This window comes from Podarcis bocagei (genome assembly GCF_964188305.1).
Source record: "Podarcis bocagei genome assembly, chromosome: 15".
Classification (NCBI taxonomy): Eukaryota; Metazoa; Chordata; class Lepidosauria; order Squamata; family Lacertidae; genus Podarcis; species Podarcis bocagei.
The window spans coordinates 19,960,951-20,249,308 of record NC_138141.1 but is presented as its reverse complement, the minus strand read 5'-3'; the positions used below and the strand labels follow the sequence as shown (position 1 = coordinate 20,249,308).

General features: G+C 43.9%; 1 protein-coding gene and 3 long non-coding RNA genes across 13 annotated transcripts; 1 reads left to right on the top strand and 3 right to left on the bottom strand.

The window, feature by feature from the left end:
- Positions 1–10,065: 10,065 nt before the first annotated feature.
- Positions 10,066–14,654, bottom strand: LOC308574050. The gene is made up of 3 exons (XR_014002319.1): positions 14,169–14,654; positions 11,476–11,605; positions 10,066–10,339 (listed from the first exon to the last, which is right to left on the bottom strand). It is a non-coding gene; the product is annotated as an uncharacterized lncRNA (long non-coding RNA).
- Positions 14,655–66,492: 51,838 nt separating this feature from the next.
- On the top strand, positions 66,493–287,045 carry NCAM1 (neural cell adhesion molecule 1). 10 transcript variants are annotated; one of them, XM_081172476.1, is made up of 22 exons: positions 66,493–66,902; positions 206,555–206,629; positions 207,696–207,908; positions 209,202–209,345; positions 209,785–209,922; positions 211,403–211,520; positions 211,809–211,978; positions 216,358–216,500; positions 224,280–224,309; positions 228,664–228,814; positions 229,607–229,791; positions 230,864–230,960; positions 231,476–231,646; positions 233,439–233,570; positions 235,463–235,477; positions 240,159–240,200; positions 259,032–259,156; positions 261,745–261,925; positions 277,651–277,858; positions 278,115–278,231; positions 279,328–280,098; positions 282,228–287,045. In XM_081172476.1, exons 1-22 carry the CDS (start codon positions 66,815–66,817, stop codon positions 282,349–282,351), a joined length of 3,438 nt encoding a protein of 1,145 aa, XP_081028602.1. In that variant the 5' UTR covers positions 66,493–66,814; the 3' UTR covers positions 282,352–287,045. The 10 variants fall into 10 exon arrangements, with proteins under 10 accessions (XP_081028602.1, XP_081028604.1, XP_081028605.1 ...); XM_081172478.1 differs by lacking the exon at positions 235,463–235,477; XM_081172479.1 differs by lacking the exon at positions 224,280–224,309 and having other exon boundaries at positions 66,494–66,902.
- Positions 140,527–150,141, bottom strand: LOC308574111. Its single transcript, XR_014002349.1, has 3 exons — positions 149,600–150,141; positions 141,626–141,768; positions 140,527–140,856 (listed from the first exon to the last, which is right to left on the bottom strand). It is a non-coding gene; the product is annotated as an uncharacterized lncRNA (long non-coding RNA).
- LOC308574060 lies at positions 168,908–171,462 on the bottom strand. The gene is made up of 2 exons (XR_014002327.1): positions 170,941–171,462; positions 168,908–170,058 (listed from the first exon to the last, which is right to left on the bottom strand). It is a non-coding gene; the product is annotated as an uncharacterized lncRNA (long non-coding RNA).
- Positions 287,046–288,358: the final 1,313 nt, after the last annotated feature.

Genomic DNA, 288,358 nt, shown 5'->3' with positions numbered 1-288,358 from the left:
AGATGCCACATAACTCTTTGTTGTTCCTATTATTTGGCAGCTTCCTAAACAGCAACAAAGCTGTGCAGTGTTGCTTCTGGGACACGTCATTATTATGCCAGCCACATCAGGGACAAATCCAATACATTGCAGCAAGCTGGACAGAGGGGGAGAAAAATCCGTACCTCTCGAACAGGTCTGTTTGGAGTGTTCCTCCTTATGTGTGTCAAGGAGCAAGTTTCCAGAGAGCAAAAGCAAAATCTTGCAGCTTTGTTTTGACGGGTTCGTGTACTCTTGGCAAGAAGTACATATTCTCTGTGCCTAGACTTAATTTTCTTATTCTTTTTTTATTTTAAAAAAACCAAACCAGCCTTGCTTCAGTGAGTAGCAAAAGGGATCCAGAGGAACAGTTCAGGGCTCTGCAATTGTGCATATAATAAAAACCAATCTGAGCTGAGAGTCTCCAGGCCTGTAAAATGAGCCGTTCCAAACCTCTCGCTCGCTGGCACTGGCTCTAGTTGCAAGAGGGGGAGCTCAAACAAACCACCTCTGTGGCCAAGTCCCTTCCCCCAGCATAAATCACAAGGAAGCCTCGCACTGCTGTTCTTGCATAAGGTAAAGGTAAAGGCACCCCTGACCATTAGGTCCAGTTGTGACCGACTCTGGGGTTGTGGCGCTCGTCTCGCTTTATTGGCTGAGGGAAGCCGGCATACAGTTTCTGGGTCATGTGGCCAGCATGACTAAGCCGCTTCTGGCAAACCAGAGCACGGAAACATCGTTTACCTTCCCGCCGGAGCGGTACCTATTTATCTACTTGCACTTTGACGTGCTTTTGAACTGCTAGGTTGGCAGGAGCTGGGACCGGGCAACGGGAGCTCACCCCGTCGCAGGGATTCGAACTGCCGACCTTCTGATTGGCAAGTCCTGGGCTCTGTGGTTTAACCCACAGCGCCACCCGCGTCCTGATGTTCTTGCATACTGATGATTTATTACTACTATCCTTATGAACTGTTTCCAGATACTGAAGGCAATTGCCCTAAGAACATACCATTGGCCCAACAAGTCCAGCAACCTGTTCTCACAGTGGCCAACCAAATGCTTCTTCTGGGAAGCCCACAAACAGGACCTCACTGTAACAGCATTCTTCCCACATGTGATGTTCAGCAACTAGGACACAAAAAGGCATACTACCTCGGGGAGATGGGAAGTAAAAGGGGTGAAAGCCCTTAGGTTTCCTCTGTGCCCCAGGCAATACGGGCCTTTTTCTGATGGCCTCTAGTCTTGTTTTTCCACTAATTACCTGGTATCAAGGATATGCCTCTATTACATGGGTAGGCAAACTAAGGCTCAGGGGCCGGATCTGGCCCAATCGCCTTCTAAATCCGGCCCGCGGACAGTCAGCATGTTTTTACATGAGTAGAATGTGTCCTTTTATTTAAAATGCACCTCTGGGTTATTTGTGGGGCATAGGAATTCGTTCATTATTTTTTCCCAAAATATAGTGCGCCCCCCCCTCCCCAAGGTCTGAGGGACAGTGGACCAGCCGCCTGCTGAAAAAGTTTGCTGACCTCTGCTCTATTGTATCCTCTTGAATGAGCTGCCTGGTCCTAGATAGACTGCTAGAAGGTTTTGGAATTGGGGGTCTTTGCTTCTGCACCAAACTGCTTGAGGCATTTGCCGAAAGTTGGGTCAGGATAGCAGCCTAAGAAGGTTCATTATAATCCTTTCTCGCGAGTCCTCAGATATCTCGCCAAGAGATAAGTGTGTTGCCCCTTCCTGACTGAGCCACTTGCCCACTTTAGGTTGCCCTCGACACTAAGTTTAACGTGGAGTGAACTGAGAAGACAGTCTCAACTTCAGTCTCTCCACCATTTGCCCAGCTGGCTGTTCCTTCTGGACACTCGGGTTAAAGCAGCCTTCACCTACCTGGGGCCTACCAAGGCATTTTGGACTACAACAGCTGGCCAGGGCTGGTGGGATCTGTACTCCAAATCAACTGAAGGGTCCTAGGTTGGCGAAGTCTTCCTTCTGGCAGTTTCCCACTTGAATGAATTCCTCATGTGGATCTCCGCACCTCAGCTCTCTGCCTCTCCTCATTTTACCTTCTGAAATATACTCGGAGTCGAGTGTGGATTTCATGCTCTTTATTCAGCTCATTGTAGTGAGGAATGAAAGTTCCCCCAAAATATCTGCTTTATATACATTATTTACACAATGGGTCGCACGTGATTGGCTAATTCTGGGATTCTCCTGTAGGCCAATCAGGTTGCAGATTCACTTCCACCTGGAGCTGGATTATGTGGCTCCTGCGGACCAATCATACTGCTGCATTGTTCTAGGACCAATCAGACTGCTGCATTCTGGACCCTATTGTTCTAGGACCAATCAGACTGCTGCATTCTGAATCCTATTGTTCTAGGACCAATCAGACTGCTGCTTTTTGGATCCTATTCAGTTCAGTACTCTCCAGGTTTCTCTCCCTCTCCCTCTTCCTCTCTCCTCTCCCTCTCTCTCACTGCTCTTTCTCTCCCACTGTTCCAAGACCCTCCAGCAGAATCTGGCTTTCACCAGACAGGACAAACTAAAGCCACACTTCAGCTGCCAAAAAAACCCAGGTCTGGGGCCCACTCTGTTTTCTGCTTCAGCTTCTGCTGGAATCCTCCTGGTTTCTTTAAGAAGCCTTTTCCCAGCTAATTATGGCAAAAGTAAGTTTGGAAGGACAGAGCAGTACACTCTGAGCTCAAGGGAACGAGGTCGCTCCTCAAAGGCCCAGATCTGACCTACCATGACCCACTGTTCCGAAGTAGCCTTGAAAAGTAGAGGAGCAGCGAGGAGAAAGGCTCATGCCATTTTAAACCATGCCAAAGGGAAACATGGTGTGTAGGGGTGCTTAGAAGCTTATTGGGGGTCCTCAATATACTAGAATTGGTGGTACTATTTGTTCCTCTGTTTCTGTACTACCCCTGCTGTGCGAGGCTGGCCCGGTGGTGACTGGGGACGGAGGCTTCTCGCTCGTGACACCTACGTTGTGCTAGGCACGCCCCAGGATTACCTGCAGCACAGAGGGGTTTTGTGGCTGATGCAGTGGCGGAACTTGGGGTCTCAAATTTCAGCACCCCCCTGACTCCCACCTTCTATTATACATCGCAGTTGTGGCTCCTTCGAGGCTTTGCATCCAGGGTGACCAAACCAGTCACACTGCTCTAAATCCGCCTCTGGCTGATGGTAGCTTAGGTAGGCTGGGTCATTCCAGTACCTGAGAACCCTTTGCTGCCTCAGGTGAGGCTACAACCTGGGCACCTCGACCAGCAACACCTCCTGTGATACCTTTTTCATGCTCCCGACTTTTCCACCTTGGAGGAGACTATTTTAGTACCACTCTCTCAGCCCCTTCTTTCCTCCCTGCTTTTGTTTTATCAACATTTTATGGTGTGTGTGTTTCCCCCCCTTTTTACTGTTTCGATATTGTAAGCTGCCCTTGAAGTATTTTATACAGAAGGGGAGGATATAAATTCATAAAAGAAGCAAGTAAAATAATACTGCCCTGGGTAAATCAGCGCGGGATAAGAGCAGCTCAGAGGCATTCAAAGATAAAGGGTGGCGGGTTATTTGGAGGATTGAGATGAAGGAAGCAGAAGGCGGCAGAGGACTTTCAAAACAAATGCGGTGAAACTATTTGCCTAGGAGAGGCTGAATAGGCCAGAAGGTGCTACCTCGGGTTAAGTACTTAATTTGTTCCGGAGGTCCGTTCTTAACCTGAAACTGTTCTTAACCTGAAGCACTACTTTAGCTAATGGAGCCTCCTGCTGCTGCTGCGCCGCCGGAGCATGAGTTCTGTTCTCATCCTGAAGCAAAGTTCTTAACCTGAAGCACTATTTCTGGGTTAGTGGTGTCTGTAACCTGAAGTGTATGTAACCTGAAGCGTATGTAACTCGAGGTACCACTGTATATAATTCAAGTACAATCGTACCTTGGTTTTCAAACAGCTTAGTTTTCAAACGTTTTGGATCCCGAATGCCGCAACCCCAGAAGTGAGTGTTCCGGTTTGTGAACTATTTTTAAAAGCCGAACATCTGGCGGGGCTTCCGCAGCTTCCGATTGGCTGCAGGAACTTCCTGCAGCCAATCAGAAGCTGTGCTTTGGTTTCTGAACGTTTTGGAAGTCAAGCGGACTTCCAGAACGAATTCTGTTAGACTTCCAAGGTATGACTGTACAATCACAAAATCCATAGTGGCTTTCTTACCAGCCAACAAGGGCCAGAGGGTCTTTTGTTTTGGGCCCTAAATCTTCAGTCTAACAGCAACAACAATCTGGGCAAGCTGCAAAGCATAGTGTTGCTAAGACCATAGCCTCTTGCTATCTTAATTTGCTCAGATTTACAAATTACAAATTAACATTTGCAAATAGCTGCCGTGGGCCTGCATCCGAGGCCATTTAAACATGTAGCAGGGGTCCCGCCAGTGTATCATGAATGCAAAATGTTACATCTTCCTTACTCCTCGGAAGTCTGAAGAAGATGGTTGTGTTGCAGTAACTTGTCTCTGTAGAAAACACTCATAATATTCCAACAAAGAGCTGGGGGAGCTCCAGTTCAACATGCTGCTGCAAGTGGAGTCCCAGTCAAGGAACAGGGCTTCTCCTACCGCATGTTTATATTCTGCAATCTTTTAAAATTTATATATGTTTAGACTGCTTTTCACCAAAAGTACCAAAGCATAAAACTACAGCTTAAAGCCAGATATAATTTAAAATAAAAACTAACTGTATTGTTATAGATTTGGGGTAAACCCTAGAAATTAATAAATGCTAGGGTTTTTGTTTAGTTGTGATATGAAAGGAGAATGCAAGCTGCAAAGGATTTCCTAGGCTGGTTTATGAAAACCAGCCCAGCTGGCTTAGTGAAGAGTGAACCTAATATGAGAAAAGGTGTTGATAGGCCACTGAGGAGAGGAACCCTTTAGTCTGGGGTGCAGAGGTGGACCAAGGTGGGGGCGGCCCATCCTGGGTGCCATTCTAAGGGGGGGTGACATTTGGTGTGCTGCCCGCCCACCCACAAGCGGAGCACGCACCGTTGCCCCCACTCCTGGCTGGAGAAGGCAGGCAGGCAAGCGAGAAGACGGTGCAGCTCCCCCTCTTCCCCCGACGGCTTGGGGTACGTTTGGGAGTCACGGGGGTGTCAGTGTGCCATTGCCACCGCTCCCAGCTGGAGGAGGCAGGCAGGCAGGAGAGAGGATGGGTGTCTTCCCTGAAGGGGGTGACATTCAGTGCGTGCCCCACCCGCAACTCTCAAGCCTACAGCAAGTGGCGGCCCCGGCAGCCCGACGGGGCCGCTGGCTAAATAGCAAAGCTCCCTCCCCCCTTTCCCCACCTTGCTGTAGGTTTGGGAGTTGCCAGGGAGGGGGCCAAAAAAAAATTGCCCCGGGTACCACCTGACCTTGCTACACCACTGCTGGGGGGTGAGATGTTACCAAGATAATGGGGTGTATGTTTGAGAGGACAAGAAAATGGAGTTTTCAAGCAAGGGGTTTCTGGGAGGAAGAAGGAGGAAGAAGAGTAGAGATCCATCTTTGAAAGAAGCAGTCTGAAGGTTGCTTGGCCTGCTGCCTCTGGAAATGTATATGTCATAAAATCTGGACTAGCTCCATGCAGACTGAAGGTGTAAATAGGTGAATAAACCATATTTCTTAAAGCACAACAGCCTCTGATGTGTCTTCTATTTTCCAAAGTGACACAGACCTTGGACCCCAGGGGCTTTTGTCACCACTTGGTAGAGAGAGGGGAAGTAACCCTGCTTTTTTAACAGTATAAACAATACATTATACAGAATAGGGTGGCCTCAAACTCCAGAGAACATACATTAAAAGGGGGGACAGGCCCCAGAATCATCGAGAAAAAGAAATTAGAAGCAAGAGGAAAATTCTCTTCTTGAGAGGGGTTTTGCCAAGACAGGAGGCAGCTGCGTCTTCTTTTTTTAAAGGAGCTCACTTAATTTGCTCCTGATCCTTGCATCCTCAGCCATTTCACTCTTCCTTACATCTCCTTGACAGACAACGGCGGGTCTGTCTGTCTGTCTATCTGTCTGTTTCACTTTAAGCCAGAAATAATTGCTGAGCTTCCGGCTTCCTCCGTATTCCTTTGCACAATCCTTTTCTTCCCCCTTCCATGTAATCATTTTTGCTCATTAGAGAAACTTGGGAGATAAGCAGAGAGAACAATGGAGATGTGCAAGCTCTTTGTTGATGCAGAAGTGGCTAGATTTTCCTGCTTTCTGTCTTCTCCTTCTCCCCACCCCCACCCACTTGACTTTCCCAAGTTTGTCTGGTGTGTCTGGACTCTGGACTAGATTCTAGCCAAGCGATCAGTCACCAGCTTTGAACTCAGTTGGACCTTTAGGCTGTCAGGAAGTAAAAATAATAATAATAAAATGCCCCCCAAGAATGTACCTCAGCTCAAAGAGAGAGAAAGTCAGGAAATACAATAGATCAGCACTCTCCAGTTTTGAGGGAAAGCAGCTTCTGAGGACAGCTGGAAGCTGCAAAAAAGATCATTTCCTTCAGCAAGGAGGAACAACTTCTCTGCCATCAAACTCTCAAGGACTGTGTGATGCTCTGCACATGAACCCAGTGTTTTTAGCTCCATCTTTCAGCAGAGGACCAAAGAGTGGCCCAACTCATCTATAGGGTGGGATTGAAGTCAACCTGCCCCTCTCCACTCCCAGTAACTGTTCACACAATCGTGCTTTTGCAGTTTTTCCAGTTCTTCTCTCTGGTCCGTTCTCCAGTGTCTTTGCCACAACTTTTGCTGTTGCTTATAAAGCAGGAAGAAGCAACCTTTGTTTTCCACCCCTGCACTCCCTCAGAAAACCAGTGCTTGATTCCAAACAGATGGCATGGGAGCAGCCAGGAGAATTGTTGTCTCTCCCATACTTATGTCAGACTCTATGGGCATCCAAGCAGCGGCTCAGTGGCCAGACCAAGGGACGTGACAGAGACAAAGGTCTCACAAAACACAGAGGCAATTTGCAAGGCTGAAAGTCAACGCTACTGAGCCACTCACATTCCTTCAGGGTTCGGGGAAGTAGCTTAGGGCATAGCCAGGTTGAATTGCACATAGTCTGGTCAAAGTAGAGGACAGGTGCTATGGGATTTGGAAGGAGAAGCACTCAATGAAGTAGAGGGTGAGAGTCTCACCTGCCTCTCCAGTGCTTCCCACTCAGAAAGGCCATGGAGGAAGGCGCTTGAGATCCAACCGGGCTCTATTCCCTTTTGACAATGTCATGCTTTTCTGTCTCAGCTGGCCAATCCTGACCAATGTTACTGCTGACCAATCCAGACCAGTGATGCTGTCCCTGGGGTTATGAGAAGTATAGAGGATACCTATAGAGGAAAAGTCACTCCATGGACCTGGAGAACTCCACTACCGATGGTCCCAGACAGGGGCTACCTTGGTTAGCCAGAGCAAGAATGTTATGTCTCCATATGTACTAGAATTGTTTTTAGACGCTTTTGCTGTTTTGTTTCTCGTGCGTTTGTTATCTTGGGCTCCTTTGGTAGGCCAGGAGATAAATTTAATAATACAGCGGTACCTCAGGTTACAGATGCTTCAGGTTACAGACTCTGCTAACCCCGAAATAGTACCTTGGGTTAAGAACTTTGCTTCAGGATGAGAACAGAAATCGTGCAATGGTGGTGCGGCAGCAGCGGGAGGCCCCATTAGCTAAAGTGGTACCTCAGGTTAAGAACAATAACCCGAGGTACCACTGTACTGAAATGTTTAAATCTTTCTTTGACTGTCCTTAAATCTTCCTACCCCACTTGATATCTTCTTTAAGTAAAGGTAAAGGTACCCCTGCCCGTACGGGCCAGTCTTGACAGACTCTAGGGTTGTGCGCTCATCTCACTTAAGAGGGCCAGCGCTGTCCGCAGACACTTCCGGGCCACGTGGCCAGCATGACGAAGCTGCTCTGGCGAACTGGCACCAGAGCAGCACACGGAAACGCCGTTTACCTTCCCGCTATAAAGCGGTACCTATTTATCTACTTGCACTTAAGGGTGCTTTCGAACTGCTAGGTGGGCAGGAGCTGGGACCGAACGACGGGAGCTCACCCCGCCGCGGGGATTCGAACCGCCAGCCATGTGATCGGCAAGTCCTAGGCACTGAGGTTTTACCTACAGCACCACCCGTGTCCCCTGATATCTTCTTTAGTCATCAATAATAATAATAATAATAATAATAATAATAATAATAATAATAAATATTCACAGAGCCACTGTGGGAACCAGGTGCTATGATGGGACTTGGGCCTGATCCAGCAACCAGGCTCTTCCTCTGATGTTCTTATGGCAGCTACATTAGACAGAAGTTTCCAGGGAGGGTGGTAGCCGTCCACCCACATACCTCCGCATATTCCTTAAACCTGCCTGTGCCCCCTAAGCTATCTGCAGCCCTCAGATACTGTGAGAGATGTTGAAGTGAGATTCAACTGCTGCCGGTCCGATCAGATTCTGTATGTGGGATGGGGGGGCACCATCTCGGTCTCCCCCCTTAGGCCCCATAATGTCTTGGGCTGGTCCTGTAAGAGCCCCACCACATCTGACAGGAATTAGCATCTGCCTCAACAGCTGTGTGGCCTTCTTTACGCCTTGTTTTCTGGTAATGAATACTAATGATCCTTCACAGTTTTATTCTAATTGCCTGCCTGTCAGGGTTTGTTACCCTTCCCCATTTTTTTGACTCTCATACCAGACATTCACTCTTGCTCTTGCCGTAGTTGTTCCTGCTGTGTTGACAAGACTTTACACTTGTCAACAATTATTTTTTTTAAACAGAGTTGCGACGGTGATTAAGATTGCAGGGGGAGAGGAGACGAGAGAGAGAGAGAGAGAGAGAGAGAGAGAGAGAGAGAGAGAGAGAGAGAGAGATGCATCTCCACCCGTGAACATAGAATGCTCATTTCTAAGGTTACAAAATAAGAGGCTGTGGTATATAATTAAAACTAATAGGTTAACTGAGGAATATTTAGATCGTAGTCATGCCAAAGCAGCTGCCATCAGTCACTTGGCAGCCAAGCAGTGTTTGGAATCTAAGCAATGCCCACAGCAAAGGCGGTGACAAGACTGACAACCAAACATTGGGGCGTCTTCAGAAACTCCTTCCTTTGCCAAGTGAGGCATTCAGCCCTACTTTCTACTCAACAGGATGCCAAAGACAGTGGCCTCATGAATTGTGCTGATTTGGGAAGTGCTCCTTCCATTGGCTGTTAGACATAATTCAAGGAGCTGGTTTTAATGCCGCCACAGGTTGACACTGGCATGTCATAGGGCTGGGTCTTCATGTTCTGGACATCACACAGCTTAAGAACGGCAAGCACCTCATGATTCACCCTGGCTGTGGCAGTAATCTCTCCATGTGCTAAAAGTTGTTATCTGCCTGACACTTTGGGCAGGGCGGAAGAGAAATATGCTCACATGACTGTATGGGTTTGTGGGAGATTGGATCTTCATTTCCATAAACAGTAAGAAAGCTCACCCAGCCCCATCGCCACTGTTGCCTGCACAGCCAGCCATGTCCCAATTGAGAATATAGGTTGGGGAAAATAGGCAGAGATAGTGCTTCAAACTCAAGAGAGAATAAATGGTCAGACGAGGGGGAAAGAAGTCTGTTATGTAGGAAAGGCCTGCTCTTTTTCATAGAATCATAGAGTTGGAATAGACCACAAGGGCCATCGAGTCCAACCCCCTGCCAGGCAGGAAACACCATCAGAGCACTCCTGACATATGGTTGTCACGCCTCAGCTTAAAGACCTCCAAAGAAGGAGGGAAACTCCACCACACTTTTTTGCAGCGCCAGATTAAACCCTGTGGAGGCTCCTAGGCAGTCAAAATCTCTGGGGGTGGGGGGGTGGAGTAGGGAGGCTCGCAAATCATCTCCTAATACTTTTTTTTTATTTTACCAATCAACAATTTTAATAAACCAATTTTATTACACAAAGCAAACTGTATTTATTTTGATCTGTTATTGCAAGGCCCCTAAAAGGCATGGAGCCCATAGGTAAGCCTATTTGGTAATCCAGATCTGTTTTTTGGGGGGAGGGTGGTATAGTGTTTCTCTAAGCTTGGAGGCAGGTCAATGGAAGCCTTTGCATGTTCAGGTTCAACACCCTGAATGACGAAATCTTTGCTGGGGGGGCACTTGCAGTCTCCCACTTCCATCCTCAGTGAAGTTTTCCCTCAGAGGCCCTTTGCCGGTGAGATGGTTCCCCATGGCTTTGCCACAGATTTAGGGTTGCCGTTTACTGAAGCAAGACAGGTTGTTTTGAGAGTGCTGTCATTTCCCTTTGCCTGGGCATCTTCTGTGCCACCTGCAGATTAAAGATTAACAGAACCAAAGGTTATATGGGGGGGGGGAGGAATAGAGAGGAATGAGCAGCTATCTCTGTGTGTTTCTCTGTGTGTGCAGGAACTGGGGGTGGAGGACAGATTGATGAGCAGGACTGCCTAGTAACATTCACAGAGGAGGGAAGGGGGAAATTCTCTCCAAGGTTTTGTTCTTGAAAATTATTTGGGGGCAGTGCTGTGAGCAAAAGCTCTTCCATTTGCTATAGCTGGGAACCACAGGAAGAGGGCTCTTCTGCTTGGGGGTCCTGCTTGTAGGTTTCACACAAGCATCTGTTTGGCCACTGTTTGTGATAACAGGATGCTGGACTAGATGGGCCATTGGCCTGATCCAGCACACTCTTCTTGTGTTCTTATAAACAAATTGAGAGCTACTGAACACAGGAACATAGGAAGATTCCTTATGCCAAGTCAGAGCATGGGTCCTTGAGCTTAGTATATTCTACACTGACTGCCAGCAGCTTTCTGGGGTTTCAGGCAGGGGGCGTTCCCAGCCCTACCAGAAGATGCTTGGGATTGAACCTGAGACCTTCTGCATGCCAAGCAGAGGCACTACCACTGAGCTACTTCCTTCACCCACTGATGTTTGGTCGGTTCTCGTTTTTTGTGGGTCTCTTTCTGCTCCTGCCAACCTAGCAGTTCGAAAGCACGTCAAAGTGCAAGTAGATAAATAGGTACCGCTCCGGCAGGAAGGTAAACGGTGTTTCCGTGTGCTGCTCTGGTTCGCCAGAAGTGGCTTAGTCATGCTGGCCACATGACCCGGAAGCTGTACGCCGGCTCCCTCAGCCAATAAAGCGAGATGAGCGCCACAACCCCAGAGTCGGCCACGACTGGACCTAATGGTCAGGGGTACCTTTACCTTTTTTTTACTTCATACGTGTATACGATGAAAGAGAAAGAAAGGAAAACTGTAAGACACAACTTTTTAAATTTAAATAGTGTTTTAAGGGGAAAGATTATTTCTCTTTTTATATATTTATACAGTGAGTTGTTTTATACTGGGTATATTTGTATCATTTTGCTGGTATAGTAATTCTTCCTGCCTTTGGGTATAAAATGCAGCTATTAAATGATTATGTTTTAAATTCTTCTGCATACTTACCCACGATCAAGTCACATTGAAATCAGGGGGTCTTTACTTGTCAGTAAACACCCTCAGTAAATGTCCACAGGATCAGACTGTCAATGAGTGAAACGACACACACCTCGACTTTTGGTGTGCTGGAACTGATCTAGAGATTTTACAGGTGAGGAATCTTTTCATGGAACTCTGCAGCTCATATAGTGGTTCAAATACACACAACAGCTGTCTGGGATTCCATTCATTCATGCATTCATTCATAATTTTATTTGTATGCTGCTTTTCCACACACACACACACATGCTCAAAGCAAAAGAAAATGGAACACAAAAACAATGTCATAAGAATGTAACAAAAGAACAACACAATAGCATATATCAGTGTTTCCCAACCTTTTTTGGGCAAAGGCACACTTGTTTCATGAAAAAAATCTCGAGGCACACCACCATGCCAGATGGGGAAAGGTCACTTTTTACTTATGTAAAAAAAAATAAAAAATAGTAACAGCATAGAAGGTAATGGTAGATGACTGTTAGGGTCTCCCCCCAAATGCAGAATTCTATTAATATCTTCCTTAGCGAGCCGCGTTAACCCCTGTAATGCTTTCTATAGAGTAAGCATAGGGGACACTGGGGGATGTGGAACCAAGGGGGTAGTGGGCCAAAAGAGTTCGGGATCTACTGCTTTAAACAGAAATAAGAGCCAGTGGGTTCTTCCTTTTTTAAAGTATCGTTTCAGCGGGGACAGCAGTCCGGATTTCCAAAAAGCGGCGCTTTTTTGCGTCTGAGCAAAGAAGAGAGAGGGGGGAAAAAAGAGAGAGAGATTGATTTGTGGCTGCGCAAAGGGGGGAGGAGCCCAGGAGTAAAAGTAGGAAGGACGAAGGGAGGGGAAAGGAAAGTTAATAGAAGGAAAGGCGGGTGGGAGAGAAAGAGAAAGAAAGAGGGAAGGAAGGGGGGAAGAGAAGTGGAAAGGAGGGAGACCGAGGCGGGGGAGAAGCGTCTGGAGAGTTGCTCCGAAGTTTGGGGGGCCGCGGGGGTGGGCACGCATCCCAGGAGGCGGGGGCCAGCCCGGGCTGGGAGCCGCGCCGTGGCCCGGGGGCGGTAGGCGGACCGCGGCTCCTAGGATGTGGAAAGGGGACGGCGGTGCAGGGGGAGGAGACCCGCACGGCTAGGGCAGCGCGCAGGGGGAGGGGAGCGGGCCGGAGGCGGGCGAGGGGGGCCGCGATCCCGCGCGCCGCGAACATGGCCTCCTTCCCCGCGGGCCCCGCCGAGCCCCCCGGCCGGGGAGGGCGGCGCGCCCCCGCCGCCGGAGGAGAGCAGAGGCAGGAGGAGGAGGACAAAGGCGCTGCCGAGGAGGCGCGCCAACTTCTGCCAACTTCGGCGCCCGCCCCGTCGCCGCAGGCTCCTCCCGGCCGAGAGCCAGAGGACGGCGGCGGAGCAGGAGGAGGAGGATCGGGTTTGCCGACGGCTGCTGCGTCCTCTCCAAGCGCGGGGCTGGCCTCCGCCACGCCCGATCCTCCGCGCTCGCCGCGCTTCTCGGCGGAGCAGGTCTCGTGCGTGTGCGAGGCGCTGCTGCAGGCGGGTGACCCCGGCCGGCTGGGCCGCTTCCTGGGCTCGCTGCCGCCCGACGCCGAGGCGCCGTGCCTGGAGGCGCAGGCGGGCGAGAGCCTGGCCAAGGCGCGCGCACTGCTGGCCTTCCAGCGCGGCGACTTCGCCGAGCTCTACCACCTGGTGCAGAGCCGGCGATGGGATGTGGGAGGGAGCTCGCTCGCCGCCCCGCGTGTGCCTATGTGGGGCACGTTACAGCCCCGTGACGTCAGCGCCACGCAGGCAGCCAGGCAGGCAGACGGCGAGAGCCCCGCGCTGGGCGGCCTCTCCTCGCCGTCGCCGCCCCGCCTCTCGCCGCCCGACTCGCCCGCCTCCCTCCCACGGCACACCAGGCAACGTCTCGCGGCACACTAGTGTGCCGCGGAACACCGGTTGGGAAACACTGGCATATATAACAACATACAAAAAACCCCAAGTTTATAAATACAGTATAACAAAATTACATTAACATTATTACACCAATTATTGGAATAACACTTGTAGTTTAATGTTGAATTTTGGATATAATGGAGATGTAAAAGATTGGGATTATTATAAAAGATGCAGGAGGAAATGGTTAACAAAAGGACCCACAAAGGGGAGGAGGGAAGTACAGGAGATTCTTGGGAATTTTGTTTTTATGTTGGTTGTTGGATAATTGATTGTAAAATTGTAAAATCTGAAAAACTAAATAAATATTATTTAAAAAACAATACTACACCTCTTGGCTGTAGCAAAAATAAACCAGGAACTTAACAGTTTCACTTGGGTTCTAGAAAAAGATCTCCCTTGATGCTGGCTACAGTCCCTCTCCTGCAGCAACTTACAAGAGTTTGGATTTGATATCCCACTTTATCACTACCCTAAGGAGTCTCAAAGTGTCTAACAATCTCCTTTCCCTTCCTTCCCCACAACAAACACTCTGTGAGGTGAGTGAGGCTGAGAGACTTCAGAGAAGTGTGACTGGCCCAAGGTCACCCAGCAGCCGCATGTGGAGGTGCAGGGAATCGAACCCAGTTCACCAGATTATGAGTCCACTGCTCTTAACCACTACACCACGCTGGCTTTCGAAACAGGTGGGGTTTCTGAAAACACCTTTCCCATTAGGTTGCTGCTTCTCTACTTTACCTGGTGATGTCGGGGATCAAACTTGAGACCTTGGGCATGCAAAGCAGACACACTGAGCTCTAGCCTCTTCCCCTGACCCATTACTGTATGGGTGAGATGAAACGTCCATCCACTTCCTTCTCCACCTGCAGCCTTTAATAGGTGCAATGCAGGAAGGTCTTGGGCATTTTCTTCTGCTGGGTGCATGGCTTAGTTCCTAAATCACAAGCTCTGGCCCAGAGAGGTCAAATGCCACAGCTAACCATGTGGCTTCCATCCACTGTCATGTCTGTCTCAGCTTTCAACTCCATGCCTCCCACAGCAAGCAGCCCGTGGAGGCAGATGGCACAAGACTGTCCAGACTTGGCTTCCGTGCTGCTCCCAACACTTCCCGTGTTGCTGGTGTCAACTGCTCCAACAGCCCTTTGCGGCGGATGTATCAGATCGCAGTGGGAACAGAACGTGCCCTGCCTAGCTGAGCTGCCAGTGTCATCTGCTGCTTCAGAATTTGCAATCTGTTCTGGAATTTCTCGGCTCAACAATCAGACTCCAAGATGGCAACATAAGACGGGTCCTGCTGGTTCTGACCAAGACTCCTTCTAGCCCAGCAACTTCTTAAGGGCTGTACTGGGGCAGGGGTGGTGTGGGGATTGGTTTAATTGTTAATTGTTCTTAGCCACTTTCTCTCAGGGGTAGGTATTCTACCAATTTTGACATTTCATTCAGTCCTTGTGTCTTCATCAACCACTCTTTCAATAAAGGAACTGATGGATCCCTCTATGATTAGATAAATAAGCCTGCAATCCTAACCCCACTTACGTGGGAGTAAACTCCACTGAATTCAATAGGACTTACTTCCAAGCAGAAATGGTTAGGATTGCAGTATAAAATCATGCTGGCTATTTGGAAGTTCCAAATTTGTTCTCCCCCCCCCCCTTGACCCACAGTATCCAAATATTTATTTTATTTACAAATTTATTAGAAAACACTCCTGTACAGTGGTACCTCGGGTTACAGATGCTTCAGGTTACAGACACCACTAACCCAGAAATAGTACCTCGGGTTAAGAACTTTGCTTCAGGATGAGAACAGAAATTGTGCAGCAGCGGCCCCATTAGCTAAAGTGGTGCTTCCGGTTAAGAACAGTTTCAGGTTAAGAACGGACCTCCAGAACGAATTCAGTTCTTAACCAGAGGTACCACTGTACTGCTTTTCACATGGCGTCCAATATCATTAGAACAATGTTACAACAAAACAAATCAAAATATACCAGGAAAGAAAGCGACGTAAAATAAGCACAGCATACAGAGAGCAAAAATGAGTCAGTAATCAGCAACCCACAAATGTCTGGGTGAGCAGAAATGTTTCTAATTGCTGGCAGAAATACATCACTGAGGGGGCCTGCTAGATCTCTGAGCGAGACTTTTCCATAATACAAGGTGCCACTGCAAAGAAAACCCTGCAAAGAAAGCACATCAACAATAGACCCGGGGGAACAAAATAATCCCATGGCATCACTAAATGTATGTGCAAGTTTACATCAACCCCCAATAATTTTGTCTCAGCAAATCCACCAGGCATGCAAGAATTCATTGCTGGGCACAATTCCAGCATCTATTGTTTCTATCTGAATATGTCAGACGGTAATGTTTCAGACAACACTGATGATACACTATCTCATAATGGTCCTCCTGTACGTTAACGCAATGGGAATTTGCAGGTGGGTGCAGTTTACCTTGCACAGCCTATAGTAATTGGCATCCTCAACATTTCCCCATCTTTCCTTAAATGAGCTTAGCTTTGTATATTCACGAGACAGCAACAACTGGTAGATTTGAGGCTGTGGACCCTTCTGAGAATCCCTTTCATGAATAATGGATTCAAATGGTGTCGGAGTAGCTGCTGTCGTTCCCTTGTTAAGATTTTGCAAGACAAATCTCCTCCATGGTACCATTTGAAGTGCATTATTATTGAGTTTCCTTGATATCCCTGCTTCGGCTAAGAAGCTTCTGCCTTGCACAACTCTGCTTGAATATTAGATGCAGGCAGAGATGCTTTAGAAAAAAACAAAAAACATGAACAGGCCAAGAGGGAGTTTGGCAGACAAAGTGAAGACAACTTTAAATGCCGTTAAGGGAAGACGGAGGGGAGAGAGATACAGAGTGTGAGAGAGGCAGAGTTATTTCCCTCTTCTATCTCTACTTCATATTAATCCAAGCCTGAGGTCAGGCAAGGTTTCTTGGCTGTCCTCTACTTGACCCCTATATATATATATATATATATATATATATATATATATATGCAGGTTTTGGTGTCTTCGGGTATCTTCCCGTGTAAGAGTTGGGGTGTCTAGGCGAAGACACCAAAACCTGCATTCCTGTACCCGTGAAAATCTACGAAAGCATATATATATATATATATATATAGATAGATAGATAGATAGATAGATAGATAGATATAGATATAGATATGAGACAACATGAACTTATTGCTGGGATTTCTAAATATACTATTAAAAAAAATGTTTTTGAAGACAGATGTGCCTCTATCCTGTTTGTGCGTGTGTGCAGTACATAAGAGAGCTACGTAAGTTCTGGATTCTGCATAGCGAGCACTGTAGTCCATTCACTGGTAACCTGAGCCTCTAGACTGGATTACTACAATTTGCAGACCCTCCAAGTGTCCCTCTATTCCAGGGACAGTCCCGGATTTACAGAAGCTGTCCCGGTTTCTGATTTGATCTCAGAATGTCCCGCTTTTCTTTAGGACGTTCCTATTTTCATCAGATAAATGTTGGAGCGTATGGTAGGATGAAGGGTATGGAGGTATGCGACCCCTGAGCCAAGGAGATAAGTAACTGTACAACCTTTAGAAGACCCGTATAGGGAAGTTTTTAAATGTTTGGCTGGGGCATCTGGCTGGGGCAACCCAGTCAGATGGGTGAGGTATAAAATTAAAGTTGTTGTTGTGGTGGTGGTGGTTGACAGTATGCTTCCAGTTCACCCAGCACTGTCCCCACTATGGGAGGAATTCCAGAAAGCTGTAGCATGGTCTATTTTCAATCTCCTCTTACAAATGTCTCTTGCTACATAAAGATTTGCAGGCTTAACAGGTTGTCCAGAAAGAAAGCTGTGGTGTCCTTGGGTCAAAAGCTATTTTCACGGACAAGAAACACACAGCAATCAAGGAGTACAGGTGCCCGCCATCCTTTCCCCGAGTTCGAATTCCACAGTAGCAAGATTGGCAAAGGTTCCCTCTAGGCATCTCCCTGTTCTCCAGTCAAGACTAACAGAAGTGAAGTCTTGGAGGCCATTAAGTTGCTACCCCAAATGAGCTGTACCAGGCCTGCAATTTAGATTATTACAGATTTCCCAGCTGCCCTTCACTAAGACAGAGAGCAAGAGTTACTCTCAGTTTACTTGAGTCTCCCCTGTTCAGCAAGCAAATGTTATAAGAGTTGTATTCCATTGCAAAGTTGGTGACACGTTGTCCTGTGAATGACATCACCTGATTATTTGCTCAAAATGTTGCTTTAACCTCCCAGTTGTTGTTGTTTAGTTGTTTAGTCATGTCCGACTCTTTGTGACCCCATGGACCAGAGCACGCCAGGCACTCCTGTCTTCCACTGCCTCCCGCAGTTTGGTCAAACTCATGCTGGTAGCTTCGAGAACACTGTCCAACCATCTCGTTCTCTGTCGTCCCCTTCTCCTTGTGCCCTCAATCTTTCCCAACATCAGGGTCTTTTCCAGGGAGTCTTCTCTTCTCATGAGGTGGCCAAAGTATTGTAGCCTCAGCTTCACAATCTGTCCTTCCAGTGAGCACTCAGGGCTGATTTCGTTAAGAATGGATAGGTTTGATCTTCTTGCAGTCCATGGGACTCTCCAGAGTCTCCTCCAGCACCATAATTCAAAAGCATCAATTCTTCGGCGATCAGCCTTCTTTATGGTCCAGCTCTCACTTCCATACATCACTACTGGGAAAACCATAGCTTTAACTATACGGACCTTTGTTGTCAAGGTGATGTCTCTGCTTTTTAAGATGCTGTCTAGGTTTATCATTGCTTTTCTCCCAAGAAGCAGGCGTCTTTTAATTTCGTGGCTGCTGTCACCATCTGCAGTGATCACGAAGCCCAAGAAAGTAAAATCTCTCACTGCCAGTACTAACTTCCCAGTACTAACACGCAAATATTGGCCAGGTCCAGTCTCCAATAGCAATGAAGAGGCAGAAAGTTTCTGGAGCAGACAGGGAGGATCACCTAACCAACTAACGAGTGGGTCATTGAGCACATTCTTTCTAATGATTTAGAAGCCTGGAGAACACTTGTTCTTTGGGCTACAGAAATGTAATTGTCCCCAGTGGACTATTGACAGTTCAATAACTATAGCAATTGGCAGACTGTGGAATGGTAGGCTGTGAACCACTTGGGAAAGAGCCCATAATACAATGGTAGAGCATCTCCTTTGCAAGCAAAAGCTCTCGGGTTCAAGCCCTGACAGCTCCATGTAGGGCTGGTAAAATAACCTCCACCTGAAAGCCTGGAGAGCCACTCTTTCAGTGTAGACCAGTGTAAACTTGTTCACACTTTACATAGTTAAACAGGAGGAAGGGCTGCCCACCAACTTGGAGGAATTTAGAAGAGGGTTGGCCAAATCCATGGAACCACTCACCTGGATAGCTATGTTCTTGCTCCACCGATGGAGGCACTATGCTTCTGAATGCCAGTTGCTGGAAACCACAGGAGCGGAGAGTGTTGTGCTCAGGTTCTGCTTTGGGACTTCCCAGAGGCATCTGATTGGCGGCTGAACTGGTCCAGGAAGCTCTTCTGATGTCCTTATATGAAACCCTAATTGTTTCCAGTACTGCCAAGGCCCTCTCTGGCTCCTAATTGTGCCTTCCAGATGCCAGCAAAGGAGTCGTATCCCATCCTTACTCCACACAGCCATGGAGGAGCCAGCCAAAAGGCAAAGGATACATTTCTTAAGTAGACAACTAACTGGAGTCAAACTGCAGGGGGTGCGGAGGGGAGTTCAGCCTGTGATTTGCCAGAAAAATGTTGAGTTATTAATATAAACAGCCATCTCTGATGAAAGCCCATATGGAATTATTTATACTGTTTCCAATGACGGGCTCTTTCCCTCCACCTTGTAGAACACACACAAAGGCAAACAAACTGATCAGGAGAACACATAACCCAAATGCTCACACGCGCAGATAAAAGAGCCAACACGCCTTATCATCACAGCGCAACTCGGTTTCAGTGAAGTTTCTGGCGAACAAAGCATTTAGAGCTAAGCTTGTAGCTCTTGGTAATTAGCGTCAAGAGTCAACTGGATCGTTCCTTCTTATCTTAATAACCTTAATGGAGCCTTCTGAACAACTCTGCAGGACCCTCCACACATTACCCGCCCCCCTCAAGTGTGGACCAGTGATGTTTTAAGTTTATGCTCAAAAGTGTGAAGTGCAATTATGAAACTTGCCTGCTTTCATATCCATGTATGCTTAGCAGGAGCGTCCGTGATTGGCTGCAGCCGGTTGTAGGGCGTGAGCTCACTGGCCAAACTGGGTTTGCCTGTCTGTAATGTGGGGAATATATTCCCTGGCTGCAAAATGACCCACTCTAGTAAGGTTGCAGAAAGGCATATGACCACCCCAAGCAGCAGCTGAACCACAGGATTGCTGCACAGGTTGGTGCCCTACAATATCAAAGAATGAGAGCTGTCCAGCCATGGGGTAGGGTGGTGATGTCTGAAGATTACTAAAGCTCTGGAGGAAGTCTCTGGGTGCTCCAAAAAGAAAAAGAAAAAACATTTCCCAAAGCAGCAAAAATGGCAGGATTCCACCAAGAATCCACTGCCTCTTCTGCTTTATTGCAGTGCAACTTGTGGGTCCCTCTTCTTGGCCTCTGCTGAAAGGGGCCTCCTTGCTATTTTTCCCTTCTCCTAATTAGCCAAAGGGTTTAATAAGTAACATGAATGGTACATCGAGTCATTTAGCACTTCGCTAGTGATGGATTCCTTTTATAGTCTGCAGAGTGGAAAACCAACCCTCGCTTGAAACAACGAGTCTGCTGTCCCTACCGAAGATAATGGCCTCTTATTTTTGTTGCGTGGGCCACTTGTTAGCCAGTGAGTGGGTTTCTTTTCCGGGTTTGCATTTCACGACAGCCTAGCACTTTGTCTACAGCGTTCCCAGGAAGGAAGCTCTCAAATATCAATTATAAAAGGAGGAGAAAAAATAAAAATGTTGCCACAATTTATACCAGGGAGAGGAAGGGAAACTTGTTTAGTCCAAGGGCAACATCCTGATGCCAGCAGTGGATGGAGCCAGATGCAAAAATGGGTGGAGAAACAGGTGTCACGCATACCTTTATATTGTAGGCTACGTATCATCAGCACCATTATTTTCTATGAACCTCCACCCCAACATACATTTCTCCAGCCAGCCAAGCAAGAGGCACTTTGAGGGCACCTTCTAACCCAGGGTTTCCCAAATGTGGGTATCCAGCTGTTGTTGGACTATAACTCCCATCATCCCTAGCTAGCAGGACCAGTGGTCATGGACAGGGCTGGATTTAGGTTTGATGAGGCCCTAAGCTACTGAAGGTAAAGGGGCCCTTTATATGTCCAGCTGCCTTTGTCAACAACAAATTGTCACTGTTTTTTTGTGTTGAATATATGCTATATGGTAATTTATGGACCTAACAGGTATCTAAAGCCATTTGCCACTGTTGCTGTCTGTAGGTTTTATTTTATTTGTTTTTTATCTTATATTTTGGAAATGTACATCCAGGTGTTTTTTTCTTTAATTTTTTTGGGGGGCCCAAGAGAGTGGGGCCCTAAGCTATAGCATGTTTAGCTTATACGTAAATCCATGACTCATGGATGACGGGAATTGTAGTCCAAAAGCAGTTGGAGACCCAAGTTTGGGAAACCCTGTCCTAACCAAACAATGGCACTTAAAGAGGGCACAGAGTGTAGCCAGTGAAGGATGGTGGCCTGGGGAGAGTCCAAAGGGTGTTCTGCTTCCTCTGTCGGAAGCGCCATGCTCTGGAGCACCACTTGCTAAGCAATGCTCCAGACAGGCCCAGAGGAGGAGCCCACTCCTCTGACTCAGCCTTCGTCTGCTTGGGAGAGGCTAGAGGGGAAGGGCAGGGCCAGTGGTCAGTTTCAGCAGTCCCAAGCTGATTGCATTGCATGCCTCACATTCTTCCTGCCCTGTGGATGACCTGCGTTTTCCTGACAGCTCTTTGACAGTTGGCCACTGTGAGAACAGGATTGTGGGCTCTTTGGCTTGGTTCAGAGGCAATTTAACATCATATTCCAGTTGCTGGGAGGCCTGTTGTCTTCATGCTTTCCTTTTTTATATAAATTAATCATTTTTTCAATACAAACAATAACCACAAAAAAACACATACAAGAAAAACCACAATAACACTAATAACACAAATTAGCAATTCAGATTTGAGTACTGATATACCTATAACTAGGGACGTGGGTGGCGCTGTGGGTTAAACCACAGAGCCTAGGACTTGCCGGTCAGAAGTTCGGCGGTTCGAATCCCCGCGATGGGGTGAGCTCCTGTTGCTCGGTCCCTGCTCCTGCCAACCTAGCAGTTCGAAAGCACCTCAAAGTGCAAGTAGATAAATAGGTACCGCTCTGGCGGGAAGGTAAACGGTGTTTCCGTGTGCTGCTCTGGTTCACCAGAAGCGGCTTAGACATGCTGGCCACATGCCCTGGAAGCTGTACGCCGGCTCCCTCGGCCAATAAAGCAAGATGAGCGCCGCAACCCCAGAGTTGGTCACGACTGGACCTAATGGTCAGGGGTCCCTTTACCTTTATACCTATAACTACACCTTTTTAACAATATTTCCCCACCTCTCCTCCCCCTACTTCCCATCACTGTCCACCTTATTGCTTAAGTATTCCTTCCAGATTTCTTCATATTTATCTATTCTTAATTTGCGTCGACATGCAATTTGTTCGTATGTAGCTAGTCTGTCCATATTGTCAATCCATGTGCTCAATGGAATCTTTTTGCGGCTCTTCCAATTCATCAGAACAAGTTTTTTTGCTTCTAATATGGCACAGTACATCCATTTTTTTCATATTTTTTTTGCTTAACCTTTTCCCAGAAGCACCTGGGTGGCCAGTGCGAGAAAGAGGATGCTGGGCTGGCTAGGTGGACCCACTTTGTCCTAATTGATCAGGGCTCTTCTGATATTCAGTGCTGCCTCTAGGAATGGTGGCTGGACCGGGGCCCCCATCTGCACAATACATTTAAAACACTAACACACCACATTAACAGCCATGGCTTCCCCCCCAAAGACTCCTGGGTAGTTTGTTACAGGTGATAAGAGTTGTTGGGAGACCTTTATTCCCTCCACAGAGCTATAGTTCCCAGGGTGGTTTAACAGGGAATTGTAGCTCTGTGAGGAGAACAGAGATAAACAACTGTGAGCACCCTGAACAAACTTACAGATCGGTCAGGTTGGATTTTTAGTTCAAGGCTCTCCTCTTGATATCGGTCCAAAGAAATAAAGAAAGCTACTTCTCTCACTGGAGAGAGAAATAGAAGCTTTGTGTTGGAGGGGGCTTTTCAAATGGAAAAGTTTAAGTGATATCATTTTAATATATATATATATTTAAAAAATGATTGCTTTTAAGCAAGAAAGGATAAGAGGTTCCAACATGTTATTGGTTCAGAGATAAAAATCAGAACTTCTCATTCATCTGTTACAAGAAGGAGAAAAGAGCTTTTGCAAGTTTCTGCAGCTGCTTTGTGCCTCTGTCTTATGCTGCATTGTGATGTTGAATGTACCTCTCTGAAAAGAACAATCAACGGGGGAAGGCTTAGTGTGCGGCTCATGCTCCTTCCTGCACTGGAATGATGGAGAATGCCCCCTCCCATCAAGAAAAAAGTCCCACTTCTCTCGCCTGTTATGCTAGAGATGTTGTTGGCTGAAACCAGGGTGAGGTGAAGGAGGGACCCCCAACTTAGCAGTACAGCTTATATGCTGTATGTAGAAGGTCCAGGTTGAATCCCCAGGCTCTCCAGTAAAAGGAAGCAGATGATTGTTGTTGTTTAGTCGTTTAGTCGTGTCGGACTCTTCGTGACCCCATGGACCAGAGGACGCCAGGCACTCCTGTCTTCCACTGCCTCCCACAGTTTGGTCAACTTCATGCTGGTAGCTTCGAGAACACTATCCAACCATCTCGTCCTCTGTCGTCCCCTTCTCCTCGTGCCTCAATCTTTCCCAACATCAGGGTCTTTTCCAGGGAGTCTTCTCTTCTCATGAGGTGGCCAAAATATTGGAGCCTCAGCTTCACGATCTGTCCTTCCAGTAAGCACTCAGGGCTGATTTCCTTAAGAATGGATAAGTTTGATCTTCTTGCAGTCCATGGGACTCTCAAGAGTCTCTTCCAGCACCATAATTCACAAGCATCAATTCTTCGGCGATCAGCCTTCTTTATGGTCCAGCTCTCACTTCCATACATCACTGCTGGGAAAACCATAGCTTTGACTATACGGACCTTTGTTGACAAGGTGATGTCTCTATTTTTTTAAGATGCTGTCTAGGTTTGTCATTGCTTTTCTCCCAAGAAGCAGGCGTCTTTAAATTTCGTGGCTGCTGTCACCATCTGCAGTGATCATGGAGCCCAAGAAAGTAAAATCTCTCACTGCCTCCATTTCTTCCCCTTCTATTTGCCAGGAGGTGATGGGACCAGTGGCCATGATCTTCATTTTTTTGATGTTGAGCTTCAGACCATATTTTGCCCTCTCCTCTTTCACCCTCAATAAAAGGTTCTTTAATAGGAAACACCTTTCTCAGCCTGGGAGCCTGGCAAGCTATTGCCAGTCACAGAAGACAATACCAAGCTTGATGGATCTGACTCAGTATAAGGCATACAATGCTTCCGTTCAGCCAGCAGCACACAGCACTTCACATCCCTAGTAAACCAAGGGATGTAATTTGTGCAAGGCTGAGTGTCACAGCCTGAGAGCCAAAACGGCAGAGAGAATTTCTTTCCAATAGGACAACTTGTTTCCCTTGGAGAGAGACAGTTGTTCAATAACCTCCCCCATTCAGCATCTGCTTGTCAGGCCTTGGCCAGTGTCAGCATCCAGGCAGCTGGGATTTGGGACTGTCAATCTAAGAGGGGCTAAAAGAGGTATCTCACCAAAGCTAGGCAGAGGTCAAATCCAGAGCAGCTTAAGCAGAGACTCACAGGAGGCAAGCAGGGAATTGACTGTTCCGTCAATTTCAGTTTCTCATTCTGCCCAAGGTCTCAGGTTCAATCCTCAGCATCTCCAGGTAAGCCTGGGAATGTCCCCTGCCTGGAAACCTGGGAGAGCCACAGCCAATCATTGTAGACCACTATTTCCCAAACTTGGGGCTCCAGCTGTTTATGGACTACAAATCCCATCATCCCTAGCTAGCAAGACCAGTGGTCAGGGGTGATGGGACTTGTAGTCCCCAGTTGGGAAAACACAGGTGTAGACATTACTGAGCTAGATGGACCACTGTGTCTGACTCAAAAAAGCTTCAGTGCCACAGCATCCCTGCTGGATGGGGATGCATCTTCTCCCTTGTGCTGCAAGTCCAGTGAGTATTTTTTCTTACTATTTTTGCAAAAGATGGTGACGGTAACATCCTAGATGTGCATCTGGATAGGTTGCATGCATCATGCTCTCCCTTGCCAGCAGACTAGGCAAAAGGAGGATAAATCTCATCTTTGGAGCTCAGCTGTAAATCAGGGAAGCAGCACAGCCCAAATGCTTCATAGGTTGGTGGTAACCACCACCACCCACACCCACCCACCACACCCCGCTTCGCTCTGCTACCTGCGTTCAAAACACCGCCTGGCTGGTCAAGACAGCCCAGTCTCTGATGGGTGAAGACGATGCAGCCAGAGGTTTGGGCTATCGGGTTGCAAACTAGCAAAAACAGTAAGATAAGATATGCAAAGCAAGAGTTATTGCAAACATACTTTGTTATTATAAGCTTCCCTCCAAAGAAACACACCCAAAGGGCTTCTACCCCTGTGACCAATTTTTTGAAAAATCTTTTCCCTCCCTCTTTCGAAGGACACACATTCATCCACTCACTTTGTGCCACAATACAGGGTTGGGAGAACCTCCCCCCCCCCTGAGGCCCACATTTCCGGGGGGGGGGGGGGATATGTCCATGTCATGTCAATGGTGGGCGTGGCTGGAGATAACAGTGTTCATGACCACCAGTCCTAAAAGTCAGCATGCAGCACTCTTTCTCTTTCAAGTATGCGCACACACACACACACACACACACACACACACACAGCAATCTCTATCCATTTACTTACACCCAGAACACCCCATTCATCCGCCATCCATTAATTCTCTTTCTCACACGCATCACACCACTCAGAAGCCTCACTTTCGATTTTTATTGGGGACAAACCTCCCTTCCCTCCATTCATCCCAATGGGAAATTTCTTCCAAATGCAAATAGGGAACTCACTCACTGGGGGGACTAATCCAGATCAGGACTCTGGAGTAAAAAGTCAGGGTGGCTTGTTTCTTTGTTTGTTTGTTTTTATTTAAAAAAAAAACTTTTAACACTCCCCTCCCCAAACTGTGCCTTCACCTGAACTGGATTGGGGCCTCTGCACCTGAAAATTGCACCGCTGAAAAAGGATCCAATTTTTTTATTGTACATGTCGAAGCCCCAGTCTGGATTGGGACTGCAGTGGGTGGCCATAGTTAAACACCTACCCACACCCATGAAAAGGTTCAGATTTGGACCAGTCCCCCCTGGTCTGAATTTTGCTGGAGGGCTTGTGTGTGTGTGCGCACTAAGGAAACAGATAAGGCAGGAATTGGAAAAGAGATGAGAGAACTGAGGAGGAGAGGCCCCAAAGTCCAGTTGGTGTAGCAGGAACCCCCCCCCCCAATCATTCAGTTTGTACAAACTTCACACACACACACACACACTACATTCTCTACGCTTCTGTTATAAATTCATAGAAAATCAACCATACATCGGATTTGCACTGTTCCACTTTTATTTTACTCCATGAAGGAAGGACTACAAAATGGGGAAGGTTTGATACAGGGCAGCAGGGACGCGGACTTAGAAAAAATATTGGGGGGGCCCGGGAAAGCTCATGAATAATAAATAAGCTCATGAATATGCAAATAAAGTGGCTCCGGCCCTAAATAGGGCAAGCCACGCCCCCAGCCAGCCGATTGGCTGGCTGGGAGGTGTGGCCAGTCGGGATTCCCCTGTTCTCGCGGGATTTCCGGCCGGGGCTCTCCGATTAGGGCGCGCGGCTGGCTGGCTGGCGAAGGAGGAGGCGGGGGACGGCGGCGGCGCTCTGCTGGAAGGGCGCCCGCCTGAGATTATTGAGGGGGCTGAGCCCCCCCAAAAATTTTTTTGAGGGGGCTCGAGCCCCCTCAAGCCCCATGGAGTCGGCGCCTATGCAGGGCAGCCATAATCCTTGAGCATACCAGTACATACACAGGAGCCCTGCCCAGTTGCTATGCCAACCCTGATGGTCTCAGACAGAAGACCATCAACAACACAACGGACTGCATACACGAGTGGATTCAACACAGACTATAACAAAAGAACAGTGATTGGATTCCCCCTCAGGGGGCAGGAAACTGCGACTACCTTTTGTCTTCTGAAAATGACTCATGGGGAGGGGGAGAAGGGAACCAGCCAGGTGACAGGACACTCAGGTTACCACCACAACTCCTCCCTCAACCCCTGCTTTCTGTTATGTATGTATGATGTTTCTGGGGGTGGTCTGGATCTACAGGGTGGGAATTTCAAAAGTTTTTATAAGGCCTTGCACACCATTTTTCTGTGTCTTTCCTCTCTCCTGCAAGTGAGGGGAGCACCCTGTTGCAACAGTTCAATAAAGGCCAAGCCTACAGGCTGCTGTTTTGCTCCAAGTTATCCTGGTTGGTGTCTTTGTTTTTGTCCAAGGGAGCCCTCGGATTTTTCCGTTAACAATGGGAAGACTTGGAGATCTGCATCTAATCCACAGGCCACAGTTTCCCGATCCCTGCCACAGTGCATGTTGTATTTTGAATTTCACCTTAATTTAATGCCACCCTCGGGGGAGGCAGCCATTTGGGAAATCCAAGCCTAAAGCTCCCTCGGGAAGAACACTGAACTAGGAAGGCACAATATCCGTTCCATAGATCTGGCACAAGATTGTAGAACTAAGCTCTGCACAGGGCTGGGGTTTCCTTGGAGCAGAACTCGGGGCTCTCTCTGTGGGGTCAGTTGAGACCTCATTGGACTCACATGACAGCCACTGAGTCTATGAATTGAATCGCCTCCTTCTGGCCACCCACACTACTAGCATCAATGTGCTGTGGACAACAGGTCAGCATCTCCTTCTTCTAAGAAGCTGCTGTTGCAGTGTGAGGAACAAGGCAGTTGATCTACCTGCCAGCATCTCTAGCACATTGTGCTACCTAGTCTTTCAAGGTGGCATGGCCTTTCGGTCACAGCAAGTGAATTGTACAATACGTGTTGCACTCCAAGACCAGTGCCATGCAGGCAACTTTTCCCCAGGACGCAAGGTGAGCTTAGTGTTGATACAGTGCCCACTTTGGGAAACACCAATCTAGTCCAGCCCCCCACAATGTAGGAATGCGCAGCTGTCCTTTATGGGGATTGAACCTGCAGCCTTGGTGATTATAAAATGGGTAGGTGGGAACTGAAAGAAGTTGGAATATAAATGCAATAATAAATAAAAGTGGAACGCCAAGATTCTGTGTGTCCTGAACTCTGCTACTGTCACTGCAGAACTCTGTTGGCTGATGATCAGCTTCTGCCTGTGAAGGGTTAAAAAAATCCTCTGATGGAGAGGACAAAAAAAAAAGCCCCAGGCAGATTAACTAGAGAGAGTAAGCAATAGTCGGAACACAGTTCAAAGTCAGCTGCACCCCGCAAGTGGGGTCTGTGGTGCTGCTCAGCTTGCAGAAATGCTCTTGCAAGGGACCCACTAACAGCAGGCTGCCATGTGTCTTTCTTCAGGCAAACGAGATGTAATCTCCCCCACAATCTCAGAGTGCAAAAAAGGGATTAGCTGTTATAATGCCATGGATGGCGCTGGCCCAAGAGATGATTAGAAACTGAGGGTTAGAGCCAGACGAGGGTTTACTCCTCTTATTACTTCTGTTTAATCTTAGACTTGGTGGTTCTCAGCATTTTGGCTTCCCTCCTGCTGCATGTACTCAAATATTTTGCCTGATTTCAAGCATCTTGTTTTACCGCCCAGCCCAATGATGGCATCTCCTGGCTCCAGGACAGCAACCACCAGTGCGAAACGGTCTCTTGAGTTATGATTAAGGGAAAGGACTGTAATCTCAGAGGGAAAGTCAGCTTTCCTTGCAGCCCCAGGGACAACCCCTGCACTGTAAGACAATACAGCTGGATAGACTGATGAGGTGGCCTCAGGGAAGGGCAGTAGCTTCCACTTTCCATGGCAAAGGTCCCAAGTTCAACCCAGCATCTTCAGGTAGGGCTGAGAAAGACCCCTGTACGACAATCTGGAGAGGCATTGCCAGTCAGTGTAGACCAGTGTTTCCCAAACTTGGGTCTCCAGCTGTTTTGAGACTACAACTCCCTTCATCCTTAGCTAGCAGGACCAGTAGTCAGGGATGGTGAAGAAGAAGAAGAAGAGTTTGGATCTGATATCCCGCTTTATCACTACCCGAAGGAGTCTCAAAGCGGCTAACATTCTCCTTTTCCTTCCTCCCCCACAACAAACACTCTCTGAGGTGAGTGGGGCTGAGAGACTTCAAAGAAGTGTGACTGGCCCAAGGTCACCCAGCAGCTAAACGTGGAGGAGCAGAGACGCGAACCAGGTTCCCCAGATTATGAGTCTACCACTCTTAACCACTACACCACACTGTAGTCCAAGTTGGGAAGCAAGGGTGTAGACAACACTGAGCTGGATGGACCAAGATATAGGGCAGTACCCTATGTTTCCTGAGGCAGCTTCCAATTATTGCTACCCTACTTTCCTACAACTTTAGATTGTGGTTATGAACCCATCACAGGTTGGGTTTAGTGCTGTCAACGGAAAGACCAGCAAAGGGAGGAGTTGATATCTTTCCTGGTGCAGACATGTAATGTTGCAAAAGAGTCACACCTGATGGATTTCTGCTTGTTGTTAAAGACACAGCAGAAAGGTTCACACAGATACTGCAGTCAGGGCCAGGAGAGTGGGGCAGGGGAGCTCCCTTGTCTATGGGCCATATAAGGACTTGAGGGATCAACCTTCCCCCATCCAACCCCAGCCATGATACTCTCTGGGTGACTTTGGGCCACTTACAACCTTTAAGCCAAAACTACTTCACAGGGTTGTAAGAATAAAGTGAGAGAGGGGAAGACTAGGCATGCTGCCTTCAGTTCCTTAAAAAAGAGGCATGATAAACATGTGGGGGTGTGTGTGTGTGTGTGTGTGTGTGTGTGTGTGTGTGTGTAAGTTTATTATTGAGCAGCCTATAAAAAAGCCAAATATATCGTTCTTTAATTGATCTGTCATGAAAAAGAAATAAGAAGCCAGTCCATTAACAAGAGTGGCCGAGGGCGAGTCTTTGATAATAAACAACCCAAATAAAATGTTGTCACTTACCACTGTGGCCTCTCTGTGGCCTCTGGGATGCTTAGCATGCAGTCTATGAAGGATATGGGGAAAGGAAGGGAAGGATCTCTCTAAAGAATCCAACATCATCTGGTGGTCACTAGAATGTTGAACTTCAGCTGGTTTCAAATCCCCACTCAGCCAGCAAGTCCACTGGCTAGAAATAACAAGTCGAAGCTTGTTCTACGGGGGAGAGGAACAATATTTCTGGTTTATTATTTGTTATATTTCAGTTGCGATTGCATGGTTATGTCCTTCAAGCTGCTAAGTTTGCCAAATGCTGTGGTCATTCTGTTGCTTTGGGGCTAAAGCTGTTTGCAAAGAAGTGTCCAGCATATTGGTGGATTAGAAGCACCTTAGGACCAGCTGACTGCAAAGCTCACTGGCAAAAATGGCCTAATCTTCTCTTTGGACTCAGAGGGACGATTTCATTGTTTATGCGTTAAACAAAATTGCCTCTGCGTTTAGGGTCTCTGTGGACAATTACTGTATCGTTTTGTATAATTATGGTTCCTACTAAAGAAAATTATTCGCCTTAAATATTTGCCTTTTAAAAACATTTTCCCACCTAAGCTCTATTGGACCCAGTTAGGAGGAAGTTGTGCATGCAAGCCTAGCTTTGTGGGCTTCAGCAAGCAATTGGCTGACCTCTGTTGGACTAAATGCAACTCTGGCCTCATCCAGCAGGACACTTCTTGCCCTATGTATTATTGGTGAATTGTGAGCTTATTTTCTGCGTGCCAATTCTGATATAGTTAAAACAGCACCATTCACACAAAGGGAGGGAGCAGTAGGTTCAGGCAGACCTCAATGTTTGCAGATGCACCAAAAAAAACCTTTTAGAACAAGACACAAGAAGATGGAACCCACCACACAACAGCTGAATGAGGTGTGAGCATGCTCAGTGAGCATGGAATTCTGACTGACTGCCCTGTGAGAAAACAGAAAATTGAGTGGGTGGGAAGAAGGGGCAGAAGAGTCTATCTATTTCACTTTTTCATTTTCCCAATCTTAAATTCAGTTCTCCACATTTCCACATTATTGGTGGCACCCACACGATGGAACGCCTTCCCATCTGATGTCAAAGAGATGAGTAACTATATAATCTTCAGAAGATGTATGAAGGGATGCCTTTGAATGTGTTAGGTTTTTATATAAGCTGTCCAGAGTGGCTGGGGCAACCCAGTCAGATGGGCGGGGTGCAAATAATAAAATTATTATTACTATAGAATTCCCCCCCCAAAAAAAAAAATCCTCATGAAAATTCATATGCACTTCGGTGCAATTTTTTTCTAATATACAAATGTTTGTGTACAATACTGCCTAAGACACACACTTCTGCAAGAACGTTTTGCCTAATACATGGATAGGCAAACTAAGGCCCAGGGGCCACATCTGGCCCAATCACTTTCTAAATCCGGCCCGTAGACGGTCCGGGAATCAGCGTGTTTTTACATGAATAGAATGTGTCCTTTTATTTAAAATGCATCTCTGGATTATTTGTGGGGCCTGCCTGGTGTTTTTACATGAGTAGAATGTGTGCTTTTATTTAAAATGCATCTCTGGGTTATTTGTGGGGCATAGGAATTCGTTCATTTTTTAAAAAAAATATAGTCTGGCCCCACACAAGGTCTGAGGGACAGTGGACCGGCCCCCGGCTGGAAAGGTTTGCTGACCCCTGATATAATGCATTCATGGTTGTTATTTTCACTTATGTGCAATTTTATGCACACTTTAGCCCAGTATATGTCAGGAAACTGCCATCAGTACTGGAGGGGGAGCGCAAAAGCCAGAGGGATTCCAGAGAGCGTCCAGGGATCGGGAGGAGCAGCCCATCTTCTGGGGAAGAGAATCAGCGTAGCACCAGTGGAGAAGGGGGGCAGGTGGGGGAAGTGGCGAGGCAGTCCCATGACTCCTTGCCTGGGACCAGCAGAGAGAGTAGGGGTCCTCCGTTGCCCACGCCCTCCCTGCGCAGAAGGCTTTCGTGCAGAGAGGGTAGGCGGAGACTAGGCGTCAAAGAGCTTCTTTGCTGGAAGAAGTTTAAGAAACGCACACTCACAGATTCCGCCAGCGACTGAGTCAGTCACGGGTGAGTGGCTGTCCGGACAGAGGAGGTTCACTTTGGCAGCCCAGCCAGGTGTTTGCGCCCAGCCAGGGAGATAGGCACCTGCTTACACACGAGCAACCCCTTAGAACCATTACAGTATATGTAGTTCATGACACCTGGCTGGACAACTGCATTGCTAAAATTTGGAGAAGGGTAACTGTGTTTTGGTTCAAGCATTATTTTGGAAAGGGTGAAGTAAGTCAGTCCACCTTTAAATGCAAACTGAATTGAATTTCTCCCCCTATACCTATTGGGAGAGAGAATAAAAGTGGAGAAACACAGAAGAAGGCATGGCTAGCCGGCTGCCTGGAGCCCTGAACAGAGGCACACTGCAACATTTTGCTGCAGCCCCTACATCTGAGCTTACATTTTCCAAACCTGGCTGAGGAACTACATTCAGAGGCTGCCGAAGTTTTGTCCAGTGGCCTGCATTGCCCCACCCATTATACTTTTCCTCTTACAGACTTGAATATGAACAAATCCTGCAAAAGAACGCGCCTTGAGACATCTGCGGACAAAAGCACCTGAGGTTTCCCTGCCCATCTCTAGCTGAACTAGAAACACGGAACAGGGATGGCATTCTGCCTTCATACATGATGTTGCTTAGCAACACCAGCCCTATGAGCATAAGAGCTGGTACAAAAAAAAAATAAATCAGAATATTTAGCAGAAAAGCCAGAGATATTTCATTTATTGCATTCTGCACATTCGGCTATGTCAAGCGGGGGTGGGGAGAGTCTCATGAAATGAACCTGGCCTTTGGCTCACTTGTGACATCATAGGACGCTGCCCACGGGTGGGGGGAGGGGGAGGAAAAAGAGCATTTGGCATTTTGGGACAAACAAGCCAGCACACCCTGGCAACGGAAAGGGACAGCTGGAAACAAAAGCCAGGATGGAATTGTGCAGACAAACATCACTTTGTGGAGGTGCGTTTGTTCCTTAAATTTAGAAATGCGCCAGCTGGAACAGGATGAGATCAGACGCTAAACCCAAACTCCTTTCCCCCAACATTCACTAGTAGCCAAGTGACAAGGAAGGCACGGAGGCAACTGCCTTCCACGGTTGTTTGTCCATAGCATTTGGCCTTCAGAGAAATGCCGTCTCTGAACATGGAGGCTACATTTCGCCATCATAGTAATTGTTAGTTAGATCCTCAACAAACTTTTTAACATGAGTCATTGCAGTGCCATATAGCTCTGTGGTTGGGGGTGCTTTTCTTGGGGTGTGCACTGTACACCGCAGCCCTGCCTTTGGCCTCCAGTGTGGTGTAGTGGTTAAGAGCGGTAGACTCGTAATCTGGTGAACTGGGTTCGCTTCCCCGCTCCTCCACATGCAGCTGCTGGGTGACTTGGGCCAGTCACACTTCTCTGAAGTCTCTCAGCCCCACTCACCTCACAGAGTGTTTGTTGTGGGGGAGGAAGGGAAAGGAGAATGTTAGCTGCTTTGAGACTCCTTCAGGTAGTGATAAAGCAGGATATCAAATCCAAACTCCTCCTCCTACTACTACTCTTCTTCTTCTTCTTCTTCTTCTTCTTCTTCTTCTTCTTCTTCTTCTTCCATATGTTTTGGGTGACAATGCCCACCATCTCCAGTCGGCCCAATGGGAGTTGGTTCCTCAGATTAGCAGATGCTGCCAAAGTCCGTTTCATACATTTCACGGCATCCGTTCCAAATGTTTGCCCTCTGCAAGAAGCCATATCCAATTGCAGCTCTCTGAAGAGTTGTATCTATTGTGTGATCCACACGTTTAATTAAATTTACAATTTGAGGTATATATGCATAAAAAAGAAATGGATTGGCAGGTATGTTGTAGGTCAAATGCATGTCTCACTCACAGTCTCCCACAGTTTTTTAAAATAAAAATGATGGCCATATAGGGGAGGCTACAAGTCTCAGCAGACAGCAGACAAACTGAGCTGAATGCACTTCTTAAGCTTTTCCCTTCTGGCCACCTTCTCGCTCATTCAGTGTATAACTTAAGGGTTAATTCCATTCTCAATAGGAATGGAAGGATATGTCAATTTTGATCCTCTCCACTTCTGAGTTCTCCAGTTTGCAGCAATTTGTGGTTGTTATTTTTTAAAAAAAACAACAACACACACCTCATGGAAATCCATCAGCATTTTAGCACAGATGTCCCCTAACAAACAGAATTTTACATGCAGTATTGAATCATGTACACATTTCTGCAAGCAGTTTTGCCTAATATGATGCATTTTTGTACGTTCTCTTCACGAATATCTTCATTTTTACGCTCACTTCCCCCTAATATATGCATTTCTGTCAACATTGCTTGGTTGGATAGCTGCATTGCAAAATGCAGACAAGTGAGAATTTTGAAGGATAGCTGTGTTTCAGTTTCCATACGGATTTGGAACGTGAAAACTTGATAGATTTGGCTTTCAATGCATACTGAATAGAATTTCACCTCCATCCCCAGTTCTCAATGTTAAGCAGCTACCAGGAGGAGAGGGGATGGGAGCTGTTTCTTAGCAACCAGGCAAAGTGGTGTGATCTTTGGTGAGGTATCACTTGGCCTGATTGGCTGTGTTGTTCTGAGGGAGTTTTCCTCTGTACATTTGGTTTAATGCACCCCTGCTATATACCAGGCCTTGACCAAGAGTGAGAAAACCTCTCTGTTCCTTTCTTCGCAAATTATACAATTTTTGTTCATTTTGTTCAGTAAAGTGTTATCAGGACTTTTTTCTCTGGACTCCATCTGCATTAAGTGTCTTGCTAAGACTGGCTACTCAGAATCTACCCCCTGTGTCTGTGTTTCCCACTCACAGAGTAGAAGATGTATGTGTAACCCCTACAGGGTTTTAAAAGTTGAGAATCTATTACAGTGGTACCTCGGGTTAAGAACTTAATTCGTTCCGGAGGTCCACTCTTAACCTGAAACTGTTCTTAACCTGAGGTACCACTTTAGCTAATGGGGCCTCCCGTTGCCCCCGCTTGATTTCTGTTTTCATCCTGAAGCAAAGTTCTTAACCCGAGGAACTATTTCTGGGTTAGCAGAGTCTGTAGCCTGAAGCGTCTGTAACCTAAGGTACCACTGTATCCTTTGCAACTTTAAATTTGCCCCTCACAAACAGCAGATGAAGCTACAAACCTGTGTCCCAACTTTCCCACGTCAAAGGAGGGATAGGATTGCATGTCTTAATGCTCTTCCATATACCTGCACAGAGAAAAGCAGTGCTTTATGGAGTAATGTTATAATTTTGCATTCTCCCTAATAGAATATGAAATTTCTGTCTGCGAGGTATCTGTACAGAGGAACGTTCAGTCGTGTGAGTCTCTCTCCGCCTACCCCATGCAAACTGAAGTGGTGCAGTCAAAACACAGGCTGACTGCCTCCTCTGCTGTTTGTGGGAATGAAGCCTTTGAAAAGATCATGTGTGAAGAAGCCTTAATTCTTGCCGTCAGCTTTGTTGGAAGAAACATTTGCCATCTGTCGGCACGAACCATGCAAAGTATAAGCCGTGGCAATGCCAGTATCGTGACGGATGCAGTCTTATTGCAAGGGTCAGGGTGAGCGTTGCAACATAACACTCCACAGAACAAATAAGTTGCCACAAAATCATGCAATCATCCTTGAAGATGCAACTGAAGAGTCTTGTTTCCAGGTCACAGCTCCTCATTCAAGTAAGCAACACAAAGGATCACTCAGTTTGCTTAGCAACTGAGTTTCTCTGTATGCAAGCCGATCTCTTCCGTCTCCTGCTGCTGCTGCTGCTGCTGCTGCTGCTGCTGCTGCTGCCACCGCCACAGGAATAGTTCCCTTCCCAGGCTTCTTGCAGGACTGACTCTCTTTCCAGATGCCCCTTTGCCCCACTGTATCCACACCACAAAGCAACGTTCAATTGGAGGCTGGAGTAACCCGTCCGGTAAAATGGAAACCGATAGCGTAGAAGTTCTCCCTTGGCTGCCTGAGCTGCAAATCTCTCAAGGATGAGCGCCGAATGATAAGGGGGACTTTTGCTTTGAGATAAGCTCTCTCGCTCTCTCTCTTCCTTGCCACCTGTGAGCAAATCCTTTCACAGTGCACAAGATGAATGTTTATTAAAACCTCAATAAATACTAATTCGTGGAAGATAAGAACTCGCTGCCTTCAGAGTTAATGTGCCCTCTATTTTTTAAAAAGTTATTTTTGGACAATGGATGGATCGCAATCTTTTGTTGTCAATGAAACTGATGGTTGTTAAGAGATGCGGTGGGGGGGGGGTTCTCTCCACTTCCTCTCCCCCTCTTGGCTTCTCTTTTTCTGAGAATATGAAACTCCATTAAGTAACATTAAAGGACTCTCGTGCCTTGACAGATGCACAGGCTCCCAGAGTCGATAGGGCAGCTGTTCCTTTGTCGTTTTCGCCTGTCTTGATGCTTCTTCAAACTGTTTTGCAGATACGTTTTGTAGTGGTTAGCAAGCCACCCTAGTCAAATGTGCTACACATCATTGAAAACAAAATGCAGGGGGGGCAGCAAGATGTACTGGTCTTAGCATTCAGCCAGGGGCTATCTGAAACGAGAGCACTCCACAACCATGGAATCCCTTGACCAAATCACCAAACCTGCCTCAAAGCCCTCCAGTCCATGTGATTAGACCCAACAGTGGTTCTGATTTAGCCCATGCAGATGTTTTCCCCCAAGCCACGCCCAGCCACCCCACTCCTCACCACATGTATGTGATGTCAGGGTTGCAGCATGACCTCATGTGGGGCAGTTAAGGACACAGCCACAAAGGAACAATCACTGGCTCTATGCCCAGTTTCTCCTGTTAACAGATTGAAAGGATCAGAGGTTTGTTTGTCTGGGATCTTGACGTGTGTCAGGCTAGATGGATAACTAGTAGGGTAGTCACTTCAGTCCAGGACCATGTGAACTCTGTGCATAAGAAGAGAGAGAATATGTCGCCAGGGATGAGGAAATGTGGCCCTCTCCTATCAGACCCATCTCCTGGGTCTGGACCATCTCCTATCAGACCCAGCCAGCATGGCCAATGGTCAGACATGATGGGAGCTGGAGTCCAGCAAGAGCCACAGCTTTCTCCATTCCTGTTCAACAAGCCTTCAAAAGATGTCACAAGGCATTCCTTTCCTGGAACAGCTTTTCTGAATTTATTAGAACTGGCGACTGTAGCACTGTACAGCATGTGACTGCTTTTTGACTGTGGTTTTAATTACAGGTTGCTGTTGTTGTGCCTTTTTACTGCAGCATTCGAATGCTATGGGCTGTCTCCATTCTTTGAAGGACTTGTGAGTGGGGGGTGGGAATCGGCATCCAAACACCTTCAAATAGATGATCGCCGTTAAAGCAAACAGAGCAGTATTGACTACTGATGATAGCCTTACAATGCAAGTTGAATCAGAAATGCAGGGCATAGTAGAGGCAGCCTCAGACAATATGCCATGCCTATGTAATGCTACCTTATTTCCAAAATATCAACAGGATACCTTGAAAGATGTCAGCAGAAGAGCATGTCCTACGTTAGTATGTGTTGACCACTCCAGAAAGAAACAGGTGCATTCCAGTAATTCACTTAAGCATCCTTCCTTATTTCCCTGCCTTAAATCGTATCGAATGAATGTCACCTTTAGTTATGCATTCCATGTTTGCCTTAACAACACTTCAATATATATAGTTACAGTTTTCAGTTCTTGCTATAATTAACAGATTATTCACCAATTATTTATTTTCCTGTCTTATCAACATTTCTATTGTAGCCCAACAGAATATTCAAAGGTACTTTTAAACAAATATGTGTGGTCAGTGGGAGGTGGGGATGTGGTAGAAAATAACAGCGCTTACTAGAAATGGGAGAGAAATTAGATTCAGACTGTGTGCACATTGCTGGCTTAAAACGCAGCTACCTGTGCATCATTATTTTTCTCAATTCAGATCAATGCTGGTTTGCAGGGAAATGCCTCAAAACACAGGACAAGAAACAGCAGCGTAGATACAAGGCAAGTATGGGTTGCGGCTAATGGCCCCATGTTCTGTGAACTGTGAACCGCTTCCCAAACCAGCAGTGGGAGCACACTGGGTGCAGATTAAATGTGAGTGTGTACATAGCTTCAGTTCACAGTTAAAGGTGAACCCACCTAATTTGCCCTTTCTGAAACAATATTCACACCAGAACACAGCCATCCTTTAAAGTCTGCCCTTCTTTGAATTTTGCTATGCAGTTCTCCAGTCAAGCAAAGTCTGCACAAACATGCATCTCCTAGTAAAAATACCATGCAAAATGCATTCACTTAGGTGAAACTGCTTTGCAAAAAAAAGTGCATATTAGACAAAATTGCATGCGAGCATGTATATTAGGAGAAATTCATATCGAAATGCTGGTGGATTTCCATGAGAACTTTAAAATATATATATCACAAACTGATGGGGAAACATGGAAAACTGAATTTAAGAGAAACTGAGGAAAAACAAACCCGTCAGATTCACCCATCCCTAGTTGGGAAAACGAAGTTTTTTTATCCAAGGGTAAGTGGTAGAGACAGTAAATAGTAATACTGTGGTACCTTGGGATGCGAACAGGATCCATTCCGGAGCCCTGGTCGCATTCCTGAACGGAACGTAAGACATCTGCGCATGCCGTGTTTTGCCGTTTCCGCGCATGCACGTGATGTCATTTTGAGCATCTGCGCATGCACGAGCAGCGAAACCCGGAAGTAATGCACTCCGTTACTTCCGGGTTGCCGCGGAGCGCAACTCAAACACACTCAACCCAAAGCACATTCAGCTCGAGGTATGACTGTACTCCAAAGAAAAACAAACAAAAATACTCTGAGAGGTAGCATGCTCAGAAGCATAAGTGAAAAGAGCCCTGTTGAACTCAGGTCCCTATGGGGGCATCTGTTCGCCACTGTGAGAACAGGATACTACACTAGATGGGCCTGATTCAACTGCAGGGCTACACTTCTGCTCCTACTGGTAAATACAGGGGAAAGCTTTTGCTGAGTATACATAATACTCTGTGTGTTGCCCTTTTGGAGTGAGCATTAAATGGGAACGTGAGGCTCTTATTTTCTCGACTCCTTCCTTACTCAACTAGGAAGGTCACAGGGTAGCCTTGGGCAAGTATCAATCTCTCTTAATTGAGCGGTGGCCAAGCTTTCTGGCAAACGTACTGTGAGTCAGGTCCAAAGTATGAAAGAGCGTCACTCCTCTTCAGTTTCAATCATTTCTGGGTTTTGTAATTATTAACACTTACAAAGTGCCAGAAAAATTGAGAGCTACAGCTATATTAAAAGATAAGGTGAGCCCTGTATAAATTGCTCACCATTTAATAGGCATTGGCCATGGGATCCTCCTGGGCAGGGGCACCAACTCATGGGGGCCAAGCCCTCCCCCCCTATATTTTTGGGAGGGGGCCTCCCCAATGTCTAAAAAAGTTGGGGCGGAGGAAGCTGAGCGCAGAGCTGAACACTGCATTGCTTGAGTGGCTGCCCCCCCCCCTCTGCAAGGAGGAGAAGGAGCATCAAAGCAGCTCCCCAGAGGTGGTGGTGACAGGAAGAGGAGGAGCTACTAGCCATTGAAGCAGTGCTGCCTCCAGGTTTGTCTCCCCCCACCCCAGTTCCTCCCAATGTCCTGGTATCATGCACGTATGTCAGTGGCTGGGCAGAGGAGGAGGAATGCTGGAGACCATCTCCCCATCCTGACCCTTCCAGGGAGGAGGAAGAGGAAGACAGTATAGATTGACAACAGGGGTTTGCGGAAGGTCACAGCTCAGAGGCAAATGAGGGGGAAAGTGGGGAAATAATGGGAGAGGAGGAGCAGGCGGAGCTGGAACAGCTGCTGGCTGACACATTGTCACTAGAAAGCATTCCAGACCCACCATCTCTCAGAACACGGCGAGCCTTAAAAGTAGGAGAGCAAAAGGCTCAAAGACAGAGGACACATAGCAGCACCCTCAGAGGTGGTAATGATGATGACGAATGAGGACGTGGGAGAGAAGGGGGTGGAGATTCACTCAGGACAATGCCATTATTCAAGAGGCTGGGTTTTATAGCCTCTCTCTGTAAAGTTTGAAATAATAAAGGACTGTAAGAAACTTTTCCTTGTCTTTATACTATCCTTGGCAGCCAGCCAGGAGCCGATGTCAGCATCTTGACAGTGTGTGACGCCATGCGAGATGTCAGTGCCCCCATCACCCTCGCAAGCTGGTACTAGATACCCAGTGGTATCTCCATGGTACAGCTAGACCTCTTTTAAGGGGTTGACCCTAGCTGCAGGAGCACCATTTTGGCTCCACTTCAGGCAGCCAAATGCCCTGGGCCAGCAAACCCTGTGTGTTTGGAGCATAGCTGTCAACGTTTCCCTTTTTTTAAGGGAAATTCCCTTACTCCGAATAGGATTCCTCTCAAGAAAAGGAAAAAGTTGACAGCTATGGTTTGGAGACACCCTCCCAAAGCCATTCCCTGCCTGAAGACAAAGGTCAAGATTCATGACAAGAGCACCCTCTCTGAAATTCTAGCCACCCAGGTAGCCCAACATAGGGAGAGAGGGTGAAGGATGAATGGCAAACCATCTGCAGACCGAAGGCATTACTGAAACAATTAAGAGCATCTTCTCTTGCCTTGTCTTCAGCCTCCATCCTTTTGCCTGCCGCCAGTTCTGTGCCATCCTTATCTCCCTGGAAAATTAAGTGTCTAATCAATACCTTTGGTGTGTTTTTCTTTTTGCAGAATTATGAAGAGTCAGAAATGTCCATGCAATCAGGCCATTAAGTATGGTTATTTGTGCAATAGATTTAATGTCGCTACATGCATCAACTTAACAAAAAGGAGAGTGGGTGGAGGGAAAGGAACTTAACTAGTATTTGTGCATCTTACAAAGTAAGAATTATTCATCAAATGCTATTGCATCCCTTTCCTTCACCAGCAGATTGCTGGAGGTGAAAAGACAGATTGATCCACAATAACAGTTTCACATGTTTGATCACATTATAAATGTTACATATCGGCTTGCGTTGGGGAATTATGTGTGATATTGCCACCCTCTCTGCTGTCTGTGACTGACCTGCTTATGAGTATGAGCTCCATGGCAGTAATGCTGATGGTGAAATCCCACCATTATGTTCTACTTCCACTTTTGGAGGGCCATATGCCTCTGAATGCCACTTGCTGGGGAACACAAGAGAAGAGAGTGCTGTTATGCTCAGTCCAGTTTTCAGACTTCCCAAAGGCAACTGATTTGCTTTTCTTCCATTCAAAAAAGTGAAGTCCCTGCCCATAGTTTGGTGTATGTGTTTGAGGAAAGTGCCTGGGGGTCATTGAAAACCATATTCAAATACAGACATGCCGAAGTGAGGGTCTTCCAACGCTGGACCCACACCCTGGTATTGGTAACCCAGAGATCGAGTTTGCGTTCAAGCCCAATGTAGAATTCCTTGAAGTACAGTGGGCAGGTGCTCCTCTATTCCATTGGGCTGGGAAAATCAGATAACAGGAACTGAAAAAAACTTAAGAAAATGGACTCAACTTGTCCAGTATCCTGTTTTCATAGACGTCAACGGAAACTGGCCAATCCAGAGGGATCATGTCACTTGCCAGTCACAAGGGGTGGTCTTGCACTTCCCTCTTACTTTCTGTTCTGTTGATAGGCATGTAGGAAGCTGCCTTACAAATCAATGGTCCTCCTAGCTTAGTATTGTCTACATTGAACTGCAGTGGCTCTCTGGGGTTTCAAGAGAGGACATTCCCAGCCCTAAACTGGAGATGCCAAGGACTGGACCTGGAACCTTCTGAATGCAGACCAGATGCTCTACCGCTAAGATATGGCCCTTTCCCACATGCCATGGTAGATGATCAGGTTGTGTGCATGCATATGTAAATTGGGGGTGACCAATCCTGGAGCTTCATATTGTCAGTCAATTGCAGGATCTGATATTACACTGCCTTGTTCCCTTCAGGTCCCAAAGAGGGTGCTGAGAGCTTCTCTTACACAAGATCCCTTGTGGTTTATGAGGCTGGATGCCAATGTCAGACACTGCAGTTCCTAGCTATACAGATGATTATGCTATTCGTTATTTTCTACTGCTACATTCTGGGCATAGCATCTGTCTTACATGGTAAATAAATCTCATCTCCCAAGCTGATACAAAAGTCAATTTCTTGCTCACCTCTGCAAAGACGGATCTTTCTTCTTCTTCTTCTTCTTCACACACACACACACACACACACACACACACACACACACAATGAGATACTGCAATGCAAAAGCTTTTCTTCAAAAAACAAGCAAACCACCCACTACCACTCAGGGTGGCAATAACAAATGCTGCTTTATATTTTAACTCTGCAATGAAGCCTTCTATTTAGTAGTTTTTAATAGGGTTTGACCTAGTACTGTCAAAAGGGAAACTACATTTTGTGCTTGTTGCACACTTAAGTCCTTGATTTCTGCAGATAAATAATATGTAATGTAGTTCCTATTACTCACACAGTGTTTCACACATCTGTTTTATGTTTCATTAATGGCTCAGCAAATGAAACTATCAACCATGTTGTCGTGTGTGTGTGTGTGTGTGTGTGTGTGTGTGTGTGTGTGTGTGTTTTCATTCAATGTGAGGAGCAAACGCAGGCCAGCTGAAGGCAGCCTCGCCGATTATGGTCTTGGAGAGGCTTTGCGATGCAGTTCAAGAAGAAGCGCCAAAGTCGCAAATCATGTTCACTGCAAATGGTAATTCAATACACTACTTAAATTAAGAGCAAATAATGCTTTTTAATCTACAGAAGGGTAGTTCAGAACGCATTAAGCTGAAGATGAATCCTCCTTTTTAGAAGTCAAGAGAGGAAGCCAAGAGGAACAGCAAAAATGGGGTGAAGGGTAGATGCCATGCCAGGAAGTCCATCTTCATCCACAGAATCTTCAAATCATAGAATTGTAGAGTTGAACAGGTCATCTAGTCCAACCCCCCATGAGGCATGAATCACAGCTAAAGAATTCCTGACAGAAGGCCAGCTAACCTCTACTTTAAAACCTTCAGCCTACCACCTTCTGAAGTAGTCCATTTCACTGTAGAACAGGTTATACTGTGAGAAAGTTCTTAAAGATTCCTGCATAGGACTAGATGACCCTTGTGGTCCCTTCCAACTCTACAATTCTATGTTTACATGTTTATGTGGAATCTCCTTTCTTGCAATTTCAATCCATTGGTTTGGGTCCTACCATCTGGAGCAGCAGAGAACAAGCTTGCTCCATCTTCCCTGTTGACAGCCCTTCAGATATTTGAAGATGGGTCTCAGCCTTCTCCAGGCTAAACGTACACAACCCCCTTCCTCATAAAGCTTGGTTTCCAGACCAAGAATGTCAGGTCCTAGGAGGCCCCTTAATTATCTCCCACCTGCACAGCCGGCCTCTTAATTACTTTTCAAAGGACCAAGCTGAGGATTCGTTTCATTAATTTTCTCCCTCAAAAACTAACCTTCCCTTAATGTAATTTTATTTGTTTGGGGAGGTCAAGAGTTTGGGGGCGTTGACAGGGGATTATACCCTTGGATGCCATCATAGAAGCAGTGTAGTATCCTTTGTGGATGGGCAAAACATTATTGAGGCTTGTCAGGACCACTGCACCTTTAAGCTTCCTGTTTGTAGGTTCAGTCTATTCTAAGTCTTCCTGCTCAGTGTTGTGGCGGGATTAGTGGTTAACTGCCCATTTATTTATTTATTTCACACATCCTCAGCACACAGTTGCTCACTGAGCAACTCACAAATAAAAGCAAAAGCACTACAATCAAACATAAAAAACATAAAACAGAATAAAACAGTAGCCATGAGCAAAGCCAGATAAAACAATATCCATCTCAATGTATAAAAGCATATTTAGCCAGCTTTTGTTCCCTGCGGAGGTGTGTGTGTGTGTGCATGCATTAAATTATTGGTTTCTTTCAGTTTTCCTCTTTTCTTTCTTTTTTTAAATCAAAACAGAAAAATAGTGAAAAGAAAACAAATCAAAGCATGCATGCACACACACATGTAACAAAAGCTGACTAAATACAGGGCAGTAATCATTAATCCTGCAGCTATGCTGAGCAAGGAACAATAAAATGGACGGAACCAACAAACAGGAAATTAAAATTGGAAAGGGAATTTGCTGAATAGAAGTTGATTGTGAGTAGATGTTGTAGAAGGATCTTGACTATTGAGGCGGCGGAAGGATAATATAGCGCTATATCAGAGGCCTGCTCCGTAGTAAATTAGATCATGGCTTTTAGCATGGCTTCAACAAGTGCCCACTCTCTGCACTTTCCCAAAACAATTAAAGATGTTTCTGTTCTGACAAGCTCTTCCACCTGGACGAATAGGTCACTGGCAAGGGTGTCTAATTTGTATAGGTTTTAAATTTATTGCATGTTGTTTTTTGTATTGTTTAGATGCTTTTACGAACGCGGGTGGCGCTGTGGGTTAAACCACAGAGCCTAGGGCTTGCCGATCAGAAGGTCAGCGGTTCGAATCCCCGCCACGGGGTGAGCTCCCGTTGCTCGGTCCCTGCTCCTGCCAACCTAGCAGTTCGAAAGCACGTCAAAGTGCAAGTAGATAAATAGGTATCGCTCCGGCGGGAAGGTAAACGGCATTTCCATGCGCTGCTCTGGTTCGCCAGAAGCGGTTTAGTCATGCTGGCCACATGATCCGGAAGCTGTACTCTGGCTCCCTCAGCCAGTAAAGTGGTCAGAGTGCCGCAACCCCAGAGTCAATCACGACTGGACCTAATGGTCAGGACTTCCTTTACCTTTACCTAGATGCTTTTACAGTGGTACCTCGGGTTACATACACTTCAGGTTACAGATTCCGCTAACCCATAAATAGTGCCTCGGGTTAAGAACTTTGCTTCAGGATGAGAACAGGATGAGAACAGAAATTGTGCTCCAGTGGTGCGGCAGCAGCAGGAGGCCCCATTAGCTGAAGTGTTCAGGTTGAGAACAGTTTCAGGTTAAGAACGGACCTCCAGAACAAATTAACCTGAGGTACCACTGTATTGAATTTTGTTTGTTGCCTTGAGGTGTGGGTGTGGATGTGTATGTAAGCAATGACCACTCACTTTTGCAACCCTACACAGGCTTCCCAGCCGCCAAGGCTGCAGGTCTCCCACCTGGCCCTGGTTTAAATCAGCCAATCAGTGGTGGCCTGGGGGCGGAGCAAAGGCCAGGTAACGAGGCTCCTGCCTATGCTGGCCATTCAGTTGGCTCAGAGCATCACCCACCCAACCCTCCCTCTAATTGTTAATGTTGTTGCCGGCTTACCATTTCCTTTTATGTTCGTGGGCATTGCTATGGTCGCATGATGGTTGCTGTTTTCCTGAGCCAGGAAGGAATTCCCCTGCTCTGCAGGTTTGTCTTCCCCGTAGCAATTGTCACAACTTTGGGGGGTTTAGGCCTTGGGTGGAATCCTTTAGTCCTTCAACAGAATAGAAGGGGTAGCATGCTAACGCTCCCTTATGTGGTGGTGTTAGCAGGGCCCCGTCAGAGGGGTTTGTGAAGGGAGTCACTGACCTTGAGCACTCGGGGTATGGTCAAATTCCCAGAGCAAGAGGAAGGGGGCCAGCTGCATAACACACATTTTCCAGTGTGCCCCATATTCCTGTATGACCCTGTTTATCCTCAGACCCCAATTGGGGACTGAGAGGGATACAGCCCAATGGCTAAGCCAAGGTTTTCCTACATCTGAAATTAATAAAGTTGTGGCCTATTTATTCCCATACGTATGTTGTGTTGTGTCTTAATTATCTAGGCCTGGCTCCCAGGGAGGAGGGTCTGTGCCTGGGCACGTAATAATAATAGTAACGATAATATTCTTTGTGGAGTGTCTCTGCTATTTAATTTTTAATTTAGTAACAACAACAACAACCAGACTCCTAAACTGCCTAAGATTTTGTAAGCAGTGTACGTTTCTTAAAAGCTACAGCAGTCCCACTCCTCCCACCCCAGGTCCCAATCAACCAAAGATGATATAAAAGGAAAGGGAAAGTGGAAGGGAGATAAAAGCAAGATGTGACCAGGTTGGCCTCCTCCTTCCCATGATAATTTTAATTCCACGTCCGGCTAATTGCAGAACACTAATAACTCAGCAGTGCTAAAAGGCTCTAATGTGGAGGCAATCTATCCTAGGGTAGGGAAAGGCACCTGAGCCACATTCTTGCCTCTGACCTTTGAAACTTTCAAACCCCCAATGAGGCTGTATATGTATTTAAAGTCAATGCTTTCAAAAATTCAGTGGTGGTAAACTAAGATAGACTGTCAGATCTGCATGGAAATGGTTGGCTCATTTTCCTTCTCATTGTCCAGTTCACAAACCCACCTTGGCTTCTGCCGCAGTCTATTCATTATTCTCTTAGCAAGGGGTGAGGGAGAATTTCCATTCACTTCACAATTTAATGCAAAAATGTTTAGTCCCTGAAAGAATATGAGAACTGAAATGCAGCTATTCTTTGACATCCACATGTCTCTGAATTTTGCAGTGAAGCTCTCTGACCAAGTCGTATGTACCAAAATCAGTATTTATATTTGGGGGGAGGGGATATGCATATAAATGTACATATTAATGAAAATAAAATAAAAATGCATCAGGGAATTTTTTGACAAAATATATGACAAAATTGCTTTAAAATTTCCATATTGAAAGAAAAGTGCTGGTGAATTTTCCGGAGGACTTTTTAAAGAAATAGCAAACTAGTTTTAAAATGGGGTAAACTGAACTGAAGACAGGAAAAATGTGAAGCGGAGAAAAAACCAAAATGTACCAATTCTCCCTCCCCAAAGCTCTTTCTTTCTTTCTTTCTTTCTTTCTTTCTTTCTTTCTTTCTTTCTTTCTTTCTTCTTTACAATATACTAACACACAAAGCTACCTTTTCTGGAATTTGTTCACTTAACACAACACAGATGTGTCTATTTATCTTTCCTGCTCTTGACTCTTTGGAGGTTGTGCGTCTCTGAGGGCTCTGGGGGAGTGTGAAATCCATCTTGTGTGTTCCTCCAGTGTCAATAAGAAGTTCCTTGGATTCCCAAGGGTCTCGGGAGGCATCCATGGGGCATTGCAAACAGAAGGGAGGGGAGAATTAGCTGTTGGACGGAGATGGAAGCAGACTCTCACCTTGGCCCACTATCCAGCTCACAGAAGTGAAGCTTCTTAGCCACACTAAGTCTTTGAAGGGAAAATCCCCTCTAAGCAGTGTGTGTGTGTGTTTCAGGTAATACACAAGATGGTTGGGGGAAGGGACTCTTCTAAGTTCAAAACTCTGAGCTAGTCCTATAGCAAGGTAAGAATGACCTTCAGAGCTAACCAATTTGCTGCTATCTACTAGTCCTGAGACTTTTGCTTTCCTTTTTTCTTCCTGTTCTTACATTACAAAGGCAGATTCATCCTCCCCCTCCAGATCTTTATTAGCTAGCTTCTGCTTCCACTCTTGTATTGTCCTCCTTTTTTACTTTGGGGTGTTTTTTCCCCTGCAGAGCATCTGGACAGTTGTGTTTTTTTTTAAATCCAATGTAAATAATATGATGGTTGACCTTTGCCACCTTCAGCAGACAGAAAAGATGCAAGACCCTGTTATCTAGTTGAGGGCTTAGCGGTCTGCATGTGGGAGTCTAATTGGAAGACTCCTGGAATTGGTGATAAGGGTCACCTGCTTTCTTCCACAAGCACTGCAAACTCCTTGGGAGGCCTCAAAGTTTGCTTTAGCCACTGAGCACTTCACAGGCCTCCTCTACTCCTGACTTTGTTTTGCTATTGTTGCAGCTTTTTTTGAATGGCGGCTCAATTGAGCTGAACTGGAGTGATTGTGTAGGGTACCGGTGTTTTTCAGCACTCTGACTTGAGTTGCTTTATGAATCTGGGGTATGTGCTCTGAGGGCCTCTACCATTTTGTGAGGGCTCTATGGCATGCTCTGAGCTCTTGTTCAACAAGCCAGGGCAATAACCCCGGTGACGACACAATCCCAAATCCCTGTTCATCAAAACTGTCCTTTCCGAATTGCTTGCTTGTTTCTGGAAAGGCACTGGGTAGCAGCAGCAGCAGTCCATTGGGTGGGTGACTGGGATCCTGAGGACTGACATGAGGCCTAGTTCTCTCAACCCTCTGGTAAGGTCTCCAGTTGGTGATTGGCAGAAATGCACTGCTCTGTCCCACAGTTTCATGGTGGTGACACTCTGGTCTAGGGGCCCAGGATTCTCTGCCACACACCTCTCACAGGTCCTGCTCTGCTCTCTCCTTCAGTGCTTTTGCCTGGCTGGAATGTGTCCTGAAACTGTGATAATGCCTCTTTCCTTGCCCGGATGGACAGGTGTTTGTTCAGGGATGTAGAAACCTCTGACGTTTGAGTGGCTGGATTGTAATCCACTGCCCAAAGGTAAGAGTGACATTTGTTGCTCCGTCCACTTTTTGCTTTTGATGCCTTGAATCTAGCAATGATCTATACCTGGAGTTGGAGTCTCCAGGGGCACCAGATTGGGAGCTGGGTCACGTTCAGGGCTCAGATTGAACTGCAGAGCATAGGGAGATCATCATTGTGCATGAGGCTGTTGGACAGGAGCTCCCAAAAGAAGCTCCTAGACCACCAGAGCCTATAAGACCTACATAGGTGCCTTCCCCTGAGCCTGAAGAACCAGATACCACACAGTACAGGGAGTCTGGCAGTACAGGGAGCACATCAGGAGAGAGGCTATAAAAGGGAGGAGAAGTGCCCATCTTCAATCCAGAAGATTGGTCCTTCATGGCTCTGAGGTTCCTTCTAATGGGGTGGAGCCTGGAGGAAAGAGTCTGGAGAGAAAGGGTTAAAAGGCCTCAGTCTGCTCCTGACCTTTGTTGGAGCAAGTTGCTCTCTTGGAGCTGTCCGTGGTCTGGCAAGATTCAACCAGCATTGCCTCCTTCTCTGTGGGACTCACCATTCGACCAGAACATTACACCACCCCTCCTGGAAGGTTGCCAACAAAGAAATAGGGCTCTCTGGCTGTTCATCATGCATCTATATATAATCCAGAAAGAAAAGTTTCCTCTGCAGATGACCCTTCCTGTTGCTTGTTTTCTCTTTTGTGTAGCAACTATTTCGAGTCACCACTTTCTACCTACTGCCTTCATACAACACACAGTCAAGAGGCTCTCAGTTGGTTCCCTGTCATGCCGAGAAAATGGAAGTCAAGTGCGTTTAGGGTTGGTTGGGTCCTGAAAACAGTTTTGAGAATCTGGCTGAGTAGCAGAGCAGCTGATGAGAGAGTGGAAACAAGTGACTGTCTCTTGTATCTAGGGCACATTTTTCCATCACAACAAACTTGAGATCTTCCTACTATGGGAGAAATGGCAATGCTTTTTTTACAAAGGGTATTCAGAAGGTATTTTCAAGAGCTCAAGGCTCTGAACTGAAGAATGTAGCACTGGACAAAGAGTTATCTAAGCCAATTTCTCTCCTGCTACATCAGTTGACTTCCATGTCAACTGGCTGCTGAGAAACTCCATTAATTGACCTCATACCAATTTCTGAGTTGGGCCCACCTTGTGGAGAGACTCCTTTTCCCTCATGCCATCTGTCAACTCTGGGAGGCCTGGACTCCAGAGTGGCCAGGTGTCCTGCTTTGCAGAGCACAGTTCTCTGTTTGAAGATGTCTTCTGTTTGAGAGCTGTCCAGTCCAAGTCTGGTTTAAAGATAAGGGACCATGAAAACCAGGAGCTCTGAAGCTGCCCATCAACATTCAGAAGCATCTGGTCAGCAGATTGAGCAGAGACACAAGTCATCTGGTATCTTCCCCACTATGGAGAGATATATTTCCATTTAAATTCTAGTCATTATTTCTAAATTTGCACCTATGCATATAAGTTACCATATGCAAATTTGTGCTCTCTTTTTTGACAATGCATAACTAGTCACCCTTCTGTAATCTCCTCCCACTGAACACTGTTTCAACCTCTGTTGATGTATGCTGTTGGTCAATGTTGATGTGCTCACCTACATTATTGAATGGCCTGTGGAAAACAAACATGTCCAGCACACAGATTTCTCCAGCCCAATGCAAACCATTTTCAGGGATATTTGTGCAAGTGGGTACACAAAGAGCCAGGACTGGATTTTGGGATGGGGCATTCCATTTAGCTGCCTAGGGCTTTGGGTTTGGAGATTGGGTGCCAAGCTTGGTTGTGCCTGACCTGCGACTCAAATGTCTAGGATTATATCCAACTAAGTCATCTTGGAGCAGGCAGATTGAAATTAATGGGTCTAACTTAGAAATGTCCATTCATGTCAATGGGTCAACTCTAAGTTGGACCAACACTGGAGACAACATCCATTCAATGACAGGAGCAAATATTATATATAATTCACCTGCACTTTTAAACCCGGCAATACTGACCTTCATTGCCAGCTTTGCATTAATATTCTCTCTCTCTCTCTCTCTCTCTCTCTCTCTCTCTCTCTCTCTTTCTCTCTCTCTGTTAACAGGGAAATTTGCAACATCCAGTCAACAGAGTACATGTGAGTGATTGTAGCCAGATCCACCCATGCAAATTTATTCTCTTATGTGACAATGACAAATCATTCATACAAATTGTGCACCAAAGTTAGGAAATGGACCATGGGAACTGTTATTTTTAAAGGGGTGTTCAAAAGTTGAAGCTGGTTGAAAAAGGTGGCAACCTTGCCTGTTATTGGCAGGCATTATGAACACTCTGGATGAGCCAATCCAGGCATTGTAAAACAAGGAACCTGACCTTCTTGGTCAGTGTTCGGCTACACTCAAGGCTATAGCTTAAGCTTTTGACTGCACAAACCTTGCATTGCAGCTTCTGGAATGCAGATGTGGTCCCTGCTATGACTGCCTACAGTGCAAGACATCCTTTTGTTGGTCTTAGAACAAAAGTCTCATAAAATACAATGGAGGCGTGCAGATCAAGAAAGATTAAACCAGAAGGTGCCCTCAGTGAGAATAGCAGCAAGCATTGGCATAGACATTCCCCTTTTGACAATCACCACACACACACACACACACATACAGGTTATTCAAGTATTGAGCAGCTGAACATCAAAATGTTCCTTTATCTGACTTAACTTTAAAAGGTTTGATTCTCCTTTCTAGGGCTCATTAGTCATAAAAGAAGCATCTCTCTCAAACTTTAAAGGGGGGTTCTCGCTTGGATCTTGGGGTTGTTAGATCTTTAACATTTGCGGTTTTATTATGTTAGCTCTTTTGCAACCTTTAGCTTTAGTTCAAATATGCAAAGTTATTTTTTTCCCCTGGATAGGTTTGGGAACAGCCGCTTCCAGACAGGCTGCCTATATGAATGTAAAGTGTGCATTCAGTTAGGCACTTGTAAACGATGTGACCAGGGGTTAGTTTTAGTCACAAACTTAGTGCACGGTCCATCAGGAAGTTCTGCTGTGCAAGCCCCCACAGAAGTGATTGGGATGTTTGTGCGTCTCCACGTGCTGCAGCAAAATGGCCCAAATGGACTAGTGCAAAATAATGTCCCAACTGAATGTCACTTTAGCAAGCAGATTATTTTATTTATGAGTTTGTTTGTTTCATTTAAAGCAAGTCAATGCTGCCTTTCATTTAAACAAAAATCCCAGCATGGCTCTCTCTCTCTCTCTCTCTCTCTCTCTATCTATCTATCTATCTATGTAAATATTTATTTATTTAAATATTTATTTATTTATATACTGCTATTTCATAGAAAATATATCAAAGCACTAAAACCATACAATAAAAATATATATAAAAAGATAAAATCAGGCATCAGTTAACTATTTTGGAAATGTGCATTGTCTTCTTAAGTGCCTATGTAGGCCTGGCAGAATAGGTGAGTTTTCAGCAGGTGTTTAAAAGTCGAAACAGAAGGTGCCTGCTAAGTGCTGGGCTGGTGATACTAACGGCTTGGTTTCTTGCTGCAAATGAGCCTTGCTGCTTGAGACAATCTCAGTGAACAAGCTAGGATATAAGGCTTCAAGTGATCTCTAAGGTACTCTGGACCTAAGATGTAGATATTGGGGTGGGGTGGGCGATGATTACTCCATTAGATAACTACAGTTCCCATGATTCTTCGGAGTAAGCTGTGACTGTTTAAATCACAGTCTGCAGTGCCTCCTTGTTTGTGGAATGCTCTCCCCAGGGAGATCTGCCTGGTACCTTCACTGTATACCTTTAGGCGCCAGGCAAAAACATTCCTCTTTAACCAGGCCTTTGGCTGATTCACATCCAATGCCCTGTGTATGCATAACCATTAACCACAATCCATATCCATCCTGTAGTTTCTTGGGAAAAACTGCTGTTTGATGAGTTTTCCATCAAACCATCTCCCTTCCAGTTTGAAAACATAAGCTAAAGAGTTAAGGTGAGGTTTGTGCATTTGAGAAAGATGTTGCACATGCTCAGATGACAGCTTCACAAACAGGAGTCTGGGGGTGGGGGAATTGCAGATGTGGCAAAACCAAACAGGTAATGCACATCGGATGAAGATAACCCTGTCCCCATTCTGGTGCACCACCTGAGAAATTTTGACCAGCTCTGCTTCTTGCATTTCACTGTCGGCTTTTAGAAAATGAAAGGTGGCTTTTATTTAGCTGTGCATCTGAACATTAGATTTGAGCTAGCGTTAAGTCTGCTTCTTCTTCTGCATGCTCTGCTTAATCTACAATGCCATGAAGACTGTGTGAGTAAAGAGCAATTGCTTCTTGCCTTCAAAACATGAAAACAAGGAGGTCATCCATTTAGATTAGCTGGCAAACGAAAGGATGCGCTGCTTCACGTTCCCTGCTCATGTTCCACCATCCAGGTTGTGGGGATGGCAAGTAATAATGTCTTTAAAGGGGGTTTGGGTGATTTATGGTGGATGAACATCTCAGGGAACACTAGCAATCCAGATTCAGAAACAGTACACCAGATACTGGAGGCAAACAACAAAGAATAGCTGTCTTCAACATGCACTGCTTATAAGCATCTTTGGATGATCTGACAGGCCACTAAAGCAGCCAGCATAAAGGTTCTAGACTGATTCAGCAAAGCCAAATCTTACATTCAAACAGTTACTAGATGTTTTCCTTGTATATTTATTATCCATTGGGCAGCACCAACCAATACTACAATGTGTTGAATAGTTATCTAAGTAGAGCAGACCCAAGATTTCAAAATCCAAAGGCAAGCCACTCTATATCTATTTAAAATTGAAAGCAGGCACATTTTTTAGATGTATGGATTTGTGATTTGATCACTGGAAGTCTGGTGATTTCATCTTTACCCCTGTGGTTTATGACCTCATCAGTACACCATTACTACTATTTTTCCCCTTAGCAGATCACAAGTGCCTGTTCCTGATTACTTCTTTTTTAAAAAAGATAGTGGGGGAAGGTTGAAGGTTGGCATCTTAACTTTCTTGCAACATCGTGTTGTATTAAATAAGACTTCCAGGAGACTTAATAGCTGCCTTCTGAGGCACTCTGGCTTGTTCCTTTTAAAGCATGCAGGTTAGATTTACTTTTACTCTGATCTCACAGTACTTCTTATGTACTTACTTGGAAAAGCAAGGTTGCACAACACTGCTGCAGAAAGGATTGCAGTATTTAAAAGAGCACTTTTGATCAACATGACATACCTTTATTTTGGGCCACAATTCTCTGGCACTGTTTAAAACCTTTTGCCACTGACTTTGGTTTTCAACATACCATCAGCAGTCCAAACTCAACTTTCCTCAAAGTAATGGAGAAGAAGAACAGGTGTTATGTCCACTCATTTTGACATACAGTTAAACCTCTTTGGAGGATGGGTAAAGACCAGCAGACTTGCTCATGATTCTGTACCAGCTTTGCAGCTGACTTGATGCCAAAGATGCAATTGTAAATGAATTTTGTTGGCGAGATAATCTGATAAAAGATCATTGGGGGACACACCCAATGGTGCTTATTATACTACATTAATTAGGACGTCCATCAGTTCTTACAAAGAAATTAGATTTGTAAAAGAGCCAATTCTAAGAGAGAAAGCTGAACTAATGATAAATCTGAACACTGTTCTGGGTTTGAATCCTTCCAGAGAAGGGGGTGTCATAGAATAGGCTAGGGTCCTTTGTGGAAGTAGAAATGGAAGGTGTCATCAGCAAGGGAGAATCTTGCTAGGAATGTTAGTTGAATTAAGGCAGTCAGAAAACCAGCCCTGCCTCAGCTCTTAATATAGTCCCTCAAGGTAAGAAGGTAAATAATAATAATAATAATAATAATAATAATAATAATAATAATAATAATAATTTATTATTTATACCCTGCCAATCTGGCTGGGCTTCCCCAGCCACTCTGGGCGGCTTCCAAAAAAAATTAAAATACTGTAATACATCAAACATTAAAAGCTTCCCTAAACAGAGCTGACAAATGGGATATGATTTCTGCTTCTCTTTCGTGCTGATCAGATGTATATCACTCCTGTCAACCACCAAGTCTTATTTCTGTCTTTTTGCATCATGTTTGCTGTGATGGGATCTGTTAGCTTTCATATCAGTTTGATATGAATATGAAGTTCTCTTCCCAACCATGGAGGAAAAAGTTATGCCATCTGTCCTTTTCATCTCTTCCTGGTTTTTGACAACTGATTCCCTTGTGGCCTTTCCTGACTCTCTATTGCCATTGTTAGAAAGAGAAACTGCAGTGTAACTTGCAAGGATTTCCCATTACCGGACAGCCATCCTTAAAACATGTGGTACAAAAATCAAGAGTCTTATTCTCTGTGTCTCCTAGGAACTTATAAAACTGGCTTTCATTGAGTCAAACTCTTGGTCTATCTAGCTCATTATTGTTTGCATTGATTGGTAGCAGTTCTGGGCTCTCTGAGTTTTTCAGACTGGAGTATTTTCCAGTCTTAACTGGAGATTCTAGGAAGTGATCTTAGGGATACCCATCATGTAATGAGCTCTACCACTGAGCAATGGCAAGTCTCCAGACTGCTGAATTGCAAAAGATAATTGTAAACTTAGGTTGTGAGGCTATCTAGTTCAGAAAAAAGCTTTCTCGGATTGTGTTTCGCTTTAAATGTCTTAGACCCAGTGCCTATGAAATGAAAATATTTTGCCTGCTTCTGCTGCTAATTATACCCAAGGAGAGCTGGATTGAGAGACATCTGCAGTCACTGAATTGGGGAAAATTGAGCTGAATCAGGGAGGATTAAGTTGTCTGAAGTCTCCCAACATTCATCCATGCCTGTAGCCAATATGTTTTGGAGAAGTGGTCAAAAACAAACAAAACCTGCTTACTAAGACTGATTGAGAAAGACATCCCACCCCGCAAATACTTACAAAGTGAATACAAGTTGTGGGGATCACATTATGGCACTCGCATGCTGCTTGTGGCCTTCTCACAGGCATCCTGCTGGGAGTAAAGCAACAATCCTTACAGTAAGCTACCTGAACCAGTGAGGGGCAACAAACAGAAAGGGAACCTTCTCTCCAGGTTTAATCAGGATGAGTTAGCATGTGCTAGTGTTAACTCCTTGGCTCCATCTTGACCACATACATATAATGGCTTTGTTTGCCATGAGTAATGAATCTTCAGTTTTCTTTATCCTTTCTGTTGCTGCAAATATACAGTGGTACCTCGGTTTAAGAACAGTCCTGTTTACGAACTATTTGGTATAAAAACGCTGCAAAAATGGAATTAGTGCTCCAGTTAGCGAACTTAACCTTGGTCTATGAACGGAAGTCAAACGGTGGAAGGGCACTGGCGGCGGGAGGCCTCATTAGGGAAAGTGTGCCTCAGTTTAAAAATGGCTTTGGTTTAAGAACAGATTTCCGGAATGGATTAAGTTCATAAACCGAGATACCACTGTATATTTATATAGAAAGGAGAATTCCTGGATGCCAAGATTCAAGTTTGAGGCAAGTACTCTTTGGTGAGAGAACCCCAGGAGGGATTTAAAATGACAAAATATGCAGCAAAGCAAAGCACTGGAATATAGGTTGTAAAACCTAAAGATATGCCCTTGCAAGTGAGTTCCAAACTTTTCCCTCTTCTCTCAGCATAGGAAAAGACCACCCATTTAGAAAGTTTAAAAAATGGTTTACTTACAAACTCTCCAAAGTTCAGATTCATGTGCTTTTCCATGTATCTGTCCAAAAAGTTGCACAGGCAGCAAAACTTAGTTTAGTTACAAAGTGGTTGGTTTAGAAACACAAGACTGGCTGGCAAGAGCCATGTGGTTGAGTTTCTCCTAGCCCTCAAAAAAGCTCAACAACTCCTGGCAATGACAATGGGTAGGTCACAGCCAGTCTTTTTATACTGTGAGTAGATCGCAGTCTCTGGGGAGTTGGACGTGCCTCCTTTATCACATGTGGTTTGTGCTGCAGAAGCTTCCTCACTAAACTGCAGACTGAAAAAGGAAGGTGCAATCTGATGGAACCTACTTGCCCTGCAACCAGACGTGAAAGCAACAAATTCAAGCTCTGGCGGTTGGAGGCTCTGAGTTTTCTTCCCAAGGCAAATGTTCTGAGGGCTGGAGGAGATCAAGGAGAAGCAGATGGCTCGACTCTCCCTTTCCCTTTCTCACTTGTCAGTTGGTGGCTGGAAAGATGCAGGAAAGAAGGTGAAAAGCATCTGGAGATATTCTGTTCCGAGGGATTATGATGGATAGTGAGCTCTTCAGCAAATCCTGCCAGAAAGTCAAAGTGAATCCAAATGGCTCGTGTCTTCATGTCCTAGCTCACTCATTCTGGGCAGATGAGCTTTGAATCAATATTTTTCTTTCCACCTCACCTTTGCAAATGTAAAATGAGATACGTATTGTAGGTGGGAATGAGTGAGAAGACTGAAAGGCTGGTCCTTTACTTTTGTCTGTCTACTCTATAGGAAGAGGAAAGAGGTTTGGGGAAATGGCACCTTGCAAGATGGCAAAGGGCCGGTTCACACAACTATGTGTGAATGATCCATCCTAGGTCTAAACACCACAGACAGAACTTTAATCTTGCCTCATATCTCCTGACGTGCAGTGTCTTTCAGAAAGTCAGTTCACACATTCAACCAAGTGAAGAGGCATGCATGTGTGCGCAGGCGAATTCCATGCAAGGCATTATTAGGAAATGGATTGAAAATGAGTCTCATTATCACAATGTCATTATACAAATACCATGGAGCACCATTACAGTTCTGGCCTTTACACCTCAAAAAGGATACTGTAAGGCTAGAAACAGTGCAGAAAATGACGTCCAAAATAATGATAGGGGTGGAACAGCTCCCTTATGAGGGCTTTTTAGTGTGGATAAAATGCATATTGAGGGAGTGGGGACCTGATAGAGATGTATAAAATTCTTCATGGTGAGGATAAAGTGGACAGAGCAACATTTTTCTCCCTCTCTCATAATACTGGAACCTAATGGGGTCATTCCAATGAATCTGAATGGTGCCAGATTCAGGACAGGCTGGAGAAAGGACATTTCCACACAGCACATAGTTTAAACTGTGGCATTTGCTGGCACAAGATGGAATTATGGTCACCAAAAGGGGATCAGACAAATTTGTGAAGGATATCAATGGATATTAGTCCCTAGGCCAGGACACTATTACAGTGGTACCTTGGGTTACATACGCTTCATCTTAAAGACACTTCAGGTTACAAAAGTCTTTGGGCTTGTCCAAGAGATCAAGGGCAGCTCCAGTGACCCATACAGAAGGTCAACAGTGCCCCCATCCTTTGCCCCTGCCCATTAAATGCCATGCTTAGCCCAGTTCTGCCACTGAGAAGCTTGAGGCGAGAGCAACAGATATTGGGATTGGGTCCTAGTTATACAATAGGACTGATTAGCTGCTCCTGCTACTTAGCTCTGAATCATCTCCTCCTCTTCTGGCTCAGCCACAGGTATAATTATCTCCCTTGCCCCCACCCCACGCCACCCTCCCAACGACACATACTTCATTTTACTGCTGTGGCGACTGAGTAAGCAAGAGTCCTTCAGCCCTTCTCATCCTTTCAATTGAAGGGCAATGTTTGAATGGCAACCTTATTTGCACTTGGATTGCTCTGGGAATGAGCAGAGACCTGGCCAGGAAAGCGAGGGGTGGGCTGTAATATTTGGGAGCCCCCAGCCTGATAAAAAAACCCACTCAAGGAAAGATCATCAACATGGCAACGATCTTTAAAAATAAAGTAAAGATGGAGAACTAAGGCTGCAAACACTCACCTGTCTGCCTTGGAGGTAGACCTCTTGAACTCAATGGGATGTACTTCTGAGTAGATGCGAGCAGGACGGTCTTCAGTGTTGCACATCTGCTCAGGGAGTGGCTCACATCCACCGTTTGCAGTTCTCACCCAGACCCCCTTTTCTGTGGGTTATCAATTCTGTCTCCCTTCATTAGTTTCTTGAAGGGAAGGGATGCAGCTCAGGGCTAACACTCACACTTTCCCCCAAAGGGGGTCCCAGGTCTAATCCCTGGCTGCATTTCCAATTCCAAGAAGATGGCGATGGGAAAGGCTCTCGCACTCTTCTGAGACCCCTGAGAGCTGCTGCCTTCCGGGTTTTTTTTGTTTTTGTTTTTTAAAAACAAAAGAGAGCCAGTATGGTGTAGTGGTTAAGAGCGGTAGTCTCGTAATCTGGGGAACCGGGTTCGCGTCTCCGCTCCTCCACATGCAGCTGCTGGGTGACCTTGGCCTAGTCACACTTCTTTGAAGTCTCTCAGCCCCACTCACCTCACAGAGTGTTTGTTGTGGGGGAGGAAGGGAAAGGAGAATGTTAGCCGCTTTGAGACTCCTTAAAGGGAGTGAAAGGCGGGATATCAAATCCAAAATAAAAAATAAAAAAATAACTTCAGATGTTCTCTCTCAGCAGAATTTAGGCTGTAGACTGCCTAGGCCAGAGGGCTTACACTACAGAGCACTGTGAGACTTATTCTTGGTTATGATTGCAATATTGATACTATGACAAATGAAAAAAAAATATTTGGCTAAGCAAATAAAATTTGCCCTAGGGGAGACAGAAAAGACCTATCACTGCTGTTCTGCGGAATGTTCCCATCAAAAGGCGGAGCCTATGTCATACTAAGCAGAACTCTATTCCCCTGCTGAATTGACCAATCTTCCCTAAGCCAGTTCCTCCAGGGCAGGTGTCGGGAACCTTTGGCTCTTCAGAGACTGCTGAACTACAACGGCCACCAGCCCCAGCAAACATGGCCAATGACCAGGGGTGATGGGAGTTGTAGTGCAGAAACATCTGGAAGGCCAAAGGTTCCTCACACCTGCTCTGAGGAAACTGGCAAATCAGTCCATTTCAGCAAGGCAATACAGTGGTACCTCAGGTTAAGTACTTAATTCGTTCCGGAGGCCCGTTCTTAACCTGAAACTGTTCTTAACCTGGAAGTCCTCCATTTATCATTTATATCTTAAATCTCTGTTAACTCACAAGCGCTACTTAAGCCCTGTTAAAGAGCTCAGTTGTTTACAGTGGTCTTCTAAGTACAGTGGTACCTCGGGTTAAGAACTTAATTTGTTCTGGAGGTCTGTTCTTAACCTGAAACTGTTCTTAACCCAAGGTACCACTTTAACTAATGGGGCTTCCTGCTGCCGCCACGCCGCCGGAGCACTATTTCTGTTCTCATCCTGAAGCAAAGTTCTTAACCTGAGGCAATATTTCTGGGTTAGCGGAGTCTGTAACCTGAAGTGCATGTAACCTAAAGCATATGTAACCCGAGGTACCACTGTATAGAGAAACAGAGTAATTTGCCCAAGTTGGTGGCTAATGCAGAATTTGAACCTGGGGCTTCTGTGTGGACAGCTCATACCCTCAGCCATGCACCCTTAAACGCTCCCCCTCCCCAAGGCGATATTGCTTTGGAATTTGCCTGCACTTCCTGCTTCATGGAGGAAACTGGGATCCAGTTATAGGGAGGAAGAAGAACACATGGTGTAACCTTGTAGGGAAAACTGCTTGCATCATCCTTCCCTCCCATTTCCCTGCTAAAAATCCTCCCTGCCCCATTGTCCAAATGGGGCTTTCCTCCCTCCAGGAATACAAAATAAACAGAACTGGTATCTTTTCCCTCAGCAAGAGAGAAAGCAGCCGATAAGATGGTTTCTAAGGGCTGAACTAGGTGAGATTGATTATTATTATTTTGTTATTTCTTTTAATGCAAGTATGGGAGGGGGCACGAAACAGGATCAAAGCAATGGTTATGGGAGGAGGTGCTTAACCTGTTCCCTACTGGCTGACTTGCTGCTTAGATAAAAATTTGGCAAGCGTATACAGTGGTACCTCGGGTTACATACACCTCAGGTTACATACGCTTCAGGTTACAGACTCCACTAACCCAGAAATAGTACCTTGGGTTAAGAACTTTGCTTCAGGATGAGAACAGAAATTGTGCTGCAGTGGTGTGGTGGCAGTGGGAGGCCCCATTAGCTAAAGTGGTGCTTCAGGTTAAGAACAGTTTCAGGTTAAGAACGGACCTCCGGAATGAATTAAGTACTTAACCCGAGGTACCACTGTACTTCTAGGATCAGAGCAGGATGCCTCTACGTATAAGGTCCTGGGGGGACGTAACAGGGTCATTGTTGTTGTGTTCAAGTCCTGCTTTTGGGTTCCCCAAGGGAGGCATCTGATGGGCTATTGGGTCTGATTCAACTCCTCTCTTCTTATGGTGTGATGTACCTATCAGCTCATGCGTAAGTGGATGGTCCAAAAGGCACAGCCAGAAACCAGTGTTAGGCTCTCCTTTCACATGCAGCAGAAAGGAAAGAGCAGAGAATGTGCACCACTTAAAAAAAGCTTCCTGCAGGGCATCTGCTGTCTGGGTGGCAAGTCTGCCACTGCTAATGTATCTGCATCTTCTATGTTCCAGCCACTAAGCAAGCACCAGGCTTCAGCCCTTGTGGCATGCATGACTAATAGGGAGGGGTATCATGTACAATTCTCCTGTGCCGCTACAGGAATGCACATGTGTCAAAGCATTATAGGCCAATGTAGTAATAACAATTTGTGCTTCCTCCCCCCCCCCAAAAAAAAAAGTTTGCAGGAGAAGCTTGTAATTAGTAGTCCAAATACGGCTCAATCAGAGTGGACTTTTACACTTCACTATAAAACATACTTGTTTGCTTTTTGTTCTCTTGCCTGTGGATCTCACCCCATGATCTTTTCCAAAAGTGTTTTAGAACAGAATGAGCAGAGCAGGATTCTGAAATTCAGAATTCACATCCACACTCTTTAAATCTTTCTGGAGAGGGAAAGAAGATAAGTGTTCATTCAAAATGCAAGAATCTTATGCTGTGCCTAACTATGCAATTCCCTTTCCATTTTTTTTTTAAAAAATAATAAGATGTGTAAATTGGTTTACACTTGTTAGTTCCCTTTCTCACACATGCCATATTGCAGTTCCAGCGATTCCTTTGGCAGTCAGAGAGCAAACAATTACTTGCTTTTTAAGTCTCCTTTTAAACAGAAGGAAGAGTTAATCATCTCAGTCAAATTATGTTGCAAGTTGCAACAAATAGTGTTTTTAATCTGAAGTACTTTCTAGTAATTTAAACAAAATGAGGTTAGAGTGAGGCATTTACCTGTGGAAAACAATTGCTTTTTTTCTTCCAATTAATTCAGCTTCAAATGCCTTTCCTTCCCTTCTTTATATAAAAAAAGTTTCCTATTATGAAGGAGCTTCCACAACAAATCTCACAGATCTTCTCTCTGGGTGGCTCTCCAAATAAGGAAAAGATTTTCAAGACTAGATGAGAAAGACTTTTTAGGACTAGGATTTCTGCAATGGTTCCTGCAGTATTTGTAAGTAAAATATTGTTGCTCTTGCAAATATACAGTATTTACTCGAGTCTAATGCGCCATCAAATCTAATGCACACATCAATTTTCAGAACCTTGAAACCAAAAAAATTATTTGCAGGGAAATGTAAATGTGCCATTGAATCAAATGCGCACCTTAATTTTCACAATGTAATTTGGTCAAAAAAGGTGAGCGTTAGATTTGAATAAATATGGTAGATCATGCAGACTCTCCTTTTGTTGTTACATATTCTCCACCCCAAAGGACACCTTTCCTTGGCCAATAGAATACGCCATCAGAGAGAGCTGCATCATACATTACCAAACACCAGAAATTGCTTCTCTGGGTGCTGCTTCACATAGAAGCTGTAGCATTTTGGAAAAAAAAATTCCGTGTGATTAGTTGAACCATGTGGGAGTTGGGTTTCAAAGGACCGGATTATATGCCACAGGGAGTGAAGTGTAGAAGTGGGAACTAGGGTGTGCTGATTTCCCATTATTCTGTTGTTGGAGGACTGATGTCATCATGGAAATTACTGTCAGCTGCAACCATGTACATGCTTTTGTTTCATGGGTACAGACATGGTTGCGAATAGTCATTTTGCCTACTCATGTGAAAAAGGAAGTAACTTCCAACGGACCCTTTTTTAAAAAAATGAAGGGTGGATTTCCTAGTGTATAACAGCATTGACCACTATTTAAAATATTTCAGTTCCATTTCTGTTTCTGGCATTTTGGAACACAAGCATCTTGCTAGCTCATAATTTCCATGCCCTAGATGGTTCTGTGGTTGGTTCTGTGCTGCCAGGCTAGCCATTGGCTCTCTTCAACAGGAAGTGGCTTCTTCGTCAGGCTGGAACTTTGTCATTGGTAACCTAGAATGGATGCAAAGTGGCAGAGTGGTTTTCCATGCGATGCATAGGTTTTAAGTAGAATGCAGTTCTTGTTGCCTGCGTGTGTGCGCGCGCAGATATTTTATCTTGCTGCTGCTTTTTTACATTGAATTACTTTTTTATTATGACATTTGCATTTTGTTTGTGCTTGTTTTATGATGTTGTATTTTATTTCTATATTGTATTTTATACTGTACGTTGCCTCTAGACTATTTTATAGCTAGGTGCCCCATAAATTGAATGAATGAATAATACACGCAATGACATCCAATGAAGCTGAATTTTGGAAGACATTCAGGAAAGATAAAAGAGAGTACCTCTTCATGCGGTGCATAGTTAGACTATGGAACTCTCTGCCACAGTCTGTCACCAACTTGGATGGCTTTAAAAGGGGATTAGACAAATTAATGGAGAACAAGGGTATCAATGGTTTGTAGCCACAATGGCAGTGAGGTGATCATGGGTGGTCAGAGGAATCTGACCACGGTGGGAAGAGGATGCTGGACTACATAGACCATTGGCCTGATCCAGCAGGCTCGTTTTATGTTCTTACATTCTTACCTTTGCTGATGAATGTGGCTAATCTTTACCTTAAAATTCAGCATTATTGTTGGCCACCACAAACCTCCTGTGACTGTGAGTTCCAAATGTCAATTTGTGCACTGTATATGGCGGGAAACCCCTGTTTTCTAAAGCACCATTACCAAAACAATTATTTTAATGTCATTGTGTCCCCTCTAGTATATGCCAAATGGCAAACAAACACACTTCTATTAATCTCCCAACATACATTATTTCTACTAAATCAGCAAGGCTTAGTTCCTATCACTGAGTCATCTCTCTCTTAACTGGAAGTCTTTTGCTTTTATTCCCCATATTTTGTGTGGGAGACATTGCATCTCGCTTAATTGCTTCCCTCCCGTCATTATGTTTTCCTAAAGACTGGAACAGGGGTTGCACACATTTGTCATATAATAGGAGATAAAGAGCCCCTGTTTATCCATGGGCTATTTCGCTTGCATTTACTTCGTTCCTACCTTGAGGAATATACCTGAACAGATTAATGGGGTTGTGTTTTCTGCCTTACTCAGACTTGGAACTTGGGGTCTCCTTGGAAAAGTAGGAGTTTGCCAGGCTCCAGCATATCCAGCAACCTCAGTATTTTGAGGAATTTTGAGGAAAGTCACAGGGACTCACTTCTTTCTTCCCACGCTTGTAAAGGTAAAGGACCCCTGACAGTTAAGTCCAGTCACAGATGACTCTGAGGTTGCGGTGCTCATCTCACGTTTGTCCACAGTTTTTCCGGGTCATGTGGCCAGCATGACTAAGCTGCTTCTGGCACAACGGAATACCGAAACCAAGCAGTGCACGGAAACGCCGTTTACCTTCCTGACAGAGCGGTATCTATTTATCTACTTGTGCTGATGTGCTTTTGAACTGCTAGGTTGGCAGGAGCTGGGACCGAGTAATGGGAGCTCACCCCGTCGCGGGGATTCGAACCAACAACCTTCTGATCAGCAAACCCAAGAGGCTCAGTGGTTTAGATCACAGCGCCACCTGTGTGTACCTCCTAGCTAGTCTCCCCACTGCCCTCACCACCTTAATAGGTAGCATGGCATTGGTAGCATGCTGTGGAGCAAATCTCAATAGAGTTGGGCCTGCCATCTTCATTTCTAGAGTCTCATATTGATTGATTGATTGATTGATTGATTGATTACAACTTTATCTCACCTTGTCCTCCAAGTAGCTCAAGCTGGCATATCTCCCTTCACAATAACTCTGTGAGGTATGTTAGGTTGAGAGACAGTGACTGGCCCAAAGTCACCCAGTGAGCTTCATGACTGAGTGGGGATTAAAAGCTCCTGTCTTGCAGGTCTCTGTCCCCCACTCCAGCCGTTAACACCATGTTGGTGTAGAGGCACAGCATACTGGGAGGCAAAAGTGGTAGACGCAACTTTTGCCAATGGATGATGTTGTTTGGTGTCTCCTCAGACTGTGGGCTCCCAAAACTGTGCCCTGCCCAGCACCATCAACGCCACTGCTTCCTGACCCAGGGGGAAACAGAGAGGCTCTTGTCTCAGGATGACTGAGGATTTGCACCCAAAATTTGGAGAGCCTCATTTGGGCAGGAGAGTGCCCAAAACACAACACAGCGGCCTTCATTACATTTTGAAGTCATACACATTATCATCTAAAGAGGTGTTCCTCCCCCGAAGAGCATTAAGCCTGGAGTCTAAAATCACCTAGCTGCATCACTGCACACACTCAAACCTGAGTCCGCAGTTTTTTCTCAGACACATGGAGGTGCTTTGAAAAGTGTAGCTAAGGCTTTAGTTAGTCGGGGTATTTCATCTTCTGGGTGTTTAATGAATGCCAGAGATTGTAATAGATCAACAGTAAGTGGTTCCCAGGTCCAAGAATTAGGGGTTCTGCCAGTTCTAGATGGAGTTGCACTCTGTCTGAAAGAAGAGGTTAGGAAGTTCAGGGGTACTCTCAGAACCATCTTTGTTCATGGAGGACCAGGTGGCCTGTGATGAACAGTGCCTATCATCAGCTTCAGATGGTATACCAACTGGATTGCTGGTGCACCTGGGCAGTAATATCGTGGTCCCTGTGGCATTGGTAATCTCAGGTCTGGACTACCGTATGTGGGGATTCCTTTGCAGTTAGTCTGGAAGCTGCATCTAGTGCAGAACACCACAGCTTGGGTGATGAGTGGTGCTCCTCACTGGGCACGTATCATGCCATTGCTGGAGGGGTGGGGTCTGACTGGCCGCCTATTAGCCACTGAGCCACTCTTAAGGTTCCACCCGAAATACCCTGGACCAGGTTGCCTGAAAAACTGTCTTCCCCTCCACTGTCCATTAAGGGCACTAGGGTCAGCTAATGGAACCCAGTTAGTTTTGCAACAGCCTGAAGATGATCAACTTGTGGTAACATGGAGACAGGCTTTTTAAATGGTGGCACTAGTGCTTAGATATGAGAGACCCCATCAATACTGGCATTCCGCCGACTCTTGAAGACACACCTATTTAGGTAAGCCTTCCTCTGAGCAGAATTTTATTGTTTTATTTATGAAAAAGCTCTTGTTATGCTTTTTAATTGCTTTTTATGTTGTATACTTTAATGTTTTAGTTTCCAATGGAATTGTTATTGAATATTTTACTTACGCATTGATTTCATAGTTGTAAACAGCTTAGAAGACATTTTGGCATATAATTGGCTTTTTTATTTCATAACTTTTATATACCACCTGATTGTAAAAAAAAGTAAAAGTAAAAGCAGATCCAGTTTCACTTTCCATGTCATAACCATGTCATATTCAGGATTACATTTCACCACAGAGTTCCTGGGAGACCTCCTGAGCAAGTTTAGTGATCAGATCAAACCTTTCCACTGCTGAGAGCTGAAAGCTGGATTCTGGTACAATTGTCCCTCCCTGTTATTCAAAACATAGTAGCACTTTGAAAAATAAAGAGGACAAACACTTGATTTTCCAGACACAACTGAAGCTGTGCCTTGGTTTAAGTAGGAAAGCTTTTGTTTATTATTGCGTTTATTTATTATGTTAGTGGGCTGATTTATTTGATTTCTGCTTTGGCTTCATGGCTGTAATAAGTTTAAACAAATATAAAGGATCGATTTCATGGCTAGCCTCCAGCAGATATTGGAGACTAATCTGTCAGATCAGAAGAAAAAAGCATCCCGGGTTTTTGCAGGAAGAACTCACTGAAGGACTCCCCCTATTATTTAAAGAAATAATACCAGTGTTCCCCTAAGCACTGTAAAACCACACGTCTGAATTGCCGTCACGTTCTTCTGCAAGTGGCAATTTTAGAGAGAGAAAAGAAGAGGCAAAAATGCCACTAGTCCTTCTTGGAAAGGAATCCTGATCCCCGAAGACCCAGTCCATCTTTTCTAGGCGGTTGCATCTGCTTCTCCTCTCCAGTACTCCTTGATGCTTATTGCACTGTACTATTTCGGTGGCCAGTCTGGGTGGAAGAACACGGTGAGGTGCCACGCCCCTCCTCCCTTCCCAACAATCCCACCAAAGCAAATCCAGGACGGCGCAGGGATCTCTTGTTGTGCCTGTGTGCTGAGGCTGGGACTGTCACTCATTCTCTGATCAGCTCATGAAAGCAGCTAGATAGCAGCTGGACAAAAATAATAGATATATATATATATTAAAATATTACACCGTTCCGGGGGGATTTTTTTCCCACGTCTCCCCCCACCCTTCTTCGCTTTGCACCAGAATCTCTCGTCTTAACCGGCCCAGGTTCCTATTTGAAAGAGGAAAATATATATGCAAGAAAACTTCGTCTCCATTCAGCAGATGACAATGCTTCAAAGCAAGGATCTCATCTGGACTTTGCTATTCATCGGGACTGCAGGTACACCTTTTTGCATTTTTTAAAAAAGCAAACCTTAAAGTGATGATTATTTGCATGTAATTTCCTCTGGATTGGATGCTGGGGTCTTACACTCCCCACCCCGCGTCCCCGGCTTCAGTTTGCAGCAAGGGATGGAATCCGGTTTGTTTGCTCGGATGGCAGACCGGGGGGCTTTGCAATTTGCCTTCGCGGCTGGCTTCTTCCTCCAAATGTTTGTCGCGTGGAATTTGTACGCGTGAGGTTTTTCTTATTTTTTTGTGACCGTTGCTTTTGCTCTCCCCCTTCCCAAATCCTCCATCCTTGTTGCATGCTTACATTTTTTTTTTGAAGGAAACATTTTTTTGGTGACTCTTGATGGTGCTAGGAGACATTTGGTTTATATGGGAGGTGCTGCTCCAACAAACCGGAATACTAAACATGAGCCCCCCCTCCTATTCCCCACCCCAAGATCCAACTCGAGCATCTTCAGAATAAACCAGGCGCGGGGCGGGGGGTGTCCTCTCAATTTTTATTTGTCTTTAAAAAATAGAATAAAATAAAAATGGCAGGGACCACCTTCTGCTTCGGAGGATTGTCAGACTCTGCTATATTCTGTTAACGGTTTGCAAATTTGAGATCTAGAGGGGGGCACGAAGGAAAGAAAATCCGGGAGTGGAATTGGTCCGGGGGTTGCGGCGGGGGGAGAGAGGGAGTTAAGGAACCCTGTGGAGCTGGCTGGGGGGGGGGGACGAGAGAGAGCGTCTCGTTTTTGGAATTGGTTCGGAGTCCTTTCTCGCCCCCCCTCCCCAGGGCTGAGTGCATGGTGTCTTTGCTTCTCGAGCAACATTGTTCTCATTCAAAAGAGCATACAGAATTGAGGGATTGGCTGGAACCGGGGGCGGGCGAGGCGGAGTGTTGGGGGGGGGGGTTGGCAAGAGAAGGGAAGATCCAGGGACCGAGCGGTTTGACAGCAGAAAGTGGAAAGGCAGAATAGAAAGCGGGGGGGGGGGTTGGATGGCGAGGGCGTGAACCAAGGGCATGGGGGGGGAGAGCTCGGGCACGTTTGATGACTCTATTTTTTGGGGGGGGAGATGGGGAGGAGATGGAAATAGTGGCGAGATCAGCCCTCCTGTCTCTCCCCCCCCCCTTGTGTGATCCTCAGGCTTGTGTCTATTGCCAATTGCAGACAATGGAGGGAGGAGAGAAGGGGGGGGTGAGGATGCTGCGTGCGATGTGTTAATGGTGCCGCCGTGTGAGCAGCTGAAGCGCGTGGGGGGGGGGGTAGCGAGGCGGCGATTGGGGCTGTTTATTTCTTCAGCGCACCAGCGAAAGGCTGCTGCAAATTCCCCACAGGCAATTTCTTCTTATTATTATTTGCAGCCGGGAGTGGTGGTGGTGGAGGGAAATCGACGCTTTGCATTTTTGCAAATAAAATCCCTGAGTTGCGGGGGGTGGGGGAAGGGGGAGAAGAGAGAGGGGGGGGAGAACAGGATCGCTCGCTAAATAAATAAATAAATGAATAGATAAACAAACGGATAAGGGAGGCGACGTCGTCGTTGCAAAGGGGCCAGGTGGGGCTGCGTGTGAATTTATGGCGGCGCAAATGGGGAAATTGCTTTTTTAATTTCTTTAAAAATCAAATCAAATCTGGGTACGGGGGGGGGAAGCTCCCCACAGTGCAAACGCGCCCCCCCCATCCCCGCTTTCCATCCCCAGCGGCTTGTGCGCGCCGGGTGTGTGTCTGTGCGCGCGCGCGTATTGCCGCGTGCATTGCAATAGATGGAGAGCGCGCGCGCGCTGCTGCTGCTGCTTCTGCTTGCGATGGAAGCGACGGGCGAGCGCGAGCCACACTGCCCGGGCTGAGGTGTGTGCGCGTGAGGGGGGGTGGTTGTTGATTGAGGCCTCGGCCAATCAGAACCTAGCAGAGGCCGAGCGGGAAATGCCGTTAGGGTCTCTCTTTTTTTTGGATAGCCCAACGTTCGTTGCAACCCCGCCCCTCGGGAGCGCCCCCTCCCCTCCAGTTCCTAACGGGCATCATTACCTCAGAGGGGCAGCCCGCCAATGTCGCCAAATGTCTCTTCTTCTCCTCTCTTCCCCGCAAAAAATAAAATAAAAATCCTCGACGCTTCACAGCTTCCGACAGTTAGGCTTATTATAAAGCAGATTCTTACTCCACCTCCTCACCAATTATTTTATTACACTGAAAACCTCTTCCACACGTACCAAGAATGCCACATTTGTGGGGTTCACACAGTGGTAGTTGTTTCTCAAAGGCTTACTCCTCTCAGTACACACTGCGAAATTGTTTTTTCCCCTCCAAAGACCCCACATGGAGATACAGCCGAAGAGGAGGCAGACTAGAATCCCACAGCCCCACCTGGCACCGCGCTTGCCTGGTGCCAGGCGTCTCTCGCTTGTTGTTGACGGAAATCCCCACAGAACTGCGACAAATGATAAAAATACCTCATCCGTGCCACCCCCGTGAAACGCAGCCTCACCTGAAGAAGCTTCCCACTTTCATGGCTGCTAGGAGCTTGTGTTATTGTCATGGGGCCAGCCAGATCCCTCACAAATGCCATCCTCGCATTCTGGGCTTGATGCTGTGGAACGGGGGTCGTTGGGGAGGAGCTGTTGGAACAGGATATTTTTAACTTATCAGATCCGCTTCTTCCCCAGTAAATATTAAATGGGCGGGAATGCAGGCTGGCATTTTGCTTACAGTGACGTTATTTGGTTGGTGCGGGGGAAAAAACTTGCGTGCGTGAAGAGCACCGATTCCAAATAAGCATCCGATGCCTAGAAGAAGCACCTTCTGTCACTGCTCTCCATCATTACAAAAGCCTCACAAAAGCCCTCGTCCCATCAAGGCAAAGGGCCAGCCTTCCTTATTGAAAATGGAAGTTCCTAAGTCTTTTATCAAGTACTGTAGTACTACAGCCACTGTCACGGTAAGCACCCCTTTTCAGTACCCTTTTTGGGCTTAAGGTTGGAGACTTTGCTTTGATTCCCTCCTCCGTGAATGATGTTCTGTGCTATTGAAACTCTGCACCAGGATAGGGAATGTCAGGGGCCAGATGTTGCCCTCCAGCTTCTCTGTCTGGCCCTTGGGACTTTCCCCAGGCCACACCCTTCACTGGCCTTTATTCACACCTTCCATGAATGCTTTTGCCTGGCTGGAATGTGTCCTTGAACTCTGATAATGCTTATTGCTTGCCTGGGTGGAGGCAATGTATGTATGTGGAAACTTGCTTGCTGTACAAAGGTAAAAAATTGCATTTGTTGCTCCACCCCATTTTGTCTCTAACCCCACCCACCACTGATATATGGCCCTTGGAAGGTTGTCTAGAAGGGAATGTGGCCCTAGGACTGACAAGGTTCCTCACCCCGCTCTGAAAAAGATAGTATTGCCTCACCTGATTTCATTAAGAGGCCTCACAGGTTTGTACCCATTGTTGCGATAGCTCAGCCTGCGTTGTACACCAATCCTATGCCATGTACACCAAATTATATACTCTTTATGCTCTGTGTGAGTAGGTCTGGCATAAGCTACCACCTCTAGTTCTGTATGCATTTAAGTGGGTTAAAAATACCCACTTCACCCATAAGTATGTAGTGAACGTGTGAAGCTCCAGGAAAGGTGAGTCTATAGTTTGTGTGGACAATCTACAATTTATTTATTTATTTATTAAATTAATATACTGCTTGATTGTAAAACAAAAACAAAAACCCAAAACGTTTTACAAAAGGAATACTGTAAACAATAAACACTACTGCTTGCAAGTTGTATCCATTGCTTCTTGTCCAACCTGCAACAGCTCTTTGCTGAGGTTTACTGCTACCTTGCCCAATATTGCTGAGATACCACATCCGGTCAGTGCAAATAACAGTTGCTGTCACATCAGAGGTGGATTTAGGGAAGTGCAACTGGTTCTCCCACATTGGGCACCAAGCCAAGAGAGGGTGCTGCAAAAATGACAGGCAATGGAAGATGGGGGTGGGGTGGGATTTTGGCTTTGCACAATTTTCTTGTGAAAACTCAAAGTCTGCCACTGGTCACATAGTCTGCAAACAAGCACTGTTGGGATTCCATGCATCTTCTCAAGATACTGACATGTCAAAGCCCAGTGATCACTCATACACTTGATATTTCACCATTGCCATAACAAAAATTGCAAACGTAACTCAAACAAATTACCATTACTGTATACATATGCAACTGAAACCTCAACTGGATTACTCCTCCTCCCCTCATCTTTGCTACAACACAACACAACACAACACAACACAACACAACACAACACACCTCATACAGTTCCGTTCCTCACCTCTGTGTAGTGGACTCATGCAGGCAATACCAGGAGCTTTCCATGAAAAATTCCAGACACTGCCACATTCTTAATGCATGCTCAAAACCATTTAATACAGATTATTATCTATTGGCATACTTTAACTAGCATGCATTGCATAGCACCATTGTGGTTGAAAGTGGGACTTTGAACACTTTCATTTATTGTTTAATTAACAAGAAATAATTTAATTTAATTAAATTATTTAATTAACAATAAATGAACTAATTGTGTAAAATTGTACCTCTATATTTTGTATTTGAGTGGAAGAAAGATGTAGAAGTTACAGTCTTTGTTGCAGATCATAGACTCTAGAGAAACCTGTTGTCCTCCAGATGTTCCATTCCCATCAGCCCCAGCCAATATGCCCAATGATCAGGAATGTTGGGAGTTGTAGTCCAGTGCCACAGGTTGCCCCTCCCTGATCTAGTGCAAGAGATTATTTTGAATACATATTCTTCCTACCTATTTAGTTCCATCTTCTCTTCTCACTGTTAACAGTCTATACCACTAATGCTAATAGAATTGATCCAGAATTGGCCTCCACAGTCACTTACGGACCCACTGTTAAGACCGTGTTCATAGAAGACAATCTTACTCGGCTACGAGTGATCACCAATGAAAAGAAAGAAGTCTGTACCACTTCTCTGAGCAGAGTAATAAGGATCAGGTTTGGTTTCCTTTGGAATGAGGCAAATGAAAGCTTATTTGTATTTTGTGTAATATTTGCCTTTATTTACAAACATATGGGTGATGGCACAGGTTAAAGACTCCACAGGACAAAGTCAGCTGCTGTCCTATCAGCTCTCTGGGAAAAGCCCAGCACCCTAAGATACATACAGAGCCAAACCCCAGCTCCCTGTGTCCCTCTCAATTCAAACTGCTGCCTGTTGTTATTTTTGACACACAACCTTGCTTTGCCCCCTCTTCCTGACTAGAGGTGGTGCTGGGGAATTCAGATGAGTCTTGGCAAACTGCACCACTTGGTTTGTTGTTTAGTCGTGTCTGACTCTTCGTTATCCCATGGCTCAGAGCACACCAGGCACGCCTGTCTTCCACCCCCTCCTGCAGCTTGGTCAAACTCATGTTCATAGCTTCGAGAACACTGTTCAACCATCTCGTCTTCTGTCGTCCCCTTCTTGTGCCCTCATTTTTTCCCAACATCAGGGTCTGTTACAGGGAGTCTTCTAATCTCATGAGGTGGCCAAAGTATTGGAGCCTCAGCTTCAGGATCTGAAGCTGTTAAGGTGCTACACTCAATATGGCAGCAAGTTTGGAAAACTCAGCAGTGGCCAGAGGATTGGAGAAGATCAGTCTACATCCCAACCCCAAAGAAGGGCAGTGCCAAAGAATGCTCCAACTACCGCAAACCACTTGGTATTCTCACTTAAATCTGATGGGATACCCACAACACCTCATATAAAATTAGTTCTTCTACATCCATTGTAGCTTCAAAGATATTTCTTTTTTAAAATGTATACAATACACAGCTTTTCACATGTGTTTCAAAATGGCTTACAAAGAAAAAAACAATACAATATAAAAAATTTGAATCTAGATTAAAACATCAGAAAACAAGAGTATTGGAGCGGCATTCATGGTACATTGGCCATTGATCTTGGAGAAACTAATGCATCCAGTAGATTGTCACCTGCCACCATTAGCATAGTTACTGTTTGGTTCTCATCTGTGCTGGACAGAACATTTAAAACTCTGGTGCTAATGTTGTTATGGTTTTTTTCCAAGTCTTCCAAGTAAAATCACATCCCAACCAACTTTATTTCTGTCAGTTGGCACATTCTAAGGGGATGTGTCTTGTCTTAGAACATACATTCCAACCACACAACACCTGTTGTGTAGGAATGATGGATACAACCTCCTTTTAACTGCTCCTTGTTCTTAAGATTTCTCTTAACAAACTGCGATAGGGTGTTGTTGCCTCTTACATAACTGTGGTTAGCAATTGTTTTTATGAAAACCACTAAACTAGCCTTCCATGTCAAATGTGTGGTTTTCACCTATTCTTGCTCTGTCCTTGCCCTTTCTGCTCAACCTTCAGTTTATCAAATTTTTATGCATTTCATCTCATACATTTCCCCAGCTGTCATATACATACTAACATACCATCTACTATTGAAAGTGACTTCATTATCCTACCACAATACACTGCTATCACCAAATACTGGCCTTGTTTTTGGATACATGGTATGAATTGTACTTCAGATGACAAGGAAATAGGGTAGGGTTGGGGAACCATTTTCAGCTTGAGGGCTGCACTCCCTTCTAGACAAGCTTCTGGGGGCAAATTGCTAATGGGCTGGTCCAGAGGCAAAAGTGAACAGAGCAACAAATATGAATTTTACCTTTGTGTGGTAGGCTATATTATTTACCACTCCACCCAGGCAAGCAAGAAGCATTAGCAGAGTTCAAGGACATTTTCTAGATAGGCAAAAAGACTTTAAAATGGCATGAAGAACGGCTACTGAGGGGCATCGCCAGTCTGGAGGGCCACATAGAAACCTGGAGACTGCATTTAGCCCATAGGCTTGAGGCTCTCTATCCCTGAAATGGGGGAGGCAATTTATTTTCCCCAGAAGTGAGCACCCAAATGTTCATTTGTCACTTCTTTGCTTTAAAGGATGTTTTATGCAGTAGCGTTATGTGAGGGTTTGATTAGCTGCTTGTGCGTGAAAACGCGCTCCCTCAGAGTTTGTGCGGCCCCACAAACCTCCGTGTGTGACGGAGCTCCTCAGACATGTCTGCTCTAGTCACTAGTAGAGTCCGACAGTGGCTGCCTGCGGAAGCGTTTCCAGCAAAGAAGTTCCTTAACGGAAACGCGTCTCCTGGACTCACGGCGTGACAGTTTCCTGCGAGGTATGGGTCTCCCTATGGGAGACTCCGATACCTCCCCACTGTTCTCGCTGGAAGCCTCCCTGAGCCCTCCCTCCTGCTCGCATTCCCTCAGAGACCCACTCCTCCCCCTGCTGGTCCCTGCTTCAGCAGTTGAGTCTCTTTCATCCTGCCTGAGTCCCTCCACCACCTGATGCTCTGATGGCAGTTCCCTGACATCCACTTCCCCTCCAGGGCCCCCCTCACCCCCTCCCAATTCCTCCCCCCTGGGAGGTGAAGGGCTAAAACCCCGAAACGAATCTTCCTCATCTTCTGACGTCTCGAACAATTCTCTCCATCGATCGTCGTCCTGGCCAGCTGAATCCTTCTCCTCTTCAGAATCTGGGAACCCCTCCAACTCCTCTTCCTCGTCGGTGGTGGCAAAGTATTCCCTTCGGAACCTCGCTACAGGCTGAGGTTTACGTGGGAACCTCTGATGAAAAGTCTCTATTAAAACCTCGTCATTGACATCCTCTGCCCTAACCCAGGTGTTTTCCGACTCCGGTTCCCCTTCCCACATTACCAAATACTCTACTTGATCTCCCTTCCACCTGGAATCGAGGATCTCCGCTACATGGTAGCTGTGTTCCTTCTCCTCCATTGCTGGTCCCCTAGTGACCCTCCCCTCACTGTCTCCTCTATACGGTGACAGCAACGACCTGTGAAAAACTGGGTGCAGCTTCATGTGGTTCGGTAACCGGAGCCTGAAAGCCACTGGATTGACCTGCTGTATGACTTCAAACGGACCCAGCCTTTTGGGTCTTAATTTCTTACAACCTCCTTTGAATGGCAACCCTTGGGTTGACAGCCACACCTGGTCCCCCACCCTGATGCTTTCACCTTCCCTTCTGTTTTTGTCTGCTTGCCTCTTATATTCCTCCTTAGCCCTGTTTAAGTTGAGTTGGAGCTGGCGATGGATCGCTTCCATTTCTTCCACGAACTGCTCTGCAGCTGGAACGCTCCAGTTCTCCCCCTCCCCCCCTGGGAAGGCTCTGGGATGGCACCCGTGATTAGCCAAAAAGGGGCTCATCCCCGTGGACACGTTCTCTGCATTGTTGTAGGCAAATTCTGCCAACGCCAGCTTCTCCACCCAATCATTCTCTCTGTCATTAACATAACACCTCAAATATTGTTGGAGAACCCCATTTGCTCTTTCCGCCTGCCCGTTGGTTTCAGGATGACGGGCCGTCGAGAAATTAACCTCTACATGCAGTAAGCTCATGAGCTTCCTCCAGAACCTGGAAGTAAATTGTTTCCCTCGGTCTGAAACCACCCTCAAGGGGGCGCCATGCAACCTAAACACATTCTCTACAAACAATTTGGCGGTTTCTTCTGCTGTAACCGCATGTGAGCAGGCTATGAAGTGGGCCATTTTAGTTAACAGGTCTACTACAACCATGATGGCTGTTTTCCCTCTAGACCTTGGCAGATCAGTCATGAAATCTATTGCCACTGCTTCCCACGGTCTCTCAGGTGTGGGCAGTGGTTCTAATAAACCAGCCGGCGCCTGCCTCTCCCCCTTGGCTCTTTGGCATTGTTCACACCCTCTCACATACTCCCGCACATCTTCCCTGACCTTGGGCCACCAAAATTCCCTGGTAACCAGCCACATGGTTTTGTGTTGCCCAAAGTGCCCTGCTGTGGGGCTATCGTGCAGCTGCTTGAGTACTTTCTCCCTCAATTCCCCTTCAGGTATATATAACGCTCCCTTATAATACAATGCCCCATTTCTCTCCTCAAAACCACCGGGTTTGTCTTCCTCCCCTCTGAGATCCCTGAGTTTCCCCTGGGCGTATGCATCCTGCACCGTACCCTCTACCAATTCCCTTTGCCCCACCAAAGTCGCCCCACACACCCAGCGGTCCTCTGGAATGATATGGGTTTCTTCGGGTGCTCCCTCCCCCTCCAAATATTCAGGTTTGCGTGAGAGAGCGTCCGCCCTAACATTCTCTGGGCCTGGCACATAACAAATCTCAAAGTTAAATTTGGAGAACTCTTGGGCCCATCTCAACTGCCTTTGGTTGAGCACTCGCGCCGTTCTCCAGTACTCTAGATTTTTATGGTCCGTGCACACTTGCACTTTATGTTGTGCACCAACTAGCAGATGCCTCCATCTCCGGAACGCCTCATGAATAGCAAGCAGTTCTCGGTCGTACACCGTGTAGTTCCTCTCGGATTTGTTCAGCTTCCGCGAGAAGAAGGCACACGGACGCCACTCCGACTCCTCCTTCCCCGGCTGCAGAAGAAGCACCGCCCCTATGGCTCTGTCAGATGCGTCTGTTTCAACCCTTAGCTTCTTTCGTAAATCCACATGCAGAAGTTGTTCTTCAGAGGCGAAGGCCCTTTTCAGTTCCTCAAACGCTCGCTCCGCCTCCGCCGTCCATACAAACTTCTTCTTACTGCTGAGACAGTCAGTGATGGGCGCCGTCAGATGGGCGAAGTTGCGGATGAACTTACGATAAAAGTTTCCAAACCCTAGGAACCTCTGCACATCCTTCTTGGTTTTGGGTGTTTTCCATTCCAGCACTGCCTGTACCTTGCCGGGATCCATGGCCAATCCCTTGTCTGACAGGCGGTACCCCAGGAATTCCACCTCCTTGGTATGGAACCGACACTTCTCCAGTTTGACCCACAGCCTGTTGGCTTGCAGTCTGCTCAACACTTCTCTGACGTCTCTCACATGTTGCTCCTCATTCTCAGAATACACCAACACATCATCTAGAAAGGCAACGCAATTCTTGTAGAGCAAAGGGCCCAGCACGTGGTTCATAAAAGATTGAAAACACGCGGAGCCTGCTTGTAATCCAAATGGCATAACGAGGTATTCAAACGCCCCCAAAGGGGTAAACATGGTGGTTTTCCATTCATCCCCTTTCCTTATGCGTATCAGGTTGTACGCCCCCCTTAGATCCAGCTTTGTGAAAATCTTTCCCTTCCTCACCATGGTCAAAATATCATCAATTCTGGGCATAGGGAACGCCACCGGTTCAGTCACTGCATTCAGCCGCCTAAAATCACATACAAGTCTCGGCTTGTCCGCATTTTTTTTGTCCACAAAGAACACTGGGCTCCCCCCTGCTGCTTTGGACTCTCTGATGAAGCCTCTCTTCAGGTTCTTGTCAATGAACCCTCGCAACTCCTGCATTTCCCTGTCTGACATGGCATACAACTTGCCCACGGGAAGCTGTGCTCCAGGGAGTAAATTGATCTGACAATCAAAGGGTCTATGAGGTGGTAGTTGGTCAGCTTCCTTCTCACTGAACACGTCGCTGAGATCTGCATACTGTGGTGGTACCTTCACCTTCCCCATTACTTCAGTCCCTGCTAGGGTGGCTTGGGCCCCTACTGAACCCTTCTCCCCTTTGCAGTGTTCTAGGCAATGTGCTGAACCAAAGGACACCACTCTTTGATGCCAGCCAACCAGCGGATCATGTAGAGCTAGCCAGCTCATTCCCAAAATAATGGGAGCGCCCCCCAGGGTGGCCACATTAAACGCTATCAGTTCTGTGTGCCTTGCCACCCTCATTATCATTGGGACAGTCTGCAAGCGGACTCCTCCTCCCAACAACTCCCTGCCATCAATCGTGGTCACCTGCAGGGGGTTGCTTAAAGGGATGGTCTGTATCTGGTGTTCAGCAGCAAACTCCTTGCTCATAAAATTGCAGGAGCTGCCTGAGTCCAATAGCGCCTTTATTTTTAGGGGGTGCCCATTCTGCAGCTCTAGCGACACTTCAATCACTAGAGCAGGTCGAGGAGCTTCTGGCACGGGCACTTTCACTGCTCTTTGGCCTGGCTGCAGTGCCCCAATTGTGGCAACCAGGCGTTGGCTTTTACCTGCTCCGCTCCCCCTTCTTCGCCCCCCTCAACAGCTCCCACCATCCCTTGCCATTCCTTCCTCTGGGGGCAGACTCTGGCAAAGTGGCCTGGCTGTTGGCAGAGATAGCATTTCCGGGGGCCCTTTCCCTCCTTCTTAGCTCCCTCGCTGGTTTTTGAAAATGCGCGCGCGCGCGCTGTTCCGATTTCCATCGGCTCTGCCGGCGGGAAAGCTGGCTCAGGAATGTCTGGAATGCGGAACTCCTTCCAACGTTCCCCTCTCCCTTCCCGCCTCTCCAAGGCTCTTGCCTCCTGCCGCGCTCCTATGGTCAGCGCAGATTTGGTCAGCTGATCCATAGACTCCGCCCTGGGGCTCCGTGCCAGCTCGTCTTTCACCCCCGAAGAAAGACCTTCTTCAAATAGCATTTGAACGGGTGCCGCCGATAAATCCCAACTCAGTCTGTGAATCAGCATGGTAAACTCAGTCCAATATTCACGGACAGATCGACTCCCCTGCTTACAAGCCATTAGCTGTCTGCGCACCACCCCTTCCTCAATATCGCTGGAAAACATGATATCCATTGCACGAAAGAACTTCATTGTGTCCTTTAGTATGTCATTGTGCGTTGCCATTAGGGGTCGAACCCAGTCTCTAGCCCCTTTCTCAAGATGCCCAATTACAAAAGCAACTCGCGATTCCTCATCAGGGAACTCATCGAACTGCACATTAAGGGCATATTGCATCTCTGTCCTAAAAGCATGGTAGTCCTTGGGGTCCCCCCCAAATTTCTGCACCAATCCTGGTACCTTTCTGGGGAATTGAGTGGCTCTCCCCTTCTTGTCTGCATCCTGAGCCCTTCTCTCCTCCAGCCTCGCCGTCTGCAGGGCCAGTTGAACCTCCAACGCTCGGTATCTATCTTCCAAGCTTGGACCAGCTCCAGCCCCTGCTCCTCCGGTTCCGGTTGGTTCGCTCATGATGCCTTCTCTTGCACAGGCAGCGTACAAAGACTGTCGGACTGCTGTGAGGGTTTGATTAGCTGCTTGTGCGTGAAAACGCGCTCCCTCAGAGTTTGTGCGGCCCCACAAACCTCCGTGTGTGACGGAGCTCCTCAGACATGTCTGCTCTAGTCACTAGTAGAGTCCGACAGTGGCTGCCTGCGGAAGCGTTTCCAGCAAAGAAGTTCCTTAACGGAAACGCGTCTCCTGGACTCACGGCGTGACAGTTTCCTGCGAGGTATGGGTCTCCCTATGGGAGACTCCGATACCTCCCCACTGTTCTCGCTGGAAGCCTCCCTGAGCCCTCCTTCCTGCTCGCATTCCCTCAGAGACCCACTCCTCCCCCTGCTGGTCCCTGCTTCAGCAGTTGAGTCTCTTTCATCCTGCCTGAGTCCCTCCACCACCTGATGCTCTGATGGCAGTTCCCTGACACGTTACAAAAGATTACAATAATGGTCCAGGGTTCTTGATGAGCTGCATGAGCTGCATGCAGGAATCGTTTCAACAAACATAAAATGGAGAAGCCAATTACAAATAGAAAAAAGCAAAATCCAAATTTTGGTGTCACGAGCAACATTTTCCTTTAGAACAACGGAACTGTTTTAATGTATTAAGCCTTTCCTCTTGGGGGAAACATGGCTGCAAACAAAAGACAGACAAAATGGTGGCTAGAGGGTTCTATCAACCATATTATACCAATTAAAAACAAAACTGTCTCCTATTTACAGTAGCTTAAATGAAAGCAGAAAAAGGAGATAGCTGCAGGGGTGTAGTGAAGAAGCCTTCAATAAACTCTCAGCTGTGATCACCCGGTGGGGTAGGAATAAAGGCTTATTTTCTGCCCACCCCAACACATCTTTCAAAATCACCTTCCCTTTTGTTTACATTTTCTGTGTCCAGGGATAGCGACACCCTAATTTACTTTTCAGATTAAAACAATATTCCTTTTATAATGCAGGCCTTCATTTATAGATACAGCAGATGGCTCCTCTTCTTGTGTGCTCATGCTGAGTACTATACGATTTCTTAAATAATAGAGAGTTTTCTATATATAATCCTTCCACATATTGACATGCAGACTTGAGGATCTTGGTCTTGACCAGTTGATTTTTTTAAAGGGACAGTTAATTTTAATTTAATGAATTTCAATATTTAAATTCTTTCAAGGATTATGGCTGTGTTCCAGGTTGCAAAGTGCCTTGATGTTTTCCTGGCTGAGCTCCAGATATATATTTTACAGATACTGTATCATGTATTTTGCTATAAGGAGAAAATAAAAATTGGCACTTTACTCTTAAAAGAAGATATAGACTACAATGGGTCGGGTGGCACGAGACCAGAAACAATTGATGTGGGGGAGGAGGAGCAAATGCACCTGCTACCATCAAGTCTGGAGGGAACAACAAACAGCAGCCAAATGAGACAAAAAGCACACTTTCTGTTTCTTGATGTAAAAAGAACACCACCCCTCATTTTATTGATCCCTGAAGGAGTTTGAGGTATATGCAGGTTTCCTGCCCCCTGGTTTTATTAGTGTGTGTGCAGTTTTTGAAGTATTATAACATTTTTATAGGGAGTTCAAATGTGAGCAGCAAATTTCTGGTCTACCTTGTGCTCCTTTGGGGTAGATGTTACAGGATGACTGGGATGTATACATACATGAAGTCAGAGCCCAAGGAACCCCAGGAGTCTGTTCACCTCAACACTTTTTGTTTTTACATTTAAAAAAAATGTTCTTGCCTAAAAATTCATTACTGGCTCCTAAGAATTCAAAATACTTTCCCAATCTTGAACAGCACATTTTTGGGAAAGCAGATTTTGGTATGTATACTACACATACCAGCTATTACCTGGGAGAATTAATGGGGCCGTATAGCTTTGCATGCAATACCAGGAGTTGTCAAAGTTTGCCACAATGAGGGGTCTCTTCTGAGTGCAATGATACTGGCATTTTTTTTTTTTTTTTTTGGCAGCACTTATTGTTTATTGGAGGAGAGAATAAAGTGGGTATCTGGAGTCATTCCTTCCCCTCCAAGGAAAAGTGATCATTGTTGATCAAGAACAATGGAAGCAGCCTCAGATGTGGCTTTGGTAGGCATGAACTGCTAGGGTCAGAAGGATGATCTGTGTACAGAATCTTTTTTACATGTGTGAATCACCCCTGATGGATTATGTTTAAATGAGTAGATTATAGAATTTAGGTTTGGTTCATATTCTATAGTAGATATGGATTTCCTGAGTGGCCTCAGCTAAAATGTATATTCTCTTTCTTGATTTCCAACTGGGAAATCAAGGGTCTGTCAGAATAAATGAGGTAATGAATATAAAGCACTTTTTATATCTATACTTTTCTGTATACATTTATTGTTACAGTATTATCATGACTTGTCTTGGCCTCCTGCAGTTTGATGTTTGCACTTTTACAAAGCAGAGAATAAGACTGGAGCTACCTCCCTCCAAATTGAGATTCATGCCTAGGCATTTGAAATGTATTTTGATCATTGCTTATTAATAAAAATAATATATGAAGACCAGTTTAGTTGAGAGAGGTGCATTTTCACAGTGTATTGATTTGAACATGGTGGACACAAGTGAACACAGATTAGTAATTTTTATTAGGCCACTTGCAAGGTGTTCTTCTGTTAAACATGTCATTTTCTCTTTATTGGTGTCAGGAAAAGATGGAAACTGAGGGAAAAGTAAAATAATTATGCTTTGAAGATTAGTGCTTTGTATGTGTGTGGCGGAAAAGAAGTAACACAAAATATTGAATGTCTTTGGATCATCCTGGATGTGGTTTAGAAAGTAACCACATCTCCCAGGCATCTCTTCAATCTCCCTTGAGACTTTTCAGTGTGGGGAGCAGCATCTTCATTTTTGGGAGTAAGGTTTGTTGTCTAGAAGTTTCCATTGGATCGTGCCTGACATCTTGGAAAGAGAGAAATCCTTGCCCAGATAGGCATGATGGTATAGGTGGGTGGGTGGGGCAAGACTTCCCAAACCCATAGAGTCAGTAAGGGGTTAGAATCTGAGCAAACTAATAAAATCCTGAATTGAGCAAGGGCTGGGAATGTTGGCATCCGTCTGTCTTGAAAAACAATGGAGTACATCTCTAGGACCCCAAAGACCCTGATGCTGGGAAAGATTGAGGGCACAAGGAGAAGGGGATGACAGAGGACGAGATGCTTGGACAGTGTTCTCGAAGCCACAAACATGAGTCTGACCAAACTGCGGGAGGCAGTGGAAGACAGGAATGCCTGGTGTGCTCTGGTCCATGGGGTCACGAAGAATCGGACACGACTAAACGACTAAACAACAACAACAACACATCTCTAGGGGTGAAGTCAAAAGCTGCATTAGCAGCACCGAAGTGACTTCCCTGGGGTGCAAGCCTGGACAGTGTGTATGGAGGTCCTACACTCCGCAGACAAGATTCCTCTCTCAGCCTTGCTGATGTGGCCCAAAGGAAAACCAGGCAATACAGTTAGCATCAGGAGTTACCGGAAGGAGGCATACAAGGAGCCATTCAACCGTCCTAGGAATTCCACTTTGGATTTCTGTAGGGTTTACTTAGCCTTTTCTTCTCCCAAAAAAATCCCGCAAGGCAGTGGAGGTTTAGGATCAGACTTTTCCTTCTCCTAGATAGGCTTTCTTCCCAGGTTGATGAGCCCCTTCTACCCCTCACTTCTGTCTACAGCACATGCAGAAACTGCCTTCTTGACTGTTGGACCTACTGTTAGTTTTGTCCGCTCAATTTGCCAGAGCTCGTCTTTGCATGCAGGACACGTCCCTAACTCACTGAGGATTTGAGACCCATTGGCTACCCTCTCCTGGTTTAGCTAGCCAGTCAAAGCCATTTCCCAGGGTGTGGCTGCTGTCACATGCTGACAGCTTCTAGGAACCACAGGTGAGAGCTGAGTGCAGGGCGGTGACCAAAGTTGGATAAATTACCCCAGAAGAGGCACATGTCCCCTACAAGAGGTACCACCCCTCCCCTAATACCCCTTACACCCAAGTGATGAAAATAACACCAGTTAATTTCCTCATGAGGCCAACCTGGTGATGGCTCATTGTGGGTGGGTTGTTGAAGAAACAATGGTGCTGATGGCCAGTCATTAGCCCCTCAATGGAAACCATCAACCAGGCAGGAGTCTCTGCCAGGCACAGAGGGAGAAGTTGCCAGGGTTATGGTGGGTGTTGATGTAACAGGAAGGGGGAGTTGTGTTTTGTAAGGCTTTGGGGGAAGAAGGGAGGGGCCAGAACTCCATGCGGGGCTGGCTGGGATAGGCTTTACACAAAGATTGGTTTCTGCTCTAGACCCAAGCTTGCTGAAGCTATGATGAGAGCAACAAGAGACAGCCTTGGGGTGTAATGTCCTGCATTCCCTCCATCAACACTCAAGTGTAAATATGTGTAAATAAGCCATATTTCTTAAAGACACTGCTGACTCTGTCATGCCTCATTCCAAAGAAAACAAACCCTGGTGCCAAGACCCCTGGAATCTCTTGCACCACTTGGCAGAGATAGGGGTGGCTGGTAACAATATCTTTTGTTAGGCATTAAATTCATAGCAGTAAATTTTGAAGGTCAGATTTGCACTGTTTGTGGTCCCTTTGTTTGGAAAAGCACAGTGCCAAACCTTAAAGCTATTGCTGATGCAAAGTGATGTAAATGAGTTGGGGTTGGTGGTGCTGCTATTATGCCCTTTCCTGTTTGTAGTGTTGAAACACTGCTTCTCTCTTGCAGCTGCTCATTAGTAGCTTTGCCTTTTGATGTTACCCTGAATGCCAAATGGCAGGTTTTCAAACGCTTTTAATACACTGTATTTATAACTGTCTTACAGAACCACTGCTAAGTGCGGGAATATCTATCTGTTACTGCCTTCCTCAACTTGGTGTATTCCAGGTGTTCTGGACTATAACATCAACTATGTTAGCTGGTAGAAGTTGTAGTTCAAAACATCTGGAGGGCATCCCTTTGGGGAAAGCTGATCTATAAGTATTTGTTTTTCAGTTTACAGTACAGCAACCGAATTGTGCACCCAAATAAAGAATATATAAGAAATCAGAGGATGATATTTCAGACTGAAATAATGCTCTTGGTTTTATGGCTCAGACTGTGAGTGTAGCAATTCAAAGATTAGAAGGGAGAGATTAAGGTTGGGGTCAAAGCTAATGATTCTTGTGTTATGGTTGCAGTCAGACAGCAGTTGTCTCTCCCCCACTCCCCCAAATAATTTAGGAAGTAGTAGAAAATTGAAAAGATAGAGCCAAGAGCCAAGAGTTGGCAGGATCGTACCTGCTTCCCATACACCACATATTTTTGTCAGCATGCTCTGCTGTTCCATGATGTATTTACATGTATTTACATTTTGCAACAGTACTGGAAGAATTATAATGGGTGCACCATGACACAGATTAAGTTGTAGTCTAGCCTTTCCCAACCTGGTTCCCTCTAGAAGTTTTGGATTAGGAATCCCATCAGCCCCAGTTAGCAGGGCCAATGGTTGGAATGATGGAAGTTGTCATCTAAAACATTTGGAGGGTTAGAGAAACCTGCTGTATACTTTCCTACACCCTTAATGTACCCTTAAACCCCTGATTCTACTTGCAGAAGGGAAAGGTCTCCTCAACAAGAGAAACCTCTGCTTTTGGGTTTTTAATTTTAAATGCCACCTGTGCAATGCCTCTGGGCTAGAGTTGATTAAAAGGAAAAAAAAATGCAGATTACTGTACTAAAGGATTAGCTATGAAAGTATTCCCTTTTAACTTACCTACTAGCATTGCAGCTAGCACATGGCTGATAAGCTACTCACATATAAACCTAATTCTCACTCCATGTTGGATTTGTCATACTTTTTATTCCTGAATATATTATAGAGACAGAGAAGGGATCAGGTTTCCCATGAGGAATTTTGGAGATCTACTGCTACATCTATAGATAAATTTAAAAGACTTGTTGATGGTCTTTCTTGCATCTTTCTCCATGGTGCTGGATTTATTCTGTGAAATGGGAGGTGATATCTGTGGAGAGTTATTAAGATAATAGTGGCTTGAGAAGGTTGGACTCACACAGAATACTATTGAGAATGGCACAGCTTTACCTCAGTGGTCTTCAGTGCCATTCCTGTCTGCTGAATTCCATTTCCCCCTCTTAACCAGCAACTGAAAAAACTGCTTGTTTTTCTTGAGTGAGTTTTGCTACTGGTTGTTTGAGTGCTGAGACCAAAAAGGAAAAGGCAGGGATACATCAAGCCAGGCCAGCCCTTGTTGCTAGCCCTTCTCATATTCCCACCCACACGGGCACATGTCAGTGAAATTAATAAGAAGTGAGTGAAAGTGCAGCAAACATGCATTATGAATTTGTGGGGGGGGGGGCAGACTCCCCATAATCTATACATTCAGTGAAGGGTTAGAACAGGGGTCAGCAAACTTACCGCGCCTCGGGCTGGTGTCTCCAGTGCTGATTGCGTGGTGTGCCAGAGGGCGGGGGAGCGCATGCCTACACGTGTTTCTGGTGCACTTCTAGGTTGGAGGAGCACCAGAAATAGCTTGTGCGCATGTGCATGGGGCTCCTCCGACCTGGATGTACAAGGGAAATCATGCTTGCGCATTCGCAAATAACGCTTGTGCATGCACACAAGCTATTTCTGGTGCTCCTCCGACCTGGGAGTGGGCAGTTGCACAGCGCAGTGCCGATAAGAGCGGGCAGCGGGGGTTGTTGCGGGCTGGATAAACGAGTTCCTCGGGCCTTATGCGGCCCGCGGGCCTTAGTTTAGGGACCCCTGGGTTAGAACCAAGGTTTCCAAACTTATTTGGCCTACTTCCCCCTTTTCAGAAAAAACAACAACTCAGTGCCCCCTGGAAATCTACCTTCTTTAAGTGAAGGGATGGAGCTGGCGCAGCCTGCCTGCCCTTGGCGAAATAGGCAGGCAAGCTGTGATCCACTTCCCAAGCTTTGGTGAAGCTGAAAAGGGCTCACCCAAGCCTGGAAAAATCCCTCACCTCCAGCACAACCACCAGATGCAGGAGAGGGGTTGTCACCATCCTGCATCAGTGGCTGACCTGGTGGTAAGCAACATTACACAACAGATGAAACGTGTACGAATGTGTCCCCCCTCCCTAATTTTCTTCTTTATGTTTCCACCCCCCGCTTATTGTTATTCAATGCCCCCAAACTTCACCTGAGGCTACTACTGCCCCCTGGATTGTTCCAGCGCCCCCAGGGGTGTTATTTCAAGAGTTGGAAATACCAGGGAAGATAAAAACTTGGAGAAGGATGGAAATGGTAGGCCCGCTATGGAAAAAGGAGAAAAGCTGGAGTTAGAGGTTCATGTGAGTGTAGGAGGGGAGCACCTGTGGCCTACTGAATCAGTGCCGTAGGAAAAGGCAGCAGTTCCTTGTGTGCCTCCTGAATGTACTGAGCTTTCTGAATTGGTGCCTGCAGAGGTACCAGAAAAATGGGTGGAGTAGAAGGGAAAGCACAAGGCTTGTGTGCCTGTTGAATTTGGTGACGTTAAAATGTCACTGATCTTATTCCTGGGGTGCCAGTTCTTAAGTGGACCCAACAGCCAGGATCACCCAGAGTTCCATAGGTTTGGGGGAACAAAAATCACTGTGGAGGTTGCATGCTTTTGTTTAGCTCCATGAACCACTCCAGAGGTGCTGGGAGGAAGCAAAGAGGATGATTTTTGGCTACCGGTGTGAGGGTGTGGTCCAGGGGATTTTTCAGAAAGTGCCCCAAGATAAAGCCTGGTGGCAAGATTTTGGTTTGGAGTATGGGGTAGTGGATGACACAGATTTGCTGATGGGTAGTACAAGGAAGAGAAGTGGAGGATATTCCCCGTGTGCCAGATAGGAAGCAGCTGGAATCCTGAAATTGTGTCCTGGAATGGCTGCAGAAGCTGATTTGGAGCTGGGGGGTTGGTTTGGAGGTTCACAACCAGAGGGAAGACCAAGATGGAATAGGAGAGCTCCAGAAACACTGAGCCTTTGGTTTTGAGCCACAGAGTGATTATTTGATGTACTGGAAGTGAGAACTGTGCAAAAGTCAAAATCCCAGTAGCTAAACCTCTGAAGTTGCTGCGAACCAGGAATCTTGTGTAGCTACACAACCTTTTAAGTTGCTGCGAACCAGGAATCTTGTGTAAGCTACTGGAACTCTGTGATGACCCCAGGAGTTCTGTGATTACCCCGGTGGACTACTGCAAGGGGTGGAAGTTTTTGCTCTTGGGATTGTGAACTGATTTGGGCTTGAGAAACAGAGGTTGCCAGGGTGACCTGGCTGCAGTGGGGGAAGCTGGAAGCAGAAGTAGAGAAATGGTTTTCAGCAAGTGCTGCTAGGAAGGAGAAGCGGCCATGCTGGCTGGCTGGTGGAGGCTGTTCCAGAGAGACATGGGGATGGTGCTTAGGATGCCTCTGAATCCAATGCTGCGCTGCTGGGAAGGACAAGCCCCCCTTGAGATGCAAAGCTGTGAACTCTCTCTCCATAAAACTCAAGTGTACAGTATGTGTGATTGAACCATGTTTCATAAAGACACTAGTCTCTGCCGTGCCTCATTCCAAAGGAACACAAACCTTGGTTAAGTGCCAAGACTCCTGGAATCTTGCTACTGCTTTCCAGAGATTGGGGTGGCCTGTAACACATGTATGGCCCTTTCATGTGAACCCCAAACAATGAACAACATATTAAAATATATGCAGTAAAAGTTCAACAAATACAATGAAAACAATATAAAATAGCAAGTTCATTAAACAAATTTTATATTAGGAACACCGGTTAACCCTGAAACAAAGAAATAAACCAAAATATAACAAACCATTCTGCAAGTCTTTCACAGTTCCAACCTGAAAGGTGACTGTGCATTTATTGAGTAAATTAAAGAAAGAAAGGGCATGACAACATGGCAGAGTGGATGGGGATTATATCCATGATGACACTATGCCATATTCTGCCTGACTCCCCGCCCCCCCAGTAAAAAAAACAAAAACCCTCTCTCTTCTATTTTAAGTGAGTTAAGCTATTCATGATGGCCTTTTCTAGGGGTTGCTATGCTTGTGTGTTTCTTAAACCTGCCTTAGGGAACTAAAAACTTTACAGGTACAAGTGTATTCTGCTTTCAGATTGCTCATATTAACAGGAAACTGCAAACTAGAAACTATTTAATTCATCAGCTTCCTTCTTTTAGATATTGTGCGAAAGTTTTTTACTTCACTGCTGGTGCAATCTAAGAGATAGCTCATAGAGCTATGTCTACCCTGCAGTTAAATTTGCTAATTAATTACTGCTTCAGCCTTTATCTGTTTACTGTCTTGCATAACAGTGCTAACGATTAGGGCTGTGCATCAGATTTGGCCAATACCCCAGCCAAATTGGGCATATTTGGAGGGCCTCCGGTCTTGGATGACTCAGGTACATATGCAGTCACAGGTCACAGCATGTTAAACTGGATTGGCACAGAGTAGGGCATTAGGCAGGAAGGGTGGGAAAACTGAAAAGGTTGAGACCTACCTGACCGGTGGCTGCATCTACCCAGGAGAAGGTAGGCCCCATGCCACAGTTCTCTTTCCTGCCTGACACTCTACAGGATCAGTACTGTTGAACGGAGGCATCAGTCCTTTGGGATATGGGGAATTGGATCCTCCTACTTAACAGCTGTTAAACGGGAAGATCTGATCCTGCACAGTGCAATCAATGTTCCTTTGAGAATTGCTTGCTTCTCTTGGGTGCAGGGAAACGGCTCACAAAGGAGCAGCAACCAGCATAATGTAGGATCAGATTTTCTAGATCCTGCACTTTGCTGGTGTACCCCTCAAACTTTAAAAACCCTGTTTAAACTGTATGTTAACATGGAGTTTAAAAATCATAGGCCAACCTCCTAATGGTTTGGGGGATAGATCTGGGGCAGTGTGACTGGCTTCCATGGCGGAGCAGGGTAAATCCAGGAGTCAGGGCCCCACGGCAGATCAGGGGTGTGTGTCAGTGCACAGCCCTGCTAACAATAAGAAGAGCCTACTGGACCAGGCAAATGGCCCATCTAGTCCAGCACCCTATTATCACAGTGGCCAACCAGATGCCTGTGGGAAAGCTGCAAGCAGGACCTGAGCACAAGATCACTCTCCCTTTGGTTTCCAGCAACTCCTAATAGATCTTGTGCCAGAAGATAGTGGTAGCTACTCCTCTTCAAAAGGAAACAACATGTCCCACACTTCTTTCCCATGATGCTACGATGATTAAGGTTGGATGAAGCTTTGTATAGTTACTAGTAGGCTTGTGTTCTGTTAGCACCTCAGGCTGTAGTCTTAGAACAGTAATTATTTAAGAAAGAGGTGGATCTTCCTTGGGAGAGTGATGAAGGCACATACTTTCCCTTGGCTCTGCCCAGTTTTTTGTTTTGCTTCAGTGGTAACTTGCTACTCTCCATCCAGTGATTAAAATAATGAGTGCCCCATTGCAATAAATGCGGAGTACGGTATATCATGGAGAGGATTGATCAAATTATTTCTTCACATAGTTAGGCCCAGCTGTGACACTTAACAACTTCTGGTTTAAAATAACCTCTGATCTTGGATTTAGTTTGAAAGAGCAAGAATTCCAGCCTAGCCAGAAGCCTAAAAAGAAAGAAAGAAAGTGCTAGCTTGAAAGAGCAATCCAGCTGGCTTTTACTTTTCAGCCCCAGTCAGAGGTTTAGCTGTTGTGTTTTGCCCATGCTCTGGGCTTTCAGTAACAGAGTATCAAGGATATACAGTGAACTCATTCCAAACTCATGGGAATAAATTCAGAGTTTAAATATTAAAACTTCAGTAGAAGATAGTTCCAGTTTATCCTCTTCCACCACATAAATTGATCCATTAAAAATTGATCCATCCCATTGTTTACACCTGCGGTGGAGATCTGGAGGATGGTGTAATAATCTGATACAAAAAGAGACTTGAAAATATCAGGGGCTGTTTGTAATGGAGCACCTGGCAGAGCTTGGATTTCCTGCTGGTTCCACTCTGGACCTCATGAAGAAATGAAGCAGCTGGAGAAATCTGTAAAAATGTAATGTGAGAAGAAGTGTATGGGGGTGGTGTCCTGGCTCTGTTAGTCACCAACTTGAGCAGTCTGAGCAGCAGTCCATAGCAGTAGCCCCTCCCCAAATTCTGCATGTAGTTATTTTCGTAGATCATTGAATGAACTATGTGAAAGGCCAATTGCTCCTCTGCTACTCATTCCACAGGGCTGTTTGATTTTTAAAGGCCTTTGGGATGAGAGCCAGTTTGCTGACACATGAGCTTTCAAAACACAATTGAAATAAAATCTTTGGAAGACAGAGCAACTGGCAAGCAGTGATTCTCTTATTAAGTAGTGGTTTGAAAATAGATAGTGTCTTCAGTAGTGGTGTTCTATTGAAAAGGATTGGATAAGAATATTTTTACACAGTGCTTAAGAAAAAGAAGAGAAAAGAATTACATCTTGCAGTTGTGGGTTTTAATTCTTCATAAAAGAATGAGCCAAGAAAAGTCTCATTGGGATTTCACTGCTATTAATCTGGGTGAATACAATGTGTTTGTTTTATATTGTTGTGCTAAAATGTGCTGATGTTAAAGGTTTTGTGTATATTTTTGCATTTTTATTTTGCTGGCATGGGGAAAAATGAAAATTGACAGTGCAGCGAGTTTTATTAGCACATGAGCAATTTACATCCCCTTGGATAAGATAAACAGAACAAAAGCATTACATATATGTAGAAAATGGTGCTCTCAAACTGTGGTGAGGGTCCTTAACAGTTGCCAAGAGAGACTGAAGAACATCCATTGATATCTTCCTAGAATGTATCTTCATTGGCCAGGAGGCAGAGAGCCAAATCTTTTAATGTTGATTTTCAGTGCAAGTGATCAGTGGAGTCACCCCCCTCTGTGAAGCCTTTTGATCCGGTACATTAAAGCATTTGAACCTACTTGTATATTCCCTGGGCAGAGAGGTTAGACTGGTGGGCAAGAGGGATAGAGCCAGCCATTTCTGTGGTTGCACCATGGTTGGGTGAATCACTTTACCGATAAATACAATCAACCCCCATCTTGCTGTTATTTAGGTGTGCTCTAAAAATGTTTTTATTCATGATTGCTTTTAGTGAGGGTGTAGAAGAGCTAAAGGGATTTTATTTTTATTGAGATAAGTGGCTGATAGAACTGGAGTAGAAGATGTGAAATGTTCTACTTCTGCTATTATTGCTTGACATTTTATATGGTTTTGAATTGTTTTATATACTGTAAGCAGCCATGGGAAGATAGTCTATTTTGAACAGTGACATACAGTATAAATTCATACATGTGGTATCTATCTATCTATCTATCTATCTATCTATCTGTCTATCTATCTATATCACACACACACACACACACACACACACACCTTCCCACAAAAGGCATGAGAGTCGTAAGCTGAACCTCTTGCGTACTTCTGTCTTGAATTTAAAGAGACGTGAACAATTACCATATTTTTCGCCCTATAGGACGCACTTTTCCCCCTCCAAAAATGAAGGGGAAATGTGTGTGCGTCCTATGGGGCGAATGCAGGCTTTCGCTGAAGCCTGGAGAGCGAGAGGGGTCGGTGCGCACCTAGCCCTCTCGCTCTCCAGGCTTCAGGAAGCTATCTGCAAGCCTTGCGATCCTGGCGGGATCCTGAGCTTCCCCCAACCCCAGCCCCCAGAACAGGCTGCTATCTGCAAGGCTTGAGAGCCCGGCGGGAGTTCCCTCCGGGCTCACAAGGCTTGCAGATAGCAGCCTGTTCTGGGGGCTGGGGTCAGGGGAAGCTCGGGCTTCCCCCGCCCCATGGCTGGGGGGGGAAATAAATTTTTATTTATTTATTCCCCCCCCCCAAAAAAAAACCTAGGTGCGCCCTATGGGCCAGTGCACCCTATAGGGTGAAAAATACAGTACTTCCTCGACCTGGAGAGGCTCTCCATGGCTAGTGGATGTTCATACTTCTTTTTGATATCCCTTTGCTAATTTCACAGACAACAGGTTTCTTTGCAATTTTTTGTGATAATGGTGAGGCTAAAAACCTCTGCTAAAAGATGATCAAACTTTTTCATGGCAAGGGACAGTACAGTGGTACCTTGGTAGCTTGGCTTGGCTCCCGAACAAATCGACTCCCGAATGCTGTAAACCCGGAAGTGAGTGTTCCGGTTTGTGAACATTTTTTGGAAGCCGAATGTCCGACGCGGCTTCCGTGGCTTCTGATTGAGTGGAGGAAGCTCCTGCAGCCAATTGGAAGCCGCACCTTGGTTTTCAAACCGTTTTGGGAGTCAAATGGGCTCCCGGAATGGATTAAGTTTGAGAACCAAGGTACCATTGTAGTGTGAACCAGTGCAACACAGGCCAGTGGGAGATACATGACAAGGTGAATTATCTCCCCTATCCAAATGGACTGGCATAAGGTGATAAAACCCGTGCTTTTTGCAGACCACAAACTCTTGTAAAATTTATCTTCAGGTTCTTAACAGTTTTTCAGGGCTTCATGGTCTTCATGGGGCTTGGGTTGATCTGGGATTATAGTTCTCATATGTTTACTATGCCACTGGAAGACTGTTTGCTTTTTGTAGATGGTGCACAACCAGTTTCATATTTACTGGCTTTTGCTTTTCAGGTAAAGATAAAATTCTGACACATACAGGTATCTGGATTCCCCCCCCCTTTCAGAGTTTGAGCAATTTAAGTAGTTATTATTTACCTGAAATGTAAGTTGCTTCTCAAATTGTCAGGAGTGTTGGATGTTGTATTGTCCATCCTTAAAATGCCACTGAAAATTTCACACGAATCCTTTGACATCTGGGATTAGATGATTGACATACAGCTTTGAGTTCTCACCTCTAAAAGTGGTACATTTTAGAAAATGGGTACAAATTTTCAGAAGGGTTTACAATCGGCATGCAACGAACAGATTCAGACTCCAATATAGGGTTGCCATGAGCAAAGTTTGAGTTCCTGAAATACAAAGTTCATGACATTAAGATGCTGGGCTTGTATGCCAAGATGATACTATCGTGAGAAGGTGACGAGAGAAAAAACCAAGAAGACAGAAATGGAAATTTATTCATGAAATAATAAAAAAGCCCTTGATTCTGAATAGGTTTTCTCATCTTTCACATCTGTTGTTGAAAGCTTACGCTATCATTCTAAACAATCATTTTCTGAAATTCCATCACTTGTGTGGTGTGTGGTATTAAAATCACTCCTATTGTCCTGCTTTTTGCAACCATAAAACACTTTGAGGAAAACATCAGACTTTTTAATGAACAACCCCCATTAACATTTTGTTTTTTAAATGTGTTTTCTTCCACTTCGCAAATATTACGGATTGCATTTGGGTGGATTATTTATGACACCGTTTCTGTTGTAGGATGGAAAAAAAAGACTAAATTTAAACATAATAAGCTAATTTGGATTTGTTTACAAATATTGGCAAATTGTCTCAGATGTTTGGCATTATTGAATGGTCTTCTGCTTGAAAAGAAAGAGTGGGAATAATTGATGAAACCTTTGATTTTTTTAAAAAAAAGAAATGCTTGTTGATGGTTCTTCACATGCTACTAAAAAGCAGTCTGTCTTTGCATATTAATCATCCCTTGAAAGGCTTTTGCATGCATGGAGAAATCCCATGGTGTGCCGAAAGAGGGTGTGGGGAACAGGGAGGGGGGCGGATTGTAATTGTTTTCTGAAAAGGGTTTTTATTTCATTCAAGTGAAAAAAGCTGAAAGCGAGAGAATTACTTCAGTGTTTTGTGGATGGAAGAGCCCTCAATTGGTCACTGTGTTTTTTACGTGGAGCTTGTATGCACCCTGAATGCTGGGGGTGTAGGGTTAAGAGGGGAGTGGCAATGATGTAATGTAGAGCACTAAGGAGACTCTAGCAGGCATGTGGAGGCCTCTACCTTAGCACATCTTCTCTGGCACAGAAATGTTAAAAGTGAAGACCTGCAGCAAGATGTAAATTGAAAGACGTTGACAATACAAATCTTTAGAGATAAAATGGATAATCAGTTTTAATATTTAACCTTTGTATGTTTTAAAGTATGGTTGTGAAATTCTCTTGATCTTATTTTTTATCATTTTGTAAGGCTTCAAAAGTTGTGTTTGTTTTTTTTAACAATCAAGTGGTGTATAAATTTTGTTAAATAAATAAACAATCTGCCTACATTACATGTTAAGCATATGGTGGTGGTTCCCAACACCAGCATTCAGTCACTCTTTTGTTATTTGTAAGATGTGTACCTTGATTTTTTATCAGATGATCCTCAAGTAGCTTATGACACATTAAAATGGGGGAGGGGAACACACAAGACTTTGGCCCTGCATTTGTGGTTGGACTACCATCAGTGTCAACCAGCATGGCCACTGGTCAGTGTTGATGGGTTCTTGTCCAACAACATCTAGAAATCCAAAGGTTCTCAACTCCTCCATTAAGACAACAATAAAACTAACCAGTGTCCTCTTTCTTCTCGTGTCTGCTGTCCCAGGGCCAGTGGAGCATATATATATATTTATATACCATATTTTCCTGTCTATAGGATGGCCCTGTGTATAAGGACCCCCCCCCCCATTTTAGGGGATTCAATTTTAGGAAAATGAGGGGGGTGCCCCAAAGTTGTTGAGCCTTTCCCCCCATGCAGCTGGGGGCAGGAAACACTTCCTAGATTATTTCCTGTGTGCAGCAGCATTGGGGGAGTTTGCGCCCGCCCAGCCATTGCGCTCTGATGCCGCTGTGCGTGGGAAGCAATTCAGGGAGCTCCCGCTGCGCGCAGCGGCATTGGGGGGAAGTTGTGCTCCTGCCAACGAGCTGGCTGGTGGTGCGCCGCTTCTCCCCCCCCCCCCACCATGCCACTATCCGTGTATTGGACGACCCCAGTTTTTTGACGGGATTTTTGAGTCAAAAAACTTCGTCCAATACACGGAAAAATATGACATATATTTTGGTAACGATATATAAGCTTCCTGTAGCTGTTTGGGGCCAGTACTGGTCTGCCCCTTACCATGGTAGTGTGATTGGTAGGGAGAAGTTGCAACCTACTGTCAGTGATCCTTGTTCCAGTGGCCTCACTTGGACTTAGTATTGATTTATATGGTCGCCTGGAGGCTGCTAACATAGATTTTTTGAATGTTCAAAAGGTTGATCAGGTTCAGTAGAATGTTTTCACAGTCCAGCCCCTACCCCATTTTCACTTGCACTGAATGAGTGCACTGCTGCCCTTTGGTGAGTGTGACAGGCTCCAACCTCTCCTTCTCAACCTTAGAGCTGTAGAGAAATAGGAGGGGATCATCATAGCAGTTGCAAAAAAATGGCTCCAAAATGGGAAGAAGGTTAGGTTTTTTTTTTTTTTTAGAGCTGAGATGTTTGCAGCACCTCTGCTCTTCAGGGCCAAATTGGCAAGCTGCTTACTACCCTTTCCTGTTTTGGGGATCTCTGGCAACTGTGTGGTTGAGGTGCCTGGAGTACCTTGGCTGTGCAGTGGCCAAACAAATGATGCCCACACCTCCCTTTTTTGTAGAAAAGGGTAGCAGAGGGTAAGGTTCTTTGGTTGCTTTGCAGCCATGCAACAAGGGGAAGAGATAGGGTTCTGGAGATCAGAATTTTGGCTTGGTTACCAAGGCCACCCCAAATTTATGGCTCACCTTCCCCCCTCCACCGCCCAGCAAACTTATTTCTGAGAGTTCTCTCTGTTTCAAAAGCAGTGCACCATGGATTTCAATGCCCTGTACACATTTTAACATTTTTCCTTTTAGTAAAACTTAATTGGTTTGGCCAAGCTCCAAGTTATTAAACAGCTCTGACTTGTGTGGATTTTGCAAGGTTGCAGATGAAATAATGTAAAGATGTTAGAGTTTTTTAAAAAGTAATTATCTGTTTTTGAATAATTATAGACTGCAGAGAGGAAAAAAGAGAGAGCTTTGATATTCTGATTCTGGGTGAAGCTGCTTGAACTCTTGAAAAATCTTTGCAGAAATTAGTCAAAGGAACTGAACCACTGATGCTTTTGTTGTCTTTGATTATGAGGCTGGTACATTTGGCTTGTTTTTCAGCTGAGCTGTTACTATGAGTGCTGGGGATCTCATTTTAACGTTGCTGTTGGTCTCTAAGAAAAGGAAAGAAAAAAACAACACTTACTTTATTGACTTTCTATTTCTGTGCTTGATACTGTGTAGTGTTACACTATTCTTGTGGCTTCTTGAATGAACTAATGTATCTTCCCAAGGTGGGCTTGTTCTCAATTTGGATTTGTCTGATGAAATATATTTTGAAGTATGCTGCAAGTGAAGTTTAATATACCTTGTATAAAAGCAATTATTATTTTGGGGGCAAAGATTTATAATTCGTTGTGGCATAGCACTGGTGAACTAGGGTTCAGTCATGAATGCGACTGGTCTTGTTTTGAGGCCTCACCTTTTTCAGCAATTTGGGTGAACCTTAAAACAAACTGAGAGTGAGCAAAATGATTGGGGGAAATCTACTACCCCCACCATTATAGTTTTTAAAGCTACTGGCTTTGCAGTGGCTTCAGCAGCCTAGGAATAGCAGTAGAGCTCTGCTGCAAGTTTTCCTTCCCAGGGCACCTCAGGAAGGACACTGTCAGTGGTGGACTTCAGACTTTCAAATTTCAGCGGCACCCTGTTCAACAACAAAATTTGTCACACACATACCTGCCTCTCATCTTCCATTCTAAGTCACTGTTGTGCCACCCCCTGCGGTGCCCTCTTGGCTTGGCACCCAGTATGAGTAAACTGGTCGCACTCCCCTAAATCCACTTCTGAAAGTGTAGTCCTTTCCAGAGGTGGTTTGGAAAGGAAGACAATGTTAATCAGCTGACCTCTGTTGTGCTGCTGAGATTTCTTTGTTGATGATAATAAAAATGGGGTTGGAGAGAAACAATAAACCAACACCATCAAACCCAGAAATAGTTGCCCCCAATTCTGCAAATAGGATGATGAATTAGTGGCTACTGTTTTCAGATCATTGTACAGTGGTACCTCGGGTTAAGTACTTAATTCGTTCCAGAGGTCCGTTCTTAACCTGAAACTGTTCTTAACCTGAAGCACCACTTTAGCTAATGGAACCTCCTCCTGCTGCTGCCGCGCCGCCGGAGCACGATTTCTGTTCTCATCCTGAAGCAAAGTTCTTAACGTGAAGCACTATTTCTGGGTTAGCGGAGTCTGTAACCTGAAGAGTATGTTAACCTGAAGCGTATGTAACCCGAGGTACCACTGTATGTGCAAAGGAAAGGAAAGAGAAAGCCAGTTTGCGAAATTCGGTTGCATTATACAGTGAACCAAAGCAACCCACAAAATAGCTATGCAGAGGAAGGTTGCTATGCAAATAGGAACAATCTTGATTTTCACTGTCTGCTATTTAGTTCAGTGGAAGAAATTCAGCTGATTGCAGTCTGGGACACTGCTGAGAGAGAGCTAAATTTGCCTCTTACCTCAGATCCTGAGGTCATAGTGGTGGATCTTGATGTCCCAAATTTCAGCGGTGCCCTGTGCAATGCCAAAATCCACCCCCATCCCCCTGTTGTCTTCCATTGGATGTCATAGTTGTGGCACCTGCTAGGGTGGCCTAGAAACACTGCGCCTGCGGTGCAATCGAACTGGTCGTGTTCACCTAGATCCACTTTTTATAGAATAATAGAATTGTAGAGTTGGAAGGGACTCCGGGGATTATCTAGTTCAACCTCCTGCAACACAGGAATCTTAGCTAGGTTATACAAGACAGGTGACCATCCATCCTCTACTTAAAAACCTCCAAGGAAGGAGAGTCCACCACCTTATGGGAGACTGTTTCACTGTTGAACAGCTCTTACTGTCAGAGAGTTCTTGCTGATGTTTAGTTGGAATCTCCTTTCCCGAAACTAGAATCTATTGGTTCATGTTCTAACCTCCAAAGCATGAGAAAACAAGCTTGCTCCTTCCTCCATGTGACAGCTCTTTTGATATTTGAAGATGGCTATCACATCCCCTCTTTACCAGGCTATACATACCCAATTCCCTCAACCGTTCCTCATAATCCTTGGTTTCCAGACCTTTTATCATCTTGGTCGCCCTCCTCTGCACACATTCCAGCTTGTCAATATCCTTCTTAAATTGTGGTGCACAGACCTGGACACAATATTCCAAGTGTGGTCTGACCAAGGCAGAATAGAGTGGTACTATTACCTCCTTTAATTGGGAAACTATACTTCTGTTGATGCAGCCTAGAATAGCATTAGCATTTTTTTGCTGCTGCATCACACTGTCGACTCATGTTAAGCTTGTGGCTTCTCCATTTTATATTTGTTGAGATGACTCCTTCATGCAGCTCCTGTAGCTCCTCAAGAACCCTGGACCACCATCATCTTTTATGATTCTGCTGCATAAAACATCATTAAAACAAGGAAGTGACAAATGAACATTTGGTGCTTAATGCAGCCTCCAGGTTATCACCAGGAACTGGTTGCCATTCACTCCTTTGGAAGAAGTTGTTTTATTTATTAAATTTGTATACCGCTCTTCATCCATAGCTAAAGGAAGATATCTAGGAACTAGAAAGGGTTTTAGGCTTAGATGGGAGAGCTATATTGAATATGTTCAAGAAACAATCTTTCCAATCATATGCTGGAGTTGTGTTTAAAAATCTTTTGCTGCATCCTTAAATGTGAATCTGGATCCTAGGAATTTGAAAGAATGGTTTTTATTGTCATTCAATATACTTTTAGGATGTGGGAGTCTGAAATGGGGAAGATACCGTAGGTATATGATAATGATGGTACTTTTAAACTTCTACATAGCTCAAATCTTTTAAGCATGGCAATAGAACACACAATCATTTAGTCCATTTGAGGTCATTCTGTGTTACTTTGCTTTGATTCTTCCGTTAAGGTCCCTGGTATATCTACTTAAGTGAACCCTTCAGTGCTTTGGGGCACCATTCACCCATGTGCTTGAGCCACTGGGATGGAGTTGTGGCAGTGAATAATCAGGGGGGGGGGGTTGGCAGTGTCTAATTGTTTCTGGTGGCATGCCTGTCTTGACTACTATGTTTAATGTTGATAGTGTGTGTATGTGTGTATTCGTGCACACATGTGCAGTTTGTAAGTTAAAGATGGTGGACAGGATGGATATATCAGCAGCCATGGCAAGCTGCAGAAAAAAGAGTGGGTTAAGTGGATGAATTGGAGAGGAGGGGATAAAGCAGAAACTTTATGGAATAGGTATGTCCTGTGGGCATTTAAGGAAATGCTCATACCTTTCTTCGAACCATGGTTCAGCATTCCAAGAATGGGCTGCAGTGAACTTCACCCTCAGAACTCTAGCTCTTCTTTTCCCTATGCACATAGTGGGAGGAGATTAGCAGCTTTCATTGCTACTTAGCAGCTAGCCATCCTCTGCTGTTTCACCTTAAAGCTGGGGACATTGTTTGTTTCATTTGAAAAAAATGGCAAATGATGGTTTGCTACAGATTAGGTCTGAAAATGTTTAATCTCCTCTCCTCACAGAGCGGGAGGAGGGAATGCACGAGTCTGAGACGTACTGCTGTTTATTGTTATAATGACAATCTGTCAGTTCTCCCTTCTACTTCTTTCTTGCACTATGTCTTTCGTCAGTCATTAATGTTGGCTTTTGTAGTGCAGGGAAAGAAACAAAGATCCTGACCCGTTCCTTGTTGTTATTGTGGGATGCTTCCCTTTTTTCATTCTCAGAGTCACACCCACCTGTTCTCCTTGTCAACCAATTTACTATGATATGTGAAGAGTATCTGTAAAGGAGAGCAAAGGGGCACATAAATCTGCACATAGTTCACAGGCTTTGTTGCTCATATGGATAACCATACTTGTGAATTGTAACTAGATCTCACCTCCCAAAGGAAGACTGCAGGAAATAGTGCTATCAATAGGATGGGGGCAAATGGAGGATGGGTGGGAAGCCTGCTTTCTGATAGTTGACAGTGCTTTTTCACTTACTGTTAGCATTCATTAAAATGATTATCATGCCCATTATATTGTTGTTCTTATAATTTGGAATGGAGCTATAACAAGAATTACTTAGAGCTGTCCACATTGCAAAAGGATTTCCGTCATTAACTGCGTTGTACTGAGTAGATGCATCAATTAATTAGCAAATGAAAGAAAACATTCATTTCTCAATGCAGCTGGTACTTTGAAGATATTTAATCCAGATAATAGTTCAGATTACCAAACAAATAAGAAATGTGGTGTTCTATAAAGCTATCTTAAATAGCAGGCTTGAACCATGAGCATGTGACTGGAGAGTGAGTCTCCATCTGGATAGTCTTTATCCTGAGGTGCCCTCATGGTGTAATAGGGGAGCAAGTCTACTTTGAGCAAATGCTTATGTTGGTAGAAAACTGGTCAGTAAAGGACGCTTGCTTTTTAGTTGGACTGTTTGAAGAGGCACATATACCATAGACTGCTCTGTTGCTAAACATAACTCGTTATCAGGCTGGCAGTTAGTTCTCTTTCATGAAGCTTTTGCACATGGCACTGTTGACACGGCATCATGATTCCGGATGGGGGTGGTCATTTTTCACTATCTGGTTGGTCAGATACCATCCAGCAAGGTGCCAGTTTGGCCTTCCCCCTTGCCATTGGATAGGTCTCTCTTTGGGCCTGCTCTCAGGACTTTCCACTCCCTGCTTGCCAGCTCTGACATCTATGTAGATGAGCAGAATCAATCTGTAAGCTGCGCAAGTTCACTGCATCCCTTCATCACTATGGATACGTGTTGTGGTGGTGTTATTGTGGGTGATGCAAAAGAAAAGAATAAGGGAAAATCTGATAAAACCAAGGGGTAGGATTTGCTGAAACAAATTTGGAAATTGGGATGCAGAAAGGGGAGGTATGGGGAAGTCGGTGAAGTAAGGTTTAAGAAAAAAGGATTTGAAATTATACATGTTTGTTTGTGTGTTTGTTTGTATTGTGTAATGTTTGTGTGTATAAAAATTGTGAAAAACTAATAAAAATTTTATTTTAAAAAAAATATTGTGGGTGATGCACCTCTCACAGTAGCAAAGGCTTCAGTGGGTCTGCCAGTGCAGCAGGTGACATTGCAGCCAATGGGCACGGGGCTGCTGGAATTTTTCTAGGTTGGATAGGTCTTTGTAGAGGAGTAAGTGCATTTTGGAAATCCAGCTGAATGCACCTTTCTATGTAAATGTGCATAGAATACTATTCATCAATTTGTCTCTAAGGATGGAAATCTTTGTTTTCTTCCAGAAATGAGTAGCCTGCCATTTTGTCCATTTGTCCATTATCGGACATGGAAGATAAAAGAAAATTGCCTTGCTTTCTGTCTGCTTGTATCCTGCTTTTTGACAGGAGTCTCCAAACTGGCTCATGACATTCATAGAATACAACAGTTCCATTTAAAAATCCTACACTTTAATGCCATGAATACCATGGAAGAAATAGATTCACCAGGAAAGGCATTTTGAAAGTGGGTGGTGGTGGAGGGAAGAGGACATCAGGTTGAAAAAAGTGATTTTTAATACACTGAGGTCAAAAGCAAAACACTGTGCCACAAATTCGCCAAACAATGAGTTCATTTGAACATGGGCAAGGGAAGTAGCAAAAGAAATTACTCTGAATTGATTTGGGAGCAAGTGTAAAGGGTGTCTTCACCTTCTTCTTTTAGTTCTCTCAAAGGGAAGTTGATCTTTAATGGTTGCCTAAGTGTGGTGGGGCAGACCAACTGAACTAGGACAAAGTCCATGATTGTGTCTTTACCTGCCATCATTTTTCTCCTCTATTGGAAATGCTAGATTACTAGTTGGTACAAGCATCTGTCTGGATTAGATAGGTACATATCAGTATAGTTAGAGCCACCCTTGGAAATCATTAATAGTGCTTCTGAGAGGTTTAAACCATCTTCTATACTCTTTTGTCCACAAATGGTATGGTATTTGTTAATTCTACCCGAGCCATGCTGTGACATCACATTACCCCATGTGAGCAGAGCTTGTGGCTGAATTTAGACTGATCAATCGCAGAAATTATCTACACGAAGTTCTTCTTGTGCTTGTTGTGCAGTGATAATGGCCTCAAATGTTGTAGAGAGCAGACTACATGCAGTCTGCTATAGCCTCCCGATCCAGTGTGAGTAGCAAAAGTCATTTTTTGAGTTTGGCAGGAATGCCCTGATTATTGTAGTGTTCTTAACACATTAAAATGATAATGTCAAAGCCTGTCATTTGACCTGCAAGCATTATAAGGTTCCCAGTGGAAGTTACCTTTATATTACTTAGAATTACTTGTGGTTCAAATGAATTATGCATGGTATGAATAAAGTGGATAGAAGTAAGTTTTTCTACCTTTCTCATAAAACTAGAACAGAATGGGGCTATTGAGTCAAGAATCAAGACAGGCAAACAGAAATACTTCTTCGCATAACATGTAGTGACATTGTGGAATTCGCTACAGCAAATAGAGGGAAAACATGGAACAGAAAATAGGAACTTTTATGAAAGGTTGATAGCACTCATTTATGTGCAAAGTACTGTAGGAGTAATGTTAGGAACACAATTGCATGAGTGAAGTTGATCAACTAGACTGAACTGTAAGCCAGTTGGTTGGGAAACTGGTATTATAGGAAAGTTCATTTGTAAGTGCCCATTTCTAAGTGGCCAGTGACAACAACAGCTTCAGAGCCATTACTTGATCAGACACACAGTATGATTAATGTCACCCATAGCAGCCTATGTGGATGCATGATAGTTGCGTCCAGGGGCCATAATCAAATTAGTAAATGGAAACAAGTCTTGAGATTAAAGTGGTATATCTCATCGCAAGCAGACATGTTGTGTGTTTGCATAATGCAGTACTGTATTTGTTTATCTTTGTGATGCCCACACTATGCAAATGTTGTTGTGATTTATTGTGTATATAAGGAGAAACAATTGGGGTGCTGGAATATGGGAAGAGTAAACATACTGGAACAAGAAGGCTTCCTTATATGAAAAAAAAAAGTTTTATCTTATCCTCTGACTGTTCAAGCTTGGAGCTGAGTGCAGGGGCCATACGGATACTGCTGGAGTGATGAGTGAAGTGCCACAGTTGATTCCCTGGGAATTTAGCACTTTAAATGGATTAGGACTAAAAATACCTCTTGCCTGGCATTGCCTGACATTGCTGGTGTTGTTTTGTGTGTGCACATAATAGCAATATATTAACAGTATGATTGAATTTTTTAAAGGTATAAAATAGCATAATAGATTTTTTAAAAAGTATACTTGCTTTTAACTTCTGACTTGTATTGACAAATTTTATTTTTTATTTTATGTAAATTACTTAGAGGTATTTGCAGTTAAGGGGTACACAAATTCTGTGAAATAAAAATAAAATAGAGTTCTTATTTGAGCTTGTCATAGGAATTTATATAATTGAGAATTTTGAAGGGGTTCAAGTGGGGAAGGAGGACTGAACAAAATCTCAGGTGTCTAAAGTTTTGGTGCTTGCTCTAGGAGTTCAAATCTGCTCAAGACAGGAGTTCCATATCTGGTTTTTGGGTGCTATAAATATGCTAGCAGCCATCTAGGACCTAGTTTGCATAGGTATTGACTAAATAAAGGGTACAAACCAGCCATGATTAAGCATTTTTAATTCCTGTTGATTTAAGTATAATAGCTAATACAAGGAGGATAACAGATTATTTTAATACTGCTTTGGCATTTTAAAACTTTAAGTGGAAGTGTCAGAGCCCTGGTGTAAAGCTTGATGGAGTGAAAGGATAGGATTCTATTAATTTCTGTTCTTTTATTGGTTTGGTTATGGTGGATTGTTCTTACATATTGGATTTAAAAACGTTTGTTAAATTTGCAGGCCTGACCTGTTTCCTCCTTTTGGAGTATTGGAATTTGATAAAGATCTGGAGCCCTTTTTTATTACTATGTAGGGGACCCTTAAGGTCACCAAACTGAGGGCTCATTTACACTTCTGCTTTCCCCTGGGAAAACCCACTTCTTATAGCTGAATTGAAACAAGTGTCAATCAGTTTTTCTGTGCATTAACGTTTGTTCTGATTTAGAAGTAAACAGAGGGGTTTCCTGGAGAAAGTGGGAGAAAGCAACCAAAAACGGCTTGGACTTGTGTTTAAAAAGTACATGACAAGTGGCAAACCTCTCAGACTCATCCTTTCTAGGCTTGGGACAAACAGAAGTGTGAACGAGCCCTCAGCTGAAAATTGTAATAGTGTTTAGGCCGTACATTGTGGAAATGTGTGCTTGAAAGATTACTTGGATCTTCTGGCATTTTTAAACATGCAGAGATGTCAGGCTCCCTGTGCAAAACACAACAGAGACCCTTGAAAATAAGGAAGAGATCTTTACTCTCAGGCTTGTAGTGGCACAGGCTCAGCAGCAATCACAATGCCCGGAAGTCCAGATGCCAAGGTACGTGAGCAAGGCAAGAGGTTCATAAATCAGTGGAAGCTGTGAAGATATTCCAACAATTGACACACCTCTCCCACCAAGCTTTAAAAGATGAGGCGGAGTGAGCTTACAAGTCTTTCTCTCCCAATAGTTCTGTGTGTGTACATGCAAGTTCCTTCTGGGCGGGTGCATCTGATCACATCTATGAAGCTGGTACCTGGTTCTCTGTGACAAGACTGTGTACTGCCTCTCTTCTGCCACCTCCTCTTGTTCAACCTATCCATCTGGCTGGTTGAAGTCCTCCCTGAACCAGCTCTGTTCTCTGTAGGAGTGATGGAAGAGAGAACTGGCAGATCTGCTTCCTTCTCTGTGACATCTAGGATCACAAGGGGAGTGTGACTAGTGTGTGGCTTTCTGTTGGCCTCAATCCCAGGGTGCCCTCCTTTAATCCCCATCTCCTCTTCCTCCTCCTTGGTGCTGCCAAGCCATGCCAGATCCTAATGAAGCTCATGCTCCCATGACAAAAGGAGTACGTGACTAGTTAGTTAGTCACTTTTTACCTTTACAACTTGGGTTTGTAACAGGCTTCATCCATTATTTTCAGGTAGCTTCTCTAATGTTTTGCCTTAATCAGAGCTAGATATTAGATTTCAGAAACATCAGACAGTCTTCAAAGCCTTGTTGGAAAGATCCCAGTGATTTTCTCCCCCTTCTGTCCAGTGATTGATATATTGCATTGGAACTCTTTACAGAGACATTTCCTTACATCCAATTACTTTTCTGCCGGCCTCATCATTCTCTTGCATTACCTTTCCTTGTTAAGGATCACTAGTCTTCAGAGACCACAATAGGTCTGTTCAGCTGCCTGTTTCACAAGTTGCAGTTAATACTATGAAGTTTTTTTGCCCTTGTAGTTGAAAAGATCTTGTCTCCTGTTCATTTCTTGTCGGAATTGGCTCACTGCCATTTCAAATGGTGGAATGGAAATAAAATAGGGTCAAAACCCTGACTTTTTTCCAGTGTAACCTGTAGTTATCAAAGTCAAATATTTATTTTTTATTAAAAGAAAAGGTTCTGAATTTCATATATTGATTCTAAGAATGGTGTCCAAACTAAATATATGTATCTATAGAAGGAATTCAGAGTTTACCTTTATATCCTGCTGCACACTGAGATGAACCACAGATTGATATCTAAACTTCCAGTTCCCCAAATACTGGAAGACTCTTGTATTTTTAAAGACCTCCTCTGAATGCAGGAGAATTTGCCCCATGTAGTGATATTTCCTTCTTGAATCTTCAAGCGTAGGATATTAACCAGCACCTCAGGCCCTGTGAAAATATGGTTTGCTTTTATAAGACATGAGAAAAGACCATCTCTTTCTATATCATGTCTTTTATAGTCAGAAACAGATCCAAAACCTCACTTCTTATAAAGAGCAAATATTTAGTTTAGTTCTTATTGCAGTTGAGTCCTTCTTAGCAAATAACTTTGAAGTTCTAAGAGACTATACTTGTAGCCCATTGGATTCTGTAATAAGTGCTACATGTTGACCAATAGGGATTTCTTGGATATGGTTTCTGTGGGGAAATTGTTTGAAAGGATTTTCCTCTGTGTTTCCCTCTCATAACATTTAAGATGCTATATCATAAATATTAATATATACATAAATATTCACGGATTGTTAGGGAGGTGAAAATGCACCTGATAATAACAGCAGTGCAAGAATGTTGCTGTCTTCAAGAACTGGGAGATAGGTCACCAGTCACTGAATCAGAAACTGGAAATCATGAACCGGGGGAGGTAAGTTAAAGCCAGTTTCCCAGCCTGAACAGGAAGCCTTCATAGTTATACCTGGTGCATGGAGTCACTTAGAAACTTATGAGCCCTTAGCTGCCAGAGAATGTTCTTGTGTGTGTGTTTGATGGCAGATTATGGCTATGGGTTCTTAGTTCTAGCCCATCTGATGCTTCCATTAATAAGGTGGGATCATGTTAACCCACTAGGGTAAGAGGCAAAGGCAGTCTTTACTACTTCCTGGATTCTTAAGTGTTTCTCATCAGAGAATAGGTATTGTCTACATTGTGACCCTGAGACACAAACCTTTCATGGAAGTTTTCAGGTACAATCTAGTGAGGGTGTTTTTTGTTTTGCAAGCACATTGAACTAAGCTATGCTGTCATGTCTATTCTGGGTTGTGGATGGTCATATTTGAATCTAGGCTGGGAGGGTATGTTCCTGAACACAGGCTCTGTGAAGTCAGCTGCTGAACCTAGGAGCTAGAAAAGCAAAATAGCTTTAGATTTCCTTGTGCTTTAAAGGAATGTGAAATTTTCTAAATTTTTAGAAGGGGGGTGGATTTTGGAAATGACGCATCTTTTTTGTGACAGTTCTGTTGTTTCTGACACCCACAATTCTGGGGCATTTCCGAAGTCTTCTACAGGAACACTTCCTCTGATTTTGGTTTATTTTTAAACTGAAACTCCCCCGTTGTTATATTTGCTGCTTGCTGTCCTCCACTGTCTTCTCGCCTCCACGGGAAAGATGTCAAGTTTTCCTTTTCTGAACTTCTTGAAAATGGGTTTGAGTCTTATATTTGGGGATGCAGTCTTTTTCTTTCCAGAGCTGGGAGACTGGAAGTACCTTAATCATGGAAATTCCAAACTCATCAACCAAACCCATTCTTAGGCATAGTTGTCACAAGCAGTATCTTATCAACATATCAAAAATTTGATGGTAGCAGGCATTGTGTTTTGTCTGTGGGCATGAGGGCTCCTACTCACATGGAGCTTTCATGCTTGCAACAGCTTATCCTGTATTCTAGATCTGGGGTCCTCAGCATGGTACCCATGAGTACTGCAAAACCCACAGACCTCTTTCTTGGTGCCTGCCAAGGCTGCTCCTAATGCTAGTTAGATGTCAGCATTTTGGAAGGCTTTTTTTGGTAAAGGTTTGCCTGGTTTTGGGGCGGGGGACGGGGTTTGCTTGCTATTTAGTCTGTCTTATTTGTTTTCAGGCATGTTTTGCCGTTGCAGGGGACAACACCAGTTTTTCTTATGTGAAATTGGTATTTTGTAGTGCTCATCACAGTTACTTGGATTTTCAGATGTGCACCCAGGGCTACAACAGTAGAGGGTACCTGTAGGGAGATATTGCATTGGCGAGATTGGTCGCAATTCAGAATTCTCCTGTACTTGCATGTGTGGTCTTCCTTTACCTTTACGAGTCTTGAGTGCCTTGCAGTGAGTAGGGAGAAGCATCTAAGTTGTTGTTTCTGCTTCTTTGAGCACATCTGAGACACTTGTAACTCCAAGGAGTGGTTCCCTGTTTGGAGAAGTCTGGTGGGGTTTGCCTCTAAGGAGCCAGGAGAGGAAAGGGGCATTTCTTGAATTTCTGGATAGGCTGTGCTGGGAACTGTGTCATAGAAGTCACATACATTGCACTAGCATATTCAGTAATGAGATTAACTTGTTACCCAGAATTCCTTTATGAAAAGGGGTATCATCACCCTTCTCATTTCCACACAAATAGTGAACAGTCAATCCGTGTTCTTGAAGCTTTTTGCTTATTTTCATGTCTTTATGCTTTTCAGTTACATCCATTAGGACTAGAAACATGTTTTGATTTATTAAAACCAAGGACTATGGGAATCAGATGGCATAAACAGAATGCTTGAAGACAGGTCCCCAAGCAGTGCCTGGTTACTCTTGGAGCCATGGCTGACAACAAGCATTTGCTTCATTCGTATGGCAGTTCTCCTTTAAGTCTATCAATTGATACTTTTTTGTTGTTTTAGGGGTCTTGAAACAGCACATTTACATCAGGTTCACAATAGTTCCTCTGCCTCTGTGTGCAAATGCAGTTTCTCCTCTAGCTACCTGGAACAACATGAAGTCCCTCCAGGAAGCACAGCCAAGTCTGTTGTCTCTCTTTTGTTTTGATCTTTAATGCTGTTAAATTTTTTTATATAAGTGCTTGAAGAATGTGATTATTTAAAGGACTGACAATTGCCAGTATCACTGCTTTGAATTATCATGGTTGCTAGAAAAAGGCTACAGGAACTGCCTGCAGTGTGCATGTTGTTTTCTTCCTCTTAAAAATAACAATCACAAACCCAATGTTGTTCTACAGCAGTGTAATAAGTGAGAAATAGGAAAGGGTTTGGTGAATAAAAAACTTCTGCGTTAGTGAAGTAATCTGCATCTCCTGAACTTGGCTTAACCGTGTGCTCCCAAGAAACAGATTCTAAGGGATGTGTAAATATTCCAGTATATATCTGGAGAAAGCCTCATATTTCCTAAAGCTTGCATTCCTATTAAGTTTGCACAATCCTTTTTGTTTGGCAGCTCTTTTCCTTGGTGATACACTCTTTAACCAAAAGTCCAGTGCCTCGATACATTTGGGCTAGATGTTTGGCCCATCTTCAATTGCGACTGCGGTTTCAGAATAGCATAATACTCTGGGGATGTTTGGAGACCAAATGACTACTGCTTTAAATTTCTGGGCCTCTCACACACCCAAATGTATATGGGTCTCAAGAGGAAAAATTTAGTGGAGCGTATCTGGGTCTATTTGGTTTGTTGTATTGAGATCATCAATCAGGATTGATGGCTCCAGTAGGCGGAGACATGCTGGGGGCAAATGGATGGCTTGTTTTCTAGAAGGTAGATGGGGGGAGGATGGTGAATGAACCAGATGGAAATCCCTTTCTTCTTGAATACTTTTATCTATAACCTGAACTTTCTTTCTCTCTCCCTCTCCATTCCCCCTCCCTTCCCTGCCCCACATTTCTAATTTAAAAACAAAAAGAATGTTCTGTTTTTAAAACTTGTTTCAAGCCTGACTTTAAAAACATTTTAGTGGCATCTGAAACAGCTGCATGTGCTGAATAGAAGACAAAAACAGAGCGAGAGTACAGAATGCATGGGTTAAAAAAAAAATCCCCATCATTGCCAACTGAAATGAACATTTGAGTTAATGGCGTCTGACTCAGTAGGAACCACCATTAATTGTTTAATGCATGCAGCCATTTACAATAAAGAGAGATTTGTGCACAGCATTCCAACTTGATGTGTTATGTCTTCAGAGGGAGGGGGTTGTTGGGAGTGATTGTTTTTTTTTAAAGAAGTTTAGTTATGAATTAAAAGATTTATATGTGGAGATTTGTATGGTCCTTGTTCTTGTATTTCCCAGGGTGCCATATTCAACTTGACTAAACCATGCTCGGTTGGGGTAATCTCTTGTTTACGTATTCCATTAATGTATTTTATTTATTAAGTACTGCATAATAGACCTTGAGGCTAAATGTCTCTAAGCCCCCCTTCACACCACCTTGGAAGTCTAATGGTGCTTCACAGTGAGTTTTAGAATAATATTTACACACAGTTTACTAAAAGTAACGGAGAGGCTACAGAGAAGTGTGTGAATGATCGATGCTTTGATTTCCTTTATGCTGTGCATATTACAACTGGCCTCCTATTCCTGTTTCAGTTCTTTTAAAGTTGGCACAGGGGCTCCAGTTTTCTAGGAGTGGTTATCCTATTGTGTGGCTCAGGGCTCCATGCTCCCTAAAAATGTGTTCAACCAGCAACTGGAAACTCAAATAAGGACCAGATTCAGAGTTGTTGCTTGCGTTCCATTACAAAGGACTGTTCCTATTTGGGTATTACAAAAATATTTTGTTTAGAGCCCCATCACCAGCTTGTCATTCATTCCTGATTTGTTGAATTGGTCCTTGTCCTCCAGTTGAGGAAGTTGGTGCTACACATTTCCAAGTCTGAAAGATGAGGGTCATAGCTGAATATTTCCAAGGCTTCCCCAATTGAAGCCTTTCCCCAGGAAACTGAGCATGGTGATGAAATGAGAGGCAAGTTACAGGTTTGGAGCTTATCAGCATTTGTTGGATGTTAAGTACATTATATCTATGCTATTTCCTTTAGGCTTCCTACCTTTTGCTGAATTCATGACTAGTAAGGTTCATTCATACTGTTGTTAGCTAAAGTTAGAATTTGATCATTGAGAATTGCTGCACAAACTTTCTGCAGAAGTTCTCATTTAAAAAATTGAGTACATCGATTAGAAAAGGAAGTAGAGCGGGGAACAAGGGATTTGACCAAGGTCAGCCAACAAATCTGTGACAAAGTCAGGCATAATATCCAAATAGTATATACTTTTCTGTCTGTATCCTCCCTTTCACTTCACCAGTGGAGGAAGATCAAAGTGCAGAGATTGTAGTCTTCAATTTTCAGTCCTTTTGGCATTGGTGCTTTTGGTGTTATTCTGATTTGCATGAAAAGTGCAGAATCTACATGTTAACAATGGACTAAAGGGAAATATTCCTGTCCTCTCCTGTTTATAATAAATACCTGCTGTGTGCGCACACACATACATATTGTGTGAGGGAGTTGGCTAAGTATTCTTCATCGTTCTTTATATTACATATTTTTCCTTGTCTGATAGCTATTAATTTTTAATTTCCACCATTATGATTTACTTTTCTCATTTTACTGTGGGATGGAGAAACCACATTCTTCTTCAGCCCCCTTCCCTTTCTCCTGTCTTCCTTTTGTTTTCTTGTTTTTTTTCAACAAAAAATTGAAGAGGAGTAAAGGGGGGGGGTGAAGACCCAACAAGATAATGCAGTTATTTCCAGTTCAAAGCTAAGCAGGTCCTGTATGAGCCTTGTCTAATTCATTATAGATTACTGCTTTAGAATTAGAAAACTGTGTTATAAATCATGATGTCATTTCCAGCTAATCAAATTCAGGCAAAGAGCTTTCAAATTCCCGTGAGAGCTGATCCATCGCAAGCAGCTGTGTCTTCTGCATCCAAGCCTGGAAGGGAGGTGCAGTTAGCCTTGTAACCTGAAGAAAGGTCTCCCTTGCAGCCTGCCTTATTTTTCACAGAAGGGCAACAGAAAAATAAGAGGAACTAATAACAATAATGTTAAAAACCTTGTAACTTGAGAGGAAGCAGAAGGCACAATACCTTGAAGGTATAAATCCCTAAAAAGTGGTTCTCGCTTGTCAGTGATTCACCGCAGGGGGTACCATGTCTCTTGCAGTGGAATATTAACCCCACCAACCCACCCCCAAAAGATAAAGGGAATTAAGGAAAAGAACAAAGTGTTTTCCTCTTAATGAAAGAATGGCCGGTTCAACCTGATAGGAGATGGTGTTTTAAAGGGGGTATTTTGTTATGTGCTAGAACAGGACCCCCCCTCCCAGAAAAAAGGGAAAACGCTAACAATATAATTCAGAATGTACCAGTAGGGTGGTGTAGAATTTGTTGGAGCGCTGAATTACATCTCTGGTGTACAATTAAAGAAAAAGAGGAAACAGAATAGACAATGGGTCTGTTGAGATGGCCAATTGTAAGATGTCCTTTGCAATAAACATGTAGATTATAAAAGCTCTCTCTCTTTCTTTGTAGAGTATTTGTTACCTTGAAAATATGAAAAATATTTTACAAAGTATTCTCTTTCTCTGGACGACAGTTATCTATTTGTTCCTTTTGTACAGCATGCATCCGCTCGTGTATTTCACAAATTGTATGATTAAAAAATAAAATAAGATAAAATGGATGTCTCCAAGGAATTTATTATTTAAATTAAGGTGATGCAATGTAGAGGAAACAAGATGGCAGGTTTAAGCTTGGTGGAGAGAAGATGGCAAACAGCATGAATAATAATGCTGAGCTCTCCCTGTAGAATTAGAGCGTTGCTGGTTGATGTAATAAAAACATTGGGTTGTCTGATTTAAAGTGGCTCTGTATGCCTAATTCCCTGACAAAATGTTGGAATGGCTGACTTGGTTTTCAGCAAGGAACTGAAAGGGTTGGCTTATTGTGTTTCCAAAAGGCAGAAAATAGAAGATAATTTTTTTAACTGGCTACCTTATCTTTTAAAACGGTTTGCATGGACAGTTGTCCTTTTTCTGTGCTGTTTGCATGGCTTATTTTCCTCCCCATCTCTTGCTAATTAAGGGGAGGAGAGACAACGTTATTAAACATCACTGCTATTGTTGCGCTGTTTCCACAGCTGAGTATTGCGACTCCTGCCAGTATAAGCTTGTTTGCTCTCTCTCACTCTTTCTGCCCCCACCCTTACAGCCTGTGTTGCTCTATGCTTCTTTAGCAGAGCAAATTCAGAACAGCGCTATGGCAGATGTTGGTTGTGTTTTCAGAGTGCTGCAGTGGCTAGTGTTGTTTCCAACAGTCAATGACCTGTGCCCGTTGAGCATTCTCTTTCATCATTGAGTTGTCTTGGGATCTCCCCTCCCCCTTTGAGTTTTTTTGGGGGGGCAGGGGGAGGTCCTTAAGGATTTATTGTACATCTGCACACTTCAGGGCTTCCCCAAGTCTTCTGATGCTTTCCTCTCACTTGTGGCCGTTTTGGTGAAATCTACCACCCATCCATGTATCTCATCGGACCACCTCGGACTAGCGTCACTCAGCCTAACCTTCCTCACAGGGTTGTTGTGAGGCTAAAGTGGAGAGGACAGACGTATACACTTTGAGCTCTTGGGTGGTAAAACAATATACAAATACAATTAATTACAAAAAAACAATAACTATTTATTTGCTGCTATAACTGCGCCAGTTATTTTGGATGCTTGGCCCTTTCTAAGATGATTGTCTAAGTGAGTATCAGGAGGATGTGAAGCCGCTTCTAAAATAGAATGTGTGTGAGGACTATTCCAGTCTACGCTTCTTGAAATCTGAGAGAAAAAAAACCTTGTGTACTAGACAGTGTTTTTTCTTGTCAAGGCAGGACAAAATCCCAAGTACTCCCAAGTCCACTCTTCCAAGAATTTCAGTGTGTACTTTTAAAAAGTCTTATTCAGGCAAGGCTCCTAAAAATGTTAACCTGTCACTTCAGTATTTGAAAAATTTTCTGGCTCCATGTAGGAATTTGATACTGCCTCCTGCAAACTCTTTTGTGGAGCTGCTGTTTAAGTAAAATATTTGCAACTTTAGTTCCCCTCCCTGAAGGACATTAAGCAATCTCATGGTCCTGATTTATTGCCTTCCATGGCTCCAAATGCTGAATGGACGTCAGTGACCAAATCACCTCTCTGTCTTTTGGCCTTAGTTTTGTCTTACAAGGCTCAAATTACAGTTCATTTCCTTTGCTCCCTTCTATTTCTTGGCCTTTGACTGCCTCTGACTTTTAGATCCAGGAAACATTAGGGCAGAGGTTTTCAACCTTTTTGAGTCCACGGATCCTTTGACCAACTGCATTCTTTGTATGGCACCCCTGTGGGGATCAGGAGCCCAGTTATGTCACCCCTTTCCAGCAGAGCAGGCAGCCTCTCACCCTTTTTTGAACACCCTTCCTTGTGGAATGTTCCCTCAGCCACCTCTCCTCTCCCCGCTCCTTGGAAGTCCCCTGGGCAGCCGCTGCTGCCGCCCCTGGTCTCTGAGCTGCCCCCACTACCCCAAAGAGAGGTGCTTTCCCACATGGTCCCACAAGCACCTGGGAAGAGGATGCCCCCAGCCTTAGTGGCCCAACTGAAACTGACGAAAGGTGAATGTGAGATCAGCACCTTACCTTGGGAGACAGCAGTGGCAGCAGCTGGCGCTGCCGGGGCAGCATGGCGGAAAGGCCCCCCTTCAGCACCAGGCACTCTGCTCCCAAGCAGGCCTTGCACACAGCAAGCACAAGAAAGGCCAGTGCAACACCATTCCCATGTTTGTCCATTCCCAAGAACAAGTGCTGGTGGTCTGACTGGCTGGGCTCCCTTGCCCACTTGCTTGCTTACTCCAAGGCCGCCTCAGCTCCTGGCAACCAGCACCCCCTGGCCAACTCCAGAGGCACCATTCACCTATAGAGCTTGTAGCTGGGGCTGCTGCTTACAACTAACACCTGTGCAAGCCTTTGGGAGGCAAAGAAGTGAGAGAGCATCAGAGGCGGGAGGGAAGGAAAGAGGAACAGAGGCCGCTGCTGCCTGTGGCAGTAGCCCTGACCATCCTTCAAGGCACCCCAGGGCGACATGTCACCCTGGTTGAAAACCACTGCGTTAGGGCCTATCTTCTCTCATATTAGCCACGCAGCACCCTAAGATCTGGGGAAGAGGCCTTTCTTTGTGTCCCACATATGGAGGCAGCTTGGCTTATGGAAAGGACCTTCTATGTGGCTGTGTCTAAATTGTGCTTGGTCTCTTCCCTTATGGTGTGTTACTGTATGACTTTTGTCTTCAATCCACTGCACGCTTTTTATTTTTATTGTTGGTTACCCTCAGTGATGAATCCGCACCAGAAGGGCACACTATAATTTTTTTAATACTTCTAAAGCTGAGCTGAGTATTCTTACTTGGACTTCTCAGAGAGTTGGGGAGGTGGCTGCAGGGAGAGAAGGGGGAAGGTTCCCCAAAATTGGCTCCCCAGCTTACATTTGTTTGCTGCTGCCACTTGATTTTTTAAAGCCCTGGCGGTGATTGCAACAGTTGGGGTCTCTACAGTGAATTTTCACCATGCTCCCCCTTTCCTAGGATTCCTTAATGTGAGGTAGGAAGCCTCACCTTTTACTCAGATTGACTTCATGAAGATTCAAGTGCCATTGCCACTGGCAGTAAGTTTGCCCCTGCATTCACTTCTTTTTGCAACCTCTTCCCAAATTTGCTGAAATTCTACCCCCAAATATTTGCACTATGATACAGGGGCAGCAAAAATGAAGAAGGTGTTTTGGCTCTGCTTGATGATAATATTCCTCTAAAAGCCTGCTCCATTTCACTAAGTGCCATGAAGCATTTAATAATAATAATAATTTTTTTTTATTTATATCCCGCCCTCCCCAGCTGAAGCTGGGCTCAGGGCGGCTAACAACAATTTACTCCACAATAAGCCTCCTCACAGCTTAAAACAGGGATCAGGAACCTGTGGACCTCCAGATGTTGTTGGACCACAGCTCCCATCATCCCCTGCATGCTGGTTGGAGAATGTGCATGCTGCATGAGAATTAGATTCCAATAACAGCTGGAGGGCAGCAAGTTCCCCATCTATGCCCTGATATGAGCGAAGAAGACCCTGCTGCAGATATCACAGCGTTTAGGAGTCAGGTTGGTCTCTGCAAGAAGCAGAGTATTCTTGAGACCTGTGGATCTCTATCCATGAGCTGTACATTTGGCTGTATTTCTGCTGGGGATCTGTAAGTATCATTTGGTTGCCCATCATCTCTATGTTAGGAATGCTGCTGCTATTTGGTGTGTGTGTGTGTGTGTGTGTGTGTGTGTGTGATTTTTTTTTTTTTTGGTTCTCTGTGGATTTATACTTACCTATTTTTGAAATGTGTTGTTTTATTATCAATCTGATTTTTATTTTAGTACATATCCCTTTTTTGCTGTGGAAAGTGTTATATAAGTTAGTAAATAAACACAATGTCTTTCCTTCAACAACCATCCTTATTTGAGACCTCCCTGACTTTTCTCCACTGGGCTCCTCCCTCCCAATCACCATCCTCTTCATCTCCTTAAGCATGACAGGCACCTGGCCTTTGTTAGTCTCTTGCCTGCAGCCAAGGTTCATTTCTAGGATATTCTAACAGTTCTGTTGTCATTTGTTTATTCAGTTATCTGATGATTAAACAAATAGACTTAATATACAAAGCCCACTGATAGTATATTATTGAATGTTATTCTGTCATTAGTGAGAACTTATTTTTTTTTTTTGTAGGGAAAAAAGATTTATTGTCCTAATTGCAGTTCATTATCTCCATGCTGATGAGGTAAAGATTTAAGATTGTCCCAGGAGATGGTGGCTGATAACAAAAATCACCCGCATGTTATTTTGAAGTCTGTGGCTTCTCTCCTGGGTCTATCCTATTTAATGAACTTACGTAAGCCATACTCTCTCTCTCTCTCTCTCTCTCTCTCTCTCTCTCTCTCTCTCTCTCTCCCCCTCTCTTTCTCTTTCTCCGTTCTATCTATCATCTATCTATCTATCTATCTATCTATCTATCTATCTATCTGTCTATCATCTCTGTATATCTCTGGGTGAACAAACTACTGTTCTTAAAGCAACATAATTGCTGGGTTGTATCATCTTAGAGAAGTTACCCCTTTTTTCATCTTGGAAAAATCTTCATTTTCAGTTTCTTTTGTCCTTTGGCTGTTTTTATTTTTAATGTAGAGAAGGAAGAGTGAAAAATGGGGGAAGGGCACTAGCTAAATTATTCAAATTTTAATGATGCTCGCTTGGGACTGAAGATGAAAGGTACAGTTATGTATGCCCTCAATTTGCTGCCTGAGACCAACTAAGAGACCAGCTTTTGCATCTTGCAGTACATTGAACTTAAAGCTAATGTATAAATAAATAGTGCTGTTGGGAATGAAATTAAATCAAAATGAAGTAGAAAACATATCCCCTCCAGGAGTAAAAAAGCAAATTGAAGTTATTGCTGGTTCTTAATATGTTGAGGGTACATCTTAAATCTCAATAAAATTGTATAGTAGATTGAAGAAGGTGTGTGGATGGGTCATTACAGATAAACCACTGTAGCACATCACCTCATGCACAGTGCATTTCAGTTTGTACCATAAAAGATGGTGCAAGGCATGTGTGCAAGGTGGATCTACATGAGTATGCCAAGTGCTAACTCTGGCCCTGGTTGGGGCTAAGCTATCTGGCAATTTCTGTTCAGTTTTAGTAGTTTTTAATGGCTACTTGCAGTGCTTTATTTTCCTTTTGGGGGGATGCAGTGGTACGCATACCCCTAAACATTTTGTGAATCTAAGTTTGGCCTCATTGAGGGGCAGTGTTTCAATATGAGTAGGAAAATGAGAGTACCCCTAAAATTTTTTTTTAAAGAAAAAAAGCACTGGCTACTTGGCATAATGGGTATGTGCTATCTTCAGATAAAGACACCATGCCTCTCACTACCAGTAAATCTAGACATTTTGTCTCCCACACAGAAAGGATTGCATTGGTGAAACCAGTTTGTGTAACATCTGAGGATAAGTAATATAATACAGTGTACTTGAGCAGATGACAGACAGGATGGCGAGATAAACTTGTCCCTCTGCAGCACATTGAATATTGCTTTTGCATTGGGACTGCAAGCCACTGTACATTTACATATGAATTTATTTTATCCCCTGCCTTTCATGCATTAATTCAAGGTGGTGTCTATTGAGTTCCCAGATGATGTGCCATCCAGGTATTGCTTAAATTCTGTAAAGGTGTTGCATCAGGTGCAGAGATGTGCATCTTTTATCATATCAAGGTGTAACAACTTTCTTGGGGTGGCTACCTTTTAGAATCTTCCCACAGTCTCAGCCACGTTAAGAGCCGCTGGAGGTGCTCCTGGTTTGTATGCGTCTGGAGTGGAATAGCAAGTCACTGGGGAGAGGGAGTTGATTGGTTAGGGCCGGAGCCATTCAGGCGAGAGAGAATAATCTACTGCCATGAGAATTGGCTCATGTTTCATATTGTGCCTTGTGGGAACAAGGGATTTAGTTTTGAGGGCAGAGCTGGAGTCGAAAGGCAGCTCTGCCAGACGGCATCCATGCCTTCATTCGCTTGCTTCTGTGACAAGTAGGCTGGCAGAACTCGGATGCTTGTATATGAAGAGCCGTAAATTCAAGAGCTCTGTAATATCTGAAATGCAGTTCTCCCTCTCTGTCTCTGAAACATGTTCATTCTGTTTCCATGGTTATACTCCTCGCCATCTTGTTTTTGCAAATCTCTTTGAGCTGTAATTTTTGGAATTGCAATACATACATATGAAACACAGAAGCACAGAAATCTTCTCTTTGTGTCTTGGGGCCCTTTCCACTAGACATTCAGTACAAGTTGTATGGTTAAATGTGTGACCTGCAAGGAGCGAGGGGAGGGGGAAGTCTTGCACATAGAGAATGAACATAGATGAAGCTACATTAGAATTTCCATTATGTCTAGTTTTCTATGTAGAGGAAGAAATGATGCCTTCAAGGGTTAGTGGGTGGGTGCTCCCCAATAACATTTCCTATCAATTTTTTGGTTACAGTTTACTTGTATTTAATGTGTGTGGCAAAATCACTGTTTCCATAATAGTCTTTGCCTCCCTTTGCTTCCTCACTCTGTTTTTCTGGAGTCGCTCCTGGCAGGGAGAGGGTTGGGTTTTTTTTGTAGGTAAGAACATTTAAACAAATGATCACACCTGGCCTGAAATGTACCTCCTGGTACAGTCCATGAAGAGTCACACACAGACTGTTTGGACTCCTCGGTCACAATTGGGCCTTGCTTCCCATGTTAAAGCAGTGCCCAACTATTAAACTTCTTTCTTCAGTGTCTGACCCCATTTTCATAATGCGTTTGCATGGGAAGCATTTTTTTGACCAAGCCAATATGACAAGAGCTGATATTTATCATGGGGTGTAAATGAAGACTACATTTGAATTGAAGGTTTTTTTGCATTCATTGGTGACTAGCTTTCCTCTCTCCAGTTTATGCAGGGTTGGGATTCATTATATTGTTCTGCTGTTTTTAAAGTTGCCATAAAAAGCACATCTGCTTTTGTCTATAAAGCTCTCAAAGGTTTCATATCATAGATGATAAACAACTCCAACCACCCGTTGCTTTTAAGGTAAAATATCTCCAAACGATTTTAAAGGCACTTGGAGATTGCACCTGATTTACTACTCAATGGGAAAAAAGGGGGAGGGAAGCTTCTAACACCAATTCCCAAAGTTTCAGTGCTTTTTATTGACTGAGCTGTTGTAAAATGAGATGTATCTTTCTTAAATTATTCTGTCTTAAGATAGTCTACTATGATAGATGTGGTTTCATAGCAAACTGAAAGTTTGATGAACAAATCTGAGTTCTGGTTGCATCGTGAATATATCAGGAAGTTAAACTGAATAGAGAATCCAACCAATTGGTGTTCAACTTTCATTCTGCATCCCGGTAGACTATTCCTGCAAAGCAGAATCCTAATATTCTGTCATTCTGCATAGGACAAACAGGTAGTCTCTTGTGCAAAAGAATAAGTGGACATAAATCTGATGCTGAAAATGGATATATATAGAGAGAGAAAGAGAGAGAGAGAGAGAGAGAGAGAGAGAGAGAGAGAGAGAGAGAAAGAAACATTTCAACCTCACAGGATACTCCGTAGCCGAATGTAAGGTGGCCATCTTCAGATAAAGGAAGTTCAAAGGGAGACTGCAATGTGAAACCGCTGAATGACAATTCATCAAGGGGTTTAATGCTATCACTTACGGATTGAATCCACACAATGAATTTTTATCATGCTATGTGTATTAATTGTCTTACCAGTGTCAGAATGTCTGTGTTATCAGCCCGACTTTTCTGTATTTTCTTTCCTTCTGATCTCACTCTTTACAACGTCCCCCTTCCTCAGTTGTGTGTGTCTCAGGATAACACTTATTGCATCAGATGAAGTGGACTGTTGTCCATGAAAGCCTATGCCACAATAAACATATTAGTCTTTAAGGTGCCATGGGACTCATAGTTTTTGCTACCAGACACTAGCATGGCTACCCCTCCGGAAAAAGAGATAAGAGTTTTTTTAATTCCCAGCTGGATATAAGATTGTCCGTTTGAGTAGAAATCCCACCACAGGTAAATTTCTTAATCTCAGCCCCACTTGCCTGAACGGAGCCCTACATTTGTTCCTAAAACGCATGAGCCAACTCACTTCACATCTCTCTTTTTTGAAGCTATAGCAAAACAAATGTGGCTTGCTTTATAAAATGCCGGTGCAATGTGCTGAGGGATTCAAGGCTGTGCATCCTGCTCCCAGGAACTTGCAGTTCTGGTCTGCTGCCAATCTTTTGGTGATTGTCTTCCCTGGCTGAGAGGATGTCTACCCTACATTGGGGGGCAAAAAGAGCTTAGCTGATGAATTGTGAGCTGTGAAGAAAATAGCATGAGCTAGAAGAATACAGACAAGGGTGAATCCAGGACAGCGTTGTGTTTCTAGGCCTGAAGCTCCTTGCCTTTGGTGTCATTACTCGAAACCTTTCAGAGTACATTTATTCCTCAGAATATTTGTGTGTGTGTGCCTTTCGCTGACACAGTTTTGAAAGACAAGGAAGCATCACTTTGAGCTGAGAGAATATACAGAAATAAATCGTCTTGCTACTACTGGAGCTGTAGCTCACCCTGCAAAAGATAAATTGGGCTTCACTGCCATCCTCATTGGAGAAGAGGGGACGTGACCTAGCTGAGTCTCGGAAGCACACATCTATTATCTTAAGCACTTCATGCACTAACTATCCCTATGTTTGCTAGCTGTATTTGACTGCAATCTGCCACAGAGATGTTGTGTGTTCCCCACAAATGGGGCTGACAGTGATGAAAGGAGGGAAAGAGGACATAGCAGTTGATGGGTCCTTCACCAGCAACAGGGGTACAATGGGTACTCATCATTTTGGAACACTCAGGTGCGATGTGTGGACTAGAATAGTACAGTGGTACCTCAGGTTACATACGCTTCAGGTTACAGACTCCACTAACCCAGAAATAGTACCTCGGGTTAAGAACTTTGCTTCAGGATGAGAACAGAAATCGTGCTCTGGTGGCACAGCGGCAGCAGGAGGCCCCATTATCTAAAGTGGTGCTTCAGGTTAAGAACAGTTTCAAGTTAAGAACGGACCTCCGGAACGAATTAAGTACTTAACCTGAGGTACCACCGTAATAAAAAAAATCAATACCTAGCCTGCCTTTCCACCAATATATTCAAGACAACTCACTACAGAAATTAAAAAGAACAAAATACAAATATATAGCCCATTTCACATCAAGTAGATGTGACCCACTGAGGTGCGAAGCACTTCATTCAGACTAAGTTTAAAGTCTGATTCTGAGGAACACTTGAACCTGGGAATAGTTGTGATTATGCATTCTGTCTCCCTCTGCTCAGGTGCTTTGGTGAAGAAACAGTTCAGTGCAAACTTAAAGCACAGTCTTGTACAGTGGTACCTCGGTTCTCAAACGGAATCTGTTCTGGAAGCCTGTTCAGCTTCTGAAACGTTCGAAAACCAAGGCGTGGCTTCCCATTGGTTGCAGGAGCTTCTTGCACTCAGCAGAAGCCGCGTCGCACATTTGGGTTCCGAAAAACATTTGAAAACGGAAGCATTTACTTCCGGGTTTTCGGCGTTCGAGAACCGAAACGTATGACAACGGAGGCGTTTGGGAACCGAGGTACCACTGTACTTGTTTCCTGAGACTCATTGCAACCCACCAACAGCCATGTGTGATAACTTTCCAAGAGCTTGGGAAACTTCCTGGTTTTGCTCTCTGCCTGCATAGGGAAGAACACAGCACATCAAGCAAATGTGAGGCCACAATTTGTATCCACTGAACTCAGTGGATTGAACATGGATTGGTGATGGTTTCCTTTCAGTGCTGTGTTTAGTTGCACAGTATAATAATTCATCCCTTGCTTGGAATCTAATGGCTAACTGCAGTTACATCTTGTAGTAATACAGTCCATAGCCTTCAGAGTGGAGTGGTTAGAAAACCTTCCCTAAACTGGTGCCTTCCAAATGCCTTTGATTCCCAACTCACACCAGCCCCAGCCACTATGGCCCAATGGGGAGGGATGATGGGAGTTGTAGTTCAAAACAGAAAGGAAAAAGAGAGAGAGAAAATATATGAAGTCTGAGAATCAAAACAAATTCAATGAGACAATAACTAAAACAGCAGCAATATCTCAAATCCAAAATGCACAGCAGGATGATGCTGATAGTATACCATATAAAACCCCATAACAGCATTAGGTTCAGATCCACTCCAAAGGCTTCCATCCAAATGTTCTCTCATTGGTCAAACGTATGGGGTTTCCTGTCCCCCCCCCCATTTCTGGAAGCCTAACTAGAGTTGAAGGAGTCTTTTTGTCTGCTCAAAGGGTCTAGTTGAGTGGTAGACCATCTACTGGTTGTGTTTTGCTAAAGACTTATCAGCTACCCGTGTGTTAGTGGAATGATGCCTGTAACTCCTAAATCAACTGCCACTTCAAAAATGCATCCCTGAGGGATGGAGCCAGAAACATATTTCAGCTTTGCCTGGGCTTCTTCATAGCTAGAAGTCAACCACGTTAAGATAGAACTGTCAGAGGTATGGCTAAGAAGAACTGTGAGGAGGTCCTGAAAAGTTGGTATCTGACGGGGAAAATTTCCTGAGGAAATTGGAAAGAATGTTGATGAAGAGGGTAGTTGAGTTCAGAGCCCACTATTTTTTTGGTCTCAGTTATTCCCTTGAGTTGGCTATCTTAGCCTCCTGATTGATTTAAAAATGTGGTGGGCCGAAGTTGCATCTCTGAAAGAAGCTCCAGTTAATGCTTTTGCACAGATAAAAGCGATTGCCTCTCTATCCCACAAATCTCACCTTCTTCAGATGATAAATTCTTTGTGCCTGTGACCTTAAAAACCAAGAAACCCTCTAAATCGCTAAGTACTTGTCTGAGCCTCAAGTCGTGTGTCTGACCAAGGTTGGGGAGATGAATTATTGTCACCTTTATTCTTTTGCTTTCAGATTACACTTCACCTGCTAGATCATTCAGTGTAAGCAAAAGAACATCCCACAGTCAGTTCTTCAAATTTTTGACAGAAGATGGCAGTTTCTTTTTATACAAACTGGAATTATTGTGGTACAAGCTTAAAACCATCAGTGACATTGGACTCATGTCTACTAGGACTGGGCTGTTGTGTTCTGTAACCAGTTTCCCTGTAAAGCCTGTTTCCTGGTTCTGCACATACTAGACCATTCCTGCTGTTCTTAGACATTCTTGACAAATGAGGGTCTCATCCTTTTCTGAGTCATCTTTGCACCATTTTCAAGTTTTCCTGGTCTTGTCAGCCAAACAGACTGGTCCATGTTGGCAAGACAATGTTTGTAACCTCTGTAATGGTGTAGAAAAACTATAGTTTCTGTCATCTCTAAGGTGAACTGGAATTTGATCAACAGGGTTTGAAAAGCCTTTTGTATGTAGCCAAAAGTTCCATGGAAGCGCTTTGGAAAATGGGTGAGCCACTTTGGACTTAATGGCCAAACCAAAGTACAGCTGTTAAGTTGGAACTTCAGATTCTAGCACACCTCTTCCTCCAATTTCTTATTCCTTCCTTAAATTTCTGGTTTGTAAACTAAGTATACATTGAAAGGCGAATCTACCAAATTTGCACGTTCCCAAATAATATGCAAACTGAAACACAGGCATCTTTCAGAATTTGCGTTCTCCAAATTTTGTAGTGTGGTTTTCCAGCAAAGTAATATGTACAAAAATGTACCGTATTTTTCGCTCTATAACACGCACCTGACCATAACACGCACATCGTTTTTAGAGGAGGAAAACAAGGGAAAAAATATTCTGAATGAAACAGTGGACGTATCATTTTTGTGCTTCATGCTGTGGCCACAGACATGTGATCTGATGGTGAATTTGGGGTGACCCAATGCAAAAATCCTGAGAATCCCTGTGGATCCATGCTTTGTAACCACGTTTTTGCACCATTGCAGCCCCAGGCAACAGTGGGTGCGTGATTTTTTTTGGGGGGGGGGGACAGGCTGTAGCCATGGACATGCTATGTGCTCTGATGGTGAATTTTGGCTGACCCAATGCAAAGATCCTGAGGATCCATGTGGATCCATGCTTTGTAACCACGTTTTTGCACCATTGCAGCCCCAGGCAACAATGGGTGTGTGATTTTGGGGGGGCAGGCTGTAGCCATGGACATGCTGTGTGCTCTGATGGTGAATTTGGGGTGACCCAATGCAAAGATCCTGAGGATCCATGCTTTGTAACCACATTTTAAGTGGGGAGGGAAGGAAAAACACAGAAGGCTAAGAATGCAGGAGAGGGCTATAACGTGAGGAAAGGAAGGCAAAAGTTTCCCCCCATCCACCCACCCAAGCCAGCCAGCGTGCGCTCTCTCTCTCTCTCTCTCCCTCCCACCAGCATGACAGAAGAAAGCATTTTAACTGCATTAAGAACTATTTAGCAGCGAAACCTAAGCTTTGCCATCCCTTAAGAGGTACAGACACTGTAATCTTCCAGATCGCATGAATTTACAGGCAAAACACTGTTTAAGGATTTCATCCTTTTAAATGGAAGAAAGCATATTTGAATGCTGTGTGTCTCCAAAAACAAAAAGCAGGAAGTCAAATCAGAATTTTAAGCCGAACCTGTAATCTCTCTTCCCTTCACAAACATTGTTCCCTCCGGAGCAGGGAGAGGATAGAGCGACGCTCTGCTCTCCTCTCTACTTGCCTGGAGGGGAGGGGCTTTCCCTGCTCTTTGTTTGGACGCTCTGCTCTCCTCTCTACTTGCCTGGAGGGGAGGGGCTTTCCCTGCTCTTTGTTCCGTTTGAGCAAACACAGCAACGAAACAGAGCAGGGTGGGCAGTAAGACCCTGAGGCAGAATGAAGGAAAGCAGCTTCCTGTCTCACGGAGCTCCCTTCTCCCTGAAGCGCGGTTTGATTTTTGCCTCATTTTTCGGCTCCAGGGACACACATTCGCTCCATAACACGCACAGACATTTCCCCTTCCTTTTTAGGAGCAAAAATCTGCGTGTTATAGAGCGAAAAATACGGTATATACGGTACTAGGGTGAAATATGTATAGAAATGCATACACACACACACACACACACACACACACACACACACATTTTTAAAATTAAATCTTTATTATTTTAAAAAATGTACATTTGTACAACATTTATACAACACTGTTTTTGTTTGTAACAAAAAAGAAAATGATGGCAACTGAAGCAAAGATACTTTGTATACCTCACAATACACATAACACTACAATTTATGAAAAAAGAAAAAGAATAAATAAATAAAATAAAATAAAATAAAGAAGAAGAAAAAGTAGTTGAGGTTTTAAAAAAGACTTCCAAACATTCTCATTGTACGTTATCTGTTAAATACACTTTTACCACACAGAAATGCATATATTAGTGAAAAATAGCATAGAAAAATGCAAGAGTTTCTTTAGTCTGCTTGTAATTCTGTTTTCTTAAGAAATTTTTGTATTTACTACTTGGGACAGACTTGGAAACACATCCTGGTTTGGTGTGGCACAAAGCTATTTTCAGTCCTTATTTCCCCAAGCTATTGCAAGATGAACTTGGGTGTTTTGTCGAGCAGGGAACCTTTCTTGCCATCTTCCATTTTTTTACATCCCCCCGCCCCCTGTAACAAGTTTGAATGTTTTATGAAATGGAGAGTCATAGACACACATTGAAGTGGATGAGATAAAAGAATAAAAGCCAAACAGTTCCTTTTATTGAACTTTTTTTGGTGTGTGCCAGGAGAACTGTAATACACAGCCAAAGAATAGAAGGGAAGGAGGGAAAAAAATCCGGAAATAATTAAATGCCAGGGCTGCTGGTTGTATAGTGCTCTATTCAGCTGTCTGCCCACAAAGTACTTCCAGAGAAATTTGGAGCCAGTTCCTTACTTGGCAAACATTGTTTGCCTTTTTTACATTTTTCATTAAAATCATTTTCAGTGACCATCTCCAGCTGAAAATACCCTCTTCAGACAAGGAAGTCTATTTAAGGCCCTGTCAATCATAGAACGATCACTTGTGATAATAACCTACATTGTTAAGTCACATTAAAAATAAGAGCTGTGAAATAAGCAGCACATCTTTTGTACTTGTGGGCCAGTGTCCTGAGTGCCCAGCTCCTCCTGGAAGAAAGGAAGAGTTTTTGGCCTTTGGGTGTGAGTGTAAACCACACTACTTGCTCACACAGTGGCTGCACTACGTATTGTCTATGAGTTTGGGAGTTAAATAGTTGAAGAAGCAACTTACATGTTTGTTAACACAGTCAGATTCTTACAGAGTTGCCCGTCATTGGTAGCATTAATGCAGGCTCAGTGCACATTCTTATGCTTCCACTTTATGTCGCTGTAATTAGTTCCATCCCTTTCTCTAGTATCCATTTTGGAACAAAAGGTGGGGTTTGAGAATGGGGGCAATTCTGAGTGATTCTGAGATGTTTACATCTGAATGACAAGCAAGTCTCTATGAGCTAGGAGTCTCAGTTGTTGTTGTTGATGATTTATTTTAAAGGAACACTTTATTTCTATATACATTTTCCCCCCACTGTGAGGCTTTTTGAACCATGTGGTATTTCTATTCTGTCAATTCCATGTTTTTGTGGAAGAAGGGAAACTACTCTTTGTATTTTGGTTGGCATATGGTGAAGGTGAAATTGACTGCTTTTAACAGGCTGGATGGTGCTTTTCAGTTCAGTGACTGGGACTTTCTTTCTTTTAAAGATGCCATAAGATAGGGATACTTAGGGAAATCGGATCTTTGCAAACCCTGAGTCCCCCGGTAACATTTTCCCCAATTTATCTAACACCCCCACCCCCATTGTGCAGCTTGGAACTTAGTGATCCACTGGGTATTACACTTCCCAAATATTTTGATGTAAGTCTCATCCCAAAATGTATTAAAATGTGTGTATGTGTATTTACTTTTTCTTTTTCTTTTTTCTTTTCCTTCTCCTGCAATGAGGCTCCATTTTAATATTTTAATGTTCCATTATTTTAATGTTGTATTTTATTTTTGTTTTTAAGTTGTAATCACTCATCTTGTTTTTATTATTGCTTGTAAGCCGCTCTGAGCCCGGCCTTGGCTGGGGAGGGCGGGGTATAAATAAAAAATTATTATTATTATTATTATTATTATTATTACTTATTTATATGTGTATTCAAATGCACATTTTTTGTGGATTAAAAGAATGATTGGTGGAGTAATGTGGAAATGAGACAGAAAAGAATTTTGAATTGAGAAATATGAAATCACATGAAATCAAATTAGCACACTAATTTGTGAATTTCTACCCTCATGTTTACTAGAAATGGACTGATTTGTTAATCCTTACCATGAAGGCAAGAACCACGAACTAACTACATAAAGCTAGAACCACATCATCTGTTATTTTGTGTGAGGTGTCATTTGCTCATATTACCCAAAGGTAGTTAGGGTGAGAGAGAGGACTTGCCCAAGTCTACCTATTGAGTTTCTTGTCTTGGGTGGAAATTGAAGCCAAGTTCTACTGATAAAGCCCAACATTAGGCAGCATATTACACTGTCTCCAATAACTGTAACTCTAAACCAAAATGGAAAGGAAAATGCCTTACTTTTAGCAGCGGTGGTTTTGTTAAAACCAGCCTCTTACCACCCACCTACCTGATTGTTTCCAAAGGGGAAAAGATCTACAGCTGGTACTTATTCATAATTAATTAATTAATAGAGTTTGTTGCCACACGAAGCAGTGAAGGCCACTAGGTTAGAAGATTTTAAAAGTGGACTGGAGAAATCCATGGAAGAGGAATATCAATATCTATTAGCAATTGTTGAAACTAAGGGCTCTTCCACATTTCTACTTCTCCCATGCCTAGAAAACATGGGTCTGAGTTGTTTTGGACTTGTCCCATGCTTCCTAGGCACGGGTCTGAGCAGTTTTGCCTTTGCCCCACTGCTTTCCCCAGAAAACCTGGTCTTTAGCACTAAATTGGAACAAACAACAATCCACTTGATTGCCATGTGTTTCAATTCAGCACTAGGGTTTTCCTAGGGGAAAGCAGAGGGGCAAATGGACGTGTGGATGAGCCCTAAGTGGAGTGCCCATGTTCAAAAGCTGTATGCTAGAGGGTCTAGATGCAGTGAAACCCAGGGTGGAAGAGGGCAGAATACATATGGTAATGATAAGGGCTTATCCACACTTACCTTCACATTTCTAGGTATAGGTCTGGGCTTTCCAGGTCTGTGTCTGAGAGGGTTCCACCCCCCTCCCCCGACACTTTCTGCTCAAAAACTCACATTTTAACTCTGGATCAAAGCAAACAGCAATTCATGGGAAACCTGAATTGCTGTTTGCTCCAGTTCAGTAGTAAAGATTGAGTATTCCTGGGAAAGTGGCGTGGCAAAAAAAAAAAAAAAAAGTGCAGATACATGGACTGCGAAAGTGTGGACCTGTGTCTAGAAAGCGCAGGACAAAAGGTAAGAATGGATGAGCCCTAAGATGTAGTAGTATGGGATTACAGGCCACAGTTTTATTGATTACAGATGTCAGTGGTTATGGTGTAGGCACTGGGCATGTATAATGTAACCAAGCAGCCTGCCTGCTTGTTGATGATTGGCAGGATTGACCACGGTTAAGGATCGCCCTATGATGTGCATCAGTTCTGGGCAACCCCCATGATCACCATTCAGGAAGGCTATGGTCTGTCAACCCCAAGCTCCTCCCCCAGGCTCCCTTTAAGGGGATAGCTTGCTACTGCAGTGTGTCCCACCCCCACCCCCACTTAGAACTAAGGAGCCACCACAATGCCTTATCCACCAAATGGCCTGAAAGGAAAATTCCTCACTGACCCCTAAAACTGTGACTTAAGCACTTTGATAGCAAGGCACACAGAAGCTAACCCTCTTGCACCTGGGCAGCTGCCAGACATCAAATAAAGGGGAGAACTGAGGCTATGGCTCGCGTCCAGCTGGTTTTTATCTATGGGGAGCAGATGAGAGAGAAGACCATGAGACCAAAGTCTCCTCTCTAGCCCACTCCCCAAGTCACACCCCTGGATTCCACCACAGTTGGGAGAGTCCCAGCAATCAGTATAACCAGTGGCGGAGGAAGGGAATCTCCTCCCTGCCCTGCTACTGGCGCATATTGCAGGAGGGAGGCCTATCTGCCATGGCTGAGCTGCAACCGCTGCTCCCCCAAATTCAGGTAAGTGGGATAGGGAACAACAGCTAGTGAAGGCAGTTGTCTTCGTGTCCTACCTGTGGGCCTTTACATTCTTACACATTTGACTTCTTAGTCCTCAAGTTCCTACATCTACATCCCATGTTGGTCCCTTGTGATGCTTGTCTAATGAAGCCTGTGCAACTCACTATATTGTGTATTGCTACAATAAAATTTGGCCCACTGAATCATCTGGAAATACTTGATACTGTTGAATTTTTACAACTAACCAGCTATGGACTTTGTGACTAGAGGGAAGATTTCTGGGAGTCCCACATCAACCACCCTGGATTTTCTCGGAACAAATACAACGCAATAAATGGACACAGATAAAACCAGGTCTGAAATAAGGGATCAGTCCCCCCCCCCCCTTCTATCCCTTCCTGTCGTATGTTGTGCAATCTGAAATCCTACGTGGTTTTTGCGTATCTGTTTTTGGCCAGCAAAATGGCTGCTTGTTTTCTTTGTTTTAAAAATGTGCCCTTACACAGTCTGGCGTGTCTCAGCAGGCTGCGTTGTTCTGTGTAGGAGTGGAGATTGCAGTACAGTATACACTTTAGACAACAGTCATCACTTGGACAGCTCCAAGAACATCCTATGAAACTTTGTAACAAACAGCAGTGCAAGGCTGGTGTATAGAGGGACTTGTTTCTCCACCCTCCTCCCATCAACATTTTTTGCCTGAACTCTCTCCTTTGCATATCGACCCTGAACAGAAGGAATCCTTGATTTTTCTTTTGATGGAGTTCATAAACTTGCAATTAAGGACAGTGCTGTTAAATGCTGATTGTGGCAGAGGGGGCTATGGAGCACAAAGGCAGGCCTTGTTTGGGCCATTGTTTCTGTCCTCAATGTCAGTTTCCTTAGCTTTGTGGAGGACTTGGCTTACAGCTTGTGCTTCGTGATGTACCGAACACACAAGAGGCCCATTCTTTCCACCCAAACATTAATTACGGGGGCAAAATATGGAGGAGAGAGACATACTGATATCACGGCCTTGGAACATTGCAGGCTCAATTTTGTTCCACCCCCTTTTTCTTCTGGTGACACAGAAAGCAAATTTCCACATTTTCTGGGTCATGTTCTGGGATGCATATAGATTCAGTGTGATGTAAAATCATGATATACACATTGGTAACAAGCAGAGGTCTACATCCCTAGCATAGTTGAGGCCCTTGTTTGACCTAACCAGGTTTCTGTGGGAAGCTGTGCTTCCTGTAGAGGAATTTGCTATGGAACAGATAATGAGACACTCAATATAGAAATAGGAATCGAGCAACAAAGACACTTGGGGGTTGCACTGGTTATGAGGCATAGTGAGGCTCCATGGCTCAGTGTTAGGAATTACTGGAAAAAGAAAGCAGCATGTTATATTTTGGTATCATTCATAAGTGTATCATACAGGCTAAAATATAATGTGCAGGACTTAAATATATATGAATTGCTGATTGCTCTAGCTCCACCTCCTCTCCTACTACCTCAGAGCTGTATTCTTTTGAGCATTCCAGAAGTACAGCCTAGTGATACAAACAGCTCATTCCCAGCTCTTGCATTTCTGCACATGTGAACATGTGCAATTGAGTAATGATATGTAGCATGTTTGAAGCATTCAGAACACATTTACATTATCTCAGTGATCTTTATAACAGAAGGCATGACAGTGTTATTATCACTACCACATTGTAGACTGAAAGAAAACTGGTGTGGAGGAGGGCTGGGAAAACTCACTTATGACTACTTACAACAACATAATGCCAGATGTTTTGGACTGAATCTCCCTTCAGCCCCAGTTAGCATGGCCAGTGAACAGAGATGATGGAAGGTCGAGTCTAGAGAGAACCCTATTGGCTACTCAAACCTAAAAAAGTATATAGTTCTGTTATCTATCTAGCCCAATATAACTTGTTTTGACTGGCAACAGCTCTCCAGGAGCTCAGATGTCTTTGTGACCATGGTAAAATTTGAACTAGGGATTCCCTAGCTAGCCCATTCTCCTAGCTAGTATTCTGCCATACCAGCAAACCAGCGCAAGAAGGGAACATGGAGGTTAGGGTGTCATTGACTACCTAAAACAGCAGATAATGTGTATGTATGTGTCATTGGTGGGGGAAGGTGAAAGAGCAGTGCAGTGGTTGATAGATTTAGGTCTATGCAATGGTAAGACCTTCTCAAAAAGTTGCATCCATGGAGAGGGAGCCATAGCTGGTAGAACCCTGCAGCAAAAGGTTCCAAGTTCTTTCCCCAGGATTTCAGGCAATAGGGCAGAGAAAGGCTCTAGGATGCCACCAGCAGCCAGAAAAGACCACATGAGACCATGTGTACCAGTGGTCTGCATTGACATAAGACAACGTTACATTTACTTACTTACTTTTTTAAAAAATACACCCCACTGTTCACTACATCCTTGTATTTAGGCTCCAACCTAGTAGTCATTGGTGAGAGGGACGTACAGGTAGGTGTATGAGTGGACTGGCCGAAGAGGGACAGTAGTAACTTTGGTGGCCTTATTTACATGGCTGCATCTGTATTCTGTTCTCTGTTGAAGCCACTCAAGGCTTCTTGCCTTATCTAGGGATGATGCACCATAGCTGAAAAGGCCTTCATGGATCATGATCTGCCTCTTCAGAGGTGGGAAGCTTGGAGAAGGGCCTCTGACAATGACTTGGGGACACAGGCAGGTTAATATCTGTGTTCAGAGAAGAATATGTTTATGCCTTACGTGGTGATCAAGTTGCCATCTAAGACCTCTTTCCTCAACCATAAAACACCAGGAGTCTCAAGCGACCACCTTGCTTGTTTTACCTACTGGGAATCTTCTCACAGCGCCAAGCCCTGCATCTCATAGCATCCATGCTCTGCAGCACCTATTGGGGCTGTCACTTCTGCCACAAAAAACAACAAAGCAACAAAAACAACACATTGTGGCTTGTGGGTGCCATGGGTTGGTGAATAGCAGCCTTGTACTGCAGGGGAAACAAGCCCTTTGTCTGGCATTGTTGAGATCATTCAGGCCTCTGCGGCTTGATTTGTGTGTTTTATATTCAGCATAAGTGACAGGGAGCTTGTGACAGTTGCACGGTGTCTAGGGCTGTCTGTTGAATATCAAATTGTTTGACATCAGCTGGAGCACCGCTGTGAAAATTGTCTGATACATATAGGCCCTTTTGACCATGAAGGGTTTGGAGAGGGGTCATAGGTTAAAGGCATAAAGCAGTAAGAGACCTCCATTAAGGAATATGTCTGACCCGGCATTCAGAAATCAGCCAGTGTTCGCCAATTATATCACTTCTTTAATAGAAGAAGGGATGAAAACCAGAGCATCTTCTTCGCCCTTTTTAAATTTTAAAATGTTCATCATGCTAAACCGAAAATCTGCTTTCCATGGTTTGGCTTCCAGGATGCATCTAGACTGAACACCAAATCCTGAGATGTACCTGGGAAGCTGTCTTATACAGAGTCAAACCATTGATTCATCTATCTCTGCATTTTCATCACCAGACTGGATTTGTCTCTCCAGGATTTCAGACCAGAGTCTTTTTCAGCTTTTCCTGGGGATGCCGAAGGTTAAATCTGGGAGCTTCAGTATGCAAAGCATCAGCTCTGGCTTTCCCACTCAGTTGTGTCTTGAGGGTTGTTTTTTCTTCTTTGGGGGCCTCTTTAAGTTTGCGAGACAGTGCTGTACTGGTATAGTACACAACAAATTTCCACCCACAGAGCACATTGTACGTACATATCCCTTGCTTATAACACCATTCCGTGCTACATGCCGCTGGAATAGAATAAAAATCTTAAGTAATTGTTTCTCTTTTTTCATACAGTTCTGCAGTTAATGAAAGTGAATTGAAACCACCATTGCTCATTAACTTGCACAGGAGGGAAGCAGAGTTGGGATCCAGAAATGAGGAATAGTTGAAAGGTGTATTTCAACAAAGAAAAATGTGCATTTAAAATACGTACAGCAAGCTTCAAATCTCTTTATGTGGTGGGTCTGCTTGGGTTGCCCAGCTTGTAGAGAGCTTTTTTTTGTTTTGTTTAAAGAACAGCTGATGCCCTATCACTTTTCTTTGTTGTTTCTCCTAGTACCCAAGTAGTTTGTTTGCTTTTGTTTTGTTTTTCATAGAAATTGAATCTAATGTGTTCATTTAATAAAAACCGCAGTCTATAGTTTTTAAAAATAGCAATAATAATCTACATCAAAGATTCGCCTGGTGTTTCTTGAACTTTGGGGAATAAGACAGTAACTTTCTGCTTTTCAAAAATAAATATGTATGTCTCATTCCATATATTGTCAAAACAGAATCCTCTTTCCTCTCTGATTGAAAATTACAGGAATGATAGCAGCCTGTGTTTGATTTCATAGATGTTTGCTTCTGCTACTATATGTTATGTAAAACAGCAGTGTGCTAAGGTGCAAATTCAGCGAATACAACATGAAATAAGAGTTACCATTGTCCAGTGCAAAGCAAATGCACTTTGGTAAGTCTTTATTCCCTTTCCTTCCATCCCAGCCTCCCTGGTCAAATGTAGCAGCAAGTAGACTTCTTCATGCTCTCAGATTTGGAGAGCTGCTAGTAGGTAGAGTAGGTACCATTGGCCTAGATGGAGCAATGGTCTGATTTGTTATGGTAGCATTATGTGCATAAAAGGAAAAGTAGAAAGTATGGAAAGGGTGTCTTGAATGGATTATAAATGTGGAAGGGAGCCAAGTCCTCACCAGTCATTGTAGTGCAGCATTTACTGTATGTGTGTCCCACAGTCAGTTCCTAGAGACTGTCTTGTGTTAAGGGACTATCAAAGCAAATAAGTAATGATGAGTTCTGGAGAACACGGAAGTGTGTTGCCCTTTTGTGACATTTTGGTTGGTCCCAATCAGGGTATAGCCTAGTTGTGGATTTTGAAGGTCCCCACCCCCCTTTTTAACATTAAAGTAGTGTTGAGAGGGCTCACATTGAGAGTAGTGGAATGGTATGATTAAAAACAAGTGACTTGTGCTTCTTCCATTGTAACAATAACCATAACCATAACCATAACAATATTTATATCCCACCCATCTGGCTGGGTTTCCCCAGCCACTCTGCACAGCAGTTTAATAATAATGTGCCTGTTAATGGTAAGAAATTGGAATAGTTGCCTCAAAAAGTATTGGGCTGCGTATTTCACCTGTGAACATACCATGCCCTTACTCAAAGTAACTTTTGGTTCTCCTTCTGGTGATATTCTAGAAAGAGGTTGCAGCGTTTTGAGAACTCTCATGGGAAATTTTTCTTCTGCTTCCAACAAGTGCCTCTGGTGGATTAGTTGCTGAAACAGTTTAAAGAGCTAAAAATGGAATGCTGCTTAAGATAACCCATTTTCTTTTGCATTGTTATTGCAAGGAACAGAGGATGTTTATTTTGAAGTGGCAAAATTTAACTGACGATGAATGGCAAACTTTGTTCAATGCTTTCATCCTGTGGAAATGTGTATCATGTTGGATGTGCTGATATGGTTGAATTATTGTGACCGTTTATTCCATTTACAGTATCTTTGCATCAGCACCAGCTTATATCTTCTCTCCCTTACCCCCCCCCCCCCGGAAATACTTAGCCAGATGGAAACAATATTACTTGGTGTGATGCCATGTTCCTATCCCCAGAGTGAATTTTTAATACTAATAATTTCCATTTGTTCAAATTCTAATGCACAGTTTTGACCTTCATAGGTTAAATAAAAATGGCTCTTTCAGTTGTTGCCAATGCTCAGACATATATCTGTCCTGTCCTATTTTGTGCAGAGTTTTTGAAAAAACGTGAAAATTCTGCATTTACAGTGGTGCCCCGCAAGACGAATGCCTCGCAAGACGAAAAACTCGCTAGACGAAAGGGTTTTTTGGTTTTGCGTTGCTTTGCTAGACGAATTTCCCTATGGGCTTGCTTCGCAAGACGAAAACGTCTTGCGGTTTGTTTTTTTTTAAAGCCGCTTGAAGAGGCGCAGTTGCGACGGACCATGCTTCGCAAGACAAAAAACATTGCAAGACGAAAAGACTTGCGGAACGAATTCTTTTCGTCTTGCGAGGCACCACTGTAAATTTTTGCAGATTTTGTACAGTTTTTATATTAATTACACAAAATTTTAATGCAGTTTTTTACATGAAATAAATATTTTTGTGTGAAAGCTTCGTGCACTAAAACATGGATTACAAAATCTAGAGAAGTGTGTGATCTGACTAGGAGTTGAATTCTGGTCCACAAACAATTTTGGGAGCAGTGGGTTGTGTTGGTTTGCTGCAAAAAGTGACTGAATGAGTTACTTTTTGAACCCTCCCTTGAGTAGTGTCACTACTTTCACCCAAGCTTCTCTTTGTATTCCGTTGATGCATCATTGTGTATTTTTTTATTTATGTTTTGCCCAAGCCCAAAGCTCTCGATTTCTGTTGAAAATTCATTGTAGGCATTATTCAGTTCCCATACTAGGTGGTTCTGATGTGCTTGCATATGCCTTCCTGTTGAGGATCCAAGCTAAGAAGTTTGCCTTGGACTTCCTACTGCTCAGAGAAATAAAGCAGCATAATTCCCTGCTTGCTGCTGTATGGTTAGACCCACAAAGAAGCTGCTAATGTGCTTGAAGGAAGGCTGCAACAAGTTTCTGCCATCAGAAACTGCTTATGAATAAGGAGAAAGAGAGCCTCATTGTGTGAGGGGAGTCCCCCTGTTTCATTACAGGAGGCAGTGATCACTGATCTTGCAAACGACACAGAGCAGTCTTTAATTGGCCATTGTTGGTAATTGTTCGAGAAGTTTCAATGGTAGCCCAACTCGAGGCAAACTTGGGGCAGCCCCCACCTGCCTCCAGTAATTTCCAGGCTGGGCTCCTTCAGTGCATTCTGCACGGGCTGCTCTTGAAGACCATTTGCACATTTCAAAATGGTTCAAAATGAGTACTGAAACAGCTGCACCAGCTGCCACATTGTTTCTAGACTCTACTCAAGGTACTGGTGTTGACAATGAATGTCTTAGGTTGCTTTTGCTAAGATTTCTTAGGTAAAGTCTTGTTCCAAATGAACAAACCTCTTTGGGCATTGAATAGGGCATCACAGGGCTCTGTAGATGCCCCTCTTGCCTCAGCACATGGGCAAAGCCTTTTCAGCATTGGCACCTCACTAGTAAATGCTTTTTCTTTCTTTTGAGAATTGCACTGCTGACACCCTTCTAAGATTCAGAAAACACATGGAAAAGTTATTTGAAGCCTTCAACATAGAGTTGTGAGGGTGGTTTTTTTAAAATAATAATCACACACACACACAAAATCCTAAAGAGCCTGCTGTGTTTTAGAGTGTCATATTACTTTAAGTGTCTTGTTATTTTAATGTGATTGTTTATTATATTTCATGGCTGTTAGCTGCCTTGCAAGTGTAGAAGTGGGTGGAAAAGCAGGTTGTGAAAGTATTAAATAAATCAAAATAATATCTAGCTCATGATGGAATGCTTGAGGAATTTGATTGTGACAAATTATGTTATGAACTGACTTGACCCTATATCTCCCATGCTTATGTGTGGATTCATTTTCATAGTTTCTGAATGTTCCAGCACAAGTTCTCAGCTCAAAAAAAAACCTTACCAAAACATGTTTAGAAATTTAAATACTTAGGTTAGTGTGAATTTTTGAACAGATTAAAAATATTTAGAATCACAGATGAATGTGGAAATGGGATGGAATGGATTGTGAACAAACAGAAAGTGACATAGACAGCAAATTGACTGGTTTACTCATTCCTAAATTCATGCAGGTCTCCTGCTCTGCTGGTACTTACAGGAAAATTGGTAGTGATTACCAGAGCCTCTTATAAATCAACCTTAGCCCTGCAGGTCGAACTATGGAATATCTTGTCTCATTCAAAGACCAGAGTCCTCTGAAGGATGACAGGACCTTCTCAGGTTCTCCCCCCCCCCAGTTGCTGTCCATAGTCCTGAAAGGGTTCCCTAGATGATCCCACAGTTGCATGTTGAGCAGGAAAGCATACAGGGGAATAATCCCCCAAGTCTGGCTGATCGGAGGGCGATGTCCTCAGCTGTAATGGTAAAGAACAGGGTACTAAAGACTCCCACCGCACTGAGTGAGGTGATCTGTGAGTCTACCTAATCTGAGTCCTTGGAATGGCATGGGAACCCTGGTGTAAGGGATATGACAGCAGGTGAAGCTGATAAACCCATTAACTGTCTGTGTTCCTTGTGGTATGGAGAGGAGAGGTGCCTTATGTAATGTTATTCTGTTAGTTTCAGAATAAAGAATTCTGGGGAGCCTTGACCTTAACCTGAGGAAGGGTTTTGACTCTGTGGTGGAGCTTCTGCCATACACCCCTGGTTCCATTTCCTGGCATCTCTAGATAGGGCTGCAAATGACTCCTGCCTGAAACCCTGGAGAGCTGTGGCCACTCCATGTAGTCAAGACTGAGCTAGATGGACCATTTAGCTCTGTATACGGAGTTCGAAAGCACGTCAAAGTGCAAGTAGATAAATAGGTACCGTTCCGGCAGGAAGGTAAACGGCGTTTCCGTGTGCTGCTCTGGTTCGCCAGAAGCGGCTTAGTCATGCTGGCCACATGACCCAGAAGCTGTACGCCGGCTCCCTCGGCCAGTAAAGCGAGATGAGCGCCGCAACCCCAGAGTCGGTCATGACTGGACCTAATGGTCAGGGGTCCCTTTACCTTTAGCTAAGGCAGCTTCTTATGTTCCATCTTGGATATGTTCCTGAACATTGTAGGAAGTCCAGAACAAATCTGAAGCATCAAAATTGGGATGGATTTAAATGTGCAAATACTTTCTTTTTGAAGGTTCTGCAGACCTCTCAATCTTTCCTTCCTTTCAAGATTATTGCATCTTATTTTCCTTGTTTCTGTGCCATGCAGATGCTTATTATGGTAGCTTGTTGTTGTTCACTGTTGTAAATGAATACAAAATTAGGAAGCATATGGCACACGGTTACATTTCCTTAAAAAACGAAAAAGAAAACCCAATGCAGCAATATTTTCCCAAAATTATTTATGAAGTGCCTGTGGGCATTTCTGTAAAATGGTAAGTAAATACCACTGAATTCGCTGGTTTGACAGTTGTTATGATGCTCCATACCTTTGACAGTAAAATGAACGATATGGCAGAGTTAACAAAAGACTAATCAGATTTCTGTTTTCTTTCCCCTCCCTGCCCTTTTCCTGCTGCAATCTTTGGTGGACAATGTATCTTGGGATGGTTTCCACAATGACATTTCGTTGTACGATTTTTCTGTTTCATCAGGTAAAGTGTCTTATTTCTTCTTCTTTTTACTTGTAAATTCACTTTTTTGAATAATGCTGGTGTACTTGTGAACATAAAACATCTGGCCTGGCTGGCTGTTACCTTAAAATGATAGAAGCTTTGCTACACCATGGTTGTTTGTATGTGAGTGTGCATATTCATTTTCAGCACCCTATAAGGTAGTGTTAAAATATGTATAAGAAAGGCAATATACATTGGGCGTAAGAGTAATGAATAAGAAAAATAAATTGTAAGGGGGAAAACAGAACAGTAATCTATCATTCTGTTGCATAGAGTTGTTAATTCTTTATGCACATTGTGTGTATGTGTGTGTAAAACAACAAACAGTGGGTCTAAAACCCAGCACACTGATTTTAGTAGGCTTAAGCGTGTTTTAAAACTCTTGGCTTGTGGCCAGAGAATGCATTCAAAGCAGACTACATTTGCTTTAGGAAAACATGGAATCACCTTACATAGTAATAGTGAAGCCATTTTGCTTGTGTAGAACTTTACGTAGCAAAATGGGGATTTATTAGGAATGTCAGAGGTTTGCAGAAGTACACAAATTATTTTGGGGGGAATAGCCCAATGAGGACTTAGAGTGCTGGCTCACTTGAGGTACTCTTGATTTAGTAAAGCTGTTCTTGAGATGTTATGGGGCATTGTGTGTGTGTTCATGTGTACCCAAACATCTGTATTTTAGTGAATATGTTTGTAGGACAGCTTTTTTGGATGAAGAGCCAGCATTCCAAAAGCTCCTCTTCAATCTCTTTCCAGAAACCACTGCAAATGAGATGCAGCCCTACAGTGCATTCTGTAAGCAGGGAATCCATGGCTATTGTGCACTGCTTGAAATGAAAATAATTGTGTGTCTTTGGAAGCAACATAAATCTACATAAACTGTCTTAATTGCCTTCCTAGACCTCCTAATCAAAGAGACTAGATGAATGTGAACTGACATCTAAAAATCCATCAATTTATTATTTGTTCTTCTTGCAGTGTCCAGGTTTAAATGTCTTGAAATGTATCACTTTCTCTGCCATAGGTACCTTTTTTCACTAACCCCTGCTATACAGTGGAACGTCAGTTGTCGAATGCTTCGGAAGTCGAATGTTTCGGCTTTCGAACGCTGACAACCTGGAAGTGAATGTTTTCGGTTTTGAATGCGCCTCGGAAGTCAAATGGATTTTGCCGACTGGCAATTGCACCTCGGTTGTCGAACATTTCAGAAGTTGAACAGTCCTCTGGAACGGATTACGTTCGACAACCAAGGTTCCATTGTACTTCTTCCCTATCCCAGTTAGCTGCCCCTGCTACTGCTCTTCAGATTAAATCCAGTCTCCTCTTCATGACTGGGATCACTCTTCCCCAGACAGGTTTTCCTGGCACCTACTGTACATGGATGCCTTTTAGGTGCCAAGTGAATACTCTCTTCCCTTCTCCCAACCATTTCTGGATTTCTTTTCGTATCTTGCATTACAGTTGCTTCTGTAGGCTTTGTGCTGGTGAAAATAGCTTAGCTGATGTTCCATAGCTGGTTTAAGTGTTGTGTATTATTAGGATTTTATTGATTCACATTGGGCTTTTTGGGTAGGATTCTGTGATTTTTGTTGTTGTGGGGGTGGGGTTAACATGCTGTGAAATGCAAAGTTGGATAGGTGGTATAACACAAACAAACAAACAAACAAATATTCCCACCCCCCACCCTGCTAGAGCTACAGCTCTGTGTCACATAGGGTCTGGATTATAAAAGCTCCAATTTCAAAGTAGATACGAAGTGAACGTTGGAAGGAAGGAGCTTGCTCAAATAGGCCAACTCCATTTTGAATCTCAAGCTGACCACTAGCCCCTCTGGCAAGTGGGTTTATCTCACGCAAATGTTCTCTCATATTTGGGAAGAGTGACCAGAGGTCAGTCATACGAGTACAAGCTCGGCATGCCAAATGTCCCAGGATCAATCTCCAGCATGTCAAGTGATGTTAAAGTATCTTCTTGTCTTGTAGAGCAAGAAAAAACACAGATCAGAGGCTGCTCTCAGACAGAGTCAATATTGTTTGATTTTATAGATGGTTGAGCTATCTTAGGCTGTTGTTACTATTTTTCCCCCAGTGTGGGGCTCCCACTATGGGTGCATTTCTTCCTTCCCCTGCAATCAGGCAAATATTGAATTTTTTTGGGGGGTGGGGTGAGGAGCGAAGAATTGTTTTTGCCAGAACTCTGGTTCTCTAAAAGCTTCAGATGAAAAGATATGATAGCAGAAGGCAAGAGGGAGTTGGCCAGCTAGCATTGTTCTCACCAGCTCTGCCTCATCTGCCATTCTGAAACAGCCGTTCTTTAAATAAAGGTCTGCCCAGGGACAATCAGTTTAATTCTTTGCTTTTGGCTGGCAATGTTAGTTTTGAGGTGATGCTCTGAGCAAGATACGTTGCTTGTCTGCATATGGGAGTTTGCTGTTGGCTTTAATGAGGGAAGGCACTGCCTGCAAGCTGCATTGCTTGTCGTTCTGACTCTTGGGAATGAAGTTTTTGCTACATGGAAGGCTTTGTATGCTGTATTATTTGTCTCCACCTGGTGGGAGAGAAACAACATTTGGATTTTCCAGTTTGCACAAATTTCAGATAATCATTTCTGCAGGTAAGGAACTCATTGGGATAACGTAACACACATTTCAGTGCAAAGTATCATTGCTAGAAATCTTTAACACATTCATTAGCAGTTTTGAAAACTCTGCCTTGCATTATTTATAGCACTCAATTAATTTTCTTTCTTTTAAATCCATCTATTTCTGAGGAATAGAAATGTCAGAGAAAAATATCCCCCCCCCCCGCCTCTGGTGGCAGAAGCTAGTTGCTGGCTTGTTCCTCCCCTCCCTCCCCTTTGGGCTTTCTTTCTGATACTTGCATTTAAGTTTTGTGAAACACATTTCTTTTTGGTGTAGCTTGGGGCTTATCCACATTTAACTTTCCAACATGCTTTCCAGGCACAGTCCGATCACTATTTTTTTTTTTTTTTTGAGCCCTCCCTGCAACAACCTGCTCTTTACTGCTGATTTGGAGCTAATGGCAATCCACAGGAAACCTGAATTGCTGTTTGTTGCATTTCAGCTTTAAACAGCAAGTTTTCATGGGGAAAGCTCTGGGGTGAAAGAAGAGCACTCAGGCTCAGAGCTTTAAAGTGTGGACCTGTGTCTGGAAAGTGGGCCAAAAGGTAAATTTGAGTAAGCCCTTGGTGTCAAGGTGACCTCTTTAAAGAGAACCTGTTGCCTAGTGAAAGAAACCTAAGTCAATTAATTGTATGAGCTTTTATCAGTTAATAATAAATAGTAAGGAGCACACACCTTTTATCTTTAGATGATGCTCCAACAGGTGCCATTTTAGAAGTTGCTTTCCTTCCTTATGTGAGAGAAGGGAGGGGAATGCCTCTTCCAAGAGGGTTCACTCTTAATTGACTATTCCGATTAATCGGTGAAATACTGCAGCACTAGAAACGAGACAAAGGGGGGTTAGGAGAGTCTCAATGGGCTTTCTCAGCATATCTGCTAATCTGGCCTTCCAAATAACTGAACAAAGATCACTAGTCCACTCACACAGAAGGAACATGAACATTTCATATGTGGCATATTGATTGTGCGATTGAAGCCAAGTCCAGCATTACCACTTTGCAAAAGCAAAAATTTGTTCCTGGTTTTTACTTTTCACCAATGGCCACGCCTAACCTCTGTTTTCTTCAGTGGTATACTCTGCCTACATGCTTCCCTCCATTTTCCATATGAGAGGCATTGTCTGTATATCAGTGGTGCAATTTCTAGGGCCATGTATGAATTCTCTCCCCCTCCCCAATAAATGTTTGCTAGTTTGTTTTTGCTTCCCACCACAATTTCTCATATGTATTTGCTATAAAATAATATTTATTTATTCATTTATACATACATACATACATGCATGCATGCATGCATGCATGCATACCCCACTGATCTTGCTGGGTTTCCCCAGTCATCAGTCATTTAAAACTTCCCTAAACAGGGAAAATGTGCTCAATATCAAGGGATGGGAAAGGTGGAGAAAAAAGGGAAATCCAGGCACTAGTACGCAAAGTTACAGTTCTTATAATGACCAGATGGTGTATTCTGCTCTATAACCTCATTCTGCTACATGTAGAGACCTGGCCCAAATATTGCATAATTGGGGCCTATTTTGCTGTTTGCCCCTTAACTTTAGCAAAAGATTTTTAACAAAGGATATATTTTCAGCTGAGCAAATGGCCAGTGGCATTATACCTTCTCACTGGTCCAGCTCTCAGACAAGCTCTTAACTCTTTCTGCCCCAAAGTGAACCACACCGACACCCTTCCATAAATGATTGCTAGCTTTTCCCTGAGAAGGCCTTTTATGGCAAAGAGCTCACAATGATGGGGCAGAGCACTCATGTCACAGCCTAGGAAAAGGTGGCTGAGTTGGACAGTAGGGCAGAGACTGTTACTGTACTTATGCATTTTACTTAACACTGTGAGAGAGAAGGCATTTATCTGTGTCTCAGCTAAGGTTGTGGTAATAACGTATATATGTGTGGGTGGCTTTCTTTAGGATCAGGGGCTATTTGGGGCAGCAGATGGGAAGCCTTTGGGATTGGATAGCCCCCTAGATCCTAGCTGCTTTTCTTTACCTTACTGTCTTTCCCTAGAGGTGGTTTTTTTTTTGGAGGGGTGTGTGGTGGTGTCTCAGCTTGCAAGATGAAATGAGGTTTTGTCATCTGGCAGCTAGACCTGCTCCCCTTCAGTGTATTGTGTGTCCTTGTCGGAATAATAAAAAATCAAGTCTTATTTTGGTCCGAATTTGATGCAGTATTGATTTCCCCTTGTTAGGCAAGCTGTAAATCAGGACATTGAATTCCTTAATCTCTTTTCACAGAATGAATCTCCAGTCAAAAGGTTATTCTCTTTTTTTGACATTTATTATCATTAACATGGTTAAGGTGCTGGCGATTCGGTTCTTGTGATGCTGCCTTCTCCTTGTTATTTTGTGGTTTTAAAAATTCAACTCCTAAACCAAGAAGCCATGAAATGCAACCTTATTAGCACAGAAAGCTGCCTTTCACTGAGTCATACCATTGGCGCATCTAGCTTAGTATCAGCTACACCAGGGTGGGGAAACTGCTGTGGGACATTGATTTTTGGGGTCGCCTTCCACTCCTTGGTTGTTCAGCAGGCAGCAGTTAAGAGGAACAAGTGCTTTGATGTAGTGCAAAGTTTGCAATTACAGCACCTGCCTGTGTACAGAGATCTGCTCTAAGACAATCAAAGCAGAATGTAAAATGTCCCAGCAAAGAGGTGGACTTGCATTCTTTGCAAATATTCAGAAAGTGTCCATGCATTTTGCAATTGTATGCATGCATTTTTCAGGATGCAATTGCATGTTAAAGTTTGAGGCTTTGAATAGCGGTAAGGCAGGGCTTACACAGTTTAGCTGTACATTGACCTTACCTGCAATCTTCTGGGATTATTTATTTATTTATTTATTTATTTATTTATTTATTTATTTATTGCACTTAGAACACATAAAAGGAGGTGAAGAACTTATTTTTACAATTTTGTAAAAAAATGTATGGATAAAATGGAAGGTGAAAATTATACTAAGAATTAAATATATGTCTCTGTCTCCATAAGAAGTAGCATGATGTGGGTCTGACTCTGCCCACTGGAATGTAGTCCCTGACAGCTTTCTACTTGAGTAATGTGGCCCTCACTGCAGTGGACCTTTAGTATCTCAGACATGAGACATTTCCAGCTCTGCCTGAAGACAACAGGAATTGAACTCTGGATGTTGGAAGCAAAGCATGTGTGTTATCATTATGACCTTGACATTTAAAGAATTATGGTCTGGAATTCCATTAAATGTTGGCCAAATTGCTTTGCACTATATATGCTGATTTTTAGTTACTGCCGTACTTGGAAACCAGTTTACCTCCATTTTGAAAATAAATCTGCTTGAGTTCCAATCCTTGAAAGGCAAAAGCCAAAGCAAGCCATGTTTATTTTCAAAAAGCACCATAAAAAGAAGTCATGCTGGATTGGACTAAAGGTTCCTCTAGTTTGGCATTTTGTTGTGAATTCTGAATAGATTTTAATGAGGGGGGTAAGCAATAGCTAGGAAGGGGCTGCTGCCTTCATGCTCTGTTCATAGGCTTTCCAGAGGCATCTTTTTGGCCACTATAGGAAGCCTGTTGATGGAATAGTAGGTACTATGGACATTACGTTATGCTAGAACCTCCAATCCTAGCAGCAGTAGAGAATAATTGTCCTTTGAGCTTGCCAAAATGTCACCTATTTTTCAAGGACCTGCTTTCCATGCACTTCTGATTTTAGGGTTAAAATGTAAATATTGTGTTGGTAGTTTTCTTTTGAACTGACAATTTGGAATATTCATAGATGTTCCAAAGTGCTTCAATGACTATTCCAATGATTATCATACATCTCATCTAGGTTATACTGAAGTTAGAGATCTGGTAGACAGTAGCTTTGGATGTTACAAAGCGCATTCAACTCGGTTGTCAAATTCAACTTATTTTAGGGTAAAATTGGTGAAACCATTATTTATCTACAAATCTACATGGTCTGTCCTATAATGTTATATATCGTTTGCCTCTGACATAGTAAGACTCAGAAAAACATTCAAAATTGGATTTCACATTGCAAATAGATTGACAGTTATAACAAATGAGAAGAATCTAAATAAAACAGCTCCTTTTACTTCTGCTGATGCCATAATTTCCATAGATGTCCCAGATAATAAAAGAAATACATTTTCAAGGAATACTGCTAATAAGAATGAAGATTTGTCAAGCCCAAAATTCACCAGTATGGTGCCCTCTGGGTCATTTGGACCACAACTCATAGTCCAAAACATCTGGAGGGCACCAGGTTGGTGAAGGCTGATTGGATTGAAAGTCAATTCTTACTTCCACAGAAAACCCAACCCAACTCTTTGGGACATCATTGCTTCTTCCTCTTAGTGTGTAGTGTGGTACTTTTAAAACTGATATGCCACACTCAGCCAGCATTTGTAAGGTGAATTGTGCATATGTAACCTGGCAGACATCTGGATTGTATTACCTCATGTGTCCTATCTCTGCCTGCACAGGCGATTGTAGCCTTAATCCCTTCTGGTGCTTCAACATTACAGTGCATTTTCAAAACATCAAATAGTGTGGAATTCATAATCTACTTCCCCTTATCTCAATTTGTAAACCTTTAAAGTCATTGCACAGTATTTAAACTGTGCAATGATTTTTGATTTTCAGTAGTTCAAACGCCAACTAAACCCAAAGTGAATATCAAAATAAATCCTGCACAGGATTTCAGCCGACAGAAATGGAAAGCTGAAGAAGAGAGCATGGACCTTGGTCTGACCAGCAAGACTATTCCTATGTTCTTAAACCCCACGGCAGACAAATATATTTCAGGGCAGTGGTTCCCAAATAGCTAAGTACTGCGGACCCCCCATTTTCCATAAGTCAAGCCATGGGCCCCCTACTTTTGAAAATGTTGCTCCCTCTGTGGTACTTTCTGTTTTGGGAATGGTGCCACCATACCCTCCAACATGTTCCAGCACAAAAACAGGATGCATGTTTTCTGGGCTCTGCTCCTACACATGGTACCCAAAAACGGGGTATCCTGGACAGTTGACAGGTATGTGCTGTGGACCACCTGGGTTTCATGGACCACCAACTGGGCACCACTGCTCTAGGGTAAACCACATGTTTCTCTTATGCATTGGAGGATTGTGTGAAGCAGGGAAGGCAGGGCTATGCTGACCAACCCCATCCTGGTACCACATGCCGCAGCTAGTCCCTCCCCATGGTGTGCATTCATTTTTTTTTCTTTTTTAAGAATTTTTTTATTTTCAATGCAGAATCATAACAAAAATTACAAACATTGAGTCCAAAATAATACTGTACAAACAAAAATCCCCGGAACATATAGAAAAAAAAACAGAAAAGGGAAAGGGAAAAAAAAAACAAAGGAAACAAAACTAAACTAAACTAAACAAAAACGAAAAAGCACACATCTACAGAAAAAAAAAACCCATATCATTATGTACATAAACACAAATTGACTTCCTTCCTTTGTTCTAAGACCTCAAAAAATTTACTCTTACTGTATTGTTGTGTCTAATTAGATTACTTCCACCTTGGTACTTTTTATTTTTTTTACACCATTTTTCTTTTTCTTTAATCCTGTAAAGCATCATTCATTACATACCAATATACTAACTCCAGAACAATGTTTTTTCATATACTCTTTAGCACAACCCCATTCTTTTAATAATTTCTGGTCCGATTGTCCCCTTATGTAAGCTGTGAGTCTTGCCAGATTTATGTATTCACATAATTTAACTTGCCAATCTTTCACTGATGGAATTTTTCTGCCTTTCCAGTTTTTAGCTATAAGCATCCTGGCAGCTGTTGTTGCATAAAGGAATACTTTCCTTTGATTTTCAGGGATATCATTTGTAATTAAACCTAAAAGGAATGCCTCCGGTTTTTTACTGAAAGATAATTTAAACATCTTTTTGAGTTCTTTATAGATTTCATTCCAGAATTGTTTAATAGGTCGGCATTCCCACCACATGTGAAACATTGTTCCTATTTCTTTTTTACATCTCCAACAGGTATTCGATTTTAATTTGTAAATTTTTGCCAATTTTACCGGAGTTAAGTACCATTGGTACACCATTTTCATAAAATTTTCTCTTATTGTATATACTATAGGAAGAATGGCAACATACCAGCAGCTCCTAAAGGAAGAACAGGGCCAATTAAAACTAAGATCATACGATGAGGTGACCCAATACTGTACCACATGGTTACAATATCACCAAATTGCACAAATATTCAACCAGGATAAAGTAATAGGATTTGAAAAAGAAGAATCAAAATTACAAAAAGTATTACTACAAAACTCAAAAAAATTATATCCAAAATGTATAATTTACTATTAGAATGAGAATTAAAGGATGAAGAAGTAAAAGAAGTTATGATTAAATGGGCATGCGATATAGGATATGTAATTCGGCTGGACCAATGGGAGAAATTATGGAAATATGATATTAAATTCACTCCATGGTGTGCATTCATATGGGGGTTCCAGGGTGCACACAAGCCTTCATGCATATACCTGTAAGTTTTAAGTCTGCCCTCCTACAGCTGCTTTGCCTGACAGATGCTACAATCTCTTTTTTCTGCTGTAGTGCGGAAATCTGTAGTGGAACAGATGAGGAGATCAATGTGTTCTGGTCCCTCTTAACGTATCCAGGGTGACTACATTCACTTCATTATTCATACACATGCATAACAGTTTGACAGCACAGAAGGTCCCAGGTTCAACCCCTTCCATTCTCAGTTTAAAAACAAACATACAGTTCAGGTGGAAAGGATGAGAGCTTGGAGCTGGTGCCCGTGTTAGTTGGCAGCACTGCCATAAATGGCCCAGTGGTCTGACTCTGTATAAGACAGTTTCATAAAGCTTCTTATACTTTTTCTAGCAGTTTTCAGTAGATCTGAAGATATCTCAAGCAGCAACCATCAGTTGCTTCATGTGTCTCTTAAAGACACATCTTTCTGCCCAGGCCTTACCTGACTCATATAAATCAAACCTTGTTTTCAGTTTGCTTTAATTTACTGAATTTCTATTTTTATTTGCTTTTATAATATTGTTTTACTGGTTTTATATTGCATTTTTGTTTTAATCATATTGTTAGTTTTTTCTATGTTGCAGGTTTAAAAATACTAAGCCATTTATAAATGCTTTAAAACCAACCAACCAACCAACCAACCATTAAGGGTGATAGCTGTTCCTTTTGTTATGCCCTGGAGGTACCAGTATACTGCCTCTGAACAGGGAGGTTCCATTTTTCTCTCATTCTAATAGTTGTCATGTAGAACTTGCTGCCTCACCCCCCCAAGCCCTCTCTGCTTTCTAAGTTGCAGCGCTCTCAATTTCTTTATTATGTAATGCGCATTCCCATGCCTTTTAATTGGTAGCCATCTGCAAGCACTGTGTAGCAAAATCTATTTTTGCATCTGGGTGGATTTCTCTTCCCTGCCAGAATGCAGCTCACTGAGCAGCTGGTTCCACATGTTCATAAATGCTGTGTGACTTTAATACAGGCACATTTGATTTTTATTGACAGCCCGTCAGGCTTGCGCCAGTGCATTGAGGCTCTTTGCTGACACGAGGCAAGCAGCAGCCAGCCAGAGAGGGGCTCTATTAGCGTGGCGAGTGCAGAAATCTCCAGGCAGGCTGCGTTCCTTCAGAGGCCGGCTGTTCTCATCCTCCTCTCTGCCATTGCCCCAAAGAATGTTGCTGTCTTCCTAAACCAGTATCAAATGACATAGCAAAGACTTTCTAAAGCTAAGGATTAAAACAGTTGCATCCTCCTTGGAACCTTTCCTTCTGCTGGCTCTCTTCCTCCAGTCATTGCGGAATTATAATGCCAAATATTGTGTTTCTTTGCCATTGCTGTAGTCTCTTCCTTGTTGAAGTCTGTGTTAGATATCTGGCATTCAGTTCTGTCCTTTACTTTAAAGTTTAGAGAATGCATTGTTCCACCTCTGATATGGGTCTGTTTGCTTGGCCATTTCTGCTGGTCCATTTGTCCCACCCCCTAAAAATAAAACTCAGCTTCTTCCATGTAGCTGTATGTAAAGCTAAAGGGACCCCTGACCATTAGGTCCAGTTGTGGCTGACTCTGGGGTTGCGGCGCTCATCTCGCTCTATTGGCCGAGGTAGCCAGCATACAGCTTCTAGGTCATGTGGCCAGCATGACTAAGCCGCTGGCGAACCAGAGCAGCACACGGAAACGCCGTTTACCTTCCCACCGGAGCAGTATCTATTTATCTACTTGCACTGATGTGCTTTCAAACTGCTAGGTTGGCAGGAGCAGGGACCGAGCAACGGGAACTCACCCTGTCACTGGGATTCGAACCGCCGACCTTCTGATCGGCAAATCCTAGGCTCTGTGGTTTAACCCACAGCACCATCTGCGTCCCTGTAGCTATATGTAGAATGTTGTAAATTCAGTCCTCATTATCTCCAGGTAGGGTTAGGAAAATCCCTTTACTGAGATCCTGGGAATCCACTGCTAGTCAGTGCAGACAGTGTTATGATTACGACTTTTTAATTTATATACCACTTCATATATTAAAAATATATATCCAAGCAGCGTACACAAAACTGAAGCAACAACAGACAACTTAAACAAAATATTGCAAAAATACACAATTACATATAAAAATGTTGCATTAATACAACATACCTCTCAGCCTTTGGGTTCTCACTTAGCGTCCAAGCAAACTCTCAGCTCCCCCATGAAAGTCTCACAGCAAGAAGAGATCCTGGAAACAGTGGACATCAATCACCCTAGACTCTCACTCTAGACTTGCTTTTCATGGGCCTCCCCAAGGTGGATGGGACATCCTTAGGCTGCCCACAGCTGTGTCCCATTCAGCCACACTCTTTATACTCGGTTCCAGGTGCAGCAGGTTTTTTGAGTTTCCCAGGGGGGTCAAGAGGAGGGGAAAGCTCTCCCCCCCACTCACAGCTCTTTCTTCACCCTCTGTTCTCTCCTCCTCCAGTTGAATTAGTCAACAAATAGTCTGACTTGCTATCCAGCTGTGTGTGCCAGTTCTGTTCTTTGGCATCCTACCCATTAAAGTGTGCAATGAAGTGCATGCTTGCCCATCAGAATAATCTCTGCCTTTGTTCATGGAATATATTGCTCTGTTGCTGTGCTCACCACCACTCTCCCTCCACTCGTCCTCTCGCCATCTGTACTGATTCCTTTGACATATCCTCCTGACTCCTTTTCTCTGTTGGTGAATAAAAAATGTGTGTGTAAGGGGGTGGGCGGGCATTGGTGTGTGTTACTAGCAGGGATGGAGGAGAATTTGATTTGGTCCATATTTTTACACGAGCTGCCCTAATTTGCAGCTCCTGGGTTAATTATACGGATTGGAACATAATTAACCTTCAGCTCTGGCAATGCTCCACATGTTTTTGGCTCAAGAAACATACCAAAAGTGCAGAACAGTGTATTTTAGAATGAAGTACATTCAGAAATGTGCACGTTGGGATAAAATAAATAATTAACTTTGTATTTAAATAAGAATTTTAGTACAATATTTTTTAGACAATAACCTGCAGATTAATGTGGAAGGACAGAAATGATTTATAAATAAACATATGTGATAGTGACACGGGCGCAAAATAGATGGAACTGTTCATCCTTAGTTGCTGGTTCTCTTTCGCTAATGTATTCCATTGTTACAAAGGCAAGCTTTCATTGGAAGTATCTCTCTCAAGAGCGCCTGTGCTTGCCTCACTATTTATGCACTTAAAGTCACTTAGCAGCAACAACTTTCCTTGCCTGAGGCACTAATAGTATTACATTGTCAACTGTTGCCAGTTACCCAGGAAAATGAATGAGTAATAAAGAGAGCTGGGTGAGTGCGGTTTGGGTAGGACTGATAATGTGTGAATTGTAAGTTGCAGTATGTCAAAAAGTAAAAAAACCAGGACACCCTGGGTTTTTTTTGTGGGGGGGACTACTGAAACTGTTGAGCTGGAAAATCAGGACACATGGCAGCCTTCCTCTCCTCACTTTCTGGTTTGTTTCTGTATTATGTATTAATTAAAAAATTGATATCCCACATCAGGCCAGCATATTGAAACTCTTATCAGAAATCTATGAATAGTGGAAAAAAGCCAGACTGAAACAGAGCAGCAATATCATTAAGAAATCAACCAAACATCAAGCTAGAAAAGAGCTACAGTGCATGACTAAACAGTATGTTGTTACCTGACACCTAATATTACAAAGAGAAGAGGAAGTCAGGCAAATCTTCTAGCTGGGAGCCACTACCAAGAAGGTCATAAACGAGGGGTGAGCAGTGAAGTCGCCAAGTTGATTGATGGTTCTGACTTCTTTGGGGTGATTAAAATGAAAAAAAAGCATTGTGAAGATCTCCAAAAGTATACCTCCAAACTTTGGGAATATGTAGGCAAGTGGAAAACGAAATTCAGTGTACATAAGTATAAATATATGTATGTCAGTGTATACATGCATCTGCCATGCAAGTTCTGTTTTGGCTCGTGAGAAAATGTATGTGAAAATTAACCTAAATTATATATGTCATATAGGGACGCAGGTGGCGCTGTGGTTTAAACCACAGAGCCTAGGGCTGATAAGAAGGTTGGCGGTTTGAATCCCTGCAATGGGGTGAGCTCCCATTGCTCGGTCCCAGCTCCTGCCAACCTAGCAGTTCAAAAGCACATCAAAGTGCAAGTAGATAAATAGGTACCGCTCTGGTGGAAAGGTAAACGGCATTTCCGTGTGCTGCTCTGGTTCGCCAGAAGCGGCTTAGTCATGCTGGCCACGTGACCCGGAAGCTGTACGCCGGCTCCCTCGGACAGTAAAGCGAGATGAGCGCCGCAACGCTAGAGTCGGCCACTACTAGACCTAATGGTCAGGGGTCCTTTATGTCATATAAATGCCAAAAATTACATAAGTTGATGGTCATGACATTCCCCCCCCCCCCGCAAGTGTGCTCTTCCTTCTCATATCTATTTATTGTAGGCCTGCGGACTTCTGCCTATAAATGCATAACTGCACATAAATAAGATTAGTGACAGGTGCTAATGGGTTTCCTGGAGTTTGTGATTCATGTCCGTTTGGGAAATTGCATTGTGCTCTTCTTGTGGAGGGTGGAAGGATATCTTGGATGGGCAATTTACTGCCCCAATACTGGAATATATCCTGCTGCTGATGTGACATTCTATTGATGTCCCCGAATTAATTTCCCCCTCTACCAACACGATGACTCTTTGATTCTGCTTTGCATGGCTAATCCAATAATGAAGCTCTTATTTGCAGTTCTACTGCAAAATTCACCTGTTCTTAATTCCACACCTATCTCATGATTCATACTATTTATTGCACTTTATGCTCCCTTGCTTTGATTAATTTGGTACTTAGCTTATCATAAGAAAGCTAAAGAATGAAATGCTGATCGTTACTCAGGGATGAAAAGGACATCACAGTATGCTTTAGACTTTCATCAGTGAAATACGCTCTCCTAACACATCAAAAATTGGGACAATGAAAGATATGAAATTACTGAGCTTGTATGTTTGTTAACAACATGTATAAATTAAAGAGCCCAGAAAGAACGAGATGGTGCATGGTGTCCTTTTTCACATCCGGAGGACAACCACCTAATTATGCAGATAAGAGCGCTGAATGTGCATGCTGCTGATGGATTCTGCAATGGGGGCATCTCACTTTAGCTCACTGGCTTATCTGATGAAAAGGGAGACTCAAGACAGATTGGAAGACACCCGTAATTAATTTATTTCTCTCTGTCAGGGGTGTTTTATCTTCCAAACAGAATTAGCATATTGATTTTGATTCATTGCTCTACACGAATCCTTTTGTAAATAAACAAAACATTGTGCATCACTTTCATCTGCAGTAGGGCTGGGCAGTATCAGCTTTTCAACACTGTGGTATACCACCAGCCAAATATCACGGTCTGGTGATATACTGTGATGTTGAAAAAACAAGCTGCATTGGCCTCAGCCTGCAAGGCGCCGGGTGAAATTGCCACAGTTCTCAGCGCTGGAGCTGAGGCGGTTTCACCCCAGCACCTAGCGGGCTGGGACAAGGCAGCTTGTTGGTAAGGACAAGCGAGGAGGCCGGGGGGAATCCTTGACGCGGCTCTGCCAGGGATGTGGAGGGCTCCCGATCCCCTGCAATCACTGCCACCATATGTAGTGAGGCCCACTAGCGTTGGCTGCCAGGGAATTAGAAGGATTCATGAGATGTGATGGCTAATGGAACCTACATACAGTGGTACCTCGGGTTATATACGCTTCAGGTTACAGACGCTTCAGGTTACAGACTCCGCTAACCCAGAAATAATACCTCGGGTTAAGAATTTTGTTTCAGGAAGAGAACAGAAATCGTGCTCTGGTGGCGCAGCAGCAGCAGCAGCAGGAGGCCCCATTAGCTAAAATGGTGCTTCAGGTTAAGAACAGTTCCAGGTTAAGAACTGACCTCCAGAACGAATTAAGTTCTTAACCCGAGGTACCACTGTATTCAGAGTCTGTTACAATGCTGTTTTTGGACAAAACAGTTGAAGAGGCCTGGTGTCTTCACACTCAGCTTGTGGGCTTCCTGGAAATAGGATGCCAAGGTAGATGGACCTTTGACCTGAAACGAGAGCTGTTCTTTTGTTCTTAGGGCAAAGAGGGATTCTCCAACTCAGGTAGGTTTTTTTCACTTGGACTAGTGTTTTTTTCAATACAGACTGAAAACTGCCAGTTGCCTACTTGTATATGAGCCTTCGTATACCCATGGGCTGATACTCTTATGTTGTGAAATGCAGTCAACAGTGCTGCTTCTGTTCGGGAAATGAGTGATCACTTTGATCAAAGCCTCATACTAGGACAGGAGGATGATTGTGCTGCTTTCAGGGAAACAGGGCAGAACTATTTTAGGAGTTAGGGAGTTGTTGGCTAAGGAGTCTATGAGATAGCAAGATACACAAGGTCTTGGTAGCAGTGGATGCTCTGAATGTCCAATGTTTATTATTATTATTTATTAAATTTGTAAGCTGCCCTTTGTGCGGTTCACAGCATAAAAAGCAAAATAAGAAGACAAAACACATAATAAAACAAAACCCAGAACAAACCAATTAACCCCCCCCAACACACACACACATTTAAAAGGCTGTAGAATGTAAATCAGCCAAAGGCATGGTTATAAAGAAATGTTTTTGCCTGGTGCCTAAAGATATGTAATGAAGGCCCACCTGGGGAGAACATTTCACAAACAGAGAGTCATCTTAGAAAAGGCCTCATCTTGTAATTCAAATTACACAGCCAGATGTTTGCCTAAAGAAGTTTGGTTATAATTTTGAATCTTCAGGCTCCAGGAAGAATGCTTGGGGCTCTGAAAGAACCTCTGACAATAGCACAGAACTTGACAGGAGCTTGGAAAAACTTTCCACTCTTCCAGATTCTCATCCCAGCAACTGATTTGCTGGTCAGCTGTCTGACCAAAATAATTCGTTTAATGCTAATGCAATGCTGTTGGAAGAGGTGCTCAGAATCATCCCTACAGTTTGCTTATTGGGGCGGGGTGGGGGTAGGGGGAGAGAACTACCACACAACCCATCAAATCATGCAGTAGATTAGATTCAGCAGTGGAAGGATTCTCTGCTTGAGTAAATCTAACATGAGAAATTATTCCATTGTGGTTTTTTGCCATTTGGCTAGGCAATTTCTTTCATTTCTGCACAATTTTTTAGGGTCTGCAAGACCTTTCTTGTTTTTATCCTAGAACAAATTTACATTCGGGTTAATGTAACACAGTGGTTTTAGGATGACTGCTTCACTGGGGAAAATTGGCACTTACTTCTTCTTTTTAGGGGGTGTCAGTTGTGTCCTTTGGATTTTAGCCATAAGAAACTATTGGTGAAGTGTGCCACAAGTTTTAGTAGCTGAATGGGAAGACATCAAGATATGGATTGTAAAACAAGTTTTTTGTTTTTTTAAATCTTCTAAACTAAGCACCATTTATTTTTAGCTTCTGCCACTTTGTGCCTTCCTCAGCAGGAGCAGAAAGCAATTTAATCACAGTTATTAACCCTAATAAATGCTTTGCAGAGCAATCGGAGAGAGGAACTATTCTCATCATCAACTTTTCCTCCTCCCTCTTTGAAAAATGAGGCCATTAACTTGCTGTTGTATATATTGGGAGCAGCATCAGAAAAGTATCCTTTCCTGGCCATTCCCGGCTAGATAGTTGTTGAAATTTATCGAGTTTCTGAAATCTACCTGTAGATTTCAATCACTCTGGTGATTGGCATGGGAATGTGTGTGGCTGAGACCTTGGAACCCTCTTCAGATGGAGAAGGGAAAAGGGTGGTGTGTGTGATATTGGCCCCCATGATTGTGTATGAGACCCTAGGCTTGATACAGAGATGCTAAGGATGCCCGGCCTTCTGGCCTTCCTTGGTTAACACAGCAGAGTCTCCTGGATTGACTGGGGAAACCCAGCCAGATGGGCGGAGTATAAATAATAAAAAATTATTATTATTATTATTATCCTGGATTCCAATCTCTGCCGCAAGCCAGGTTTTCCTGCTTCAATTTCAGCATTGGGCAGTTAGGGAGTTAGAGACTTGCAGTCCATCTTGCTGAAACCTTTAAGGGGTGCAGTGGATATTTGTAATGAATAGGAATACTTTTGTGTTGCTGTTCCCCACTCGAGGAAGTAGTACATACTTTCCAACCACTTAAGGATGTGGCCCTCCAGATGTTGTTGGACTACAATTCCCACCCATCAACTCTGACCATTGGCCACTATGGCAGACGCTGGTGCAAACTGCAGTCTAGCAGCATCTTGGCGGCCACCTCTGAGTTAGATCTTTGCAGCCAGACCATTCTGAAGTCTAAACAATAGAATAATCATATTCTTAAGTGCTTGATTTCTTCCAGCTGGAAGTTGGCAGGTGCTAGTGTGGAAAATGACATCATTCAGGAGAACTGAGCTATAGCCCCATTCAAACTTTCTCCATGTTTACACTGAATGCGTGGAGAAGTTGGGACAGGCAGTGTTCGTGCTGGCTTTGCCCCAATCTCAATGCATTGAGCCAAATTTATGAAAAGGAGCTGCATGCAACTGAAAAGTTGTAGTCCTGCTTCCTCTTCTAAATGTTGGCTTTTCTAAGTACCCTTTATTGCTGTGCATGGTTCTATACACTTACACCTTCATGGAGAATAAATCTCTGATAGTCAGAAACAGAGTGGCACAATTACAGATGTTGGGTTGGGTGGAGGTTAAAATAGGCTGTTGCCTACATGTCTTGCTTTGCGGCTTCCTGGAAGCGTACGTCTGGACACTGGGAACTGGGATACTGGATTAGATGAACCTTTGATGTGATCCAGCATGATCCCTCCAACGTTTCTGAGGTAGCATAAGCACAAGTCATTCTGAACTAAGGCACAGGTGTGCCCATAGCTTCAGCTTGGCCCTGGCAGAATCCCTACTAGCCTCTGCTATTCTCTCTATAGCTGTGATTGTGCCATATTGAGATGAACTGGCCTGTGATGCAAGGTAATGAAAGAAAGAAAAACAGGCAGGTGGGATTTGAGGTAACTCATCTTCAGTGTCAGGCACACAACACAGTGATCACTTTGTGCCTTGTACACCTGCATGGGTGTTCCTGGCATGTAACCTGAGGAGGTGGATTGCATTCTGCATATGGAATATATAATGGACCACCATATAAGCCAGGGAGGGGGGCAAATTCCAGGCCTCTATACACGTGCCCTCCCCAAACTATAGCCTGCACCGCCACTTTGGCACTATCCTTAAATTCTTCTGTCTGGATACAGTGCAGCCTTGAACTGGGATAATATCTCCTGCATGCCTGGATGGAGGTATGTAAATATAAAAACCACTCACTTTTCTGTGGCTGGAATGCAGTCTTCTGTACAAAGATAAGAGTCACATCTGTTGCTATACTCACTTTTTCCTCTGGTCCCACACACCAGCAGTCCCCAGCAAGCTTTTTAGGAGGTAATGCAGCTGCCAGGCTGAAAAAAAATCTCCACCTATCATACAAGCAACCTGTTTGATGTCTGAAAGTTCTTGGACAATTACATTATAATTTTTTTTGGGGGGGTGATCAAGGACAATAAATTATTTCATCAACAGTTACTATTTCAATGGTGATGTTTTGAGCAATTAAGGCTCAGAAGAAAATACTTTGAAAAATGAAAAACGCTTTATGTAACAGAATTTCAGTCCAAAGGATAGGGCTTATGTTGATGATAAGCCAAAACCTACAAAATGCATAATGAAAGAATATTGATGATTATGAGATCCAGTTAATTTAAGCAGACCAATAAGATTTCCTGTCACATTGTAGACTTTCTTGGAATTGTTTGTGCCTGAGGTTCATTGGTGTGATGCCAGCTTAAGTATTTCTTGATTTCACTCCAACTACAGACAGTGAAACTATCCTAAGTCATATTTTTTCAGTTGGAAGGGTGGGAAGTGGCCTTCATTGCAACTTGTGGTGGATGCCAGATCAGGAAATCTACACAGGTGGTTACCCATGTGGGAGGGCATTGGGCTGAAAATGGTGGAGCCTTAAGGGGGCTGGTACCCCCTTTCCTGGTTTAGAGCTGGGGAGGTAGGTAGGTTTGGAGTCTCAAACTTGTTGGCTATTCTCCACCCCCACATCAACTCCACCGAAGAATAATAATCAGTTGCAGTAAAATTCATCTGTCATCTTTTATGGATGGGCTCCTCGTAACCTGCTATCAGCTTGGTATTTTTCATCAGCGGGCGGCAAGGTTGCTGATTGATCTGGTTGCGAGCCAGAGAATGCTTTGAAAGAGAACATTTTTATATAAAAGCATTTAAATAAACCATTTTGGGGGAGTGAAGTAGTGATATTACGTGAGGGTGTCATGGGTGGAAAATAGCACATTGTTGAACTAAACATTGAATAAAGTGAGATCATGTTCTCTGGAATGTACATTGCCAAGGTCAAGTAAAAACAGTTTCAACGTATTCTGCTGTTGGGCGAGCTGCTGTTGTGCTCAGCGGTCCTGTAGAAAGCATCCCTGTCTCCTGTACGCAGCTTGCAAGACTCAAAATGGGGCGAGGCTTGAAACACCATTGTCCTTCCTGTTTCTAGATGGTCTGCAGGCCACTGAGGCATCAGCCGACTTGGGGGCTAGATTGCAGGGGATCCTTTACTGGACAGTTCATACTTAAAGTACTCAATACTTCTATGCTCTTTCACTTTCTGTGTCGGAGTGAAGTCAGCGCTAGCTGCTGACAGAGTAAATAGGCCTTACCTGTGCTGAGGTTGAAGTTATTAAAGTTGCAAGCTTCATCAACATGTTTGGTGAAACCACAAAGAGCTGAAGAGATGTTTGCAAGGTCATCATTATACAAGTGCAGCTTAGAGAATAGAAGACATGTTCTGTTTGAGATTAGTCCCTACTGGATTCCTGGCATTCCACCTCTCCTGCCACAGGGCCATATGGCTGATGCGAGCCAGGTAGATTGATGAAGATGAAGATGCAGGGCGAGTTTGAATTTTTGCACAGATGTTGCTAGGCCCCAGTAGGATTGTGGGTATTGCAGTTGGTAAGGCTTACAGAGTCCTCTTTGGCCAAACCTGCTCCACCATAGTTAAGTGAAATTCTAAGAGGGAGTCTAAGTAGCTTTTTCAGGGTTCCACCAGAAAGATAAGGCAGAGCCATTTTTCTTCATTCATGCATATGCCACACTCGCCCATTAAGCAGGTCTTTCCTTCTAATTTTTGCAACATGATCAGATTATCTGAAACATAACCCCCTCCTCCAGCATATCTCTATTCTGCATCTCCCCAGTATGGCTTTCCAATATCTCAGAGTGTGGGTCATGAGTAGGAATGGACAGATTAGATTGTTTCCATTTCTTGTTACTTTTACGTATGCTCAGTCATAAGTTCCTTCTGTCCCATTTTCTGCAGATTTTTTTTTAAGTTTGGAGGAGTGAAAATCACATTTAAACGGTACTCATTTATAGACATTGTCCCCACAAAATTTGCATTTTTGTGTAAAATTCTCATTTTTGTATGCATTTTTGAATCAAAAGTGCATCACAAAATCCACAGAAGTGGGAAGTTCAGTTTGTTAAATATGTTTACATCTGTGTATAAATCTGGAAACTGCAAATTAAAATGCTTTGCCTTAAAACATAGTCCAAGGAAAATTTATTTCATCCCTAGTCATGTTAGTACTTGAGATCTCTTCAGCTGGAAGGAGAGGATGGAGATTTAATTTCTGCATTCAGAACATATGCTTTATCCAGTGAGCTGTTGGCCCTCACTGAAGTCTTTGCTTTTTGACTCAGGGGATAGAAGCAGCAGCAGACTGCTTCTAAACAGAGCCGGTTGTTACCCCTTAGAGAAAAAAAAGTTTTCCAATTCTCATCTTCCCATGCTTTTACCATAAAAATGGTGTAGTCTTGAGATTCTGGGACCTTTTCAATGTCTGTTTAAAATTCTGTGCCAAGCAATTTCCTCAAACCACTCTTCATTTTGTAGCCTCTCTGCTGAAAGAGCAGTTCCCTCTTGATTTTAATAATCTGTAAGTGGGCTTTTCCTTGGTAGCTTTTGAGATACAGAAAAGCTTAAACATTTTCTTTCCCCGTCTCTCTCTTTTCCTTTCATTTGGTACTTGATTCTTAAGCTTTGAATTTTGGATAAACAGCTCATGTAGTGATAGCGAGAAGAATTTCTTCCACCTGTCTCCACTGCAGCCCCTTGTGTTATTTATGCCACTTCCCTTGCAATAATAATATCAATTTACTATTGTAATTAATAGCATTTTTAAAAAAAGGATTTAAATGCCCTTTCTTGCCTAGTTGAAGAATTAGGCTAATTCTGCTTTGATACCACCCAGTGCTCCAGTAATGGCATTAAGATCTCAGAAGTACATCAACATTTTGCACCCATATCTAAGATATTTTGGTGAAATGGATGAAGGAGATGTATTGATTCAGGACTGAGATGAACTGGTGGGAATGTGTGGCATCACCTGTAAATTAAGCAGGTCTAACAGCTAACCTTAGGGCTTGTAACTTGTGAGTGAGGCTCTTTACAGTATATCAGAGTGAATCAAGAGAGCTCAACATTGATGAGCATATTGTATTGTACTATTCTTGAGGATCCTCGGAAGTGTGAAAGCACTGTGCATTTGGGCTATGGAATGTGAATTTACAGGCATGTTACAAACATCTATACATAATAACTTAGCCAGTAGAGTGTGAGACTCTTAATCTCAGGGTTGTGGGTTTGAGCCCCATGTTGGACAAGAATATTCCTGCATTGCAGGGGATTGGACTAAATGACCCTTGTGGAGCCTTCCAACTCTACAATTCTGTGATTCTAATAAGTCAATGCATCACATTTATTGCATGCATTTTTCTTCTTTGATGCAGCCTTGTAGTCTTTAAGCACACTGAAATCATCAGCACCTGCCACTTTTCCAAAAAAAATGTTTCCAAAGTTGCTCACAACATATAAAATGTGGGGCTGCCCTTGAAGACAGCTCAGAAACTTCAACTGGTTCAAAATAATGCAGCCTGATTCCTAGCTGAAGTGCCATTTGCAACTGAAACAAACCCTGTTCTATAATAGCTGCACTGATTGCCACGTTTTATTTTTACATCATTTAAACAACTCAGGTCCCAAATATGTGAGAGCCGCTTCCTTTCCTATAGACGTTCATGAGTGTTAAGATCAGCAGAGGAGACCCTCTTGCTAATTTCACCATCCTCAGAGGTGTGGGGAATTAAAAAAAAACAACGACTTTCTGATTTTTTTCTAATAGGTTTTTTTTTTTATAATTGTATATCATATTGTCATAATCTGTTTATGGTAAAGGGTGCCTAAGAAAACTTCTAACTCAGTTAAGTGAATAATAAGTATAACAATTCAATTACCAAATCATGGACATTTGCCTGATATATCTTCTCACATCAAGTGCAAGAGTGATAAGGCTAAGAAGATGTTAGAGTTCTTAAGAGTCCCACAAGACTAGAGACATTTTTCATTGACTGAATTGGAATCTGGTGTTTTATCAGTCCTCGTAGGTCACTTAATCATCAATTTCTTTAATTTTTTAAAAAATCCAACCCATAATTATTCTATCAAAATAATGTTGAACCTCTTTCTCTGACCCATTAACATTATAGATTGCATACGGACTATTACTTTATGAAACTGAGTGCCCGGGAATTGAAGATATATGATGTTGGTTATTGGCAGTAAGTTAGAGTTAACATTCACAGTGACTTTGCAGTGCATAGATTATTACTTATGCTATTACTGACCCATAATAATGGGATGGGGAGCAATACATCTTCTCCAGAGGAGCAGCTATGCATTCTGGGCCAATAATGTAAGGCAATGTGGTCTGGCAGGAGAAACATTTTATTGGTTTACTGTCGTCTGGTGCAAGGATCCTCTACTGTTTCATTGGTATACTATAGAGTTTTCACAGCTGGATCAAAGCAGAATTTGTGAAGGAATGAAGCCCAGAAATGAGAGAGGGTTCTGCCTGTTGGAGTTACTTTAAAATCAGATTCTGGGTTTTATTTTTGCCTGACTCTCTGCCACTATGTAATCTTCCCCAAATTTAATTGGGTGTGATGGAGGAAGGAAGGGTTAATAGCAGGTGTATCGGGGCCTCAGTTAGGCCCCTGATGCTGTTGTGAGTGTGTGCACCAACATCTAGGTCACCGGGAACAATGGGAAATGTAGTACCCTTGTCTCCCAGTGCCCCACTTAAACAATGCGGTGTGTTCTTATAGTAGTGTCTAGGAGCCAATGGACGCACTGCCATGAATGTCCCCTGCTGCCATATCTAGGTAAGCTTGGGAAAGTGTAAAGGGGGTGTGAAGGGTGTGGAGGATTCTTGAGGGAGGAGGGCCCCCAATCTGTATTGAACCCAATTTGGGATTTGGATTATGTTGCTGCTGAACATCTAAGGGTTATACAAAAAAAGCTGTCGACAACCCAAATTATTTGTGGTGCAGACCACAGAGGTCTGCCCATCTTACTCAACGTTCCATTGGAAGATTCTATCTGTGACAGTGTTTATAAAACTGCAACATAAGTAATAATAGTTAAAGGAGAGTTATTGAAAACTGATTCTTAACAGTTATAGAGATCCCAGCATGTAACTGCTGTGAAAAAGCAGTGTTGTCTGTTGTTTCTGAAGTTGGTGACAAAGACTAACTTGGGGACCTTTTCATGGTGGGCTTGTTCTGATGCAGTTGTGGCCTCTGACCCTAGATGTATTGGAGCTCTTATCTCACAGCCCACAGTCATAGGTGCTGGAAGATGTATTCCCCCACCATTGGGAGGCCAGGTTCCCCTTCTTAAACTTTAAAAAAGGGATATTAGTCATGTAGGATTCTCCATTATTGTGCTGTGCTGTAACATCCTAAACAATGTACCTGTTTTTCAAAGCTACCAGGCAGGAAATTATGGGAATGTTCCTCTCAGGTTGTTTATCCTCAGCATCTGGACAAAATACCTCTGAAAATTGACTTCCCATCCAGCTGTTAGTTCCTCTGTTTCTGACTCAAGCTGTGGGTTCTGTTGCTTGTGTAGTCAAAATGCCATTGCCCACGGACAAGAGGGTGGCTTTGGCAGGCTGCTGTGCAGAAGTACAAGGTTTTTTTTGGGGGGGGATCTTCAAAGGGGGAACCACACAAAACAGCCCACCAAGGACTGAGTGTACACAGTGAACATTAAAAGGTGACCTTCTCTGGGTGGGAGGAGAAACTGAAGACTGGAGGGAGGAGGGGGACTGTAGTAGAGTGGCTGATCTTCTGAGCAGGGAGCACCCTCCAAACATGGCCAGCATCTTGTTTCCAGCTCTGCTTGTCCCGGCCAAACGGCATTAATGTACCCATGCACTGTGAATTTGTCTGATCCTCTTTTAAAACCATCTAAGCCTGTACTCATCAGCACATTTGCGGCAGTGAATTCCATCCGTTAATTTCACTCTGTGTCGTTCTTGTTTTGAGAATAGCTCCTTGCAATGATCAGCGGCTTCCCTGCTTACCCAAGTGGCGTGAATGCGCCAGGGATTTTTACAGTCTCCAGTGTCTTTTCACGGTTCCTTTCCAACTTATTTATGTGCTGGCCTCTCTCCCCACCCCCACCCCCACCCCGGCAACAACAACAAAAACCCCTTTGAGGCCTGCCCTGCTTTGGCATTCTCTCCTTTCAGAAGAAACCGAAGACTGTGATTTACTGCCATGGCCCTGGTTGGCGCTGCCTTCGCCTCGCCCCTTATCAGGGTGTTCTCTCCTTTCTGCTAACATGCCACTGTGTCTACATGACTGATGGGGAGAGAAGTTCAGTTGGGTCAGCAAGGTGGCCGATGGCGTGCATGAGAGGAGGGAGTCAGGAAGGAGATTTCTTTGTCAGTAATTGAAGTGTTTCAGTTTTCAGTGTGAGGAGGCAGCTCTCTTTGGGCGGGGGGTGGGGTGGGGGGCAGCTCAGAGACCAGGGGTGGCAACAACAGCTGCCCGGAGGACTCCCAAGGAGAGAGGAGGGTGTTTGAAAAAGGGAGAGAGGCTGCCAGCTCTGCAAGCAAGGGGTGACATAACTGGGCTCCTGAGCCCCAGAGGGGTGCTGCAGAAAGAACTCAGCTGGTCAAGGGAGCTGTGGACTCAAAAAGGTTGAAAACCTCTGAATTACTAAATTGGCTTCCCTTGACTTTCGCTATTTAAAAATCAGCGTAGTTCTGATTCTAGCTGACAGTCTTGCAGGGGAAAGTTTTTCAAACTTATTTGTAGAATGAAAAGTTGCTAAAACAAGAAAAGGCCATTAAAATGAGAAAGTACTGTAGAAATTCAGAAGAGGCAGATTTTGCAAATCTCTCCAGTGAAGGTAGCACCGCAAGATTTCTGCCATAGCAATTTACATGTGGAATGGAGAGAAAGGGATTCATGTCCCTTCCCCCACACTTCTTTTTTTCACTACTGCCATCTGTTTTGTTGCTTAAGTGCTCCTCCTTTGAATCCACCATGGAACAGCACTGTGTGATGGTGTTCCAAGTGGGTTTCTATATGTGTATGGGGGGAAGCTGCCAGTTGATGGCTGCTAAGAAGATCGGTATTCTTTTTACTACCATTCTCCCCCCCCCCCGAAATGGCCCTTCCCAGTTTCACTACTTGCAAATATTTGTGTGCATGTGGTGGATTTCAGATCAATTTTTTACAGTCTTGCAAGTAGTGTAACATTCATTCTGAGCAAATAATAATAATAATTTTATAATTTATACCCCGCCCATCTGACTGGGTTTCCCCAGCCACTCTGGGTGGCTCCCAACAGAACACTAAAACAGAATAAAACTTCAAACATAATAATAATTTTATCATTTTTAAATAATAAATAATCTCAGGATGCTTCCAGACAGATGCTTATTTTGGGATTGGGATTCCTTACATACGCAGCTTTTTTTTGCCGCATTAGCACAAAGCTGTTCACGTAAAAATGTCCTTCGCTCCTTTCAATCTGGGTTTTCCTTTCTCGGTAAAATCTGCTACATATAAAAACCACTGCCCTGTTTGTGATACCTCAATGACCTGCTTGCAAATTAAGCCCCATTAGGAAGCTTCCCAGGTTGGGACTGGGGTTGACACAGCCTTCACTGTATGCTAAAAGAAAAACAAATAATTCGCTTTAAAAAGAAAAGCAACTTCAGCTTGAAAACTTTTTTCTTTCCCATATATATTTTGGGAATTGTTCTCATTTCTGCCACTCAGAAAGGCAACTCCTTCAGTCATAAAAATGCTTTATGTTAATTGCACACATACGAAATAGAGAATTGATTTGTTTTTTGTTGTTGTTCTGCAGGGCATGGCTATGAATCAAAATGCACCACTGCAAGGCAGAAGGGACTGTTTGAATGTCTGTTTCTTGACTTTTTTTTAAAAAAAGTAATCAGTGGTAATGAGTTATCTTGCCATTGTGTGCACTGATTGCTATGGTGTTGCTGCTGCTATGGAGTTAAAACTTTATTTGGCATGAACACTGTGACCTTTGAATCACAATTGTGGCAGCCCAACACCACAGGTGTTTGTGGTATGTAAGGACCCATTTGCCGAACTTAGGTGACTCTTATAATCAACGTGTTTTCACAGGTGTTGCATAGATACACCTGTGCATATTTGAAGTGATGTGATGTTTGCCAGCATGTCTGTTTTGAGTTCTGTCAATTAACTGGGAGGGAGGCAGTGGAAGCGCAGAGAAGAAGGCACTGGACTAGATACTCTGGCTGGGCTCTTGCCTTTGTTTTTGCTTTTACAAAGTGGGAGAAGTGGAAACTTGCAAGAGTTATAGGTTATGCTTTAACATAGCCTTTTGTTCCATTCCTCCCGTTCTTTGCTTCCACTCAGATTTCTTTCTTAGCTCATCTGCCTTGGGTAGCTAAGCTTCCAGATGGTAACTTATCCCCAACTGTCATAGTGGCATGATGGGTGATTGACAGCACATTGCCCTGATCTGCTCCTGAGATGGAACCCATGGGGCTCAGAGAGCTCCTAGTCAGCAACACGCTCTGACAACTTCTGGGACCAGACTGAAGCCTTTCACGCCTTGACGTCCAGTACCCCCTCTCATGCTTTGCCCTCTCCTTGCAAACTGGAAAGCCAGCAGGATATAACTTGGAAAAGGAATACAGGGAAGTGAAATGTACCGAAAAATGGTGGTGTTTTCGTGCAGTAACACCTGCAAAAATCTGCAGTGTGGTGGCTGGGAAATTGAAGAAGCTGCTGACCTTCTTGTCTCGAATCATTATGTTAAGCATCTCTGGCTTGGTTCAACTATGCTGATAGGCTCTGCTTAATTCACAGCTGGCAATTTAGTGTTAATGGTGCTATATCAATCAGCATCCTCAAATCATTAGGGACTAATGGAACCTGTATTTTTTTTTTATGCCTTTCCTCCTGCTACGACTCATCTGGTTACCAATTTCCAAAATGTGGCTGTCTTCCATAATTGGCTCTCCCCTTATCTCTTGATGGTTATACTGTCTTTGCTTTGCATCTTAAAGGTAAGACCCTTTCCCAGAAATGTTTTAAATAATTTAGTTTTGCAACACAATAATGAGAGCTGCACTTGACTTGCTGATTTAATCAGCTGATTAGTCAACTATATAGCTTCACTTGATAAATTGACCAGGAGACCATTTTAATCTGCAAGAACGAAATGTGAGGCCTTTCTTTTTCTCACTTAGTGCCATAATAAGGAATGGTTTAAAGAGTATAGTAAAGATGACTTCAAGTATAATGACCCCCCTGTTAATATGAGAAACATCTATCTCAAAAAGGCCTTGTCCAGCTTTCCTCTGGGGGAAACCTCTCTTTAGTGCTCAATCAGAGCAAACAGAAATTTGGGTTGATGTTTGCTCCGATTTAGAGCTAAAGAGCAAGCTTTCTTTGGGAAAGGAGCCACACAAGTGAAAAACTGCCTAGACCTGTGCTTTCTAGGCACAGGACAAGTAGAAATGTGCATGAGCCTTAAGCAACCTGGGCTTCTTCCCCCACTATTCCCTTTGTGATAAGCTGGGAGCTGACTATGCGTGGCAGACAGTGCTCTGATGCATTGTGGTTTGTCAAGTTGTGTTAATGAAGAGGATGTGTTGGGACACGAGGATCTTCTCTGTAATTCATCAGCAGTGGTGGTAGCCTTGTAAATTCAAATGAAGTAGGGTATACAGGGAATAAGCTGTTGGGCAAGTGGGTCTGTTGGGATCTCTGATTTGCCTGTGTGTTCCACCAAGGGAGATGAGATGAGCCTCCTTGATTGCCAGTATTGCCATCTAGGTTGACAGCAACTTGCAAATGCAGCCTGCATAGCAGCTCTTGAAACTGTTTAATGTGCAATAAATCTATCTTCAAAGACAGTAACTATTCACATGTAAAGGTCTCATTTAACCAGAGGGTACAATAAGGAACTGAGGTCTCCAAGCCATAGACAAGATTGTCTGAGATTGTCCAGAAACATTTTCCTATTCTCCCATGCAATGAGGAATTGTATGTGAAAAGGAAGTGGTGCTTCATTAATGCAGAGGCACAAAGGAAGCGGACGGATAATTTGCTGGGGAAATTCTCTCTTCTAGTTTGCTTTATGCCTCTCTGCTCTCCCTAAGCTAGCTGTGGTGGGCAATGTTTTTGCCCCTGTGGACCAAATGCTGGCAGTGGGGAGAACCTGTGCTCATTCTCTTCCTGCCCTCTCTCCTCTGACACACAGAGCCTTCTCCCCCCATTATCTCTCACACATAGCCACCTTCTCCACTTTCACTCTCACCCTAAGCTCTTCCCCATCTCAGGATGTAGGGGAGTAGCATGTTGAGATCCCATCATGCCTCCCCACCTCATGTCGTCTACACTTTTGTGGTGCAGTGTTCACATTTCTTGATTTTTTACTGCTTCCAGTGGCAGAGACTTAATGGATAGTTGGAATTTTTTGGTGCTGCTGGAGTTTCCTTTTTTTACCCCAATATTTTTTGCTGAATTCCTGTCACATTAGATTGTCTCCAGATAAAACTGATAACCTTAGTCTTTTTCACACTTTCACACTTTCCCTTCACCAGAGGCAGAGCTAGCTGCTCCGGCACCTGGAGTGGCTCACATGCTGTGCAACTGGGTGAGTGTCCCAGGCCGGCGGCGCAGCGATGTCACCCCCCATGGATGACACCTGGGGTGGACCACAGCTACTGCACCCCCTTCCTCCGCCAGTGCTTTCACACATTCAGTGAAAGCATGAGATTGCACAGTCTGCCCCCAGTTGCTCAGCCTCAGTGTGTTCAGCAAGGCATCTGAAAGAGACTGCTCTGTACATAGAAGCCCCTTTCAGACCTTTGGTTGGTGGAGCCAGTATATGTGCAGAGGTCAAGGTTCAGGGTGCCACCCTGCTCTCCCGCTTCATGTAGTCACAGTGGAAGATGGAATGAGCAAAAGGCATTGCTGAGTTTGCTGGCAAGAAACATTTATTTGCAGTTAGATATGGTAGAAGGAGACACAGATTTCCCCCTTATATCTTTGATGGGGCATGTGACATCTGGCTGGCCATTTAGGATAGTTGCCCACTGCCTAATACTATTGATGCATTCATAGATCTGCTACAACATCCTATTGCTAGGCCAGCAACTGGTCATCTGTTTGGCGCATATGGCAAGCTGATACTTCATGGTTTTTGGGTTTTGTGCTTGCAACATTGTCATTTTGCATCTTTGCTGAGGTGCAGAGGGTGGCACTTGGGACTGACCTACCATGCCCTCATCCCCTACCTCACCCCCTACCTACCATGCCCTCACCCCCAACTTCTATCTACATACAAGCAGTTCAAAGCCTTGTACAGTGTGACTTCAATGCGGCTTTCTTCAGCACTTTTCAGAGCACCTAAATCAGCATCACAACTTGTTTGCCTGACTTGAGGGCTTTGCACTTAACCATTTTCTACCTCAGAAGGGAAAGCATAAAATTGGGGCCTGAGACACCTCTCTCTCTGTCTGTTTATATGCATCTTGAGATATAAGGGGCAGAGAGTGCTGGGAGAAAAACGATCCGCTAGCAGTAATCACAGTGAACCCTGGAAGCTAACAAAGGGTCCAGAGAGTTCTCCTTGAAATTTCCCAATCAGTCATCTAGAAATGATATTCTGCCCAGTGCATCTCCCAGCAGGCTGCCAGGAGTCACCTCTGTCTAGCTGATACTTGTAAGATGGTCGTGTTACATCTGTATGTAGAATTCTACCCATTTAGGAAATGAAATAGACTTTCAGCTTTTCCTTGGCCAAGGAAGATGAGGACTGAACCATCATTAGCTAAATTAAACATGGTGAAGAAGCTTGAATCTCAGGCAGCCCTACATACTCTCAAAAGTTGCTTTAGGAATAAAAAGTACAAGGAGAGAGGAATTTCTTCCAGCTACGCTTGAAGAATATACTTGCAATGAGAGTGAGAGAAAGAGATTAGAAAAAAGTTTATTCTTCATCCATTATGTCCAGGATTCACTCTGGCACTTCTTCCCAATATTGCACAGGGTCAGGGCTTGTGATCTGGAGATGCTGCCAAAATGAAATTGGGCAAGGAGAAGGCTAATCAGACTAGATGAAGCATGGCAAGGATGTTCAAGCTACCAGAAGCTTCATCTGCTCCCTAGAGACAAGTCTCTGAGACTACAGTAGAAAGTCAAGCCAGAGTCTGTTTGAGGCTTTATAGGGCAGGTAAAATCCCACTGGCCATTTGTATCACCGGACAGCTGATGAGTAAGGTGCGGCAGCACCTTTTTCCTGCCAGCTGCACTGACAACACACAACTACATAATATGCCAGGAGAACAACTCCCTCTTCTGGAAAGTGCAGTGGCTAAAGGTGTTAAGAATCTCAGTTCAAGACATCTGGGCACCATTCATGCAACTTTTCTAAATTGTCTTTTTTAAAAAAAAAATACAAATGGTTATGTATTAACCTTTATGAGCCACTGTAGGGGCCTTTTTTTGCTGAAAGTTAGCACCGAAGTGAACATAATCCCCTTCTCTCCCTGCCCCCCTTTGTAGTGACAGTTCTATCCTTGAGAAGTCAGAATTGTAAGTCCTTGCTCTGTAGATTATTTCCATCTCTGCGCCATTGAACAGTAGAAGGTTGATACTTGTTTCTTGTAGCTAAGTTGAGCAGCGGTGATGAACAGATTAGATGCCCAAGATTGCAGAATGGAGATCAAAGCACAGCATGCAGTTAATAAGCCCACATCACTCACAAATATGAGCGTTAGCATATATGATTATATGTTATGAGTGTTTTGCTGCCCATTTTCATTCCCCCTGCAAAAAAACCCCAAGATATCTAATTGTTGCAGTTAGCGTATTATATTCTCCAAGTGCCCTGCCAAACAGATTGCAATTCCATCTGATAGGACTTGTGCTGTCGCTTCTGTAACACTTTAAAATGCTCCATCACAGGCTTGTTCTGTACACTCCCGTACACACCGTATGTGCATGGCATCTTTTACCAGAACACAATCCAGGGAAGTCTTGCCCAACTCCTATTAGCTGGGAGAACACAGCAAATGATTGCATGCAACAGATGGATCCTCTGTAGGAAAATGACCACGCTGAATCTGAAAATAAACAAGCAGTGGTACTCAGTGGCACTAAGTCACATTGTGATTCACTCACTTGCCCTTGAGGAATATCTGTCCAAGGTTATCCTCACAGGTATTTAGGAGGCAAGTGAAACATTTACTGTTTATGCCATCTCTTTCCTTTGCTGTGTGAATTGAAACTGAACCCCTTAGGGTTTTGTGGGTTGCTCTTTGTGTTTTATCCCTTGCCATGTTTTCCTGGAGCCAAAGTTTGATCTGGAAAGGTGGATGATGAATTTAACAATAATGATGATATGTCCACAAGGCACAAGTATCAGCTGCTATGTCTTGGTGCTGGGAGACAGCCTGCACATGGAGCAAGGCTATGCTGCTGCTTCGGTTGGTGGATTTTCAGGTACTATTAAGGGCATTAGAGCAGGAGATGGGCAGATCTGCTTCATGCAATGCATCCACACAGAGAGCTCATCCATACTTTTTCCCCTGCCACGTTTCTAGAAACAGGTCCGTACTTTAAAGTGCCATGTCTGATCCTCCCCCCCTTTGCCCAGTTGCTTTCCTTGTGATAACCTGCTCTTTACCGCTGAATCAGTCTGCAGAAAACCTGAATTGCCATTTGTTCTGATTTAGCGGCGAAGGGTGGGTTTTCTCAGGGAAAGCTTTGGGGTCTGTACCTAGAAAGCATGGGGCAAAATGCAGATGTGGATGAGCCATTACTTCTCCTGCACATGCCTCATTTAAATGAATAGGAGCTGTGCTAGAATAGAGAACTGTAGGGAAAAGCCTTATTCCAATATGCACAATCATAAAACCATAGCCCCAACTAGCTCAGTGTTGTCTACAAGAACTAGCGGTGGGTTCTCCAAGGTTTCAGGTGGGGTGGGGTTTTTCCAGCCCTACCTGGAGATGTTGGGGATTAAATTTGTGCCTTTCCACTTGCAAAATGTATGCCTTGCCACTGAGCTACATGCTGCACCTCCTAAATGCCTGTTGAAATGAAACTTGTCCAGGAGGACTTCCTGATGGATTGCGCCCCATGCCAGTTAAGGGTAGGAACCTTTTAGATTTTCTGTCTCATTTTCCAAAACGTTGGCCAACTCCAAACCTGACACCAGTTCTGTAAGCATTGGGTAAATGTTTGTGGCAGTAAATTGCGGGAAGAGTGGGTGAGGATTGACAGTTTATCCTGTTGTCTCGTTGCTTGCCACAAAAGAAGATCAGCTCCTCAGCAACTCTCACATTGATTTTCTTTCTAAAATAAAAACAGAAGCAGTTCTTTGAGGATGTGTGATGAGGTCCAGGAGCTTCAGAATAACTGTTCTTTGGGGAATGAGTTCTTGGAATCAGGTTGGGTTCTCTGAGTTATTGTCTGGTTGAAAAAAAGCTTCTGAATTCCACAAAGGAATTATGTCGTCGCCTCTCCATTTCACAGAATCTGATTGATGAATAGTTAAAAATCCATGCAGAACAGAGACTAGTCAGTGGATTTAGTCTTGTTGTATCTACTAACCCTGCTGGGAAATGCTTTGCAGCCGTCTCATGTGACCACTTTATTGCAGTGTTGCACCTTGCATTTCCCCTTATTTCTTATTTCTGAAGATGTACATTTTCAGTACTCAGCAGCTACCGTTCAGGGAGTCTGAAATGTGTTTCCATGTCAATGAAAACAAGCTTAGGAATTGCTTGTGGAAATGTTGGGTTAAGCAGGGGCAGTCAGCTAAACTGGTGGATGTATCATCACCACCGACACTTGATTATTTGCCCCTGGAAAGTTTCCTCATCTTTATCCCTGGCTGTCCAGTCTGAACCTGTGTATTTTCCCTTTACACTACCACACATGCAGTTCCTGACAGTAAGTCCTCTGGTATTGGTGTTTCTGATATTCTACAAGGGCAGAATATCTAGGAGGTCTGCCTCTGATACCACTTTGGACAAACGTATGCTTGAGACTGTGACCATTCAGATGCTGGCACTATTACTCCTGTGTCACTAGTCTCTCAGTCCAGTAGACTTGGTTGGGTGCTTTTAACAACTGCAGTACCAGTTGGCCTGAACCCTCAACAGCCAGCCTGGGCCAATTAGTCCCTATATAAAGCCCTAGTTCAAGAGCTTCTTCAGGCCAAGCGAGTTGCAGGTGGATACTGCCTGAGCTTTTTCTCTTATTCCCTGAATGCCTTTCGTTGTGAATTTGCTTGTATTCATGTTTACTCCCATGGAACTCGGCCTCTGCCTGCATTGGACCACCACCTTGTTTCTGACAAAGCCGTGTGCAGTTGGCCTACTTACGTAGTTATGGATCTTTAACCAGTGCCATGTGCAGAATCTACAGAAAAAATGGCTTCTGTGGCACTTCTGTATAAAGGAAGGACACTCTAGAAGCAGCTGCTACCCTCATGTTGCTGGAACAGGGACAATATTGACCCACCTGGACAAATTGGTTATCCATCATGTAGTTTTCTCACAGTATAATGAACGCATTGCAGGCAGCAGTTTTGTGTCTCTCATTCCCCATCCCCACTGAGTGCTCTCTCTTTGTCTGTCTGCCTCTGCCCCTCAGCCTTCCTTCATCTGAAGAGAATGCAAATATTGGATTTAGTAAGATTGACTAGTGTCAACCTGTGATTAATCTCTGGATGAATTATTTGTATAGCTGTGGATCCAGGCAGCAAGGGGAGATGGTGTGCTAGAGAAGGAGCCCCTCCCCTAACCAAAAGAAGAAGCAAATATTGGTTCATTGGTGCTGGAGCTGAAAAGCAAGAAATTGTGGAAGAGGAATCTGAGCTTGTTGCATGTACTCATAGTAGCATCCCCCAGGGAGTGTTTAGAGTAAAGAGTGATTAATAACAATAACAGGGAATCTAAAAGGCTTTTTAGTGGTACATTATGTGCTGTGTTTTTCAATTGTGGTGGTAAAATAATACAGTGACTATGATATTAGACATTGATTATCATATCATATATATGTGCATTTTTCAGCTTGAATACTGCTTCACTGTTCTTCCATTCTCAGAGGATGTTCCTGTTCAAACTTTTATCATTAAAGTAAAATCCAATGATTTCTTTTTTATAAATTGTTCTGTATTATGACCTGGAGGATTCTATAGTGGAACAACACCGTAGTGCTTGTGAGTAACCCAGTCTTTCTTCTTACTAACAGGACATAATGTAGGGCTGTAAGGGACAATGGATGGAAGTTTCTTCCAAATATAGGTTAGGATGCATAACATGGCATAACCCAACCCATCTGAGCTCCCTTTATTGTGCACACATGCTGGGGTGGGGCAGGACAGGGGGCTATGCATATGGAAGGCTTTCACACAGACTTTCCCAGGACCTACTGCAGTGTGTACATTTATTATTTTTTTGTATTTCTCTTGGTCCACCTCAGCAATTCAGATAGTGGTCATGGTCACATGTCTTGGTAACCTATTAACCATGGTCTACTGTGCACAAACCAGTTCAGCCCTTTTCATTCATCTGCTCATCCCAGTTGTTTGTTTCACTACCAACATACCACAGTCTGTAGCCAAGGTTTGTTTTTAGCTAACTGATTGTGCTGAAGTCAAGTGAAACAAACCATGACCTTGGTTCACATGTAACACTGGTGGAGAGGAAACCAATGACCCAGATAGGCATATTCATGGTAAAGCTTCAGCTGTGGCTTACTGTGGCATGTGAATTGCTTCTGTGTCATCAACGCATATGGATGATTTTTCTGCCTGAGCTGTATTCTGAAAATGAGTATGAAACCATATTAGGACAAATACCAGGGAACCTGGGTTGGAGGTGAAATATTTAATATCATATAAATCAGAATAGATCCATTGCTGGAGACCCATCAGGCTTGGCATTTTCTTCACATTTTGTGTTAAGTCCAATTTTCCTACATAATTTACCCCCCTTCCCTTTGCCTCCCCTCTCACGTAACTAGGAATGGGTCCACAAAGTGGTGGCCCTAGTTGTTAGGGCTAGATCTACAGTTTCAACTACTGCAAGAACTACCCTGCCATGTATGGAAGGTCTCTTGGGTAATACTTCCCAGAAGCCAATTCTTCTTTGGCAGCCACTACTGAAGGTCTCCCGTTCGGCTTCCTTTTTAGTGGATGCTTCCCTCGATATGGTTCCGTTCTAGACTCATTCCTTGGTGACTAGTGTATTTGTATGATGGTCTCTGTGGTTGAAGCATCATGCTCTACAGGTTCAGTTTGGCTATGGAACCATCAGTTGGCAGTCAGCTTTTTGGAGAGGCCACCTTGAAGGATGTCCTTGTAGAGTCTAATGACAAGAAGAAAGCTATGCTGAAGAAAGAAGAGAAGACATGCACTTTTAGAAGACCTTTCCACCCCCTGTCACTCAGCTCAGTCCTTTCGTTCTTCCAAGAGTTCTGGCAGAGGCAGAGATTTTTCAGACCTCCAATCTCCCCTGGTCTTGGCAGTGCAGAGGAACAAGGCCCCAGTATCAATGAATTTTTACAGACTTTTACCATATCAAAGGTCTTGATGGATCTTAAACTAAGACTTATACAACAGCAAATAATATTTATAATCTATTGGACTCCACTATGTTTGTCATATCCACATTCAGCTGACAGAAGAGGTTTGCCATTCGTTTCTTTCCTGGGCAGAGAGTCACCTGGATTTGATTTCAGTGAAGTACTGGTACATGTAGGTCCCGCCATATGAACTTAATCCGTTTCTGAGAAATGGTTTGTAAAGTGAGTATTTGCATTGCAAGACAATGATTTCCATTGTTTCCCATGGGGAAAATTCCAAAGTGTTCTCAACTAAGAAGGAATTAAGGGAACAGATTGCCTTCTTTCAACATCAGTCTTCTATGAATTAGTTTTGTTTGAAGCAGTTACTTGGAGGGCCTGGTCTTGCTCACAGATTCAGAGGCATCAGCATTATTAGTTCATTATTCTAAAAGTGTAGATGATTGAACATGGCGAGAACAGACCCCTGCCCCTTCCATCTGTGCATTTGCACCTGCATAATTTGACCTCCAGTGCAGTAGCTCTTCAGCCAATTTGTATCCCCCAACCTTATATTTTTTGGTAAAGAATGGTAGAGTTCCAGGACGCTTCTGTAGACAGAAATAGATTTATTGCAGCTTCAACTGCGTTGATGGTTTTGCTCTCAGAAACACCCTGTCAACTGCAGCTGTGCCAAAGTCTCGTTTAGATGGTTTAAATGGAATTTGTCTTTTCGTTCTCTCTCACTCTCTCTTGGGGACCCATTTTGGAGCCGTTGAGACAGAAAGCAGCTTCTCAAAATGATTCATCTTGCACTGACCCTTCTTTTGAAATCTCTGTAGCCTGCATAGTCTGAGCTAGGAGAAAGCAGCCATTTATTGGTGTAGATTTAACAATTTTCTGCCCCGCCCCCCAATGACATCCTGCTGCAACAGGCAAGGATGGTGAGCAGGGAGGATGCACCAGAGTGAAGGAAGTGGTAAACAAACATTTTATTTCTGCCTTGTTTCTCTCTGCAGTCTCAGCGTTGTTAAGCAAAGAGGCCACCACATTAGCATATTATTTTATTCAGGCTAACATCCCTCTCTTCACATTATATCATTGCCTTGCCTTTTGTTCAAACTAAGACTTGTGGTTTGTTGTTGTTATAGTGCTGAATTTTGCAGAATTAAAGCTGTGGCAATAAATAATGTTCCTCTAGATAATAAATGACTGAATCAGAATCTTATTGCTGGAGGGGTCTTTGTAGGCCAGCTAATCCAATCTATGTTTGATACAGCTAATCGGGAGCTAGTACACCTCAAAAAGGATGTTACTTAAAATGGGAAGACCTCTCCCACTCTGTGGGCCCAGTTCACTTCTGCATTGTGCTGTGAAGGGGCACCACTCTCCTAGTACAGACTTGACACTGATGCTTGAACAAGATTCATTTGAATACTTGGATAGCAATGCCAACAGACCTGCAAAAGGTTTGGACAATATAGATTTTTGTAACAGTAACATGTATTGCTCTTCTGAACTGCAGGGATGGGAGTCAGATTTGGCTTGGAAACAGTTGCACTGTCATATATCTCTTTCTTTCTTTCTTTCTTTCTTTCTTTCTTTCTTTCTTTCTTTCTTTTGTAGTATGCCTTTGCAAAACCATAGACTGAAGTCAGGCCTAACTGATGTCCCAGAACCATCCCCCTTAATTATGCAAAGGATAGCTTCAGCCAAAACCCTTATAACTCTATGGTCTTCTTTCCATGTAATAAAACATTATGAATGATCTCTGGGTACATGTAGTCTAATATGAGTAATAATTAGATATTTGACCTGCTAACCTAAGATGAGCAGGAACCACACCCTGTTGCGATGATTATGGCAAAATGTACTTACACTTCATTAACCCACTAGCTAATGAGCGCCACTGCGCTACCCAAGGAGCCTTCCCAAAACATTTAGAGCCAGTACTGAGAATATGCATGCTTCTTCCTTCAGACACACCCCACCCCACTCCCATTTCCAAGCCCTAAATGAAACACAAAGTTCATGCTGGCTTGCCTTTTTTCTTTAAATTAACGATTAAAAGCTGGATTTTTTTAAAAAAAACCCTAACTTTATCAAATTCTTGTTTCTTCACAAAAGCAAAGTTGCATGGCTTGTGTACTGTGATAGTAGCTGGCCCTGACATTTTGCCTGCGATAAGTGCCAAATACCAGAATTACAACTTGATGTTTTGAGGAGAGAGACAAGTGCCAAAATCTAGAACCAATGATTAAATGAGAGGGTCATTGTTCATGCGACATGACATCGTCTTCGCTCTTCATGAACCACTCCAGTATACACATTTCATCCTCCGTAATGAGAACTTCAAAACTAATCACAGTAGGGAGATTAAATAACTATTTTTAAACAAAATAGAACAAAATGATTCCTTCATCTGAAAAGCTCTTCAGATGAAAGTTGGTTTTACACTTGAAAAATAAATATAATCAAATTAATGGACTAGAGCCAAGCTGTTTGTGAATTGTGCCATTCACGAGTTCTGCAGATGTTATAAGAGAAAGTGAGGTGAAACAGCAGTAGAAGATTCCCCACATCCATTGTACTCATTAGCTGAAAGAGTATATTTACAGAGCCAATTATTGGGGGTGGGGGTGGGGAATAGAATAAGCCCAGAGCTTAAACAGCCCCCAGTTGTGCAGGGGCTCTGTTCCTTGCTGTTAGCTTGCTTGCTTCTCTGCTTTATTCATGCTATCTCTCTTGTTGAGGCCCAGAGTTGAAGAAAGCCAAATAATTCATTCATGATTACTGATGGCATAAACAAGCAAATCACCCTTCTTGCAGATGGCTTTTGATTTATGGATTTGCATCATGATTCAAACTAGAAGTGATGGAGGCAGCCCCATCTACATGTATTAAGTCAGACCACTTAACTGTCTACTGAGCTTTCAGGGTTTCAGGCAGAGGTCTTCTAAATCTCAGCTCAGGTGGAGATGCCAGGGATTAAATCTGGGACCTTCTACATGCAAAGCATGTTCTCTGTTATTGAGTTCTGGGTGTGTGAGTAGGAGGTGTTAAGCCCTCTGTCACCCACCTTATCCTCCTATCACACTCTAACTCATGTTCCCCTCCAGCCTGGAATAGACAGGAAAAATGAGCCGAGCTTGTACAAGTGTCTGGAACAATAGTCATTGAGAAGTGACCACTAGACACCATTTGTAGTGAAAACTGGACCTTGTAAATTCCCCTGCTTTGTATACGAATGGAGCAGACTTGTGAATAGCAGAAATGGCTGCCCACGTCATGTTAATCATTTCCCCATTTGCTTCATATAGATATTGATGTAAGGTAACCTTTTCCATCCTGATGCTTTCCAGATAGTTTGGCCTACAACTCAGCCCCAACCAGTATGGGCTGAGTGAGAATCTCTAAGGGGAAATTCTCTCCAAACAGCCAATGTATGTGTGAGCATGCGCCAGCTGAATAATAGGTAATGGAAAACCTGTGTGTGTGTGTGCAGACACATATTGCAAGATACTTCTTGAGCCTGTAACAGCTTATAGAATCCTGGGGGAGGTAATGACTGGATTACAGGAACCCTGAACAGGGACAGTTCTGTTATAGGTGGTACAATTCAACATTTCATTGTAGGTCCTAACTCAAAGGCATCCCATTTGAATGAGATATTTTGAAATTCTTGCTGAAGTTTTTTCTTCTTAACGCACCTTGAGTTTTCATCACTCCTGTTGCTGCTGCTGCTGCTGCTGTCATATGAAGGCTTACATGCCACTAAATATGAAAGATTAATTTGAAACTTAAATAGAATATTGATTATTGGGCCCTTTGGCTGTTGGCAGGAAGCAGCCCTGGTTACGAAGTGAGTCTATTAAAAGCTATAAAACTCAGTGCAAATGAGTGCGCTGCGAATCTCAGCATGTGGGAGGTGTTGGAATATCCACAAAATACCTAAGTCCTCTTGACACCGGAGGTGCAGAAAATTCTTCTAAAGACCAACAATAACGTGTTTTGGAAGAGTGCAGAAACTGAAGTGATATGAAATATGATCAATGATCTGGGAGGGCAGTTGCTGCTAAGTAAGTAATTGATTCCTATGCATAGTTAAATGCAGCAGGCTGGGTTGTTCTGTCAGAGTCAGGCTTCTAATATGCTGCATGGGGTTTTTTTGGTGTGTTTTTTTTTGCATGCCCCACCACACATCCTGTTAATTAAGGATGCCTATAAAAAGGAGTTGCAAGTGAAGGAGGAAATGTTATTCGTGGACATTTTTTTTTAAAAAAATGTTAATGGTGGCATTTTAACAGAACAGCCCTTCCACAAGAAGGATAACAAAGCCAGTTGCCAGGGACTTGGAATGTCAGTTTGAGATAGGACTGTTTTGGTTATCCGTTTCAGAGGATTGATTATTTGGTCTGGAGAAATGTATTTGCACCCAGTAGACTTCCTTGGATGAGGCTGATTTTCCTGAGTCCATTTCATTTGGGATGTATGTCCAGTTCTGACACTGAAACAACATCGGTTGCCCTGTGAAATAAGCTCTGTCAGGAGAATGACAGAGTGCAATTCTATCAACTCTCTTTTACCTCTCAGTGGCTTTCAATATCGATAGCCAGTAGGGCTGGGCGATAACTATTTTCCAACATCATAACATACTGCCAGCTCTATACCGCGATATATCAGTGTCGGAAAGGAGTCCATGTCAAAGCAGTGGCGGATGAGGCCGGTGTGCCAACACTGTTTGTATGCTGCTTCGCCCACTGCCTTGGCATGGGCAGGGTGGGGGAGTGCGCAGGCAGTCTCACCCTCCATGGATGAAGAAGCAGACTGTTGGCACCTCCCACCCACCTGTCCCAAGGCGTCGGAGACAGCTGAGGCAGCATCGGCAGCTTTCTCCACCGCCTTGGGATGGGCAAGAGGTGTGGGTGGACTTCTTCTCCATCAGAGAGTGCTTCTTTTCACACAGAGACACCCTCCTGGCTGAGCAAGCCTCATGTCCCTCCAGCGTGCTCAAGCCGGAGGGACACAGGGCTTGTTGAAACAGAGGGAGGAACAAGCTGTATTGCGCCTTGGTGGGCGAGATGTGCGGACAGGCTGTTTCTCCCTCTGCAGCAGTATGAGGGCATACCACAATGGCGAATTCACTCAGTGGTATATCGCTGGTGAAACCGCCACTGCTCCTGAGTCCCTCTGCCTCCAGTGCCTGGCTGCAGCTTGTTTCTCCATCAGCGTGCTGGGCGCTGGTAGTAGGGGGACTCAGGAGGCGGTGGTTTCACCAGCAGTATACCGCTGAATGAAGCTGTCATCATGGTCCACCTCTAATACAGGTCCTGGGCGATATATGGGTATATCGCTCAGGCCTAATAGCCAGGATATACTTCTGGAGAGCATGTCTGAGTTGGGTATGGGTAGGCCTGTCTTGTAGTGGTTCTACTCTTACCCGTATGCTGTTTCCAGAAGGCAGTGCTGAGAGATTTTTGCTTGACCCTGTGGTACATATCTCCTCTTTGAGGGCTCATAAGATTTCATTACCCTACCTCCAAAGATAATTCAGTTTGATTGGATGACACAGCACATCTGCCCCCTGCTCAGAGGTTTAACTTCGAGAAGAAGGAGCTGAACTATGAAGAACAATAACTCCCACTCAAAGGAGATATATCTCTTTTGTCATGTGTGGACAGGTTGATAACTGAATGGTGAAGAATTACACAGAATTTACAGCATTTGTTCTAGGAAAAACCACTCTCCCCTGTAATCAATGTTGAGCTCTAAATAGCCATGAAGGATAACAACAGACTGATTATGGATCTGCGTTGCCATTTTGATACCCTTAAAGGGGCTGCTCCTCACACTGACAAAATTTCAACTAGCATCCTTCCAGTGTGAGTGATTTAACAGGGCCAGGGACCAGGAAAATAGGAACTAAATGGGCAAATAATGGGAGCAGAAGAGTGGTGGATGTCAAGGCTGAAGTGCTACTTGAGGAAGTGTCACTTCCAGAGGTACCTTCTGGTCTTGTAAAGCAGCTGTGTGGGTTGTTGAGAGGAGGGAATATTAGTAGCAAATAACATTAAAAAACAACACCTTAGCAAACAGATGACTGATGATCAAAAGGAACTGAATGCAATCATGTCTGGTCAGCTCTGCAAGAAGGCCCGGTCCTTGCTTCTAAATTGAGGGCAAACAAATCACACAGGTTTTTGTCATGCAGAGGACCTCATTCTCTCAGAAGCTGATCAAATGTCAGAGCATATGGGGAAGGGCAGCTGTTTGGTTATTTTTTGTAGATGGAGTTAGTGAACAAGATAAGAATTGTCTCACTGGATCAGATGAAAAGTATATCAAGTTCAGCATTCTCTGTCCATTCATGGCTATCCAGATACCTCCAGCACTGTTTGAAAGTACTTCCAGGAGAGGAGCAGTCTCAGTCACAGAGAATAACTGTAGTGATGGCTGCCGACGTACATGGCTATAAATGAGGAACAACAATAGCAACAACAACAAATGTATTCTTCCCACCTGACTGGGTTGTCCCAGCCACTCTGGACGGTGATTAGACAAATTCATGGAAGAGGATCAGGTTATCAATGGCTACTATTCACGATGGCCGTGTACTACTGTACTTCCATTATCAGAACGTATATGCCTCAGAATGCCAATTGCTGAGAAACGCAAGTGAGAAGCTGCTGTTGCGCTCAAGTCCTGCTTATATAGGCATCTCCTTGGCCACCATGAAAACAAGATGCTGGACTAAATGGGTGACTGGCCTGATTTGGTTTACTACACCTGGCTCTTCTTACAATCTTAATATAGGTAAATAAAGAATGAAAACTGAAAACTGGGGGAACTTGAATAGGATATCTGTATCGATATAAAATCTTTCCAGAAATCTGGAGTTTCTTTTATCAGCAGGAGACTATACTTGATGACATGAGTTCCCTTTCAATTCTGATTATGTAGCTATGCAGTTGTGAACTTTTGGTTTTCTTTTTATCAAGATAAATACCATACCTTTTTTAAAAAAATCCCTTCATTAAAGGCATCTGGAATATTTATCATCATCATCATCATCATCATCATCATCATCATCAATAAAGATTTATTCCCTTTTTAAAATGGCAAAAACTAAGAGCGTGTGTTAAAAACACACAAGGAAGTACACTTGTGCCCTTATATAACAGACTTCAATATTTTTACAATTTTATTATCTCTCCCCACCCCCACCCTGGGAAACTAGAGATTTTTACTTTTTTTAGTATTTTTTTTTATATGTAAGAGGAATACACGCAAAATCTTTGATTATGTATTGAAGGCAAATGAAGTGGAATCCAAGGGGTATTTCAATGGTGAACGAATCATGGAGCTGAACTAGGGCTCCTCCCTCATTATAAGCTGTCACAAGTTTGACAGAATGGCATATGGATGGAAGAAAATGAACTAAAATCCATGTGCGTGTGGGTGCATGTTGGCAGTTCCTAACTGTCTTGGAAGATTCTGACATTGTGGATGCTTGTGGTCAGTTGCAGAAAATGAAGAGTGATCTTTAGGTGAGTGTTTCAGAGTAGGCGTTTCATATTTCTTTAACAACATTTGCCTTTTCATCAGCTTCCACCAGCCACATGGACCTCCCCACCCATACATCTCCTCTTTGTCGGGAAATGTAGGTTTCTTAATATATTTTTTTAAAGTTTTAAATTAATTTTGCCTACGCTCTGATTTTAATGGCTTCATAAAGTGTCTTGGCTTAGTCCACTGTGGGTGAATGAAAATATTTGCTATGAAAAATAGCAAGGCTATTAGTTTTATGATCCCCCACACTCCACCCCCAAGCTTTAAAGAGCTTCTATCAAGAACATAATCAGGACAGCCATAAAACAGTGTCTCTTGCAAATTTATTGATACCTTTCCACAACATTTTAACTACAGTTGCTGCAATGATTCTGCTGGCCAGAATGCTTTCTAGCCACAATGAGACATCCTTCATTCTTATTAGCAGTGCAAGCCATGCTTATGAATGTTTATACTCCAGTGTAGCCCCATTGAATTCAGTGGGACCTAGTCACTGGTTACTTACAGATTATGGAATTGCATCTTTTTTATTAGTGGTGGTGTTATTTCAGCTGAACTAAGTATAAAAGTGAATTTGCTAAAAACGTTTAGGAAGACTTAGGGGAAAGTGGCAGCCCATGCCAACCATTTGCAATGTTCCTGTTTAGAAGAGTGGACTTCATGCCTTCTCGCTGAGTTCTATTTTGGCCACCACAGTGACAGCATTAAGAATAATGTTTTCTTGTTTCTTAATCTAGGCTATCAGGCCTGTGCTCTTTCTTTTTAGCTCTCTTCTTTCTGCTTTTCATATGCTATTCTCTCTATTTCTCATCTTCACCCCTTTTCTATTGTGATATTTGGTCCTGTGTTTGTTACTGAGCACAGTGGAGACTTGAACCCAGAACTCTCCAATACTCTTGCAACAGGCACTTGCTTGAGGTATCTGTTCCATCTCCATCCTATTAAGAATGCTCTTCGGGTCAGTCAGCAACTTCTGTTTCCAAATACTAAAATACCCAATTTTTGGACCTGGTGAGTGTGCCCCTTCTTAGTTTCCCCAGCCTCTTCCTTCTTTCAGAACTGACACCACATTTACCTTCCTTGCATCTTCTTCCTCTGATATCTCCAGAGCCATCAAAGCACACTCCTCCTTTCCAATCCAATTCCTGGGGAATTACTGGATAGGTTGCCATGGCAACTGGCTCTGCAGACTAGCTGAGATCAATTCCTTTTTCCTTTCCCGCAGAAAGAGTCATCCCTTAAAAAAAGGGGGGGGAGGGGTAAGGGTGTGATCAGGCTTCTTCCTGTATGGTTGATCTCATTTGCAAATGTTTTTCAATGATATGAGGAGCTGCTGCTTTAAGAGTATCTAAATGGCAATGCAAACCCATTATTGGCCTCTTGTTACATTTTAAAGCTGTTTAGATCTCGCACTGACTATGGGGGCATAGTTGTTTTTCTGAGAACAAAATACTGTAAATCCTGTGTAGTTCACCACCATTTCCTTATCAACATGTCCACACACGATGAGAGTCATAACCGCTTTGGAATGGGATCACTCCCATTGTAACTTTTTCTGGTGCTTGCATCTTTGCTTGACCACGTAGGTTACAGAAAGGGGTGTTTTTATAGGAGCAAGTATCAGTGCAGAATTAACACTGATATCTCACTTTGTGGTGACATTTTCCTGCATATTTGCTTAAAGCATTAAGATGGGCTGCCAGTTCTGAAGTTAGCAGTGCCAAAATATGGTCCAAGCCACTTTTTCCATGCTCAGGAAATCACCTGGGAGAAGAGCCATCATTGGTCACTGTCTTGTAAATGCTTTCACAAGCATTGCCATCATAATAAACATTACGGTGATTAGAGTTCTTGATCTATGACTGAATATATATGATACATGACAGGACCAGTTCAGCATGCCCAGTTTGCCAGATGCTGCTAGAGGACATTCCTGATATGGTTGATGCTTCCTACTAGAAGGACCAGGCAGGATCTTCTGAAGCCATGTTGGAGTCATTAGGAAAGGCATTGGAAGTAATGCAGCTTATATCGTAACGCCTTTCTACAAATCTATGGTACAACCACACTTGGAAAACTGTGTGGAGTTCTGGTTACTTTACCCTATACAGAAAGGCTGTAATATTTGGAGCTTTTCAGATTAGGGGAAAGGTTAGTAATGGAGAAAAGATAGAGCTGTTTGCAATTATACAAGCTGTGGAGAAAGTGGTTAGACCCCCTCTCATTAAACTAGAGCCCAGAGTCATCCAGCAAACTGGCTGGTGGGAGATTCTGGGCGGACAAAAGGAAGTACTTATTTACATAGCACATAGTTAAACTATAGAATTCTCTACCACAAGATGTAGTGATGACCACCAACTTTAAAGGGGAATTAGACAAATTCATGGAGGTTAAGGCATCAGTGGCTACTAGTCATCATGCCCGTATACTATGTTCAGGATAAGGGGCCATATATGAAGCTAAGAAGAACTCACTGGATCAAGCCAATGAACCCTGTAATGCAGCATACTGTTTTCAAGGAGGCTAACTAGATGTCTGATGGAAAACTGACAAGCAGGACCTAATCACAAGAGCACCCTCCCCTCCTTTAGTTTCCAGTAACTGCTATTCAGAAGCATTTCTGCCTCCAACCCTCAAGACAGATCATAGATATCATGGCTAGGAGCCATTGGTAGACAATTGGTCTAATCCTCTTTTAAAGCCCTCCAAGTTGATCACAATCCATGCTTCATTTCATGTCTGATATTTTGTGATGATACCTACTTTCTCTATGCCATGCAAAATATGTTTCTGAATGCTAGCTGCTGAGGATCGCAAGTGCAAGGGAACCACCGTGCTCATACTGGTGGTCTTCACATAAGCATTGTGAGAACAGAATGCTGGACTAGACAAGCCCTTGGTGTGATACAGCAGCCAGGCTCTTTTCTTGCATTTTCATGTAGACGTGTGCATTGCAAGGTTCACCTCCAGCTGTTATGTCATGTTTGAGTCTAAATGTGGTCTCGAGTAGAAGGATTAGGTAGGGTTAATAGGTTAACTCAAATCCAGCAAGTTTAAAAAAAAGAAAAAGACTTTTAGACTCAAGTTGCACATTACATCACAAGCTGGTTGCAGGGAATCACTCTGGAGTGAAAAACACCTGAGGACACTTTAGATGTGTGCAGGGCTTTTTTTCAGCCAGAATTCACCAGAACTGAGTTCCATCACCTCTTAGGTGTGTTTGGGCATCTCTTTAGGTTGGGGTTGTGCGCCGGTGGGCGGCAGTCGCAATCGCATTGGCATGGCCATTGTTGCTGTACAATGGAGCTCAACAACTTTGTCCCCCCCCCAAAAAAAAAGCCCTGGGTGTCTGTATCTGAGCCTGAAGTTATGTACCAGCCACACTTCTCATTTTCTTTTCTTTTTCTAAAGGAAAATCAAACTTGAGCTTTTGAGTCTTCTTCTTTTGCTCCTCTCTCATTAAGCTTCTCCTTCCACAGGGCATTTGTAAGGTGTGAAGCTCAGCCCAACTGACAGTTATTCTTGGCTGACAGCTCTATTTCCTGAGCAGGTGGAATGTTTGTGGACATTCCATGCCATGGCGCCAGCTCAATCAACCAGCGTCAGAGGCTTCACTGTGACAAGAGCAAAACTTTGTAGATGTAATTAGACACTTCTACATGAATGAGCAGCCATCTTGCCTGGGATCTACCCACTGAAAGGCAAGGATAGTGCCTAAATCTGCCTGCTTTTTCGTGGGTGTCACATCTCTATATTTAGGTTACGATGGCAACTTTAGTAATCATAAGAAACTGTGTCTTCTAGCTCAGAGCTAATTTTGCAGCGTGGGGATTCTGTGAGACTAGGAGGAGAATTACAGTGTGGAGTGAATTTTTATTGCCGGGGCTGCAGAGGTGTAACATGAAAGTCGTCACCTGGCAGGCGGTTCTCTCTTTCAGGGAGAATGTGGCTAAGAAAGAGACATCTCATGAATATTCACAAGCTTTCCCATAGAGCTGTTCTTTGTCTTTCAAGAAAAGAGAAAGCCAAGAACAATGCAGAGAAAGAGAGAGCTGCAATCTGTGCTCCTTGACTCTCTGAAGGAAACTGTAAAAATTCCAGGGCTCTGAGCAGCTCCTCAGGCAATTATGCGCAGGCTACTTAACCTGCTTAGGGTGCTGTTGGGAATGTGTGCAGAGTTCTTTGGGGCTGGATCCAGTTCCCTTGTTAACTCATTTCCTTCTGGAGTAGAGGAATGATGGTTTGCCAAAGAGATGAAGGCTGATGTTCCTTTTCTTTTTTACAAGCCTTAGATGCTCTCTGTTGATTGAAGAGCGACGTGCTACTCTAAGAAATCCGCTACTCATAGTAGGATACCCACCCCAAATAAAAACTATTTAGGGCTGATTCCCAGCCTAAAGCTACTTTGGTTGACTGCCTTGTTACGGCGGTGACGGCGGCTTGCTGTGATGTATTGTTGTTTCTATAAAATGTGCTGCGTCTGCCTTGTTTGGAGAGCTGTGGCGAACACATTAAATGACAGACGAGGGAAATGATAGCTTTCTCTCTTCCTTACTCGCCCCAGGCTAGAAGAAGGAAAAAGAGTGGGTAGGATTCACTGAGCACTTTCCCTTATTCAAATCCCATTTGAAATAGTTGTGTGTTGCACATGGAAATGTGCAGCTTGTGCTAATTGCAAATGAGCAAATTCAGTGCAAATTCCCGGTGGATCAGGCCTAGCATTGTCTCAGTGTGCTGTGAGTCTTCTGAAAACTAATCCCAGACTTCTGTACGTAGGATTAGCTGGTACTGCCAGTGGTAGACCACTGGAATTTTAATGGGTTGAAATGACCCGGCAGGGTGCTTTGCTGTCTTTCATTCTGCGCCTGGCTAAAAATGTATTTCTGGAGTCAGCAAACCTCGAAAAGAAAAGTTGATGCCACATTCTCTTGAGATGGGACTAAATTAGCTTTCTTATTAAAGAATCTGTTCTTAGAGGGCAGCGTGCCCAGGGGTAATTGGGCCGTTGTCATCAGCAGGATGTCGCTGTGGGATAAATGATGCTTCCATAGCAGAAATTTGCTATTTTTCTCTGAGGCCAGTTGCTCTTGTGCATCAGGAATGTACTGGAGCATTTCTTCCATGTCATTCACATAAATAAATGGATTGTGCCAGCATACCCAGCATTTTGGGTGGAGTCGTGATGCTGATGTCATCTTGCACCAAGTACAGTGATACTTGAACAGCTTGAAAAAGAGAATAACCAATGTCTGTGTTTAATGCGTAGGAAAGGCATCTCCCTCATTAGACCTCACAGTAGCTTATGAGAACTGGAGTCAAACCCAAGAAACAGAGACTTCTGTAGCTTTCGTATCCTGGGGTTTTCTTCTCTGAGAAGGCAGGCTAACTGGAGAGAAAACAGACTGAGGTTTTTGAGTGGCTGGCACTGCTTCCCCCTGTACTGAGTCATCATCATTAAGATGTCTTAGACCAGGTCATACTCTTTTGCCTTGTGCCACCCTGGCTAACCAATATTGTTTGACCACGGCTCCCATCATCCCTGGCAATTGGCTGTGGTTGATGGGAGATAGAGGTCAACAACACCTGGAAGGATTAAAGATGGCTGGTTTGGTCAGAATGGCTTCAACTGGCAGCAGCTCTCCAAGGTTCCAGGCACCCCTTTAATTGGAGACACTGCCAGGGGTCAAACCTGAGGCCGTAGTTTTATTTAAGCCAGTTTTATGCACATCCTGTCTTTTCTCCACTGAGTTCAACACAGTGTACAAGGGCCTCATCCCATCTACTTTTCTCCTCACAACAAGCCTGTGATGAGGAAAGGCTGAGAGGTAGTGGCTGGCCCCATGGTCAACAGCGAGGATCTGAAGAGGGACTCCACAGTTGCACTAACCTTAGTACATGAAGCATACAAACTGCCACTGAGCTGTATGCATACCCAATGTACATTAACCTCGGAGGACTGTAGTATGGCTTCTCCCCCCAGAAGGCATTAGCAAACGGCCCCTCAGTCATGTGGCACTACTTTTGCTATTCACTGGAGACCATCTGGCATACCTCTCCAAAACCGTTCTTTCTGGGCAGGCAGGTAGAGGTGTCAAGGATACCAAGTCTAAAATAAATGGGTAATAGTAGAAGTTGGCTTTTAGTGCTTTCTCCATTATGTTTTAGTTGCTTTTTATGGGGCCAGCAATAAAGGCTCCTCCCTACCTTTTTCTCCATATTTAAAATGCCTTAAAGCACAGGGTTGAGGAACCTGATCTTCCAGGTGTTTTTAGACTTTAGATTCCATTATCTCCAGCCAGCAGGGCTCATGGCCAGAGATGATGGGAGTTGTAGTCTAGCAGCATTTGGAGGGCCATCTGGTCCCCAACTCAGCCATAAAGCAAACCTGTGTTATAGTAGTAAATCCTCAATTTTCAAGGCATCTGGAATGTAGGAGAAAATGTTCCTTCCTATGACAATATGTGAGGCAGTTGCCAATTTGAACTTTTATTTCCTAGCTGGCAGACTTGCATTGCCTTCTATCGTGATGCCAGGCAGCATGAAATGACGCACAGGTGGGGAACATAAGCAGCTTAGACTGGTTTAGGAATTCAAAGTTTTGTTTCCTGTTGATCCAAAGACTTCAGTGAGATCTGAGCAGGAGTTTACAGAGAACCTGTATATAAAGCTGTATCCTTGGTGCCTTTCTTGGTCATGTTACAGTGTGACAAAAAGATGGGGGACCTGGGATCTTGCTTGTATTGTATATGATGCCCTGAGGAGGCTGGGAGCCCGTTGAGGGGTTAGCAAAAAACTAAAAACATGCACTCTCGTTTTATTAAGGCTGCAAGAGTAAACCCCCCCCTTGCCACCCCCCAATATTTACCTCAGCTTCCTTGTATAGCCCTTCCTCACTGCTGATCTTTAAACTTTTCACAGGCTACCACAACCTTGGAACTAGCACATTCCGCACCGCCAGCACAAGGAGGGGAGAAGCCTGCTGCTATCTGTACAGCCTGTTCTAGTGGTGACAGGGTCAGCTCTGATAGATAATAACACATCACATGTCTGCTTTTGGCCTTCCCTCTCACTTTAAATAAGTAAAAGCAAGCAGTTGAGAGGAGCATCTTCTATTTGGGAGGGGTGGTGATGAGGGGGTATCAGCCTCGTTCCATGTAATATATGGAAGAGAGAGAACATTTGTCCAGCCTAATTAGGACAAGAAGTAATTGGTTGATGTTGAATAGGAAAGTAGGTGAGTGAACCACAGATCCCAAGGAAGTATCAGCCTTTACAAGCCTAGAGGGGATAACATCTGAGCCTCCTGCCCTTGAATTTCTGTTTGCATGCTTAGAAATTATGACTGAATCATTTGTTGAGCTGTTGCTTTGGTTGGTTTGTCCAAAGGGGCCCACGCATGCACCCACAGCCCTTTCAAGCCTCATGGGCAAATGATGCCATGCCTTGGTCTCTCTGTGCCCTCTAGTGTCTGACCCGGGATTGGCATGGCTCAGCCTTCATTCCAAATAATGGTGACACCCCTGCAATTTTTTTGTGTCGCCCCATTTTGGGTATTAGTGCTCACAGCCAAGGTTTCCCTCTTTCTCTATCACACTGCATTTGCATTCAGTATTCCTATGTACCAAATCTGTTATTCAGCCTGTTTTAAACATGCTTTTCTTCTGGTATGCTGTTGGCTGTTACTAACCAAGCATTGTAGAGCCTGTCTTAGCAGGGGAGGGAGAGTAAACATTCTCCAAATCCCAGAGTAGCTTTAGTGGGTGAAGTGGTTGAGATGCTAACCTAAATATGTTTTAACCACCGGTCAGGAAAGGCTGGATTGGAAGCGCTCTTCATTTTTTGTCTTCTGAATTGGTGGGAATTGTCCAAGGAGGTGCTTTAGTTCAAAAGAAGAACATCAGTTTAGAATAGCCCTGTTGGATCAAGTCCAACAATCTGCTTCCAACAGAAGCCTAGAACCAGCGCATAAATTCAATAGCCTTTTCCTATTGTTGCTTCCCCATGACTTTGAACCTGAATTTGGAGGGTGCATATAGCTATCATAACCAGGAGTAATTAATAGACAAATCCATGGAGACAGAGGCCTAATCCCCCTTTAAAGTCCTCTAAGATAGAGACCCCATCCAGAACTAGTGGCAGAAGGTTCCGCCAGTTTATTGTTTGCTTTGTGAAGAGCCCTTCCTTTTGCCTTTTCTCAATATCCAGCCAACCAGGGAACCCCAGTAGGTTTCTAGTAGTATGAGAAAGCAAGAAAACTCTCAATTTTTTCCACACCACGGATAATTTTAGAAACCTCTATTGTGTCCTTCCTTTGGTGAGGGGGTATTGAAGTAGGAACATGCATAATGTTGTGTCCAATCTGTTGCATTCTCCCCCCTTAAGAAAAGAAACCGCAACCCCACATAGAAATTTATGGGAGCTGTTCCAGGATACTCTTGTGCAAATCCTGTTGGGCTTGCATTGGAAAGGAGCATTTGTGTGCAGTGAAGAAATAGCCTTTCTAAATCATTGCCATTTGTTGCTAAAAGGGGCTTTTGCATCATGTGGACATGGAAGCTTTCCTCGCTGAAGCAAGAGAGAGGGCCTCTCTTGAAAAACATACAGATAGGAGAGGGGGAATTAATAATAATTAGCTGATGATTGAAATCCAAGGTAGGGGTATTTTAATGAGAACTCTCATGCCAAACAGCATTTCAGCAGTGGGGGAGATTGTTTATAGACCGCCAGGCACCTCTCAGGCAAACCTGTTTACCCAGGACGCCGTACCGGTAGACCGTTTCAACCTGGCTTTATTGGTATAACAATTAAGGCTGAGCTCTCTCTGGTGGAAAATTGCTGGCGTAGGTTAGCATTAATAATTCAAGGTAAAGCGGCTGCCTTGCAAATGAATGGCTGACTTTCCCCACCCAGGTTTGGCTCACGTGCTGCAGAGGGGCTCAGCTTTTAGAGTGGGGGAGGTTGCAAGGGGGTTCTTTCAGGTGGAAGCTTCCTGCAAATGAAAAATGACAGTATTGCGTGTGTGTGTGATGTGAACATCTAACAACACATGCTTTTTCAATGGGATGGTCATTTCTAGTGGATTGAAGGTTGAATGGGCCAGGAGTGGCTGTGGGCTGAATGTCTTCCCACCCTTATACATTCAGCAAAAATGAATAGTCGCAGATATGTTTTCAAGTTGTAAGAGAGAGAATGAATCCACACTGAATTATTGCTTGAGTCTGTGGTGTTATATGATGGGAGTATATGTTTGTGCTCCAGAACTGTGGGATTCTGTGAAACTGCTGGATGTTGCTGACTTTATGCATTGCATGGCGAGTTCCTGCCTCCCCCCAGTAGAAATAAAGACACATGACACCATTGTTTTAGGTTAATGGGCTAAAATTGGTCACAACTTTATTGGTTACAGGTAAAGAGCGGTATTGGCTTAGGCATTGGTCCTATCCGACTATCCGGCTTCAGCCTGTTTGCTTGAAGACCGGGAAGGGTTAACACCAGCAGGGGGAGCCCTGCTGATGCACATCAACTAGGGACTCCCCCGGGGTTTCCACTCGGGGGCGCGCTTTAGGCCATGACCTCCATAGGCTTCGGATGAGGCCATGCCCCCTGGAATCCTTTACCGGACTACCCTTCAATATTTGGGGGAGATGATGGTGCTCCCCCCCAACACATCTACATAACAATACCCCTACCAATGCCTAACCGCCAAAACCAAAGGAGTTGTGACGATTTGCTATGAGGTAGGCGAAAAACCAAATGGCCGGTGCCGATTTGCCAAGTGGAAAAAAATCCTACCAGGCCCCTCTTAACGGTGACCAACCGAGGTCCATAGCAAGGTCAGAAGGGGAACCTCAAAGGGCGGGCGGGAAACAACAGCAGCTGCGCAGACCAAAGAGGGAGATCCCGGGGCCCGGCTTGCCTTAAATGAGGGAAGCCACACACCCTTCGCCAGCCGATTGGCTGGCTCAGGGGATGACACGGCCCTAGGATTCCCCTGATCGCGCGGGGGCTGGAAACCAGCCTCTGTGCGTGTGTTGGGGGCGTGAAGCCACCTCCTCCTGATGTTGGAAGTGGCTTTACGACACTGACCACTCCTTGGTCTCCGCAGGTGGGAATTGGCACTGTGCCAACAATGGGCCCCCAACACACACACACATCTCCCCCTGCCCCTGCTATTAACATCATACTGGTGGTGAAAGCAGCACCTCCTTGCCATGGTTTCAGGCATGGGGTGTTCCCAGCCCTGCCTGGAGATGCTGGGGTTTCACCTGGGACACAAGAAAAAGCCCCTATCATTTTTCTGTGTGGGTGGTATTGGTTACCAGTTGGGTTGGGTACTTGGAATGTGGAAAAGCCACCCCAGCTCATGAGTTGCAACCCTATGGAAGAAAAGCACACAGTGCATATCAACATGTCTCGTCAAATATTTCACTCGTTCAAAATGAACCAGTTTGTATTCTTTTTATGCCAAATGTAGCGTGGGCCATCCTCACACGTTTCTCTCCTACACTGACAAGCTTCAAATCAATCTATAGACTCTACTGATCCTTCCACATTATAAAAGCATAATGAGATACAGCTTGCTCAAAGGGTCACATCCGTGACCTAATACTATAGTACTAATCCATTCCTTTTACTAACCTTTTATGGAGAAAGCTAAAGTTTTCTAAGCAAAACAGAGAAGACTATGTCATGGAAATATATATTCCTCTCCAAAAAAAAGAAAAAAGAAAAGAAAAGAAAGAAAAGAAAAGAAAGAAATTTGGAGAGGGAGACACACGTATGGGAGAGAAAATGTTCAGAGTGGTTTAATGTTAGAATTCATGGACCACTGCACTATGCAATAGAAAAGTGAGTGCCTTGATAGTAGAAGTATGAATCAAAAGGAGAAATAAATTATGACATTTGCTGTTTGGGAAAGGTTATTGTGTTGAAATGGTAGCAGGCTGATTTTTCTGAGTAAGAATTATGTGACTTTTGAAATGGACAGTAGGGTCTTCAAAGGACATTTCCACTTTCCCCTTACTTTCCAACAGTTGTTTTATTTCTGGTCATCAGGTACAAGACATTATCAGTTGGTGTTTCATATTTGACTTCCAACAGAATAAAGGTTTCACTCTTAGGTAGATTTAGCAAAGCTGAGCAGGTATTATTTCTGGAGGAAGAAAAGATAACATGAAGCTCTTTCTTAGTAAGAAATGGGCTTACTGAGTTCACCCTTTTGATTCGTTGAGCCTGGTCCACAATTAAAGTAGCTTCTCTAAGCACGTTTTCTATCGAAATAAGCATTTCTAAATTTATTTTTCTGCTTGAAAACGCATCGAAACATTTGAGAAAAAGAGAACCAGTAGATTTGAGAAACATTTGAGAAAAAGAGAACCAAAACTAAGTTTTGATCTATAATTTATTAGGTTCAAGATGGGTCAGTTTGTGTAAGAATTCACAAAGTTCAAATTCCTTAGTCATCTCTGTTTCCTAGCCTAGTTTTCTGATATGCTTTTACCTGGAGATGCTGGGAACTGAACCTGGGATCTTCCGTGAGTAAAATGGAAGTATAGATTTTACTTTAGATCTTTCAGTCTGTTATATAACACCTTAAATGTACACTGTGTTTTGCTAAGTATAAGAGGATCAGTTGCTACCCCAAGGAGCTTGTAATGGATAAAGACAACAAAGGAAGAGGAGGGAGATGGAGGCAGGTGCAGTCAGTAAAACAATATGCCTCTATTTGAGTTGGAAGTACTTGGGCTTTGGTAGGGTATGGTAAACAAGGGATGGGGAATAATGCTAGCTGCTGCCCAACTAAGGTCCTCTCCACCACCTTCCCCCCAAAGGGTGTATGCGCAAATGGCTGATAGTTGTTTCAGTCCAGAGGGTCCAGAGATGGTTTCTTTGGGAGTGGTCTCACTACTGCCTGTTTCAATGTAGCAGGGACCACCTCCTTGCACAGTGAAGGGTTAGCTACACTCTGGACCCAAACATTCAGCCCTCCTCTGTTAGATTTAATAACCAGGAAGGACAGGGGTTGGGGGTGCTGATTATATAAGGTAATCAAAATCCCACAAAACATCTTAAATAATGACACTGAGTCCTTCAGATAGAGCTGCAAAAAATAAAAAAAATATAATAAAATTGCAGAATCAAGATCACACCAGAGTCATGCAACTTCATTCCCACAATGTGTAGCCAGTTGGTTGCAGCAGATATTTGAGTGCTCCAGAAGTTCCTTTCCCCACATTAGGAGTCAGTAACCTCTGGACTATCAGGAATAACTCTGCTGGCCAGCTATTAGAGGACCTGGCCTGTTTCATAGCCCGGAGCACCCCAAATTGCTCCTTGAGCTCCAAAACGGCAGAGAGGACTATCAAGAACGATTGTGTCAACCACCTGTTTCACCACTCCATAGCTTTAGCACCCCCAATGCCCCCCCCCAACCCTGTAGAATCACTGAGTCCTGGAAGTAGGATACAGTGGTACCTCTGGTTACATACTTAATTCGTTCCGGAGGTCCGTTCTTAACCTGAAAGTGTTCTTAACCTGAAGCAACACTTTAGCTAGTGGGGTCTTCTGCTGCTGCTGCGCCGCCGGATTTCTGTTCTCATCCTGAAGCAAAGTTCTTAACCCGAGGTAATATTTCTGGGTTAGCGGAGTCTGTAACCTGAAGCGTCTGTAACCTGAAGCGCCTGTAACCCGAGGTACCACTGTATTATTAGAGTTCTGCTTGTAGAATTCAATTTCATGTTTAAAAAGTCACTGCAGCTCAACCTTGAGCTTTCAAAATGGGTCTGAATGTGGACCCCACTAAGTGAGGCTTGGTTCTCACTGAAATCTGGTTTGCACCGCTACATGCATAGCTAGGTTTCCCTGCTCCAAGAACCTGGTATGCCAATGAGAGGGCTAAGACAAAATCCTTTTCTTTGCTATCTAGTTGTCTTGGTGTTCACCAGATCCCCCCCCCACAGCCTGACATGGTACAGCCCAGAAACAGGTCGACTCACCTTGGCAAGAACTAGGTTGAAGGCTATGGGGGGGGGCGCTCCTGTCTTTAGCTGGGTCACTGGGTCATTTGGCAGCATCTCCAGTGCCCTGTTGCATTTTGTCGAAGGATTACCTTTTGGAGTGATCATTTTTTAAATGGCTTGAGAGTTTAAGCCTCTTGTATGGAGGCAGCCGGGCCCCGCTAAGCCCGGAGACCTGATGCTGTTAATGAGGAAATGGAAATGAACAAGGCTCCGTGGTTCCCTGGTTTAGCTCTGATTTTGTTTTGATACAAACCCATTAATTCGTCCTCCTTGCCCTTTCACGTCCGGGATGGGGGTGGGGATTAGATGGATTAGGAAGCTTGGGCAGAGGAGGTTATTTAATATGCAAAATGCTTTCTTCCAATTCTTACGCGGGGGGAGATAGAAGTATTCTTTTATCCTTCTTTACATATCTGGGACACTGCATGATTAAATCGCTCTCTGGGACCCAAGATAAGGGATGCAGGAAGATCTGCATCACTTAACGATCTCCAGTTCTTAAATAAGGACACACACCCGTGCATTTGTCTAGACACTAGACTGCCGCAGCATACAGGGTCGGCTAAGGTAGCTGTCATACCGAGAGCCGAATTGTGTCTCTTTATGACAAAGGCAATTGTGTGTCCCTGGACAAGGAGAGCGCCTTGAAAATTGCCTCTGCTTCGTTTGGCTTGCTGTTTTCCTAGGCGAGGAAAGGGCTGCTCTTGCTGCAATTGTGTCCACCAGCGGGGGATAAAATTTTGCCCACTGATTACTGTCTCTGGCTTTGTGCAGAAAACAGTCAAGCAGATGGCAAGTGCCCAGCCCAGTGTTCCGGTCTAATAATTGCCTAGAGATGATGAAGAGTTTTAGCCATGTCAAAACTGCCCGCCTGCCCCCCTCAACATAATGACTTTGACTTTTTTGGGATCTTGTTTTTGTGATGTGTGCAAGGGGCCACAGTAAATGCTGAGCTGATGGCACAATGCTGGCTGTGGGTGATTTTCCTCCTGGTTTTGTTTGATTGAAAGTTATGCTGTTTTTCAGTTGGCAAGCAACTTTCATGGCTTGTAACTTGGAGGATATGTCTGCCCTAGAAATGTAAGATGGTTTATGCCTGCTTCTTTTTTCTCCAGTTGATCATTTCCCCCTGACAAATTTTGGCGAGGGTTCCAGAAAATACCTGTGACTTTTACGTCTCTAAAGGGAAAATGAGTGGCTCTATAGCCACTTAATCTAGGCACCTTTCTATCTATATTCAAGAGTTTGGTAAAACAAACACAGGGAGCTACCCTGATCCTCATCTCTATGACACATATCAGCCACATTCCCCATGTTTCGCTTAGTGTAAGGGCTTATCCACACTTTCTCCTGTCCTTAACCACCACACTGAGAGTTGCCCGCAACAGTTTAAATTTCACAATTGCGTTGTATTAAAAACAATTGTTTTTACAATTCTTTTACAGTGTTTATATGTTCCCTCCCCCCAATGCAAGTAAAATAATGTGTCAGAAATAATGACAACAATTAAACCTGAGCTAGTTGAAGCAGATAAAGATCATTTTGAAGTGGGCCTAACAATCTCCTGAGATGTAAGGAATTCTGCAAGATAGGCACAGCTACAGAAAAGGCCTTCCCCATGTCCTAGTGTCAAATATTTCCAGGCTGTTTACAATCTATTTATTAATGTCTCTGCATATGAGTCACTGGAAGAGAGCAAACATTCCTTGTAAGCTTTCTACAGTGGTACCTTGGTTCTTGAAGTTATTCCGTTCCACGAGTCCGTTCGACTCCCAAAACCGTTTGAAAACTAAGGCGTGGCTTGCGATTGGCTTCAGGAGCTTCCTTCGCTCAAGCAGACGCCATACCAGATGTTTGGCTTCTGAAAAATATTTGCAAACAAAACACTTCTGGGTTTGCAGCATTCGGGAGCCAATTTGTTCGGGAGCGAAGCCATTCAAGAACCAAGGTACCAATCTGGTTGGCCACTATGGGAAATTTGATGGCCTTTGTGTCTGATCCAGCAGGGCTCTTCTTATACAGTGGAACCTCGGTTGTCGAACATAATCCGTTCCAGAAGACTGTTCAACTTCCAAAACATTCAATAACTGAGGCGCAATTGCCAGTTGGCAATTGCAATGGAGAAAATGGAGAAACATGCCTCAGAAGCTGTTTGACTTCCAAGGCACGTTCGAAAATGGAAGCATTCACTTCCAGGTTGTCGGCATTCGAAAGCCGAAACAATTGACTTTTGAAGTGTTCGACAACCGAGGTTTCACTGTATTCTTGTGCACGTTTAGTCAGAAGTAAGCTCCACAGTGTATTCTGTGGTTCTTGAACTGTGGGGCAAGTATGCAAGTATTGCAGCCTTAAGCTGCAGTGCAGATATAGCCATTCATGAGCAATGCATTACCCTCTACCTCACCTAGCTTCCCTTCTCTGCAACTTTTATAGGACTGCTATAGCACTTTTTTTAATAGGAACAAATATATGCCAATAACTCCTGGTGGTCAAGGTTGTATCAAAAATAGTTCAGCAGCTCCAGCAAGGTGCATAAATCTGATTTATCCTGAAAATAGTTTTGTTGCTTGCTATAGAGTCCTTGTTGATTTACATGTATGTGATTGCCAGTCTGAGGTGTTAGAAATATGTGATGATTGGGGGGGGGGGAGATCCTGGTGGATCACTTCCAGAATATCTTTCTTCCCAGAACTTGTAAGACTGTATCAAAATTGGATTAAAAATAGATTCCTCCCCTGCAAATTAAAGATCAGAAACATAACACAATTTGGAGGTTATCTGCAGAGAAGCTGAGAAAAGTAACAGCAGAATTTCAGCCAAAAGCATCCTGAAACACCTAGTAATATTTCCCTATGAAAAGCTTGGTGGGTTTTTTGTTTAGTTTTTACAGCTTAACTGGCAAATATAGTAAATGTGATTTCTAATGCAGGAAGCTGCCATTTTGAATTCCAACCAATGGTCCCTGGAAATGCAGTTATTCAACTGGAATGATCCAGTGGGTGTGCTTTTTTCCATACCGATGAACCAATGTCATCTGCAAGATTCACAGAATCTGCCACAAGCTTCTGCACTTTTGTTTCAAATGCAGTGCTTTGTTTCCTTATGCTTTGACTTCTGTGGGCGATCTTTTCTTCCCCATGTACGCGTGTGCTAAGAGGCTGCATTAGCAAATATTTAAAAGGAAACAGAAGAACTGCACTTAGCCGTTCTCCCCTGGGAAGAGGATGAGACACAGAATTAGCTTTGAGCAAGAGATTAATGGTTGCTATTTAAACAAGCAGGGATGGGAGCGGGTGGCATTCTGTAGAGAGCAGGGTTTCTGGAATTTCTGGTCCAGGACTCTGCATTGAGAGGAGTCTTCATTCTGCATGTTGGAACTTCTGCTGGAAATCAGACAGTTTTTGCAAATATTTACTTTTTCTGATTTCCCATTTTCTGAAATGTTTTTGTTGGGTTTGTCTTGACAATAGTTAATTTTGTCGCAGGCCAGCAGGTGCGACCATGGTTGGGATCCATGTTGTTATTTGATGCAGTGTGACTGCTTCTTCCATTTCCTTATGGAAGGAGCACTCAGTCTGCGTCCCATGGATATCTATTAAGAACAACTCCATATCTTCCAAGTGCCCTGGAAAAAAATGGGACATCTTGTGTTTTTGGCGGGATCTTGGCAGCCATTTTGGGTGCTGCACTTTTGCATGCTCTCATGCTGTGCTCTCACCCTGAGAGCTCTCACCATGCTGTGCTTTGGGGGGGAATCTTCCACAGCACCCAAAAAGCACATTGAGGAGAGCAGGAGTGAGGTGCAAGTCACATGACTCACCCAGGAGTGTGTCCCAGAAGACACATCCCGGTTTAGGGCTTGAAAAAGTTGGACAGCATGCAGCTCCTGCCCTGCCACTTCTTCTGTGCAGCCAACTTGGCTTTCCATTCCTACTTACAAGGCAGTTGGATTCCTAGATTGCAGCCCGGGGTTCCTCTTTAGCTTTAAATTTGCTGCTGAGAGATGAGACAGCCCACAGTTTCATCTACTTGCTTTCCCCAACCACCTCTCTTTTGAGATCCTTTTAACTAAAGATGGCAAGGACTGAAACTTGAACCTTCTGCATGCAAAGCGTGTGCTTTGTCACTGAACTCAAGTGCCTGCAGAGGAGGAGCTCCAGAGAACTGATCCAACTGCACACAAGAGGGTCCCCATTCTCATTAGCCAATCTCACCTGAAAAGGGACTGGGGAGGAATCTTCCTTTCTATCCATCCATGTGATGTAGTGACCATCATGAGAGTGAAATGTACCCACCAGGTTGTCGCAATGGGAGATGTTACTGGATGCAGCACCATTCAGTCAAACAGCAGGAGAAAACATTAAAAGAAGGAAAGAAGGCAGGTCATTTGGAAGTGAATAATGGTTTCGCAGCTACTCAAACGGTGCTGGGGAATTCTGCTTAGTTTGTGACAGTGAATGCTTGGGGACTGCAAACATACTTGCTGACTCAAAGTATTTTGGCGCTTGAGGCAGAAAGTCCAGGTGACACAGGCTGATTAATGCAGGGTGCTTATATTCGTGTGCGGCTTATATTCAGGCCAATACGGTAAATGGGGGAGGGGTGGAAGATTCCTGGTTTGAAGCCAGCAGCCTGTGTCCAGGTGATGTTACTTGCCACACCAGTAGCCTTGGACTAGTGCTGATGAGTTTCCTTGCCCTCTGAATTGCCCTCTGCAATACTAGGCTGCTGCGAGTCCTTGCCTCCGGTTCCCATCCACATTATTTATTTATTTTTTGCCTCGCAATGTAGACTGTGAGATTGGGCCAGGCAATGAATTTGAGCAATGGATTGCCTTTGACTGCTGCTATGCTGTCAGGAGACGGCGCAAGGCCCTTTCCGTGGCACGCCACAGCTGAGTCACTTCAGATAGCAAAAGCCATCCATTTCCCCAGGAGACGCTTTCCAAATGTAAGGCTGATTTTATGAATTGGGAAATTGAATCTCTAATGAATTAATATGGGTAGCAAAGCTTGGACAAATGTGATTGGAAGAAGAATGGGGAAGGCCTGCCAAGTGGCCTTATGGGAGCTTAATGCCTTAAATGACAGGGAGTTTATCGCAAATGGATGGGTTCAGTGGACAGATCAGACGGGGCTTGCTTCCAGGCTGTTGTTTCTGATGTGCTGTGCATGCTGCTCCCAGTTAGAGAATGCTTCCTATCCTCGTATATTACCCATTCCCCCCAGACCTGGAACTGAGGCTGAAGGATCATCTTTTGTATTCTGTAAGCCAGCCATGCCTGACATAGTGCCCGCCAGCTGCTTTGGACTACAACTTGCATCAGCCCACCACCAGCCCCCATAGGGGGCATTAGGTTAGGAAAGACTGCTATAAGCTTAGCATGTACAGTGTCTCCTGTATAACTGCTATTATGATAAGCAGCAGTGAGGAGGATTATACAATTTTATAGCCAGGGTTGGGGAGAAAACTAAATAACATTTCCTGAGAGTGCTGGCTCTTTTTGTCAGGATTTAAATTCCCGACTCTCTAGGTTTCAAACTATCCTGGCATCAGCTTGCCACTGACACCTTCGAAATGGGTCCTGGCAAGTCTAGGAACAAGAAGTACCTGTCTGCCATAGAATTTGGTTGTTCGCTGCCCTATAACCCTAAATGGTGCGAGGGTTGGCATGCAAAGGTTCTAATTAAGGAAATAAAATAAATACACACATATTCACAGTTTCAGTCTGCAGCGTCTCCGGTTAAAAGGATTCTACAGCTAACCTTGGGAAAGACCCCTGTTTAGAACCCTGAAGAGTTGGTGCCAGTCAGAATATACAAAATTGGACTACATAGACCAGTGGACTGACTTGGACCTCATCCATACTTCCCCTTGTCCTTGCCTAGAAAACACAGGGTCTGTGTGGTCTCCCCCTTGCTCTGCTCCTTTCCCAGGGAACACCCACTTAGCTTTAAACTAGAACAAACAGCAGCCTACAGAAAACCCCATGCTGCTTGTTCTGATTGAGCAATAAAGACCGGTTTTCCCTTTGGGGTGGAGGGAAGCAGCAGGACAAGGTGAAGTATGGATAAGCCTTTGCTATAAGCTACTTTTATATTATCACTCCTTAGGCCCAGTTTGTTTAGACTTGCCTTCCTTCACCCCCTAAATGGCTTCATCATTGAAGATATTTAACATGCCCTTTCCTTCTAACTGGAGATTATGATAAGCTCGTGGCTTCTGTCAAAAACAGATAAGGTGTGTCTACCTCCTCCTTCCATAGTGCTTGACTTCCCTTACACCACAATATTCTGTATTCATTCCACTCGCTGCTGCCACCAGCCGATGCAGGGGAAAGCAGAACAAAACACGGGAATGTTCTAGCCAGTATTACCACACAAGGGAAAAACCGTATGCGTGGCAGCTGTTTGTGGCAAATTACATTTACCTCAATATTTATCCCTGTGGGTGGTAGCTTTTGATTATGAAGCCATCTAGGGTGCCACACTTCAAAAAAGACTATCTCCTTTTGTTAGTAGTAGTAGTATTTGTTGTTGTTGTTGTTGTTAATCTATATTAAATCCATTGACAGTTCTTGTAACAACTAAATTCCAGTATTTTGGAGGCCCCAAGATTTGAAAACTCAGAATTTGCCCATCTGAACAGCTGATACCCAGCATTTTCCCATCCTGCTGGTATCCAAGTCTCGCTACTTCCTTTCTCTCCAGAAACATGGGCCAAAGCCCCACCAAATCACACCCCTTGTTCTCTCCCCTCCCCTCAGTTGATCCAGCTGTGCAATCAGTCCCATTGTCAACCTGTTGTCCTTTAGCAGCATCTTTCAAACAAGACATTGAAAATTTTAAAGGCTGGCTCAGTGACTGTCAGCAGAGGCTTATTTATAGGAGCAAACAATGTCCGTCTTGATGTGGGAGAAAGTAAATCAAGTGTAAAGGAAACAGGTTTCCTCTTGTCAGCACTTTGAAGAAAAACCATTTGAATTTTAGGTGGCGCATCCCAACTCTGTCCCCACACCTCCCCCTTTTTTTTAGCAGAAGAAACCCAAAAAGGATTAGGAAAGGCAAAAGAAAGTAGCTATAGTTACCTTATTGAACTCCTTGCCAAAATAACTTACATGGCTTTGGGAAAATATTAGACAAATTTGTGGAGGATAGCTGGGCTATCAGCAGGTGAATAGAACCTCCAGATTCAGAGACTTGGGGTAAGGGACAGGTGCTACTCTCATATCCTGCTTGGAAGCATCTGATTGGCCTCTGGGAAGGTAGGCTACAATCTATGGACAGTTGTCAAGGATATTTGGAGTAGTAGTCCAACAAAAACTTGCAGGTTCCAGTTTGGAGAAGGTTGATCTAGACTGGGACCATTGGGCTGATACGTACCTTTCAAAATCAAGAGTGGCATAATGTAGACTCGTGCAATGAATACCAACCCTGCAACAACATTGGATGTTGAAGCAGCAATTACATCTCTGAATGAGACAATCTTCAGCCCTGGCGCAATGTTGGTTTTGGAGAGAACTAAGCTACTGGAGACCTTCTTTAAGTAGAGATGCCAGGAATTGAACCTGGGACCTTTCAAAGTTATTTTAGCTTTTTTTTTGGGGGGGGGAGGGAAGCCATGGTGGCTTACAGCCTAAAAGCTTAGAAAACGTAAGCTGACAATCAATAAGACACATCAAAGATTCATCAGCCTAAAAAGAAAGCAGGAAGGCAAAGTCTTAAATTTTATGCATTAAAAAAAAAAGGCAGGCAAGGTATGGCCCTTTTGCAAGGGTAATGTTCCGGATGCGGTTTGCACACCTTAACCTCTGTGTGACCTCCGTCAGCGGGGCTCTGGTTGTTTGCTGGTTTGGAATATTTATATATCTCACAGTTGCAAGTTCTCTGGACACAAATAAAAGAGCCTTGAAGCTAACAAAAGTTAGTAGTCTGCCTTTCCCCATAGTAGCCTGCTGGGGCTAGAAGAAGCAGGGGGCAGAGAAGTCCTGTTTTTCCCCCTATAGCAGCCTGCTACATTTCTGCACTGGGTACAATGGAATGTGGAAGGCACTCTGGCCTTTATCCACCAGCCAACTCCCTTGCCTGCACTCAGTTCCTTCTTGCCTGTGGCTACGAGGCCTAGTATAAGACTGAAGTTAAAATTTAAAGCCATTAAGTTGTAAAAGTCGGATGTAAAACATAAATGTAGAACAAAATAAAAGCAATAGTGGAATAAAATGAAAACCAGTGACAGTACAAAAGATCACTGAAACACCAAAAAGAAAAACCTGAAAAGCCTGAGGAAAGGAAGATGTCTTCACTTAGTTCTGAAAGAACCACCACATAGACAACAGGCAAAATTCAAGCAGGTTTCCATTTTTAAAATGCCAGTGTATGCATTTTTGCACACTTTTGTTCTGATGACATATTTTTGTATGCAATTTTGCCTACTATAAAGTAGGCAATTTTGTAGCAATTTTGCCTACTATGCATTTTTGTGCATTCCTTTTCCCCCCTTTCAAATATCCACATTTCGGTCCACACTTTTCCCTGATATGTGCACTTTTTGACTGGAGAAGTGCAGGGAAGAGTGAGTTTCACATGGCAGCTGCATTTCAGCTCACACATTCTCTAACCTGGGCTTGGGAAATGCAAATTAGATGGGCTCACATTAAAATATTTAGTAACAGAGGGTTCATCCACACTTCTGATTGTCCAGTGCCAGGAAAGCACAGTGTTCTTTCTCTTGCCCTGCTCCTTTCCCAGGGGAAACCCACTCTTTAATGCTAAATCAGAGCAAATGTCAATCTTGAGAAAATCTAAATGGCTGTTTGCTCTGATTGAGCTCTGACAGTTTTCTTGGGTTTGGGTGGGGAGACAACAGTGGGACAACAGGATGTGTGAACAAGTCTCCACTGTCCTTGTGTGCTGCCAAGGAAGAATACTGCTGCTGCTATCTTAAGGAGACTGATTCCTTTCCGCAGGATCATTGTGGTTTTAAAATTCTCTATGTGGGGGCAGATAGGCACATGCATCAAACAGCTTTGTGGTCCAGCCACCCCTGAAAGGAAGCCAGTTTTGTAGTGCTGGACCACTAAAGAGTTTTAACAAATTAAGCATTTGCAGGAGTAGAGGTATGGAGGAATGTTTTGGCTATGCTGGACTGAGCAGTTGTTCTATTATGGTGATTGTTTTCTCTCCAACTAATGGCTGCAATTTGGAAATTGCACACATTAGGTCAAACCTCTTGAAATCCTTCTCTGACCTGGACTTGTTAGGCCAGGAAGCTCCGGCAAGCTTGTCCGTGGAAGTGAGCCAGCATCCAATTATGCCTTCCCTAATGGCTCATTACTTATCACGAAAGACCACAATGCTCACAGATTCTGGAGTCCAAGAGAGAATGTGTAGTTGTGATGGAGAGGCATTTATAGTACGGAGCAAAAAGATCCCCAGCTAGCAAGGCACAGAGGAAGGTGTGCTCTGATGAATCCCAGCATTACAGGGCAGACGTCTGAGACAAATCCAAGGGCCAACTTGAGTTTGGCATAGAACCAGCTGATGTCTCCTCCAGTTGTTCTGGGATCTTTCAGCTTTAAATTTCACTCACAAGTGGTTTGAGGGCCAGGGAACCCCCATACAATGGAAGGGAAGAATTGGGTCAGAAGATGAACCCCTGAAACAGCTCTTTCCATTCTGGTTGCATTCCAAATCACATCATCCCTGACCATTGGCCATGACAGCTGTTGTGGCTGATGAGAGTTGGAGCCACACAACATCTGGAGGGAAGCATGTTTGAGAAGGCTGGCCAAAAGCTCCGTCCATGTAAGCCTGAGTAGACCTTTCAAAGTTAATAGACATGACTTGGGCTTGTCCACACTTCTGCTTATCCTGTACCTAGGCACAGGTCTGAGTGGTTTTGCCTTTGCCCCACTTCTTCTCTCTCCCCCCTCCCGCGGGTAAAGCCTGCCCTTTAGTGCTAAATCAGACCAAACGGCGATCTGCTGAAATCCAGATGGCTGTTTGGTCCGATTCAGCACTAAACTGTGGGTTTTCTCAGGGGGAAGCAATAGGGCAAACAGAAGTGGGAATGAGCCCTAACTCAGTAGGTCCATTGTGGGTCCATTTCAGTGGTCCATTGTGATTATAACCTAGTTGGTTACTGCAGAATCAAAAGCCCTACAGTGTAACAGACCTGTGAGCAAAACCTCTTGAAGTCGATTTTCCTTCTAGATATGTGTTTTGTTTTGGGATGACTGCTTCTGAATATCAGCTTCAAGACTACAGCTATGTGCATTCAAATTGCTCATGTGTGCCTGGGCTCTTGTGCCCCATAGCTGAAACCCCACCCTTGGTGATGGGCACTGCCCAGTATACAAGAGTGGATGACAGGGCAATAAATTGAAGGAAGACACCACATCTCTTTGGTCCTGGGCTATTTAGGTCTCACCACACTGAATCTAATAAACGTTTCACATTCTATTACTGCGTGTGGCTCTTCCATTCTGTCTGGGAGTGAATTATGTTAAAGTAATATGGATGAGCAAAATTAGATTACATAGAAATAAAGTAGAGTAAAAGGGCAACCAGCATATTGGAAAAGAGAGATAGTCACCTCCAGTGCCGTCACAAGAGCGTACAAAGACTTTCAAGGGGGAAGTGTACTGGAGAGAGGGGAGTTCAAAAGGCAGTTTGCTCATGGACTAATGTTAAGGGACTAACTGACCATCCAATGTAATTCTCCTTTCCTATGTAGAGCCCAATTCAGAATAGCTGGCGTGACTCTCAGTTATTTTCTCATAGCGCACACACACACACACACACACACACACGCGGGGGGGGGAGGGGAGGGGAGAGACCGACCCCTACTCATGGAGCTGCTAACAAGCCCCAGATGCTATCAGACTGTTCCTGTTGCTCCAAACCAGGTTATAAGCTGGTTATACCGTATTTATTTGAGTTTAATGCACTATTGAATCTAATGTACACCTCAATTTTCAGAACCTTGAAACAAAAAAAAAGTATTTGCTGTCGGATGTAAATGTGCCATCAAATCTAATGTGCACCTAATTGTTGCACTGTAATTTGGCCAAAAAAGGTGAGCATTAGATTCGAGTAAATACAGTAACTAATTTTACAAAGTAGTGGCATCCCTGCAGAAGGACAATTGCTCCTTAATTTCTGTGACAGGACATATTCTAACCTTCCTCTTAACTATAGGTCTACTGGAGACAAAAATAGTTTCTCAGTAAATCCATATTAATGACCCCTTAAAATACAGGTATAGGCATGAACAGCTAACCTTCACCGTGGAACAATTTTAGCATAACCAAACATCCTACAGTTTTACATGACAAAAGAGGTACAACTAGTTTGATAAGGCTCTTGAAATCTACAATAGATTTGTATTTTGTTAAGTACAGACGCTGTCACATCTTAGCATTTCTCTCTGATTTGCTTCTTCTTGTTTTTTGCAGTCTCTCTCCAGGTGAACATTGCTCCAAATAAAGTGGAGGTGCCTGTTGGAGAGTCCAAATTCTTCTTGTGTCAAGGTGAGTAATGACTTCCCACTTTGGCTGTTCATAGCTGCTTGGGGTAAAACATTATTGGTTAGTCAGCATATTGCTTGTGGAAAGGCAGAATCCCTTGTCTTAAGATCCCATTACGAGGTCCCTTTACGCTGTTCCACCAACAAATTTGGAGACCATCTTGAATGTGCTCTCATTCTCCCAGCTTTGCACAAAGATTACTGATCCAAAGATGATGTAAGCATTTACCACAGAATGGTGGAATCACCCTTTCCTCTAACATAAGCCAGCAATTCCATGCATATCCAAGTCCCACTGAAGACAGTGGGGACTGTTTCCTTTAAACGTGCATACAATTGCGTCAAATGAAGGAGAATCTTCAGGAAGTTGTCTTGAGACATGATTTTGGCCGCTGGGTGTAAAAGCGTACTGAGAGTACGCAGAGACTTCCGTTTTGGTGGGACATGTTCAGAAAGTTTCTGTTGCTTGTCTAGATTCTAGAGTTTCTTTTTTGTGTGTGCTTGGATTCCAATGTATTGTAATCTGTGTCTAGACCTTTGGTTATAAATTGAAACTAACTGTAAAGAGTCTGGCACCTTCTATATTGCGGGTGACAGAGACCCAAAGGGTTTAGGAAACATCTTTGGTGCCGTCTTTTTAATATATTTCAAGCCCTTTCTTGGGGAATTCTAGAACTGCTGTGAGAAAGCTAACTCGCCCCACCACCACTTTAAGCCTTGTGAATGCTTTTTTAATTTTCCCTGGGACCTGAGCTGCAAGCGGTCAGTGTGTGAAAACAAATGAATGCATAGCAAATCCTTAGAATCACAGTGCCTATCATCCGCAGTGCAAGGGCTCCCATGAACAGCAGGGTGTTAACACATCACAAATTTGAATCTTCACCCACCCATGACTTTATTCCTTGGTGTTCAGTAAAGCTTTATCACCTGTATGGTGGGCCCCAAGAGCAGTGGTTCTAAGAGGCCGCCCCACACCTGCCCAGATTCTAGGGGGTTGTCTGAATGATTCCTAAGGAAGAGGGAACATCCAATGGTTTTTATCCTTGAACATCTTACCCTTTTTGATTTAGTGACTGGGGATGCCAAATCCAAAGACATCTCCTGGTTTGCCCCCAACGGTGAGAAGCTGACGACAAACCAACAGCACATCTCAGTGGTGCGGACGGAGGATTCATCTACTCTCACCATCTACAATGTCAACATAGACGATGCTGGCATTTACAAATGTGTTGTCTCCAGTGAGGAAGGCGATGTGGAGGCCACACTCAACGTGAAGATTTTCCGTAAGATACCTGACCTATTTGCTTTCAAAGGGTGGGAGAGCTAGGTGGGACAGCAATTTTACAATGTCTGTCAGGAACATTGTATGCTTACATTTGTATATCCCAATGTCTTCCAGTTTTGGGAAGAATGTTGATGAGTTTCAGCCCTTCAGACTAGGTGTCATTTCAGCTACCAGGGCTTTCTACTGAGGACACCCCAGTAATGGTGCCCCACCCCAAAACCTTTATTGTCCCATCTCTCATAGTTTAAGAAGTGGGCCTCACTGGGTTCTATGTCAAAGGGACCCCAGATGCTGTTCTTGTCTTAGGTTTCTTTGTGTTCTAAATATTTTTGGCTCACGTTTTATTGTTCTTCTGTTAAGCATTATGTATTTTCCTTGTGACTGGTCACTTTGTGGGTAAAGGGAGGATATAAATATTTTCAGCCAACTGATGAACTAATTAAAATCCTAGAGTCAGCATGGCTCACTGCAGTCTGGTGATCAGAGCCTATTGAACCCTGCAAAACAAGCAAATGATCCCTGTGTGGTTTTGTTTTCCCTTGTCTCGCTTGAGTTTCCTAGAGCCACCTGCACTGTCAGAGCCTCTTGTAGTCAGAGGTGTACATAGGGGTTGGCGAAACCAGCCCCCTCCAGGGGTGCAGCCCCCTGCAAAAATCTATTGAGCGTATGATGTATATGTGTGAGGAGACACAACACTGCTGTCATGGTGAGAGCGAAGGAGAAGCTTCCCGTCCTTCTCACACTGCGACACGAAGGCATGTGAACTTTTTCTTCCTTCCTCCTCGCCTCGCTCTCACTCCAGACACTGAGTACTTGGGTCACATAAAATGTGGCTACTGCTGTACAGTGCTTTTTTCCAGTCAGGGGGTGCCAGTACTGCTCCTTGCTGTGGGTGCTGAAACAGCTCCTTGCCAAGGGCACAAGGGACCCTAGGCACACCTCTGCTTGCAATGCTAGTGGCTTCAGAACACTCAGAAGAGCCAAGATGGTGACATGAGCAGCAGCTTCTGCCTTCGCTTTGCTGTTCTTTACATTTTAACTTTTGCTGCTGACTTTATTTTTCTGGATTGCATAGGCTGATAAGTGCAGTGGGGTACTGTGCCTCTGTTGGGACTTCAGGCAGACTGTTGGGTGGATACTCCAGCTTTGGCTTTCCTGCACGAAGCAGGGGTTGGACCGGATGGCCTTACAAGGACCCCTCCAACTCTATGCTTCTGTACTTAGTATGTGTCGCGCTGCCTCTTGGGTGTATGAGGTCAGACGTGGTTAACTCTCTCTGCTTGCTTTCCAGAGAAGCTGACTTTCAGGAATGCTCCCAGTCCACAAGAGTTCAAAGAAGGAGAGGATGCGGTCATTGTGTGTGATGTTGTCTCCTCGCTTCCTCCCGCAGTCATATGGAAGCACACGGGCAGAGATGTTGTTCTTAAAAAAGATGGTAAGATGGTGGTGAGGAAAGAACTTTGAACATCTGTATTGCAGGGCCAGAATCTAGTTGTTGTGAAATATGAAAGGGAGCACCAGGCATCAGGAAGCAGAATGAAGCACTGAGGCTGCCAAACAGACCCTGTGGGGCTTAGTGCAGGTGCATAAGAGGTGGGGAGCTTGAAAGCCCAGGACTAAATTTAGGATACATTTTTATGTCACCAACTAAACCTCCTTGCTGCAGCAACTGGGCTTCCTGTGTTTATCAGCTCTTATTGCTGGTTTGGTTGGACCCAACTTCTTCCAGGCCCTGGTGAGCTTGATTATGGAAACTAGGAGAGAGAGAGAAATGCTGTTCAGATTAAGCTTATTGTCCAAGATGAACATATGAGGGATAGCTGTACAAAAGAATCCTAGGTGGCCTAGCTTTCTGTTCCATTTTTCTCTTGCAGTTCGGTTTGTTGTGCTGCCCAACAACTACCTACAGATCAGAGGAATAAAGAAAACAGATGAGGGGATGTACCGGTGTGAAGGAAGGATCCTGGCTCGTGGAGAGGTTGATTTCAGAGACATTCATGTCATTGTCAATGGTGAGTTAGGAACATAGAAAGCTGCCTGCCTTATACTCGCCAAGCTACTCGCCCAACCTTCCCAGTATTCTCTACAACAGGAGAGGGGAGCCTCAGGGCCACAGTGGGAGTCTCCAAGCCTCTCTTTCTGACCCTCAGGGCTCTTCTCAGGCCACACTCTAAGGGTCGAGCACTTTCACCTGGCTACAATGTCTCATTGAACTATGATCGTCCCTCTTCCTTACCAGCTTTGGGTGTGTAGAAATCTCTGACTTATGTGTGGCTGCTGGAATGTAGCCCAAAGGCAAGAGTTATATCAGTTGCTCTGTCCACTTTGCCTCTGGTCCCTTGCACCTTTGGTACACAACCTCCAGAAGGTCACCCATGAAGGAATAGGTTCTTGGACTGACCAAGGTTTTGACTCCATATTGACTTGGCAGTGGCTTTTGGGGGCCGTATTGAAGTGTGTGTGTGTGTGTGTGTGTGTGTGTGTGTGTGTGTGTGTGTTGTGGGGTTGAGACAGAATAAGGTGGGGGATTGGATGTGGGACCTTTGGATACAAAGCATTTACCATTGAGCTATAGTCCTTCCCAAAGATATTATCAATATTGGAAGCTGTCTTCCATTGAGTCAGACATTTGATCCAATATTGTTTGTTCTGTAAGGTAATGGCCCTACAGGGTCTCATGTAGAGAAGCTTCTTTCCCATCACCTGCTGCTTGATCCTTTTAACTACAGAGTGAACCTGGGACCTTGTCCATTTTAAACATGTGCTGCTCCTTTGCCCTCCCTTGCTCCTAAACATGTGCTTTAGAAGAGAGGCTTTGTTGGCATGGGGTGGGGGAAGGAAGAAGTGCAATAACCTTCTCCCAAGTTGATACTTCTCACAACCAAGGAATTCAGAGGCATTTCATGGCCAAAATTCTCATGCAGAAATGACAAGTGATGGCACATGAAGGTTTTTCTTTGGACTGGGACTGCTAACATGAACAATTCAAACTAAAAACCTTTAACAGCCAACCTTTTCAGGGAATATAAGTTGAAGGGTAAAAGTTTTGTTTCTATCATTGCACGTTGCATTAACTGAACAGAACAATATTTGAAGTGCCCCAAAGTCACAGGTTGGCTGCATTTGAGCAGTGAAATGGCTTGTAGGTGCTAAATAAACAGCACCGATATGTCACTTTCTGGACATGTTTTCTGCATTTGTGTTTGTTTTTATTTGTCATATTGCAGAGTTTTGATCGATTGAGAATTTGGCATTTTGGAGACAATTAGAGTCCTCCTTGCCCATAAACTCTGTTAGAATATTGCAAGAAGACTTCTTTTTAGTAATTATGCAACTAAATCAAACACCAAATAGTGGAGAGGCAAAGAGTGTGGAGGACACCCAAGAACAGGACTCTTCTCTGGAGTCAATTTGGCCTCTTTAACTGCTCTGCCTCTCTATCTGCTGCTCATCAAAAGTGTATCTCTTGCTCTTTGTTTCTCTTTCTTTCAGTGCCTCCTACTGTTCGCTCCAAGCAGAGCACTGTGAATGCCACGGCAAATCTCAGCCAGTCAGTCAAACTCGTGTGTGATGCAGACGGCTTTCCAGAGCCAACCATCAGTTGGACCAAGTAAGATGTGCAGAATCTCAGGTCATGTTCATTAGCACTGTGCAAGCAGGTTTTAGTTGAGAGGGCACCGTTGCTATGGAACACCGGGGTGCCCCAAAAGGCTTAGTGTTGTTGTCTTGCTTTGACCCAAATTAACTCCCTCCAAGAGCATGGGTTGAGTAATAACATCATGCTTTCCTTTAACCTCCTTCAGTTCCATTCATTTTACTTTTGAAAGCCAGCCCCAACTGATAAACCAGCCCCAACTGATAAATAACTACATCTGTCCGTGTGCTTTGCATCCTTCAGGGATGGGGAATCAATAGAAAGAGGTGAGGATGATGAAAAGTACGGCTTCAGTTATGACGGCTCAGAGCTGACTATTCGCAAGGTGGAGAAGAACGACGAGGCAGAGTATCTCTGCATTGCTGAGAATAAAGCTGGCGAGCATGATGCCACCATACACCTCAAAGTCTTCGGTAAGTTGGGCTTTTATTGCTTCTAGTTCATTCTTTCTCCTCTTTGACCCAAAAATAAACAGACAAAAGTCGGTCTTAGGTATCTGTTGGAAGATTTAGTTAAATTTCTTAAACACCTGTTTCTAAAAAAGGCTCAAGGGATCTTAAAGATTTAAAACATACGAAAACTAAAACAAGATAGTGATATAAAAATATAAGAAGAAGAGGAGTTTGGATTTGATATCCAGCTTTATCACTACCCGAAGGAGTCTCCTTTCCCTTCCTCCCCCACAACAAACACTCTGTGAGGTGGGTGGGGCTGAGAGACTTCAAAGAAGTGTGTCTAGCCCAAGGTCACCCAGCAGCTGCATGTGGAGGAGCGGAGACGCGAACCCGGTTCCCCAGATATGAATCTATCGCTCCTAACCACTACACCTCCTGATTTAAATAACCCGTTCCACTAGTGGAAGTCAGTACACGACTACAGCTACCTCAATGGAGCTTCACCTCCTCTTCCCCCTGCACGCACCCTGTGCCTCCTCCAAATCCGCTCTGGAGATCATGAGAACTTCCACAGCAGTGAGCATGAAGAGGAAAGGGGAGATCATTCCATCAGACAGGCAGAAATGGAAATGGAACCATCTCCTTAGTGCTATGTCGAATTCCACCCATAATATCATTACCACACCACCCCAGTAGACAGAGCCTCAGGAATAATGAACTTAAAAAGTTGTAAAAGTAACCATCCCATCAAATGCTTGGAAGTTAATTATTTATTTTGTTTCATTTCGTTTCATCTGAATTGCTTCCCATGAGGCATCTTGAAGTTATTTTTAAATAAGAAGTTTAAATAGTTCCTTGTGTGTGTGTGCAGATAGATAGATAATAGATTGTTGTTGTTTGTTGTTTAGTCACTTAGTCATGTCCGACTCTTTGTGACCCCATGGACCAGAGCACGCCAGGCACTCCTGTCTTCCACTGCCTCCCGCAGTTTGGTCAAACTCATGCTGGTAGCTTCGAGAACACTGTCCAACCATCTCGTCCTCTGTCATCCCCTTCTCCTTCTGTCCTCAGTCTTTCCCAGCATCAGGGTCTTTTCCAGGGAGTCTTCTCTTCTCATGAGGTGGCCAAAGTATTGGAGCCTCAGCTTCAGGATCTGTCCTTCCAGTGAGCACTCAGGGCTGATTTCCTTCAGAATGGAGAGGTTTGATCTTCTTGCAGTCCATGGGGCTCTCAAGAGTCTCCTCCAGCACCATAATTCAAAAGCATCAATTCTTCGGCGATCAGCCTTCTTTATGGTCTAGCTTTCACTTCCATACATCACTACTGGGAAAACCATAGCTTTAACTAGATAGATATAGATACACACACATACAATCTAAAACAACAGCAGCACATGAATAAATACAGTGGTGCCTCGCAAGACGAAATTAATTCGTTCCGCAATTCTCTTCGTCTTGCGGTTTTTTCGTCTTGCGATGCACGGTTTCCCATAGGAATGCATTGAAAATCAATTAATGCGTTCCTAGGGAAACCGCCTTCAGACCAGGTCCGGGGACAGTCTGTCCCCGGACCTCTTCTGAAGGCTGGGGGGGGGGCAAGGGCTTTTCTTCCCACCCCCAGCATTTTAAAAAACCCCGGGACAGCGGAGGACTTCTCCGCTGTCCGGGGCGATTTAAAAGCCCCTGGGAAGGCAGGCAGGGGGGACAAAGACTTTTGCCCCCCGCCAGCCTTCCTCTTCTGAAGGCTGGCGGGGGCGAAAGTCTTTGCTCCCCCCCCCCGCCTGCCTTCAAAAGCTGTCCGGCCAAGGCTTCGCGGACCTCTCCGCCAGCAGCGGCAGCGCTGCCGCTGCTGGCAGAGGGTTGCCGGCATGCCGAAGCCTGCGCGCGCTGACATCAGCGCTCCCAGGCTTCGCGGACCTCTCCGCCAGCAGCGGCAGCGCTGCCGCTGCTGGCGGAGGGTTGCCGGCATGCCGAAGCCTGCGCGCGCTGACATCAGCGCTCCCAGGCTTCGCGGACCTCTCCGCCAGCAGCGGCAGCGCTGCCGCTGCTGGCGGAGGGTTGCCGGCATGCCGAAGCCTGCGCGCGCTGACATCAGCGCTCCCAGGCTTCGCGGACCTCTCCTGCTGGCGGAGAGGTCCGCGAAGCCTGGGAACGCTGATGTCAGCGCGCGCAGGCTTCGGCATGCCGGCAACCCTGCAAAAGACATCCGGGGGAAGCGGCTTCTTCCCCGCTTCCCCCGGACGTCTTTTGCAGCAAGGGGCTGCAGGGAGATAGCGATCTCCCTGCAGCCCCTTGCTGCAAAAGACGTCGGGGGGCAGCAGGGAAGAAGCGCTTAGCTTCCCGCTGCCCCTGGACCTCTTTTGAAGCAAGGGGCTGCGGGGAGATAGCGATCTCCCTGCAGCCCCTTGCTGCAAAAGACGTCGGGGGGCAGCAGGGAAGAAGCGCTTAGCTTCCCGCTGCCCCTGGACCTCTTTTGAAGCAAGGGGCTGCGGGGAGATAGCGATCTCCCTGCAGCCCCTTGCTGCAAAAGACGTTGGGGGGCAGCGGGAAAGAAGCGCTTAGCTTCCCGCTGCCCCCGGACCTCTTTTGAAGCAAGGGGCTGCGGGGAGATAGTGATCTCCCTGTCCCCGGGAGCAAGCTTCGTCCCCGGGGCAAGCTTCGTCTTGCGAAGCAAGCCCATAGGGAAATTCGTCTTGCGAGGCAACTCGAAAACGAAAAAACCTTTCGTTTTGCGAGTTTTTCGTCTCGCGAGGCGTTCGTCTTGCGGGGTACCACTGTATGTCTATACCTGGTACATAGATAAAAATGAGTTTGCTAGTCCCCAGCTTAGCTTCCCAGATTTCATGTAATATTTGGCAAGTTTCTAATTCTTGAGAGAGCAATCCAAAAGGGTCAGGAGAGAGAATCAAGCCACCCTTGTCTTCTGGACTCAACAGCAGAGTAGAAGGTAGGTGTGTGGGATCAGGGCCGTGGCTAGGGGGTGGTGAGGTGGGCCCCTGCCAGGGGTGCAGGCGATGGGGAGGGCCCCAAAAGTAGTTTAAAACTATGTCCATAACTATAAATATTGATTATTGCCTCATAAGAAATGGTTTTAAATAGAGGGTGAATTGAATGGGGTTGGGGGATTGGAGGAGAGGCAGAAAGAAGAGCTAATTTGTCTGTGGCTAGGGGGCGCAATCTAGGCGGTTCTGTTAGGGGTGCAAGATCACCTATCTATGGTTCTGTGTGAGATACACATTTTCTTCTTATGTTCTGGCTTTGTGTGGTGTCTACCATTGTTATTATTATTATTGCTACTAGTTGCTTTCCTCACAAAAATGACCCAAAGTGACTTACAAAAGTAAACATTAAAACCAATCATAATAACCACAACCACTAAAATACACATTTTTGAGAGAAAGTTTCCCGCCCATTGACTTTGGTTGTGGGTAATAAAGCTCCTGCGCTGACATGGTTTTTCTCATGTTCCAGGAGCTTATCAGGGTGCCCTTCCTATCAGGATCCTGACCCACATGCACACACTTGGGGTGCTTCCTCTTGTGTGTGATGTCGGTGCCTTGATGTCTGAGAGGAACTAGCTGCAGACCTTCCCACAGCCTCCTGAAGGAGGCATCCGATGTTAAATGCCTCACGAGGTTGGACCTTTCCCTCTGTCATTAGATAGTGAGAATCAATCGACTCTATGGCCCCTGAGATGCCCTGGGTAAAAACAATGCCTAGTGAATATTCAGCTGCTCCTTAAAATCTCTTTCTGCAGTGTGCAGGAGCAAAAATATGCAAAATGAACAAGATTATTATGCAAATTAACTTTCATTATGGGATTATAGTATACTTTAATATGATCCATCAAAAGCTAATGTTGCATTGTATATTTTTTTCTGACTGTGTTTGATTTGTATTGTTTTGTTAAGTACCCTGGAATAAATGTTTATGAATGGCTGTACACAAATGCCTTAAAAATAAAGAAACAAAGAAGTTAATTACATTTCAATTGTATGGATTTTAGTGAGAGAATTTGAGCACAATCCTATGTATGCCTCCTTAGAAGGATACTTATATTGATCTTATTTCTAGGTTGTTAATGGAGTGCAGCCAATATTTGCTTGGATTGTAGCCTTAATATTACTATCTAGCATTATTGTTCTTAAAAATAATAAATTGATTATTAAGATTCATGTATACAGTTGCAAAGCCTTGATAGGTTTTGGTTCCCTTATGCCTGCAACTAGTAATGGTCAGACTCTTGGCAATTCCCAATGAAATAAATGGGAATGGAATTTATTTTGATGAGCCTTGCTCAGTTGTGACTCCTCGGAGGATGGTGCCCTGTGTTTTCAGACAACATAAACCAACAACCAAATAAACCTTCTTTTGTGTGCTTTTGTACCCTTTCTTTAGCAAAACCCAAAATCACCTATGTGGAGAACAAAACTGCTATGGAACTGGAAGACCAGATCACTCTGACCTGTGAAGCTTCTGGAGACCCCATCCCCTCCATCACGTGGAGGACCTCTACACGGAACATCAGTAATGAAGAGAAGGTATTGCTTCACCTTAGGTCCAGTCCTCCTGCAGCAGGGCAATAAAATCAGGGGAAGTAGAAGGCCTAGGAGCTTCCTCTACTCCCTCTCAACTGGCAGTATAATGTTGCACACTGGAACCGCTGTTCCTCTAAGCTTGGTTCACATGCAGATAGTAATATTTAATAGTTATATTATTTCAGTATCCCATGCAACAGCTCTCTAGGGTTCACCAAGATTAGATTTCCCACACTAGGGACGGGAGTGGGAACATGGCTTGGATTTCATTTTAATAAGGACTTACCTAACTTTCCATTTTTGAGGCAATATGTGAACCAAAACGCACCTATCTTTTGAAATTCATATATTTTGCAATGCAGTTCCTCTGCCCCAAAAAATTGTATATTAGGAGAAAATGTGCCTTAAAATGCATTATACTAAAGACGATTGCTTGCAAAAATGTGTACATTAGGTAAAATTGGATTCTGAAAGGTATATACATAGTAGGAAAAAATGGCAATAAAATTCAGAGTCATGAGACTTTTTTCAAACAGAATTGCACACTGATGCTGAAATGTCATGAACTGAACTTAAAACTGCAGAAATGGGAAACTAATGAAATTCAAAATTGGCAGATTCCTCGTTCCCTTTCCCACACTGCTAATGGAGGATTCAAGACGAAGGAAAGCGTAACATAGCTATAGCTACCAAGAGAGTCAACAGATGAGGTGGAATTTGAATTGGGGACTCCCTGGCTTACACCGTTGGCTGCTATTCTACCAAGGCATGTTCCCAAAATGTCATACAAATCCCTTGGAGGATAAACGGCTGCTGACAACTAACCTGATTCCACTGTAGTAAGCCAATGGATCTCACTGTAGCCCTTACCTCTGGGTCCCCCATGTCCAATTAGCATAGATCAGAATATCTGTCATTGACATGGAGTCATTGTGATTGTAAGAATCCAAATGATATTATGCATTGCAAAAAACACATGATAGATAGTTGGGGGCTGGGTTCAGCAGTCTCCTGTGATGTGTGCAATACGTATATTGGCCTGTTGAGAGGTAGCAGAACAGGGTGAAACTAGCCTCATACAATTTCATTGCTCTTGTTGTATGTTAAGGTAGGATTCATATTTATGTCAGCTTAGCAAAAAACAAACAAATCCCCGCCTTAGTAATTTGCAAACCTGCAATGGCTTCACATAAGAATGGAACTTCCCTGAGCTAAGCCATCAAGAGAGAGCCAGGAGCCAAAGGGTATGTGCTAGGGCCCAAGTCTAGAGCCAGGAAAGGCTTTTATTTCTGAGGCCAAGTCCTAGCACTAATAGGGAGGTTTTGTAGCCCTTTTTGTTGACTACAACCAAAAACCAGCCTGGGTGGGTGGAGTCATTCTAGTATCTGGTGACCTTCCACTGTCGATGGTACACCATGTGGAGCTATGTGTTATTGATTCTAGCCCCAGGTAACAGAACCAATTCTCCATCTACTTCTCCTTGCATGGTTGCCCAGAGGCGATTTCTTAACCACACACGAAGAAATGATTATTTATTTGCAGACCTAAATAATCTATTCCATTGCTTCCCAGGAGCTTGCTGGATCTGTAGCCTCTTGGGAGGTGCATGTTTTTGTTCCTTTCTGACTGCCAAACATGCAAGGAATGTTGTACCCATCCTTTTGCTCTTAGGTGATGGGCCGGGTATTGGTGCTGCGATTCCAGTGTGCAACAGCCATTACAGCAACTACCAAAAGCAGAAGTTGCTTGGGAGAAATTGGGGGGGGGGGTGAGGGAAGGGAGAGATGCATATGTAGCCTAAAAACATTCTGTGGACCCAAATGAGCTTGTTCATTCTTTTTTCTCTTGATATCCTGCACTTTTACTCTTTCACGCTGCACGTAACTCCAGGCACAAAAGCCCTGGCTGCCTTTGTGCTCGCTTGTTAACTGTCGTCGACCACATATCGAAATCATTTTTTTGTTCTTGATGGCAAAAATAATTAGCAGTTTTGAAATAAAGATGATGTCTTCGGATTGGATGTGGCCAGAAGCTGCACAGGGCTGGCCGCTCGTCATAATAGTCCCATGTGAACAGCAAGTGAATAAAGAAAGAAAGGGAGAGCATTGCTCAGTTCTTATGCAGCTACAAATTCAAGCAGTGCTTATTAGTTAATTGCGTTTAAGGTCAAAGAAAAGTGTTGAACCTTTTTCATTAGTTATGACAGTGTAGAAAAGTAGGGAATTCAGATCCAAACACATACTGTACATAGAGAGCAGAATGGTTTGGAGGCATTGGACTGCTTTGTATGTCATGATAAGCTACAGTTTGTCCTGAGCCATGTTTTCATTGTGAACAGGCTTCTCTCCTGCCACGCAAGTTCCTATCTGACTTCTTGGTTTATTTTTGGCTTGCTGTTTAATGTTTGGTTAAGGCAAACAAATCACAGTCCAGGTTCAAATGACACAAGAAGCCATACTATAGATTGTTTGAGCCACATGGGAAGGCATGTTTTATTTAGAAAAATGGATAGACCAAATCAAGTACAACAGTATATTTTTAAAGCATATTTTAGGATTAAATATGTTCAGAAGTGTGCATATTGAGCTAAAATGCTGATCTAAATGTATGTTTTATGGTAAAAATACATATTAAAATATGAATACATCCTTAAATGTGAATTATTATCTGGATTAGTTTAAAAAATGGGAAAGTAGATTAATGTGGAAATGAGACAGAATAAACTTATGAATGAACACATGGAAAACAGGCACAAACCAGAAATAGACCGATCCACTATCTATAGTTCCCTATGTTCAGCTACTAATGGCAGCATTTTCTGTGTTCAAATATAGCATGAGAATTCATTGTAAATCAGCCAAACAATGCAAAAAGCTGGGAGAGGTGGCTAGGTTATTTTTCCCTGAGGAATTTCCCCTTCAAGAAGCTCAGAGTAAAACTGCTAAATATTTTTGAAACGTTCACTTCTGCCGTTGAACACTCTATGCTAAGGAACCATAAAGGTTCATCCTCCTTTGGATAGTTTCTAATGGAGACTGGAATGGGCAGGGGGAGGAGAAACATGAAGAATTTAGACCTGCTGCTGCTGCTGCTGTTGTTGTTGCTACTGCTGCTGCTGTTTTGTCTGGTGTGTGGGCTGGATGCCTTGCTGATGAGTTTCCTTGTTCTTTGTATATTGCCATTACGTTCCAGTTAATTTTCAGGCATTTATGCTTTGGTTTTGTCATTAGTTCAAACAAGAGATCTGTGCTATGGGAGCAGACTAAGCAAGTGTGGGGTGAAGCAAAATGGCAACAAATGGGCCTCCTAAACCATCAGTGCTCAATATTGTTAGCACACCATAATAAAAGGAGGAGTGGAGTTGATTTAGCAGATCCTTCCCCAACTGGGTACCCTCCAGATGCTTGCAATTACAAATTTTATCTTCATTTTTGAGCATTCATAATTCTGGCTGCAGTTGATGAGAGTTGGAGTCCAACAACATCTGAAGGGCACCAGTTGGGGAAGTCTAGTTCAGTTCAGCAGCCAAAATTGTAATCCCCATCTTCCAGCAGTGGTACATTTCAGACTAACAGATGATGGGGACTGAACAGTAAGAATAAATTATCACTTCCTTTGCTGGCTCATGAATTTCCATGAAACATCTCTCGGTTCCTGTTGACCACAGGAAGCTGGGTTAAATGGGTCTTTTGATCTGATTCCACATGGCAGCTTAGTTCTTATCACAGTAACTCTCAAATGTCACAGCTAAATACCAGTGCATGGTATGCATTTGTATTAATCAGCAGATGGCAGGACATAGTTCCAGTTGTCCAAACCAGTGAAGCCTGGGGTTAGTCCAGTTTCTCTTGCATGAGAATTAAACTGGACTAGATCCTTGCGAGGTTTACCAGGTTGTCAAATGGATGATCAGGTGTTTGTTATTCAAAACTGTTGATTATGTGAATGAATGGGATTTGTGCAAAAGCTTAGAGGTGCCCATTGACTGTGCAAACGGTATAATTTAGTTGCAGTCAAGTCAAGGCGTTATCTAGATACAGGAACAGTGCTGTCTATGGATCAATTGTGCTGCCAGGAATGGTGCCTTGTGTGATGGTGGGAATCTTCATTTGCAACACCATGTCTGCTATCAATTATGCAGCTTCTCTTGGTGAAACAGAAGAAATACACACAACCTTAGGGCTGGTTTCTTGCCAACGTTCTTAGGCCCACTGTCCCATTGGGCCCATTGTGCAAAGCCTCCAGCTCGGTGCACAGTGGTAATGTTAGAGTTACACCTGGTAGACAGTTCCTTAAACAGTGGAGGTAGCCAAGTAACTTTCTCTCTGATTCCCACAAAGTAGACTGCCACCCAGTGCAGCCCCCCTGCCATCTACCTTCCCCTCATGCACATAAACTTATTTGCCTTTGTTTTGGAAACTTAGGCCGAGGACCTGGAACTCCTCAAGAAGGTTTGGCCCAGCAGCCTTTAAAAAATAAAATGAGTATTTCAACAAGTTGTATACCAGTTAGTCACAGTCAGCTCTAAGCAGTGTTGCCCCAACCTCTTGGCCTAAGTTGTCAGACCAAACTATATATGTATGATTAATAAAGATAAGGTACACTTTTAGGCACCAGGCAAAAACGTTCAACATTAATCAGGCCTTTGACTGATAGACATCCAGTGCCTTTTAAAAATGCATTGTGGGAGGGTGGGCGGTTATTGGGTTGTCTTTGTTCTTGTTTTTATTACGTGTTTTCTGTTTTTTATATGTTGTGAACCACCCTGAGATCTACAGGTATAGGGCAGAGTACAAATTTAATAAATAAAATAAAATAAAATAAAAACTAAATAGATGGAAAAGACACATTGATCCCATTTTTCATATTAGCTGCCTTCCCAACACACTTGGCAAAGGGTTTATAGAGGTTCTGCTTATTGGAGAATTAGCTAAATTAACTAAATTATATACCGTATTTTTCGCCCTATAAGACACACTTTTTCCCCTCCAAAAATGAAGGGGAAATGTGTGTGCGTCTTATGGGGCGAATGCAGGCTTTCGCTGAAGCCTGGAGAGCGAGGGGGGTCGGTACGCACCGACCCCTCTTGCTCTCCAGGCTTCAGGAAGCTATCCGCTAGCTGTGGGAGACCCAGCTCTCCCAGGGCTAGCGGAGAGCTTGCCGGCACCCAGAAGCTTGGGGCGCGCTGAGCTCCGCACGCCCCAAGCTTCGGGATTAGCGCAGCGGTCCGCTAGCCCTGGGAGAGCCGCGCGGCTCTCCCACGGCTAGCGGAGACCTTGCCGGCACCCAGAAGCTTGGGGCGCGCTGAGCTCCGCACGCCCCAAGCTTCGGGATTAGCGCAGCAGTCCGCTAGCCCTGGGAGAGCCGCGCGGCTCTCCCAAGGCTAGCGGAGACCTTGCCGGCACCCAGAAGCTTGGGGCGTGCTGAGCTCCACACGCCCCAAGCTTCGGGATTAGCGCAGCGCACCTGGGGGGGGGAAATAAAAATTTTTTCCCTTTATTCCCCCCCCAAAAAACTAGGTGCGTCTTATGGGCCGGTGCGTCTTGTGGGGCGAAAAATACGGTACCTCTGGCCCCTCCCTATCATTGTGATAGATTTTACCATTGTGAGTTGGTATCATAGTAAAACAAGAACCCATACACTTAGGAGTGGCTAACCTGTGAGCCTCTGGCTGCTCTTAGACTCTTAAGACCCATCAGCCCCAGCTAGCATGGCCAATAGCTAGAGAAATTGGGTTAGAGCCCAATCAGGTTGGTCATCCATGCCATAAAGTCAGGACGGGAATTGGAGTACAGGGGGTAATCTTTTTCTTCTCCAGAAAACCTCCAGTCAGTTTCCCCCACCTGACTGCCTCTTAGCTCATGATTTATAATTCAAGTTTGTCAAGGTTAGTTGTAATACTATATGCATCATTGTCAAGGCAATCAGTCAATCGTCTCTTTTGTGCCAAATTCCTTAGCTTCAATTAGTAGTGCCTCCACCAAAATAAATGGCTTGTACATACTTTTGAATATGATCTTCAAAAGGATTGATTTTGTTAGAAATGCCTGGAGTTTTGCCCACTTCAATGCAGCTTTAATGATGATAATGGCAAATAATAATTAGCATTTATATAGTGTTTTAAATAACTAAAAGTACTTCTTATCTATTATTTTAGTATTCCTTAACATGCCTTGTAAGTTGGGGTCAGTACTATTCTCCCCATGTTGCAGATGGGGTAAACTGAGACTGAGAGTTGACTTAACTAAATCCTTATAGGGAGTTTATTGAACTTGGGGCTTATGGATTTGTAGTGCATATGTTTGTTGCAAGAAGGAAATGTCCTTACTCCTGCTGTTTTGGTTCTCCCGGTTGTGTTTGGGAAGAACATCCAGTGGGGCTCAGCACAAGGCCAAAGTTCCTTTAGATTAACGTCAGCAGTGTCAATGATTTCAGGTTGCTGCTTAGGAGGAGTCAGGGCAATATTGCTAACGTATGATGGGTAACTAGGCTTGTTTGTAATGTAGTCTTACACATGTACAAGCAGTCGTATTTGCATGCAAGTCTCTTATGTGAGTAGCTGTCACCTGAAGCTGCAGATTGGGTCCCCCCACTGTATTGAATGGGGACGTTTCTACAGAGGGAAGAATCCTCAGGGCAGCTGTGGGATCTCTAGGTCAATTGTGGTAGCTGGAGCTGATGTGAGTTGTTGTCCAGAACATCTGGAGGGCACCAGGTTGGTGAAGGCTCTAAGCACTTCCTGAGTCAGAGCAGAGACAGAAATTGTTGGGGCAGGGTTTGTGTGCACGCAGTATGTCGGAAACTGTGGTCATTGTCAGAGCTGGTGGCGCTGATCTTGCTGGGAATGATTTGGGAAACAGGTGCCTCATTGCTCATCCTCACTCCCTAAACATGCCATTTGTGTTTGGTGTCCATTGGCCTTTGTGTCTGTTGCTGCCATCCAAACATCCGCAGTGTTCACTGCACCCAAAGTCTTGCGTCTTCCTGGTCGTGTGATTCTATTACCAGGTGATTATGGACTCCTTTTACTGCAGCAGATTAAACCAGGAAAATGGGCATAGGTGGAAAACGTCCTTGGGTTTCAGGTAGTAGAGAAATTGACCCCGAGGTTTAAATTGGATTCTATTTTTCTTGTTTTCAATAGATTTAAAATTGTGCTTCTTTTTTCTGATATGAGCATTCTTGCCACTTTAACAGCATGCATCATAATAATATGATATAACATAAAAAGAAAATATGCTTGTATGCATGCATGAGAAAGCATTTAAAATGTGTCGCTTTAATAGCTGTTCTCTGCTTGTGGACACAGAGTAATATGCTTATGCCGTGCCAGGAAAACATTTCTGTCCATATCTTTGCATTGCAAAGCTGCTGCAGTGGGGCAGGGGTTGGGGGTGTCGCTGGGATTGCTGCCATTGGGGGCTGCTTGCGGCAAAATGGTGTGACAGAGCCAAATGTGCAGATTAAGTTGCCTTGCTGCTGAGCAGAAGCAGAGTCTGCAAATGATAATTTAGCCCTTGATCAATCAAACTTGGGGTTGTTGTTGTTGCTTTAATTACTGATTTGGAACAAATACCAGGGAATGGAGGTCCCACCGTAATCCCCCTTGCCCTTCATTGTCCCACCCACCTCACCTCCCTTCTTAAATTTGGTTTCGCATGTGCACGGAATGCAGTGTGATGCATACAACGTATTAACTGAAGTGGGGGAAGCAACAACATTTGTAAACATTTACTGCTCTTTTTTTGTGTGTGTTGTGTTTTATCTATCTGTTCTCTCCAGGCTTCATGGACCCGGCCCGAGAAACAAGAGGTATAAGATTACCATACAAATAGCCAATCTTCTCTAGCTTTGTGTATATATGTGTATAAATATGTATTTAAATGTTGTGGATTAACAAATTTCTTGTAGCAGTAAGAAACCCAACTAAATCTAGTATTAATAATGTAACTGCATTGGTGTTGATTATCTATATATCTACTATAATAAGTTCAAGCTATCTGCTGGTAGCTCTAGAAACCTCTTTCTGTCCTACTGCATCTTTGGATGAGCAAGCACAGTGTCTTTGGAATGGGACAAACATCACCAAGGACCTCCACCGTGGGGCTTTGGTGGGATTAAAGTGGACCTGTGATGTTCAATAACAATGAACAATATTCTCCGTTTTGGACCTAGAAGGCTGAAAGCTCTTTTAGGCACAAATTCCCAAAGCAAAGTTCTTAAAAGCATTGTTCATCCATGACATCCATGGGCTCATGGAGTAAGGTGAGGGTGAGTTGGTAAGTCCCCTCATCTCAGGATTTGTGCTCACAGCCCACTTAGCCCAGCTCAAATTCACTTGTTTGCTCATTCTCCTTCAGTTAGGCACGTTCTGCTCTACTTTAAAATGTTTGCATCACATTCCATCTCAGAAGCAGTGCAGTTACCTATCTCAAAGTCTATGTGTTCTCCAGAAGATGGTCCTATAGACTACATTTAGAGATGGGTAATTGACTGACCTAGATGTCGAACTGGAGCTCCTATCTGTATTGTATGGATCACCAACTTCAGCCACAATGCAACAGAGAGGGATTGATCGCGTGCATTCATCCCACATCCATCAAGTTTGGACTTCATGCTCAATTTTGTGATTGGGAAATTGGGAGCAGGAAGGGAAGGGGATAATTTAAATCGTAACCCTACTTTAGGAAAGATGATTTTGACCAACAGCTTCCATTAAACTGGGATTGTGTACCGAGCAAATGAAACGTGTATTGCATAAATTGGATGGGGTAGACTTCTTGAAATGCGTCAGAACCGCGTACTAGTAAACATGACCCGGCTTATAGCAAAATCAGTCTGAGAAGTCTGGTGCAAGAAACTGTGGGTTCTGCTGTGGTTCTCATTATTTCTTTAGCTGCTGCTTAGAGTTTCAAACTCTTAGGAGCCAAAACACAACAACATGCTGGAGATCCTATCTGAATCATCCTCTCTTCCATTTCTTCATTGTGTATGCATCTATGGCAGGAGATGAGAAGGGTTATTCTTACTCTGATGGGAACTCTGTAGGATGAGCTTCTGTCATTTCTTGGTCATTTCTGTGATCTGCTTCTGAACCCAGGCAGAAGGTAGATCTTCCTTTGCTGCTGGACCAATTTCTAGATGAACCACCTTCACTTGCCAGGTGCTGGGTCTGTTGGAAAGAATACTGAATTAGGTGGAATCTCAGCCTGATAAGAACCTCTTAAGTAAGAATGCATTAAGATGATCACAGATCGTCAAGGGCTTGAGCTAGGTGTGATGCTGGAAATGCATGAGGACATAGTCAATGTCTTTCTGTTTTGCCAGAAAAAGTCTTGGGGGAGCCTGATACGAATTTGAGCTGAACAGAGAGGCTTTAACCATTTCCCCATTGCATGGTTAGCCATCGACTGATGGTTAGCCATAGGAAGAAGAAATTTGCATGACGGCAAAGCACCATAGCCCCATGCAGTGACTTCCTTTTGGAAAATAAGATGCATTCATGCCCAGATTGGCCATAATCCTTAAGTCTTATGAGAAACTGAGTCTAGACAGTTTTGTTTTTATAAAATGTGAAACATGTTGGTGGATTGCAGGGTTCCTAGTAAACAGAAAAAGATGGTAAGAACTCAAGTCAGCCCACCATCTTTCTACATCCATTTGTATATAATTTAATATCCTCCGTGCTGCATGTGCTGTTTTACTACTGAGAGGTGGTGCTCATAAACTCCAGTTCTCTAAGAATGTATTCATTTGCTTATTCCACAAGGTGAATCCAGCTTGTTTTTCCTCAGAGTATTTTGTGGGGGGAAATTGAGCTGGTAAAACTGTCATCGTGTATTTGTATGGGGGGGGGGTGCTATTGCTTGTAACCTTTTAAAGTCCTTTAGCCCCATACTTCCTAGCATAATTCTATATATCTGTTAGGATACAATATTTATTTGTTTGTCAAAAGAATTGAAGGTACAGCAAAATCACTTTTTGGGGAGAGAGATGAAATACCTTGAAAATGCATTCCTTTCCCCAACCCAAGACCTGTTTTGTGTTTTGGGGTGTTTGGACCCAATCCAGAATTTGTTTTCAAGGGAAGAGAGGCAGTATGTCAGAAGCAAAGAGGGTGGCATTTGGGAGTGGGTAAAACACTGAAGTGAGGGAGGAGGTGTTTGCAAAATGCAAGAATTTCTTCTTCAACATGTATGCATATGGAAAACTATTGTCAAATGAAGAATTCCAGTACATGTGCATTGGACAGAAATGTGCAGATTTTATATATATAAGTGATAAATTGTCATGTGTGAATTAATCCTGTTAGATCTGCCCCTCCTGGACATTAATATGCTTTGTTAACCAAAGTGGTTCTTTGATGTGACACCTTTAGCAATGTTGGCTGATTTTCATGGGATGTAAAGTTGTTCACTGCTGCAAGGGCATAGAAACATATACCCAAATAGGACTTCCTGGATCATCTTCCTTGTGCCTCTGTTGCCATGACAACTGATGATAAAACTGGGCATTCAGTTGAGTGTGTGTTCCCTTTGTAGCCGGCTGGAGCCTAATCAGGCCACAAGTGCCACTTTTGATGTGCATATTATGGAATGTTGATTCGGCTGCAGATGAAAGAACAGGGACCAGCTGACAGCCTCTTGATGCATTTTCACCCTGAATGGAGTATATTAATAATCTCACTGCCCCAATTTGGAAGAATCGCTTTTTCATTGATAGGCAGCTTTCTAGTAGACACCACCTTTGTTTTCCTTTTGTAGAAACATCTTGCTATTCCTTTGTTAATCTACAGGAATTTTTCTCTTGGGAGTATTTGGTTAGGTGGGGATGTTTTTGGGGTGTGGGTTGTGTGCTTGTTTTATTTCTTTTTGTGCATTTGCATTAAGGGGAATGGGTGGGGAGGGGTGGGAAAAACCCCTCTCTTTATCCAAGCTTCACCAGCCACGATGCAATAGCCGCCTTTCCCAGATGTGAAAAAGAAAAGAGCAACTGCATCAAAACAGTTTTGAGGACAAATATTATCAATTGCCATTATCTGTGATATTTATATTTAGCCTCCACGTTCAGGGCGGTCTACCTCTGTGAACCGATTGCAAGGTCAAACCACAGTCTTCGCCCGTTTCTTTCATGTCCTCCCCAGGGACCTCTAGCAGGCTGATACCAGAAACAAGATTCTAGCCTAGAGAATTGGATCTAGGAAGGAACTCCTTCAAAATGGCATCAGCCTCATTGGGAGAGGAATCTGACATGTCACCACTGGAATTTCAAAACCTGTCTGGAGCTGCAGTTAAGCCAGGCTCAGCTGCAGCAACCAGGGCAGTGTGAAAGTCTGGAGTACAGATACTATGTTGCTGGCTGCATAGCACAGAGTCCAGTCCAATTGCTCTCCGAAATGACCTCATTCCCCTTCATTGCTAATATTTTTGTCATTGCTAAGACTGAACCAAAGCATCATGACATTTGTAGGGTTGTCTGAAAGCCAAGATTACAGCTATTTTTCTTGGTGGAGCATAAGTCTGTTGGTTGCAGCTATGATGAGTGCTGCCATTTTCCGGACATTTCCCTGGGCAACACAGGAGCATTTCCCTGTCTTCCTGCACTCTACTTCAGCTCAGTGCTGGAAATACAAGACAGTGGTATCCATCCTGCCTGTGAACAGCCGTAGAAGAAATTAATTAGAAATTAAATTGGACCAGGATGTCAGCACAGTGGGTTTATTTTGCTCCTACCTTCACATGGCAGGAGTGCAACTTTGCACCCTGAAAACAAAGCAATGTTGTTAAGCAGGTTTTTGTTGGCTCAGTTCAGCTTCATAGGGCAGACAGCAAGGAAAGCATCATGACCTCCGGAAAGCAGAATGCAGGTGGCAGCCTCTTAGTGTCTCAGCCAGGAGTGAGGAACATGTGGTCCTCAAGATGTTTGTGGGCTACATCTCCCATCAGCCCAAGCAAGAATGACCAGTGGTCAAGGATAATGTGAGTTGGAGTCCATCAACTTTTGGAGGGCCACTGCTTCCCCCATTCCATGTCTGAACGATGGACATAGGGTAAATGATGCCCAGCAAAGCCCAGCCTGATTTCCAAGCATTCCCTGCTCTCTGAATGCACCGTCATCTGCTCATATCTTCCATATCTTCTGAACTCTTCTCTCTTTTTCCTGCCAGACCCTGGATGGGCGCATTGTGGTGCGCAGCCATGCGCGGGTATCTTCACTGACGCTGAAAGACATTCAGTACACGGATGCTGGGGAGTACATCTGCATAGCCAGCAACACCATAGGGCAAGATTCCCAAGCCATGCACCTGGAAGTCCAGTGTAAGTGGGCACATTTCACCATCACTCCCGCTCCCATTGTACAGGTTCTGCCTTTTTCCACTGCCCTCTCTTCTCCCCAGGAGTCCAAACCCACAGAATGTTTATGTGTGGAGGGAAGGAGGGAAGAATTTTAGGGAGGTGGTGGTGGGCATGGCTTTCTGGGTATAGCAAGCAGGAGTTATAATGATGGAAGAGGGGCACGGTGGTGGAGTGAGAAGTTACTGTAGCTGCATGAGAACGTCACATTCAGATGCAGTATAGCTCTGAATAACATGACTGGTCACAAACAGTAAAGGGGAGCTTAACCCCTCTGAGCTTTAAGAAGCTTCTAGCTGGCTACCATTGGACACAGAATTCTAGGCCAGAAGGGCCTCTGCTCTTATGTTCTCAGTCTTTAGCAGCAAAGGACTTCTGGCTTTTAGATCCCTTTAGGATTTCTAAACCCGTAGGATTCCCCTCAACAGCAAGCTGCAGAAAGCAACACTTGCTGGACAAAGACTCAGTTGTCTGCAGCCACCCATAGTCAGGGCCACAAAGTTTATATTATCTGCCAGAGTTTATATTATCTATCCAAGGAGAAGTGGCTGCACCAAATCTGTTCCAAGGCATCACAAGGAGCAGACTCTTGAAGCTAGAATTGTAAACTGGTTATCTTTCCATGGTGTTGAGCAGAAGGTTAGCTATTAGCACTTGGGAAGGTATGAGAAGGAAATGTTGCAGCACCTCTAGAGAGGGGCTCTTTACTCTCACTTGCTAATGACTTTTCCAAATACTGCTTTCTCCTTTTTTCAGATGCCCCGAAGCTACAGGGCCCTGTTGCCGTTTACACTTGGGAAGGCAACCAGGTGAACATCACCTGTGAGGTGTTTGCATACCCAAGTGCTGTCATCTCCTGGTTCCGAGATGGGCAGCTGCTGCCAAGCTCCAACTATAGCAACATTAGGATCTACAACACTCCAACTGCCAGTTACCTAGAGGTGAGACATACAGTTCCTTGCTAAGAAGAAACCTGGGGCACATACATATTCATAGGGATGTAGAATCTCCTCTTCATCACGGAGGGTGGGTGTTTGGTTTGACCACACTTGTTTCTCCTTAAGGGTGAAAGGAGTTGAGCATACAACCAGTGGGTGAGGGCCTGTGGCTGCAGCTCCTATCCCATCCAGCATGGCCAGTAGTCAGGTTATTTCTAATACACTTTTTAATCTCCTATATTTTCCAAATTTCATTATACTTGTCCATGCAAAGTCTACGTCTTTAAGCAATCCACTCGTAAGTGGCAAGAGTAGTCAGGTCCTCAATCCTGGTCTTCAAGCCGTACATTTGTCTTTCCAATGCAGCAATATCAGTCTTTTGGCAACACATAGGAAGGGCACAATGAATTGATTTATGTTGCCCTGTTGTCAAATTTCATATAGTACGTATGTAGTTCAAAACACTATTATCTTCTGGAAAAAATAGCTTTCCCTCCCGCACATATTTATATAATTCACTACTTTCTCCCAAAACTTGGTCAGTTTAGGCCGTTATAAAACCATGTGCTTTAAAGTAGTATTCCCCTTATTACATCTCCATATTATTTTCCATTGTATGTCATAATTTAAGGTCCATTGATACCTTTGTTATAGAGGTTATAACACTCTCCCATTGTCTTGGCAATACAGGATCCTCAATTCTATATTCTCTTCATTTCTTAACATCTGCATATCAAACTGATTTATTGAGAAATAGCTATAAAAAGTCATCACATATTTTTTTTTGTTTTAAAAGATTTAAGCAATTGTTCTAGTACCAGAAAAGTATCAGAAAATAAATCAGAAAATAAATCAGAAAATTAACACCAATTGTTGGCTTCCAGTATTTAATGCTTGACAATAAGTAAGCATGATGATACAGCTCTGGATTCTCAATACCAAATCCTCCCTCATTAATTTGTAATTGTAATTTGTAATAGTCGTCTTTTTTATTAGAAATAAAAAACTCCAAATTCTTTATTCTTTCCTAGTAGGGAAGGTATTCTAACCCTCCTGATCAATTTCCCCTTTGCAGGTGACACCAGACTCGGAAAATGATTTTGGAAACTACAATTGCACAGCAGTCAACCGGATTGGTCAGGAGTCCTCAGAGTTCATCCTTGTACAAGCAGGTGAGTCATCCAAGTGCCCCTCAGAGGTGCACATGAGGTCTAGAAACTTTCCTCTCCCCCATTTTTTCTGAATGAAACTGTGCTGCCTTATAAGCTTGCTCAGTGGTTTCCTATTGACCACACACAAATTTCTTGGTAGAGCATCCAGAACTCTCAAAGGTGCTATCCTGAGCAGTTTGAAAGACCTTAACCCTAAGCTATGGCTACTACAGTGATTTCCACGTAGAGTTTCTTCTAGGACTGCACAAAACTTTTGGAGGTTCAGCCCAAACTTTGGGGTAGGAGGTGTTAGAGATGAGTAAGGCGCAAAACAGTGTTCAAGGGGTGAAAGTTGCTACTATTTTATTTTCCCAATAATGCTCAGTTCAAAGAGGCATTTTGAGTGGGGGGAGGGAGGAATGGGGTCGCCACCACACAAAATATACTGTGCATATACTGCAAAGTTTTTTATGCGTGCAAGTTTGCCCTGCCCTTTCTGGCCTCATTAGTCTGTTCTGCCTCCCTCCCTGTCTCAGATACTCCATCTGCACCTTCCATTGAGAGAGTGGAACCCTATTCAAGCACAGCCCAAGTGGAATTTGATGAACCTGAGGCTACTGGCGGAGTTCCCATCCTCCGGTACAAGGCAGAGTGGCGAGCGCGGGGAGAGGAAGACTGGCACTCCAGGATGTACGATGCTAAGGAAGGTAGGGTGTTGAGTACTGCCAACCAGCAGAGACTGTGATGTCTTTGTGATACATGGTTTATTTACACATATGTAAAACCTGAGTTTAGATGGAGAGCATTCACATTCCAAGAGGGTCTCTTGCTTTCTCCCATGGATGCAGAAGACGTGGGTTTAAGAACAGAAAACAACAGCCATGTTCTCTTTCTCTTTGTTAAAGCCTGTTCCAGTCAGCCCACATAGTGTTCTTCACCTTCCTTCTTCCTTATCACCGCTAACCTGGTGAAACTAGTCCCTTCTGGCCTACAGCATCCAAACTAAAATCCTAAACCCATTTTTTTTCTCTGCCCACTGACACACAGCTGGAGTCTTCGCCCTCCTGGTGGTTTTCTTGATTGGGTCATCACTGGTCTTTCTCCCTCTTAACAATTCACATTCAGCTAGCAGCCACCAGGCTGGCCTGACTTGTTAACACAATCCAGGGGTTCAGTGTTTGTCACAGCCTAACTCGCAAACATGGATTAAGTCCAACTTTTACTGGACCCAGGAATTTAGTGTGTCTTGCAGCCCACAAATTCACAGCAATACCCTTGCTTGATCCATATTTTAATCCACTTGTGCACAGATTGATTTCCCCATGCCCAAGAACTTTTAATGCTGTTCTGCAGCTGTGCCATAGGTTTCTTGCAAAAATCTTACCTTAACTGATGCATGGAAATTTTGAAGGGAGATTTGGCCCACTTGAAAAACTGATTTTGCAATGGCTCGTGAATAAGTTTCTTCGAAATTTCCACAAATTTGCAGGCAGAGGCAGCCTTCTTTCACCTCCTCCCTTTCTTTCCATGCCCCCTCCCTCAATCTGGTCAGTTTTTCATTAGGAGTTTTCTCACTGTTGAACTGCATGCTTCTGGTTATTGCCTGACTGCGACCCAGGATTTCCCCCTCATTTTCCAAATGACCCTGTTACGCAAAAAACCAAAAACCACTCATACTTCTGTTCTGATCATATAAAAGGTGTCTGCATAGAAGGGAGGGGGACAAAGAAGGACTAATGAGTCTGGAAGCACAGAGCACCCTTAGCAACCACTCTTAACAACAAGGAAGGAGGAAGGAGCATTGAGTCCCAAAAGCCTAGTGTGTCCTGCTGCTCTGAGCCCTGATAAGCACAGTGGGCAGAGCAAGGCGGATAAACTCAGAAAAATCTGACTAAGTGCAACAAATAAAAAGTGGACAAATAAACATGGGGTTTTGGGAAAGAGTTCCAGGGCAAAAATAGGAAGAGCACAGTGGACCCACTGAACATGAAAGTCAGGATTTTGCCATCGAGTGTGGATTGGCCCTTTATCTATTGACTAACCATGAAGAAACTGTTAGTTTTGGACTCTGTGGGAGCATGACATGGAGAAAGAGCAGGGCCACAACAGGATCTATCTTTGATAGAGTAGAATTTCATCTCTCTGTGTTTTTGTATAGAGGAAGCTTAACATCAGGTAACAACTCTTGAGTTTTCCAACTTCTGAATTGTAAATTTATTAAGAAGCCCTATCTAGGGGTAAAAAATTAGCAACCCTTCCATGGGTGATCAGAGAGATCTTTGTTAGTCTAAAGCTTGCGTATTAATTGTATCATCAAAAAAGCAATGGATGCCCTACTTTGTTGAGGTGAGGATGGCAGGTCCCCTCTCCGTCCGCTATTCCTCCCATGCTCTTCTCTCTCCAGGTCCTGCACACCCAAGGTTGTTGATTGTGAAATGAACCGTTTTCTGTTATAGATTAAAACGTTCCTCCGCTTGTTTCCTCTCTTTTCTGGAATAGCCAACATGGAGGGTGTGTTCACTGTGATGGGCTTGAAGCCAGAGACAAGGTATGCCATCCGACTGACTGCCATCAATGGCAAAGGCGCAGGCGAAATCAGTTCTCCCTCTGAGTTCAAGACACAGCCAGTTCGTAAGTAACTCCCTGCTTTTCTATTCTTCCTTGCTTTTTGCAAACGTCCTTCATTTTCTCTCCCTGCCTCTTTGCAGCTTCCCTTCCATGCATGGATGGCTCCTGTTCCTCTTGCAGGTCTCATTCTGATCTTTCCCAAAACATCTGCCCAGATTTCTCTGATTTCACCAGGTTGTAACATCGACCCACTTCTGTTATTTTCTGTCTTCCAATGGTCTTTTTTGTTTTTGTTCTTCCTCCCACCAAGCTGCACTCCCAGAGACTGGTTATGGAAATAAGGGGTTTGATTGTTTAGGGGGATAGTGTGGCTTTTCTTTTTTTAACTAGCCCTCACTCCTTTATTGTAGCTTGGCACATGTCATAACAATATTGTGGGTAAGGAACAGAGAAATGAACCAGCTTTTTTCTGGCACAGCTGGTAGAAGGGGGGAGAAAGAGTAGAAGGGTGATTTTTTTAAAATCTGAACTTCCTCTGTTATGAAGCATTGGTTGAGTTTTGAGCCAAACTGACAATCCTTTTACTTTGCCTGGGCCAACAAGTTGTCGTCATCACCCACCCACCCATGCCTCAATCCATTTCAGTAGACAAACAACTGCCCCAATGAGAAGCCAGCGAACAGGGCTAGAAGGATAGCAGTTGCCTGCTTCTGTTGTCCATTGGTAACTGCTACTGAGAGGCACACTGTTTCCAACCCTGGTGTTAGTATCATGGCTAGTAACCATTAAAAGACTTACCAACTTTCTTGGATTTGTCTTAATTCCATTTTGAAGCCAACCAATAGAGCAGGCATCACTGCTGCTTGTAGCAGCATGATCTGTAAATTAACCCTGTGCTCTATGAACAACTATATCTTTTGGCCAGTCTTGACTCTTATTATATACTCTGCCTCACTGAATTGTCAGAGACAGAGAAATATTGTTGGAGCACACCTTAAAACTTCCATCTAACTGGCAGAAGAGTTAAGCTCAAGAATCAGGTTGCCACAGAGCTGTGTGCTTTTGAGCATGCATGTGCTTTTGAGCATGCATGTTCCACTGTGGCTCCTATTTTACAGTTCCACATCATTTGTGCACCATATGCTTTGTGGGATGTGGGCAGGATTCAGAGTGAACAAGCGAGAGCTAACTGCAAGTTAATGCTCTGGATTTTGCCGCTCCTCAGAGTGAGGATGGACCTGTATGTCTGTCATACTGAGTTTTCCCATTTTCCAATTCCTTCCTTCTTTGGAGGGGCAAGTGGAGGAAGCTGAACTGTTTTCAGACTTGTAATAAAAATTAAACCAAGATTGAATGTAACATGATATGGAACAAAATGGGCTTTATATATATGTGGTTGCCCCAGATCTAAGCCCTTTTCCGCTCCCGGTTTCACTCAAGCCTTTACGTAGCCAGCTTGCTCATGTTTGGATGGGCTTCCTTACATCCCTTTCCCAATTTTCTCCAACCAATGTTCTTCGCGTGTGCCTCGGAATCAGCAACAAACCCACACCTCCTTTCCTATGCCTGTTCAGCTCAGTGCTCCTTCTGCTACATCCAGGGCCTTGCAGCAAAGACCAGAGGTTACAGCAACTCTCCCACTCCACTAGTTCCTCCCTCTCTACCTTGGAAGCTAGTTGTGCTCCTTGTCCCCACAAACTATCCAGTGCACAGATAAATGAACACGATTCCCCTCTTGTGCTTCTGTAGCTGCCCAGTTTTTACTCTTCTCTGATAATCTTAACCTGCCTACCTGGAAAATGTGACCCTAATGCAAGGAACGCTTGCTTGTTTTAAATTTCCAGTGCCTTGTTCTATCGCCTCCTTTATTTTCATCTCTGTTACATCTTTTCTTTTTTTGGGGTCTGTGTCTGTCTTTTCTTTTCATCTGTGTTCCAACCATGGGGAAACCGCAGGCACTCCACCGCCACGTAAGTGCTTCTGAATTCCTTCTCCTGGAGTGCTCTTACCCTAACATTGGATGTAGAACTAGCCCTTTTTAACTTAGCATTTCTCTCTTCTTTTCTTTTCTAGTTTTTTTTAACCTTCCTTCTTGTGCTTAGAAACAAAGTAGCTGATAAAACTCTTGCATCTCCTAATAACACTGATGCTAGAGTAGCTGTTGTATTTTTCCAGTTAACACTGCCGTTTGTAGAAGTTGGTCAAGGGGTTGACACCTCCTTCTTTCCCATCTCCAAAGCATGCAGTGTTGTTCGTATCTGCATGTATGCCTATTTCACTTGCAATGTTGTTGTTTCACACACACACCTGGGGTAGGCAATGTTGAAGTTTCCAGGCTGTCTCCAATAGTTTGCTTGCTTTGATATCAGGTGACAAACTCACTTGTAGGAGGTCGATATTCCCAAAGAGAAAGCTTTTAAAAAATTCTTAGCATACAGGTGAAACTCGGAAAATTAGAATATTGTAGAAAAGTTCATTTATTTCAGTAATTCAACTTAAAAGGTGAAACTAATATATGAGATAGACTCATGACACGCAAAGCGAGATATGTCAAGCCTTTATTTGTTATAATTGTGATGATTATGGCGTACAGCTGATGAAAACCCCAAATTAACAGAATATTCAGAAAACTAGAATATTAAATGAAATCAGCAAAACAAGGACTGCAAATAGAGCAATATTGGACCTCTGAGAAGTAGAAGCATGTATCTGTACTCAGTACTTGGTTTGGGCCCCTTTTGCATCAATTACTGCCTCAATGTGGCACGACATGGATCCTATCAGTCTGTGGCACTGCTGAGGTGTTATGGAAGACCAGGATGCTTCAATAGCAGCCTTCAGCTCTTCTTCATTGCTCGGTCTCATGTCTCTCATCTTTCTCTTGGCAATCAAGCACAGTAATCCCATGGGCACTGAACCAGGTTTTGGTACTTTTGGCAGTGTGGGCAGGTGCCAAAGTCCTACTGGAAAACGAACTCAGCATCCCCATAAAGCTCGTCTGCAGAAGGAAGCATGAAGTGCTCCAAAATCTCCTGGTAGACGGCTACGTTGACCCTAAACATAATGAAGCACAAATAAAGGCTTGACATATCTCGCTTTGCATGTCATGAGTCTATCTCATATATTAGTTTCACCTTTTAAGTTGATTTACTGAAATAAATGAACTTTTCCACGATGTTCTAATTTTCTGAGTTTCACCTGTACGCAGTACAGTTAGGGAGTGAGGGATCTTGCACTTCACCAGCCTCTGTTTTATAATTAAAGGGGCTTTAGAGTCCAGAAGAAGGAGATTGAACAGCAGAAGTAGCTCATGGGTAAACAGGGAAGGTTAGCCGAGCCAGACTCTCCTTAATTGTTCCTTTCACGTTAGTTTAGATTTGTGGATAAATGTTGGAAATGAAAATTGGAAAAGAGCAAACAGCCCTGGCTTGGACTCTGATGAGTCTAAAATATCTAGAGGGCACCAAGCTGCCCTAAAATGAAATTGTACTGTTGCTGTCACTCCACTGTTAGGTTTAGTCCCAAAAGAATTCACCCTCCCCCCCTTCAAAATCCGAAGAAACATGGACACCCATACATTGGGGTCAGTTCCCTTTCCCAAACGGACCAGCCAGATGCTTACAAATCGGGCAACGTCCTTTTCCCATTGTGTGTTCAGTACATTGCCCTTGTATATATGGAAGTTCCATTTAGCTTTCATGGATAATAGCCACATATTGTACCTCTGGTGGTGGCCAATCTTACGTGGCTGGTTTATGGACATCCAATTCATGTGGGGTTCAAGCTGTATCCCTCCCAAAGGGTGATCAGATAAATAACTGAGGGTTAAAGGGGGGAGTGTTAAAGGCACTTTGCTCTCAGGCTGGTGGTGAGCAATAAAGTTGCTGTCCAGTGCAGCCATGTCTGAAAATAATGGATCGATAGCAACTCCCTTGCAGCTGACTGAGCATTGCAAAGAAGTTACAGCCAATAATTGGAAGTCAGCATTAGCACAAGAGCTGGGACTGGAGGGCAGTATTTCATGAAGGCTCCGGGGCATTTGTGCAAGTTGTGATGTCAAGGGATGCGGTTGTGAGAAAACGAGAGTGTTTTCGTAGCTGGCTCACAGAATCACAAGGCTGCAGTTGCAACAATTTTGGCTTCAATATTAATTATACACACATACATACACACACACACACCCCTACCTGGGCTTAAAAGGGGAAAGGGGGGAGGCTTGCTGTCAAAACAATTCCAGATGGAAACTGTGAAGCAGCCTGCTTCATTACAGAGCGGCTGATTGCGGTTGAGAAAGAGCATAAGGAATGGTGGAGAGATGATGGCATGGATATTTCTTTACTAAATTGTGATTGAGCTGATAACCTTTTGAATTTAATTGCAGGAATGTTGTTTCTTAAATGTTGCTGAGGATTTTATTAAGATAGAGTGAGAAAAAAAATACGTTCCGTCACTGCAAGGTCCCCAGATAGCAACACACTACATCAGCGTGAATGATGAACTGTTCTACTCCATGACTGGCGAACCCTTTTGTCTGCTTGGGCCATACCCATAGAAGTTGTGTCTCACAGGCCAGATTTGACAGGAGGAGGGGCTGCTCCACCTGCCAAAATCACTTGCACTTTGCAAGTCTCCACACACTTTTAAGCCTTTGAGATTGGGGACTTAAAGGGAGAGGGAGGAGTTTGCTAAAGGCTTTGTGAGTTTCCTCCTTCCCTCTTTAAGTCCCCTATCTTGGAGGCTTAAATGGGGAGTGGGGAGAATGCTCACAGAGTCTTTTACACCTCTGTCTGCGCTTCCCTCTTAAGCCTTGAGGATTGGAGACTTAAAGGGGGAGGGGTACACTTGTAAAAGGCTTTAAGACAGACCTTTATTCCCATTTGAGCATCCAGAGGCTCAAACAGGGGTGCAGGAGCTATCTTAAATCCCTTGCAAAAGCCTTTTTGAAGCAGCACACATGCAGAAGCTGCTTCAAAGGGTGCTTCTGCACAGGGTTTTAATCTCTGTTTAGCTGATGAATGGCGATTAAATCATTCTGCCTGGGAACTGGATCACACAACCAATTAAACCCCGTCCTACTACACATCAGCTGACGTAATCAGTAACTTCAGTTGATGGGCAGGTGGGTGGGGTTTGTAGGAAAAAGCCTTGCGGGCCAAATTGGATCCCTTGGTGGGCTAATATTGGCCTGTGAACCATGCCCACTCCTTCAAAAATTAAATGGGGGGTTGGACATGGTAGGTTTAGGAGCATCTTGAGTTGCACTCCTTTTGCATATATTAGCACTCCTTACACGCACCCTGTGAAGTAGACTGGCATTGCCATTGCATACTACTGGCAGGCAGTGAGCATTTGCCAATGACAACTTTGCTGAGTCGCAGATGAGCCTTGCATCAGGAGCCTTCCAACTCAGTCTCGTAACCACTCTGCTCACCCATTTCTCCCCTGTCGGCAAGTCCAGCTGTAACAAAAACCCACAGTTCTTGCTCTTCAGCTTGCCTGGTGCTCTTCTGTTTGTCAGAGGACAGAGCAACCCTGGGATGGGACAGACAAAGCTCTGCAATGGGAATCTACACAATCAGGTAGTTCTGATATTATAGAGGTGACTGATTTCTGTGGAATGAGAGCCTCTTTTTTTACCATTCCACAGCTCTCTTCAGTTCTATAAATGTTCTCAGTAAGTGAGGCGTTAAAAAGTACTTATGGGTTTCTTAACCTGCAGTAATGTTATGCAGTGATGGCCATAAATGAGCAGGTGTTGTGTTTGGAAGAGAGTATTGGGCAATGGCCAAAATGGACACCACCACAACACACACACACACACACACAAAACACACACACACGTAAAAAAGAATATTGAAGGGGAAACCCTCAGGAACCCACCCACTCCGTACAAAACACAGAGACAACTGAGTATACTTTGTGGGCACAAAATACTGACCTGACTGTTAGAGTGGGGCAGCAGAGAGATGAAATGGAGTTACTGGAAGTCCAAACTGGAGCTTTCCTCTCTACACCACAGTATTTTGTTGCAGACACACCCATGCTAAATTTCTGTAGGCTTGCCACAGTCTTTGCATATTTGTTTTCTGAAGGCTTCATACTACAGCCAAATTTGGGTTGTCCTAAGGAGTTTCCTCCAACAACTGGAATGGAGCTGATGTGACTCCTGCTTTTCCAAAGGGGCAGACGAGGGATTCCCACCTCTGAAGAGTGCAAAACTATTGGAGTATTCAATCAACATTTCCCCAATATTCTGTTTATTTATTACATTTTTTTTCCTTCCATGGAGTTCAGGACCTTGTTCGCTTCTCCCCCAACTTTCCTTTGTATTTTATCCTCACAGCTATCCTCTGAGGGAACTCTAGACATACTTCTGAACTATGCAATTAAAGAAATGTCTAGTGTGACCCTGAGATAGGTTCGTCTGAAGGAGAGGAACTGCCCCAAGATCACCCAGGGAACTTCCGGGATCTCCTCAGCCCAATGGCTCTCCTTATTTTATAAATCCTTGGCGTAAATGTTCTTCAGCCCTTGCCTTTTTGTCATCAGGCTCTCTTTCCCCCCTTCCCCGCCTTTTTATTTTCCTTCATAATTTATTTTCACACTAGGCTTCACCTTTACATGTCCGATCTATCCTTCGTGTTTCCATAGCAACCCAGCATCCTACTGAATCTGAAAACACAGAGCCAGCCCGTGAGTAGCAGAAAGGCTTTCCTCCCTTCTTTCCTTTCTCTCGCCCACACCCCTCAGACACGTTTACAAAACAGTATGGTGTGCGATAGAGTGCACGGCCAGGAGCCATTAATATGCCCCGCCCTGGGCACACTCCAGCATGAATGGGTGTGAGTAAGAAAAGACCTGGCACCCTCATCCCTGCACAGTTCCCTTCCCCCAGATTGTGTTGCAGAGTGGAGATACGCTGGTGTTTTGCCATCTGTGTGTTTAACGTTGTCGGGAATTAACACCTATTTCATCTGACTATTTAGACGGGCTTCCCCTTTAACTCCCTCTTTCTTAACATCCTGTTGATCTTGCTCCCTCATTTTAGAGGTGAAAAACTAAATTAGGCTTAATTAAAATGGAGCAGGGTAAATTTGAGAAGCCTTCAAAAAGAAATAAAATGCCCAACAAGATCTGATGCTTCTCCGAGCCCCTGAAGCCTACAGCTGTGATCTTGTGTGTGATTATCCAAAATTTCTCTCTATTTGATGACATGGAACCCTCAATTAAAAACTGCCCCAGTCTACTGGCAGGTCCCAGTGTAAGAGCATCCAATATTGACATTGGATATAGCCTGGCTATTATCTATTCTTTATTAATATAGGATAACTTCTTAACAGTTGCTTGGAAACAGCAAGTTCTTTTCTTGGATTTTGCCCTTCTCATATCCTATTAAGCCTCAAAACACATCATGACCAATATATGAAAATGGCCACTGAAGGAGATTCAAATAAAATTCCAGTTTCTTTCTGGAAGTTGCATTCCGTGGTTTGTAAATTAGCATTCCTCAGAGGGAGTTGCGGGAAAACAGGACGTGGCATGAAATGTGGTTCCTCTAAATTATTTAAACATCTACAGCAAATACATCCTTTGGACTCAAAGGGATGAAGTGGTTGCATTTGATAAAATGTACACCTGTTAAAAACCTCTGCCTTGTGACATCTTTGAGGTGAGCATGACTAACTGCATAATAATTCTGAGCTTGATTTCAGTTCCAGTTAACACACAATTTGCCACTGGGTGTCTTTGCAGACCCAGTGGGTTTGCTTGCAGTTTATCCACGTGTCCCAAAATTAGAATGTTTAACATCTGTGCAGTTTTGTTTTTTTCATGGCTTGAAGAGGGGGTGGGGCATATTGATCTCACCAGAGTTTTACGTCATGGTGCCATATTACTGTGTGGAATACCTTGTCATCTCCCACAGAACAGATTTAGTAATAGCCTATTCTTTCAGGGAACTGTGCACAGAACCCCAGTTGCCCCACTGCCTTCAAAGCAGGTGAGGCTTCATATTGTAAAGAAGCCTTGGCCTTCTATAGAGCTTTTTGCTTTGTATTTTTCCCAGAGTAGCTTAAATACTTGAGTCTTGTGAATATAGGTTTGTCCTTCCCAGTGGGAAGCAGGGAAAGTTCCAGTTCTGCAGCTGTAAGGAGGTGGTCTTCATATATTAGGAAAAAACAGGTGGGAGGGAGGCCGCTTCACCAATCTTTAAGATGCATTGATTTGGGGTTTGGATCAGGACATGTGTGCCTATCCACAAATGAGCACCATCTCAAAGCTTTACTGAACTAAAATCAGTGTTGCTCAGACATCACTGAACTCCAGGTTCCAGCATTCTTGGACCAGTGGCCATGCTGGCTGGACTGATGGGAGCTGAAGTCCAACAACTTCTGGAGGGCCATACTGTATGTCCCACAACCCTGGTTTAAGATTTGTTGATTTCATTTTCCCTCAGGTTCTCATTTTTTAGTCTTAAGTACAACTTTCCACATTGGTTGGTTGGTTAGAAATCCCAATGAAAATTCATCAGCATTTTAGTGCATATTTCTACCAATATACATATTTTTGCAAGCAATTTCTTCTCATATGCATTTCTGCGCATTATTTTCACCAACATATGTATTTCTATGTGCACTTTCCCCTTGCATACAAATTTTGGGATTGGTAACTGCATCCCAAAAATCAGAGAAGGGCAAATTTTGCCGGATAGCTACGTTTCTGTTTGCATATAGCTTGGGGATGTGTGAATTGGGTACAGGTATCCATTAAAATGGACATGAAACTGAATTACTCCCCCATATTATGATATATTTCATTAGGCACGCACTGGACAAACATGTATTCACAAGACTTAGTTTTCTTACTGCCCTCATTTCAAAAGGGACTTAGGACAATTTTCAACACCAATAATTTTTTTTAAGGCGCTAAAAAACTTACTTTTTGCCATTCCTGTCCAAACAAAATGGTGTTGGACTAAAGACAAAGACGGTCTTCTTCCAGGAATGATTTCTTTATTTGGAGTGGAGTGGAGAGGGGTAATAAGTCCTCAAACTCAAGGCTTGTCCACACGTCTGCTTGACCCGCTAATGTTTACTGCTGAATCGGAACAAACGTAAATCAGTTTTTCTGCCCAATGACGTTTGTTCCAATTCAGTGATAAACAGCAGGTTTTCCTGTTGAAAGTGGTGGGACAAACAAAAAACTGCTTGGATTCATACCTGGAAAGCAAAGGGCAAGCAGAATACCTCTCAGACCCAAGCTTTCTAGGGACAAGAGGAAGTGCGGAAGATCCCTTCATCTTTGTTCAGTCAGTGATCTTATCTCTTCACGTTTACCACTGTGTGAGCCCAAAGGTATGAAAAAGGGTATTTAGATCCACAATTAAACTTTTTCAAAAAAGCTAATTTGGAATCTATTAGTAACTGCTTGCATGCTCGTTGAACAAATTTCTGGGTGAAAGTCACCACCAACAGTGAAAGAATGGTTAACAAAAACGTGGAAGGGTAACAACAATGTATAGACTTCTGGAATTGATTAGAGTGAAAGAAGTCAAAGAAGAAAGAAAAGAACTTTAAGATAAATTGAACCTGCTTATTGAATTTCTGTAGTACAAATTTAACTTACTTATGGAGTTACAATAGTTTTTCCATGTGGTAAAATATTAAGTGTCATATATATTTATTATATGTAGGTATCTGCAATTTATGTCATTATTGTGAATATATATATGAGATTTAACAAAGTTTGGGCTGGAAGGCAAGAATGCAGATCCCTAAAAGGAAAAAGGGGGGAAAGAAAAGGAAATGGATTCATTTATTGCTGGGGCATTGTAATGGATGAGTGAGGTGCTTGTATTTACAGTATAAAGCTTTTGACTGGACTTAACTGTCCAAGGGTCCTTTACCTTTTTACCTTATAAAGCCACTGCAGAGCTTCTGTGCTTGAGTGGCTCAGGTATAAAGAATTTAAAAATAAAACAATAGTTTAGTAAACTTCTTTTGTTAAAGGGTGTCTTATCTCAACTGTCACCCTACAGGAGATGCTGGTTGGTTGAAACTTGAGAACTATGTCAGCAAGCTCCCTACTGGCTCCCCAGATCGCCTGATCTGCCTGGGTTAACAATCTCAACATTCTTGACATTATCAAGCTCGGATTTTGGAACATTCTTTCCATGCTGGTGTCATGTGTTGATGGTAGTTCATCACTATCATCACCATTCTGTGCCAGCTGAGTCTTCCTGTCTAGACCCAGGGGCAGCCCCAAATAGAGGGCCTTGCAGTAATCCAGTCCTGACATTACCAGTGCATGGACTACTGTGGTCAGGTTGTCCTTATCTAGGAAAAGCTGCAGTTGGCATACCAGTTGAAACTGATAAAAAGCACTCAAGGCCATCCAGACCACCTGTTCCTCAAGTTGAGGAGGGTTCCAGGAGTCCCTCCAAATGACATACCTGCTTATTCAAAGAAAGTTAAATGATGATCAGGGCAAGCAGCTTGCTCGTCTTCCAGATCAAGGAATGATCAACTCACAAAGCCTCTGTCTTCCTAGGATTCAGGTGATGTTCATTGGCCCACATCCAGACATTGGATCACTGAAGGTAGCTTGCCCCAGAACTCCCAGTGACCATTCAAGATGGCTTGTTATAGATGTTGAGTAGCACTAATAGTGCCCTGCAGGATCCCATAACATACTTGCCATGAGCCTGAAGAGGACTCTCCTAATGATCCCTGGTTGTGATCCTGCAAGTAGGAATGGAATTACTGTAGCACAGTGTCCCTGGTGCCCTTCCCACAGAGCCAGATACTATGGTCAATGATATTGAAAGCCACAGAGAAGTCTCTGTCCTGGTAAGGGTCATCCATCAGAGTGGCCTGAATCCATATAGAAATTCCCATTTGACCTTCATCTAAGATGTAATCAAAGCACATTGGATACTCATCATTCTGCCGGGTGCCATTTTCAATACTAGCCCAAGATATTTTGGCACCTCAGATTTAAAACTCGTATGTCTAAAGCCTGAGGAGTTGAAGCCCCTTGAAATATAAGGACCCCATGAGCTGCCAGCTGAAGGGGCCACCCCCTTGCAGTAGAAGCAGCCTTGACAGGTTCAAAAAGTATTGCTAGGTGTGTGTGTGTGTGTGTGTGTGTGTGAGAGAGAGAGAGAGAGAGAGAGAGAGAGAGAGAGAGAGAGAGAGGAAAGAGTGGGGGCCTTTTCCAAGGTAATCCTTGTGGACCTTCCACAACTTGCTTGAACTTGTGTGATTTTTTCCCCCTTTAACGATTCATTGCTCTGTCCCAGCTTCTGCCAACCAAGCAGTTTGAAAGCATACCAGTTCAAGTAGATAAATAGGTACTGCTGTGGTGAGAAGGTAAACAGCGTTTCCATGTGCTCTGGCACTCGTCACAGTCCTCCATGCGCCAGAAGCGGTTTAGTCATGCTAGCCACATGACCTGGAGATCTGTCTGAGGACTAACAGCGGCTCCCTCGGCCTGAAAGTGAGATGAGCGCCACAACCCCATAGTCGCCTTTGACTGGACTTAACCATCCAGGGGCCCTTTACCTTTTTACCTTTACCTTTTTACCTTTACTATTTCACAGAGAACGTAATGCAAAGAGGTGATGGATTATAGATAATACCAAATCTCTATGAAGGCACATGGTATCTCATCTTGAGTAGCAATGTGTAATGTCCCGTTGAGTGAGAAGATATCAAACAGCTTCTCTGTTTTCTACATTTCCATTTTCATCAAACCTGTTTAAACACAGTGCTTGTGATACAAAAGCTCCATTAAAATGGAGCACAAGAAGGATTGGTGTTTGTTTTTAAACATCTGCCCTATGAACATCACCCTTTTGAATGCCTGCAGAATGTGGCAGCCCTTTAGATATTTGAATATGGCTATCATATCTCCTCTCATTTCTCCCTTATCCAGGCTAAACATACTAATTCCCTCATCCATTCTTCATAATTCTTTGTTTCCAGATCCCTGATCATCTTGGTTGTCCTTCTTTTGCATATGTTCCTGCTTCTCAATATCCTTCTTAAATTGTGTCCGGAACTGGACACAGTACTCCAGGTGTGGTCTGATCAAAGCAGAATAGAGCAGTACTATTATTTCCTTTGACCTGCACGCTATACTTCTGTTGATGCAGCTTAGAATAGCATTAACTTTTTTGCTGCTGCACCACGCTGTTGACTCATGTTAAGCTTGTGGTCTACTAAGACCCCTAGATCCTTTTTACATGTACTGATGGTAAGCCAGGTGTCCCCCACCTTATATTTATGCAGCTGGTTACTGCTGCCTAAGTGTCGAACCTTACATTTGTCCCAATTGAAATTCATTTTGTTAGTTTGGGCCCAGTTCTCCAATCAGTTAAGGTCATATTGAACCCCAATTCTGTCTTCTGTGGAATCAGCTACCCCTCCCAGTTTGGTGTCATCTGCAATTTGAATGAGAATCCCTCAATTTCTTCATCGAAGTTGTTTATAAAGATGTTGAATTACAACGGGCCCAGGACAGAACCCCATGGCTCCCCACACATCACAAGGAACCATTAGTGAGTACATTGGAGAGCTTCTGCTACTCAGTGTTGATTGGCAATACTGACCTAGGTGGACCTATGATCTCACAGCATTAATTCAGTGTATTACTTTCTGTTGCCTGCCCCAATCCTTCAGAAAGAGGCATGCTATACATCTGAATCAATAAGCATTAACATGATAGAGAGAGGGGCATGGACGTTGCCAGGATTTTTGTTGGGGGGGGGCAGGACTTTTGTTAGGGGGATAAGAACCAACATGATAGGTCAGTAAGTTAAGCATTTCTATTTTTTTACTTGATGGGGCAGCTGCCCCCCCTGCCCCCCTTTGCTACGCCCATGGAGAGAGGGAATATAAGCCAAATTCATCACAGTGCCCAAGAACTCAGACAGCTGTTTCACTAAGCAGCTGGCTTGCAAATCAGCCAGGATGTTCAGCTTGCACAACAAATGCATTCCAGATCTTTTGGTTGCCATGTGATCTGAACTGACTAGTGAGCTTGCTCATGCGGTGAAATGGTTATGTGACACACACGCACACCCTTCAGGATTTTGTTCAACCCCCTCAGACTCCTCCTGTGTTAATTTGGCTGTTTCAGCTGGCCCTCGGCCAGCTTGTGCTGCAGACATGGACCTCATCTGAGCGTGTTGTGTTTCTAAGCAACCTGTATTTATCTTACTCTCCTTACCTGGCTGTATCCACGGCAGCGCTCCTCAGACAAAGACTAATTTAATTGTGTTTTCTCTCTTTCCTTACCAAGAGATGTGTAGGTGGGTTTGTTTGTTTGCTTGTTTTGCTTTTCTGTCCCTACAGGGAGGAGATTTCATCAATAGGAGACAGCAAGTTCCATTTGCAATAAATCCAAGAAGCTAACTTTTCTTTCCACAGTCTTCTTTCATGTGGGCGAGCTGTTTCTAAATAACACTACTTTTCCCTCCTTTCTGTTTTGTGTTCCTCCTTAGTGGTGTTATGGATGCCAGTTTGATTTCTATGAGAAAGGTTTCTCTTGTCTCAATATATATATTTTGTTTCTCTTCTTGACCTTAGTATTAATTAATATGCAACCCCCAGTGTTGCCTAACCAACCAGATCTCTTGCTGTAGTAACTCAGTGTTTTCTCCTGTTTAATAATAATCTTGTGTTTGCAGGTTGGTGGGTGTTTTTTTTTGTTTTTGTTTTTTTGTTTTACTGTCTCCCCCAGTGTTTCAGTGGAGTGGCTAATTTAATTTTGTTTAGACTTTAATTTAATCTATGAATGTTGTTGATTCTTTTTGCCCATTGTTTACATCAGTTTTTAAATTTTTTTTGTATTTTTCATGTGACCTCCTCCACTTTCCTTTCAACCAAATCATGTGCGTGCGTATCATGTGACTTTGTCATGTGGCTTGCATGGTGCTGCTGATGTCGTCCACGCTGGTGAACAGAAGGTAAAAATTAAAACAACAACAAAACACAGCTTTGTTCTGATTGGTTGACAAGTTCTGCACAGGACAATATATATACATATATATATATATTTATATATCCAAAAATACACTTTCCGCTCAGGAACTTCTAAATTTCCATTACTCAGAAATTTTCTTCTATAACCTTTTATTATTTTTACAGTTTTGTTCAACACCTTCTCTCTGCATGCAAAACCAACTAAAGTCCATCATGCCATCCTTTTACTGAGCTGGCAAGATAGCACAGCAGTCAGAAAGCTGGACTGAATCATTTGCTTCCATTGATGCAGAGAGCCTCTTTTGCATGTGACCTTTTTAGTGCACTGCTAAGCTTATTTCTATTTTATTAATTCAATTTATATACTGCCCTTTACTCTAAGATCCCAGAGTAGTGCACAACATTAAGAACATAATTTACACAGCAAAATAATAAAAACAGAAAACACAAAATACAGCGTAAGAATAGAATAGAATAATCATAATAGTCCACCCATTTAACAGGCCATAGATTATTTAATGGCCAAAGGCCTGAGTAAAGAGGAATGTTTTTGTCTGGTGCCTCTACTGGGAGACCAAGGAACATAGCTTTGATGTAGATATGATTGTACTTAATGCTGACACTTACTAAATTGCCCCTACCACATCAATCTCTCATGTGGGAGACCTTGGACACGCAGTTACACTCCCCTGAGTTGCTGCATTGATTCAAAGCCTCCGGTCAGTTCCACAGAGTAGATCTAGGCATTGTGCTTCAAAACTGCAGCCCAGGGTCATTTTCACCTCCTTCCTCCATTATGCTTAAGCAGAGTGTGACATAATATGGAGAGAAGGGAGTCCTCAGACCGACATGTCTGGCAGTCCGGTCAGCTTCCCTGTGTTGAGTAAGCATCATCTCTAGTGCTGGCCACGCATCCAAGGAGTCTTGGATGTGGCCATAGGATTCAGTTGTTCATAATTTTCCTCCTAAGAGCACCTTAATCAATTAGCATAAATAAGAAGACGGAGGGGGGAAACTGCTTAGAAATTCATTCCCATTGTGGAAAGAATTCAGAGGATGGTTGTGTATGTGTATGTATTGTTTATCTGTGCGCACACACACACACACATGCATATAGGCATAACCAAGCAGCAAGCTTCTTGCCTGGCACGTAATAATCCATGCAGTAGGAATAACACCACGACGTCTGGTATCTTGTGGACTCCACTTGCTTCTCTACTAATTGAGCATATTTTGCAAGCCAGGAAGGGACTTTCACACCAGTACTAAAGCCATATTGAAGATACACCTAGTGGTTTTCTCCATAATCTGGAAGCAAATGATTTGGCCCTTGCGACATAAGGAAATATGTTTACTTTCCTTCCACTGTAAGAGCTGATGGCAGCAACAAAGGAATGGATTTCCTAGAGCGATTCTTGCAATCTCACTTTTAACACTCCATGTGCACCATTCAAGGAGAGAGGAACAACCCCTGCATTTGTGCTTCCCAGGAGATAGATCATTTGGAAAACCCACCAAAGAGTTGAGCATTTCACCTTGTTTGACTCTCATGTCTTGGATTTTTCCTCCCCTTTACTGTGGGAAGCATTTAGGCAGGGGTAAGCCAGGAAAACTAACCCCAGTAACCCATCAGATGTTGCATGCATGGAGACAAGCCACTGGCCCTTTCTCCCTCTCCTTCCACAGATGTTTGGGCGACATCCACATGGAACTAACATCTAGCCATCTTGATTTTGCACAACCTTTCACCCCCCCCCCCTACACACCTGTGTCATTTATTTGTGAATTAACTTTAACCCACTCCCCCTTTCTTTTTCTTTTCCCACCTCATGTATCTCTCCACTTGTGATGGGCACCAGTAATGGTTAGAAACTGTGGCAAACATTTTTGTCACAATTTTTCACCCATTTTACACAGTGGCCAAGGGAAAGAATTGGTGAAGTTGGGTGGCAAGAGATGAGAAGGGGAAAGGATATTCTTGTTCAGTGGAGATGGCCAAGGCTGTATGAAATATGTAGCAGGTTGGAGGAGGCTTATTTTATGGAGGAGTCCTTCCACTTTTACTTAACTGAAGTAAGGAGGCAATTGATTTTACTGCCAAAACCTCACCACCACCCTTTTTGGGGTATGTTTCGTCTGAAGAAGAGAAGGTCAAGGAAGACATGGAAATTGAAGCAGACTTATTTTCTGTTGCTCCAGAAGACATGACTAGAATCAGTGTGTGGAGATTGCAAGGAGGCAGATTTCAGCTATATGTTAGAAGGTAGTTCCTACTTGACAATGACAAACTGCCTCTGGAGGTTTGCTGGAGATACTCAGTTAAGCACAGGCTGGATGACCGCTTCTCATGAGCACTTTTAAGTTGCATCCTGTCTTGCAGATCCTGCCCTGAGCGTTGAGGTTGGACTCACCAAGGTTCAAAGTCCCAAATTTAATGATTCTGATTATCCGTTTTTACCACTCTCCCTCCAAAGATCTTGGGTTGGAGTCCATTCTCCCCCTTTTTTATTCTCGTAACAACCCTGTGAATTAGATTGGACTTAGAAATAGTGACTGGCCCAAAGAGGGCACTGGAACCCAGATATCCCCGATTTAAGTCCAACACTCTAATCACTACACCACTTAAAGTCCTTACTCTAAAAATGATTTGTCTTTTCCTGCAGTCTTTTAGGATTTGTTTTGAAGTCTAAAGTCAGTATCCACCTCTGCCAGTTTTGACAAGGCAGCCATGTAGGCAGAGGGAATCTGGATCACCTGGGCCACATTTTATGCAGCTGCTGCTGTATTCATTGAGGTCACAGCTACAAATGTATTTGTTGAGGTCACAGCTACAAATGGTCTCCTATCCAGTTTCAGATAAAAGCAAATGATTAATCACCTGTCCTAATGTACCTAGCTGACTGCATGCCATTGCACAAAAGGAAGCCTTTTGACTTCAACCCTGAATATTCACTTAATTTTATTATCCTAAAGCATAAGAGGCCCACAGCAATTTGTTTATTTATAAGATTGTCTATATACCACTTTTTGGTTCCCAGAAGAGGGTCCCCAAAGCAATTTACAATAAAAAACTGAAATATAATACTACCAGTTTTAAAAATATTAAATCCAAGAGCAGTATAGAACAACCACAGTTTGATTCATAGGGGGGATAAAAGCTTCAAACCTAAAAGCTAGGTGGGAAAAATAACTTTAAAAATCTTGACAGCTCACCTAAAGTTGGAGGAAGAGGCCAACCACATCTCTTTGGGGTAGAATGCCACAGCCTGTCTGAAATTATGAACAGAAGTACCTCACACCTCAAGAGTCTACTGCAGGATCCATTTGTGTTCCTAGAAGTTAACAGCCAACAGAATAAACTCTGAAGTCACTGTGTAAATGGGCTTCCCTTTGCTCTCCCAGCTGTCATCTTGGCTTCCCAGCTCCTTTCTCTTTTCAGTTTCATGCGCATGTTCTGAGCATGATCTTTTGTATGAACTTTTTAATAACCAGACTTCTTTTTCTCTTCAGCTAGTGGCACTTGAGAGTTATGCTAAGATTATCGGTTGGTTCGGACAGAATATTCTTACTAAGGCTCAGCCGAACTTTTGAACTATTTAAAGCTTGACCTAAATTGTGGGGGGGGGGGCTTTTTGGCCAAGCCCCTGTACTAATGTACTAAACATGTGAACTGTTATTTGTTTTTGCTGAAGCATCATAGTACTAATCTACATGAGTTTATGCCTGGATAATTATCATTTTTTTCCCCCTTTTTACAGCTTGGTGATGTGATTAAGCCAAAAATTCTGGCCAAATTTTGTGCTTTGGGTTAAAAACACCAAACACAATATGGATGTGCCATATTGATGCCTAAACATTTCCTGCCACGAATCCACCCTCACTCACATTTATTCCTACTCTGAAATGAGTGCAGCTCAGTTTTTCACACTATTCGCTTATAAGTGCTAGCTATATTGAGAGCATGTTCCAGCTGGGGACCGTAACGTCCCTTCAGGGTAACAAATGGGCATGCATATATGACTAACAAAAAACATTTTCTCATTCACAATGTAAAATGGAATTATCCAAACTCATTTCATGCATTTATGCAGAAGTAAGTTCCACTGAGCTCTAGGACATGGATGGGGAACCTATCCACACACACCCAATGCTGTTGGACTTCCATTCTCATCAGCCCTAGCCAACATGCCCAGTAGTAAGGGATGATGGGAGTTGCAGTCCTACAACATCTGAACTATAACTTCTGGGAGGCTGCAGCCAAAGGGTTGTGCCAGTGTAGCAGGTGTGACTGAAGAATGTGAGATGTCCAAGCCAGCAAGCACTACCCACTACTCCCCAACAGAACCACCTATAGCCTGAGAGAACTGTTGAGTCAGGGGCCACTAGAGACCTCTGTGTCTTAAGACAGAGGCAAGGAAGGCCATGAAGCCATGGGTGCCCTCAGTCAGCGTGAGAGAGGATCTCTGCTGCTCTATATTGATGCCATTTCTTCATTTTAGTATTTTAAAATTGTGAACCACTTTGGGTTCCTTGGCAGAAAGGCAGTATTTAAGGCAGTAAATAAAAAAATAAGCCAGAATGAGCCACAGGTTCCCCATCCCTGCTGTAGATGGTAGCTGTGTCTGCATCCCTTGTTCGGAGCATGGGTATTGTGCCGGTGTTTGGGGTGCAACTAGCTGGTGAAACCCTGCTCACATATTTACTGAACGCTTGAGTGCTCTTGTTTGAAGAAGATGGTTAATACACACCTGTTCCAGATTTGAATGGGTCTACTCCAAGCATAGCCAAGCCCGGGTTAAGCTTCGTGTTTCTAACCCCAAATGCACAATTTTAGGCTTTTAACAGCCCACTGTGGTTTGTGAAACACAATTCCATAGAGAATAGGAGAGACCTACATTGTGTTTCTTTTGCAATATGATGATTCTGAGTTCGAGTGATGCTAATTTCAGTTCATTACAGTTTCTTTAAAACTCCTTTGGAGGCACTAGGTCTGCCTGGGGGAAGGGCCCATATGCTTTGCATGCAGAGAAGGGTCCGTCCCAGGTTCTGTCCCTGGAATGGATGGACTAATCTTCTAACTCATTCTAAGGCAGCTTCATCTGCTACTAAGCTTTGAGCAGTTTTCTAGAAGGAAGGGGCTTGCGATATGTTGTACAGAGCCCTTGTGGAATTAAAACAGCATCACAGAAGATAATTTCATAGCCAGAATCACTGAGAGTGTATCCAGGCTTTTGAGAACTCTCCCGTAGAATTTATCAAAAAATCCTATTTGAAATAAATAGTCTACAGGGAAATGACACCACAAGGTAGATTACATTCTGGCAAATGTGCTATGTGGTGACATAAAGGAGAAACTGGGTTGAGGGAGAAGGAACAGACATGCTTGAGCTCTTCTTTTGTAGTAGAAACCTCACAAAGATGTGTTGCTGCTGGTGGTGGTGTTGGTGATATAAAGCAAAGAGCTCTGAATCCCAGAACTCATGAGCATCGCTTGGAGACGACAGAAGCACATGACAAGTAATGCAAGTTTGGCCTCACCTCCAAGTGGTGAGCAAGCAATGCTACTACTGAGCTTGCATCAGTGCCCAGATGGTTTCACATCAGCTGCCACAGGTCAGCTGTGTACAAAACCAGTTTGGCACTAGCCTGTGCCACATTCATAATATGGGCAAATATTTACCCAGCTCCACAACAGGAAATCCCTCCTCGTTTATGGCCTTTAGGGGACAGGAGAGTCATAATCTGCAAGGGCTGTGGGGGAAAGGTAATTATTTCACTATCATCTCAATGCTTTTACGACACCCGGGAGAGGTAACCTGGTACACTGCCTCCCCCCCCTCCCCCCAGCCTGTCAGAACTCATTTGTCCCCATTTAATTTGCGCTGCAATGTAACTTCGTCTTCAAGCACTGTAACTGCTGAATTGCTTTGTGCTGTAATGGGATTTGCAAAACCTACAGCCTTCATTAGCAGCAGCAGCAGTCAGAATAGTGTCTGGCCTAATTGACTATGGGGTTGGTGGCCAGCAAGGTAGGCAACACACTTTGTTCCTTTCAGTTAGAAAATTTTTTTTTGAGGCAGAAATCTAAGGACACTTCAAGGGCCAGAAAACCCCAGTTCTTGATCGACAGATTTCAGAAAACACCTGCTCCACTTGATGATAGCTAGAATATTAGCCATACACTGTGTATTAGGAAACCTCCGTGAAGTACAATTAGCACTCACAACTTGAGCAAGCTAGGCGTGTCTTCAGGCCACTACTAGAAACAGGATGAAATCTAGATGAAATCTTTTGATGAAGGCTACCATAGCTCTTCTTAATGTTCCTATGCAACAAGAGGTTTCTAGATGATGCACTAATGTATTGTGAGCTCTATTTTAATTTTATGGATGTATTTTTGTACCACCCACCCACATGAAATATCAATGCCTCATGACCATGGATTCTGCCCTCTTCCACACATTTAATGTAATTTGTGAAAGAGCCTTGAGTGGTCTCTTTGTGTCAGTAGATCTTGCAGGGCAAAAAGACAAGCTGGCAGATATGGCTCCGCCCACATGTAAAGTCCTTAAGCTAGTGGCTACCAGTGCATCCTGTGGCAGTGAGTTCAAGAAGTGTGCTGGATGTTTTGGCAAGCTGTCTGTAGGCGTGGCCTCTGTAAAAAAGCCAAAGGGGACCTCAAAGCCTTCCTGCACAGCCTCCTTTGAAATGAAGGGCTCTCCAGTCAGATTATTCCCAAAGACTGGCATGGCATCATCTGTGCCGAGAAAGCCCAACCTATGAGTTTGGACGTGACCCAGTACAGATTACACTTGGGGCCATGAATACTAAGAGGAACTAGGGGGAATGCATCACATAGTAATTTTTTGTTCATTTATTTTGACAGCGGCAATTTATTTCCCATTATTCCTGATAAGGCACCCTAATGGAATTGGAAATATATACAAGGCACACTTCACTAAAAGCACCAGAGCTTTAATCATACAAGACCTCACTGCTGCTTCTGCTCGCCAATCATTATTGGAATGAGGGGTGGGGAGAGCATGGTGTTTTGTTTTTTTACCTTTCTTTTTTTTGAAGAATGCACACATGCACCCTGAGGGATGAATTAGGACACTTCCTAATCAAACCATTTTTGCTAGGTTATGCTCCAGAATGCATTAATGCTGGAGGAAATTCTCTCTCTCTCTGAACACTTCAGCTGTCTCTACAGAGTTAGGACTGATTTGGTGTTTGGCTAGTGAGAAATTAAACACGACAAAAGTTAATAATAATAATAATAATAATAATAATAATAATAATAATAATAATAATAATGGTGCAGTTATAACCAGCAAAGGTGTTCCACCTCTCTGCTATAGATAGTCCTAAGGCATTTTGCATTTATTAAAAACGAAAGAAAAAGTCTCCACACTTGCCCTAAACAAACAGCATCAGGGCTGCTGTGAAACTGATTTGTCAAATTTCTTTGTCAGGTGAAAGCCCATTAATTGACCCGCTGGATCAGACCAAACTTCAGTCTTCTCCAGTACTCACCAGTCAGATCTTGGTTCCTAGTATCTACCCCTAAATATGTTGCTAGGCCCTCACCTTGTGAATTTTTCTTAATCCTTTTTAAAGATCCTGCACTATTGGCCACCACAGCATTCTGTCTCACTGAGTTTCATAGGTAGATTATAGTTTTATAGATTAAGTTCCTCCACATACTGACTGCTTCGTTGGCTGAGTGCTAGTATGCTGTTAGGGTGGGGGCGGGTAGAGAGAAACATTTATTGGGCCACTTTCCCTTTCTTTATTTCTTTTGGTTCTGCAGTGTAGTAGAAATGAAGTACTTATTATTGTCGATGGTTCCCCAGAATTTCCTGAGTGTCCTTGTTTACTTTTTCCGCCATCAGCAAACCTGCATCTGAAGATGAAGCAGTCTATCCAAGGAGCCTTATTCTTTCTGTGTTGCACTTGAGCAACAGCTTTGTTACATCAGTTGAGCCCCTCTTTGCTCAGCCAGTAGAATTTTCTTCAGATTGCGGACAAGGGAAGTTCTGTTTCCACATTCTGAATAGAATCAAAATGCTTCTTTTCCCTGAAAATACCACTGAAAATACCATGTCAAAAGCCATGTCTCAGTGGTATTCATCATCATCAAACCTTTTATTGGCATCCCATACAAACATCCATAGCAAATCAGTACAGAATTCCCGCCTTCCCAGTGAATACTATGCCAAACTGGTCTCAATAGGATTATCCTTCATGAATTTGTCTTAAGCTTTCAAAGAAGGACTATACAAATTAGCGGAGGATGTATCTGTTCTCAGCGGTTGGACCTTATTGTGGCATTGACTTAAATACGAGACTCTTGGAACTAAGAGTAGGGTGTTGGCCATTGGGGTCATATGCTTGGCAAGATGTCCTGCAGTTGACCAAAGGCAAAAGACATGATCCACCTGAAAGGTTTTTATGTGCAAGCCATGTCAAAAGTAACTTCAAACCGGCCTGGATTTACACCCTAGTACTGTACCAGTTTGTTAACTAGTCTCTGGACCCTAATCTATAAAGAGTCTCTAGGTGAATTCTGAGATCCCAAGAAAGGTTATTGAAAGGTTATTGAGGGCAAAGCCTTTGATCCTGTTAAGCAGGTAAAGGATTAATTGTTCATCACCTCCTGGGAAACAGATCAATAACCACTACCCAAAGAAAGCAGCCTATTCACTCACCCTTCTGTTACTGTCATTTGCTCCCTCAGTGGCTGTCAAAGGACCAAAATCCATGTCAGAGCAAGTTGCCTTCCAAAGAAGGGGGAGCACAAATCAGTTCCCACAGAAAAGATGGATTGCGGGAGCCTCTTAGTCAATTATGGATTTCACCTACCTCCCCCTCCTCCCCCATGGCACAGTCAGCATGACAGGTGGCAAGAATGGCACTAAGGGGAAATGAGGGAGAAAGGGCACTGGAAGTAACCAGGGGAGGGGGGAGGGTGCCTGTCATTTGCTCAGGCCGTTTGCCTCTTAATGGAAGCATGATTGATTTGTTGCTGCTGTAGCGCCCGTGCTCCCCAGAACATGGATATTTAAGTTAGGAAGGAAGGGCAAGGACATTTTAAAGGCAAAAGATGATATAAGGCAATACATGCTTTGTTATTGGCTTCCTTCTGTGCAAAACCTGCAAGTATTGGCATCACATTTGTTTAGTACCGGGAGAGAAATGATCACCTTCCACTTTGCACCTTTAGGTACATGGTACTTTGAGGGCCCAAGCCATCTGCTTATTTGTTTTCAGAGGCAGTGAATGTTAGGGATGTGCTGAGCGCTCAGGAAATTCCCAGGCTTTAATCAAAACCCTGTTGCCTTGACAATCTTCTGACATCCAAATCCCCTAATCCACCTTAAGCTGGGGAAGGCATTTAGCAGCAACTCTAGAATAGAGAGGTCCATAGTCTCCTTCATTCTTTGACTTGGCCACACCCATGATGTAAGGGAAACGTTTTTGTATCATGGAGACCTTTCTCTTAATCGAAATGACCCTCCATAACTATAACCAGATTGAAGCTACCTTTTGATAATTTACTGTGTTTTGCCTTCTTATATTAACCTGAGAACAACCCTGCAGAATCAGGCCAAAGGTCCATGTAGCCTAGCATCTTGTTGCCTACGGTGTCAGTCCAACTGCCCTAGTGGGAAATTGCAAGCCGGAAGATGACAGCAATAGCTTTTTGTCTGCCCTGAGTCTGTTGCTCATTGGCTTCATTGAAAGATCCTGAATTCTAGTGTAATGTGAGAGGGAGAAAACAGCAGCAGCAGCAACAACAACAGAGGGCAGGATGGAACCCTTGGCCCTTTTTTCTGACATTCTTTAAATATTTGGAGATGTCAGAATCTCATTGCCTGTGTACTCACTTTTGTAGCCTTCATATAAGCAAACTTATGGAATGTATCCTTTCCCCCACATGTTATGATCAAGTCTAGTTTTATTATTTGTTGGTTGTGTAGATGAGCCCATATTGTAAAGCCAAAAGAAGACAACAGGCTGAAGGCTTTTGTGTGTGTGTGTGTGTGTGTGTGTGTGTGTGTGTGTGTGTGTGTTAAGGCTCATCCACAGTTCCATGGCTTCTAGGCATGGATCCAAGAGGTGTTTTTTTCTTTTGTTCCATCACTTTCCCTGGGAAAGCAGACTGTTCACAGCTGAATTGGAGCAAACATCAATCAGCTTTTCTGTGGATTGGTGTTTGCTCTGATTTAGCAGTAAATAGTAAGTTTTCCTGGGGAAAGTGTCAGGTCAAAAACCCCCAGCCCTCTTGAACCTGTGCCTAGAAGTCACAGACCAAATGGAAGAAATTGTGGGATGAAAGGGGTTCAGGTAGGTAGCCGTGTTGGTCTGACTCAGTAGAAAAAAAATTAAAAATTGTCCAGTAGCACCTTGGAGACCAACTAAGTTTGTTCTGGGTATAAGCTTTGGTGTGCGTGCACACTTCTTCAGATGAGAGGGAGAGAGAGCACGACTGTTAAGAACATGGCAGATAACAAGTCTTGGTTGGGTCAAATACCTCTGTTCCTTTTTGTTAGTTCTAATGAGTAAGCAGCTGTGGGCAAGAAGCAATCCAGGAGAGTCAGTCAAGGAGAGAGAATTTGCAGTAGGAATGGGGAGACTTTGGTTCATTCACATTTAAAAGCAAACCTACCTAATATGACCTTCCCAAAACAACATGAAAAGCAATGCACGGGCATCCTTCAAAATTTTCACATCTTCAGATTTTGCAATGCACTTCTTCGGCCAAGTAATGTGTACAGAATGTATATACTAGGGTAAAGGGTTCATAGTAATGCATATATTAGTGAAAATAGCATTTATAATTCATTATATTAGGGGGAACTGTTGTAAAATGTATATTAAGCAAAATTGCATCCAGAAATGTGTATATTAGAAATTTGCACTAAAATGCTGATGAACATTCATGAGGCCTTTGTTGTTGTTTTTTAAAAAGTTACAAACTGATGTGAACGGAAGACTAGAAAAATGAGAAACAACAAAACTGACATTAACAGATAGGACCTTCTCTGTTTTGCAGAGTACAATGTTATCCTAGCAAAGGATGGCTACAATCTGGGGTACAAGATAGGATTTTCATACATCACTTCATGTAGTAGCTAAGCTGAAAAAAAATCCAGGATGGTTAAGTAGGCCAATTGGAGTGCTAAATGATCTGCCCATTATGGCGACTAGGTAAGAGGGACAGTTCTGCAGCTACCTAACTGCTTGTGACTGCCTTCCAAAAGAGTCAAAGAATCTGGGATAAGTTCCCCATAGGTTCCAAATCTATATAGAATCCTCGATGAAAGCATTTAAGCATGTTAGTACTTAGACGTTTGGCATTCTGCACTCTGAATCTGCAAGTCCTCCCAGAAGGAACACAAGAAATGTGTGCCGTACAGCTGCAACCATTTTGAATTTCATGCTTGTGGGATTTCATTTATGCTTTCAGTAGTTAGTTGAGCCAATCATTTATCCTTGACAGGATGTTAAATGTGAAATGTACCATTTTTTGCAGGTGAGCCCAGCGCACCCAAGCTGGAAGGCCAGATGGGAGAAGATGGAAACTCCTTTAAAGTGAATCTCATCAAGCAAGATGATGGAGGCTCCCCCATTCGGCACTATCTCATCAAATACAGAGTTGTAAGTAAGACACTGTCATCTGGGCAAGCCCTGCGTAGTGTTTTATGAATTGTTTCCTGGGCTGTCAAGTGATTAAAAACATTTTTCATTTACTATGACTTCAGTCAATCTAAATTTATGTAAGTTTGCATATCATTCTGAAGCAGCCTTTTGCTTTTAGGTGACACAGACATGTGTCTTAGCAGGCACTTGCTACCTGCAGTCTTTAGAAATACTTGTGTTAAAAACAGCATTGTTTCAGAACAAAAATCTTGCTTCTAAGCTAATCCAGGACACATCTTTATTCAATTAAAAGTTATTTCCTTGGTTCTTCTGACCCAAGGCCTAGCCAACATGGTGCCTTCCAGATGTTGTGGACTACAAATCCCATCAGCCCCAGCAAATGTGGCCAATCTTCTGGGATGATGGGAGTTGTAGCTCTCTCCATTTTGGGGGCCCAGGCACCAATTTGGCTACCTCTAACAGCTTGGGACCATGTTATTTGAAGGGTTACTTTACCCCATATGTGCCTAATCGGCTGCTTTGATCTGGGGAACTACTTGCACTTCTACGAGGACCATATAATGTCCATTCGGATTCTTTGGAGAGTTGACCTTTCAGTGTAGCAGCACCTTTGCTTTAGAATTCCCTGCCTATTAACTTTAGGCAGGCATCCTTACTATACCATTGCATATGACTGCTAAAAACTGTTTCATTTCAGCATGCCTGCCAGGCATATAATTCAGTTACATGCACCTGTTTTTAACATTTTGCTAATGGTATCTGTATGTTATTCATCATTTTATGTTGTTTTATATTTTAGAGGGGTTTTTATTAGGTGTTTTATAAGAGGAAGTAGCCAAAACTTTCTGTTGCTGTTATGGCATCACAGGAGTGACAGTAATCACACAGCTCAAAGCTGGGGTTAACACTTTATTAGCAGAAACACGATCTCTGAAGACTTGGTTGAGTGTCAGGCCTAATGAGCACAGCAGCTTATTCCCAGTGGTCTTACTCTGTGAAACTCAGTTGCCCAGACTGAACGTCCCTACCTCCTCACAGCTGTCTGTCTCCTCCTCTCCAGGGCTTTTCCCAAGCACTCAGAGATTGCACCTGCATGCAGCCAACCTCTCCTTCGCCCTTTTCATGCCTCTTCTGGTTCTGGGAGACAAGCAGGGAAGGGAGCTTGTTGCAGCAGCAGGAGGAGACACCCATGGCTCTGCACCAGCCCTGACTCGTCTCTATCTCTTAGCCCAGGAATAGGCAAACTTGGCCCTCCAGATATTTTTGGAACTACAAATCCCATCATCCCTAGCTAACAGGACCAGTGGTCAGGGATGATGGAAATTGTAGTCTTAAAACATCTGGAGGGCTGAGTTTGTCTATGCCTATCTTAGCCTCTCTCCTACCACCCTCCTGCTTCATTTTCTGCCTCTGATTCTGGACTTCCCTCTGCCACCAGCTCTCAGCTCACTAAGTCCTGTTACCTCTTCCCAGTCTTCTCCCTCTGACCACCCACTGTTGTCTCACCCCAGGCTCTGAGCCTTCTTCCCTTGGTGGTTCCCCAGCTGGTTCCTCCCATTATACCTTTATGTCCAACCAGCCCATGACATAAGCGGGTTGTTGGTATGTGTTGTACAGTCTGTTTACAGTCGAATGTATTTATGTTTATATTTTTCTGTGTGGTGGAGAAGAGGCAGGGTGACCAGGCCTGATCCCTGCACCAGCTGCAATATGACACAGCAATCAGGTCCAGGTCAAGCCTGATACAGTCGCCTGCCAGCAGTGAGACTGGCTTTGGATCCAGCAGAACCTCAGCCGGGCTCAACCCCACCTCCTCCCCAGCTTTGGATCATTTTGGATCTTTCTGCTGGCAAGCATCCCACCATTGCACTTCATTGAGTGCAGCAGGCTTTCCATGAGTGCAGGGTTGAGCTTACCTTGTCTTTTCAAAGTGGCTTAAGGTGGTGTTTCTTCTTCTTCTTCTTCCAATTAAACATTTCTCCAGTGTTCTGTAGCCTCCTTGACTGCCAGTGGTTCATGATATGTGGAATGGGGAGATGTCTCCCCATTTTCCTGTGCTTACAGGAGAACCCTGCCAAGAACGTTGTGGGTTTTCAAAAAGTATAGGTACCCGAGGGGGCTGCAGAATTCAGACCCCCAGAGCAGTGACTTATACACTGAAAGAAAGGGACCCACAAAACTCCTCTGCCACCTCAAAAGGGAGGTAAGCACAAGACAAACCCAGCACACCACCTGTGAAAATTTCAGCACAATTTTATTTCCCCTTTTGTTACTTTTAGACATATTTTCTTTTCTCGTTATTTGATGGCAAGTGGTAAAAAGACCCTCTCCCCGCTAAAAAAGACAATCGTTTTTCGGCCAGTCAGAAGCTATAAGGCATCTTCCTAGGCTCCCTAAATTCCTACCACTTGTGTGCCAAAGGCATTACTTTAGGGCAGAGAGGAGAGGAGGAGAGAAACCGTTTGTCTGGATCTAGATGTCTTGCATGTTCAGAAATCATAGCCTTGTCTAAACAGCAGCTCACTGCTAAAGTGCCCTCCCTGCCTTTTCTATCCATTCCCACAACCCACGCTGCATTTCCGCAGAAGCATTCCGCTGAATGGAAACCTGAGATGCGTCTTCCTTCAAGCAGTGACCATGTCATACTCAAGGCTCTGGACTGGAACGCTGAATACGAGGTCTATGTGATTGCGGAGAACCAGCAAGGGAAATCCAAGCCTGCGCATTATGCCTTCAGGACTTCAGCGCAGCCAACCATCATCCCAGGTATGGCAGCAACCAGCTTCCCGCCATTGTTTTCTGCTTGGAATTAATGCAACAGCGCCACATCCTTTAATGTGCTTGAGTTTTTTAAAAACCAAAAAACACCAAAATCCTCAGCAACTTGCTTGCTTACAGCCATTCTCATAACCGGTTACCCATCTAAAGCTTTATTACTCAGCCTTGGACATACCAAACACGATAGGTTGATCCATAGTACAGTCCAACTGGTTTAACCATTTCCCCTGCCACCAAGTCCATTCAGTGGTGGTTCCTTGTAACTCATGGCACTCAGGTGAGAATCTTCAAACCCATCGTCAAGGCAAAGGGCAAAATCCAGGTCCCGTGCCATTGTTTCTGGCGATGTACTTCTCCTTTCCTCCAATGGCCAGTGCTGTGAAGCAGGCCTGTGGGACTTGTAAACCTTCAGATGTTGCTGGGCTACAACACCCATTATCCATGCCCACTGGTCATGCTGGCTAAGTCTGATGGAAGCTGGAGTTGCAGCAACATGGGGAGGACCAACATCAGCAGGGACTGTCGTTCAAATGTACCTGTGGATTTTTTACCCCTTCATACCACAGGAGCATCTCTGGCATTGAAGCTTAAGCAGATGAGATGCTCAAGAAGTGTGAGCTTTTCTCCTTCTTAGTTTTCACATGCGATTTTTTGCTTTCTTTCATATTGGCTATTTTCCAAAATATATCCAAAGGAGATGCCAGCTTAATATTCAAAGAAAGCGTTCTAGCTTGATTTTTTACCACACAGAGGTGTGTTTACACAAATGAGAAACCACAGAAGATATGTAGTAAATAAGGCACTTTATGGTATTATTAAAAATCAAAAGCTTAACTCAGTCTTTCTAATGCATACCATATATCAAGCCAGTAATGCCTGGAGGAAAAGTTAGCAGCTTTGGAGCAGCTGAAGAAGGCATTGGCAGGAGTGGTTAACCTGTGCCCCCCCCCCCCGATGTTACTGGATTATAACTCCATACTTTCCTATTGGCCACACTAGCTGGGGCTGATGGAATCTTAACATTTCTAGAGTCTCAGGTTAACCACCCCTTCTTAAAATGTCAACCACAGGCAAAACCAAACTTAGGGATTAGCAAATACACTGGTGACACTTGATATTAAGTACCATTGTGACCATGAAATTGTTCACCTCTACAGAACTCTTGCTATTTTAGACCTTGAACAAATAGTGTCTCAAAAATAACTGTTTTGGCACATTGAGATATTGATTGCACAGCAAATGCAGAACACCGAGTCCAGGGGCAGAGCAGCTGCCTGAATGTTGGGCTATGAAATCACGTTGCAACATGCTGCTGTTATTTGGAAAGTAATGTAGTGAGCCGTGGACTCAGAGCAAAAGGAGGAAAATCACTCATTCACTTGCCACACACCTCTTAGCCTAAGCTTTCTATACTTGGTAATAAGAAAAAAATTAAAATTCAACATTTCTTGCCAAGGCAGCTTAATCACACATTGTGCCAAGAAGAACTGAACCTCATGACGCAAATTAAGGCCATGTTTATATTTGGCTTCGTTTGCTTAATCCATTTTGTGTTGGCTCATGAAGGTAACGGGCAAAAGAGGAAAACATTTTAGGAGCTAGAAATAGATTTATACTAGGCCTGACATATTTGGGGGGCGCAGAATCCTTCTGGAGGGGCACATGTCTGCAGCAGGCAAGTGCAAGGGATACTAGAATCACTGCAGTATCCCTTGAATTTAACAACTGCTGCTAGAAGCATGTCCCCAAGGAGGATTCCCCACCCACAAATAAATCCCATTGTGCCTGGAATACATCTATATTTACTCTTTTTTGCCTATCAGTGATGTTTCCCCCATTTTTGTGGTGTATTTTATTCATCAACTTGATGAGCAACAGAGAGAAGGCTAAAGACTTCACCCCCTGTTCATGGCAAGCCCTGTGCCTCCATGCGTATAGCTCCATTTTTGGGTAAGGGTGATGGAGACACCTTGGAGAAGAAGGCTTTACTTGGGCTTTGTGGTAATCTTTGCATTTTGCCTCTTCTCCTCTTACTTTCGGAAGGGTTGAGGTGGACACAGTGTCATTTGCCACCTAAAGATTACGCCTAACTAAGCAGAGACACTCAGTAACATACTAAACTGACTGATATTCTCGTTTGCCACACCAGCATCTCTAATGTTCCACACCATCAACTCTTTGAAGGACAAATTTCATGGCCAGAGCTGTAACAAATTCTGGGGTAGGGCAGTGGTGGTGTTTGGTTCTCAAGCGCGTTTTCCAATTCAAATTTGTTTCCAAGAATTTGAATTTATATCTTCCTGGTTTGACTTCCCCTTCCCCACCCCAGCCCCCAAACATTCCAAATTATTGTTGGATCCAGATCACTAAAAGAAAAAGGGAAAAGGTATTTAAAAGGGAATTGAATTGGCTGGTTGAAATTTGGCATTAACGCCATAAAACTGAGTCACAGAACTGGCAGCGAAATTTCAAAGTTCAAGTCTGAAATTTAAGCATTTGGCTTTCTGGCTGGAAAATTCTTTCAAAATTTTGAAAAAACTAAAAAATCCATTTCAGCTCCATTTTATAACCTGCTTTAAGTTCAAATGGAAAGTGTGACAGTTTACAAAACAGGGGTGAAAAGCAGTTGGAAGCCCTTAGGGTTAGCAGAGGTGCACAAGAAATTATCAGCTGGGAGGGACCAGAGAAGACTGGCCTCTTCTTCCCTTTAATGGAGTGTGAGGCACTGCTGCCGTTGTGTGGTTTATTTAGCTCTGGTGTGGTGTAGAAGGTGCTATACAGAATGTGGCAAGACCATTCTCTGCCCAGAGGATTTGTAGTCAACATTATGCCGACACAATTGGCACATGGGGAAGGAAGTCCAGGGCTGGCAGTGAGGTGAGGGGTTGGGGAAAGCATGGCAATTCTGGCTGGGACTAATGGGAGTTATACCCTAAAACTCCTGGAGGCACCAAATTGGCAAAGGCTGCTTTGATTCAACTCCCTCCTTGTTCAGTGGTGCCCATCCTCCAGCTTGGTAAACCCCTAGGTCCCAATCTCTATGCCAACAGCACGTACTGTCGGCCACATTCTGTATTCTTAAATGGGAGCAGCTGACTTGTTAGAAGTTTGTAGTCCAGTTAAGGTCTGAGACGTGCCTCTCTTGGGAGACCCAAGTGGTTATTAGGAGACAAGCTGCAATCTCTTCCCCAGTATTTCTGGATGTTGTGGGTGTTTTTATTGCCAGCAAGGATTCCCTGGGGCAGCTGCTTATGGAGTTCTACCCAAGGACGATTAGGAAGGCAGAGGCAATTCCCAAAGTTGAGGCGAGTTTCTTGGCCAGGCTGGGCATTAGGTAGAAGTGGGCTTGTTTATTCTTGCATTGAAAATCCCCATTGGAAAGTGTTCCTTTGCCAAATACTGCCAGCTCATTCCCTTGTCCTCCAAGCACCCTCTGTCACAGTGTTGATTTCCGTCTCATTTGCTCGCTAACCCTCCATCCTCTCCAAATTCCTCTTCTCGCTGCCAGCTTCCATATAAACCTTTACCATTACCATTGCTGCTGCCGCTGCTGCTCTGTTTTTCTAACCTTTTGGACATTTTTTTTTAAAATTATACTAAGTTAAATAAGCCTTTTAAATTCTTATTGTTTTTTCTATATTTATGATGTTTTTTTTTCTTTTACCTATTTTTCTCTCTTTCTCTCTTTCTTTTCCCCCTGTATCCCTTCCCCGCCCTTGTTCCTTTCCTGTGTCTGTCATCATACATGTCACTTTGGACCCCAATGGAAACATCCACTTCACATACACCCAATCTTTTGTTTTAATAATGGTGGTGATGATGATGATGATGATGATGATGATTTAAAAAAACAACAACGCCCAACCATTTTCTGACCCCATCTTGGGAATCATTTGTGGCGGCTGCAGCAACCCTGGGATGTCCAGCGGCCTCGTCCCCCTTTGTCTTGTGGCTCATCTCTGCAGCAGCTCTGCTTCTGCTCTGTTAGAAACTTTTGCAAACAACAACAACATCAAACAGATATTTGCTTTTGAAGACCCTGGTTTTCTCGCTGAGGCCTGAAAGCAAGATTAAATTCCTTATTTCCAAGGATTGCTTCTGAGGGTCGGGAAATAAAATGCAGAACACAAGAGATCCATTATTTTTGGGGAGAGATGTGCTATTTTGTAATGAGGGAGGGAGATAAAAGGTTCAAATTGGGCATTTTTACTGTTTTGTGTGTGCATCCTGTACCATGATTCCCTCCCTCTCCTGTTTTCAACTACTGGATGTAAAAACAACTTTTCAAATTACAAGGGGGGAAAGAATGAAGAGTGTTTCTGATACTGGTCTTTGTTGCCATTTTCACACATCACTGTTTGTTCATCCTTGCCAATAGTTCAACAGAATCTTTTTAACAAATTAAGAAGAATAAGAATAAAATAATGAGAAGCAACATCCAAAATTTATGGTTGCACACTTCCCATCTTGATGTGACTGGAGTTACTTGGGGTAGATTGTCCATGAGGCTTTTGTCATGTGTTAAAAGGGTTCCTAGGAACTAGTTTGCCTGAACATGTCTAACTCAGGATGGTACATTGCAGCTTACATTCATTAGAAAACCTGTGAAAATCTAGTTGGTTCAGTAAGCTGTTGCATGTGGGTTCGTGGAGCATTTTGGCTGAGCCCTGCAAACTCCGTCCATAGCATTCTGAGTATATTGCAGTGGCAATAACAAATCTACCTATGCAGCCATGTGAGTTGATAAGAGTTCTGAGCTTGTTTTTAACTTGCAGAACAGTTTTTTAAAAAATGAGGAGGGGGCATTCAAAACATGGCTTCTCTATCTTTCAATCTGAAGTGGCACAGGCCACTCTGCTACTATCAAGGCTCTACCACACTTATTCACACACACATGGTTTCAGAAAGTTCATGGTGCCATATAGAATGACAGCCTCAGGTAAGGTATTCAGACAACCAGTTTGCCCTGGGTGCCATTCAGTACAGAAGGAATACATCTCTGTATTAGGACCTTAGGACATTCACTGTGATGCCACAGCCATTTGTTCAGAACTGTTAGGAGTTTTACATGTTTCCATTCTTTCTTTTTTTTTAATGAATATCTGGCTGTGTGGTGGCCATTTCAAACGGTTAGCTCATGCCCACCCCCGGTGCTTGCCAACATGCTCACCATGAGTTGGGTCCCTTAGCATCAAATGGCAGGCAGACAAAGTCATTTGAGTACCAGCTGGTTCAGCTTTGTACAGTGCAAGTTTGTATGACCATTTTGGTCTAGGTTTCCACTGCTGTGCTGAGAAGTTCATAAGAAGCTGCTCTCTGCCCTTTCAACAGTCAAAGGTTAGCTGGCAATACCTAACCTGCCAAACTGATACTATTTTTCCTTTGTCACCACATTCTTTGTCATATGAGTGCTAGCTAATAGGAGATAATATAGCACATCTAGCACATCTCCCATTTAGAGTCCAGCTCATTGGTATTTGTGCTTTATTATAACCTTTTAGAAACTTCTCTCATATGTCAGTACAAAACAAAATGGATGCATGCCCACCAGATTTTCCCCCACACAGCATTACTTGGAAATTCCATCACCCCTAGAAAGTGGAATTAATTAACAGAAGGTTAGGAAGGCTCACCTTTGGGGAAAAGAGAGAGAGAAACCCTGTCGTTCCACTCTGGTTTGTTTTAGAAGTTTGCCAAAAGGTCTGGATTGGAATTGGAAATAATTTAGCACAGCCTTGGGGATTGTTCAAGATGTGGAGAGAGACCTACTGCAGCCTGGGGGCATCTCTTCCCTCCAGATTTGATCTAGAATTGGTCCATTCCAATGAGGACCCAAGAATCCAGCTCAAATTCTGATAAAGGTGGCATTTCTTACCATTCCTATTCAGGAATGCTTTTGGTATGAGATAATTCTGTCTGAGAGCAAGGGTTTAATTTAGATGATACACAAGATTGTTCATCATGATACCCATGACTTTGCAAAGCTATACATGAAACACACATTTTATTTGCACCTGCTGTGCTTGGTGATTGCGAAATGCTGCTTGAAAAGTTCAAGTGAAAAGATGAACTATGAATGTTCAGTGCCCAGCTAAGAGTTGGGGTACTGATAGAGTGAGGTCTGTGTCATATTTTGAGCAAAATTCAGAGATTCAGAATCCATAGCGAGTCAGTTGAGATGGAGTTTGCAGTTGAATTTGTGCAATGGAAATCCGCATTCGGAATTAGCTCACAAGTCAGAATAATTCACAGTTACAGATAGTGGAGTGTTGATTCTGGATTCACAGGCAATTCAGTCTCAGCTTGCTAATGGAGAGGAGAACTTTCAAGCTGCCAGCACAGTAGAATGTTGTGAAATCATCTCAGTCAATGTTGCTCAATACAGGTTCCAGGCTGATCCCTTCTGAATGACCCCTGGCAAAGTATGCCAGGACATCCCTGGCGCTGCATTGAGCTGATGAGCTTTCCTGACAGCACAGTACCCTGGCCTGCATTTCTGAGCAAAGGTTGCATGTGTGAACAACCCTAAGTCCTAATAGAAGCCACTTTTCCATAGTGGGGCTTGGCAGGCTGCTCCATTCCATATACTCAGAGCTGTCAACATATGTATCAACTCTTAACACAGCAATGATGCTTATGCATAGGAAATGTTTTAAATGTTTACACATTTTATTTTGTTATCTGCTTACATGTGTGTCTGTTAGCATTTTAGTGGACATTTCAAGCCCCTCAAGCCAAATGGACGAAAAAGAGCTGCTGGATTTATTCAGGAAGGTTTTTTGTTTTTTGATTTTTGATTTTTGGTTTTGTTTTTTGCAGAGGGGTGTCTTTTTCTGCAGTCTACTTCCATCCCCAAGAAAACAAACTACAGTGGTACCTCAGGTTACATACGCTTCAGGTTACATACACTTCAGGTTACACACTCCGCTAACCCAGAAATAGTGCTTCAGGTTAAGAACTTTGCTTCAGGATAAGAACAGAAATCGGGCTCCAGCGGTGCGGCGGCAGCAGGAGGCCCATTAGCTAAAGTGGTGCTTCAGGTTAAGAACAGTTTCAGGTTAAGAACAGACCTCCAGGACGAATTAAGTACTTAACCTGAGGTACCACTGTATGTTGTTGTCTTCACTGCAACAATTTGTGTGACTTCTCGTACCTATGTTTCTTGGAGAGGTGAGGAGGTGGGACACCCAAGAGGAAAGGTTCCTTATCACTTTCTGAATTTCTGCATGCACAGATGTGCAGCTACAAACTGCATGTGACCTGCAGTGTCCTTGCTATTTTACACCCACTACACCTCCCCGCCCCCTGCACACAATCTATTTGAGGACAGGTGTGGTACGACAGCATATTATTCCATCTTGGGTGCTGCGGAAGCCATAGTGTTGTCACAACAACATTACGTCCCTCTGCATCACCACCATGGCACTCCAGGGATCATGAACTCACAGCGATTACCTGCCTCACCCAGTTCTGACACACGCTTGGGGATGTGGGATACATTGTTCATTCATTTTGCATTTTAAGGCAAATACCTAGCCATACTTCTCAGTCCAATGAATGAACTGAAACACAAATACACTTCTCCAAATGTTGCGATGCAGTTTTCTAACCAAAAGGTGTGCACAAACATGCAAATATTAATGAAAATAACATACAAAGCTACATCCTGTTAGGGGAAATTGCTTGCAAAAATCTGTATATTAGGGGAAATTGTGTACAAAAATGCGTATGTTAGAAGAAATGCTCACAAAAAATGCATCTGAATTTTCATGTGATGGTCCTGTAGGAAAAAAATCCAAATTGATGTGGACATTCGGTAAACTGAGAATGCTGGAAAAATGAGAGACTGGGAGAAAGCTAAATTGGAATATTTCCCCATTCTTGCAGCCTCGGCTCCACATTACAACTGTGGTTGAATTGCCTTCATGGTTCAAAGGTAGCTTAGTACTATCAGCTCACTATGACTGATGGGTCCAAAAAGGCTTGTGGAGGTGGGGAACCCTCTTGTACCCACAGATTTGGCATACATCAATCTTTGGAGGGCGGACCATAGACCACTTGCCACATAAGGGAAGTAGTGAGATTTCTGTGTCTCATTTCATATTGATGGATATAAAATCAGAGAGAAGTGTTGGATAAATACTTCAGCCTTCCTTTTGCAGATTCAGGCATGGGCAGAATGGGCCTTTAAAAAAGTATTACATAGACCTTTTCAAGAGCTGTTCAACAGTGGAATGGACTCCCTTGATGCGTGGTGAACTCTCCTTAACTGGAGATTTTTAAGCAGAGGTTGGATGGCCATCTGTCATGAATGCTTTAGTTGAGATTCCTGCATTGCAGGGAGTTGAACTAGATGACCCACAGAGTCCCTTTCAACTCTACAATTCGACAATAAGTAAATCTTCTCATCTCCCAACAGTCCAGTGACATGATTGGCCACAGCTACACTGAACAGGAAAATGAATGGCAGTTGGGCTCTGCCAGAAATATTTGTGGTGGATTGTGCCCTGTGATCTATTAGACCCACATGCCAGTGGGGGATGGGTCAGAGCAATGGATGTGGTTCTTTGTCCAGTAGAATACATTCCAGCCATGCATAAGTCAATGGTTTCTGCATACCCACAAACACCTTACATACCTCTCCATCTGCCATCCAGGCAAACAACAGGTGTTTTAACATTTCAAGAGCACAGTTCTGCCAGGCATAAGCATTCAAAGAGGGTGCAGGGCAGGGCCTGTGGAGGAGGCACGGCCTAAACAGAGTCTTGAAGGCTGAATATAGAGGTGTTTGGAGGGCTGCATTTGGCACCTGGGACAGAGGTTCCCCACTTCTGTAGAATTACTGCATGGCATATACTGGCATATTTAAAAAGGAGATGGGTCATCTATTTTTGCCCGCTCACTGCTCATGGAGCAAGCCCAGCTTCTACTTTGCAATGACAGACATACTTAATGATGATTCAAAGGCTGATTATGTATATGTAATTTGTCCCTCTATCGCCATGATTCAGGCAAGCTTTCTGACTATTTTTTAACACAGCAGTTATTTATCTGGATTCTGCCTTATGTCAAGTCACATCATTGGTCTGTCCAGTTCAGTGTACTCTTGGCAGCAGATCTTTGGGGTTCAGGACTTTCCAGTCCACCCCTGGAGATGTCAAAGACCAAACCTGGAGGTTTCAGCTGTGGCCCATCATGTGATTTTAAGATCAATTGCTTAAAAATATGAGAAGATGCCCCTGCAATATGAGGAGTGGGCAGTGACCTTGTGGCATCTCACAAGCACACCAATTAGTGCTGTCTAGAGCTGGCTCCTCCTTCTAAAGGGACAAACACAATTTCCCTTGAGCTGAAGTGAAGATAGTATATATGTGCAAAATGCAACTAGTGTGCTTCTGTGGGGGTTCACTGCTCATTACATACACCTATACACTCCTGATATTCAATGGTGAAATGTGTTCGTTTCAAACTTTGCATACATAATCCAATCTCAAATTTCAACCTTCTGCATTTCGTTGTGGTTGTTTTGCTGATCTTAAAAAGTAACAGTTTGGACATTTGGAAGTTGTGTGGCATTGTGTTACAGCACTAAAAGTTACTTGCAAAGGAATCATAAAGAAGTGGCTATCCTTGGAAATGATATCCCAGTAACCTGTTAAAGGACTGGGTACTTGCAGAACTGCTTGCAATGGTTGTGATTTGAAAGAAACCACTTCAGGTTGAGGTGCAGATCATTCTGGAAACATTTAGATAGCTTCCTTATGCTGAGTAAGAAGATTGGCCCATCTAGCTCTGTATTGTCTACATTGACTGAGCATGGCTCTCTGTGGTTTCAGAAAATGGGTCTTTCCCAGCCCTGTCAGATACTTTCTGCTGGAACCCTTGGTGGTCTCCTGGCAGAGCTTCTGCTGTTGGCAGATCAGTACTTTTGCACTACAGAGGAGAAAGACACTTAACATTGAAGGTCTCTATAATCTTGCACTGGAGAGTACTTGAACATGGTTTTGTGTGGCCCATAATTTGTCCAGTGTTTACTACACCCTTGTAGGAACAGGGCCTGTATTCAGAAATCTCAGCCAACTAAGATGGTTTAAGAAATAGTACATATTCCCCTATTTCTTTGGGGGATTTCGGGGTCCCAATTGGCTCCTAGCCTTCCAATTCATCAGAAGCCAATCTAAATCTTCTAGCGTGGTGGGGTCCACTCTAATCCAAGACATGTGCTAGCAGCCTGCTGATCCTGCCTCCTGTCCTCTTTTCCCATGCTTGTTCCTTCCACCCTGTTGCAGATTTCTTTGTTTGCTCCAGCTGCTGGTTAAAACGTCCTACATATTTGAGGTGGAGAGAGCTGCACAATTGTCTCATCTCAAAGGTGGATGCTGAACCAGTGATGCCCCTGTCCAGCTTTCACCTTCATATCCAACTCCAGATGTGCTTCTGTGGTTCCTCAACCACCTAACACCCAAGGGAGCCGGAAAGGAACATGAGGCACAAAGTGGGACAGGGAGAGAGACCCTACCAAAATACAGAATGACAATGGGTCAAGCATTCTTTGAAGCTCTGAATTAATGCCCCAAACCAGTTTGTCACAGCACAGAATAACTGTATTTGATGGATCTGGCTCACAGTCTGTGTAGTCTGGGATTGTGTTGCCGGGATAGAGTCAAAAACCTCCAAGAATCTGACCAACAGAGTATAATAGTGCTTAGTCAATCCCTGCTGTTTCACCCCCACCATCATAAGTACAGCCTGGATGCTGGAACAAGCCAAAGCTCCATATAGTCCAGTATCCTGTTTTCCCAGTGGCCATCCAGATGCCCCATTATGGGAAGTCTGCAATCTTGCTCATGTTTCCCAGGGTCTAGCATTATTATTATATATACATCCCCAACAGTGGAAGCAGAACATGGCCATTGTGGCTAGTAGCTATTAATAGCGTTATCCTCCACGGATCTGTCTAAACCTCTTTTAAATTCGCCCAAGTTGGAGGCCATCACTACAACTTGTGGGTGCAAATCCCATAGTTTAACTATGTGCGGTGTGAAAAAGCACTTCCTTTTGTCTGCTTTCAATCTCCCAATGTTCAGCTTCGTTGGATGACTGAAGAATACAAGAAGAATTGGGTATGCAAAGGGTATATATACTACTGGACATTGAGGTTTAGTTTAGCATTCATGGTTAATGGCCTTTCCTAAATGTAGCCTTCACGGTTCCAACTAGCAGGATGTTACTTGTTTCAGAGATCTTCCCCTAAGGCAGGGACCCCTCTGGCATTCACTAAATGCCTCTTCTGTCCCCGTCCCTAGGCCAGAATTAAAGTGCCATATAAGAGTGAATGTGTACCACAGGCATTCAGAACTGCTTCTTTTGGATTTCCCAGATGGGAATTTGAGACGAGGAGAAGGAAAGATTTGACGTCTCTGCTAAAGTTTCTCCTCCAATAGCTGGCAAGAGAGAGAAGACTGTTAACAGCTGAATAATCCATGCGTGAATTTAGAATACATTACAAGAGGGAATGCGTATGGCGCCCCCTCCCTCTCCTTGCAAGAACCAAGGGTGATGAATTTGTTTAATTATGTATCTTGGCAGAGAGCTGATCTGGCTGGCGCAGGCATTCTGCAAAGCGCTTAATGGACTTCTGATGCAAACGTCAGACTTCACCAGCCAAAGCAAAAAAGAGAAGCACAGTGCTTTGACTTTGCTGGGGAGAGATTGTGGTTAATATGGGACTTCTTAGTGGAACTTCATATTGACAGGGCAGCAGAGGCTCGGGCTGAGGTGGGGTGATCAGAGCTCTGTACAATGCACATGTGCACTGGGTGTGTTTTTTTAAGCAGATGGTATGCTTGAGCATATGATTCTAGCAAAATTCTTACTGTGAGAAAGAACTGAGATGCAGTCAGACAATCACATCTAATTTGGCTTTTTTGCACTGCTTCATCAGTGCATGTGTATACCTTGATAACATAGAAGGCCAGAGAGAGAAAGAGAGAGAGAGATGAGTGGGATATTGCGGCAAACTGCACATGCTTCAGGCCCAAAATTAATTTTAGACTCTTCAAGCGGTGAGATGCATTTCAGAATAAAAACAGGAAAAAGAACAGAACCATGGGGTTAGGAAAGTGGATAGATTTGTAGGGCTTTGGTTGTCTCCTCTTGAACCTCATCTGTAAAACATGATAATAACTGCAAGACACATTAATAAGGGCTGACAAAGGCCAATAAAAGCAAGAGCAATCTTACCGCAAAGAGACTCTGTCCTGGTTGGCTGATGTGCAGTGAAAGATGTTATCACCTGTGAAAACTTTGCCTCCATCAGAGCTTTCCAAGGTGACATGTTAAGCCCTGGACCAAAGGATAGAGTTTGCAATTCACCATTCCCTAAGCCTTCATTCCAGTCTTGGGTCATAAAAATGTATGTATTGCTATGGTGGGTTAGACCAGCAGTCTATCTTAGGTTGATACCGTGTTCCCCAGTAGTGGTCCCCTGAGTGCCACAAGCAAGGAATGATGGCTTCTCTCCCAATCACCTCCCTTGCTTGATAGATCCCAGCATTTGGTAGTGTACGATTTTGGAGAGACATGTGATGTGCCTCACCAAGGGGCAGACTGCTAAGGTGACTTGCTGCACATCTAGCAAAATGGTCACTTGCTTATCAACTATCTCCATTCTGGAGACAGGATGGAGCAAAGAAACAAAAAAAGATTCCAAATACAATCGTACCTTGGTTTTCAAACAGCTTAGTTCTTGAACATTTTGACTTCCGAATGCCACAAACCCAGAAGTGACTGTTGCAGTTTGCGAACTAGTTTTGGAGGCTGAACGTCTGATGGGGCTTCTTCAGTTTCCAATTGGCTGCAGGAGCTTCCTGCAGCCAATCAGAAGCCGCGCTTTGGTTTCTGAACATTTTGGAAGTCAATTGGAATTCTGGAATGGATTCCGTTCGACTTCCAAGATACTGTATAGTTTCCTTTGCAGATTAGGAGCCAATCTGCATGAACAGATTCAGACCCATTGAAGTTAAAGGACATGACTAACTTAGGTTCATTAATTTCAGTGTGTCTACCCTGAGCAGAACTTAGTTGACTACAATCCTTCACTTGAATCATTACGTTAGTATGGATTGCATATGTTAGCATTAGTTACCGGTACTATTCAGATGCATATTTAACTGATAGTTTAATTAAATAATTCAGAGGGCTAGTTCTGTGCCAGTTGGTTCAACACTGCTGTTACAATTTTGTCTGGGGGCTCATAGTGTTTGTGTACTACACACATGACTCTTAAAAGCTTACCCCTCCCTGGTCAGTTACAAGTTTAGGGGTTAAGATTACTAAAATTATGCCTTATGCATGGTGCTTTTACATGCTTAGGCCTGGTTTCCCAGGATTAGGGTGTTTCTGGAAAACGAAGGTACAGTGGTACCTCGGGTTACATACGCTTCAGATTACACACTCCATTAAGCCAGAAATAGTGCTTCAGGTTAAGAACTTTGTTTCAGGATAAGAACAGAAATCGGGCTCCGGCGGCGCGGCGGCGGCAGCAGAAGGCCCCATTAGCTAAAGTGGTGCTTCAGGTTAAGAAGAGTTTCAGGTTAAGTATGGACCTCCGGAATGAATTAAGTACTTAACCCGAGGTACCACTGTATTCTGATTTTCCCAAGGAGGGGTTTGATTGCATTGTAGGTAATTCCATCTTTGGCAAGAGGAAATCCCACTTCCTGAGGGGTTAATTGAATTTACCTGCTGAGAAATTTGACCAGGTCAACCTTCAGTTTACCCTTTTTTATTATTATTTTCTTCTGGTCAATTTCTGCCCTGTTGCAACATAGCAAAGTTAAGAGAAAAGCCGCCTGGCATTTAAACTATTACCAATACATAGGTGGTCTCCACACTTTCCTAGTCCAGTGTTCAGAAACTTAAAGGTGGGTTGCTGTGTTACAATGTCCTGTTGTTATTTAGTATTTTGCCCCACTGGTTTGAAAACTACCAAGCTGCATACATAATGAAACAGCAATCAAGGAGAAAGCATTAGTAAATGCAAAGCAGCAAGAAATTAAAAGGCACCGCTAAACTACCAATTTTGAAAAGAATAATGTAATAATCATTTAAAGCAGCAGACCCTAATGTCACCACATGTCAAAAGCAGTGGTGGAGGAAGGGGTATGTGGTAGGTGCTGGCCGCCCCAGGTGTTATCACGGGGTGGGGGGGGGGTGACAAAATGACAAAAAATATGCGTTTTTTAAAAATTAAAATTAAAAAATTGAGCTCACAAAACTTTTTCATTCAGTCAACAAACGTGGCTGGCACCACTTACCACAGGGCCTGCAGCATGCCCGAGCCACAGGTCTCTCCTGGGAGTGACGTGGTGGCTTAAGCGCCTGCAGGCTTGGTGCTGCCTGAAACGGCAGCGTGGAGCTTGCGTCTGTCCACCACCTCTTCCTCAGCCGTCCTACAGCTGAGGGGGAGGCTCCATGCAGAGAGGCTCCATGCAGTATGCCCCGCCCCCATGAGCAGCTCCCCCCCCCCCAGCTGTGAGACGCATGCTACACCGGGGCACCCAAGCAACTAGCTACGCCACTAGTCAAAAGGCAGCTAGTTGAAATAAAAATGTTTCCAACAGCCAGCTAAGTTCTCTTGAGCAGTGTTATCTGCAATCTTGGAACATGTAAAATTGTTCTTAGCAAGGGATGATAAACTTAGGGCCTGCTAGACATGGTTGGACTCCAGCGCCCAGCATTTCTGAACTTGAGCATACTAACTGCGGCTGATGGGAGTTGGAGTACAACAATTTTGGGAGGGTCCCCACAGGCTCTGCAACCCTGTCCTTTGTTATAGGGCGTTTTTTTGTATATACACAAGGTAAAGGATGCCTGGGCTAACTAAGGACACCACTTTGCACACTGACGACTATATGCCCAGGATAGGTTATTTCTAGAAAGTGTTTGGTTGCATTATATGTCAAGAACAGCAGTGAGGAACCTGTGGTCCTCCAGATGATGCTGAACTACAACTCCCATGTTCCTTGTCCATTGGTCTTGCTCGCTGGTGCTGATGGGAGTTGTAGCTCAGCAACATTTGGAAGGCCAAAGGTTCCCCACACCTGGTCAAGAGAAAACCTTATATTGAGAACCAAAGTCCAGCTAAACTCCTATAATTCACTCCACTTGTGAGATGCATGATAGGAGTAAGTTGCCAGCTTCCAACGTTGCATTTGAAAATGGAGGATGGGTTTCAGACTTCATTGGCTAATAGCCACTAGGTGGCCTCTTAATTGTTCTGAATTCAACTTGATAAGAGTATTACAGGATTCTTAGCTTCTGCATTGCTGGTGCATGTTTTAGGCTATGTCCAAAGAGTGAAATTGAGTGAAGTGCCATTTCTTTTGGATAAATAGAATCTGTTTTATTGGGGTGGGGGGTGGAGGTTGCAAAAAAATAATAATTCTATAAATAGCATCTTTCTCACACACAAACACACATTGGATTTATTAATGGAGGTGAGGAGGGCAACTGTTTTGCTTTCTAGTGACGACATTTCTTTGTTGGTGAAAAGGGGTGTTCTGGAAGGAGATGAAGTATTCCTTACACCGGTGATGCTTCACCTGCTCAAACAGGAAATTAGATAGAAGCATGTCTGTGCTAAAAGAAAAATGTTAATCCCGACTTGCAAACTTCTATGTTTTCTCCCTTTTCTCTCTTGGCCTCTAAAGCTAGCACAAGCCCTACTGCAGGACTGGGCACTGCTGCCATTGTGGGCATCCTCATTGTGGTCTTTGTCCTCCTGCTGGTGGCTGTGGACGTCACCTGCTACTTCTTGAACAAGTGTGGCCTCCTGATGTGCATCGCAGTCAACCTGTGTGGCAAATCTGGTCCTGGAGCAAAAGGCAAGGACATGGAAGAGGGCAAGGCTGCCTTCTCGTGAGTAATTTTGTTTTCATTATACATACATATATATATAGTTGTATTTACATTGCATATTGCTCCAAGAAAGAAATGGAATGGAAAATTGTCTGCACTTCCCATGATTAGAAAGACCATCCTTTCTCCCATCTACCCCTCCCATAGTTAGATGGTAAAAGCTGCAGGGGATCTTTCGCAGTCCTGCTAGCTGATATTTTTTACACTGGGAGGTGCTGGGGAATGAACTAACCCTGCTTCCTTTCCTCCCTTACAGGAAAGATGAATCAAAAGAGCCCATTGTGGAAGTGCGGACAGAGGAGGAACGGACCCCGAACCACGACGGAGGGAAACACACGGAACCTAACGAAACCACGCCGCTAACGGAGCCAGAGTATGTTGTGAATGTAGAAGCCCCCTGGGTGTGTCCTTGAAGAGGAGAGGGGAGCAGAGCCCCTCTTTAGGCTCCATTGTGTGAAAGACAACTCTGTGTGTTTACAAGAGAGAGAGAGAGAGAGAGAGAGAGAGAGAGAGAGAGAGAGAGAGAGAGAACAGCTCATTCACATGGAGTGAGAACTAGGGGGAAGGAAGGCTGAGCAATCCTGAGGAAGTGGTGGGCAGGAGTAATAATAATATGTTTCCAAAGAGAAGAAAAGCTCTCATGGCACCTTAAAAACTTTATTGTGGCAAAGCATTTGTGGACTATCGAATTTCTGAAGCATTATTCTCAGTTGGCAGTTTTATACTGGGCTGTGGCGGTGGTGGAGGAATGGAATGTGAAAGTTGGGATTGAATGGCAATGAAATGCATGAAGTACAGCTGCTGACCATTCCCAAAGGAGGAGTCAAAAATTTTGTTCAGGCAGATTTGCATCTTTGGAGGATGTGCTGCGAATCTCATTGTGACCCAGAAAGGGTCAAGCAGGGTTTTTTTTCCACCCGGAACTCACCGGAACTAAGTTCCGGTACCTCTTTAGGTTGAGACTGTTTGCCAGCAGGTGACATGGCACCTGGGGCTGTGTGTCGTGACCATCGGCTTGCTGCAGCAATCATATTGGCGCTTCGATTGTGGCTGTGCGCCGGAGGTGGAGGTTGGCAGCAGTGTCGCCAAAAGTGGCAGTTGGGGCGAAGAAGGGAAGGTGGGTGCTCCCCATACTTGCTCAGCAAGTTCCACCACCTCTTTTTCTAGGAAAAAAATGGCCCTGGGGTCAAGGCAGGTACTCTCTTCAAACAGCCTCCTCTGATACCAAGGATGTGCCCCCTTATTCTTCAGGGTCTCCCTAATACGGTTAGCCTCACGTCCAAAGGCTCGGTGTTCTTCTTGCCTCCATGTCTTCCTTCTTCCTTCTCTCTCTTTGTTAAATAACCGCATGTTGTTTCTGCAGTTACATTGACTCACCCAGCCGCCTGCTGCTTTCATGGCTTTCATTGTCTTGTTTCTCTTTTCTTTCCCCTCCTCTCCCCGCCTTTTACTTCCTTTCACCCCCACAGGCACCCTGCCGACACCACGGCAGCCACCGAGGATATGATGCCGTCTGTCACCACAGTCACCACTAACTCTGACACTATCACTGAAACCTTTGCCACCGCTCAGAATAGCCCCACCAGTGAGACTACCACCCTCACCTCCAGCATCACTCTGCCGGCCACGCCCATGCCCGACTCCAATTCCGTGGCTCCCAATCAGGGGACGCCTTCAAAAGCGGCCTCGGCATCTTCGCCCCCACCCACCTCCACGCCTAAAGTGGCTCCCCTGGTTGACCTCAGCGACACTCCTACTTCCGCCCCGGCCACTGGCAACTTGTCCTCCGGCGTCCTGACCAACCAAGGGGCAGTGCTGAGCCCTAGCTCCACCACAAAAGCGCCCGAGGCTCCCAAGGGCTCTGCTGCTGCCAGCAAATCCCCTGCCCCACAGCCCCCAAACCCCACTAGCTCTCCAGCCTCTTCAGAGCCAAAGCAGGAGGCCTCCAGCGCCAAAAGTCCAGAAAAGGAAGCCACGCAGCCCAGCGCGGCGAAGACTCCGACAGAGGCGGCCAAGAATGCCGTGAACCAGAAAGGCGAGGCTGCCACGGGGGGCACCACAAATGCTACTCAGAATGAGGACTTTAAAATGGACGAAGGGACCTTCAAGACCCCAGACATTGATCTTGCCAAGGATGTTTTTGCCGCCTTGGGCACGGCGGCTCCTGCCACTGCACCTGCAGGCCAAGCAGCTTCCTCCGGCCCGGAGAGTTCTGCATCGGCAGCGCCTGCAAAGACAGAGTATGCCTCCCCGCTTTAAACCCTGCTTGTTCGTGTGCTGTGTCTCTTGTCCGTGCTGTGCCGTGCTTTTTGCTCCACTTCTGTGTGTGTGTGTTACAAATTAACCTGGCTCTTTCTCTAAGCAAGCTAACCTGTCTATTTAACCAACCAACCATAACAGAAAGTTTAGAATCCGGGTGTCTTTGGACCTGTGATCAAGCAGTAGTCTCCAGATTCTGCTGTTATAGGCTCCCTTCCTCATCTCCTAAGTTATCTCAACAGCTCCATCGGATTCCAGCTTAGGGGATTCAGTTGGAAGGCACCCAGGATAATAATAATAATATCTTTATTGTCATTGCCCCCTCTCGGGGACAACGAAATTACTTGGCTGCTCCATCCACCCAGGTAGGGCACTCCACACAAAATCAAAACAACTATACAAACACTAATTAATACAATACAGTATAATACAGCAAGGAAGATTAGATGACTTTCAAAGTCCAGGCTTCCCATTCAGGGCCGAGATCGCTCTGGAGAAGAAGCTGTTCTTAAGACGACTTGTTCTTGTCTTCATCGTCCTGTATCTCCGTCCCGATGGCAAGAGCTCGAAGAGACAGTGACCAGGATGCGATGGATCTTTTACTATGTCCAGTGCCTTCCTATGGCACCTTGTGGCATAAATCTGCTCTAAGGTGGAGAGTGGGCAGCCAACAATGCTCTCTGCTGCCTTAACAACTCTGCACAACCCCAACCTGTCCTGGGTAGTACAGCTTCCGTACCACACACATAAGCCATAAGTGAGCACGCTCTCAATGGCACAGTGATAGAAGGCAAGCAGCAGTTTCTGCGGAAGATGGTTTTTCCTTAGAATTCTCAAAAAGTACAGTCTCTGCTGTGCCTTCTTCACAAGCCCCCTTATGGATGGAGTCACCTTTAGCTTCTAAGAAGCAAATTGTTTGCTACAACTTGTCACAGGATAATAATTTTGCATCTACAAATAAGGGATGGACGTGAGGGTAGTCCTTTTTTTTTTTTGCAAGGTTACAGCTGGAAGGCCTTAACATTTGGATATTTAGAAGAGATGACTTTCCTCTAAGTGGGAGATTCTGTCACAGGGGTGGGTAACCTGTGGCCCTCCAGATGTTGTTGGTCTCTTTAACTCCCATCAGCTGCACCTAGTATAGCCAATGGAGCTGTACCCTAACAAAATCTGGAGAGCCATGGGTTCCCACATCTCTGTCAACCGGGTATGTGTTAAGCTTTCTTCCACCTTTTCCCTGGAGCAAAGTAGCCAGCATGATTGAACCAGGTAACGCTAGAGGACAATACCGATAATGGAGAGGATTGCTTGGGCCCCGGTTTTAAGGTGGAGAAGTTCCTGTACAACATGCCAATGTGGCTGAAGTCCTCACTTGGTTCTAGTTGCAGCAGAGGGGTAAAACACGGTTCACATGGAGGAGTGAAAAAGGACCAGTGGTGGGTAGGGATGAACTGGTCTTCAGAACCCTTCCAGTTTCATTTTGAGGCCTTAGGAAACCTTAAATCACATATTCAATTAACCATGAGAAGCACAGTTCCCAAAATTTCAGAAACTGAAATAGCAGCCTTAGTTGTATCAAAAACCCATTTTTAGGACGAAACGCGGGCCATGAGTAGGAGTCACCCAAGGGCTTGCCATGTGTCTCTGAAGGTATCTCTGCTGTTGGGGATTGTGTTGAGAACATTCTAATTTTATTGTTAATCATATTTTAGTATTGTTGGACATTTATACATTTCTTAAATGGTTAAGAATATTATTTTTTGTCAGCACACAAATAGTAAAGGGGGTAAGAAGTTTAAAACTTCCAAATGAAGCAATTTGTGACATTTCAATCCATGTATTAGTATATATAGTTAGCTTAAAAATGCAAACGAAGGGACGTTTCTCCTGCAACCCAAGACTTCCTAGGTGGTTGTGTTTTGCAGTCAACTGGCTGAGGCAAAGAAATTGGGGGGGAGGGGAGAGCGCTTGCATCCTGCTTTTTTGTCGCAGTCTTGAGAAGCATAAACTCTAGCATGGAGGGCTTCTCCTTTCTCAGGCACCAAGTTTTGTTGAAAGGGCAGCTACCAGCCTTCGTTTAATCCACAATATTTGGTGACTTTCCCAACAGGAAAACCCCCGTAGATGAAAAGTCTGCAATTCAAGCCACAGAAGCCAAGACAGCCCCCGCAGCAGAAGTCAAGACGGTACCCAATGAAGCCACACAAACAAATGAAAACGAGAGCAAAGCATGATGGGCAACTGAGCCGAAACAAAACAAAACAAAAAAATTAAAAAAATTGACAGAACAAACAACTTCACCTGAGCATTTAAAACACACAACACACATCTCATCCCTCTAATGTCTTTGCCTTTTTTAAAAAGAAAACAGACAAAAAAAATGCATACAATGGGGGAATTGTGGTGGGTTTTTTTTTTTTTTAGGTTTGTAGGAAGAATTTTATTTTATGTGCACTTGCTTTTAAGAAACGAAATGTTTTACTTCTTCGTCTTCTACAAGGATAAGCCCATAACCCCACTAGGATACCAGGGCCCTTGCGAAATATCCATGCAGAGTTAACAAAACAAAAAACCCAACTGCAGCATGTTTAGGAGATTCAGAACAGAATTAGGAAGCCAGACTTGGCTCTGCCAGGCTGAGCAGACTGGGGTGGCCAGTCGCAGATCGTTTATTTTTATACTTTTCAGCCGAGTTGAGAAAAACCTGTAAACTCTTTGAAGTAAGTTATCTCCTCCCCATTTTATTTTTATTTGGTTCACTTTGAATTCGTCCTGTACGCAAAGTGTGTTTGCCCTTCCTGACTGAATTCTGTTCTCCTTTCTAAAGGGGCAATCCCCCATCAGTGTCTGTTGCGCAGAGCCCTCTGGAACGAACGGGAAGTGTGCAGGGTACCCGTGGATGTTCATTTAAATGGGGCTTGCGTGGAAGACTTTTTGGCCGATTGCGCCCCCTTTTGGTACAGGTGATAATTCCATCATGTTTCATTTTAGGAAGAATGCCTTTGGGCAGTTTTGGAGTTGATATTTCAAAGTGCAGTATTCCTTGTTTTGTTTTTTTAATTTGGTTTTGCCAACTTTATTTTCTTCCACTGTTTACAGTCGACAAAACGTTTTTTAAAACTTTTGTTGTGTTTAAATGTCTATGTAAAATAGCTGCCTTTTTTTAAAGAGAGATTGCGAGAGAGAGAGAGAGAGACTGAGAGAGAGAGAAAGTAAAAACAGGCTATATAGATAGTAGGTTGATCAGCATGCTTGCTTTGCAAAGGGAGACATTTTGAAATAATGGATGTTTACAGTAGGTGTTTCCCCTTTTGTCTTTTCTTTCTTTTTTAATTATTATCATTTTTTATTTCTTACCGGAGTAAGAAAAATAAGCAAACCCTTACCCTTTTCCTCCATTTTATACAAATGGGCCACGTAAAGTCCAATCAGTGTCTTGCTTCAGGGCACCCTACTGATGAGCATGAGTTTAACTTTAAGTGTGTGAATAGGGGAGTGAAGTTCTGAAAAGCATCAGCACAATATCTGCAATTTAGGACACTGGAAAAGGTGGCTTTGTTGGTGCACGGTCCAAGTATAGCTGGTTAGGGTGTAAGAAGTGTAAGTCATTCCATCTTCAAGAATGAATATCTTGTGCTGCAAACCTGAGTCTCAAAAATGCTTCCTCTCAAACGAATAGGTTAGAATTTGCTTTTGATGGAAATCATATTTCCAAGGTGTTTTTCGGACCAGGCTGCTGGGCCACGATGGTTCAGCTCCAGGCAGCTCCAAATCTCTCACTAGGATCAAATCAGGTCAGAATGCCCCCCCCCCCTCTGCTTTGATTGGCTTAGTCCAATTTGACAGGGTCCACCCCAATTCCTGTCCATGGAATATGAGACCTTTAGTGTCCAAAGCTTCATTGCATTACACATGTGTCCAAAGGCTTAAATGTGTAGCGCAAGATTGGAGGATCTATTATGCGCAAAGCTGTTCGCTTTTGAACACATTACCTCTTTGAGAGAAAAGTCACTGGCTTGAACTTAAGCACTTGCTCAGTGGTGGTGCGGAGTCAGGGTCAAAACAATACAGGAAGTAAGTTATTTTTCTTTTTCTTATTCTAAGGCGTTATCTCCCCTTTCCTCTCCAGGAATCCCCCCCTAAGGTTAGTTAAGCCAAAGGGGAGGTTGTATAGTTAAGGGCGGGTCTCAGAAGGTAAGTTTTAAAAATTACCCACTCTCCCTCCTTATTTAAGATATATTGCTGCAGATATGGCTTCCTTTCAGCCTACACAATGTTTAAAATGTAGTGAAGCTCACCACTTATGGGAGTTTGGTATAATTTTGGAGAGGAGGCAAGGTGGAGGTAATCTACTAAGTACCATTCCTGTGCAATCCTGATTCAAAAAGCCCATTGAAAGGAATTCAGTTTCCATAATCACACCCTGATGCAAAGCTTCATATGGCTCTGATGCACTCAAAAAACTCCATAAAAGTGGAGGGTATCCCATTCAGTTCAGCTGAATGCAACAGAGGGTGTACCCTCAAGAGCTTTCAAAGATAATGAAATGATCAGGATCCTGGTCTCTACACATGCAACAAAATATATGGATGGAGGCAGTCTTTTATCCATTTCTGGCAAAAGTCACCAATGGTCTGCTGGAAAAGTAGGACCGCCCCCCCCCCCATCCTCAAGTTTCTGATTCTACAAAGTTGTTAGGAAATATCCAAGGGTTTTTGTTGTTGTTTTTAAGAGAGAGAGAAAAAATGCATCAAATAATCTGATCTGGGAGGTTTGATCTAATATTTAAGTTGATTTCTGAAGCACTTAATGATCTTCTTAACTTTTCTTGCCTGAATATTCATGTTCAGCATTATTGCTAAATCTTGGGTCCCCCCTGTTCTATTCAGGATCACACCCAGAATTTACAGAGTTCATGCAGTGGTCTTGTGCTTAAAGTTGTGACTTCGCTGCTTTTTAAAATAAATAAATGTACAAACAGGGATGTGGGTAAAAAGGATGTAGAGGTGAAGGAGACCAGCCCTTTGTATAGAACCATCTTTTTTCCATTTTTTAAAAAAGAATTTCATTAGATCTGCAAGCTTGTGCACTGTGAGTGCGTGAATATCTTAGTGTGAAATGTGTTTTTTGTCATAGTATCAAAAAATTTAAAATCGGAAAGAAAGAAAACCTTCCACATCGTTTGGGTGTGGAAGGTGTAGCGGGAATAGTTCGGGGTGATCGAGAAAAATTCCAAATGTTGAAACCCCAATTTCAGGATACATAAAACGAAGAGAATACAACTGTTTTGGACTGAAGAAAAGTAGCCTTGAAATCAAGATTTCCACGACCTAGTTCCCTCCAGATATTTTTGGGCTACAATTCCCATCATCCTTGTATGGGGTTGATGGGAATAAAGAGCCCAAACCTTTCGGAGGCCGCCAGGCTGGGAAAGGTTGCTTTAAATATATATATATATATCTATAACCTGCAAAATTGAATGTGATCTATAGCATTCCTTTGCGCTAAGGTCAATGGGGGGGCAAAGGAAGGGAGGGAGGAGGTGGCAGTGGGGGGAGACTGCAGTCCGGCCTAAGCAAAATGAAGCCACGCCTTTTGATATAATAATCTCATGTGCGCAGTCCGTCAATGTGGCATCTCTCAGTTATCATTCCCAACTGTGAAAAACCAAGAGTCTTTGTCATTTTGCTAAATGTGGGGGCAGGGTGGGGGCTGCTTTCTTGTTGTTTTTGTTTTTTCTCTTCAGCTCATGGGGGTGGAAATGGAGGCTGCCTTTATATCGATGCGCGCGCACCCAGCGCCTGTGGCGTCTGAGCCTCTACTGTGTGCCTGGGTGGGGGACTTGTTTAAGAAGGTATAAAGTGGGGAGGGGAACTCTAGCCCTTCGAGGAATTTATTTTGTTAAAGGGTGTAAATATACCCCCCCCCCCCCGGTAACGTTCTCACATGGACTTTTTTTCCTCCCCAGAGGGAAATGAATAGGCAGGGATTTATTGTTCGGAAGATAGCAAGAATGGCGTCCCTTGGTCCCTGAAGGTCGGCCGTTGTGAGGGCCTGCAAAATACTGTCGCCAACCAACTCTTGCCTCATAACTCATATGTTATATTTCCCACTAAGCGACGAGTAGCTAACGGGAGGCTTATGCAACCATAATCTGCCAACAGCCTCTCCCAGTGGGGCCCACACAGGCAAAGTGGGCCGTGAGTCTCCTGTGGGAACGTAAATCTTTCAAAGCTTGGCTAGGGTAGCCTTGCTGTGGGCGAGCATTTTTCAAGCCTGGCTGTCATCTTGAGGCCTGAGCTGAAGCCCACTCGACATCCCTGGAAAGATTCCTGTGGCTTTCAAAGGGCTTTGATGTCAGCTGAGCCTTCCTGAGCAAGAGCAAAGCCTCACAAATTCCCTCACGAACCGACCAAGATGGCCGCCATTTTTGCCCTCTTTCCCCTCACCAGGCAGGCATTTCTCAGCATGGTTGCCATGGCGGCAAGAGGCCGTGGCTGCTTCATTAAGAGCTCTTTGGCAGGCGAGCGTTTCCACTTTGCATCGGCAGCCCTCCTTCCTGTCCCAGAGCTCTCGGTGAAGCAGACTTTTATGTCTTGGTGAGGGGAATGGCGTTCAGTATCTCTCTGCCTATTCCCTCTTGCCAATATGTTGTTCGTTCCTCCTTTGGCAGCGAAAGAGTTTTGTTTTAAATTTAGAAGCAACATTCTCTCTTATGAATTTTTAAAGGTGTCTTCACATTAATTTTATTTTTATACCTGTTTATTTTATTTTTCGAGCAGACACAGACCTTTGAATAGGGACCAACAATACACTGTTTACGATGTGCATATTTATATATGTATGCGTCATACATATATATCTATATAACCACCCAGCTTCTCGTAGTACGGTAAACATGTATTTCATGCAATGTATTAGGGAAAAATAGCACATTTTCTTGCTTGAGTTTTACCATGGAGTCTTTTTTTAAAACAACAACAACAACTGTGTGGGTTTTATTTTATTTCTCCCCCTTTTTCTGTGGATGTCTTCAGACCCCTGGGGGTTCACTTAGGCAATGGTGATAGTGGTTCTCAGTCCTCCATTCACATCCCTACCCAGCATTCCCTGTTTTAGGGGCCTTCTCTCTTGTTATAAAAAACAAAACAAAAGACAAAAAACTTTTTACCGAGTGAAACATGGAATACCACCTTTATTTCCATTCTCACCAATGTAAATACTGATACTAACGGAGAATTTTGACTTTGCATTCTGTCAGAATACTTGTGTTCAAATAAAAATTACCAAAAAAAAAAAAAAAGTTTTTACATTGTCTTAGCCCTCTGTTGTGTTTATATCGGCGGCGGCTTTGTGAAGCTCGTAAGCAGGATTTTTGCATTTTACAGGCAAATGATAGCTGGAAATATTGTAGGTATGCAGATAGTCTCAGGTTCGATCCCTAGCAATCTCTCCACCCGCCTCCCATAGCCAGAATAGAGTTAAGATATTGCTGGATTACACCTCCAATCCTTCCACATCTCTAGTATAGGTTCCATGGCGCTTTGATGCTTTCCAAAGTATGTTTTCCAACTGATGGCCCAGGTGGTGCAGAAGCAGGATTTCTTTTCTGACAGGCTCCTTTTCCTTATTAAGAGAGTCATCTTGATTTTCTTGACAGTGGTTTTTGATGGTCTAGACACATAGGCTGAGATGGGAAGGAAAAGCACCGGTGATTCACACATTCATTTTCCTCACATCACTTAATAATTACAGCTGAACGTTGGAAACCAACAATGTTGGGGGGGGTTACGTTTGGACTGGGATAAGGAAGTCCTGTTGGTGATTGCTTGCTAACACGGACAGTCTGTGAGGGAAATCATCATTTAGATTGTGAAAGCTATAGGAAGAAGAATCCTCATGAAGTTGCCTTATAGAATCAGCCCATTGAGAGTAGTGAGAACTCTCCTTTTCTCCAACAAATTTCTGTTGCCCATTAGTTTTAAGGCAAACCGAACAATGGTTTAATCGTGTGTTTGCAGGATCACTTCCAGCTACATCTCAGCACTCATGGGATGTTTGGTTAGACAGAAATCATTGGGGAGGGGCAGCATCAAACTTTCCTGAAGCAAAACATTCACATCAAGTGGCTCCTCTGAATTCCTTGCATTTAAGCCTAACCTGAGTTCAATCAGATCATGGGTCTGTAGCATTGCAAGGCTTGTTTGTTTTTAATCAGAACTTAACATCCTCACATGGAAA

Coding starts and splice junctions, on each gene's coding strand:
- NCAM1 (XM_081172476.1), top strand. CDS start 66,815: ATGCAAGAAAACTTCGTCTCCATTCAGCAGATGACAATGCTTCAAAGC. Junction 224,310..228,663: donor CCCGGCCCGAGAAACAAGAG/GTATAAGATTAC, acceptor TTTTCCTGCCAG/ACCCTGGATGGGCGCATTGT. Junction 280,099..282,227: donor GCAGCGCCTGCAAAGACAGA/GTATGCCTCCCC, acceptor CTTTCCCAACAG/GAAAACCCCCGTAGATGAAA.